The sequence below is a fragment of the Mixophyes fleayi genome, chromosome 1, assembly GCF_038048845.1.
Source record: "Mixophyes fleayi isolate aMixFle1 chromosome 1, aMixFle1.hap1, whole genome shotgun sequence".
NCBI classification, from domain to species: Eukaryota; Metazoa; Chordata; class Amphibia; order Anura; family Limnodynastidae; genus Mixophyes; species Mixophyes fleayi.
This window is the reverse complement of record NC_134402.1, coordinates 162,860,775-163,149,132: the sequence shown is the minus strand read 5'-3', so window position 1 is coordinate 163,149,132 and position 288,358 is coordinate 162,860,775. Positions and strand designations below refer to the sequence as shown.

General features: G+C 41.1%; 2 protein-coding genes and 1 long non-coding RNA gene across 6 annotated transcripts; 2 read left to right on the top strand and 1 right to left on the bottom strand.

Moving 5' to 3' along the window:
* The first annotated feature begins 141,059 nt into the window (after positions 1-141,059).
* Positions 141,060-235,576, top strand: AFF1 (ALF transcription elongation factor 1). 3 transcript variants are annotated; one of them, XM_075202952.1, is made up of 21 exons: positions 141,060-141,537; positions 162,879-162,999; positions 164,644-165,477; positions 202,886-202,927; positions 204,615-204,701; positions 206,016-206,052; positions 207,520-207,571; positions 209,897-209,945; positions 210,105-210,142; positions 210,959-211,112; positions 213,249-214,166; positions 219,654-219,748; positions 223,604-223,844; positions 224,951-225,045; positions 225,177-225,240; positions 227,397-227,533; positions 227,810-227,881; positions 228,004-228,097; positions 228,823-228,866; positions 228,999-229,222; positions 230,491-235,576. In XM_075202952.1, the coding sequence occupies exons 1-21, from the start codon at positions 141,521-141,523 to the stop codon at positions 230,610-230,612; spliced, it is 3,537 nt and encodes a 1,178-aa protein (XP_075059053.1). In that variant the 5' UTR covers positions 141,060-141,520; the 3' UTR covers positions 230,613-235,576. The 3 variants fall into 3 exon arrangements, with proteins under 3 accessions (XP_075059053.1, XP_075059044.1, XP_075059062.1); XM_075202943.1 differs by having other exon boundaries at positions 141,061-141,537; positions 162,876-162,999; XM_075202961.1 differs by lacking the exons at positions 141,060-141,537; positions 162,879-162,999; positions 164,644-165,477 and adding an exon at positions 192,092-192,428.
* On the top strand, positions 219,823-223,585 carry LOC142144307 (uncharacterized). The gene is made up of 3 exons (XR_012689682.1): positions 219,823-222,968; positions 223,155-223,214; positions 223,345-223,585. It is a non-coding gene; the product is annotated as an uncharacterized LOC142144307 (long non-coding RNA).
* Positions 235,577-244,209: 8,633 nt separating the features above from the next.
* Positions 244,210-277,518, bottom strand: KLHL8 (kelch like family member 8). Of its 2 annotated transcripts, XM_075202922.1 has the most exons (11): positions 277,427-277,486; positions 277,231-277,320; positions 274,429-274,710; positions 268,032-268,580; positions 265,953-266,139; positions 262,002-262,145; positions 259,426-259,537; positions 257,556-257,724; positions 256,125-256,284; positions 250,159-250,360; positions 244,210-245,396 (listed from the first exon to the last, which is right to left on the bottom strand). In XM_075202922.1, the coding sequence occupies exons 3-11, from the start codon at positions 274,639-274,641 to the stop codon at positions 245,273-245,275; spliced, it is 1,860 nt and encodes a 619-aa protein (XP_075059023.1). In that variant the 5' UTR covers positions 274,642-274,710; positions 277,231-277,320; positions 277,427-277,486; the 3' UTR covers positions 244,210-245,272. The 2 variants fall into 2 exon arrangements, with proteins under 2 accessions (XP_075059023.1, XP_075059031.1); XM_075202930.1 differs by lacking the exon at positions 277,231-277,320 and having other exon boundaries at positions 277,427-277,518.
* Between the last annotated feature and the right edge of the window lie 10,840 nt (positions 277,519-288,358).

The window sequence follows — 288,358 nt, the reverse complement described above, 5'->3', positions numbered from 1 at the left end:
TCCTGACTTCATATGATTGCCTGTGCCTTTAGACCTTGTTGCCTGGACTCCTATGCTGCTGATTTTCCTGTGATCTCTGACCTCGGTTCTGTTTACTGGATATTCTGTCTGCTGCCGGCCCTCGACCCTTGCCTGGATTTCACTCTGCTATTACTCCTTTATGCTTTCGCTGGGTTCTCCTCAGTCAGTGCACAACTCACGACCCTCAGCTGTCTGCGGCCAAGTCTGTCCCCACCACTAGGGGCTCCAGCGAAAACCAGACTACTGAGTAGACTCCGGGTTTTGTGTTGCTGGCTGTTGGGGTTCCTAACAATTTATGGACATGACTGTATTTAACAAACTGGAATATTAGACTTCTATGGACCTGGATAATTAAAAAAGGCCCTTTAGGATAATAGATAATATTCACAAATGGCCAATTAAGAAGATAGACAGTCCAAAGGACCAATTCTATTCCAGCCGGATATTTAAATGACAAAGAGCCAGAACATACACATCACTTTCTCTTGAAAAAGTCTGTAAGCCAGACCAAAAGCGGTGAGAGACACGCCTACGATGAGACACCCACCTACAGGATATTCGGGGAGCCTGTGCGTTGCACTGTGGAACACACGCGACAGACAACATTTGCTACGATTGTGGGAGCAGGCACCTGGCACCCAGCCCCTATCAAAGGAGATCGCTAATTGCAAGTATTGCCTTTTACCTTCTTACTCTGGAAGCCCATAGTTCACACCAGCCAAACATCAAGATACTATACCTCCAGGAGCTGAACCCGTTTATATCATCCACCACTCTATAAAGGAGACGCATAGTTCTGGTTAAATTATTCCTCCAAATACACCAGCAGGACATCAATAGACATTTACTGATAATTGCACCAACCTCTTCCATTTAGAGGTTTTTGGACTAAGTATATGTTGGATCAATTTATGCATTGGCCACCTATGGATTTACAGTAACTGTGACAGAGTGCAATATAGGAATTTGTTTTATCCCTTGTTATTAATATAGACCTTATTTGAGTGACCTGAATTTTATGTTCTATGTTCAATTTTATGTCAATTGTTATTTATGGTTTGTTAATAGTTTAACCCCAGGGGTAATGTTTTTAATTAAATTATTGCTCTATGTTTAACTTGGTTGAATAAAGACAAAAAAATTAAATATAAATTGTTTGTCGAACAATATTAAGGTATATATACCAACAGAATAGCCATATAATACTAACAATTTACTTATAACATTGCAAACATCAGAGGAAGATATCCATCTAGTCAATAAGCGCCATCTGTGTATTTTATATGTAATGTTTATAAGGGTGGGATTCCCCTTACTGATAGAGCTGTTCTTGTAATCTGTGAGGAGCGCAGTCCCTTTTGTCTGTTAAAATATGTAAACAAGGATTCATTTCATGGAATATGCTGATTTCAGAGAGCAGAATTAACAGGTATAATCCAATACACAAGTATGAGCAGGTGTGATGAATGACAAGAATAGTCCACAGAAGTAACAGGTTCCAAGCAAGGATTTAAATGGCAAATACAGTTTGCAGTGCAAGAACAAGTAGATTAAGTTACCCAAATGCCAGGAGGTACGAGGCAGTCCAGGAAAGCAGGACTAGCAGATTCCAGTGACAAGGCAGAGTTCAGGGCAACAAACGTACAAACAGAATCCAGTAGCCAGGCAGAGGTCATGGTCACAAGTGAACACGCATAATCCGGTAGACAGACAGAGGTCGGGGAACAGACAAACAAGCAAAGTTTGATAATCAGGCAGAGGGTCAAGCAGCAGACAGGTATAAACGATGAACTGCACAGTAAACAGATTGAGGCAGGTATATGAAGCTGTGACACAGGTGCTGGTACTTAATCGGGTAAGGCGATTAACTCCTATAGGCAAGTTGTAAAGTTCAGGGGAAAAACAGCAGCACCTCTGGTGGAACTGAGATACTGCTGCCACATGCAAAGTATAGGCAGAGTCATAGCTAGTCCCCTAGTTAAAGGGCCTTGCATCTGGAGGGTGCATTGCTCTACAGGGAGCATGGGAGAACTCAGAGAAATTATGGAGTCTCACAGACATTTGGGAGAGAAAAGGGCAAGAAATTATTTAAGAAAAAGAATGTACATTGTTAAATAAAATCCAATTTAAAATGTCAAAGTCGTATAATTGGATGAACGAAAGTATATTGGTTTAATATTGTTTTGCCGTGCAATTGCGATCCGTACGCCACGTAACACGTGGCGTGGTGCGATCGCACGGTAAAATACGCACGCACACACTCGCATTACAACATTTAGTTATTTATATAATTCATATTCATATTGGTTTCGTTACACTGTAATTTATGAGCAGATAATATTTGGTTTATTAGTAGTATATATATAAATATATATATATATAACAAGTTAACCCGTGCATGATACTCATGCATTCTAGTCAAATCAAGCTACTTAAGGTGTTAAAAAGGTTCTTGTCATGCATTTGGGCCATAGCCCAGGCCTCAACCACCAACCACTCCCCACTGTCACCCCCGGCAACCACCAACCACTCCCAACTGTCACTTCTCCTTCAAGAAATATATATATATATTTTTTTAATCTTTATAAACACTTTTAACAATTAACAAATTAAATTAACAAATTAAAAACATCTTAATATACCAAATTTCAGCCCTTTCTGATTTTTTTTTTACACACACACTAAGAATTTAGTAGGTCAGTGTATAACTCCTCCCAGCAGGTGGCGCTGCAGCTTGGTTTTATTTTTTCCACACACACACAGACTAACACACGCACTAGACATTTATATTATAGATGATTATACGTACACTTCAGTGATATATATGGTTCAGGTTGTGGGAAAGGTGGCATGTCCGGTACCCTATTCATCAGCAGCTGTCCGGTGCAGTCGGCGAAGAGATCGCACATTGCATACTTTAGTTATTGATATTAGGGAATAAACCTATTGTATGATGCTGGCTATGAAAGGAGCAGACCACCTGGAGAGACGACCCCCACCTTTGGATTCCTTAGATTGAATCAGCCTATGACCTGTTTACCCTGGACCCACCCAACGTCTGGCCCTATAGAAACAATCTACATAATCTCTATTGTTCACTGTGTAACACTGTACTATATATAATCATAGCTGCACACCCCCTGGCCCTCAGTCAACTCTGACACAGTATTCTAACAGATATACTGTCCACCGGGTCCTGTGGGTGCGCAGCGAGCGCATGCGATAGCATTGGTATGTATTTATCTTTTGGTATTGGCTGTACTATACTGTATCATAATATAATAATGTATTGAATAGTTGACTATTTACATCTGTTAAAAAAAATCACTTTGTGCTATGGAAACGCATACAATTGATTGGGCAATGCTTATTTTAAAACGATAAAATTACTTTAATAAAAAATACATCTCATTAATTAAAAAAAAATATTTTAAAACTGTTATGCACCAGGTACATATGCCGCCACAATATTGTCACTAGCAGTAAGCCCTTTCATGTATCTGGCATAGTGAAAATGACCCTATCAATATCACCCATTTTGCCAACAATGGGGCTCTTCACTCTTTGGTAAATATGCCCTAATATCATTTACCATTAGAATTGTATCTAAAATTTGTCCATCTGGGATGAGCTATGGTTTCATGCTGTCAATAAGTAAATTTAGTAAGTTAGTACAAGGCTTGTGGCAGCACGGTGGCGTAGTGGTTAGCATGTCTGCCTTACAGAACTGGGGTCATGAGTTCTATTCTCAACCATGGCCTTATCTGTGAGGAGTTTGTATGTTCTCCCTGTGTTTGCGTGGGTTTCCTCCGGGTGCTCCAGTTTCCTCCCACACTCCAAAAACATACTAGTAGGTTAATTGGCTGCTAACAAATTGACCCTAGTGTGTCTGTCTGTGTGTCTCTCTCTCTCTGCATGTGTGTTAGGGAATTTAGACTGTAAGCCCCAATGGGGCAGGGACTGATGTGAGTGAGTTCTCTGTACAGCGCTGCGGAATTAGTGGCGCTATATAAATAAATGGTGATGATGATGATGATGATGAAGGCTTACGATGAGATCTTCTAAGCATTTGTGTGATCAGTTAATGTAGAGTAAAGCACTGTTTGGGATTTTTCATGGGGGCTTCTGGATCATATGAACCACCACTACAAATTATAAAACCCTCCTAACATCCCTCTGTAAGCCACTGCAGTCCTGAATACTAATTGCAGGAGGGTGTGCAGTGTGACACTGATCTCTTGCACATTACCCAAGTCATTGCATTGGCAGCAGTGTCTAAAGAGATAGCAGCACAAACAGAGGTACCAGGGAGGCAGAGTAAGTCATTTACATCTCCTGAACCTCATGCTGGCAGACACTATGAGGGCTAATACAATGTCACACCGCACTTACTCCTACAGTCAGTGAATCAGGAGCACAGTGGCAGGTGGATGGAGAAGGGGAAGCAGGAGCAGGCTGAGGGCTGTAAAGCAAAGTGAGAAGTGTGTCTCCACCTCCCCTATACATGTGCCTCAAGACAAAATTCTCACCTTGCCAGGGGCAGGCTGGGCTGGCGAGCAGGGTGGCATCTGCCCCCCGGGCCGGTCTCATAGTGGGCTACCTTGGGCTGGGTATCTGGGCCCAAGATAGCCCACTGTGAGACTATGTTTTTCCATTAAACAGTTCCTAATTGGCTGCTGAGTCGACTCTTGCCCCCCCCCCCCCCTTCCCCCAGGCTAAGATTTGCCATCCCTCCCGTGCACCTTGCCTTATGGGGAGAATAACCCTGTGTGTCCAAATATGTGGAAGTGGGTCCAAATATGTGATCAATCCTAGGCTACGGAAATATATGTGTGTCTTCAATATAAGTTAATGAAGTTTATGAAGTTTTTAATTACCTTATTTTTTTTTTAGCAACTTTAATAGTGATTTAACTATGATATTGGCAGATATTTTGACAGAGTCAAGCAGCAAGGAGGAGTCTATAATAATACACTTTGCTCACACTAACACTTCTATGTGATAAAGTCACAGTTCTGTTTTGGGATGTGTACGTTATGTGTCATACCAAAGCTGCAAACAGTCAGCTATTTTCTGCATAGCAGCTGCAGATTTTATTCCCTTTTCTTTGCAGAAGAATGAAAACAAGTATGTTAAATATAAGTATAGTATTACTATTTCTCCCATACATTACAGATGTGATCTACATTATATCTTAAATATTTGTTGAAGTTTGTCCGTGTTGGCAGACATTACATGAATATTGTTTCATTGCCACATTTCAGTCATGAATATGTCAGTTGAATGTATTCACCCAGTTCTTTACAATTAAATAAGTATTTATTTTGGTGTATTGGGAACAGGAAAAATGTAAACAGTAAAAGATTTACTTTAGTTTATATACTTTAGTTTATATACAAAAATTTGAAGAGACTCATTTATGACCACGCAAAAAAAGAAATCCGCAGTGCAAATGTACTTCTGTGTTCGTGTGAGCCTAATTCAATAGACATTTGTGTGGATTTGTGGACTCCGATTTGAGGAAGTGCCACCTGTCGGGCTAGTAAACCACAATTCCGTAAGCCAAAGAAGACAATACATATCTATTTATAATGGTTGCTTTTCTCACTTTGTGACTTATATTGGCACATAATGGATAAACTGGAGCAAAGCTAGTGTAAGGGTATCGTGACAGGGACTTGGATCTCATATACAACGGGAAGGACTTCTGTTTTTTTCTAGAGGCAGAATGAAACAGCCATTTTTATCAAAGACAGCAAGGAGAAGTTCCCCACCGTTCCCTCCTATATACCGCTTCAGGTACATGTTTTTATTTCATACCTTAATTTCTCACAGCTCATAGAAGTGCTTGCATTGGGTTTTGATGACCCCTATGATACCCTTTCAAACCATCCACTACACACACATCTCATTACAGACACCATCACATCACATCCAAACACATATAGGACCATGCTTAATAGAAAACACCTTGACGAGGTAAGCAGGCTCATCATTAAGTGCCTTAAATTTGGACAAGAGCTACAACATTTTCTGCCAATTGTCTCTTTTATAGGGACAGTTCCAAGTTTTGAAGATTTATTCCTGGAAAAGCCCAGTATTCAGTATTATTATTATTATTATTATTATTATTATTATTAGTAGTAGTAGTAGTAGTAGTAGTAGTACTAGTAGTAGTAGTATTTCCTTATATAGGGCCAATCATAATAATTAACTGCACAATAAAATTCCCCTTTGGCATGTTAGATGCACTTCTTACCTCACATTTATTGAGTAGGTGTAGCTAAATGCAAACAAAGTTATTATATTAATTTTTATGATGGGGATTTTAATGCTCCAGTGACCCCAAGACCATATTGCATATGATGTGATTTGATGCACCAGATTCTCTTTCCTATCTCAGAAAGATGTGAAAATCTGAATGTTTGGGTATTACATTGTAATGTGTATATTAAAAAATATATGCACCATTATCTTATCGTTATTACATAATTTTAATTGCAATATGTTCTTTCAATTTTGTGGGACTTCTAGTGTGTGGAACATCACAAATGGCCATATCTTATAGTAGTACCTACAAAATGGAGACCAGCTGACCAAAGCATTCTGCTAGGACTTCCATGACCACCATGGGCACCAATGATATACTAAAGGTTGCAAAATTGTCACCACATAAAGCCACTTACAGAGAATGGGGTGAAATTGGACATTGTGGAATTCAGAATTGGTATTTAAAATATTACGGAAGTGACATCCACCAAAATCATACATACCATATAAATATATAACACATGTTTCACTATATTTAAACAACAAGCTCATATAACATTTACACCTGTACCAGTTAAGCATAGTCTGATAAATAAATTTAAATCTATTAAATTGTTCATTCTTCTCCTGATACTAACATAATCAGTCAATATGTGAAACAAAATTGGTTGATTTGGGGTAAAGTTTCTCTAGCCATTGTACAAACATAAATCTATCTAGATAGGCAGCCTCCGTGTTACAATTGATTGAAAAGCAATCATATTTGATGACACTAAGCCAACGTGAGAGCATCCCAAATTGTTAAATTGTGGCAACAATTCATCAGTTAGATCCTCAGCATCCATTTGATAGTATAAGAATTCTACAGCAAATGTGATTATGGTTCTGCTATTAAGCAGTCACAGTTAAAAAAATATCTGGAATTCACAATGTTGAAATCTAGAGAACTTCAACGGTTGCCTTGTACTGTTCTCATTTGTTGCACTTTCATTGGGATATGACTTTTTGCAGGTTCATTTCAGGTAGTGTCCCAAAAACTAGGGCTACTGTGTGGCTCACCCTCTCCCTTTTTTTGTTTACAGGGTTTCTGATTCTGCAAACTGGGAAAGGTTGGTGCCACTGAAAAAGTTTACCTTTAAAAAGCTCACCATGAAAAGGTATTGGATGACTGGTAACTCCCTTCCGAAATGCACATCTACATTAATGAGATCACCTGATTTTCATATTTTATCTTGAAATGCGGCAGGTCTTAATACACCTGCTCCTTACCCCTCACCTACAATCTTTTAACGCAAATAGGAGGCCCATTGGACTCTGTGACATCCACCTTAAAACACAATTGGCCCCATGTTCATATAAAAATAGAGGGATTTGGATCTTAACTATTTTAATACACTAGAGGAGACATGATTGTGGACCTGGAGGACAGATACTTCCTCTCAAATATCTTGTGGGGTCTTAGATCCTTTTCAGGTAGGCTCAGCAGATTTTGGCAGTTTTTTTGTTGACGGAAAACCATATCCCAACTATTCAACATGTATGGACACAAACATGTATCTTACTTCTCACTCCTGTTATTAACTATTTAAACACATGCTCCACTATATGTAATCCTAAGCAAGAAGCTCCTATAACATTTACAAACAAAAATGTGCCCTACCAACACAGGCCACAAACAGAATCACAGGTCCGTTCACAAATCCTCTCCCAAAAAGTCCTACAGACACATCCTTCTTATACAAAATTAGCCTCCAGGTGATCTCTAGCATAATTAACCCCTTCTTATAACACATCTGACAATGTCCTGGAAAAAAAATGCCTAATTTCAGTATCTATCAGTCACATTCTCACTATTTCTGTAAACAAAAATTACAAATCACCTTTCTTAATATTAATAACCTCAACGTCTCCAATCACACATTTTACTCGAAAATTTCACAACTCCTTATACAACGTAGTACACAAAATTTAATTGTAGGTTTTGATTTTAACACCATTGACAATCCCATCCAAAACAGTAACGTTTCCACACAGACTGCAATGTCTAAATAGTTAGAATTCAGCTACTTAAATATTACCACAATATGGTGGACCCTTGGATGCTACAAAATCAAAATGACAAGCCTATAAACATTCCATTCTGAGTCCACAGAACCTTATCTGGCATTGATTACCTCTTAATGTTGAACACTCCCCTCACATACCAGAGTTTCAAACGCCTCCATAAAAAACAACTTAAACTCAGATCATGCACCAATTTTGGTAGTCATAGCTAGAATACAACCAATTTACACAGACCACCCTAGGCACTTTCCCTCTTACTAGCTAAAAATAAGGATTTTCCACCCTAACTAAACAACAAATGGGAAGAGCATGTTAATGATACAATGGAACATTGGTATGACCCTGCTTTATTCTTAGAACCATCAGGTGCAGTCATGAGAGGGCACATCATAGTCTACGTTGCGAAAATAAAAGATAAAATAAACACAATATAAGGAGTTGCACAATACAATGGTAAAGTACTAAACTGTTCTTAGTAATAGTCCTAGCAATATTAATTCAAGTTTTTACTCTTAAAGTAAGCAGATACTGGGAAATTTTCTTAGCCACCACACCCAACTTTGGATTGACTATGACACTAATTGATTTCTACAAGTGGGACGGCAAAGGTGACAAACTCTTGGCCCACATGTCTAAAATACCCCTAAAGGAAGCTACATTATCAAAACATACTTCAATCCAAAGAGACAAATGAAACACATTTTGTGAAAGAGGAGGTTTTGCTGGCCTATTACTAATGTCTTATTCATCAAGGAGCCAGGTCCTGGTGTGCAGAGTGGCACCTATTATAAAATGTTAAAAACTGACGATGTGACAGCTCTAATCAATCTCTTCCCAACAATTCACAAAATAAATCACTTTCCCAATTTTAATGAGGCCTAAAGTATCTTACTTCCAAAACCAAACAAGGATCCTGACTTGGTGACATCATACATATTTATTAACTTATGAAATAAAAACTTTAAATTATTGTCAAAGATAATGACAAATAGACAACAAGCACTTATGCCTCTACTAATAACACATCACCAACTTAGTTTCTCTAATGGCCATCAAGCATTTAAGGGATTAGGGCAGTAATTGCTGTGGTTTTTGCTTCATCTGAGGACCCACACTCTCAAAATATTATTCTTAGCCTAGATGTTGAAAAGGCCATTTATGGAAAACATCTTTTTTAAAATATGGTCCTAACTTTCCGCACTTTACTAAATAGCTTTACAATGTTGAAGGGGTGCAATGTAAATATGAAGGGGCAGTGTGATAAAGATGGCACCATGGCACAGTAAATATAATATAAATGTATTAATAAAGAAAGGATTGAGTTCCCACCTGTGCTCCCTCTATTAGTAGCTCTACTAATCTAGAACAGGGATACATACTTTCCAAATGAAATAACCAAAAATTTAAGTGAATAAATGTTCAAGTGCTAATAGTTTTAAATACATAAACAATAATATGTAAAAGAAAATACTTATATGATAGGTGAAGATCTGATTCTCTTTTCAGTAAAACGAGTTGAATTACCACACAATGTTTTCATTTCCAGTGCAATAAACCATGTAAAAAAAACATTAAATGCGCAATGCCTGCAGCATTTTTCTGTACAGCCGCTGAACCTGCCAACACAAAACAGTGTTAGAATAAAATCAGTAACAGAAGTTTAAACTACCACTCCTCCACTCCACCCCCCCATAACAACTAAAAACTGAAAAGGATTAAATAAAAACCGTCCCGTTCCCCAATCAGATTAACCCTAGTGCTGCCAGTCAGTCTTGTGCTGGTACTAGCAAAATCAGGGTGAACAAAAAGTGTAGGGCCCACGCCGATTTTACTACAACCAGTACTAGGCTGTGCTAGCCAGGGCTGGTGACACTATAGCATGGGAACCTGCAGTGTGGGATCCAACCTGCCATAATGACACACGGCCCCAGGCTTGTCATCTGAAAACACTCGGGCTCTTCCCACACCCCAAGGAGGTGGGTGTGGGGTAATAGTGTTAAATGTTACAAAGATGTCATTTTGAGTTTGTGCACAACAGGCCCCAGCAAGCTCCCATGTTCTGCACCCATGTCCCATCTCACAGGGCATGCCCTACGTGAACATGACAGGTACCCTGGCCCCCCATCACCCATCTGGATTGTTCTGGACCCATGGCATCCTAAGCCGTTCCACGCTGCCCCATCTCGAGAGCCAAGGGAATGGAATGGAGGGGTATCGCAACAAATCGGGGAGAAATCTTCACGTTGGTAAGGAGGAGGCAAAGGGGATTCAGGGGCTGTCAAGATGCAGTTTGTGACATAAGCAGAGGCACTCCTGGCAGGTGAGTGTGAGAGTGTTACAGCACTAACACCACACAGGGCCGGATTAAGGGAATGGAGGCCCCTGGGCTAAGGGGCCCTCCATTCCCCCATGAGGCCCCCAAAGTGAGCCACTCGCAGCCCCCCGTGAGGCCCTCTCCAAGCACTTACCTGTCAGTGCAGTCCTCCTTCCGCGGCGCGCTGTAAGCTCCTTACTGAGGAGATCTTGCGAGAGTTCACGAAAACTCTCACGAGAACTCCTCAGTAAGCAGATTACTGAGCGGCGCCGGAGGCGGAGGACTGCACTGAAAGTGCTCAGCAGCCTTGATCGGGCTGGGGGCACCCCCGCCCCTGGACCGATCAATAATGCTACTGAGGACTTTGAAGGGCTCCCTGGATGCCCGAGGCCCCTGGGCTATAGCCCAGTTAGACCTCGGGTTAATCCGGCCCTGACACCACATACACACATCCGTCCATTTTCTAGCGCGCGTGCAAAATCATCTGATCAGGATAGGGACCCGCGCAAGCTACTGAAGTTGCTGAGCACACACTTTAGAGGCAGCAAGGTATTTAGCAGATCGGCAGTGTCAGGAACTAGGCATTGTTATAATATTGCTCTGCTTCACAGGATTAGGGCCAACACTTAGGGCAGTATACGTAAGGGCATGTACGTGGACATGTTCACTCTCATGAAAATGTCCAAAAACTGCCTTATGGCTTCAAAATACACAGGGGTTTGGGCATTCCCCAATTGGCTTCAGGGCTTCTGCATATTTGCGACTTCGTATCTGGAGACAATACCGTCAGCTCTTGTAGACCTTTGGCAATACCTCAATTTAATTTGCAGCATGCACATGACTGACGGGGGCGTCAGCTGGCACATGTATGATGAGTGCTTCAAGAGGAAAGTTAGTGGACAAGATATCATTCCATTCGGATTTGAAGACCTGCAAATCTGGAGGGGCATGGAGAGCCCAACGATTTTGCCTACGCCAGCCAGTGCTCCTGCAATGTTTTCCGACACAGGGGGCCACAAAACTACCCTGCCACATAAAGACAGGTGTTTCGCGTTTAATGCACTAGGGATGCAGCGCTCAATTGCAAGCATGCCTGCATGCATTGGGAAGGTTCTCAACCTGCTCGCGTGTGCCCCAGTGCTACTAGCAGAGGCTGCAGCGCTGCCAGGGTTCCTTCTTAAAGCCCCTTATACAATAAAGTATCAAGAGCTTGCCAAATTGCCAAGGCTCTTTCCTGACGCATGTCATGCCTTATTGTTGAAGCAAGGTTTCTGTGTCTGTTTTAGACTTCCCATATGTGGCTCGATTGGGTCAGGGTCAGAAACTGCAGTTGGCGCAGGTTTTCCCTGACGTACTGTCTGAGAAAGTCCACAAAGAAAGCGCTAATGGCAGGCCTTTTCCCCTCACCTCCTGTTCCCGAGTCATATCCACGGGGATGGTAGTGCCTAAAAAGACATCTAGAAAGTTTAGACCAATACAGCACCTCTCCCCCACCTGCAAGGATTGTAGGCTAACAACGCCATCCCATTGCACCAGAGCATAGCTCTGTTACGTACAAATCCTTTGAAGAGGCACTACATTTGATTACTGTATTCGGAAAAGGAGCCCAATTGGCTAAATTTGACATTGAGTCAGCCCCTGCATCCGGATTCTTTGTTCTATATGGGATTCCATCTACCAGACAGTTTTTATGTAGACAAATACCTCCCTATGTTCGGGATTGTGTGCATATTTTGAGAAATTTAGCTCCTTTCTGCACTGGTGTGTATGGGCAAGAATGGGTAATTCTAACATCACTCACTACTTGGAAGACTTCTTGGTAATAGATCAATCGTGTGAACTCCGACACATGTGCACACATGCTTTCCAGAATGGGAGTTGTTTTTTACGCTTGGCATCGCAGTGGCACACGATAAAATAGAAGGCCCTTGCACCAACTTACCTTTAATAGGCATTGAGATCGTCACAATTGCTGGTTGTTGGTGACTACCTAGGGATAAAGTAGCCAAGATGGAAGTTTTGATCGGGCTAGTGCAAGCCTCACGCAAAGTCCCCTTGTGTCAAATACAGTCCTTGCAAGGATCTCTCAATTTTGTCTGTAGTAACTTACCCATGAGCAGGATATTTTGGTCAGAAACTGCAGTTGGCCACATGTAGGTTCACGTGACCGTACGATGAGATAAAAGGAGACCTCAGAGTCTGACTGTACTTCCTGAAGGAATTTAACGGATTGAGCATGTGGCCGGCTCCAGTAATGTCCAATTGACAGGGCTGCATATGGATGCGTCAAGGTTCATAGACTTCCGGGCATACCTCAGTGGAGATTGGTGCATGGTAGAGTGGTCGCACATTTGACACTGCTTAGGTTGGGTGCAGAACTTGGTAGTTTTAAAACTTTTCCAGATTGTGGTCGCAATCAAGCTTTGGGCAACGCAGATGTAACGTGGTGTTTTGGTGTGACAACATGGGCATAGTGCTGGCCATTAATAACCAAAGCACTCCATCACTTTCTTCCTGCTGTCAATCTCTTGCTTCACCTTGTGCTATGCTGCTTAGAGCAGACCGTATCATTGACTGCGCAAAACATCCCTGGAGTAGACAACGATATAGCAGATGCTCTTTCTTGCTTTCAGTTGTCACGCTTTAGGTCTCTAGCTCCACGAACCCAATTGATCAGAATGATTTGTCCTTCTGTCTGACAGATTGTCTGGTCATAATAGAAGGACTCACTGTGGTTGACCTAGCCCCTTCCACCAGACGAGCCTACGAAGTGGCCAGACTACAGTGGTTGGAGTTCCTAAAGTCGCAGGGCCGACGCACCTCAGGTCAGAGCAGCGACATGCTAGAGTTCATGTGTGATAAATCTCGTCAAGGAACTACAAAGACTGCCATGTCAGCTCATCAACGGGTATAGCCTTTATGTCTCACTCGAGGGGTTGGGAAGACCTGACTAAAGGTTTCCTTAACTCGAAGGCGCTTAAAGGGTGATCTCTTTTACGCTCAGCGGTAGAGGATACCAAATGACCTATAGATGTACGCCATCTGCTGAAAATAATTTTTGTCTTGGCCTTGCTGACTGCAGATGTCTACGAGGCATTACTGTTTAGCGTGGCTTTTTCGCTGGCTTTCTTCAGCGTCTTTAGAGTTATTGAGTTTGTTGTTCAATCTAAACCTCATGTAGGAGCGGCACTTGCAGCTAGGCACATGATGGTACATGATAATGTGATATCTTGTAAGCTCTTTAGGTCGAAGACGGATCATAGTAGTCGCAGACATTTTGTGCCGATCCTGGCTCACGATGAGGAGGATATTTTTTCGGTTCGGCTGTGCTCTAACTTTCGGGGTATTGGACCCATAGAGGGGGAGATCTGGTTGGTGCATGCCAGCGGGTCTTTGCTCACCAAAATTTAGTTTAACGCATTATTTAAACAGGCACGTAGGTTTAGACCAGGCTTCCTATGGCACCTAGGATTTTTTCGTGTTTTTTCCCTGGGCACAGCACTGTTTAGTTACATGCCACTGGGGTTTGCAGGTTTGCTTAACTTTATATGGTTTACAGACATCTTTTCCCTGCCCGTTTTGGCTGCTTGCGATGTGGCAAGACTGGTAGTGTGGAATGCGGTACCTAGACTTCATATGAGCCTTTTTTTTCTTTTCCAGTTTATGTTGGGCTGGAAGAGTGACACAGATATGGGTGATTGGTCATGCCTACATTCTATGGGCAGCACAGCACAAGCTGGTCTGTCATTGGGCAGTCCTCTCCAGGAATGTGAATGTAAGGTGGTTAGGTAAGAGAGGCATGGCTTGGGAAGTCATGCTGCCTCTCTTCTCGGCTAAAGTATGTACCATCGGTCCACCTGATGATTTGGTTGTTCAACTGGGTGGAAATGACCTAGAGAAAGATAAATCGCTCAACCTATTGATCTCCAGTAGGGAGCAGCTGCACACCATTCACAGTAGATGGTTCCAGGTGCATTTGTGCTGGTCAGAGGTGACCCCCAGACTGTCTTGAGAGACGTAAGATTCCTAGGTTGCATGCGGGCGGCAGTTGGAGAAGGCTGCACGTTAGATCAGCTCTGTGTCTTTCCTCCCACACAATTATCTGTCCACAATTATAAAACATCTAAAAACTTGTGAAGACAGTGGGAAATTATTGTGGGGGTACAAAGGAGTGTCATCATCACTCCAAAGACAAGGCCATACCATCTATCCCTGGCTTATCTGCATCAACTGACCTACTGTGTACCGAACCCCGGTTTGTCAGTTGGCCCTTCTCCTGCTGAATCCCTGGTTTATCTGCATCAACTGATCTACTGTGTACCGACCCGGCTTGTCAATTAACCCTTCTCCTGCTGAATCCCTGGCTTATCTGCATCAACTGATCTACTGTGTACCGACCCGGCTTGTCAGTTAACCCTTCTCCTGCTGAATCCCTGGCTTATCTGCACCAACTGATCTACTGTATACCGACCCGGCTTGTCAGTTAACCCTTCTCCTGCTGAATCCCTGGCTTATCTGCATCAACTGATCTACTGTGTACCGACCCGGCTTTTCAGTTAACCCTTCTCCTGCTGAATCCCTGGCTTATCTACATCAACTGATCTACTGTGTACCGACCCGGCTTGTCAATTAACCCCCTCTCCTGCTGAGTCCCTGGCTTATCTGTATCAACTGATCTACTGTGTACCGACCCGGCTTGTCAGTTAACCCTTCTCCTGCTGAATCCCTGGCTTATCTGCACCAACTGATCTACTGTATACCGACCTGGCTTGTCAGTTAACCCTTCTCCTGCTGAATCCCTGGCTTATCTGCATCAACTGATCTACTGTGTACCGACCCGGCTTTTCAGTTAACCCTTCTCCTGCTGAATCCCTGGCTTATCTACATCAACTGATCTACTGTGTACCGACCCGGCTTGTCAATTAACCCTTCTCCTGCTGAGTCCCTGGCTTATCTGTATCAACTGATCTACTGTGTACCGACCCGGCTTGTCAATTAACCCTTCTCCTGCTGAATCCCTGGCTTATCTGCACCAACTGATCTACTGTATACCGACCCGGCTTGTCAGTTAACCCTTCTCCTGCTGAATCCCTGGCTTATCTGCATCAACTGATCTACTGTGTACCGACCCGGCTTGTCAATTAACCCTTCTCCTGCTGAATCCCTGGCTTATCTGCACCAACTGATCTATTGTGTACCGACCCGGCTTGTCAGTTAACCCTTCTCCTGCTGAATCCCTGGCTTATCTACATCAACTGATCTACTGTATACCGACCCGGCTTGTCAATTAACCCTTCTCCTGCTGAGTCCCTGGCTTATCTGTATCAACTGATCTACTGTGTACCGACCCGGCTTGTCAATTAACCCTTCTCCTGCTGAATCCCTGGCTTATCTGCACCAACTGATCTACTGTGTACCAACCCGGCTTGTCAATTAACCCTTCTCCTGCTGAATCCCTGGCTTATCTGCATCAACTGATCTACTGTGTACCGACCCGGCTTGTCAATTAACCCTTCTCCTGCTGAATCTCTGGCTTATCTGCATCAACTGATCTACTGTGTACCGACCCGGCTTGTCAATTAACCCTTCTCCTGCTGAATCCCTGGCTTACCTGCATCAACTGATCTACTGTGTATCGACCCGACTTGTCAGTTAACCCTTCTCCTGCTGAATCCCTGGCTTAACTGCATCAACTGCATATAAAACATTGTTTTATATGCCATTATTTTGTTTTTCCTGATTGTACATTTACAAGTTTCTACTTTTTACCTGTTATTATTCTACTATTTATATGCCTTTATCTTGTTTTTCCTGATTTTATATTTACCAGCAACTAGTTTTAACTGTTATTATTCTTGCCTATTTCCATTGTCCTTATTACCTCTCCTTCTATTATTCTTTGCCTTCCATGCCCTAATTGGTTATTGTCCTCCATCTTGCTATTGTCTCCCTGCTTATTCTTACCTGTTATCCGCTGTCCTTACTATCTTACTGTTCTGCTATCATTCTTACCTGTCTTCATTGTCCTTATTATCTCACTGTACTGTTGTTCCATGCCCTCCACGCCCTAATTCGTTATTATCTTCCACCTTTTCATTGTCTTCCTGCCTTTGTTCTTACCTGTTTTTCACTGTCCCCACTATCTCACTGTTCTGTTACTCTCTCTCCCTACTATGCCTCCCCGCTCTCACTCCATACCCATACTCTCCCCCCGCCCTACCTCTCCCGTTCCTCCCCGCCATCCCCCGCGCGCTGCTCATCTTGCTAACCTCATCCCCATTTCCCCCCTCTCCTCTCCCCCTTTCTTCTGTGCCCTCTGGAATGCCAGATCCGTCCGCAACAAGCTGACTGCTATCCACGACCTCTTTCTATCCAACTCCTTTAACCTTCTTGCCGTTACTGAAACCTGGCTCTCCGATTCTGATACTACTTCCCCCGCTGCCCTCTCCTATGGTGGCCTCTCCTTCACCCACTCCGCCAGGCCTGGTGCCCGCCCTGGCGGTGGAGTTGGCCTCCTCCTCTCCTCCACCTGTACTTTTTGTGTCATTCCCCCTGAACCCTCCCTCTCCTTCTCCTCTTTTGAAGCTCACTCCATCCGCCTCTTCTACCCCATCCATCTCCGCGTCACTGTCATCTACCGCCCCCCTGGCCCCACCTCCCTCTTCCTTGACAACTTTGCTAGCTGGCTTCCTCACTACCTCTCCTCCGATCTCCCCTCGATCATTCTCGGTGACTTTAATATCCCCATCGACAACCCCACCTACCCTGCTTCCAGCAAACTGCTCACCCTCTCTTCCTCCCTTGGTCTCACCCAATGGACCTCCTCCTCTACCCACTGCCTTGGTCACTCCCTTGATCTTGTCTTCTCCTACCTATGTAATCTCTCCGACTTCTCCATCTCTCCCTTTCCTCTATCCGACCACCATCTTCTCTCCTTCTCTCTCTCCTCTTCTCCTGCTCCCCTCCCCCTGCCCAAACCTACTCTGTCCATACGCAATCTCGATGCTCTTGACCCTGCCTCTCTGTCCTCCTCTCTCGATACCCTCCTTTCTCCCCTTTCCTCCCAGGCCTGCCCCAACCAGGCGGTCTCCCTCTACAATCACACCCTCACCTCCGCTCTGGACGCGGTCGCCCCTGCCCACTCCGTCCACCCCCGCTGCTCCAAACCTCAACCCTGGCACTCCAAATTTACCCGCTTCCTCCAAATATGCTCCCGTTCCGCCGAACGTCACTGGAGAAAATCCCGCTCCCTGGCTGACTTCCTCCACTTTAAATTCATCCTTTCATCCTACAGCTCTGCCCTCTCACTCGCTAAACAATCTTTCTTTAAATCCCTCATCTCTTCCTAGTCCTCCAACCCCCACCGCCTCTTTGCCACCTTCAGCACCCTCTTGGCCCCCTCCCCTCCCCCCACCCCCTCCTCCCTGACTGCCTCTGATTTCGCCTCCTTCTTCTCCTCTAAAATCGAGGCCATCCGACTTGAAATCTCCTCCTCCACTCTCTCTTCCACCCCTCCCACTCTTCTGTCCTCCCCCCCAACCACCTTCCCCTCCACTCCTTCCGTCCCACCACCGGCGAGGAAGTCCACTCTCTCATTTTATCCTCCCCCCCACTACCTGCCCCCTGTATCCCATCCCCTCCCACCTTCTTCGCTCCCTTTCCCCCACCACCTGCTCCCACCTCGCTCACCTCTTTAATCTCTCCCTCTCCACTGGCATCTTCCCCTCCTCCTTCAAACATGCTCTCGTATCCCCCATTCTTAAGAAACCTAATCTCGACCCCACTTCTCTCTCGAACTATCGCCCCATATCTCTTCTCCCTTTTGCCTCCAAAATTCTCGAGAGGCTCGTCTGCAGCCGTCTCACCTCCTACCTTTCTGAATACTCCCTCCTTGATCCTCTCCAGTCTGGTTTCCGCCCACTCCACTCCACTGAAACTGCCCTGGCTAAAGTCACCAATGACCTCCTCTCTGCAAAAGCCAGGGGCCACTTCTCCCTTCTCATCCTCCTTGACCTCTCTGCAGCCTTTGACACCGTTGACCACCCCCTCCTCCTTCACACCCTCCAGTCTTTCGGCCTCTCCGGCCCAGTCCTGTCCTGGTTCACCTCTTACCTTACTCACCGTTCCTTCTCTGTCACCACCTCTGGGTCTCTCTCCCCCCCATCCACCCTTCCAGTCGGGGTCCCTCAGGGCTCTGTTCTGGGACCCTTACTCTTCTCTCTATACACCTCCTCCCTGGGTGAACTCATCAGCTCCTTCGGCTTCAGCTACCACCTTTACGCTGACGACACTCAACTATACCTCTACTGTCCTGATCTTTCTCCCTCCCTCCTCTCTAGGGTGTCCGCCTGCCTCTCTGCCATCTCCTCCTGGATGTCCTCTCGATTCCTCAAACTTAACCTTGCCAAAACTGAGCTCATAGTTTTTCCTCCCTCTCATACCCCATCCCCTTCTGACTTCTCCATCACTGTCGACAACACCTCTATCTCCCCTGTCCCCCAACTTCGCTGCCTTGGTGTCATCCTCGACTCCTCTCTCTCCTTTGGCCCCCACATCCTCTCTCTTGCTAAATCCTGCCGCTTCCAGCTGCGCAACATCGCTCGCATCCGGCCCTTCCTCTCCCAAGATGCCACCAAATGCCTTATCCACTCTCTGATCATCTCCCGCCTGGACTACTGCAACCTCCTCCTCACTGGCCTCCCCCACTCTCATCTCGATCCCCTTCGATCCGTCCTTAACGCTGCAGCTAGGCTTATTTTCCTCTCTCGCCGCTCCTCTTTTGTCTCCCCCCTCTACCTAGCCCTTCACTGGCTCCCATTCCCCTTCAGAATCCTCTTTAAGCTCCTCACACTCACCTACAAGGCCCTCGCCAACTCCACTGCGCCCTACATCTCCACCCTCCTCTCTATTCATGCTCCATCCCGCCCTCTCCGTTCTGCCTCTGACCGTCGCCTCTCTTCCCCCCTTATAACCTCCTCCCATGCGCGTATCCAAAACTTCGCCCGCGCTGCCCCCCTCCACTGGAACAAGCTCCCTCCCTCCATCAGATCTTCCCCTAATCTGTCCAGCTTCAAACGGGCCCTAAAAACCCACCTTTTTCTTAAAGCCTTTCTGTCTCCCACTTAACTTCCTACCTTATCTTCTGCCTCTGTCCCCCTACTCTCCCTCTCTCCCCTGCGTCTCTCTGTCTGTCCACCCCTCCCCTTAGATTGTACGCTCCTCTGAGCAGGGCCATCTCTCCTCCTGTTTCCACCACTTCTAACTCTGCTCTCCAGCTACTTAGCCCTCCTCCTCGAGGGTCCTCCACCCCACGTCCACTCTCGCTCCCTCCTCCCCCCTGGGGGTCTCCCTGTCTTCCGCGCCCTCCTTCTTGGGCCCCGTCGTTTGCGGATCCTCCCTCCCCCTTCCCCGCCCTCTCTAGCTGTGCATTGAGCGTACTGAGTTGCTCTGTTTACTGTACTGTGCTGTCTCCCATTGTATTGTGATTTTGTTTGTCTCTGTACGGCGCTGCGGATGCCTTGTGGTGCCTTATAAATAAATATTAATAATAATAATAATAATAGCCCCATCATGAAGACGTTGTTGAAAAAGATCAACCATTCCTAGGGCCAATATAGTTCAATCCCATGGGGAGTAGTGATTCACCACTTTGTAATCATTGTGCAGAAACCTTGCACGCACAGACGGGACATGGTGCACGTCTCAGAGGATGGTACTCGGCTGAACAGTTGGTGGGGGAGTTAGATAGTGTGGTGAGGTCACTTGGTGATGGGTTGGGCATCTGTTAAAGGACTCCAGCATTGGCATGAAAGTTTTTGCAGCCAGCAACTAATACACACAGTCTTTTCACTGATTGCCCTCAGGTCACTGCCCCTTTCAGAACACCCTGGTTCTTGGTCCCTTTGTGTGGGGCATTCCTTGGTATGCTTTGTGTGGGGACGTTATTGTGAGTTCAGAAGGGGAGCAGTCACTCTGATGCCAGATTTAGCACCAGTCCAATCGTAAGGGAGGAGGCCTGGATACAGTATCTTTCCTGTACAGCCATACACTGATTTTGGTTTGGGTATTAGTTGGTAGTTGATTTGCATAGTCTTTCACCATAAGCTTAATAAGATCAGTAATCTGTGACCTTACACCAAAGCATTGTGTTGGTGTCTTTATTTATTAATAGAGTGTGATGTTAGGTAGAATATTTTGTGTCATGAAGAGAGGCATCAACAGTATGCAATTTGAGAATGAGTAGAATGGAACATATGGTAAAAAATTTATTTTTTTGGCAGTTGGTGCCCGTGATTTTCATATCCAAAATACTGTATGTAATACCCAGAGGTTCCAAACTCATATTGCTGGTTTTGTGCAGCAGTTTTAAAAAAATAATAATACTGTAACAGTCAAAATTAACGGCGGTTTAAGGGAAAAATGCAATTTTAAAAAATTAGCAGGTTTCTGATAGGCTGCTTTTTAATAACTATTAGCACACATATTTTGAGCACTCCGACACTTTAAAATCTGGGCTACTTCCTTATAATATTTTGTAGGGATTTCAGAAGCTATAGGAGTAGAGAGTAGAGAAGTAGAGATTATTTTGCTTTTGCAGTGAGTTGATTCTTGAAATCTGAGAGTTGTTTTTTTGATTTGTGTCATTATTATTGTTATTGTAATTATTGTGTGTGTTGATATACTGATTGTAAACTATTTTTGTTTTATTTGTGTCAGTGTTATTTGAGTGTGTGTGTGGGTGTGTTAATGGTGTGTCAGTGTTCTTAGCCTAGTGTTTTTTTTATTTGTGTTTTGTCTCTCACATTTGTTTGAGGTGATGATGATAGTGGTAATAATCATCATCATCATATATTTATGTAGCGCCAGCAAATTCCGTAGCACTTTATAATAGAGACGAGCGCACTCGGATTTATGAAATCCGAGCCCACCCGAACGTTGCCGATCCGAGTCGGATCCGAGACAGATCCGGGTATTGGCGCCAAATTCAAATCTGAAACTGAGGCTCTGACTCATAATCCCGTTGTCGGATCTCGCGATACTCGGATCCTATAAATTCCCCGCTAGTCGCCGCCATCTTCACTCGGGCATTGATCAGGGTAGAGGGAGGGTGTGTTAGGTGGTCCTCTGTCCTGCTATATCTCGTGCTGTTCAGTTCAGTGCTGTGCTGTGCTGTGCTGTGCTCAGTCCAGTGGTGCTGTGTCCTGTGCTCTGTCCTTCTGAGGTCAGTGGTGCTGCTGGGTCCTGTGCTGTGTCCTGTTCAGTCCAGTGGTTCTGTGTCCTGTGCTCTGTGCTTCTAAGGGCATAGTTATTTCCCCAATATTCCCCTGTGTTTAAAAAAATAAAAAAAGTTATTTAAAAAAATACCAAAAACGAATTTAATTTTTTTTTAATTACCACAAAATTTGCACAACCAATCCTGCAGTATAAGCCCATTGGTACTGCAATATTACCAAGTTCACACATTCAGCAGTAAAAGTCCAGTGGTACTGCAATATTACAAAGTTCACACATTCTGCAGTATCAGTCCAGTGGTGCTGTGTCCTGTGCTCTGTCCTGTTCAGTCCAGTGGTGCTGTGTCCTGTGCTCTGTGCTTCTAAGGGCATAGTTATTTGCTCATTATTCCCAAGTTTTTAAAAAATAAAAAAAAAATTATAAAAAAATAAAAATAATTTTTTTAAAAAAAAAATATAATTATAACCAAATTTACAAAACCAATCCAGCAGTATAAGCCCATTGGTACTGCAATATTACCAAGTTCACACATTCAGCAGTAAAAGTCCAGTGGTACTGCAATATTACAAAGTTCACACATTCTGCAGTATCAGTCCAGTGGTGCTGTGTCCTGTGCTCTGTCCTGCTGAGTTCCGTAGTGCTGCTGGGTCCTGTGCTGTGTCCTGTTCAGTCCAGTGGTGCTGTGTCCTGTGCTCTGTGCTTCTAAGGGCATAGTTATTTCCCCATTATTTCCAAGTTTTTAAAAAATAAAAAAAAAGTTATAAAAAATATTAAAATAAAAAATTAAAAAAAAAAAGTAATTATAACCAAATTTGCAAAACCAATCCAGCAGTATAAGTCCATTGGTACTGCAATATTACCAAGTTCACACATTCTGCAGTATCTTGTGCTACATATAATGGAGACCAAAAATTTGGAGGATAAAGTAGGGAAAGATCAAGACCCACTTCCTCCTAATGCTGAAGCTGCTGCCACTAGTCATGACATAGACGATGAAATGCCATCAACGTCGCCTTCCAAGCCCGATGCCCAATCTCGTAGTACCGGGCATGTAAAATCCAAAAAGCCCAAGTTAAGAAAAAGTAGCAAAAAGAGAAACTTAAAATCATCTGAGGAGAAACGTAAAGTTGCCAATATGCCATTTACGACACGGAGTGGCAAGGAACGGCTTAGGCCCTGGCCCGTGTTCATGACTAGTGGTTCAGCTTCACCCACGGATCTTATCCCTCCTCCTCCTCCCCCCCTTCTACAAAAAATTGAAGAGAGTTATGCTGTCAGCAACAAAACAGCAAACAACTCTGCCTTCTAAAGAGAAATTATCACAAACCCTCAAGGCGAGTCCAAGGTTGTTGGTGGTTGTCAAGCCTGACCTTCCCATCACTGTACTGGAAGAGGTGACTCCATCCAGCATTTGCAGCACGCCCTCTGCATATGCTGGAAGGATCACCCACAGTCCAGTTACAGATTTGGCTAATGAAGGTGTGAATGTTGTACACCGGGAGGAGGATATTGATGTAGCTGGCGCTGAGGAGGATGTTGATGATTATGATGCAGACAGATACCAAATTGCCTTTCTCAATTTCTATTTATATTCTAGATTATATAACGGCTGAATAGTTTTCTGTTTTACTTTAGCCACCAAAGTAACGTGTTGCATTTAATTACACTTTCTAGCTCCACAGTCTGTGCAGCCTGCTTTTTTTATCTTCAAAGTATTTATATTTACAAGCCTTGCAATCTAAATTAACTAGAGGTAGTGACATGGTAGAACTCCAAAAGGCAGTTTGGAAGCCCCTGTACAAACTGGCTCTATTTTTTAACTGCGTTGTCCCCCCTCCAGTGTGTACTCGGAAAGAGTTTTTAGTGCAGCTGGGAACCTGGTCAGTGAGTGGCGAAGGAGGTTGCTTCCTCACAACGTTGAAAAAATGATGTTTATAAAAATGAATAATCAATTCCTCAATGAAGTACAGCACTGCCCTCCAGACAGTACAGAGGGACCTGTGGTTGTGGAGTCCAGCGGGGACGAATTGATAATGTATGAGGAGGAGGAAGTACACACTGTAGGGGGAGAGGAATCAGAGGTTGAGGATGAGGACTACATCTTTCCTCAGTAGAGCCTGTTTAGTTTGTACAGGGAGAGATGAATTGTTTTATTGGTGTGGGGGCCCAAACAAACCAATCATTTCAGCCAAAGTTGTTTGGTAGGCCCTGTCGCTGAAATGATTGGTTTGTTATAGTGTGCATGTCCTATTTCAACAACATAAGGGTGGGTGGGAGGTCCCAAGGACAATTCCATCTTGGAACTTTTTTTTTGCATAATATGACCAATCAACAGTCGTTTGCCATGTTCAAAAAGTAAAACCAAATTTAAACAAATTCAGGAAATTAAACCAAAAGTAAAATGCCCTGTCATAATTTAAAACAAGAGGGATTGACGTGCTCTAGAACTACTGTATTGTTGTTTATATTTTATAAACACTACACTTGAAAGCTTGAGTCTTTCAATGAAAAAGTAACTCTCCATTGCACGAATATTTGCAACAGGGACAATTTTAGGGTTAAGAAAGTCAACTAATAACACTTCGACGCTGTCTGTCTTTATAAACACTACACTTGGAAGTTGGAGGAGGTATTGTGGCCCCGGCACCAAATTTACTACCGGGGCCACTCCACTGTGCAGTCCATATTTAGGTGTATCAGATATTAAACAACAGTGACAGTTGATGCTCAATTTTTTAATTATATTGTTGGCGCTGTAAAAAATTGTGTTCCGGGCACACCACACTACGCAGTCCATACCCTTTTTTGGTGGAATTCTGACCCGTGGAGGGTTTTTTAATTTTATTGTGGCCTCGGTACCAAATTGTGTACCGGGGCCACCACACTACGCAGTCAAGATAGATAGATGCGTATCATAGATAAAGTACATTCAGTGTTGTGGGGCAAATTGAAAAATATTCAAAATGCACTGACATTATCAAAAACAAGAGGTTTTCACACGCTGAAACTCCAACATGTATATAATGGAGAGGATGGAGGAGCAGTCGTATGTGCAGTGTAATGCAGACCTGTTGAAGGTTTTTTATATATTTTATTGTGGTGCCCAGTGCCCACTACTCTACGCAGTCCAGATACTACTTTTGGGTGTAATTCAGACCTGTTGAAGGTTTTCTATATATTTTTTATAGCAGTGCCCAGTGCCCACTACTCTACGCAGTCCAGATACTACTTTTGGGTGTAATTCAGACCTGTTGAAGGTTTTCTATATATTTTTTATAGCAGTGCCCAGTGCCCACTACTCTACGCAGTCCAGATACTACTTTTGGGTGTAATTCAGACCTGTTGAAGGTTTTCTATATATTTTTTATTGTGGTGCCCAGTGCCCACTACTCTACGCAGTCCAGATACTATTTTTGGGTGTAATTCTGACCTGTTGAAGGTTTTCTATATATTATATTGTGGTGGCCAGTGGCCAGTCCTCTACGCAGTCCAGATACTATTTTTGGGTGTAATTCAGACCTGTTGAAGGTTTTCTATATATTATATTGTGGTGGCCAGTGGCCAGTCCTCTACGCAGTCCAGATACTATTTTTGGGTGTAATTCAGACCAGTTGATGGGTTTTTAATTGTATTGTGGGGAACACTCCTCTACGCAGTCCAGAAAGATACCTCGTTGCAACGTTTTGTACTAAAAAAAAAAATTATTGTGAGGTGTTAGGTGTTCAGAATAGCCTTTAAATTAGTGGAAATTATTGTTATTGAATGTTATTGAGGTTAATAATAGCGTAGGAGTGAAAATAAGCCCAAAAACTTGATTTTTACACTTTTTAGTTTTTTTTCAAAAAAAATCCGAATCCAAAACCTTAAATCCGAACCAAAACTTTTTCGGCAGGTGTTTTGCAAAACAAATCCGAACCCAAAACATCGAGAAAATCCAGATCCAAAACACAAAACACGAGACCTCAAAAGTCGCCGGTGCACATCCCTACTTTATAATTGGGAACAAATGTTAATAAAACAATACTGGGTAATACATGCAGACAGAGAGCTAAGAGAACCCTGCTCGCAACCTTACAATCTATGGGACAATGGGAGTTTGAAACACAAGGACATGTGCTACATCATATTGCACACTGGAACAGCTAGAGAACGCAAAGGTAAAAGTACTGAGTGGGCTGTGTATGTACCAATGTTGGTCAGAGGGTTGTTGTCTTGTGTTAGCTGTGTAGAGGGTGGTAATAGGGGAGATTAAGATGGTGGTTGAGTAAGGAAGTTTTACAGTTAGGTCAGGAAGTGGCAGAGGAGGTCCAGGGTGGAAAAGAGACCGGGGTACATGCTACAAATCAGTCTGGCAAGACAAAGTCAGACAGGAATGCCAGATTTAGCCATGAGTCATAATCTTCAATATCATAATTACCAAGCTATGAGCACACTTTGGGCAGTCATGCTGCGAAGACCCCAATATCCAGCAAAAGGCTGTTGTCAGCAGAAGTGTACACGGCTGTGAATGCAGTAGGTCCTTTTAAAAGAACAATGGATAACTGCTGCAAAATATATTCTGACTTAAAAGAAGACTGAAAGAGAAAATGGGGGAAGAAAGGAAAGAGGCATCAGCCACAGACCCCCCTTGACTACACAAGCTATGAGGAGCAGCTAAAACATTTGCTCCTATGGGAAATAATTGAAGGGTAGAACGTCCAGGACAGGGTCAGACAGGCCTCTGTTGCAGCAGTAAAGTAAGGGTAGCCAATATTTTACCCCTAAAAGCATTTATAAAAAGTGTTTCTAACTAAACAAAGCATACATATAATACATGTTTCAAAATCAATGCAAACCGGATGACACATGTAGGTATTTGAATCTGTCATTGGTAAGGTATATTTTATGATGCACCATTAACATATTTTAATATCTGTATAAAATGATCAATATATTGTTCCATGGTTCAATCCACAGGCTCATTACAACGCCAGGGCCCACCATCATATACACAGCAATTAGATGATTGATGTATATGATGTATGTGATGACAGATGACTGATGAAACCGTCACCTAGGGGCGTGGAAACGCGTTAGTGACATTATTACTTCCTGAAACTGACATTGCGGACACGTCAGCCTGAGATACAAGTGAAAGGAGAGTGGTAGCTATAACGTTCCTCTCTACAACTCAGATAAGTAGAAACCTTCAAATGTTTATATGAAGAGTAGGAGACTTTTTATATTGTGATTGCAGTTTGACTTTGGATATATTAGAATCTGCCGTAGGAGTTAGTGATTTGGTTAAAGACCTTGGGGTAAATGTATCCGGTTTTTCGATCTCGCAGAAGATCGGCGATTTTTCAGCTAAAATTTAAAGCTGCGCTGCCTTGGAAAGGCAAACTTGCCTTTATCAATTTTCCTAATCATCATTGCTTAATTGTTATACTGGGTCACAATCACCATTGATTTTTCATCCAAATTATTTTTAGATTTAACCTCTTTTAAGGCATGTTCCAGCAAAGGTCTGGGATAGCCCTGTTCCTCAAAGGACTGGTACAATGTTTGAGCATATTCCCTAAATTCCTTAATATCTGAACAATGTTTAAGTATTCTCAGAAACTGGTTCCTCAGCATTTTGGTTTTCTCATGCTTTGCATAACCACTATGGAAATGCAGATAATTAAATGAATCCACATCCTTCTTGTAAGTTTTTGAAATAATTCTGTTATTAATAATAGACAACGTCACATCTAAAAAAAAATAATCTGTGTTTGATCATGAACACTAGTAAATTTCATTCCAAAATTGTTACCATTTTGATGCGACATAAATGTACCATTCGATTCACTATCGCCATCCCAGACAAAAAATAAGTTGTCAATGTAGTGGCCATAAACAACCAGGTCCGTCCCGAGCTGCGAACCCCATATATAACAGTTCTCAAAGAGGCCCATATACAGGTTCACAAAGCTCGTGTCAAACATGGTTCCCATGGTCATCCTTTTAACATGCAAATAAAATTGAGAGTCAAATATAAAGTAATTATGTTGTAATATGAATTTAAAAGATAACAAAATAAAGTTAATGACTTCAGGACACATATTTATATCTTCTGTAAAAAATATTTCACTGCTTCTAGACCTCTGTCATGAGGGATGTTAGAATATAGGGCCTCTACATCACATGTAAAAAAGAATCCTTCCATTCACTTCCAGCTATAAGTTGCAAAAAGCTTGTAGTATTCTCCTGTAGGGAACATAAATTCTGCATTTCTATTAATTTCTGTACACTGAGAGCATCGAAAATAATTAATTTTGTAACATTTTTTTTTTCTGAGTGAGCCTGCTGCTCTGTTAGCAGTATCATCTGCACTATCATTACAAAGTGATATGTGGTCCCTGTTGTATGTTTGTGCTTTACACTTGATGATGCCTACTTCTTTGGGTAGTTGTATCGCTGTCAAAAGTTCTTTTATGTGTTGCGAGTGCGTTACTGGTGTGCCTGCCACTGTCATAAAGTTCCTAAGATGCCAGAGAGCCCCAAAGTCATGCACTACCTCAAAGGCATACCTAGAGTCAGTGTATATATTAACTGATTTACCCTCTGCTAACTCGCATGCTCTTCTCAATGTTACGAGTTCAGCTACTTGGTTTAAGTGATGTGGGCCAAGGGGTTCAGCTTTTATAACACCTTTGTCATCTACAACAGCATAACCAGTACATAATTCTACCATGTCTGTCTATAATAACTCACATCCATATAAAACAGAAAATCAAAATTTTCTAAAGGGGTGTCACGTATGTCAGGTCTGGCAGTAAAGGTTTGATTCAAATACATTACACAATCATGCCTATCTGTATACCTGCCAAATTCACCTTCAGCTAGAATCTCCTCTTCTTCCACCCTTTGTGCATCTAGAGGCACATTTCATAAATCTTGCTGAGGAGACATGCCTAGTGTGGTGAAACGAGGCATTAATATCACCTCAACCAGGCTGCACCTCGTTTCTCACAAACTGTGGACTATAAAAAATATACTTTTTCTAGCCCTCTGGTTCCCCATATTTGTCAGTCATATTTAAACTTAGACATTTTAACTACTTACAAATAGAATATATACGTCAGCATGCTTTTCTTATTTTGCAAACTAGTCCATTGTTTCAGCCTAGGCAAAAGGATTATTGTCCATCAGTCCTGTATGAATGTACATCACACAAGGGGGGTCTCTTTCCTTTGTTTAGCTGTGTGTCTGTGTGTGCTAGCATAGGGAAAAGTTCAACAGATAGATGGCTACATTATATATTTAAATGTATTATCTCTGGATTGTAACCTTACTTGCTTAACCAAGTTCTACTGTATTACCACTGAACAATACCTGTCCCTAATTGTATCAAGAGTAAATCATCTGCTATCTGTGAAAAGGTAAACACAGAAAAGGACCAATCTGGCAGGTCCTGAAACTACTGAGAAGGTCATTTCTGCCTTTAAATACCAATTCCAAAGAACAGCAAATTGACATTCACTACTCAGTGATAGCTGAAGTCAGGCTGGCATTAAGACCTGACAGGAAGGGGACAATCGGTCCCTGGAGTATTGGCTTTGCACTGATCTACCTCTCCAGGTCTTGGGGAACTGTGTGTCCGCCAAAAGCGGAGTGACAGTGACTCAGGACCACTGCCTTGCTGGTAGCCCCAAAGGAGAGAATGGGAGAAGCTTGAATGGATAGACAGCAGTTCCTGAGAGTGGCTAGGATACTGGTGAGGTGTTTTCATTATACCCTGTAAGTTTTCTGTGCCAGACTGTAGTGTTATTTGTTGCAGGTTATTATTTAAATATGTTTAGTGCTGTTTAATGCTACTATTTTGTTAAATAAACTTATTTATTTTATTTTGGATATTTGTCTGGGTGATTTTGAACTTTGAATAGGTACTGGGTAGGCCAGCCGTGCGGCGCAGAGGGTTACATTAAACTAGAGATGGGCGGGCTCGGTTCCCCGAGAACCGAACCCACCCCAACTTTGCCTATCCGAGTACCGAGCCGAGCAGGCTCGGTACTCTCCCGCCCGCTCGGAATCCAAATCGAGGCCGATCGTCATCGTGACGTCGGCGGATCTCGTGGCTCGGTTCTTGCGATACTTGAAAATTATAAATACCTGCCTCCACAGCAATCCATCGCCATTTGACAGAGGGAGAGAGCAGGGTGTAGTCACAGGCTGATTAGAGCAGGGACAGACAATACAATTCTGATTCCAATTCTGATAACAATCGATAGAGAAGAGAGGAGGATAGAGGAGTCTTTTTTTTCAATATTTGGCCCTACAAGTGCTTTGGGGTGTCCCCCATTCTTTTGCATTAATATTTCTGGCTGTCAAAAGTACTATCTGTCAGCAGATTTAAAATATAATTTTTAGCACTCCCAAGTGCTTTTGGGGTGTCCCCCATTCTTTTGCATTAATTTTTGTGGCTGTCAAAAGTCATATTTTGTCAGCAGTATCTAAAACAATTTGTAGCATTACAAGTGCGTTGGGCTCATAATGGATTCTAAGCAGTCCACATATGAGCAGAATCAGCAACCAGGTTCTGTCACCAGTCCTGATGGTAGTGTTCCCAGTACGTCATCTAGGAAAGGCGATGTCAAACTACAGAGTCTTTTGAAAGCAGGCAAAAAAACACACACCAAAAATTTTTACCGTGTTAAAGCGCAAAAGAAGTGTAACTGAGGAAAAGTTAAGTGCCGATAAAAAAAAAAATTGCCAACATGCCATTCTATATACGCAGTGGCAAAGAGAGAATAAGGCCTTCACCTTTGTCTATTAGTGGCAGATCTAAAAATGTTACCGAGCCTACAAGTGGTGCACAACTACTGTTACGCGTCAAAGCCGAGCTGCAAGATAACAGTAAGGCATTAGAGGATAATGTTTGCTCTGAAACACAAATGACACCAATCCCTGTGGAGAGTCCATCCAACAGTGGGATGTCTAATCGAGAGCATTCTGTTAGAGTACCCATAAAGAGGGACCCTTTCAGCAGTTCTGCTGATGTGTGCCTGAACAGCCCGAGTGTAGCCGGTGATACATAAATTGAGGATGCCACTTTGGAAATAGAAGAGGATGAGGGGGAGATTTGTGGAGGTGACGAGGGCGCTAATGAGGATGTTGATGAGGATGAGGTTGTTTGTGTCAGTCCTGCACCAGTGGCAGCAGTTCTGGCATGTGACAAGAAAAAGGCCATTGTCATGCCAGGCCATAAAACCAAAAAATCCACTTCTATGTGTGGAATTATTTCTACCCCAATCCAGACAACAACTGTATAGCCATTTGTATTGTATGTCAAGCCACAGTCAGTCGAGGGAGGGACCTTAACCATCTTGAAACCTCGTCTATGTTATGCCATTTGACGAGAGTTCATGGCAAAGTGTTGGGAAAAGCTGAAAGTTCTTGCAAAAAAATCACAAGCACTCCATCATCAGCTAGGACCCTCCGCTCACCGACATCCTGACGGCTACAAAATACACCCACCACACCATCCTCATCAATATCCTCAGTAGCGCTCGGAGTTAGCCCTGCATCCCACTTATTAAGGCTGGATGACTCCTGCACTATTATTGATTCCTCTGAAGAAAGCATTAGTCCCACTGCTGCTGCTGTTGCTGCTGCTGGGGGTGAATCGTCAGCCCAGAGGAAGGCCAAGAAAAAGAGCAGTCCTACATTTCAACAATTAACTGTAAAACAATCATTTGCTAGGGGAAGCAAATATGACAGGAGTCACCCAATCGCCAAGCGAATCACAGACGCCATGGCTGCCATGTTAGTGTTAGATCTGCGTCCAATCTATACAATAAACGCAGCTGGTTATTCACAGTTAATTGAGGTTTTGTTTCCACGTTACAGAATTCCATCGCGACACCATTTTTCCCGTAAAGCTATTCCACAACTATACCAAAAAGTGTGTACAAATGTAGAGATTGCGCTGAAAAATGCCATTCTGCCCACTGTTCACTTAACCACAGATATGTGGACAAATGGAAGTGGTCAAACCAAGGACTATATGACTGTGACAGCCCACTGGGTTGTTCATTCACCTTCACCAGCAGGAACAGCAGCAGCATGTACACCACTATGTAACATTTGTCACAGGCAGGCCACTCTTTGTTTCACCGGCTTCACTAACAGGCATACAGCTGACAATTTGTTATGCAAACTAAGAGATGTGATTGATACATGGCTTATACCACTTGGACTCTCCCCAGGATATGTCATTTCTGATAACACCAACAATATAGTGCGAGCATTACAGCTGGGTGATTTCCAGCACATTCCCTGTTTTGCTCACACCATCAACTTGGTGGTGCAGAGCTTCCTACGAAATAACCATGAGGTGCAGGAGATGCTATCCGTGGCCGGTAAGATTTCAGGCCATTTCAGGCATTCGGCCACAGCATGTAGGAGATTGCAGCAGCTCCAAGAGCAGTTTAACTTGCCCTAGCACCAACTTAAGCAGGAGGTGGTAACTAGGTGGAATTCCACCCTGTACATGCTTCAGAGGATTGAGGAACAGCGCAAAGCCATCCAAGCGTATTGCACAAGCCATGACATCGGGAAAGGAGGGGGCATGTATTTCAGTCTTGCACAGTGGGGAATCCTTTCAGTGCTGTGCAAGGTGCTGAAACCTTTTGAAGTTGTGACGTGTGAAGTGAGTGCAGATTCTGCTAGTTTGAGCCAAGTCATTCCTTTAATTAGACTATTGGAAAAGCAGCTTGAGAAACTGAGGGAGGAGATGAAAGCAAGCAATTCCGCAAAGTATGTTGGCCTTGTCGATCAAGTACTTAATTCGGTTCACAATGATTCTCGAGTTATTAAGATCTTGAGCTCGGATCAGTACGTTTTGGCCACTGTGCTTGATCCAAGGTTTAAGACCTACAATGAGTCTTTGCTTCAAAATGAACGAGATGTGAACTTTTGCAAGGCGCTATTGCTCAGCAAGTTGTCTGCTGAACTGGGCCTTGGCTTGACAACATGTCCTCCTTCAGTTTCTCAAGCAGCTGCTGCTCGTAAAAAAATTGAATTTTCCCAAAAAAAGCAGGGAGGACGCAGAGGGCAGACCAGAACAGTTTAACATCTGGTCTGGTTTGAAGGATTTTTCCAAAAAATGTGTGACCTTCCAATATGAGTGACTCCATCCAATATGAGTATTAACATGCAAAGGATGGTGGAGGATTACTTTCAAGAGGTAATTGATATGGAAATGTCAGACAGTCCCTTTCCTTACTGGGAAGAAAAGCAGGCCATTTGGAAACCCATGTACAAACTTGCTTTGCAGCACTAAAGCTGCCCACCCTCCAGTGTGTAGTCTGAACGAGTGTTCAGCACAGCCGGGAACTTAGTCAGTGATCGCCGTAGAAGGTTACTTCCCAAAAATGTGGAGAAAATGATGTTTATAAAAATGAACTACATCTTCCACGAGGAAGGCCTTTACCATCCAAGACATCCAAGCACTGACTGTTCTCTAATGGCGGATTCAAGCGGCGATGAATTGATAGTCTGTGATGATGACGTACACACTGATGAGGGTGAGGATGAAGCTGAAGATGATGATAATAACATCTTTTTAAAACTTTCTATGTAAGTGTAGGGTGCAATCTACCCCCAAAGAGGAAAGGGACTTGTGGCATTTCCATATCACGTACCGTCTTGAAAGGCTGCTGTTTGGGCAATTTCTCTTTAAGGGTAGGGTGTCATACACAGAGTGACCCCAAACTGTCTTTGTCCATTTCTCTTAATATTGTACAGTCTATAACGGCTGAATTTTTTGGTATTTTAAACTAGTGGAGGGGGGCCAAGAGAGAACGAAACCAAACTGGCTTTCTCCATTTCAATTAATATTGTACAGTCTATAATGGCTGAATTTTTAAGAATTTTCTACAAATGTAGGGGGGCCTATAGAGACAGAAACCAAACTGCCTTTGTCCATTTCTTTACATATTTAAGTATAAGTGTAGGCTGCAATATACATCCAAATACGATGGCTGCATTGCCAATATTCATAGATGGAGAGGAAGACAATCTGGTTTGTGTGTAGAATTAATGAAGGCCTACCAGGAAAGAAACTGTTTTTTGGATAATTTATTAGCTTTACAATTACATTACTTATTCTAGAAACAGGTGGAGCACTAAATTTGGTTATTTTAGGCCCAAAAAACATTTATTTTTTTATCAAAATAGCAAAACAAAACCAAACAAAACCAAAACCAAAACACGCAAGGGCGGTTTTGCAAAACCAAAACCAAACCACGAAGGTAATCCAGATCCAAAACCAAAAACAAAACCAAAACACTGGGGTCAGTGAGCATCTCTACATTAAACCCGGTATAATCACACCTAGTTTGGGCTGAAATTAGGAGGGCAGACACCGCTTGTGGGATATGTACAGTTGAATCATGTTCCAGTAGTACGTCCTTGCTATTACTTACGAGAAGAACAGTTGCTGCAACACTTCTTAAACAGAGAGATCTTGCCATAGTGTCCAATTTTGCAGTGTTGTATGCTACCGGTTGGCTAGCGTCACCATGTTTTTGCATCAAGACTCCTGCAGCACAACTAGCAGCATCAGTACAGTATAACTTAAAAGTTTTTTTGTAATCAGGTATTCCCAGGGCAGGTGCTTTAGTCAAACTCTTTTTACGATTAAATAATGCTTGCTCTGACTCCTCAGTATATGAGGCAAGTTCATGTTTAGAGGAAGAGACAAACTCCTGCACTGGTAAAGCCAATACAGAAAAAAAGGTGATATTCAGGATCTACAGTACCCACACATACCTAAGAAAGTACAATTCCGCTGCTGGTTCTGCGACAGCGTCATGTCCTATATAGCCTGAATCCTGTCCATTGTCAAATGTCTTAGCCCTTGTGTGAGACAGTGCCCCAAGTATTTGACCTTTGTCTGTCATTGCTGTAATTTATCCTCTGTAGCCTTGTGCCCTGTTTGTGAGAAATGAAGCAACAAGTGTTGCTACTTTCAGACACTGATGACATTACTGATTCAGAACATAGCAATACTACATACTAAACTAGAATAAACCTATTTCATGTTTGTAATGATTAGAAACAGTCATGCAAGGCTTGTAACAAGACGCAGAGAGTGTCTATAAACCCTTTGGGCAGTCTTGTCCATGTATTTTGTACCCCTTTATAAGAAAAGCAAAGATGTACTGACAGTCAGGAAGGCATGGCCGGTGCAAGGTTGCTTACCGCCCCTCCTCCCCCCAAAAATCTCACTTCCCAGACCCTCACATGCTTGACATTTCTAAAATAAAAATAACTCTTACTTCCTCCTGGCTGGCTGGCAAGGCTGCTGTCTAGCTGCACTGATGTCCAGATGTACTGATGTCTGACGCAGAATGCTGTCCAGGCTTCACTGCTGCCCAGGAGCAAATGCAGGATATCTAGAGGGGAGGCTCCAAATGTTAGATTTCAGATCAAAACAAAAAAAAAACTTGACATCATTCACCTGTTACACACTGACATGTCCCTGGCTTTTCCCAGACATGCCCATTTGCCCACTAACTATTCTCACATATGCCACCCCTTGACCATCAGCTTTTGTTACATATGCTAGCTGCATAAGACCAACTTTACTCACATGCCCACCAGCTTTCCTATACACCACTGCCCTAAGCGCCGTTGTCCGCTTTTTTCCCACCAGCTTTTCTTTAAAATGCCCCCCTTCTCCTGTAGCATCCACTCTCCCCCCCCCCCTCTTCTTCTGTAGCATCCTCTCGTCTCCTCCTTTCTTCTTTGGCATGCCTTCTTCTCCCCCTTCTTCTGTAGCATCCACTCTTCTCACCCCCTTCTTCTGTGACATCCTCTCTTCTCCCACTTTCTTCTGTGACATCCTCTTTTCTCCCCCCTTCTTCTGTAGCATCCACTCTTCTCCCCCCTTCTTCTGTAGAATCCTTTCTTTTCCCCCTTCTTCTGTGACATCCTCTATTCTCCCACTTTCTTCTGTGACATCCTCTCTTCTCCCCCCTTCTTCTGGAGCATCCACTCTTCTCCCCCTTCTTCTGCAGCATCCTCTCTTCTCCCCCCCCCCCTCTTCTTCTGTAGCATCTCCTCTTCTCCCCCATCTTCTTCTGTATCATCCTATCTTCTCCCCCCTTTCTTCTCTGGCATTCTCTCTTCTCCCCCCTTCTGTAGAATCCACTCTTCTCATCCCCCTTCTTCTGTAGCATCCACTCCCCCCCCCTTATTCTGAAGCATCTCTCATCTTCTCCCCCCTTTCTGTTTTCTGAAGCATCTCTCTTCTCAACTTCCATTTTATTATTAATTTACTTACCTTCTCTTTTTCTTCTATCTGCTTCCCAGCTTCTTTCTTCTCTCTTTGCCTGCACCTGTTGGCACCTCTTGACAGTGTCGTGACGTCACGACGCTGTCAGCACCGGATGCCCCGAAGTTGTGAAAATGTGGTGCTGCACTAGTCTGTAGCAGAACCGCACTGAAGGTCTGCAGGAGTGCTATAAAGCTGGCGGCCCGCATTAATTTAATGTAATTCAAAGTTAATTGAATGTCATTCTCGGCCACAATGCCGCCCCCAGAGGCTGGCGCCCTAGGCAGCTGCCTAAAGTTGCCTAATGGTGGCGCCGGCCCTGCAGAAAATGGTAAAGAACAATGATAGTGAAAATGGTTTGCAGATAAAGAAAACTTTTATCCGAATGACAGCTAAATTGGGCACTACAGGGAATTGGCTCTCAACTAATTTATTAATTCCCCTTACACCTTAAACTAATCTGCAGCTCCTCCCCCATTCTTTTTTTTAGCATAGCGGAAACTACTTTAGCCATATATTCCGTTTCCTATTCATTTTTAGTCCATAAGGGACCCGGCAACTGTGACAACATTTCTTTTACCTGTGATGGACTTGTCTCTATAACAGAAGAATGCAACATTAGCCCCTGTGGGGGGCTCACATATATCCTGTACCTCCCGCGTGTGCTTCCTGGAATACCTAAAAACACACCATCAGAAGTACAGTATACTGCACACTCCATTTTATAATAATACATCTTGGCCAAGTAAATTAAAAGGGGCCACTGCAGCTAGAAGACATGAATGTTTAGTATGCAATTTGCCCAACAGTGATTTCTGCCAGTGCAGTCAAGTGATAATAATGCACCTATCATGATATTCCCATAGCTAGTATGTTTTCCCTAGTGATAGACAAATTAAGAGGAGAAATTAGTATAGATCTGGCCATTCCTGTGTCTAAAAAAATATAATTTAGTACCAGATATATTCATTTTTACTTTTCGGTTCTTGTCATTAGTCAATTTAACCATCTACAGATTACAGGTGCGGCCCAGACTTCTCAGATTAGCCTCCGTACTAATGACATTTTCTGACATTGAATGAGTACATATCTTGATGCTAATCTATCTTTAGCCTATTGTCACTCCAAGGGCAATGCATAACCACATATCCTTATCTGTCGTATCATTAGGAACAGCTATTGTTCTTACTAGGTATAATTCTACAATATCACTGCACCCAGGGTCAATAGATGGAACTATTGTCTCTGCACAATGGAAATTTTTGCGCTTACTAGACTATAGGAGCATTTTATTGGAGTCTGCAGTAGTAAATGAGGATGGGACAGTATCTCCCCTTCCTAATCTCTAAAAATATATGAGTTATTGCAGGGATTAAAACCCACTCATTGTACATTTTTACTTTTCTTTTTCAAAACATTATATAATTTACAGGGTTCACAGTTTTCCCTGGTTGTACTTTGGTTACTATCCACATAAGGTGGGGTGATGCTCATACTCAGGTTTTACACAATATCTCAGTGTCACACACTGAACTCCAGCAGTTACTTTTCAAACCCGCTGCCTGGCACGCTCCCTCTATTTGTCCCTCTTGTGCTATAATATTAATACATTGTACAATAGAAGGTGCATGGCCCTTAGGAACTCTGAGCCTGCGATCATGTGTTCTGTCCTGAGACCCGCTCTGCTCTTCAGCTCAGCTACTTAAACCTACTCAGTGCACAGGCCTGTGCCAGAGTATTAGGCTCCATACCTTTACTCCAGCATTCCTGTGCATATTGTGGCTGATTCCTGTGTATCCTGACCCGGGCTGTTTGTGACTTTTCTTCTGCCTGTCATTTGGTACTGTGTATTCCTGATTGTTGCTGACCTGACTTGTTCTGACAATTCTTCTGTTTTCTGATTTGGCATTCTGCAGTCCGTTATGTACCAGTCCCGCTACGTTGACCAATCTTGCACTTTGATACCAGCTCCTCTCGCCTGGAGGCAGCGCAGAGGGCCGAGACCTGCGAAGTTACCTGCTACAAAGACCAGTTTTCCTTGCAGGGGTCCCTGAAACTGATGGTTCACTAGACTCTGCGTCTCAGTTACTGCCAGCACTAATCCAGGTGGGCGAAGGGGAATCCACTTTATCTGCTAGAATTGTAACACTCAGGATCGAAGGTGCCAACAATAGGAAAGGGTCGCACACACTCAGCAGTTATTTTTGTCCACTTCTCACAATACACAGTAGTTCTAAGACCATACCTCCTAGTCATAATGCATATTGCAGACCCTTCAGTTCTATTATATACTTATCCTGGTTAATATGGAACCATGTCAAGTCCGCCTGGCTCCCATGGTCTGTGGCCATTCAGAAAGCTAGGGTAGGTCAAAAAAATACTGAAATATGATCAAAGCAAGCATACACCCACGATTGCGCATCCACGAAGCTAGACGTTTCTAAAACAACGCCCCCTCACTCTTCCCACTGGAAACGCTTTCTCCCAGGGAGGAACCTCTTCCCAATCAAAAAACCTTTCTTCTGTCAAGGTACTCTCTTCTCTATATAATTAACACAATTAGAATATAGTATCATATTCTAACACTTTGTTTTATTTTTATATATATATATATATATATATATATATATATATGTGTGTGTGTGTGTGTGTGTGTGTGTCAGAGCCGGATTTAGACCTCACGGGGCCCTAGGCAAGATATTGGTTTGGGCCCCCCTCCCCTCCCTGAAACAATCCAAAGCATTATATTTTTTTAGCATAGCATATACTCCTATAGTTAAGTAGAAGTGTAAAGCTATGTGCCGCCGCACATGACGCTGCTCCTCCGGCATCACACTCCGGCCCCTCATTACTGTCCCTCTCATCACACTGTGCTCTCCTTTATCATTACACTGCATCACACTGTAGCCCCTCATTACTGTTCCTTTCATCACACTGCATGACACAGTGGTCCCAGCAGTTAAAGAATAATGACCATGGACCCCATATTTTGTCAAAGGATCTAGCAGAATACTAATCATATACTCCATACGATGAATATTAAGCTCAGTGGTCGAAGTGGAGGTTTAGAAGTGGCGGTATGAAAAATGAAATGGGAATGTAAACAAGTGAATGGAATTTTATTATTTTACAATGAAGGCAGTATGAGAAGTAGCGGTATGGCATATTACCATATACACCCCACTTCCACCACAGCTTACTTTTCAATTCACACAAATTGTACTTCATCTTTAACTAAACTTAGGTATTAATCATAATTAACATGTCAAGAAACTGCAGTTCAGGGTTAGCAAGCTCAGTAATGAAAAAACAGCAGTCTCCTATCACTATCACGTCACAAACAGTCCACCACTACAGTTACTGACTGCAGCCCTTTACCTACAGAAACATGAAAAAGTGCTGGAATGTAATAATCATGTTAATATGTCAGTCTTCTGCATGAATCCCATAGTGCAACATTTAAACAAGTTGGACCTCCTCATAATAAAAATCCCACCAGATTCAGAATAGTTGGCAGACTGTCCAGCTCTCTCCTACCTGTTCTCGTTAGTTTCATAACTTGTGGCTGCTGTATCTTTAGATCAGTTGCTGCTTGTCTGGATCCTGGAATGTTGGAGACCCTATTTGGAAAAAAAAATGGGTACATGAAATTTAGTAAACTCCAACCAGCCCCAGTGTTAAATCAATATAGCACCCACATTTTATAAGTAGGCCTCCCTCCAACCAAAACATTAATTTTATAGTGTTACCATTTAAAAAATAAACCTATTTCCCTCCTCCAAACAGCCCCTCACACACACATAATATACACACAGTGGCCCCTCACACACACATAATATACACACATTGGACCCTCACTCACACATAATATACACACAGTGGGCCCTCACACACACATAATATACACACTGGCCCCTCACACACACACAATATGCACACACTGGCCCCTCACACACATATTATATTAATATACTACCCTCCCCCTCCCCCAACTTACCTTTTTCCATCTACGAGCTGTGCAGTCTTCATCCCATTCACACATGGGACGGCACCTGTCATGTGGTGCACATCCCATGTGACACAGAGCAGGCCACACAGAGGAGGGAGGGAGGAGACCGACACCTAGCCATAACACTAGCTCCTCCCCTGACTTGGGGCACCCTCCCCCCCTCCCCCAACTCGCTGCACCCATCCTCCCCGCATGACTTGCGCAGAGGGGCGGTCGGTTGTCCAAGTCGAAGGGAGGGGCCGCAATTTATTTATTTTTTCCTCTTTTGTCCCCCCATCTGGGCCCCCTGAGAGCCGCTAGGCCCTAGGCAGGTGCCTAGGTTGACTAGCGGTAAATCCGACCCTGGTGTGTGTGTGTGTCTATATTATATATATATATATATATATATATATATATATATATATTGTAACAAAAGGAGGCATTTAGCTGGCAATATACAGAGAAAGCAGGGAAGTAGAGTAAAACATTTGTGCAGTAATGCACCTACAGTGAAGACTTATGTATGAAAAGCAATAGTTTAAATTTGGTTAAACTTACATGATTTGAAATCCTTCCTCTCAGCAAACAGACAGGGCGTGTCTGGTTGTGCAAACAGAGGCAGTGATGGGTGTTTTCTTTTAAAGAGAAGGTGGGTGTGTCACCTGTCCATCAAGCTAAGGCTGGGGGAGGAGCATCATGTATAAAAGCTTGTTTGTTTCATTTGTTCAGAGAGACCAATGCTGGGTGAGCTGGCTGGTCCTGAGAGAGAGCTGGACTATGTATAGCTAGTGTTTAGGGTCTCCATGATTGCTGTACAAGTATACGGTGTCAAACATTTACCATCCTGACAATAAAGCACCATAAAAAGTAAGTTGTTGTTCGCGTGTGCTTCTGCAGTAGCGGGCTCTTGCCACAAGTGCTGTCAGGAGTGGGATGCTCCGGGAAGCAAGTTTCCGCTACCCAACCCGCGCAGACGTCAACATGGAGGAAGTACTGAAAACCCTCGTGAATGTGGCCGCTGCGCAGCAACAGCAGCAAGCTCAGATGCTACGAGTTGCCGAGGCACAGGTGAAAAACACAAGGCTCTTAAGGGAAGAGTTAAGCCAGGTGAGGCATGACAGAAATTAACCACCTGGTCCTGTTCTCCTGAAAATGTCGCCAGGTGATGACATAGAAGCATATCTGGTGTCCTTTGAGAGACTTGCAAAAAGGGCAAAATGGCCTCCTAAAGATTGGGCTGAGAGACTGGTGCCATATCTGACTGGTGAAGCTCAGCGAGCTTATATGGATCTAGATGAGGAACGGGCCTCTGATTATTTGTGCCTAAAGTCTGAGATATTGGCTCGCGTTGGAGTTTCCGGGCCAGGCCGAGCCCAGCGCTATCACCAATGGCGCTATAATAAAGGAAAACCGGTCAGAGCGCAAGTGGCTGAGCTTTCTAAAATTTTAAAGAAATGGCTGCAGCCTGAGGAGAATTCGCCTTCCCGGATTATTGAAGTTCTGGCGATAGATCACTGCATCCGGGGGCTGAACCGCGATTTGCAAAGGTGGGTGCAGCAATCAGACCCACAAACTTATGAAGAGCTTGCCACCGTGGTAGAAAGGTTTTGTGCGCTACAGCAAATGACTAAAGAACCTGCATTTGTGCCATAGCCGCTGCCACGCCAAAAGCCAGTTTGACAATCCTTGCCACAAGGCCCAATGGCAAAACTGCTACGGACAGAGGGCCAGGTGCAAAGCTGTCTAATCTGAAGTATTTTGAATGTGGTGAGCCAGGCCACTTTAAGGCAGAGTGTCCTAAACTACAGGAACCCATGGACTGTTCCGTGGCACATATTGGGCCTGCGTTTCCAAGCTGTTTTACCATGAGTCCCACATCAGGAAGTCCTTGTTTGTTCCGGGTGACTGTGCTAATCAACCAAAACCTTGTTCTGGCCTTGGTTGACTCGGGGAGTGAACTCTCATTGGTTTCCAGCTCTGCCTTACCCGAAACCATAACTTCTCGGTTGCCCAAAGTGAAGGTTCTTTGCGTACATGGCACGACAGAGGAGTATGAAATAACAATACTACCAGTCACACTCAAAGACAAAACTGTTATGGTGGTAGCTGCCATAGCACCTAAACTCCCATATCCACTCATTTTGGGGCGAGACTTCCCACTGTTTAATGATGTCCTCGGTGAGCGGATCCGGCCGGACATGCCGGCAACTGATGCAACGGTCGGAAGCCCGGTTTTAAAGGAACCGCCTAAGAATCCACAGCATCTGGACATTGATTTTTGGGAACCGCCAAACCGGAATGCCATCCTAGGAGTCATAGCAGGAGTTCCACAAAAGCATCCACCTGCGGGGAAACATGGACAGTCCAAATTAGCATTGGTCGGTGATGTCGCAGATGAGCACACCCCGCCTGTCAGTGAGGATGCGGACTGGTCCGCAATACCAATTTTGTTTCCTCTGCAGGACTTTGCTCGAGACCAACTTAATGATGCCACTTTGGAACATGCGTTTAAAAGTGTGACTGAGGTAAATGGGGTAGCGAAAGCCGCCCAGCCTGCAGAAGGTATACCATAATTTATTGTTAAAAATAATTTCCTGTATAGAGTTGCTACTGTACAGGGGGATAAAGTAGAACAATTAATGGTTCCTCAGGTCCATGTAACCCTAGTGTTAAAAGCAGCACATACACATGTCTGTGAGGGTCACCTAGGGGAGGATAAAACACGGGAACGAGTTCTGCTTAGGTTTTACTGGCCCGGTGTACACATGGCAGTGAAAAAGTATTGCCGGTTCTGTCCCATTTGTCAGAGAACCTGTCCCAAACCCATATACAGGGCACCTCTCATTCCGATACCAATAGTACAAGTTCCCTTTGAACGGATAGCTATGGACCTTGTGGAGCCACTGGAAATATCTGCACATGGGCACCAATATATACTAGTGGTGCTTGACTATGCAACCAGGTATCCAGAGGCAATTCCCCTACGAAACATAAAGTCCAGCACCATAGCTAAGGAACTTGTATTGATGTTTACACGATTGGGAATACCCAAAGAAATTCTCACAGATCAGGGTACTCCTTTCATGTCTAAACTGATGAAGGATGTGCCAGTTGCTAGGGGTTACGGCACTTCACACCTCTGTATACCATCCACAAACAGATGGCTTGGTGGAACGCTTTAACCGCACTTTAAAGCACATGCTCAGGAAAGCAGTGGCTCAAGAGAAAAAAGATTGGGACACTCTTATTCCCTATTTGATGTTTGCCATCAAATAGGTACCTCAAGCTTCAACAGGGTTTAGTCCCTTTGAGTTATTGTTTGTGAGACAGCCCAGGGGTATCTTGGATATGTTAAAAGAAGGATGGGAGGAGCAAGGTCCCAGGGAGCCAAATCTGGCACAATTTGTGTCACAAATGTATGTGAGGCTAGGAAAGATAGGGCCCATTGTGCAGCAACATGTAAAAGAGGCTCAGGAACGACAGAGAAAAAGTTATGACAAAAGTGCTGTTGTTCGATCTTTCAAGCCTGGGGACAAGGTCCTAGTCCTGGTTCCCACCCAGGAAAGCAATCTTTTTGCCTATTGGCAGGGTCCATATGAAGTTCTAGAGGCTGTCGGTCCTGTCAATTACAGAGTCCGCCAATTAGGTAGGAGAAGGGAGGAGCAAATATATCATGTCAACCTCCTTAAACCTTGGCATGATGAGGAAACCTCTCCTCAGGTAGTGAGTACTGCCATTGAAAAGTCTGAAGTGCCCATAGAGCCAGCTTTGTCCATTCAGCAGAGACAACGGACTGAAGAAATGGTTCGTCGGAACAGGGATGTCTTCTCTTCCATTCCTGGGCGCACTACCTTAATCGAACACGACATTGTCACTGCGCCAGGAGTCATTGTAAAGCAGAAGCCGTATCGTATTCCAGAAGCCAGACAGGTGGACGTGAGAAAGGAGGTTGAGAAGATGCTCCAGTTAGATGTGATTGAAAAGTCCACTAGTGAATGGAATAGTCCCATTGTGCTTGTCCCGAAACCCAATGTGACAATTAGGTTCTGCAATGACTTTAGGCGCCTAAACAGTATGTTGCAGTTTGATGCCTATCCGATGCCACGTGTGGATGAACTAGTGGAAAATCTTGCTGGTAGCAATTATTTAACAACCCTTGATCTAACAAAGGGTTATTGGCAAGTTCCCCTGACTTCCATGGCCAAGCCAAAGACTGCATTTTCCACCCCTGATGGTCTCTATCAATATAAAGTTCTACCCTTTGGGTTGCATGGGGCACCTGCCACCTTCCAAAGGGCCATGAATAAATTGCTACGACCTCACACAGCTTATGCAGCCGCTTACTTGGACAATATAGTGATTTATACCCCAGACTAGGGATCACATTTAGCCAAAGGTGAGGCGGTTTTAGCTTCATTAAGGTCAGCAGGGTTAACAGCTAACCCAGAGAAATGTGCCATAGCCATGAGGGAAGCCAAATATCTGGGGTACATTGTTGGTCGAGGGCATGTAAAACCCCAGCTAAACAAAGTGGAGGCAGTCAAAAATTGGGCAAGACCAGAAAAAAAGTCGAAGTTAAGAACCTTTTTAGGCTTAGTAGGTTACTACAGACGGTTTGTAAGTCACTTCGCCACTAGAGCTGCTCCACTTACGGACATGTAAAAAAAAGTTGTCCAGATAGATTAACCTGGTCTGATTCTGCCGGATTTTACCCGGAGGTTCTTCCTCCAAACTGATGCTTCTGGTTTTGGTTTAGGTGCAGTCTTGTCACAGGAGAAGAATGGAGTAGAAAATCCTGTCCTGTACCTAAGTCGTAAGTTGCTTCCAAGGGAAAAAAAATATGCCACTGTGGAGAAAGAATGTCTCGCCATAAAATGGGCTACAGAAGCTCTGCGCTATTATCTCCTAGGCAGAGAGTTCACCTTAATAACAGACCATGCACCATTGAGATGGATGCAGAGCAACCGGGAGGTAAATGCCAAGGTAACCCGCTGGTTCTTGGCAATACAACCTTTCAAGTTCTCAGTAGAACATAGACCTGGGGGTAAATATATCAAAGTGCGAGTTTGCCAACGTGTTTAAATTGCGGAAAATCACTGGTGTTTACCCGCGAGTTTTAAAAAAAAAACTGGAAATGTATCAAGCTGCGATTTTGACACTCATGTTCAAAATCGCTGGTCATCTCTGGCGATTTTGAGCGATGTAAACACTCCCGAGTTTAGCTAACTCTCCTGTGTTTGGCAAACTCTCCTGTGTTGTAACAGTGAGTTGTCAACACATCACTGTTACACTGGCCCTGTCATACAGCTGCCGGAGCTCCGGCAGCTGTTAAAATGTTAAAGAACAGATAAAAGTTGAAAAAAAAAAAAACGTGAGGTCCCCCCACTATTCATGCTTAACCCTAGTGCTGCCTGACTAGTGCTGGTCCCGTGAAAATCGGGGAAAAATTTTGCGCGGGGTCCCCCCGATTTTCACTTTACCAGCACTAGGCAAACCAGCCAGGGTTGGCAGCACTATAGCAGTGGGACACACGGCAGGGGTCCCCCTGCCATAATGACTAACCAACCCTAGACTGTTCAGCGCTGGGCTGGATTTCCTAGTGAGTGGGGTCCACCGAAAAAGCGAGTGGGCCCCCCCTAGAAAGAACCAGCCCAGTGGCTACTTGCGTAAGCTGTATTTACTGTATTACAGCTTACGCAAGTAGTGTTGCGCATGCGCAATGAGCTACGTTACTTGCGTAAGCTCTAGGTACAGTATTAGGTGATTCCCGACTAGCGTGGGAAAATCACATTATACTGTAGTTTTAGCTTACGCAATGAACTTACATTGCGGTTCGGACCTCCTACATAGTAGGAGGTGTTTGCGGCGGATAAAGACTTTTATTATTTTTCTACAATCAAGAACAAAGATTCGGGATGTTACAAATATGGGGCCCTTCTGGCCGAAGTGAAGCTGAATTTCTTCAAGCCATTTTGGAATTACAAATTTGCTGGGACTGGGGCAAGCCTGGAACTTTGGAAGAAGAAAGAAGACATCTTTGATGAGTATTTGGGGTGTTTTTATTTTTAATAAATAGATGTGGTTTTAATGAGGGTGGTTAGTGTATTTATTGTGGGGTTTTTATTTTTAATAAATATGTGTGGTATTTACAAGGGTGTTGTTATTTATTTAACTTTTTATTTTGTGGTACTACAGGTCCCAGCAAGCCAGGGATGTCAGGGCATGTTGGCACTTGTGGTTCTCCAAGTGCCAACATGCCCTGGCTGCCGTGGGTATGCTGGTGCTTGTAGTTATACAAGCACCAGCATGGCCACACTGTTTTTGGCAACCAGACTGGCTGGGACTTCTAGTTCCACAAAACAAAATGGCGTCCATTTATTTTTTTCATACTTTTTGGCCGTATTACCTTACTACCCACAGCCATGGGGTAGTAGGAAGAGCCCTAGTGCTATCAGCACTGGGCTGGTTCTTTCTAGGGGGGGGGGCCCGCTTGTTTTTTTCGGCGGACCCCACTCCCTAGGGAATCCAGCCCAGCGCTGAACAGTCTAGGGTTGGTTAGTCATTATGGCAGGGGGACCCCTGCCACGCGTCCCCCTGCTATAGTGCCGCCAACCCTGGCTGGTTTGCCTAGTGCTGGTAAAGTGAAAATCGGGGGGACCCCACGCAAAATTTTTCCCCGATTTTACGGGACCAGCACTAGTCAGGCAGCACTAGGATTAAGCATGAATAGTGGGGGGACCTCACGTGTTTTTTTTTTCAATTTTTATCTATTCTTTAACATTTTAACACTGCCAGGGCAGTGTAAAAGTGATGTGCTTCTACAACACTCTGCTATCAAGCAGCGTGTTGTATCTGGCATGTTTTGAAGCAAACTCTCCTGAGTTTGCTAACTCGCAGCTTCATACATTTGAGAGCTGTATAGCTGCAGTGGCAAACAGTCGGGAGTTTGATCTCTGGCGATTTTGCAAGTAGCGATTTTGACAGAAGCAGAACTCTGGCGATTTTGCATGCAATCTCAGCTTCATACATCGGCGAGTTTCAACTCTCCCGAGAAAATCGCTGGAGTTGCAAAATCGCACTTTGATACATTTACCCCCTGAGATTCTGCACAAGAATGCAGATGCATTGTCACGAAAATATGCGCTCCTTGCGAAGTCCGCGTTCCCCGACTTGGAGACGCTAGGCGGAGGGATATGTAACAAAAGGAGGCATTTAGCTGGCAATATACAGAGAAAGCAGGGAAGTAGAGTAAAACATTTGTGCAGTAATGCACCTACAGTGAAGACTTATGTATGAAAAGCAATAGTTTAAATTTGGTTAAACTTACATGATCTGAAATCCTTCCTCTCAGCAAACAGACAAGGCGTGTCTGGTTGTGCAAACAGAAGCAGTGATGGGTGTTTTCTTTTAAAGAGAAGGTGGGTGTGTCACCTGTCCATCAAGCTAAGGCTGGGGGAGGAGCATCATGTATAAAAGCTTGTTTGTTTCATTTGTTCAGAGAGACCAATGCTAGGTGAGCTGGCTGGTCCTGAGAGAGAGCTGGACTATGTATAGCTAGTGTTTAGGGTCTCCATGATTGCTGTACAAGTATACGGTGTCAAACATTTACCATCCTGACAATAAAGCACCATAAAAAGGAAGTTGTTGTTCGCGTGTGCTTCTGCAGTAGCGGGCTCTTGCCACAATATATATATATATATATATATATATATATATATATAACATTAACATTTAGATATGTGGCTGTATAGAAGCATAATATGCACTATTTAAACAAACAAACGCTTTGCATAGCATTTGTAAAATAGTACTATGTAAAACAATACTACCTTCCTTCCTCTAGGTTCACCCCAGCACCGCTGATGGACTCTCAATGCAAGAAGATGTAAGACATAAGTATAGAACAATATGCATTCTTCTTACCTTACGTGACGCGTTGTCCGCCCTTTGTTGATACACCAAAATCCATAGATCTGCGACCTCTAGAGTACTGTGAAGTTTGCTCAGATCCCCCAAACTTTTATGTCTGTGTTCATCGGTTACAATAAAAATGCTCCAATGCAATGACTTTGGTTCTAAAGAAAAAGAGGTTTTATTCGCAATAGTATTATAAGACAAATTTTGGTATGCATATGCAAGCTTCTATGAGAACGCTCTGGTTTCCAAAGCCAGAGGTGAACAATTTATACATAGTACAGTTGTAAAAAACACTGACACTACAAAGACACAGTTATACTATTAAGGTCTTCATTCATATGTCGAAGGGTCTTGACGTCCCAAGAACTTGATGTGGCATTGGTGGTTTCCTCTGGTCATTAGTCCTTGAGATTGTCAGGTATCCGTCTTCAGATTCCTGCCTCCATACCTGTATAAACTGTTTTTTATGATCATTGTGAGCTGGCTATTTGGTATATGAAAAAGTGATATTATTTATAACTGGCGTTCGCAAGGTGCGAGTGCTTCATAAATAACACTGGAAACATTCTCAGGTGCGAACAGAATGAGACCAAACTCAATGTAATTAATATGTTTGAAACATTAATTAGCCTCTTTACCACTTTTTATATCACATGATAGAAATACATGAAACATATTTAAATGTTTTGATAATAATTCTGTTGCATATGAATCGCATCACAACTGATTGTAGTGTACAGAAATGATTAATTACCACCTCCGTTCAATTATTGGAGATCTTTGAGATCTGGCTACTCTTGATCAAATCTAAAAGCACAAGGGACAAAAAACTAATTATGCGCTGTGCTTCATAAATTACCTCCTCAGTGAGGATATAATAAGTTAGTGGAAACGCTGTTCCTAGTAACACCATAGCAACTTAATTGTCAAAGCTTTGCATGCCTGTGTTTTATTTATGGAATCACTATGGTGTGACAGAGGAATAGACATTTGAGATTACCTTTACATCTGGCTTGTTTATAATTCATGTGAATCCTACAGAAAAATTTAGCTCCTTCTCTATCCCTGTCTAATTGACTGCTTATGATAAATTGGTATATAATGTTTCACTCCTGGGTGATATATTTACTAATCTGCAGGTTTGAAAAAGTGGAGATGTTGCCTATAGCAACCAATAAGATTCTAGCTGTCATTTATTTAGTACATTCTACAAAATGACAGCTCTAGGGGGGTATTCAATTGTTAGCGTTAACGAAAAAAAAACGAGCGCTCAAAAAATATTACTGTTTATACGGTAATATTGCGCGCGAAAAGCGTTAATACGGTAGTTTACTTGCGGAATTTCAGCTCGCCGCTCCGCTGAAATTCCGCGAGTAATTACCGTATTAACGCTAAGATTTTTTGAGCGCTTGTTTTTTTCCGTTAATGCTAACAATTGAATACCCCCTAGCTAGAATCTCAACTTTTTCAAACCCACAGTTTAGCAAATATACCCCCTGGAGTTTTATGGTGCCAATATTATTGCACACCTCCACTCCTTCCATTTGACGAAAAAATATAAATAGATTAAACCAATGCACACACACTAGGGTTTATTTAATCAGAAGCCAATTAACCTACCAGTATGTTGTTGGTGTGTGGGAGTATGTGTCAGTACATGTGGTAGGGAATATATATTGTAAGTGTTACTGGGGCAGGGCCTGATGTAAATGATTAAATATATAAATAAATAAATAAAGCGTTGTGTAACATGTAAGTGCCATTTAAATAACTGCTAATAAATAAATACTGTATAAACATTTACAAAGCCTATATTCCAAAATGGCATATTCATGTTGTCATTTTTGTTTAAAGTGAATGCAGCATGATTATATTTTAGGTAAAAGTACCCCATACTTAAGAGTTACTTTGGTAAATAAGATACAATAATGTAAAAAGGTCTACAGATGCTACAATGTTATATCCAAGGATGTACACATATGTAAGCAGAGAGAACAAGAGCTTTAACTCTTCCACGTTGCTGACCTAGTTGTTAGTTGGAAGGTCTCAGCATGAATTAATTATTAAAAGTCCTAATCTGGTTAAATATTTTCTTTGTACATAGAGGATCTCTCAGCAGACAAAATCTAGTCTAAAAGTATAATGTGATCAGTTCAGTCTGAAAAATCTGGATCGAGGTGATTGCTCGCTCTGTAACTAGGTTCTGTTCTGCCAGCTGAATGCCAGTAGCATGTGTTAATTTCAGAAAAAGCTGACGGCCAGTGCTGCAGTATTTAGAAGTGCTGAGTTAGCTGATGCACAAGTCCAAATTGGCAGCTAAAGAGAAAGGGAGTCATTGGGATTGGCTTTAAACATGCAGAGCTATTATCTCAAACCTTGTATTGTTAAAGAGACAAGAGCTGCACTTTCCCTCTCTCACCCATTCTCCACTCCTGTCAAATTTAACTAACAAAGTTTTTGTTTAAAGAATAATAATGATAAACCAGGTATGTAAATAATAAGTAATCTGCCAGAAAATAATTATTATGCAAAGTAATAAAACATTTAAATAAATATCCATAGACTCACAAAAACAGTGATTCAGAAGCAATACATCATACAAAGATAAAAAAACAACAAAAAAACAGAATGTGTCTTTCAATGTGTTATTTTAAGGTTATTTTAATCATCAGAGTGTGGGGACATGAGGATAGTCGTTATTACATGTATCACTATCAATTATAGGATAAATCCGGATTACCAGCATGTCCCAAGCACCCAAAAAACTAGCATACCTATTGCGATCCCTTTTGCAATGGTAAGAAGACTCTGCAAGGCAACTTGCTAACCAGGTAACTTGTCAGTAAATGAATGTTCCCTCAACCTAACTATGTATGCTGCAAGGATGTGTTTCTGCAAAGTGAGGACTCACTTAAATGGTTAAAAATGCATGTACACTAAAAAAAAGCTTTAAACACACTTTAGTGATGCATTTTTAACACACTTACATGCTTTGTGCTTTTACCAACACATGTCATATTGGAAACAACTAATAACACATACAAAATTAGTTATGTCATGTTCTACAGATTTAAAAGTGTTTACATTTTTAGATTGTTGGAGTGAGCCCTTTAGAAACCTAAATCCTATTTTTAATTAGAAATGTTCACTGACCTCCGTGTTCTGCATTTGGTTTTGGTTTTGGATCTGGATTAACTTTGTGTTTTGGTTTTGGTTTTGGTTGTGGCAAAACCGCCCGTGTGTGCTTTGGTTTTGGTTTTGGATCCCGATTTGTTTTCTAAAATCCCTATATTTTTTTTTTTATAAAATCACATATTTTAGATTTTTTCCCCCCTACGTTATTATTAACCTCAGTAATACTAATTTCAAGTCATTTGTAGTCAATTTTCACGACCTCACAGGTCACAATATTATTTTCATACACTTTCCAACATAGACTGCAGATTTAGAAGACCAAGCCTGCCAGACCTATTCAGCAATGACAATTAGCAAGGGAGCTCTCCTCTTTGTGTGTTACCTATATAACACAGTGCAATGTGACTGCAGATTTAGAAGACCAAGCCTGCCAGACCTATTATTTCTATTTCAGCAATGACAATTATAATTGAGCAATAGAGCTCTCCTTAATGTCACTGGAGACTTTGAAGAACACTGCTACCCCTCCTCTTTCTTTTCTACCTATGACACTGCTCAACTGCACTAGAGACTGCCAAGAATTGTGCTACCCCTTCTGTGTCCCTCTGTGAAATGGCACTGGATCGTTGTGGAGGGCGGTACTTATGGAGTCCAAAGCTTGCGAGATCTGAGAACGACGTAACAATGACGTTTTGCCTCATTTTCAATTTCGATAGCGCCCGAAAGTACAGAGCCGGATCTGTTAAGTTAAGATACTTGGATCTGTTAAGTTCGGGTGTGTTCGGTTCTCGGGGGAACCAAGCCTGAGTATGTATATTATTAATGAGCTGAAAAGTGCATTAATAGCAGACAGGTGTAAACAAGGCCTTAGAATAGACCCTTATTGCCTAATATATAATTTTTGAATAACAAATTCTATAAAATTTAAAAGTAATGGAAAAATTTAAATATAGACAACTTTCTAAACTACCTTTTTTGATCAAATAATAAAATATTTGTGAATCTGAAATAAAGAAATATTGACCTAATATTGTGAACTATAGTAAATTCAGTAAACTATACTTATGTTGACAGCTGGGGTACTGTTTTGCACCGAGAAAATCAACATCTAATGTTATTTTGATGATTAAATTTATTTTGGCTTTGTTTCTTTGGCAATTGTTGCTGATCTATGATCAAATGAGGAAATACAATTCTAAATACATAACAATCTTTAAATATTATGTAGTCTATGCATTTATTTTAATGGTCATTTTATAGCTAAGATCGCAATAGGTATACATTTTGCATGACTGCAATCAGGACATTTTGAAATTAAATATAAAACAAATAACAAAAAGGAAAATATGGGCATGAAAAATGGATTTTGCATTATTGGCACTATAGCAGAGGGACATGTGGCTGTTCAGCACTGGGCTGGATTTCCTAGGGAGTAGGGTCCACACAAAAATGTGCGCCCCCCCCCCCCTCCCTCTCTAGAAGCACCCAGCCTAGTGCTAAAACCCCTGGGCGGTGGGTGTAGGATAATAATGGCGAATTAATGTAAATAAAAAAAAACAGACACCATTTTAGTTTGTGGAACTACAAGTCCCAGCCAGACCGGGCTGCCCTAAAAGTCTGGGCATGCTGTTGCTTGTAGAACTACAAGCACCAGCATACCCATGGCAGCCAGGGCCTGTTGGCATTTGTAGAACCAAAATTGCCAACATGCCCTGGCACCTATTCTTTGCTGCGACCTGTAGTTCCACAAAAAAAAAAATCAATAATCCACTACACCCTCATAAAAACCACATAATTTTAATAAAAAAACCACCATGGGCTGGTTTGCCTTGTGCGAAAATTGTGGGGACCCCTATGAATTTTTTTTCAGATTTTTGTGCAATTAGCAGTAGGCTGGCAGCACTAGGGTTAAATGTTGTTGATAATGATGATGATGAAGAGTAATAATGCAAAATCCATTTTTCATGCCCATATCTTCTTTTTTGTTATATTTTTTATATGCATGAAAATCGTTGGGGATCCCCAGGCAAATTATTCCCTGATTTTCATGCAACCAGCAGTAGGTTGGCAGCTCTAGGGTTAATAGTGCTTGGATGGGGGACCCCACACATTTTTTTATATAATGTTAGTGAGCCTAAAATCGCCAGAGTTTTGCATGTCAAACGTGGAACCAGGGGCGGATTGGCCATTGGGCTTACCGGGAATTTTACCATGAGGCCGGGGGTCTAATGAGGCCGACTGTAAGGTGCTCGATAGGTTTTATTTTTTTATTACATTTTTTTTTTTCCTTCAGTGGATGATGGCTGCAATCAGGGCCATCCTAACATTGGCAGATTAGGAGGAAAACGAGGGGTGCAGCTGAGGCCCCCCCGGATAGGATGAGCAGCATCATTGTGGCAGCGGAACCCCGCCCCCCCCTCCTCTTGCGTGGCCTCCTTCTCCTATCCAGTATTAAAGACAGGTCACATGGGACGCACACCATGTGACAGGTGCCGTCCCATGTGTACAGTGTTGGAAGCGCGGCTGGAATAAGGTAAGGGTAAGTGTGAAGGTGTTTTATGTCAATGTAATGGGGGTTAATGTAGTGTGTGTGTGTGCAGGGAGGCTTATGTCAGTATAGTGTGTGTGTGCAGGGGGCTTATGTAAGTATAGTGTGTGTGTGTGTGCGCAGGGGGGCTTCTGTCACTGTAATGGGGTGAGGGCAGGGGGCTTATGTCACTGTAATGGAGGTGAGGGCAGGGAGGCTTAGGGCAATGGAATGGGGGTGAGGACAGGGGGGCTTAGGGCAATGGAATGAGGGTGAGGGCAGGGGGCTTATGTCACTGTAATGGGGTAAGAGCAGGGGGGCATAGGGCAATGGAATGGGGGTGAGGGCAGGGGGGCTTAGGGCAATGGAATGGGGGCATGAGGTAGGTGATGACTAATGAGTGATGGTGGGGAAATTTAGTTTAATAATGGGGGCCTATTAATTCAAGATGTGGAGGCAGGACTTTTCATTTAATGCTGGTTTGGGGCTATTAACTGAATGTGGGGCTGAGTTTGGAGAGGAGGGCTATTTATTAAATGTGAATACGAATAATTTAATGACAGGGGTGGTTTTGGGAAATGGTTATATTTAATAGACATAAATGCTATTTATTGCTGGCCTGTTTGGAGGTAGGGAAATAGGTTAATTTATTAAATGGGAATACTCTTATTTGAATGGGGCTGGAGGGAGGCCTAATTATTAAACTTGTATGCTATTGATTTAACGCCGGTTGGAGTTTTCTTAATTTAATGTACCCATTTTTTTCCAGATAGGACTCTCAACATTACAAGATTCAGACAAGCAGCAACTGAGCTAAAGACACCAGCAGTCACAGGTAGGGAAAGCGACAAGAACAGAACACACATATACGGGTACATACAGTGGGCGCACAGACACTGAGCGCACACACATACAGGGACAGACACAGTGGGTAAACACACATACTGGGCCCCGCCTACCATTTTTTGACCCCGCCCACATGAGGCCACTTTCAGACTTTTTTCCAGGGCCACTTTAAGTTCCCAATCCGTCCCTGCGTGGAACCAATCAGAAATGAGTATTGGCTTGCAAATGGCGATTTTGACTTAAACACAGACAAGTTTTCTAAACATGGGTGAGTTTGAAATTGCTGCAAATCGCGAGAGATGAACTATTTTGGAGATCATACTAAAAATCGCCACTTAATACATATGGCAACTTGGGGACTCAAGTTGACGTTTATCTCCCGCGATTTGCGGCAGTTTTAAATCGCTGAAAAAATCGGACCTTGATACATTTACCCCCAGGATTATATTTTTTTTATAGTATTTAAGTATTAAATATGTTTTGACATTATTAGCATTTGACTTATAATAAATGACATTACAAGACTAAAATGACATGTCACAGAAAATAAATACTATATTTCTCCAGGCATATTTTAATACCTACTCCACGCTAACTTGTGCAGTTGCACCTGTAAGTCACCACTTCTTTCACTACTACTGTATCTTCCGACTTATTATTTGCCTGACTATTACACTGTCATATTCCTACAATGTTAACTTTTGCCCCCTTTAAAATCTATGGAGGCCATTTACAAAGCTCACTCAATGGGGGGAAATCAATTGACCGCGCTACTCGCTAGATGGTCCAACCAGTACTTTTCAAGGTGCACACTTAGGGCCTGATCCAAATTGATACATAACCCCATGTCCAGAAACCAAAGACATCTGACAGTCACAGCCACTTACACCTTTAGAGGAGGAAGAGGAGAAGGGAAGGGGCAGACTAACATAGGCCTTGTACAGTAATGGCATGTTTACGCAGATGCATCTAATTCAAATCTTGTTTACACTGTATCTTTTTCACCTGATAGTGATGATCAACACGGCATTGACTTTGTTGTACCTTTCACTTGTCTCAGTAGCTAGCACAGAGTAACTGTACAAATTAAATATTTTTTTTTCAATATACATTGCATGCACTGTATGCATTGAAGGAAATATATGGATTATATTGCAAAAATGATGGTTACATTTGTTCTTGTTTTATCTTTTTAGTTGATTTGTTATTATATTGTTACCAGTTGTTATTTTAATTTATGTGCGTTCTGATATGAATTCATTGCAAAAATAAACATAGTGGAAATGCTTCTAGAAAATACTAGAAAATGTTTAAACAGCATATTTCCACCCCTATTCATATCATAATGTATTTTATGAAATGTTTGGATTTGAACACGGGTGGAACAACTCCAAAGTTATATTTTTAAGCACAGAAATTACTCCAAATTTGCGTCCTGACTTGAATCAGGCACTTACACTCCACTTACAGGAGATGTCTCTGCAACCTAGAAGTGTGCCTAGAGGCGTACTGTGCACAAGTGTATACATCATAATAAAGTATAAAATCTAACATTTTACAACTTCCATTCCAAAAAATTAACTTTTCCATTTTTCTTCTACGGCTCAGTTTAGAATGAGGGGACATCGGGACTGTCTTTATTATATGTTTCAGTCATGCTTGCATCTTAGTACAGGTAATATATAGACCTAATGTGTCTCCAATATAAGAACTTATCTTCCTTTTATCTTTAGCTCCTGGAATCTACCTGCCCAACTCTTCTGGACATAATCTAGGGGTCCCCGTACCATGTGACCATATAGCAACTCAAACAGTAGAAGCCTGCAGTGCTAAGCAATAAGCAAACAGTAATTGCTGCAAAGCCTTCTCCCAATCTCCCCCCTCCGGGTGAATATTTGCTTTAACTAGCTGCTTGAGGGTACTGTTCAACTTCTCACATAATACTTTTAGGAATGGTATGGAGTTGTACGCACAGGTTTTACCCCAAAAGTCTCCCACATCAGCTCTCCTTGGAACTAAGTTCCTTGATTATTAACACCTGCCTATGTAAATCTAGCCTGGCTTAAAATGTCTATTAGGGCCTGGACTATATGTTTTGCGTCAATGAAAAAATAAAACGCTCCCCTAAGTTGCTGTATTTTGGAAGGGGACCTACAATGTCCATGGCTTTACTAGAAGCTCTTCTAAGTCTTTGACACACTTCACATGAGTTGCTATATTTGAGCACATCGCAGCACAGGCTTGGCCAGTAAAAAATGGGTAATAATCTGCCCTGGTTTTCTTAACCACTAGATGGCCAACTACTGGTATGTCATGAGCTAGTAACTGGGACCTATACGTTCAGGGTTTAGTAACTGCTTGCGGCCCTCCCCTACCATGGTCACCTCTGCCACCCAGTACAACATATTATTTTCCCACACTACATGCAGCTGTTGCCCTTTAATAATGGGTTGGTCTGCTCAGCTGCATAAGCCTGCTTAAGAAGGGTCTATCTGTTACCTACTGGTGATGATTTAGGGGCTGCTGTGGGTAATACATCCAAGACCTCAGGTGCTTGTCTGAAAATCTGGATGGTACTCAATTGGCCAGCCTAACTTAGACTGTGGGTCACGGTATTGGCAAAGTGACTTGTTAATGCATGGCCCAAATCGTTTTCTGAAACAAGGTCTGCTGGAAACTCATTCATAAGACCCACTTCCACTTTGTGATAACTGTGTCCCCAATCCAACCAAACCCCAGCCACTAGTATATCCTTCAAGTCACCACTGACTGTAGCAATGTGAAGCCATCGCTTCGGTAATAAACAAGACTTCTGGTCCAGGACAGGATGCACCAAGGTGATGTATGCGCCCCAAGTCCCTCAGTTCAGCATTTGGCACTTTTGTCTTCCCACCCACACAACCTGAAGATGTGTATGCATTGTAGCCAGAGGAACTTACTCACAAATTGATACACTGCTAACTGTGGTGCACCAGGTTGGTAGTCTGCTTTATAACCATATGTAAATTCCTCCTCCTCACAACAATCCACAGCTGCAGGTGCCAGGCCGAGGACCAGGAACTGGACCACGACAGCTAAGATACTCCCGTTGGATGTGACCTAAGCAGCTACATCAATAACACTCCACAGGAGAGGATCAGACTGGTGCCTTTGGCCTCTTCGTTTGTACTGCCTGGGGTCAATTATCCCATCTCTGTGAGACATTCTCACTTTGCCTGAAAGGTGCCTCTCTCTCTGGTCATTGAAGGTGTAGCTCTCTTGGCACAGCAGGGGGTAAATGTATCATACCCCGGTTTTTACAACTCGCGGGAGATCGGCGTCTTCGCAGCTTAAATTTAAAGTTTCTTACATTAAGATCCTTAATGAATCAAGCCCCTAAATTAGATCTGAACTCCCTCTGGACTCCTTCTGCATAGTATCTGGACTTCCTCTGGACAGGATCTGGACTTCCTCCGGGCCTCTGGCAGCTTACTCTCTGACACTGAAAGATTCCCCTTTGAAAATGGAGACTCTCACTCTGGCATTGGCAGTCAACTCTGTGATTCTAGCAGTTTCCTCTAATAAACAGGCAAGTCTCTCTGTAAGAACCTTAGGGGTATATTTACTAAACTGCGAGTTTGAAAAAGTGGAGATGTTGCCTATAGTAAATATACCCCTTAGACTGGTAGCGCTCTCTGTTAAACTGCAACTTTCTCTGTTAGATGGGCAGCTCTTTCTTAAGGGAATGGCTGTCCACATCATTGTATGCATCTTCACTATACTGAAATTATTCCTTCAGCTATGCCTCTCTCTGCAGTTTCTCCCTCCACTGTATTCACTCTCCCCAGCAATTTCTGAGCTGTCAACCTTACTGTATTCAGCTGCACTGATTTGCCTTCTCTATTCATTCCTCTCAATTAGGCGGTGGTCTGATTCCCATCCTTTATTCCCACGCTTCTCTCTTTCTCTGACACTAATGTTAACACTATTGGGGCCTCTATTGTCACTCTCTGCTCCATAGGCATGCTGGGATATGTAGTTTTCAGCACCTAAGGAAACATGGGATTTTCACCAGCCCACGGCACTTCCTCCCCTATCTCTACACTGCTGGACCTAGACTATCTGAACAGGTGAGTGGGTCCAGGGGATTACATAATTATGCCACTAATATTCTATTGCATACATTAGGCTCCTGACAATGGCTCTATCTTCCTTTCTTAATATAATTCCAAAACACTAGTCACCTTATGGGGATTATTTTTCCACCAGGCCGGTGTTTCACTACATAACTCCTTCAGTTGTGGTGTTACAGGCAAAATAGGTTTGACCTATGCAGATTGGTGATTACATGGCAGATTGAGGTCATAGTTAAGCAGCCGAGGGTCATTTGGGCATATGAAATATGAAAGTATTGTCTCATGAGCATGGTCTTTCAGTCTATGGGGCATTGCATATGTAATGGCATAGCTATAGGGGCTTGGGTTCATCAAGGTAATAGGGGACCAATAACGTTATGGTGTGATTCAGATTGCTGTCACAGTCTGCCCTGATCACAAAGGCTGCTGTAGCTCAATTGAAAATCATTGTGATCAGGTAACAAAGTGGTGCAAAGAGGAAGCTGCTGTGATGAACTATTGGGAGGGCTGGTATTATAATGCTTTAGAAGGTATGAATAGGGGACTGTATGTGTAACATTTTCTGTCTATGAAATAGCTTATAATTGTAATGGACAGATAGGGTTTGATTATCTAACATTTGTGTCCCTGACTGACTTTAATAGCATATGTCCCTATACCGGTGGTAGTCATTATCACGATGCTGAAAACGACAACATTGAATACCCACACGTGATGAGACCGAAGGTGTCTTTCACAAAACTGTGGTAATAGTGGCAGCTTGAAAAGGAGACGCCAAACAGTTCCACGAATGAAAATCCCAGCAGCCTACAATGATGGCTGTACAAAGTTCTAGGCTTTGTAAACAACGTTATACAGCTGGCGCCTCCTTAAATTTGCAGCTTACCAGCACAAATCATAGGCGGGACCTTAACACTGACATCATTGTAGGCTGCAGGGATCTTCATTCATCAGAACTGTTTGATATCTCCTTTTCAAGCTGTCTTTACTACCACACTGTTGTGAGTGACACCTTCAGTCTCATCATGTTGGGATATTCGATGTCATCGTTTTCAGCATCGTGATAAGGTAGCCAACCCCACCCCCATACAGCTTCAGCTTGAAGCTGTTGTCAGAATTCTGGAATGGAAATAGAATATGCTTACATAGTCCTTCACATTAACAAACCTAAGTTGTATTAATCTTGGTTAAACTGAGGTAATACACCAATCTTAATATGTATGTGTAATAATAAATATTTATATCTTCCATAGGGATATTCACTTAACATTTGATATTGTTGGTGTTGGAATTGGCAGATGGATACACCCGTTGAACTCACTGGATGTTTTTCTCATGCCAACATTATTATAATGTATTAATTGGCCTTTTCACATGGAGCTGTGAAACCAATGACATCTTGCTTGATTTTCTTTTCCTTTTCTGTTTAATGCTTAGGCAGTGTGTACTGTACTTACTACACCACTTGGTACTTTTTAATTATACAGGTGCCACTGTAATTCAGATAGGTACCAGAAACAGGATTGAAATTCAGGTTACTGTGTGCAGATGGATTCTACAGTTACATACACTGATCAGCCACAACATTAACACCACCTGCCCAATATTGTGTAGGTACCCCTTGTGTCGCCAAAACAGCTCTGACCTGTTGAGGCATGGACTCCACAAGACATCTGAAGGTGTCCTGTAGTATCTGGCACCAAGATGTTAGCAGCAGACTCTTTAAGTCCTGTAAGTTGCAAGGTGGGGCCTCAGTGGCTCTGACTTGTTTTTACAGCACACCCCACATATGCTCAATTGGTCTGAGATCTGGGGAATTTGGAGGCCAAGTCAACACTTTTAATGCTTTGCCATGTTTCTCAAACCATTCCTGAACAATTTTTGCAGTGTGGCAACACGCATTATCCTGTTGAAAGAGGCCACTGCCATCACAGAATATTGCTGCCATGAAGGGGTGTACTTGGTCTGCAACAATGTTTAGGTAGGTGGAATGTGTCAATGTAACATCCACATGAATACCAGGACCCAAGTTTTCCCAGCAGAACAAAGCCCAGAGCATCACACTGCAATTCATCGGATTGCCTTCTTCCCATACTGCATTCTCATGCCATCTCTTCCCCAAGGTATATGATGCACATGCACCCGGCCATCCACATGATGTAAAAGAAAATGTGAATCATCAGACCAGGTCACCTTCTTCCATTACTCCATGCTCCAGTTCTGGCACTCACATGCCCATTGTAAGCACTTCGGCCTTGTTAATTAAATGGGCATGACTGTAGCTTACAAGCCATGTACCATTTCCACTTGAACCACTGTTTTCAAATCTCCCTCACCTGTTTCAAGTCAGTAAATAAATTATCAAAAAAAATAAAAAGTAATTTACTTATCACTTAAAAAAGGAGGTATATACTGAAAGCATGTACACAATACACAATGGGTCTGATAAAGAGTTAGATGCATGCTGAGCTTAATTTATGCTCAGTAATGCTGCCTGTAAAAATAGTTTAATTATGCTGTGTCATAGACTTCTCAAGATGCATTCAGCTCTGTACCTGTAGCATATATGCCAGATTTACATCTGGTTTACGTCAGGCATACATACACCCAAATATGCACAGGTAAGAAGTACAAGAAAAATACCCTCACAGAATTATAGATATATGCACATGCAATAAAGAAAGCATCTATTACCTTCAGAAGTAGTTAGCTAGTGCTGGTGACCATCATCATCATCATCATCATCATCATCATCATCATCATCATCATCAACCTGATCTGTACCTGTAATCTCTATTGATTCATCATATAATTTGCTATATTCCCAAATATTAAAATATTTAATTTCAGATTTAAAAAAAAAAAAAAGTGACTAAAAAGAAGGTAAGGTTGACTTTAATATATGTGTCACTCACCTGGACCGTGAGTGCCTCTTCTCTTGTGCATGGTTCTCTCTCCTTCCTGCCGGCGCCTGTCCTGAGCCGCGGCCGTCCGCCATCTTGATAGGACTGCGCATGTGCAGGATCCCTGAACTCTTATGACCTTGCTTTTAACTTAATTGGTGGATCAATCACCTCTCCCTATTTAAGGCACCTGTGGCCTTTGTATCGTTGCCTGATCATGATTATCACTCCCTGTGAGTCTCTGAAGGTGTTCCCTGTGTCCTGCTCGTGTCTTCAGTTTCCTGCTGGTTTACCTGCTCTGCTCATCGGCGGTTCCCATACCCGCTACAGACTCCTAGCTCTCCTGCTGGTGTCTTCTGTTTCCTGCTGGATTACCTGCTCTGCTCATCGGCGGTTCCCATACCCGCTACAGACTCCTAGCTCTCCTGCTCATGTCTTCTATTTCTTGCTGGATTACCTACTCTGCTCATCGGCGGTTCCCATACCTGCTACAGCCTCCCAGCTCTCCTGCTGTGTCTGCACCAGGACAAGCCTCTCTACTCAGCGGCGGTATGCATACTTGTTATTGACTATTAACTGTTATCCTGCATATCTGTCTTGGACAAGTTTCTCTACTCAGCAGCGGTATACATACCCGCTATAGACTATTAGCTGTTATCCTGCATATCTGCTTTGGACAAAGCCTCTCTACTCAGCAGCGGTATACATACCCGCTATAGACAGGGCCGGTGCAAGGTTGCCCGGCACCCTAGGCAAAGCTTAAGCTTGCCGCTTCCCCCCCGCCCAATAAAAAAAAATCTAATTTCCCAGCCACTAACACACTTAAAAATAATAACTCTTACCTCCTCTTGGCTGGCTACAATGCAGTCCAGATGTCTGACGCAGCACTGATGTCTGATGCAGAATGCTGTCCAGGCTTCACTGCTGCCCAGGAGCAAACACAGGATATCTAGAGGGGAGGCTCCAAATGCTAGACTTCAGAACAAAACAAACGAAAGAAAAGAAAACATGACATCACACACTGACATGTACCCCGCAGCCCACCAACTTCACTCACACATGTCCATCTGCCCACTAGCTGTTCTCACATATGTCACCCCTTGCCCATCAGCTTGTGTCACATATGCCAGCCACATAGGCGACACCAGCTTTACTCACATGCCCCCCTGCCCACTACTTGGCTCTCCTCTGTTGCTGTCTATTAATGTATTCTGTAGATGATATATTAAATATACTAACACATGCAAATAAATAGAGAAAGGTAATCTAAATGACAGATAATCTAGACCGTTCTATTTTATTTGCATTTGTTAATGTATTCTGCAGATGTAAAATTAATTATACTAATAGAGAGCAACAAAGGAGAGCCAAATACAGGGCAAATACTAAAACACATAAATGGTTCCTCAACTATCCTACAGTAGCCCCAGCAAGGTGAATTAAAGCTGTGCTTCGTTATGCATAGCTGCATTTTGTCACGGCACTATTTTAGTACAAAGACACCATAGTCTCTAACGTAAGGACCTTTCTAAGTGTAATCCGCCGTCTCCCTATTTTCTCCAGCCTCCTCCTCCCCCCCAATTTTCTGTAGCATCCATTCTCCCCCCCTTTCTGTAGCCTCCATTCCCCCCCTTTGTATAGCCTCCATTCTCTCTCCCCCTTTGTATAGCCTCCATTCTCTCTCCCCTTTGTATAGCCTCCATTGTTCCCCCTTTGTATAGCCTCCATTCTTCCCCCTTTGTATAGCCTCCATTCTCCCTCCTTACTGTAGCTTCCATTCCCCCCTCTTTCTGTAGCCTCCATTCTCCCCCCTTTGTATAGCCTCCATTCTCCCCCCTTTGTATAGCCTCCATTCTCCCTCCTTACTGTAGCTTCCATTTCCCCCTCTTTCTGTAGCCTCCATTCTCCCCCTTTGTATAGCCTCCATTCTCCCCCCTTTGTATAGCCTCCATTCTCCCCCCTTTGTATAGCCTCCATTCTTCCCCCTTTGTATAGCCTCCATTCTCCCCCCTTTGTATAGCCTCCATTCTCCCTCCTTACTGTAGCTTCCATTCCCCCCTCTTTGTGTAGCCTCCATTCTCCCCCCTTTGTATAGCCTCCATTCTCCCTCCTTACTGTAGCTTCCATTCCCCCCTCTTTCTGTAGCCTCCATTCTCCCCCCTTTGTATAGCCTCCATTCTCCCTCCTTAATGTAGCTTCCATTCCCCCCTCTTTCTGTAGCCTCCGTTCTCCCCCCTATGTATAGCCTCCATTCTCCCTCCTTACTGTAGCTCCCATTCCCCCCTCTTTCTGTAGCCTCCGCTCTCCCTCCTATGTATAGCATCCGTCCCCCGTCCCCTCCTGTTATCTGTAGCCTCCTCTTTCCTGTACTCACCTTAACTTCTTCATTTTCCTTCCTTTCTCTTCTCCCTCGCTTCTGTCTTCTTTCTCTGTCTCCTCTACACTGGCAGCGTCGTGTGTCGTGACGTCACGACGCTGCCAGGCACCGGGTAAATTTTAAAATGCGGTGTTGCTACAGTGCAGCACCGCATTATAGCGAGTGGGTGGGCGAGTGGGCAGGCGAGCAAGCGGGGCAGGCGAGCGAGCGGGGCGGGAGCATTTATTTATACATTATTACTGGGTCCCCCGCTTCAGTGCCGCCCTCCAGAGCCCGGCGCCCTAGGCAACTGCCTAACCTTGCCTAATGGGAGCGCCGGGCCTGGCTATAGACTATTAGCTGTTACTCTGCATATCTGTTTGGACAAGTTTCTCTGCTCTCCAGCTGTATACATACAGCCATAGACTATTACTATTACTCTACTTACCCGCACCTGGACAAGTCCTCACCTCCTCGCAGTGATACAACTTGCTATCCGCAGACCACTGACTTCCCCGCTACCTACCTGCACATGGACAAGTCTTCCCATCACAGCAGTGGTACAACTTGCTATCCGCAGACCACTGACTCCTCTGCTACCTACCTGCACCTGGACAAGTCTTCCCATCACAGCAGTGGTACAACTTGCTATCCGCAGACCACTGACTTCCCCGCTACCTACCTGCACCTGGACAAGTCTTCCAATCACAGCAGTGGTAAAACTTGCTATCCACAGACCACTGACTCTCCCGTTACCTTCCTTCACCTATTCACGTCCGCCCGGCTCCTCTTGGTTGATACCTGCCTCTGCACTATAGTTGTAAGTCGCTGACTTTCCTACCATTATAGCTGCGAGTCGCTGACTCCTATCTACTCCATTGACATTCTCTCTCCACCTGCTGTTGTATAACGTTCCTATTATTCACCCTACTGCCCAGAGGATCGCTGTGTTAACCCCGCCCCTCTGGTAAGCATTATCTTCTGGTGAATCCTGGGTAGAACTCCTAGTGCCCGTGACAGTAAGATCAGGCCATGACAGACCCAGGATCGGAACCAACAGCTAGGGAGATGCTGCAGTACCTGGTTACTCGGATTGAACAACAAGATGTTCGGCAGCAACAGTTGTTCCAATGTTTTCAGGCTTTAGCCTCCCGAGGAGACCCTGTGCAAAATGTATCAGCTACTGTTGACACTCCAGTATCTTCTTCTTCCCCAGTGCCATCCTAGGTGTCTACCATTTCTACGCTACACCTGCCTACTTCCTCTGAGTATGATGGAGACCCGAAAACCTGTAGGGGCTTTCTTAACCAATGCTCCATTCATTTTGAACTCCAACCTCACAACTTTTCTACTCATCATTCTAAAGTGGCCTATCTCATCTCTTTGTTTTCCGGACAGGCTGTCGCATGGGCCTCCCCTCTGTGGGAAAGAAATGACCCCTTATTGGAAGATAGTGCCTTGTTTATTTCTACGTTTCGAAGAATTTTTGACGAACCTGGTCATGTTATCTCTGCGGCTTCCAGTATTCTCCGACTACGCCAAGGATCCCGGTCAGTGGCCCAGTACGTCATACAATTTCGGATACTTGCCTCAGAGCTCCAATGAAACACTGAGGCGCTGATAACTGCCTTCTGGCAGGGTCTTGCTGACAAGATGAAAAGACGCACTGACCTCACAAGAGTTACCCTCCTCCTTGGACGACTTGATTTCTCTATGCCACAGAGTAGACATGAGATTTCATGAGAGAGATTTCGAAAGAGTAAATTCTTCCAAAGGGCCTGTTCGCCCAGCATCTCAAGTTCGTCATCTCCCTCCTCCAGTAGAACCCATGGAGGTAGGATGTTCTAAACTAACATCTGAGGAGAGGGAGCGACGAGTGAAGAATAGACTCTGCATCTATTGAGCTGACTCTACTCACATGCTGAACTCATGTCCCAGAAAGTCGGGAAATGCCAGGCCCTAACCAGTTCTAGAGAGGTAAGGTTAGGGTCCCTGGAGTCCTCTCCATGTTCTATGGATTCTAAAGTTTGTGCTTTTGATGTTACCGTTTCCATTGCTACCAAGTCGTTTATGTCTCTAGCGCTTCTAGACTCTGGAGCTGCTGGAAACATTATTTCTAGTTCTCTAGTGAATCAATGGTCCCTACCAGTGATTCCTTTAAAAGCAGCTATCGCTGTCACCGCTATCGATGGTTCACGCATAATTAATGGACTTATCACTCAATGTACGACTCCGTTGTCCCTTCAAATCGGAGCCTTACACCAGGAGAAAATTTCCTTGCTGGTCCTTCCTGTTACTACCAGTCCTATTATACTTGGCCTTCCATGGCTTCAACTTCATTCTCCACAGATTGACTGGAACACTCCTCAAGTCACTTCCTGGGGTCCGGATCTTCTATAACACCCTGTCCGCTGGGTCTTCCTCCACAGTATGCTTCCTTTGTGGATGTGTTCTATAAAACTCAGTCTGAACGCCTTCCGCTCCATCGGGCGATAGACTTACAACCTGGCAAGACCCCTCCTAGGGGCCGTGTGTACCCTCTCTCGCTACCAGAGACTCAGGCAACGTCTGATTATATCAAGGAGAATCTCCATCGTGGATTTATCCGACCTTCCACCTCTCCCGCTGGAGCGGGGTTCTTTTTTGTTAAGAAGAAAGATGGGTCATTACGACCCTGTATAGACTATCGTGGGCTCAATGCCATAACCATTAAAAATCGGTACCCTATCCCGCTAATTACCAAGCTCTTTGACCGCATTAAGGGAGCTCAGATATTCACCAAACTTGATCTCCGTGGCGCTTATAACTTAATCCGGATCAAGTCCGGAGACAAATGGAAGACAGCTTTTAACACCATGGATGGACACTATGAATATCTAGTTATGCCCTTCGGGTTGTGTAACGCCCCAGCTGTCTTCCAGGGATTCGTGAATGAGATCTTCCGGGACTTGTTGTACGTTTGTGTCGTCGTCTACCTGGACGATATATTAATTTTCTCTCAGGATCTGCCCTCTCATCATCAACATGTGGCAGAGGTCCTTTCTAGACTCCGGAGAAACTTACTATTCTGCAAGTTAGAAAAATGTTCCTTTAAATTATCCCAGACTCCATTTTTGGGATATATCGTGTCCGGAGTAGGTCTAGAGATGGATCCGGAGAAAGTGAACGCTGTGCTACGTTGGCCCCAGCCAACTACCCTCAGAGCAATTCAACGCTTCCTAGGATTTGCAAACTACTACAGACGCTTCATTCAAGGTTTTTCCTCCATTGCTTCTCCAATAGTGGCTCTGACCCGTAAGGGCGCTAATACTAAGCAATGGTTGTCCGAGGCCCTTCAAGCCTTTCACTTCCTCAAAAAGGCATTTTCTACCGCTCCTGTTCTACGACAGCCTGACGTGACCCTTCCTTTCTTCCTGGAAGTAGATGGCTCTAATGTTGGTCTATGGGTCATTCTATCCCAAAGATCGGAGCAACAGAAATTCCATCCCTGTGCCTTCTACTCTCGAGGTCTTCTACCTGCAGGAAAAAACTATACCATCGGGGATAAGGAGTTGTTGGCCATAAAAGTGGCGTTAGAGGAATGGAGATATCTGCTGGAAGGGGCTCGTCACCCTGTAACTATTTTTACTGATCACAAAAACCTTCTATACTTGCAGTCAGCTCAATGCTTGAATCCTCGTCAAGCAAGATGATCACTTTTCTTTTCCCGCTTTGAGCTTATCATAACCTTCAAACCAGCTTCAAAGAATAGAAAAGCAGACGCCTTATCTCAGGCGTTTGTGGCTTCCTCTGATACTGAGGATTGTTCTGATCATCCCATATTGGATCCCAAATGTGTGACTCTGGCCACTTCCTCCACCAAGGTGCTACCATTTGGGAAAACCCTTGTGCCACCACCTCTACGGAAAAAAATATTATCGTGGTATCATTCTTCCCGTTTTTCTGGACATTCGGGAGAACGAAAGACATTAGAAATCCTTTCTTGGAGCTACTGGTGGCCCTCTATTAGGAGAGATGTCAAGGAATTTGTGGCCGCTTGTGAGGTTTGCTCTCAATTCAAAACCCCCCGCAGAACACCGGCGGGACTACTTCAACCACTACCCATTCCCTCCAAACCATAAACCCATATTAGTATGGACTTTGTCACCGATCTTCCTACTAGCAAAAGATGCAATACCATCTGGGTAGTGGTGGATATATTTTCTAAGATGGCCCATTTTGTTCCTTTGACTGGATTACCTTCCTCATCTACCTTGGCTGACCATTTTATCAAGGAGATCTTTCGGATTCCTGGCTGTCCATCTGAGATTGTTTCAGATAGAGGAGTACAGTTCGTCTCCAGAATCTGGCGAGCCCTTTGCAAGACCGGGGTATCCGACTGTCACTATCATCCTCCTACCATCCTCAATCAAATGGACAGACCGAGAGAGTCAACCAAGATCTTGAGACTTTCATAAGAATGTTCTCCTCAGCCAACCAAGACAATTGGGTAGATTTACTTCCATGGACTGAATTCACCCACAACAATATGTATCACGATTCATCTTCAAAAACTCCATTCTTTTTTTTTTATAAGATATTTTATTGAGTTTTACAGTACAAACAAAAAAAAAAGGGAAACAGGCAATACAGGTGAAAGTGAGCTGCGATGAAGTTTCCACGTAGAATAAGGAGCATATTGTTATTGATATGAAGATGCAAAATAAAATTTAAGAAGAGTAGGAGAGAGGTGAAAGAGAGGGGGAAGAATAGAGGTAAGAGGGACAGGGGAAATCGTTAGCCAAAGCGGAGAAAAGAAAAAGTATGGAGAAGATGGTGAGCCATGATAAGGTTTAAAGTTAATAGCTGGGGCTCAAGGGCCTTAAAATGCAAGGGGGAGGAGGCTCCGTGATGCTCAGTCCAAGGACTCCAGACCTTATCAAATTGGACAGAAGTATGGCAGAGGATGCTAGTCATATACTCCATATGGTAGACTTGCCAAATGCGGCCGATAACCGATGGCAGAGAGGGAGGGCTCGGGTTTTTCCAAAATAGAGCAATTTGGCATCTAGCAGCACTAAGTATGTGTGTGATAAGTTTCTGAGTTGCTTTTGATATCTTGGGAATAGAACGCGGGAGTAAGGAAAATGACAGAGATGGGGGAAGAGAGATCTGAGTGACGTCGGAAATCAACCGATGGACCGACTTCCAGAAGGGAAGTAGTTTTGGACGGTGCCACCATATGTGAGACAGGGTGCCTTCCCTTCTTACAGCAAATAGAGGTCTTGAAGAGATTCAGACAAATCTTAACCCATTCCTCAGGGGAGATCGACTCCCCCATGTCCTCCTCCCACTTGAGCTCATGAAAATCTTTGGGAGGGCAATTGTATTTCACCATAAGGCGGTAGAATGTGGAAATCAAGCCCTGAGATGAAGAACGAAGCTTACAAAAGGAGACCAACGGAGAAGTTAGATGTATATCAGTGACAGTACGTCGGATAGAGTTGTAGAAATGTCGGAGTTGTAGGTATTGAAAGAAGCAGGATGAAGGAATACGAAAGCGCGTCTCAATGTCAGTGAAAGGAGGAAAAATTTGTAGAGGCCTAAGGTCGGAGAGAAAGTTGATGCCACAGCGTGTCCGGTAGAAAAATAGAATTGGGCGGAGTCCAGGGGGGAAGGCGGGATTATTCCAAAGAGGCGTCATGCGCCATGAGTTGGGGGCTAAATTATATGAGGAGACTGTATGAGCCCAAGAAGCAAGTGAGAATGCTAGTGGAGGGGGGAGCAGTGAGGAGAGAGGCCGATGTTGGGGTTTGAGCCAAAGAAGCAAGGAGGGTGAGGTAGTGTCTGTGAGAGCGGATTCAATATCGACCCAGACTCGTTGTCCTGGAGGAGAGTGAAGGAGTACACACTGGGTGAGGTGGGTAGCACGATAATATTTGAGAAAGTGGGGTACACCCAGGCCTCCTTCTTGGATAGATTTGTGAAGAGTCTGCATACAAATTCTGGGCTTCCTTGCAGACCAGACAAATTTGGTAGCCATTTGTTGAAGGAGCTTAAAAGAGTTAGCGGGAATTTTGAGGGGTAAGGTCTGAAACAGGTATAAAAGCCGAGGGAGGATGTTCATTTTAAGGGAGTTTATTCTGCCCGTCCAGGAGATCATGAGTTTGTCCCACTTTAAAAGGTCATCCTTAATGGCTGAAAATAAAGAGGGGAAGTTTGCTGCATACAGCTGATCGTAAAGTCTAGTGAGATAGATCCCAAGGTATTTAAGTTTGTGGGGCTGCCATCTAAAATCGAAGCTGGTTTTGAGGATTGACAGAAGAGTTGAGGGGATATTGAGGTCCAGGATTTCTGATTTGGAGGCATTGATTTTGTAATTGGAAAGAGTGCCAAAGAGAGTGATGTCCTTGAGTAGATTTGGGAGCGATATGAGGGGGTTTGTGACTGATAAAAGAATATCGTCTGCGTATAGAGATATTTTATGCTCGGAGGAACCTACCCGAACACCAGAGATATCAGGATTAATACGAATTTTGCGAGCAAGGGGTTCAATCATTAGTGCGAAAATAAGTGGGGATAACGGACACCCCTGTCGCGTGCCATTTCGAATTTCAAAGGGAGAGGACTGAAAGCCATTAGCTAGAACGGAAGCTGTCGGGTTAAAGTATAGGGAGGCAACGCCCCGAAGGAAGGGGCCCTTCAGGCCCATGACCTCGAGGGTCCGCTGCATATAGGGCCAGGCCACCCTATCAAAAGCCTTTTCCGCATCTAGGGCTATGAGCAGGGTGGGGATATTGCGTGAGTTGGAAACGTAAGTTAGATCAATTGCTCGTCGAGTGTTGTCCGATGCCTGACGGCCCGGGATAAAACCGACCTGGTCAGGGTAAATGAGAGAGGTGATGACAGAGTTCAGGCGATTAGCGAGGAGCTTTGCAAACAATTTGAGGTCTACGTTGAGCAGAGAAATCGGTCTATAGTTTCCACAGAGTTGAGGATCGCGACCGGGCTTGGGTATAACCACAATGTCTGCCCGAGTTGTAGCCTGATCGAATTTAGAGCCGAGGAGTATGGAATTGAAGAGCTCGAGGATCATGGGCATAAGAGAGTTGGAGAAAGTTTTGTAATACACGGCCATGAAGCCGTCAGGGCCGGGGGCTGAAGAATTTTTGAGTTCTTTGATGGTTTGAGTGATTTCGTCGGCAGTGAACGGTTCATTAAGGGAGTCAGATTGTGCAGAGGTAAGTGAGGGCAGGGCGATAGAGGAAAAGAAGTCGTTAAATTTAGAATGTAAAGATACCGGGTCAGGAATTTGAAATGGGAGGTTATAGAGAGAGGCGTAAAAGTCTCTAAACGAATCAGCTATTTGTTTCGGGTCATAGGTAAGATCTCCAGAGTGATTCTTGATAGAGTCAATGCGGTTGCGGGTGCGTTTGTCACGTAGTTTCTGGACAAGTAGTCTGTTCGCTCTATCTCCTCTCTCGTAGAACTTCTGATGGAGCCAACCAAGAGTTTTGGCCGCTTTTTTAGAGAGGATTTGCTGTAATTGCCCGCGAAGAGTAGTTAGCTTGAGTCGGGTCTTACGTTTCGGGAAACGCTCGTGTAGTGTCGTAAGAGCTGCGATTTGTGATTCAAGATCCACGATGCGAGTGAGTTCAGCCTTGCGGCGCGAAGCGGACAGTCCAATAAGTGTGCCGCGTATGGAAGTTTTATGTGCTTCCCAGAGAATGGAAGGCGAAATATCTGGTGAAGAGTTCAGAGAAATAAATTCCTTGATAGAATCAGAGATGGAGGAAATCTGATCGGGCTTTATAAGTAGGGTGTCATCCAGTCGCCATTTTGGGGAAGTAGAGCGCGGGCGAGGAAAGGAGATTTCGAGCACGACCAGAGCATGGTCAGACCAGCTAACCGGAAGAATGTCAGAATCAATAAGTTGCTGAGTGGTAGAGCGATCTATAAGAATGAGGTCAATGCGAGTGTGAATGTTGTGTGGGGCTGAATAGTGAGTGTATTGTCTACCGGAGGGATGGGCGAGGCGCCAAGCAACGTAGAAATCGTAAGATTTGAGGAGGGATACCAGGGTTTTAGATTCTCGGTGAGCGGAGGCGTAGGAGGAGGAGACAGAGGAACGGTCCATCCCTGGGACCAGGGTGGCGTTAAAGTCGCCACCTACAATTATTTGACCTTGGTCTATGGTGGAGAGCTGTTCGAAAAATGCAGTAAAAAAGGCACCCTGCCCCACATTGGGAGCGTATAGCGACACTAGCGTGATCTTGGCGCAACCAAGAGATCCAACCAATATTAGATATCTGCCTAGAGGGTCAGAGTAGTGTGATTCCAGTTAGAAAGGAATGTTGCGATGTATGAGGATGGCAGTGCCTCTTTGTTTACTATCAGAGGATACATAGTAGGTATGAGGGTACCTCTTGCATGTCAATTGAGGGTGGGGAATCTTGAAATGTGTTTCCTGTAAGAAAACGAGATCTGCTTTAAGGCGTTTAAAGTGCTGATGGGCCATTGTGCGTTTGGTGGGAGAATTAAGGCCGTTAGCATTAAGGGAGATAATTTTGAGAGTCATGGCGGGTCTGGGGGCTCGGAGCGAGGAAGAGGGCTAGTGATTAAGGACAGAAAGGAGATAGGGAAGGGAAAGTGGGAGACTAGCTTTCCCGAAGGGAAGTCAGTCCGGATTCGAGACAAGAGGTACAACATAGGTACCGGAAAAGAGGGGCAAGGCACGGTCAGCCAAGAGTGAACGGAAGAAACGACCGCTAAGAGGTCGTGGGAACGGGATAGCAGGTCAAGCGAGTGAGACTACCCAATGAGAAAAAGTTAAACATTATACATGTAAACCAAACACAAGAAAAGTAACGGAAAACTGAGAAAAAGAAAAACAAAAAAACAACAAAAACAAACACCTCAATGATAACAGGAAGATTATGCATTGTGCTGAATCTATAAAGAACATAGGAACAAAACTATGTCGACGGACACTCAGAGACAACTGTGTGGAGTCTAAACCGAAAGCCAGTATATAAAGTTGAAATGTTGTCGCTCAGTGTCCGCCGAAAAGGCAACCTCCGACAAGGGGAGAAATAGCAAAGAGTGTGATCAGCTTTCATGTATATATATACATATGTATAAATACATGATAGACAATGAACAGGTATTATGTAACATCATATGTTGTTACGGATTTTAGAGAAACAAGATAAATAAGCAAATCCAAAGTAAAAAAGAGCTAACATAGCTTCAACAGAGTGTAAAACATATGAGATAGCCTCCCAGGTTATGAACAGTGAGTTTGATCAGAGGACTAGCCAATCGGGGGGAGAGCCGTTGGGAAAGGGCATAAGGCCCGAGAGTAGCCCACGGAGAACTGGAAGCAGACTGAGGCTTTGGATCACCCCCTCAAGGCAAGACCACGAGCAAATGTAAACAGTGTAACACAGAATACACACTATATGGAGTAACGTGGGAATAAAGAACAGTAGAATAAAGAACACTTATATTAGCAATATTTACGTAGAGGACCATTCAGCTTGAGGAGGTCGTTTGCGGGTCACTGAAGACAAGGTGGAGGATGAGCTCGGGAGGTCAGGGAATTTCAGAGTTTGTAACAGATCCCGACCTTGTTCCGGGGTCTTGATTGAGTATGCATGGTTATCATAGGAAAAAGAAAGCTGAAAGGGGAAACCCCAGCGATATCGGATGCCAGCCGAGTGAAGGCGTTGGGTGATGTCAGCTAGGTCTCGACATTTCTTCAATGTAATAGGAGAAAGGTCCTGGAAGAAGATGGGGTTAGTCCCGGAGTAGGAAAAGTTCCGATGGTCTCGAGCAGCGAAGAGAATCTTCTCTTTGGTGGAGTAATAATGAAGGCGTATGATAACATCTCTGGGTGGTTGAGAAGGTTGGGGCTTAGGTCGGAGAGCCCGATGTGCACGGTCTAAGCGGAAATCGTCAGGAGGTAGGTCTGGAACCAAAGAAGTGAATAGACCCTGCAGATAAGAAGGTAGCTCCTCTAATGTGATCGACTCTGGAACATTCTTGAGCCTGATATTGTTCCGTCTGGAGCGGTTTTCTTGATCCTCAAATTGTTCTTTGAGAGAGTCCAGGCCAGCCTGAATAGTTACTATATCCTGGTCAGTTTGGGACTGGAAGGTACAGAGATTGGTAGTTGTTTTTCAGTCAGTGCGGACACCCAGGGCAGCGATTTCCGTGCGTAACTCTGTAACCAAAGCCCGAAATTCTGACTGAATAGTGGCCTTCACTTGTTTCACTATATCAGCCATAGAGGGCTGCGGGGTGTCAGCATCAGAACTCGGAGATGCCGGGGCAGAGGTAGATGGCGGGGCAGCCTTGCCACTTCTGGAGAACATATTGGGTGTTTGAGATGGAGGATTCTTCTTCGGTTTGTGCGACATGATTGCTCCAAGAAAATACACAATCGGATAGAATGAATAACAGCAGAGGGGGTATGGTTACTTTCAGGGTAAGGCTTCAGAAGATGACCGGCTCCCACAAAATATGTAGAATTAGAACATGGGTAGTTCGGACTGGGTAATCAGGAAGAAATTAAATCAGATGAATATATCTTCTACCCAGGGTAGCGGACTGGGACCAAGTAGCAAAAAGCTGAGCTGAATATCACTCAGGTCACTCAGTGGGGATGAGTGGGTGCCGTTCTCCTATGGCTTCAGGACCTGAACACAGGGATTGAGCGACAAGTTGGTCCGTAGACCCTCTGCACGTTCAGAGCAGTGAAGGAAATAGGAGACACACTGTGTGGAGAGAGGGCTAGATATAGCAATGGTATATTAGATAGCCCTTGCGTCGGCAGATATGTTGTGAACACAGGGGGAGTGGAAGCTATAGGCTCCAACTAGTGAGGGGGATATTAAATCCAGCAGTCTCCTGCCCTGTGCCCATGGGCTGAGTAGCGCTGAGCCTCCGTGTACTGACCTGCAGTTATTAATCAGCAGAGCCTGCAGCTGGTGGCGGTATGAGGCGGATGATAACACCTCAGGAGTTCGCCGGGTCTCAGCTCCACCAGCCCTCTCCTTGGATGAATCCTTCGTGGCCGACCGGAAGTTCGGGTGGGCGGCACTTCCGGTTTCTCCGACGACACGAGTCCAGGCGAAGAAGCAAGTCCAGGGGAGGCAGGGCGCTTTGGGTGGCTTGTTTTTTATGCCCTGAGTCAGTACCCTGATGGAAGGGCAAGGGCGGATGTAGCATCGGGCAGGGGGTACAGGCGCCAGAGGGTCCCGCTGCCGTTTGCGGGATAAGCGGCAGCTAGCTGGGCGATAGAGGCACCCAGTTGCAGCGGGGGGATTCACAGAGGCACTGGATGGGATTGGGTGTAGGTGAACGGACGGAAAAATGGAGTGAGAGCTCGTTTAAGGCAGAGCCCGTGTGGAAAACGTCCGTCCAGAATGGCCGCCAAGCCACGCCCCCCAAAATCTCCATTCTTTGTGGTATATGGTCACCATCCGTCTCTCCCAGAATTTCCTGCTCTCCCTCCCACCCAAGTTCCTGCGGTGGAGAATTTATGTCAGAGTTTCAAAACTATCTGGTCTCAGGTTAAATCCTCCCTGAAGAAGACATCTGCCAGATACAAGTGTTTTCCTGATAAAAGAGGCGAGCTATTCCACCACTTAAAATTGGAGACTGCGTATGGTTTTCTACCAAAAATATTCGCCTGAAGGTTCCGTCCATTAAGTTCGCTCCCCGTTTCATTGGTCCATATAAAATCACTCAGGTAATAAATACGGTGTGCTTCAAATTACTTTTACCTAAGAACCTTCGTATCTACAACGCCTTCCGTGTGTCATTACTCAAGCCTCTTATCATCAACCGTTTCTCTGTTCCTCCTTCAGCACCTCGGCCAGTACAAGTTCATCAGGAGGAGGAGTTCGAAATTACTCATATTCTGGATGCCAAAATTTCGCGAGGAGTTCTTCGCTTCCTAGTGCATTGGAAGGGCTTTGGTCCAGAGGAGCGTTCTTGGATCCGTGCAGATGATCTCAATGCTCCAGCTCTTCTAAAGAGATTTTACTCCAAATTTCTGGGCAAACCCGGTTCCAAGTGTTCTGTGCCCACCTTTAAAGGGGGGGGGGGTACTGTCACTCACCGGACTGTGAGTGCCTCTGCTCTTGTGCATGCTTCTCTCTCCTTCCTGCTGGCGCCTGTCCTGAGCCTTCTTGATAGGACTGCGCATGTGCAGGATCCCTGAACTCTTATGACCTTGCTTTTAACTTAATTGGTGGATCAATCACTTCTCCCTATTTAAGGCACCTGTGGCCTTTGTATCGTTGCCTGATCTTGATTCTCACTCCCCGTGAGTCTCTGAAGGTGTTCCCTGTGTCCTGCTCGTGTCTTCAGTTTCCTGCTGGATTACCTGCTCTGCTCATCGGCGGTTTCCATACCCGCTACAGACTCCTAGCTCTCCTGCTCGTGTCTTCTGTTTCCTGCTGGTTTACCTGCTCTGCTCATCGGCGGTTCCCATACCCGCTACAGACTCCTAGCTCTCCTGCTCGTGTCTTCTGTTTCCTGCTGGTTTACCTGCTCTGCTCATCGGCGGTTCCCATACCCGCTACAGACTCCTAGCTCTCCTGCTCGTGTCTTCTGTTTCCTGCTGGTTTACCTGCTCTTCTCATCGGCGGATCCCATATCCGCTACAGCCTCCCAGCTCTCCTGCTGTGTCTGCACCAGGACAAGCCTCTCTACTCAGCGGCGGTATGCATACTTGTTATTGACTATTAACTGTTATCCTGCATATCTGTCTTGGACAAGTTTCTCTACTCAGCAGCGGTATACATACCCGCTATAGACTATTAGCTGTTATCCTGCATATCTGCTTTGGACAAAGCCTCTCTACTCAGCAGCGATATACATACCCGCTATAGACTATTAGCTGTTACTCTGCATATCTGTTTGGACAAGTTTCTCTGCTCTCCAGCTGTATACATACAGCCATAGACTATTACTATTACTCTACTTACCCGCACCTGGACAAGTCCTCACCTCCTCGCAGTGGTACAACTTGCTATCCGCAGACCACTGACTCTCCAACTACCTACCTGCACCTGGACAAGTCTTCCAATCACAGCAGTGGTACAACTTGCTATCCACAGACCACTGACTCTCCCGTTACCTTTCTTCACCTATTCACGTCCGCCCGGCTCCTCTTGGTTGATACCTGCCTCTGCACTATAGTTGCAAGTTGCTGACTTTCCTACCATTATAGCTGCGAGTCGTTGACTCCTATCTACTCCATTGACATTCTCTCTCCACCTGCTGTTGTATAACGTTCCTACTATTCACCCTACTGCCCAGAGGATCGCTGTGTAAACCCCGCCCCTCTGGTAAGAATTATCATCTGGTGAATCCTGGGTAGAACTCCTAGTGCCCGTGACAATATGTTATAAACACCATTATAAACACCATAGATTATTAACTGCACATTGCATATGAGTGCTTAAGCAGTCAATGCATGTTCAAGCACAACAAGTAGTTGATATTGCCACCACCAATATTTATTTTCAAAGATCCCAAGTAAAAGTCTTAGGCTATTCCCCTTAACTCAATATACCACCACAACTTATATCTCACTACAATTCAACTTAATTTAACCAGAGTTATCATTAACTAAACAACTCTCTGTATGTCAGTTATGTAGAGTTTTAGAACTAAACTATCTGGCACATGAATTTGTTAAGAACAGAAATGCAGAATGTTATTAAATGGAATTTAATATAGAAAAACAGCCACAATGAACAAGGTTTAAAAAAATAACAGAACAAAATGGCACACAGTAATACAAAATGATGCAAACAAGTTTATTTAAAAATAAAAAGGAGAAATTCAGAAATAGGAAAACTAATTTCTTTGTGCTGGGGAAGTGACCCCTTAGTCTGTCAAAGTATAACAGAATAACCACAAAACAAGTTTTGGATCTGCCTACAAATACTACAAGAGTGGTTTAACCATCTGTTCAAGAAATGAGGCAGAATCAATTCCCTTGGGCGCTAAAAATTGATAAGTAAATAATTTATAGTTGCTGTTGCCAAACAGACACTGAGCTGCTGTCCCCAAAAGGTTTGCACAAAACTTCACATATAAAAATGGATAAAATATAACAAATTGATAGTGAGAACTGCGCTAGAAAGTTACTATGGGTAAAAATGGGTATGTGTAGAATGATTTTGCATTCGATATGCTCAAAATCGGTAAATATGTGATTTTATGAATCAGGCCCATGGTGAGAAGATGATATTGTATTGGCCTAGACACATTCCAACGTTATTGTTTTATGAGTGGTTTATCAAGTTTTAAGCATAATGGTAGGAGTGCTCTGTGAGAAAATATAAGGATTCTGGGAAAAAAACAAATAATTAAATTTAACTACATGGTAAACTCTGCAAGCAGACATAGAAGGACCATCATATAAAATTGACAATGCTCTATAACAAAATATTTTTATAGGTTCATCCATTGAAATTTACAAAAAAAAGAGAGAGAGTTAAAGCTCAATTTAAAAAGAATAGTTTTGGGGGGTGTAATGTTTATCTTGTCACTACCATTAAATATTTTCCAATGCAACTAATGTGGTTCCAACGCACAAAAAGATTTAATAGCAAAAAATAGCAGGATAACAGCAAACCACGATGATGCATAAATGGTATAACAATATACAAGAAAATATAACCAAATACATTACGAATGCACCCCCCCTGGACCCAGGTCCAGATTCAGTCTTGTAGTCTGCAAAGAGGAGAGAGATTTAATACTGGCCCAGGGACTTGCTTATATACAGTTTGAGTTAACTTAAAACCAGTGATGATGTCACAGTGTACACAAAGAAAATCTTAGGTCTTTCTTCATTGGTCCAAGGGTCAAGTCAGTCCAGTACAATGCAGATCATAGGTCATTTCAAAGGATTCCTCTGATAAAGTGGAGGTAGCTCACTGCAACAGCTGAGCACAAGTCTTGCCTGAGCGAACCGACCTAATCCAGTTTAAACCAACCTATAAACATGTGCTGCCTACAGTATTATAGAGTATCAATCTTATTTTATTCATAAGTAGAGATCTCTAAGTGCGATCGCTACTCTGTTAACACTGTATTTATACTGGTGAAATGAAGAATGATATAAGACCAAACACCATACACTTTGTAGGACTTGATCCATAAATACCTGTAATGCACCGTCATGTCCAAACGTTTTGAGAATGACACAAGTATTGGTTTTTACAAAGTTTGTTGCTTCATTGTTTTTAGACCTTTTTGTCAAATGTTGCTATGGTATACTTAAGTAAAATTACAAGCATTTCATAAGTGTCAAAGGCTTTTATTGACAATTACTGTAAGTTTATGCAAAGTCAATATTTGCAGTGCTGACCCTTCTTTTTGAAGACCTCTGCAATGCTCCCTGGCATGCTGTCAATCAACTTCTAGGCCACATACTGACTGATGGCCATCCATTCTTGCATAATCAGAGTTTGGAATTTGTCAGAATTTGTGGTTTTTTTTGTGTCCACCCGCTCTTGAGGATTGACCACAAGTTCTCAATGGGATTAAGGTTTGGGGCGTTTCCTGGCCATGGACACAAAATTTCGATGTTTTGTTCCCCGAATCACTTAGTTATCACTTTTGCGTTATGGCAGGGTGCTCCGTCATCTTGGAAAAGGCATTGTTCCTCACCAAACTGTTCTTTTATGGTTGGGAGAAGTTGCTCTTGAAGGAGGATTTGGTACCATTCTTTATTCATGGCTGTGTTCTTAGGTAAAATTGTGAGTGAGCCCACTTACTTGGCTGAGAAGCAACCCCACACATGAATGGTCTCAGGATTCTTTACTGTTGACATGACACAGGACTGATGGTAGTGCTCACCTTTCCTTCTTCGGACAAGCATTTTTTTCAGATGCTCAAAACAATCTGAAATGTTGATGCATCAGTGAAAATGACTTTACACAAGTCCTCAGCAGTCTGTCAGTCTGTCCCTGATTTTTTCCTGGAAATACTTGGCTTCTTGACACCAGGCCATTCTTCAAAAGTCTTTGCCTCACTGTGCGTGCAGATACACTCACACCTGCCTGCTGCCATTCCTGAACAAGCTAGGCACTGCCCCGATCCCGCAGCTTAATCATCTTTAGGAGATTGTCTTGGGGCTTGATGGACGTTCTTGGGTGCCCTGAATCCTTCTTCAGAAATATTGAACCTCTCTCCTTGAAGTACTTGATGATCTGATAAATCGTTGATTTAGGTGCAATCTTACTAGAAGCAATATCCTTGCCTGTGAAGGCCTTTTGGTGCAAAGCAATGATGACTGCATGTGTTTCCTTGCAGGTAACCATGGTTAACAGGGGAAGATCAATCACCCTCCTTTTAAAGCTTTCAGTCTTTTATTCTAACTCAATCAGCATAACAGAGTGATCTCCAGTCTTGTCCTCATCAACACTGTCACCTGTGTTTACAAGATAATCTCTGACCTGATGTCAGCTTTTTTTGTGGCAGGGCTGAAATGCAGTGGAAATGTTTTTGGGATAAAGTTCATTGTCGTGGCAAAGAGGGACTTTGAAATTAATTGCAGTTCATCTGATCACTCTTCATGACATTGTGGAGTATATGCAAATTGTCATCATAAAAACTGAGGCAGGAGACTTTGTGAAAAAATAATATTCGTGTCAGTCTCAAACCTTTTGGCCATGACTAAAAATTTATCTTTGCATAAATAACCTTTAAATGTTACTAATGAACTGATGTGAGTTGGAACTTTATTAAATGTGTACTATTTACAAATGTAAGTGTAAATGTAAGTGTGTGTGTTGTTTATTACAATTGATATTTGTTCATTTAGAACGACTTCATCCAATTATTTGACTTCCACAGTGGCCTTCAAGAAGTAAAAACATAGAACACCATTTGGCAAATTCACAGGGTCACCAGTAATGGCCCCATGATGCTCTTCCCTCTGTTCTTATCGCTCATCAACCAAGTTGGTGTGAATAACCGTCACCCATGAAATTCTCATTCACATGATTGGGAACTTCATGGGTAAGAGCTTCAGTGCCCATTTGAACTGTGTAAGCCAAGCTGAGCGATAAGAGTGGAAAAGAAAGCATTATGAGATCATTGCAGGCAACGGAACTGGAAGATCTGTTAAATGGTCCCTACAACATAGCCATAATTTATTCTTTCATGTTACATATTTGAATACATTTTTCCTTTAAATTTGTATTAGAAATGGTTAAGAAAAGGGTAATTTGTATGTTATTCAGTACCACTCTCATTTATTTTACATTGATTTGTGTACTGTCCATGATTTCTGTGAAAATACATCCATTATTCATCAGACAAAAACTTCATAGGGGTGTGGACCAGACATAGAAGAAAGCTACTCTGCAGGTTTTAAACAAGCAGGAACAGGCATTAAATGACTGTCAACTTTACTAGCTTTAAAAACTATTACTAATTATGTAAACCATGAAACTCAAAACCCAGTAATGCAGCAAGTATTTTTTTTTCTTAGAAGGCTGCACTCTATAGTGCCTTGAAGATGCTCATGAGTGAATTCACAGGCTTCATAGGATCATTTATTTACCCAGTTCATCACCATCTTTTTTATATATATATATATATATATATATATATATATATATATAGCGCCACCAATTCCGCCGCCCTGCACAGAGAATATTTGTCATTCACATCAGTTAACTCATGATGACAATGTTTTCTTAGCAAAGCTACAGTGTTAACAGTGCTGGCAGTGGTAATTCTGGTTCACTACCCATGTAGAAATAAAAGTGGTGGAGTAGGTTACATTTGTTTCAGAAGTACAACAAATCTGACTTTGATTCTAGTTGCACAATGTTTGGAACTAGGAACAATCTACTATTGTTTATGTTTCAAAACCGCTATTTATGGCATGCCATATTTTAAAATGTTCATGACATTTGTCTACATACCATTTAAATATTTGTAAATGCGCATTTATTCACATTAGTCATGCAATCACTGGTGATAACAAAATGGTAGATGCTATAGTTCCAAAATGTGTTAGCAGCTTTTTCGCATTTTGTTTCATTGACAATGAAAATAATTTATATATCCATGGTCAAAGGTCAACCATTTCTCCGAACAGTCGGGATATCAAATCTCCACAGAGTATAGAACAATTCCTATTAAATGTTCTGTTAAAAAACATTTCCAGATGTAAGTATGTTGTTTTTATTCATTTTGCGTGCTCAAGTTCAGTTTACTATAGTCTCATTTTTTTCTATATGCTTGTTGGTTTCATTTTTATAAATATATTGGAGAGAGGGAGGATGGAGTATCCACTAACATGCAATAAAATATAAAATGTTTTGTATTATAATTTTCTGTTTATGCAAAGCAAAGCGAATAGAGGCAGCCAAGGGCACAGGTAGTTGGGTAAAGCAAGTGCTACTAGTTAAATCAAGTTTTAAACATTTTGCCCCGTTGACTTGTTTTCAGCTGAACAGTGTATTAACTCCCTGGACTATATATTATAGGTTTTATTGTGCTTCTCTATTTTATGCTGTTTCTTAACTTCCAGAAAAATAACATTCTCACAAATAACATACCAATCCTCTGGGTAATTAAAAGGCAATACAGCATTTTTTACAATAATAAAATCTTACTTACGACTTGGAACTTTTTTATTTTTAAATGGAAATTTTTATTTGTGAGTCAAACATTCACCTTAAAAAAAAAAACACCGAAATTAACATAAAGTGATACAAATGTCAAAAACTTAAATATCTTAATTTGGGTGGGGTACGTTTTTACGGCGCAAATAATTCCAACACTATTAATACCGACGTAAAAATGCCCATTTCTATAAGGGGGACAAGGAGGAAATAGAGACTTACCATATAAGAGACATACAACATTGCCGACACGCCTGCTATAAATCGCTACTGTACAAAATAAAAGCACTGGGATCCTCATCACTTAAAATGGACACTGTGAGATTGACGGTTTTAAGGCAGCAATGTCACAACCCACTGTCTGTATAATGTAATCCAAGCGACAGGGCAAGGTGCAAATTTAATCCTTTTTTTGGTTTACTTGCCTTAAAGAATCAGGCCCAAGGATGGAGTAATATTTGCCCTTTACGCCAAGCAATATTGTGCAAGATAGTACAGGTTTGTTGGGAAACAGTGATGGACAGTAAATTTGAGGACTTGCCTTGGATGTTTAAAGGCTTTAAGGATTGGGCCACTAAAGGACATCTGTTTTTTGTTTTGTTTTTTCATTTTAAGAAACTCAAGTGCTGCTCTTTGCACTGTGGATCATTGTCCTGTTGACAGAGTTTCTCCCAATCTTTTTTGGTAGCCCACATTTTTATTCATCTTCTCCTCAATCATGACAAGACTGCCAATCCCTACTGCTAAAGAACCATTCCCATAACATTATGCTAACACTGTGTTACCTGGCTGTTGTGCAGTGTTTAATGTGCACCAAACATATCTAAGAGCATTAAGCATTCATAAATAGAAGATCATGATGGTAACACCAATGACTTCTTATGTATTTAAGATTAAATTACAACACCTAAACCTGCCCAGGAATTGAATAACTTTCAGAGCTGAAGCTTCCGTCACAGATACTGCAAATGAAGTACAATAAGGCCATGCACACATACGTGTGACAGCCTCCTGTAGATGTGGCCTATTCTGAGTAGTAGTAATATATTTTACATAAAGTTCAATGCATTGCCAAATTCAGCTGTTTTATCTTTGTGTAAATGTGCCTTTCCTATCTATGTTACTAAGATAATCAATTAGTTATATATGTATCTATGTGTGTATATCAGATTTCAGTGTGTGTATGTGTATGCATTGCTTACTTGCAAGTAGGGGGTGCAAGATGGAGGACAGACCAAACCAGATGGCTCTGAACAAAGCACATCACACATGGCTCACACAGGAGCCATTTTGTTCACTCAATTTGTCAAGCACTAAACTACATGTATAGCACTTAGTAGCAATCTCCTTTATCTCAACTTTTTCACTTTCTCATCTTTTATATTTAACAGTCTTTCCAATCTAAGTCCTGATCTCACCTATATTCTTTAACAAACAGTATATGCACTTACCCTGTTTACAATTTCCATGCAATACAATCCTATTACTTACTATGTAACAATCATTTTCTTCACATTCCAATCCCTTAACACACAATGTATAACACGTCCTAGTAGCTATTACACCAGAACTGCAATACTTCTTTGATATAAGTAACAATTATTTTCTCCCTTAAACTCTCTTTCCCAAGTCACCTCCCATACCATCTTATCACTTGCCATCTTATCTCTTATCAAGCGTTTTCTTCACTTTCCAATCCCATCTAAGTAAAAATCTCAGGCTGGGCTGAGAGGCATCTGCCCCCCAAGCCAGTCTCATAGTAGGCTACCTTAGTCTGGGTCACTGGGACGCCTACATTTTTTTTCTGTAAAAATGTACCTTTTTACTTCAATGAATGTAGGATGACATAAGTGGTATTTGCGCACGCGTACGCTGTTACTTTAAGTAACATTTCTGGGCAATGTGCTGTGTGGATTTGCCTATGATACAAACAAAATTGGCAGATATGTCCCCTGATGAATCAGGCTCTGTGTGTGTCTGTTAGTGAAGAGTTCACACTAAAATGTAGGTGGGCCCAGTACAGGAAGTGATTGCAATTAAAAGGTGTTAATTACAAAAGGCCACTATACTGGGAGGAAACCTAGCCAAGCAATGGTCTGTGCAGGTCATTCTCCAAAGTCAGACAAACTGGCTTTGCTAAACAGAATTCTAATGAAAAGGGGCTTTTCTCTTCATTAGTCTTCTAATTATATTCATCCTCCATATAATATCCACAATAGGCTCTTCCATATTACAACCAGACTTCCTCATATCACATTGACATAGATTGTCCCGTCATATCTGCCATTGCCATCCTCACTGCCGCAGGCCATGTCTCACTGCTCCCCTCAATGCCCCATCTCCTGTTTGATTACCATCCTCATTGCCTTTCTCCTTGTCCTTATGGGCAGCCCCACTGTAATGCCTCAATGCTCCCACCACCCCATTTATCATTTGCCATGATCCAATCCAGATCTGGACATCCGGCACCTGATGCTGCTGTTCATTGGATTGTTCTCTTCCCCCTATGCTCATGGAGAAATTGTGATTTTAAGCAACATTACAATAGGTGCTATCTTCTCAGAGCGCTCAGGTAAAGTTCAAAGGAGAGAATGATGCATTTCTGCAGCTAGATTGCATTTAGGTGGAATGAGATTTCTATGCAGCGGAATGGGGGGATCTGGGTAACAGGTAACACTCCTTAAGTGCACATCTGTCTAGGGTCCTACTGTAGAGATGAGCAAAGTTGCAGTGAATTTGCGAGTCTGGTGGGGAAACAGGACATTTCATAGAAGTACAAATTTCTGGCAATTCAATCAAGTTTTGATTTTGCTTCACAATTGTACACAAAACTATTCCGCACTGTGGGGCTTATGTTTTGTTGGATGTACATCCCTTTGGTTTCTGTACAATACGCAAATTTGTAGTGTTCATGCCAACAACAAAAGAGTATACGTTTGTCCATATGCAGAGATTAGGTGTAACACTTTATGCTTGAAGAGGCGTAATGTAGGGGCATACAACAACAGACCGAGTACAGTAGGGGCTTGTTTGCATAATTGAGAACTGAGGCAGAACTGCATATACACCTGTCAGCTGTATCACTTGAGAATGAGGATAATGACGGTAGACAGCACTAACTAGCCACATCTAATTCCAGATTCACCTCTGATGCTGATTAGGTGCTTTCTTCATTGCTTGTGCATATACTATATGATTTTGAGGGCGCATTTTAGGATACATTTTTAGCTACTTTCATTCACACCAGGGGCGCATGCAGGATTGTTAGGGGGGGTTCCCCCCCCCCCGCCCCACCCAAAAGAAAAACCTGCGCGAGAGCTGCTGCGCATGCGCAGCAACTCGGTTTCAGCAGCACTGTACTATACAGCAGCCGCGGCGCTGTCAAAGAAGCATCCGCGGCTGTGCTGTATACAATACAGCACCGCTGTGGACGCTTCTTTGACAGCGCCGCAGCTGCTGTATAGTACAGTGCCGCTATATGGGGCACTTGGTGAGGGGAGGGGTACCTGGAGACCCAGAAACCCCCCTGTGTCCGCCACTGCACACATGGGACGGGAGATTAAAGCTGCTGTATTATAGAGTGTTGTGAACATAGAGAACTTACAGTTATATGGGTTAACCTATGACATAATTGTGGGAAATAAGGCCTAAATCATAACTGCATTGTTTATTTGATATATCAACTGAATCCATTGATAAATTGAGCTACTATGGGTTAAAATGCGAAGTCAGAAGGACTGTTATATGTTTATTTGGTGGATCTGCACATCCTGGTGTTAGAAGATAGCAGTGTCACCTATGGCGGTTTCAAAGTCCCCTGCGGTGAGCAATATCCTGACACAAGTTCGTTTTTTGGACTCCTGAATATACTTTTTGGAGCTGTTCACAGATTGACATCCTTGCAGACAAAGGCAGCATTTGAAGGCTTTCTATGCAGGCATTCAAAAATATGAACCTCAAAGAAAATTTCTTCATATTTCATATTTTTGGAAATCTGTCTGGCACTCCATACAGAGGAGCGGAAATCATACCAGGGTTGTGAATTACAGGTATTAACAGTATCAGGAAATAGCTGTAGTCACATGTCTTTGGGAAAGGTATGTCACATTGTTATATTTCCATCATGTTTGTTATTTAAATGTGTGGAAGATTATGAACAGTTTATTGATGGGGGCGTTCTGTCTCTGGGTTATATCTGTGAAGAGCTACCAAACGTCAAAACTTTTGGAATATTTGTGAGCAAACTATAGTGACACCCAGGGGACATTCCTGTCCTCTATTAGCATCAACACTTTCCCTGTGAAGGCCGTCCTATTCCATTTTGCTTAAAAAACCTGTGTTGTGAAGGGGCAAATTGTCAGTCTTTTGGAAAATCAATGATTATTGATAAGCTGTCCACCTTCACGCCAATTTCCCTTGACCAGAATATACCACTTATCTGTAAGCTATACTCTGAATTTATCCCTTTATTTTAAACTGTTTTGCTTGTTGTGTATGTCATGTCATCTTAGTTGTTTTTTTTTATAACCTGTAAGCATTGTACATTTTGTATATTAAATCTAAAAATGTAATAGTTCATGTCCTTATTGCTCAAAACTAATTAATTGCCTGTGTAGAAGATATAAGATTGCTTGACCATGCTAAACCTTTCATTGCCGAGGTGTGAATTGTGAATATATTTGTATGCCAAGCCTAGTTTGTGCCTGCATGTACATTTGTGTCATAGAGCCTTGAGAAGTTAAGGGTTAACCCTTTGATTGCTGGTGTGTGCCTTGCTAACTGAGTGTAACAAGGTGTGCTCATTGCGTGCCAGTGTAGGACAGGATATTGGGGCCCTACTGCCCTAATTCAGTAAGTGGTGGCAAGCCCAAAGTGGGTGTGGCTGTGTGAGTGCGGTTTAGGGCGATTCAGCAAATCTGTAATCTGTGCGATAGGTGGAAAGAAGATTGAGTGCTGGCAGGGCCCGATTAAGGGTTCCAGCCACCCTAGGCTATTATCGCCACAGCGCCCCCCCCCCCCCCCCCCCCACCAATATAAGTGTATGGGAATTCAGGAGAATTCGCCACCATTCAAAATTAGACAGATTGTGCATTCTCTCTTACCTGTTCTTGCTCTTCTCTCTTCCCTGTTCTTGCAGATTTGTTGTCTTCTAGCTGGCTTCTGGAAAGTCGGGGTCCTGTTTTGAAAATATGCAGCAATTGTATTATAATGCTAAATGTTAACAAAGCCTAAATGATTAGGCTCCAAAACACAACAGTCCATTATGGATAAATAAAACTACCCCATAGCACAGGCATATGTAGGCAATAAAATTTATGAAAATTGTTGTCAAAGAGCTATAATCAAATATAAACCTCTATCAGCCCCATCTGACCAAAATTTTGCATTCTAATGACCCTAGAACCACAGAGACCATCCTCATAACCATCACACAATACAAAGATTATGCCCCCCCAAAGCTGCTCTATTTTTTTAAATAGTCCCCTCAACCATTTCATCAGCCCCGTTCAGCCTCTTCAACTGACCCCATTCGCATTGTCAACTGCCCCCTTTAGCCTCTTCACCTGCCCCTTTAGAATTATCTGCCCCCATTAGCATTGTTACCTGCCCCCATTAGCCTCTTTAGCCATTAGCATTGCTATCTGCCCTTATTATCATTGTTACTTGCCCCATTAGCTTCTTCACCTGCCCCTTTAGAATTATCTGCCCCCATTAGCATTGTTACCTGCCCCCATTAGCCTCTTCTCCTGCCCCCATTAGCATTGTTATCTGCCCCCATTAGCATTGTTACCTGCTCCCCATTAGCCTCTTCTCCTGCCCTTTTAGCCTCTTTAGCCATTAGCATTGCTATCTGCCCCTATTATCATTGTTACTTGCCCCATTTGCTTCTTCACCTGCCCCTTTAGAATTATCTGCCCCCATTAGCATTGTTAGCTGCCCCCATTAGCCTCTTTTCCTGCCCCCATTAGCATTGTTATCTGCCCCATTAGCATTGTTTCCTGCCCCCATTAGCCTCTTCACCTGCCACTTTAGCATTATCTGCCCCCATTAGCAATGTCACCTGCCACCATTAGCCTCTTTACTTGCCCCTTTAGCTTTGTTACCAGCCCCTTCGCCCCCAGACATTAGGACTTACCTGTTGTTCCTGGGCAGCAGTCTTCTCTCCAGCGCTATACATGACAGGCAGTCTGGCAGCGATAGCTGCTAGTTGCCTGTCAGCATGGCCGCGGGCGCTTCTTACTGTGGTCACGTGAGATGTGGAAGTCCTGATCTCATGTGACCACAGTAAGAAGCTCCCGCAGCCGCGCTGACAGGCAGCTAGCAGCGATCGCTGCCAGACTGCCTGCCATCTAGTAGTCGGGCCTCCCCCTTTAGACAAGGGGCGGTCCTGATGATTCAGGACCAACGCTGCCTAAGTAAAAAAAAATGAAAGGGAAAAAAAATTAACCTCGGGGACGCTGCGCCCCCCAGACTCCAGCGCTCCAGGCTGCAGCCTGATCAGCCTATTGGTTGATCAGGCCCTGAGTGCTGGGATCGTGTGTAACCCCATACCATAAACACTCCCAAGTCACGAGTGCGCAAAGTGTGGTTTGTGACTGGTAAAGGTTGTTTGGATAGGTTTTCCTGACAAAATAGAGATGATATATTGTCTGACTGCATGAATATTTGATAAGATATTTAATCAGGGAGTGACTAGAGAGGGCTTATCTCTGACATAGAGGTTTATTTAGTTAAATGAAACCTAATAGCAAATGCATTTTTTGCTATCAAAACAAATGTTAAAAAGCTTTATGACCCAGTTTGGCGTAAATGTAAGTACGTTTGATGTAATCATGATGCATATGGTTGTAAATACACTATTTTTACGTGTTGCTTTATAGAGCTTATGTTTTGGACCTATATGTGTCCAACTCTGCAGGAGCTGCTATATTTGTAAATTCATTTTTGCTGAATTTATAGTCTTTAGCTGGAGCTGTAACGATGATGGTCCATTCATTCTGCTGTGTGTTGTGAACTGGGCAGGACTGAGAATATTTAAGACCACATTCCACTGTCGAAATGTGTGAAATTTCACAGCCAAATGCAGATTGTGGCCAATAATGCACAACATTTTAAAAAATTTCACTAGTCCCCATTGGATCTTCATCCAGCTCTTGGCAAGTAAGTATAATTCAATACGTACTGTACATGTTTATAAATAAAGGTGGCCTCTTCTTGCATGATTCAAACAGAGAAAAAAATATTTATTAAAAGAGCATTTGTTTAACACAAAGTCAAGCATAAAATACAATAAACAATTTAAAATTTGATTTATATTTTGACACCACTTGTCTTAATAACTGATGACAAACACTTAACAAAAACTAAAGCATTTAGGTGGAGTTCAGATTATTTTTGGGAGTGAAGGCTTCTTTATGTTCATGTATCGGCATCAATTTTCAGTTTAGCATGAAAAATTACACACTGGATCGCCCTTTGTTCTCATTTTTTTATTAATCATAGCATCACTTTTCACTGCTATTATATTTAATTAATAAACAGTACAATAACCATTCAAAGGCAGTCACAAAGTGAATGGACTGGAAAAAGAAAAATAATTGAAAGCCAGAAAGTTTTCCTTTGTAATCCCCTCCATGATGTATGTGCCCCAGTTTATTTATGTTCTCATAAAGACAACATTTGATTGGGCAAGTTGCAATACCTCAAATTCAGAAATTGACAACACATATGAATGGACAAACAATGCTTATAGACAATTTAACATGAAGTGTTAGGGTAAGGGATATGCTGATTATTAGGCAAACAAAACCAGCCGTGGCACCAAAATGTTAATTAATTCCAATGATACAATATTTTTTGCAAAAAGTCACACTGCTCCCTTTTTAGTGTACCAAGTCATACACAAATATGTATGCAGTTTATTTAAAAGACAAGTGGCTCTTTAGTGTATAACTTACTAATGAATATAATATTGTAAACACTGATAGGTATTTATTAGACACAGATAAGTGTATTATATGCTGTGCAATGCATGTATGTGTCCTTTCAATACATATTTGTTTTAAAACAATATAGACACCAGCTAGTTTAAATTCGAATACCCCAAAAAATATTGATTAGTTACACTCATAAGCCCAGGCAGTTAATGACAGCCTGGCCATGCTGGGACCTGTAGTGCACCATGGACAAATATCTTTTACATTAATTAAACTACCACTACCCCACACCCACCGCCCAGTAGTGTGGGAAGAGCCAAGGCTAGTACTAGCCAAATCTGGGGGACAAAAAGCATGGGTCCCCCCGATTTCACTATTACCAACACTAAGCTTAGCCTATCGGGGCTGGTGGCACTATAGCCGGGGAGCCCCACGTCAGCATGGGATATGTATAATATTGTGAACACTAATAGATATTTATTAGGCACGGATAAGTGTAATGTATGCTGTGCAGTGCATAAATGTGTCCTTTTAATACATATTTGTTTTAAAACAATATAGACATCACACCAGCTAATTTACATTCAAACACCCAAAAAAGATTGCTGGGCATACACTACATTGTTTTCAGCCAACTATCAGGCCAATTACCCGATAAACAACCGTTCAGCCCAAAAACTCATTAGTGTGTATACTTAGATGACGAGCGACAGTCGATTCAAAGCGCCTATCATCATTTGATTTGATTGTTCAGCAAATCTATAAATCTCGTTCAGCTATGGAATGACATCCTTCCAATCCTGCGGTATGTATGCACTCACGATTAGGATCCATAGGGTTTACACAGTCAGCCAACGGTTATGACAGTTGAAGAACACAGATCTGAGGGTAAATATTTTGTAAAACATGTATAGTGTGTACGCATGAATTGGCGTGCTAGTAAAATTGATAGATAACACATTGGTCACAAAATTCTGTAGTGTGTACCCAGCCTTAGTTCCATTCACATGGCATTCTACTTTGAGGGGAAAAGGTGTCCTTGTAAATTTTCTCCACATGTAGGCAACTTAAATTGGAAGGGGAAGCAGCAACAAATCTGCTTCAAAAGTTTTGTTTCATTACATCCTGTGGTGCTACATACATTGCATGAGCAAGATGCAAAATATTCTATTAGGGCACAATCATTCAATACAGAAAAACAAATGAAAGAATTTATTTGACAAAGAAAAGTAATTTCAAAATGAAAACATACTTAATAATAAAAAAACTAATAATTTTGTTAAGATGATAGGTCACCATTAAATCTTCATTTCACCTTTAAAGTCTAAGTGATACATAAGTGTTAGTAGGTGTGCAGGCAAGGGTGTAACTATATATAGCCATAAAGGACCATGAAGCTGCTATGGGGCCCAGATACATGGATGGCCCGACAAGACCTGTCCCTACTCTCACCTCCAAATAGCAATTTATCTCCTGCCTCAAGACTGTACACAGAAAAGACTGTGACAATGAATGATTGAGGTGGCACAGGTGGGGAAGAGGAGGGCTGTGGGGAGGAAGTGATTTAAGTGATCATGTGTAGTGCACACTGCCATCATCTGACACTGCTGCCTTTCCTCTGATCATTGCAGTGAGGTGATATTCAGGACCCTAAGGCTAGTGGCACATGGGTGGTTTTCAGGCCCACGTATATTAGCCTAGGGAATTCTGTACTTTTATGCTGTCTTGTCCTCAACATAGCAGGCAGCATTAAGTGCCAATAGCTATGTGCTTGAAAACAGCATGTAAGCGTAGAGTTACCCAGGCTAATAAACTACTCTTAGCTCCCCCACAAAGCAGTGTTGTATAGGAAGGGGAAAATGGGATGGGGACCCTTCAAAATGTTGCATTATTCCTGTGTGCAGGCACAGTGTAAAGTGCATTTTTCATGGCATGGACTGTAGACTTCTCAGAAGAAACAGACCAACATTCTTTTGTAAGGTGACCTAATGTAACAGTCAGCTGTATTTATTTATGTGCAAAGGAAGTCACAGCATTGACATTACACGTTATTTATGCTTTCACGTAATTTTCTTGGTATTAATGGAGTTCTATTCTTCCTTTTTAATGAGGTGTAACCAGAATATGTGCCTCCGCTTGTCTTGTTCATGATCCGCAGAATGACACACGCAGGACGAGTATGTCATGGAATCACAAACTTGATGACCATGTTTGTAAGATAATCTCATACACATATCGCCTTTGTCATATCCTTTATATGAGCCTTTAATTCATGGGAGAAGAATGCCACTTAATAAAAGGAAGCTACACCCATGAAAATAAGTTGGTGTCAATAAATTTAACATTTGTTGCAATTGCTATTGCAGTATTTTAAAATGTATTTATAATTCAATTGTGTCTGACAAAATGTTGTGTTACAACTCACCTCATCTGTCCATGTTCACTCCTCAGGCACCTCCTTGCTTATAGCTCGCAAAGCACTACTACAAGAATGACAAAATAAGAATGTGCACCAGTCTTCAGAAATGTTCACCAGAAACAGCAGACCCCCTGGAATCCAAATTATCCACAAGTGTGCAACAGAAAAGAGTGCAAGCAGGGTGGCAGTGGTGTCAATAGCCAAGCTGAATAAATTGTGATGCCATCAGTCTCCAGAATTACACATAGTTGCCAACTTTTAAAACTTTTAAAACTTGAAGATACAGGTCACGTAACAAATGTAGGGGGGCGTGGTCACATCATCATAACCCTGCCCCCTACTTTATAAAAAAGCTGAAATTCACAGCATTGATTAGTGGGGGCGGGGCTTAATGATGTAATTGCATAATTAAGCCCTGCCTCCACAAGTGTGTGGGAGCTTGCCTACTCGTCCAGGAATCTGCGAGGACTCCCTGAAATTTGGGAGCCTCCTGGAAAGAGTAGACAAGTATGGAATTGCCTAGTAAATTTTCAGCAAGCAAGAAGAGAATCAGCTTGCAATTCCTATGTAGATTTTCATCAGAAGCAAGTATTGCAATTTAAATTGTTCAAAAGGGGAAAAAAGCAAACTGAGAAAAATTTTAAATATAATAAAGTAAAATAGAGTAAAATATATGGAGCGGCTTGCTCACATTAGGGCTGATTTAGAGTCAGGAGCAAATCCAGCTACTGGGTGCATTTGAACCTGGAAAGAACATATTGTTTTGCAGTGTGAGAAATGCACCTATTTAGAGTTTGAGAGAGACGTGGCCTATAAAATACAGTGCAAAAATAGAGCTGGCTCATATGTGTGTGCAGCGTGCTAGAAGACACAGTATTTGCCTTGAACGAACAAAAATGTTTGTATTTGGACCACCTGCAGTGCAACATGATTTGCTCAGCTGCACATTCTGCATCTTGGCTAAAATTTACATGTACACCTAAATTTAAAATTCTATTTTTTTTGTTATGGAATCTTCATGCCTTTCGAAGACACAGACACTATACTATTTTTTTTTCTCTATACTTACTAGAAAGTGTTTAGGATTTAATTATTAAATTATATATATATATATATATATATATATATATATGAGGCACTACCTATCACACATACTCACACGTCCTTCCTGTAGTAGTGAGGAGGTGGTGATGCATGGATGTTTGTGTCTTTCCTTTCTCCCCTTTGATTCTATGACAGTGCCCCTGAATCCTCACTGCACTTCGGGCTAGTGCATGGGTTTCACCCACCAGGAATCGATTCAGGAAAATAACTCTCCCAGCCCCAAACTGACCCTGACACCAACTAAAACTGGACACAATGGACTGGGCTGTACCTGGTGCATGTATTAAATGCAAAACTAGAAATGCAACAAAATGTAATATACACATTGACAATTGAGTTAAAATAGCAAATCTTGAGAAATTCTAGTGGGAAATGCTATGCCAGGGGTACTTCTGGAGCATTCAACTTAAGCTGTTCCCTTAAAATAGAAGATTTGCAATTAAGCTAGCAGTAGATCATGTAAATATAACTTTAGATTTGAATTCGACTGAACTTTAGAATATATTAGAAGCAATAGTCAGAAATTATTCATGTGTTGAAGCCTGCCGCCATACACCACGAAAGCCAACCACAATCTATAAAACACAATAAGCACATCGGAGTACTCTCTTTCGGTGGTGAACAGTGCCTAAAGCTATTAAAGTTGAATAGGCTTTAATTTGAAAATCTTAGTTGATAAACTCAAAAAAAAAGAACAGTCTTGCACTTGCTACAGACAGTTTGAACGCAATAAACTCCAAAAGGAATAACGTGAATAGAACTATGTTTGACAGTCCTGCTAGCTGATACGGCTAACGGATATCGAGATAAACTTTTAGAAGATGAATAGAGGTCTTAACCTATAGCAGCCCCCTGTCACGGGCACTAGGAGTCTTTGCCCAGGATATCACCAGTTGATGTTCTTACCAGAGTGATATAGCTGGTACTATGGTCCTCTGGTAGCAGGGTGACAACGGAACAGGAGAATCAGCAGATGGTGAGAGAATGCTCAAGGAAAGTCTATGACTAGCAGCAACTGGTAATGACTTAGATGTATGAACACGAGGAACCAGATGGACAAGTAAACGTGAGGAGAGTCAGTGGTCTGCGTACAGCAAGTTGTACCACTGCTTATGTGAGAGGATACTTGAAACTGGTGCCAATGGGAAACAGGAGTCAGTGGTCTGCATTCAGCAAGTTGTACCACTGCTATATATATGTGAGGAGGGGCACGAGGAGATGAATGTAATGCAGAGGATACACGGGGCACACGGAACTTGATCCCACGATGATATCCACAATACAATAATAACTGACAAGCGCTGCTTGAAGTATATAAAGTCACTATAGAGATCCAGGTAATAGGAAACAAAGTCAATAGTAACAATAGCTTCAGTAGATGGAAGACTCCGGAGATGAACACAACACAGTCCAGACGGATATGCAATATAATAGCAAAGTCAATGGAAAGTATGCATACCGCGGTTCAGGAGAGCAGGCAGTCAAGGAGCAGTGCAGGGATACCTGAACGGCTGAACGCCGGCAGGAGGAGAGACCACTGGAGGATGGAAGCGGTAATCAGGTTGGTGCAGCGCACAAAAGGTAACTGGTAATCAAAGGAGCAATACTCAGGAAGCAGTAGTAAGTAAAACTGGAAACATGATGAACACGGGAGAGTTGAGGCTGTCTGGTATCTGGCAGTAGTAGGGAAGACAGCGGAGGGAAGGCACGCTGAACACAGGAGAGTAGAGGCGGTCTGGATTCCGGCAGTAGTAGCGGAGGGGAGACACGCTGAACACAGGAGAGTTGAGACGGTCTGGAAACCGGCAGGAGTAACGGAGGCAGCAGAGAGCAGACACGCTGAACACAGGAGAGTTGAGGCGGACTGGAATCCGGCAGCAGTAGCAGATAGGAATCAGCTGAGTGCAGACACGATGAACACAGAAGAGTTGAAGTGGTCTGGAAACCACAATCGAAGTAGACAGGAATCAGCTGGAGCTGAATACACGAGGAAACACACGAACATCTTCAGAGGCTCATGGGGAATGAGACTCCAAGATCAGGCAACCAGGTAATGATCACAGGTGGTTTAAATAGGGAGGGTTGCCTGATCATCCAATCAATTAAAAGCAACAGGTACTAAAGGTTTCATAAGGGCTGCACATGCGCAGACCCTCAGGATGGCGGACGGCCACGGTTCCTGAACACAGGAGAAATGGCACTCACAGTCCGGTGAGTAACAGTACCCCCCCTTTTAAAGGTGGGCACAGAACACCTGGAACCGGGTTTGTCCGGAAACTTGAAATAAAAACTTCTTAAGAAGAGCTGGAGCGTTGAGATCTTCTGCTTTAATCCATGAACGCTCTTCAGGACCAAAGCCCTTCCAATGAACGAGGAAACGAAGCACTCCTCGCGAAATTTTTGCATCCAATATGTGAGTAATCTCAAAGTCCTCCTCTTGATGAACTTGAACTGGCCAAGGTGCTGAAGGAGGGACCGAGAAACGGTTGATGATAAGAGGTTTGAGCAAAGACACATGAAAGGCATTGGAGATATGAAGGTTCTTAGGTAGTAGAAGTTTGAAACAAACTGGATTTATCACTTGAATGATCCTATATGGACCAATAAAACGAGGAGCGAACTTCATAGATGGGACCTTCAAACGAATATTTTTGGTTGATAACCATACACGATCTCCGATTTTAAGTGGTGGAATAGCCCGTCTCTTTTTATCTGCAAAAGACTTATATCTGGCAGATGTCTTCTTTAAACAGGTTTTGACCTGAGACCAAATATTTTTGAAGGTCTGACAAACAGTCTCTACAGCAGGAACTTGGGTGGGAGGGAGGGCAGGAAATTCCGGAAAAGACGGATGGTGACCGTAAACCACGAAGAATGGAGTTTTAGAAGATGATTCATGATACATGTTGTTATGAGCGAATTCAGCCCATGGAAGCAAATCTACTCAGTTGTCTTGGTTGGCTGAAGAGAACATCCTTATAAAAGTCTCAAGATCTTGATTGACCCTTTCGGTTTGTCCGTTTGATTGAGGATGGTAGGAGGATGAGAGTGATAATCAGATACCCAAGGTCTTACAGAGGGCCCGCCAGAATCTGGAAACTATTGCACTCCTCTATCTGAAACAATCTCGGAAGGACATCCATGAATACGGAAGATTTCTTTGATGAAATAATCAGCCAGAGTAGATGAAGAAGGTAAACCGGTCAAAGGAACGAAATGTGCCATCTTCGAAAATCTATCCACCACTACCCAAATAGTATTGCACTTTTTACTAGGAGGAAGATCAGTAACAAAGTCCATACTAATATGGGTCCACGGCTTGGAAGGAATGGGTAGTGGTTGAAGCAAACCCGCTGGAGTTCTGCGGGGAGTCTTAAACTGGGAACACAATTCACAAGCAGCCACAAAATCTTTGACATCTCTCCTCATAGAATGCCACCAGTAACTTCGAGAAAGAATTTCAAAAGTCTTGCGTTCACCAGCATGTCCAGAAAAACGAGAAGAGTGAAACCACGAAAGGATTTTCTTCCTAAGAGCAGGAGGCATGAAGGTTCTCCCAAACGGTAGCACCTTAGTAGAAGAAGCAGCCAGAGAAACACATTTGGGGTCTAATATAGAGTGGTTAGAACCATCTTCAACGTCTGAGGATGTCACAAAAGCTTGAGATAGGGCGTCTGCTTTTTTATTTTTTGCAGCTGGTTTGAAGGTTATGATTAGTTCAAAATGAGAAAAGAAAAGAGACCATCTTGCTTGACGAGGATTCAAACATTGAGCAGACTGTAAATATGACAAATTTTTATGATCAGTAAAAATTGTCACAGGATGACGAGCTCCTTCCAACAAATATCTCCATTCCTCTAATGCTACTTTTATAGCCAGCCACTCCTTGTCCCCGATGGTATAATTCTTCTCCGCAGGCAGAAGACCCCGAGAGTAAAAGGCACAAGGATGGAATTTTTGTTGCTCCGATCTTTGGGAGAGAATGGCTCCTAAGCCAACATTAGAGGCATCTACCTCTAGGAAGAAGGGAAGCGTCACATCAGGCTGTCGAAGAACAGGAGCGGAGGAGAAGGACTCTTTGAGAAACTGGAAGGCTTGAAGGGCCTCAGAGGACCATTGTTTAGTATTGGCCCCTTTACGAGTTAGGGCCACAATAGGAGATGCAATCGAGGAAAAATCTTGAATGAAGCGTCTATAGTAATTGGCAAAACCTAAAAAACGCTGAATTGCACGAAGAGTAGTTGGCTGAGGCCAATGTAATACAGCATTCACCTTTTCTGGATCCATCTGAAGACCAACTCCGGAGACAATATATCCCAGAAATGGAATCTGGGGCAACTCGAATGAACATTTTTCTAACTTGCAGAATTATGAATTTTCCCGGAATCTGGAAAGGACCTCTGCCACATGTTGATGATGAGAAGGCAGGTCCTGAGAAAAGATTAATATGTCGTCCAGATAGACGACGACACAAACATATAACAAGTCCCGGAAGATCTCATTAATGAAACCCTGGAAAACAGCGGGGGCGTTACATAACCCGAAGGGCATTACTAAATATTCATAATGCCCGTCTCTGGTGTTGAAAGCTGTCTTCCATTCGTCACCGGACCTGATTCGAATTAAATTATAGGCACCACGAAGATCCAACTTGGTAAAGATCCGGGCTCCCTTGATACGATCAAATAACTCAGTAATTAATGGAATGGGATACAGATTTTTGATAGTTATGGCGTTATATCCACGGAAATCTATGCAAGGACGTAATGACCCATCCTTCTTTTTTACGAAGAAAAACCCTGCTCCAGCGGGAGAGGTGGAAGGTCGAATAAATCCTCGCTGGAGATTCTCTTTGATGTACTCAGATGTGGCTTGAGTTTCAGATAACGAAAGTGGATACACACGACCCCTGGGAGGAGTCTTGCCAGGTTGAAGATCAATCGGACAGTCCCACGAACGATGAGGAGGAAGACGTTCAGACTGAATTTTATCAAATACATTGGCAAAAGAAGCATACTGAGGAGGAAGTCCCAGTGAACAAGGTGAAATGGAGGATTGCTGTATCTTGAGAGGAACGACTTGAGAGAGGCAACAATGATGACATTCAGGCCCCCAAGACGTAACTTGAGGAGTGTGCCAGTCAATCTGGGGAGAATGACGTTGAAGCCATGGAAGGCCTAATACAATCGGACTGGTAGTAACAGTAAGAATTAAAAATGAAATTTCTTCCTGGTGTAATACACCAATTTGAAGGGTTACTGGAGACGTACTCTGGGTGATGAGACCATTAATAATGCGTGATCCATCGATAGCAGTCACAGTAATAGGTATTTTCAAAGTAATCACTGGTAGGGACCATTGATTCACGAGGGATTTAGAAATAAAGTTTCCTGCAGCTCCAGAGTCAATAAGTGCTTGGGACATGAAAGACTTGGTAGCAAAGGAAACCGTAACATCAAAAGCACAAACTTTTAATTTCGTAGAACATGGAGAGGACTCCAGGGACCCTAACTTCACCTCTCCAGAACTGGTTAGGGCCTGGCACTTCAATGTTTTTTAGGGCATGAATTGAGCATATGAGTAGAATCAGCACAATAGATACAAAGTCTATTTTTTACTCTTTGGTCCCTCTCCTCTGAAGTTAATTTGGAGCGACCTATCTCTATAGGTATCACCGGAGATGAAACTTGGCGAATTTGAGGACTTGAGCGAAGAGGTGCTTTAAATGAAGTTGTTTTTCAGACTCTCTTTCACGAAATCTCATGTCTACACGATGGCAAAGAGAAATCAAATCTTCTAGAGAAGTAGGTAATTCTTGAGTAGTCAGTGCATCTTTAATTTTATCAGAAAGCCCCTGCCAGAAGGCGGCAATTAAAGCCTCAGTGTTCCACTGAAGTTCAGAGGCTAATATCCGAAATTGAATGACGTACTGGGCTACAGTACGAGAACCCTGACGTAGACGGAGGATGCTGGATGCAGCGGAAATAACACGACCAGGTTCATCGAATACACTTCGAAACGTGGAAATAAATTTGGCACTATCTTGTAATAATGGATCATTTCTCTCCCACAGAGGGGAAGCCCATGCGAGAGCTTGTCCGGAAAACAAGGAAATGAGATAGGCCACTCTGGAACGATGAGTAGAGAAATTGTGAGGTTGAAGCTCAAAATGAACTGAGCATTGATTTAGAAAACCCCTGCATGTTTTGGGGTCTCCATCATATTTTGAAGGAGTAGGCAGGTGTAGCGTGGAAGCAGTAGACACCTGGGATGGCACTAGGGAAACGGATGAAGGCACAGTAGCATCAACAGTAGCTGTGATATTTTGCGCAGACGTTCTTTGGGAGGCTAACGCCTGGCAACATTGCAGCAATTGTTGTTGGCGAACATCTTTTAGTTCAATACGGGTAACCAGATACTGCAGCATCTCTTTAGCTGTAGGTTCCACTCCTGGGTCTGTCATGGCCTGATCTTACTGTCACGGGCACTAGGAGTCTTTGCCCAGGATATCACCAGATGATGTTCTTACCAGAGTGATATAGCTGGTACTATGGTCCTCTGGTAGCAGGGTGACAACGGAACAGGAGAATCAGCAGATGGTGAGAGAATGCTCAAGGAAAGTCTATGACTAGCAGCAACTGGTAATGACTTAGATGTATGAACACGAGGAACCAGATGGACAAGTAAACGTGAGGAGAGTCAGTGGTCTGCGTACAGCAAGTTGTACCACTGCTATAGTGAGGAGGAATGTCCAGGAGTAGAGAGGAGGTAGTGAAAGTCAGTGGTCTGCGTATAGCAAGTTGTACCACTGTCTATAGTGAAGGAATGGATTCCAGGTGCAAGTAGGTAACGGGGAAGTCAGTGGTCTGCGTACAGCAAGTTGTACCACTGCTTATGTGAGAGGATACTTGAAACTGGTGCCAATGGGAAACAGGAGTCAGTGGTCTGCGTTCAGCAAGTTGTACTACTGCTATATATATGTCAGGAGGGGCACGAGAAGATGAATGTAATGCAGAGGATACACGGGGCACACGGAACTTGATCCCACAATGATATCCACAATACAATAATAACTGACAAGCGCTGCTTGAAGTATATAAAGTCACTATAGAGATCCAGGTAATAGGAAACAAAGTCAATAGTAACAATAGCTTCAGTAGATGGAAGACTCCGGAGATGAACACAACACAGTCCAGACGGATATGCAATATAATAGCAAAGTCAATGGAAAGTATGCATACCGCGGTTCAGGAGAGCAGGCTGTCAAGGAGACGTGCAGGGATACCTGAACGGCTGAACGCCGGCAGGAGAATAAACCACTGGAGGCTGGGAGCGGTAATCAGGTTGGTGCAGCGCACGGAAGGTAACCGATAATCAACGGAGCAATACTCAGGAAGCAGTAGTAAGTAAAACTGGAAACATGATGAACACGGGAGAGTTGAGGCTGTCTGGTATCCGGCAGTAGTAGCGGAGGCAGCGGAGGGAAGGCACACTGAACACAGGAGAGTAGAGGCGGTCTGGAATCCAGCAGTAGTAGCGAAGGCAGCGGAGGGGAGACACGCTGAACACAGGAGAGTTGAGACGGTCTGGAAACTGGCAGGAGTAACGGAAGCAGCAGAGAGCAGACACGCTGAACACAGGAGAGTTGAGGCGGACTGGAATCCGGCAGCAGTAGCAGATAGGAATCAGCTGAGTGCAGACACGATGAACACAGGAGAGTTGAAGTGGTCTGGAAACCACAATCGAAGTAGACAGGAATCAGCTGGAGCTGAATACACGAGGAAACACAGGGACACCTTCAGAGGCTCATGGGGAATGAGACTCCAAGATCAGGCAACCAGGTAATGATCACCGGTGGTTTAAATAGGGAGGGTTGCCTGATCATCCAATCAATTAAAAGCAACAGGTACTGAAGGTTTCATAAGGGCTGCACATGCGCAGACCCTCAGGATGGCGGACGGCCACGGTTCCTGAACACAGGAGAAATGGCACTCACAGTCCGGTGAGTGACACTCCCTTTCCCGTAGAACTACTAGTGTTCAAAGGTACTTGGATCCCTCTAGGACTTCACTCTAGCGTAGTAAAAGTTTATCACTGGCGACTATAGCACAGAAGTGGAGGATAACTAAAATACACTCAGTAGACAGGCAGAGGTCAGGTGCTATCAGAATTCAAGCAGGATCCAAAAACAAGCCAAGGGTCACAACAGGAGTCAATAATAGGTAAGCAGAGAATCCACAGGACAGAGCTGGTCAGCAATGTAAGGCACACAGGACACTATAACTGGCAGGGAGGCTAAGCCCTACCTGCCTTAAACATTTCAGTTGGTCAATCAGGAGTCACGAACACCAGGCATGAAAATCAGCCACAGGAGGATGCCTAATTAATTTACGATCATTGCGCACACACCTAGCTGTCCACACTTGCCGGGAAGCGGCCCTGATTAAGAGAGCATCCCGTCCAATGCCCTGGTGACAGCGGGGATGAGGAAGGCAGAAGTGGCTATATAGCGGCAATTCAATATTGCACTATGAAAGTTGAGCTCATATCCAACTAGTCTTTCCTCTCAACACTAGCTCTTGCTCCGTACATAAGCAGCTAAATATGCTGATTCTTAGCCTGCCATCATGCTGTTGACCTCCTCTGGGGTTTTCTCTCCCCATATCGTTTTCTTCCACAGTCATTTCCACTGGTGGCCCAGACACACTGCCTCCACACTGGAAATTGCACGGGGGTTTCAACCCTTCCTCTGATCTTCACACTGATGTCTTCAACTCTCACTAAGTGTTCCACCTTGTTGCTTTACCACCTGCAGCCTTCCTGTCTGCCCTGCCTCCTGGGCTTTTTCCTGCTGCCATGCCCCCAGTTCATCCCTTCCTGCGGGCTTCTGGGAGGTGTAGTTCTTAGGAGCTTTTTAGTGTATGCAAATCACAGAACAGTGCTGGGGCTACATGCTCCCCCATTGGAATTGCTGAAATCTGACATTGATGAAGTGTTTCACACATAAAAAATAATCAAGAGTTAGCATACCATGTCCATGCACACTTTCATTTATTCACATCTTAGACCCTGGCAAGGTTGGAACTGGACCAAAGTAGGACCACTGGTAATCCTGGCTTCAGTGTATCACTCTGGGCATTTCTGATGCAACCCTCAACCAATTGTTGGTGAGCATCAGAGGTGGCCTTGTGTCACACTTGGGTCTGGTGTGGGCTGGTGATCCCCAATCACCTCCCTTGATGTCTCTCTAATTATCTCACTTCTCTCTTCAGTTGGATTCTCCTCGTCTAAACCCAAATCCACACACTGATCTGTATCTAACTTCTGGGACAGGAGATGTCATTCTTTGTAGTTTCATGCTCCCAGGATCCCTACTGGGCCTTTCTGGAGTTACAAGATCCCTCCTTGGCCTTTGCAGCAGGGGCATTTCAATACAATCATCAGACCTATCATAGTCACACTTGTCATTTGACTCTCCTTTGGATGACTCCCTAGGGCATCCTTGGCCTCTCTCCTATTTCTCAGAGCACTTCTCCCATGCCGGCACCAATCAGGCTCAACTTGCTTCCCATCTTCATACCCATTTGGGAATCCTTCTTCCCTCCCTATAGGAAGAAGGTGGTAAGTCTGTACTGGACCAGCGAACCTTCAGGCTTCCCTCTGTAGTTGGTTATGCCAGATAGCTTGGTAACCACTACAATAGGATCACACCTTCACCTGTTAGCCAGCTTGTGCTTCCCATCAATGCCCAAGTGTCTAATTAAGATTCCATCACCCTGCTTAAGGACATGTTCTTTGACCTGATCATCAAATCACTGGCCCGATCTTCCTGAGGCCTCCTCAGCCAAATGGTATATCTCACTCAACATTTCTCTCAATCTCTCAATGTATTGAGGTGAGATTACAATGGTGAACCATCAGCATACATCCCTAGACATATGCCCATCAAAAGTCTTGCTTCACTTTCAAACATCAAAAAATGGGGTGAATACCCTGTGGACACATTTTTTCGTGCAGTTATAGACATACACAAATTGGCTACTGTGACTAAGTCAATGCTCCTTCAAGTGCCCAAAGTGCCCATCATGTTAAGAAGGATCTGGTTAAACCTCTCTGGCTGTGGAACTCCCTGTGGATGGAATGGTATAGTTCTGGAATATTTGATCCGGTAGATGTCATACAACTTCTGGATGAGTTTGCATTTTTTCCTGGTCTGAATGGAAGGTGGCAGGCAACCTATAATCAATAAGAACTTTTCCCATTGTATCTTAGCCACTGTCATGGCCATGTGGTCTTTTGTGAGATATGTATCTGAGCTCCGGACAACATTTTTCTTTTATTTGCACTTGCACATTGGTCTTATTTGTCCTTGGCTGCCGACTCAAATGATTTTATTCACATGTACACATTTCATTAATTTAAAGAAGCGCGCCTTTTTCTCTTTCACTATTTTCTAGTTTGTTTTTCTGGGAGTTGACCACTCCCTCCAAGTGCTACAGGCTTTATAAGATGGAGGTTCAGGGGAAAGTTTTAAATCGGACACCCTGAATGTAAATTTGTATCATTAGCTTAGGGACTCACCTACAGGAGATGCCTTGACACTGGCATGTGAACTTAACCCCAATATAGCTATATTGTGCACAAAATTTTCCTTTATGTATTGTGGCAAGAGCCCGGAACTGCAGAAGCACACGCATACAACTTCTTCCTTTTTATGGTTCTTTATTGTCAGAATGGTAATAATGTTTTGACACCATATACTTGCACAGCAATTATGGAGACCCTCAACGCTTACTATACATAGTCCAGCTCTCTGTCCAGATCAGCCAGCTAGCCCAGCATTGATCTCCCTAAACAATGAAACAAGCAGGGTTTTATACCTGACACTCCTCCCACAGGCCTAGCTTGATGGACAGGTGACACACCCACCTTCTCTTTAAAAGGAAACGCCCATCCCTGGCTCTGTTTAGACTATCAGACCCACCCTGTCTGTTTGCTGAGAGGAAGCAGCTTTTAAATCATGTAAGTAAACCAATTTTAAACTACACATATGTTTTTACCTGGTTTAATCTCCACCTAGGTACATAACTGTGCCAATGTTTTACTCTACTTCCCTGCTTTCTCTGCATATTGCCAGCTAAATGCCTCCTTTTGTTACAGTATATGCTGACACATAGTGATTTTTGTATATTGTTTGTTTCTGAGTGCTGGACAACATTTCTCTTTTCTATTATCATCACCTAAAGAATATTGATGATATTGCATTAATCTGGCTGCAAAGATAGAAAGTTGATGCACATTAGCTCAAGTGGCCCTTTGCTAGAGATACTTTTCAAAGGAGCTGTTCTAGCTGGTAGAGACTTCCTGAGCATCCATGTCCCACAAGGACTTCTCCATCTTTGGCCAATGAAGCGATCAGAGAGTAACCCAGTTGTCTTCTCCGCCCCTAAAGGGTCATAAAGTGCCTTCACGACTATGAGGCAATGTCTTTTGGGTAGCACCAACTGGCGTCGCACCCAGCCATCCTTGCGGGTGGTTTCTCTGTACAGCAACTCTCTTTGCATGATAAAAAAAATCTTTATGTTTTGCCAACAATATGGCCTTTATTGTCTTCAGAGCATGATGCCCAAGCCTCTCTTTGTGTTTCACAGACCAACATACAGCTCTGATCGAAGGGTTGTGCTGCTGATCCTCCTTCACTTGCATCCGACTCAACTTTTCAAGGCCACCAATTTCCAGATGACTGATCGAGCATTATTGTTTTGGAAAGGCTTCTTCATTTGCTCCGAAAGAGGTGAGCTTTAACTGACTGATGGCACCACTATTCTCCCTTCATGGCATATCTCTTGCACTTGGACAATGGTACTTCCACCCACTCATCTTCTTGCCTCCCTGGCAATCTTAACAATACATCTGCATCAATCTATCGCAGAAGAACATAAGCTCTCTCTTTAGTTGTTTTTTTTTTTACCTATTTTCATATTCTTTGAACTGTATGTCACCTCATTTAGGGGCCTATTTTTAAATTTTCTCTGTTTGGTTACATTACTTACTGATTTCTATCACTGTTCTTCACTCCTTATTTTCAGAACTATTTACCATTTTGCAGGAGCTGGGACAGCACTTCCAAAAAGTGGTGAAGAAGTTCATCTGTTCAGGTATACATTAAATCAGTGGAATGATAGCATAATCCGCTAATCTGAATGGAGCAGACAGTGGTGGTCGACTGTCCTAGCTCTCCTCATTGAACCAAGGGGTATACTCCTCAGCATCACCACTCTTTCACACTTCACTGACTTCCTGCTTCCATACTTTCCACGTCTGTACCCTCAGTCACCCTTATCCTACTCCCAGAGCCAGGAACATGGATACCCCAGCTAGGAGACCCCTACACTGGCATAAACCTCATCCACCAGAATTTGGCATTGTACACACAGAGGAGGCAATGTAAGGAGACTAAGTTGTTCTCCCAGATTCAAAGGGGGCACATGGATCTCATCTATTGCTCAGGTGGAGGAGTGCAGCCTGCTGAGGTGGGGATCTGGAAAGATCTCTCAACTCTGTCTTTGATGGGTCTTTACAATTGATTTATGAGGTGCTAACAGCATCCTCAGAGGGCATGAGCATCCAAGGGCAAACTCTGAATAGCTAAGCATTTCAAAGTTTGATAAATTGGCCAGATTCATGTAAATCTCTATGGGGATGGTGGTATTGACTGGAACTTTAGTGAACACTGGGGAGATCACAGATATCATATATAGCTAAGATACAGAAATTTGCCACAATCCTACTATCGCAGGATTTAAGGCATATAAATATTTTATAAAAAGGCCCCTTAAAAGTGATAACATCACTTCACTGTTTCTTGTTTTCCAAAGTTTTTTTTAAATCATAAAATATGAATTATACATCTGCTTTAGCTTTTTTCTTTTTTTGTTCTGTACGTGACTGTACAGAAAAGTGACTTATCACCAAAATAAATATCATATATTTTTTCATACTCAGACTGGACAGGGTAACATTACAATTTTTCTATGACAAATAAGACAGACAAAACAATACAGCTTTCATTGATGTAACACCTAAAAAAAACATTGCTACTTCCTTGCCACTTTCTAAAAATACCAAGCTTCAAATGATCACTAAAAATATCTCTGCGTATGAAAAAATAACATAATTTAACTTCATATTTTCAGAGATATGATGTTCTTGAGACAGAATAGGAATGGTATTTTCCTTAACATGGAATAGACATGGAAAATGTTTTGAATAACTTAACACAGAAAAAGAAAAACATGTTGAACTTCTGCATAAGTGACAGTGTTTGTATTAAAGTGGGTACTTATGTGTTTGGGATTGGATCACTTAATCCCGAGCTATTGAGCAAATGCGAAAGCAAGTAATTTGTTGAACACTTTGCAGGTACAGTTTGTGCCACAATAACAAGTTCTGCACACAAGTGTTTGGCTGTATCTAGAACAGAAATTCAATTAACAGCCAGTGACTTGTACACCTTCTGAACAAATTATGATTCAATGTGTCTGAGTGAGCCAAATGAAATATTGAAATATATGAAGACACTTTCCACTAAAGAGAGAGCTACAGCGACTGGATGTAAAATTTGGACCGCCAATAAAAAGTCACTTAATAGGATGAATCATCATGTGTGGACTTGTGAGCATGAGTATTGTCGAAGTCAGCAAATTGGATAAAGTCATTTCAATTAAAATCGAGCAAACTTGGTTGTCTTTGTCTGAAAAGATGCGTACGGTACGCTACGGCGTAAAAGGGCACGTTACAACGTAAAAGGGCGTACGCAGCCACAACACGTGGCACCAACAGTAATAGTCTTTTTACATACATTCGCACAAACACGCTCACTTGTAAAATAGTACACATTAATGGTAGTTGCAACACATAGTCATTTATGTCGAAATATAGTAGTATTTATGTTTTATATGAAAGTTATATGCATATTAGTGAAATATATGGAACAGGTTGAAGGAATCATATCATGTGTGGTATCATAATAAACCTCTTAACATTTGCTACTGTTTGGTTCACTCTGCAAAGGAATCGCAGAGTGCATACACAAGTTATGAATGATAGGGAATTATGAACTACTTAAGACTAAGGAATCTTGGTGGGAAGAGCAGAGCATACCCCCTGGAGAGATGACCCCCTCCTTTGGATTCTTTAGGATGAACTAGCCAATGATTGACAACCCCTTGGACCTTCCTGAAACCTGGACCAATAGAAGCAAGCTATACCATCTCCATTGTATTACCCTATTCCTGTGTGCATATAAGCAGCTGCTTCACATCTAGTGTTCAGACATTTTGTCCCCAGACTTCAGGATTGAATGACTGTACACTGGATCCAGACCGCTGTATTTATTATCACTTCGCTTGAATATATTATACTACTTTTTGCGAATAAATCTTTGTGCGTTGGAAACACAAATCGAGGTTCGACAATCGTTATTGGTTAGCGACAATACGCACTTAACAATTTGGGGGCTCGTGAGCTTTGGAGGTTTCGTTGCTGGACGATACGCAAGACCAACGGATTTCGGTTCCGCAACAAAGGGTGGAGACGCGTCATATACGGGTAAGAACGCAATGTGTTCAAAACCTGAATTTTACTCTGTGTTGTGAAACCGAATGTCCGTTTTGCATTGTCTAGGGCACGCTAACTAGAACCTAGGGACAAAAGAGAAAACTGTTTCTTTTACTGTCATTGTGCGTTTTAACTGTATTGCATTGCTTAGCGTATGTGTATTTCCTGCTGTGCATACGCGGACTTCCGGTAGATTTGCCACGTGGTTAACCAACCATTTTGATAGTTATTATATGTGCATAGTATAATTACTTGTGAAAACCTCTGAGACATTATTACTGTTGTTGGGAACTTTTGATTTTCTGCGCAGAAAAGGTGTATAGTGTGTGATTTTGTAACGTAGATACACTGTTTATTATTCATTGTGCTCAGTTGCTGTCTGACGAGGCAGGTTGCCCAACTGAAGGACGGTATACAGGGCAGGTATACCGAAGGCGAAACGGGTTTTCGCAAAGCGCTACCAATAGATCGCAAGGTTTGCTAATAACTAGTATTGGTAGGCAGTGCGATCTAACCGCACGACAACCGTTAGTGCGAATTGGTGAAGCAGCTAGGAGGAATTATATTGGAAAGGCTGGTTGATTGTATCGACTTTGTTCTCCCAGTTATAATAAACTCAACAGATTTTTGTGGTTTAGCCAGGGTATCGAGGAGCTGATAGCCCTTGGGTCCCACACTGATATTGTCTGTGTTAGGGGTCCTTGTTTAGTACAAGAGGAAGCGAGTGGACGCGGCTTGAGCAAATACGTCCACGGCCAGTAAGAGATCTCTAGCGGTAGAGTGTTTGTAGAAAATTGTTGAAAGTGTTTTTGGAAGTGTGGTCTGCATAGATTGGTGTTGTTCAACATGGGTGCTAAGCATACGCTAGAGATGGCCAGTGTACTCCCTAAGAAAGGTCCTATTGGTTCAGTGAGATTTCTCATGTGTAAGAAATATGGTGCATACGCAACTGCGTATTGCGACACGTGGGTTAAGATGACCAAAGATTGTGATAGGCCTTTCCCAACAATAGGGAGTTTTAATGCAGAGGTACTAAATACTGTAAAAGATAAAGTAGGGTTGATTAAGTCAACGAAAAAGAGAAATAGACATAATGATTGTTTAAAATTGTGGCAAATGGAAGTGACACGTGGCAGAGCAGCGAATGCACAGCGGAAGTAGGCGTGGCGAAAAGCGCGCGCAGGGCGGAAGTAGCCGTTGAGAAGTGTGGCGGACTCAGCGCAAACCTTGTGTGGCGGGAGGGGTAAGTACAGCCGTTATTCAAACTGAAAAAAAGAGAAATTGCTAAGTTGTATCCTGTTTTAAGCCAGTTTAAAACAAGTGTATCAGAGGATGAAGATGAACCCACTGTGATTTGGGCCATTGCTCATGCTGTTAATATGCTAGAGGCTCAGCGTAAGTATGGGAAGGGAGCAATGGCTGAGATAGGTGAGAGTAGTGTGATCACTAGGAGTGATAGAGTTCTAAACATTGAAACGGCAGATCCGGTAGTGACTTCTGAAACCAGTGAACCAGTGGGTGCGTACCCAGTCCGCACAATATCAGTTCCCAATGGGAAACCGGATAAGGATGGGGTAGTTCCTTTAAGAAATGTTACAATGCATTGTCTCTGGACTAGATCAGAATTACGTTCCATTATGACTGAATTCCCAGATCCTAGAAAAGAGTTGGCTAAATGTCAGAAGTTTGTTAAAGACATAGGAAATGCACACAAACCAACCGATAAGGATTGGCGTGTAGTGTTGAGGGCGTGTCTTCCTCCCAATACTAACGTACAACAATTCATCAAAGATTGTTCGTTGGAGGAAGATGAATATAGAACAAATTGTTAAACATTTAGCCATCTATTTTCCAGTAGTAACGAATTGGAGTAAAATTTTCACCATCAAGCAGAAAGATAGTGAGACAGCAGCAGATTACTTCATTAGAGCTATAGCAGCGATAACACGGTTCACTGGGATATCAAACATAGGTGAGGACCCACATCACAGAGAGGTAGCTGTAGGAGTATTAATGGATGGCCTTAGAGAAAATTTAAAAACCAGAGTACAAACCACATTACCTAATTGGAGAGGCATCATAGTAGATTCTCTTAGGGAGTCTGCTGTGGAGCATGACAAAAACCTTTATAGAAAGAAGGAGGAGAAAAGTGATAGGTTAATGACGGTGAGTATACAGGCTCTAGAGGGGATGCATACACGACCACCAGCATACAACCCACATAATAAGAAACATAGAGTGATCAGATGTTTCAATTGTAATGAAGAAGGACACTCTAGGAGGGATTGTAAAAAGGACAGATACAACCTTAGAGGTGGGACACATAGATATCCTCCACAGAAGAACTCACATAGACTAGAAGACTCACATCTACCCGCACATATTATAACAGCAAATATTGCGCGGGAAAATGATAGTCAGCGCTAGGGGTCAGGTCATACCTGTAATCTACAGCCAGTGAGGTTAACTGAGAGTCAGAGAGAAGAACCAACAATGATAGTTGACATAGCTGGTAGGAAGCAAACCTTTCTTGTAGATACAGGGGTGGCCCAATCTGTAATAACCTCTCCTTTCAATCTACAGGTGACCAGTAAAACTATTCCAGCTATGGGAGTAACGGGAAGAGTGTTACATTATCCTCTAACTAAACCCGCTGAAGTAACTATCGGGCCCCTGCATACCAAGCATTCGTTTCTCTTGGCTGCGGCGGCTCCTACTAACTTGCTGGGAAGAGACTTGTTATGTAAAATGGGATGTGTGATATACTGTACTTCTGATGGTGTGTTCTTAGATATACTGGAGAAGGTCGCACATGAGGTGCAGGATATATTGGACACCCCTCAAAGGTTAATGTTACACTCTCCTGTTATAGAACAAAGTCCATCTCAAGTAAAGGGGATGTTGCTGGAAATACCAGGTTCACTATGGACCAGAGATGGACAGGACACTGGACTGATGGCAAACGTAGCCCCTGTCATGGTCAATCTAAAAAGTGGTAGGATAGCTCCAAAGATCCAACAGTATCCATTAAAACCGGAGGTGGAACTAGGGGTATATCCTGTTATTGAGAGGCTGTTACAACAATGGATTTTAATTCGTACAGCCAGTACAGCAAATAGTCCCATTTTCCCTGTGAAGAAGAATGGGGGGAGGGGCTATAGATTAGTCCAGGACTTAAGGGGAATTAACAAAGTTGTTGAGAGCCAATTCCCCGTAGTGCCGAATCCAGCTGTCATCCTCATGCAGATTCCACCGTCTGCTAGTCACTTTGCTGTCATTGATCTATGTTCTGCTTTCTTCTCAGTCCCTCTTCACCCTGACTGCCAATACCTTTTTGCATTCTCCTACCGGGAAGTGCAATACACATGGACCAGACTTCCCCAGGGGTTCATTGACAGTCCCAGTATTTTCTCCCAAGCCTTACATGACTGTTTCCAATCCTTTCAACCCCACAATGGGTCTGTTCTAATTCAATATGTGGACGATTTGTTGCTGTGCACTGATTCTTTTATGTCATGTTTACACTAAATTGTTGTTGCTTCATCTTTCACAAACAGGGCACAAGGTGGCAAAGGATAAATTACAGCCATGTCAGACTAAGGACAAATACTTAGGACACTGCCTCATTAAGGGGCTAAGACACTTGACAACCAACAGGATTGAGGCCATACAACACATGACTCTGCCGCAGAGCCAGAAGCAGATTCATACTTTCCTGGGGATGTGTGGATACTGTAGATCCTGGATCCCAGGTTTTTCTATTCTGGCATTACCATTGCAGGAGCTAGTCTCTTCCTCAAAACAAGAACGTGTCCTACACACAGAAGAGTCAGAGCAAGCGTTCTTTAATCTTAAAGATAGTCTGACTAGAGCACCTGCATTGGGAATACCTGATTATGAAAAGCCTTTTGAGCTATACTGTACGGAAGCTGATGGTTGTGCAGCAGGTGTCCTCACACAGAAACATGATGATGCTAGCAGGCCGGTAGCATACTACAGTGCACAATTGGACACTGTGGCAAGATCACTCCCAACATGTCTCAGAAGTGTAGCAGCAACTGCTCTTCTGGTAAGTGTTATGTGCGTATTGTCGCTAACCAATAACGATTGTCGAACCTCGATTTGTGTTTCCAAAGCACAAAGATTTATTCGCAATAAGTGGAAAAATATGCTCAAGCGAAGTAATAGTAAATACAGCCGTTACTTATCGCAGGCGCTCTGGATCCAGTGCAGTCATTCAATCCTGAAGTCTGGGGACAAGAAGTCTGCCCTCTGGATCACAAGCTGCTGCTTATATACACAATCAAATATAGTAATACAATGAAGATGGTATAGCTTGCATCTATTGGTCCGGGTCTCAGGAATGTCCAAGGGGTCGTCAATCATTGGCTGGTTCATCCTAAGGAATCCAAAGGAGGGGGTCATCTCTGCAAGGGGTATGCTCTGCTCTTCCCGCCCGGATTCCTTAGTCTTAAGTAGTTCATAATTCCCTATCATTCATAACTTGCCTATGCACTCTGTGATTCCCTCGCAGAGTGAACCAAACAGTAGGATATGTAATAAGGTTCATTATGATACCACTCATGATGTTATTCCTTTAACCCATTCCGTGTATTTCACTAATATGCATGTAACTCTGATATAACATATAAATACTACTATATTTCGACATAACTGACTATGTGTTGCAACTACCATTAATGTGTACTATTTTATAAGAATGCGTGTTTGTGCGAATGTACGGTAAAAGACCGATTACTGTTGCTGCCACGTGTAGTGGATGCGTACGCCCTTTCACGCCGTAGCGTGCCCTTGTACGTCATAGCGTACCGTACGCATCTTTTCAGACAAAGACAACCAAGTTTGCTAGACTTTAATTGAAATGACTTTATCCAATTTGCTGACTTCGACAGTTCCACCCTTTGATAGTGTAATAAACTATCACCCAATCACCGTTTCAAGTTCAGGATTATACAATACTTCTTCACAGACCATGATCTCAGTATCTGGTACCACCCTTTCAGTCTCTTTCTCAGTGTTACTCCCATGAGACCGTTTTCCACACTTCAACACAGTAGGAACACATTTGACAACTAAACCAATTGCTAAGATGACACCCAGTATAAGGAGAAGGAGCTTACCTACACTCGCAATCATTTCCTGTACCCACTCCCCCAGACCGGAGAACCATTTTGCTGGGTTCAACCATGAGAACCAACCCGCCACCTTTTCCCCGACCTCATATAACGAAGAATTATGGCTCTTTCGAAATTCCCATTTCAGCTGCAAAATTTCATCCATCTTCCGGTCTATAACCTCTTTAGGGTCTTCCGTATTATTAGTAATGTACGTGCAACATTTGACACCGAACTGGGTGGCCAGTGTCACACAGTACCCACCAGTAATAGAGGTGAGATAATTTAGTACCAGTCTATGTTGCACCAACTCCTTCTTGTACGCTTGTAGCTCCCTTCCAGTATACCTGAAAGTGTCATCATACATCTCGGTGATATTATCTATTAATTTAGCTAGGTCTTGGATATATTTAAAGTTTAATGTTCCCCGAGCGGTCCTGGTGAGATCTAGAGCAACCATAACTTGGAAACCAGCAGTTTCACTAATCAATTTTGTAGCTATGGGTTCCTCACCAGGAATCATATTTCTCTTGCCACGGTGTTCATACTGTGTGTGTATGTATGGTGGTGATGTAGTCTTGTGAATATCTACCATTTCTTCATGAGTAATAGTCATGATTTCAGGAACCAGTTTAGCTATGAAACACAAGCCCTTGGAACTCGGAGTCACCCAGGAATAAGCTTTCCTTCCACAAACAAAATACATATCATCAGGGAGAACATAAGGAGCAGTATGCCCATGAATTATATCACACAGAGTTTTGATAAAACTACCCATGCCTAGTGTCTCCATCTGCTCTAGACACGTGTCGGCATTAATGATATTTTCACATTTATCTGTAGAGACTTTTCCAATAGATACCTTCTTATGTTTGGTTATACGCCCTAACTTGTGACTTCCATCAGCATTCCTGCCTAGTAGTGACCTTGTGAGTCTCTCTCTAAAATGAGTGTGGCGAGCCATTGTCTGATCTGATAGGTCAGCCTCCCAATTCTCCAGGCACTTTGCATGAGATATGTTTAGGCACAGCAAAGATCTGCCTATGGAGTATTGTCGAAGCGTCAGACTAGGGGACCTAGTGTTATTGTACCTCCCTTCTATGGGCCTCCCACCCCTTAATTCAAGTACTTCGGATATGTTTAGCGGGAATGGCACTAGTCCTATGTTATGCTGCCCTTGAGGCACGTGAGAGCACACCCAACACTCAGTTTGGTTTAGCACCTTACCCACCAGGGAGTGATAATCCTCCAAAGGATGCCCGCCTATATTCAGAGTACTGGGGGACTGGCATCGTTGGATGCATCTCTCGTCAACTAGGGAGTTGCAGAACTTGCAGATACAATACTCATCAGACAATAGCCCCTCACACTGCCTCCGAGTTCCTGAGCTAGCAGACCTTTTCATAACCCCTGGACCAAGTTTGATAATGGGCTGCTCAGGATATCCTATTAACTTTTCTTCGGCCTCTATTTCATCCGTATCACTCCCAGAACTCTCCTCCATCCTCCATCCTCCTTCACAAAAATAGAATGTCCTAGAAAAAGTAAAAACAAGGAAAATCCTGGAACAAAAGAAAAACAAAAACCGCCACTCCATCGCTGGAAAGATAGTTCTGAGGCAACGTCTCTGGTTCAGGTGTCTCAACTGCAGGCTTTAGGTCTCCCGGAACAGGCTCACAAGTGACAGCTCTATGTCGTCGGTCTGAGTCTTGTCTTGCACTTTCTCCGGATTATGGACTCTCCTGCAGTGGGTGGAATGGACCCAAGTGTCTCTCTCTGCAACCTTCAGTGATGTAGTACTGGTCAGCAGCACTTGGTACGGGCCTTCCCAACGGTCTGTTAAACAACCTGAACGTAAGAAATTGCGGATCATAACATAGTCTCCAGGTTCAACATCATGACAGTTCGTCTCTGGCATACCAGGTGACAGCATTTTTAGTTTTTGTTGTTGTTGATTCAGCTGTCTACTCATTCTTATAAGATATTGTACAGTCACTTCATTATTACACTTTAAGTCGTCTTGTGGACTCACGATCAAATGAGGTTGTCGTCCGAACAGTATCTCAAAGGGGGACAGATTAAGAGGAGGTCTAGGAGTGGTTCGAATGCTGTGGAGGACCAACGGCAAAGCCTCAGGCCATGCCAACCCAGTTTCAGCCATTATCTTACCTAGTTTGTTCTTGATAGTACCGTTTACTCTCTCCACCTTACCACTGGCTTGTGGTCGGTAAGGGGTGTGAAGTCTGCTACTGATTCCCATGAGTTTACACATATTTTGGAAGACATCACCAGTAAAATGGGTACCCCTATCACTTTCAATGATTCTAGGGATACCGAACCTACACACAAAGTCTTGTACAATTTTCTTTGCAGTGAACACAGCAGTATTAGTGGCTGCCGGATATGCTTCTACCCAACCGGAAAACACATCAATACACACTAACACATACTTTAGATTCCTGCACGGTGGTAATTGGATATAGTCAATTTGTATTACCTGAAAAGGTCCGTCTGTAGGAGGGATGTGGGATGGCTCAGTTGGAATAGTTTTCCCAACATTTTTCCTCAAACAAGTAAGACATGACATTGCTTTCTTACCAGCTTGAGAGGAAAATCCGGGAGCACACCAGTATGCTCTCACCAGTTTGCACATACCTTCTTTACCCAGGTGAGTCAGGCCGTGTGCTGCTTCAGCCAGGCTTGGATAGTATGTTCGGGGAGCTACAGGCTTACCTTGTCCATCCCTCCAGAGTCCTGAGGACTCTTGACCACATCCCTTCGCCTTCCAGACCGCCTTCTCCTGCAGGGAACACAAATCTTGCATTTCATTTAATTTCTGCGTGTCTAATGTCTGAAAAACCATCATAGTCTCGGTCGATACAGTCATAGGTTGCCCTGCTGCCCATTTAGCAGCTTCGTCTGCCCTGTTGTTGCCCAATGACACTGGGTCTTCTTCAAAGGTGTGGGCTTTGCATTTTATGACGGCTACTGTTCTGGGTAACTGTATCGCTGTCAGAAGTCCTTTTATGTGTTGTGAGTGTGCCACTGGTGTACCTGCTGCTGTCGTAAAGTTTATAAGACGCCAAAGGGCCCCAAAATCATGCACTACCCCGAAGGCGTACCTAGAGTCAGTATATATGTTGGCTGATTTACCCTCTGCCAATTCACACGCTCTCCTTAGTGCTACTAGTTCCGCCACTTGGGCTGAGTGAGGTGGGCCAAGGGGTTCAGCTTCTACCACATCCTGATCGTCTACAACAGCGTAACCAGTACATAGCTCTCCTGTCTCTGTCTGTCTATGGCAACTTCCGTCTGTATAAAACGTAAAATCTACATTTTCTAAGGGGGTGTCACGTATGTCGGGCCTTGCAGTAAAGATCTGATTCAGGTGTTCCATACAGTCATGCGTGTCAGTATTCTTGCCTAACTCATCATCAACCAGGGTCTCCTCACCTCCCACCCTTTGTGTCTCTTGAGACACATACGGAAGGTATGTAGCTGGATTTAAGGTGCTACATCGTTTGATGGTGATGTTTGAGGGTGCCATCAGGGCTAGTTCCCACTTTGTGAATCTAGCTGAAGAAACATGTCTGGTTTGGGCTGAATTTAACAGAGCTGATACAGCATGGGGTGTATAGATGGTTGAATTATGTCCTAATACTACATCCTCGCTCTTACTTACTAGAAGGGCCGTTGCTGCTACACTTCTGAGACATGTTGGGAGTGATCTTGCCACATTGTCTAATTGTGCACTGTAGTATGCTACCGGTCTGCTAGCGTCACCATGTTTCTGTGCGAGGACACCTGCTGCACAGCCATCAGCTTCTGTACAATATAGCTCAAAAGGCTTTTCATAATCAGGTATTCCCAATGCAGGTGCTCTTGTCAGACTATCTTTAAGATTAAAGAACGCTTGCTCTGACTCTTCTGTGTGTACGACACGTTCTGGTTTTGAGGAAGAGACTAGCTCCTGCAATGGTAATGCCAGAATAGAAAAACCTGGGATCCATGACCTACAGTATCCACACATCCCCAAGAAAGTACGAATCTGCTTCTGGCTCTGTGGCAGGGTCATGTGTTGTATGGCCTCAATTCTGTCGGTTGTCAGGTGTCTTAGCCCCTTAGTGAGGCAGTGTCCTAAGTATTTGACCTTAGTCTGACATGGCTGTAATTTATCCTTTGCCACCTTGTGCCCTGTTTGTGAAAGATGAAGCAACAACAATTTAGTATCATGTAAACATGACATAAAAGAATCAGAGCACAACAACAAATCGTCCACATATTGAATTAGAACAGACCCATTGTGGGGTTGAAAGGATTGCAAACAGTCATGTAAGGCTTGGGAGAAAATACTGGGGCTGTCAATGAACCCCTGGGGTAGTCTGGTCCATGTGTATTGCACTCCCCTGTAGGAGAATGCAAAAAGGTATTGGCAGTCAGGGTGAAGAGGGACTGAGAAGAAAGCAGAACATAGATCAATGACAGTAAAATGACTAGCAGACGGTGGAATCTGCATGAGGATGACAGCTGGATTCGGCACTACGGGGAATTGGCTCTCAACAACTTTGTTAATTCCCCTTAAGTCCTGGACTAATCTATAGCCCCTCCCCCCATTCTTCTTCACAGGGAAAATGGGACTATTTGCTGTACTGGCTGTACGAATTAAAAATCCCTTGTTGTAACAGCCTCTCAATAACAGGATATACCCCTAGTTCCACCTCCGGTTTTAATGGATACTGTGGGATTTTTGGAGCTATCCTACCACTTTTTAGATTGACCATGACAGGGGCTACGTTTGCCATCAGTCCAGTGTCCTGTCCATCTCTGGTCCATAGGGAACCTGGTATTTCCAGCAACATCCCCTTTACTTGAGATGGACTTTGTTCTATAACAGGAGAGTGTAACATTAACCTTTGAGGGGTGTCCAATATGTCCTGTACCTCATGTGCAACCTTCTCTGGTATATCTAGGAACACACCATCTGAAGTACAGTATATGACACATCCCATTTTACATAACAAGTCTCTCCCTAGCAAGTTAGTAGGAGCCGCTGCAGCCAAGAGAAACGAATGCTTAGTATGCAGAGGCCCGATAGTAACTTCGGCGGGTTTAGTTAGAGGATAATGTAACACTTTTCCCGTTACCCCTATAGCTGGAATAGTTTTACTGGTCACCTGTAGATTGAAAGGAGAGGTTATCACAGATCGGGCGGCCCCTGTATCTACAAGAAAAGTTTGTATCCTGCCAGCTATGTCAACCATCATTGTTGGTTCCTCACTCTGACTCTCAGTTAACCTCACTGGCTGTAGACTACAGGTATGACCTGACCCCTAGCGCTGACTATTGATTTCCCGCGCAGCATTTGCTGCCGTAATATGCGCGGGTAGATGTGAGTCTTCTAGTCTATGTGAATCCTTTCTTGGAGGATATCTATGTGACCCACCCCTATGTGTATTGAGTCTTTCTTTATTACACTCTCTAGCGTAATGTCCTTCCTCGTTACAGTTGAAACACCTGATCACTTTAGGTTTCCTGTTATATGGGTTGTATGCTGGTGGTCGTGTGTGCACCCCTTCTAGAGCCTGTATACTTACCGTCATTAACTTATCACTTTTCTCTTCCCTTTTCCTAAAAAGGTTCTTGTCATGCTCCATAGCAGACTCCCTAAGGAAGTCTACCGTGACGCCTCTCCAATTAGGTAATGTGGTTTGTACTCTCGTCTTTAAATTTTCCCTAAGGCCATCCATCAGTACCCCTACAGCTACCTCTCTGTGATGTGGGTCCTCACTTATGTTGGATATCCCAGTAAATCGTGCGATCGCTGTTATAGCTCTAGCAAAGTAATCTGAGGCAGTTTCACTATCCTTTTGTTTAATGGTGAAAATCTTACTCCAATTTACTACTACTGGAAAACAGATGGCTAAGTGTTTGACAATTTGTTCTATATTCCGTTGGTTAATCTCATCAGTCAAGGTGTCATCTTCCTCCAACAAACAATCTCCAATAAATTTTTGTATGTTAGTATTGGGAGGAAGACACGCCCTCAACACTACCCGCCAATCCTTACTGGTTGGTTCGTGAGCATTCCCTAAGTCTTTAACAAATTTCTGACATTTAGCTAACTCTTTTCTAGGATCTGGGAATTCAGTCATAATGGAACGTAATTCTGATCTAGTCCAGGGACAATGCATTGTAACATTTCTTAAAGGAACTACACCATCCTTATCCGGTTTCCCATTGGGAACTGATATTGTGCGGACCGGGAACACACCCTCTGGTACACTAACTTCAGGGGACGCTATAGGATTTACAGGCCCTAGATTTAGAACACTTTCACTCCTAGTGATCACGCTACTCTCACCTATCTCAGCCATTTTCTCATACTTGCGCTGAGCCTCTAGTACATTAACAGCATGGGCAATGGCCGAAATCACAGTGGGTTCATCTTCATTTTCAGATACACTTGATTGAAACTGATTTAAAACAGGGTACAACTTAGTAATTTTTCTATTTTCAGTTTTAACAACGGCTGTACTTACCTCTCCCGCCACATAAGGTGGCGGGGGCGCGCTTGCGCTGAGTTCGCCACGCTTCTCAATGGTTACATCCGCCTTGCGCGCGCTTTTCGCCACGCCTATTTCCGGTTTGCATTCGCTGCTCTGCCACGTGTTACCTTCCATTTGCCACAATTTTAAACAATCATTATGTCTATTTCTCTTTTTCGTTGACTTGATCAACCATATTTTATCTTTTACAGTATTCAGTACCTCTGCATTAAAACTCCCTATTGTTGGGAAAGGCCTATCACAGTCTTTGGTCATCCCGACCCACGTGTCACAATACACAGTTGCATATGCACCATATTTCTTACACATGAGAAACCTCGCTGAACCAATAGGGCCTTCCTTAGGCAGTACACTGACCATCTCTAGCGTATGCTTAGCACCCATGTTGAACAATATACCTTCTACCCGGAACACAGACACACCGCAATGCTCTGTTCCTTCCGGCCAAATGTGAAATACAGACACACCTCAATGCTCTGTTCTTTCCACCTAATAATTTCAACTCTGTTGCTATACTCACCGCTAGAGATCTATAATCCTCGGTGAACGTATTTCCTTTAGCTGCGCTCACTCGCTTTTCTCGCCCCTGGCGAGGGTCCCTAATACAGAAATATCACTGTGGGCCCCAAGGGCTATCAGCTCCTCGATACCCTGGCTCAACCACAAAAATCTGCTGAGTTTATTATCGATGGGAGCGCAAAGTCGATACAATCAACCTGCCTTTCCAGTATAATTCCTCCTAGCTGCTTCACCAATTCGCACTAACGGTGCGACCGGATCGCACTGCCTACCAATACTAATTATTAGCAAACCTTGCGATCTATTGGTAGCGCTTTGCGAAAACCCAGTTTTCGCATTCGGTATACCTGCCCTGTATACCGTCCTTCAGTTGGGCAATCCGCCTCGTCAGACAGCAACTGAGCACCTCAACAATAAAACAGTGTATCTACGTTACAACATCACACACTATACACCTTTTCTGCGCAGAAAATCAAAAGTTCCCAACAATAGTAATAATGTCTCAGAGGCTTTCACAAGTAATTATACTATGCATGTATAATAACTATCAAAACGATTGTTTAACCACGTGGCAAGTTTACCGGAAGTTCGCGTACGCACAGCAGGAAGTACACATACGCTAAACAATGCAATACAGTTAAAACGCACAATGACAGAAAAAAGAAACAGTTTTCTCTTTTGTCCCTAGGTTCTAGTTAGCGTGCCTTAGATAATGCAAAACGGACATTCGGTTTCGCAACACAGAGTAAAATTCAGGTTTTGAACACCATGCGTTCTTACCCGTTTATGACGCGTCTCCACCCTTTGTTGAGGAACCGAAATCCGTTGGTCTTGCGTATCATCGGCAACGAAACCTCCAAAGCTCACGAGCCCCCAATTGTTATGTGCGTATTGTCGCTAACCAATAACGATTGTCGAACCTCGATTTGTGTTTCCAAAGCACAAAGATTTATTCGCAATAAGTGGAAAAATATGCTCAAGCGAAGTAATAGTAAATACAGCCGTTACTTATCGCAGGCGCTCTGGATCCAGTGCAGTCATTCAATCCTGAAGTCTGGGGACAAGAAGTCTGCCCTCTGGATCACAAGCTGCTGCTTATATACACAATCAAATATAGTAATACAATGAAGATGGTATAGCTTGCATCTATTGGTCCGGGTCTCAGGAATGTCCAAGGGGTCGTCAATCATTGGCTGGTTCATCCTAAGGAATCCAAAGGAGGGGGTCATCTTTGCAGGGGGTATGCTCTGCTCTTCCCGCCCGGATTCCTTAGTCTTAAGTAGTTCATAATTCCCTATCATTCATAACTTGCGTATGCACTCTGCGATTCCCTCGCAGAGTGAACCAAACAGTAGGATATGTAATAAGGTTCATTATGATACCACTCATGATGTTATTCCTTTAACCCATTCCGTGTATTTCACTAATATGCATGTAACTCTGATATAACATATAAATACTACTATATTTCGACATAACTGACTATGTGTTGCAACTACCATTAATGTGTACTATTTTATAAGAATGCGTGTTTGTGCGAATGTACGGTAAAAGACCGATTACTGTTGCTGCCACGTGTAGTGGATGCGTACGCCCTTTCACGCCGTAGCGTGCCCTTGTACGTCATAGCGTACCGTACGCATCTTTTCAGACAAAGACAACCAAGTTTGCTAGACTTTAATTGAAATGACTTTATCCAATTTGCTGACTTCGACATAAGTAAGAGTGAGGACGTAGTATTAGGACATAATTCAACTGTCTATACACCCCATGCTGTATCAGCTCTGTTAAATTCAGCCCAAACCAGACATGTTTCTTCAGCTAGATTCACAAAGTGGGAACTAGCCCTGATGGCACCCTCAAACATCACCATCAAACGATGTAGCACCTTAAATCCAGCTACATACCTTCCATATGTGTCTCTAGAGGCACAAAGGGTGGGAGGTGAGGAGACCCTGGTTGATGATGGGTTAGGCAAGAATACTGACACGCATGACTGTATGGAACACCTGAATCAGACCTTTACTGCAAGGCCCGACATACGTGACACCCCCTTAGAAAATGTAGATTTTACGTTTTATACAGACGGGAGTTGTCATAGACAGACAGAGACGGGAGAGCTATGTACTGGTTACGCTGTTGTAGACGATCAGGATGTGGTAGAAGCTGAACCCCTTGGTCCACCTCACTCAGCCCAGGTGGCGGAACTAGTAGCATTAAGGAGAGCGTGTGAGTTGGCAGAGAGTAAATCAGCCAATATATATACTGACTCTAGGTACGCCTTCGGGGTAGTGCACGATTTTGGGGCCCTTTGGCGTCTTAGAAACTTTACGACAGCAGCAGGTACGCCATTGGCACACTTACAACACATAAAAGGACTTCTGACAGCGATACAGTTACCCAGAACAGTAGCCGTCATAAAGTGCAAAGCCAATACCTCTGAAGAAGACCCAGTGTGGGCAACAACAGGGCCGACGAAGCTGCTAAATGGGCAGCAGGGCAACCTATGACTGTATCGACCGAGACTATGATGGTTTTTCAGACATTAGACATGCAGAAATTTATTGAAATGCAAGATTTGTGTTCCCTGCAGGAAAAGGCAGCCTGGAAGGCGAAGGGATGTGATCAAGAGTCCTCAGGACTCTGGAGGGATGGACAAGGTAAGCTTGTAGCTCCCCAAACGTACTATCCAAGCCTGGCTGAAGCAGCACACGGCCTGACTCAACTGGGTAAAGAAGGTATGTGCAAACTGGTGAGAGCATACTGGTGTGCTCCCGGATTTTCCTCTCAGGCTGGTAAGAAGGCAATGTCATGTCTTACTTGTTTGAGGAAAAATGTCGGGAAAACTATTCCAACTGAGCCATCCCACATTCCTCCTACAGACGGACCTTTTCAGGTAATACAAATTGACTATATCCAATTACCACCGTGCAGGAATCTAAAGTATGTGTTAGTGTGTATTGATGTGTTTACCGGTTGGGTAGAAGCATATCCGTTGGAATGCTGATCACCGTTGAAGGTGGACAGTGTTATGCCCTGTATCGTGGTCATAGGTGGGCTCACACACTGCTGTGCCAGGTGTTCAAATGTGGCAGGTATGTCAAGGTAACCTCAGGTGAGTGGATGGGAGAGCATGTATCTGCTAGTCCATGAGCAGTGCTTAGATAAGACTGTGGAAAGCACTTACAGTGACAGGTATTATAAAGTATAGTATGGTGTAGTACAGTGTACTATTAGGCCTTATGCAATCGGTGGGGAGCCTGAAGGTTTACAGATTTGGAAGACGCAGGTGTGAATTCTCACCTGGGAATCAGTTGTCAGTGGACTTGCTCTAAACACCAGCATGCACTGCAGTATGCCAACACTCCCTGGATGTTGGAGGTAAAAAGGACAGCATCTCGGGTACTGAGAAGTGAGCCAGATGAGATATGGGCTACTTGTTGGTTAGTCACTGAGCGGAGTACAGATGTGTAGCTGCTGGTGTGAGCCTCTCTCTTGTAGATGTGTGTGTGTCTCTGGGGGAGACGTCAGGTCTGCTAATAGATAGTGCTCAGCGCTCACCAGGAGACAGCAGGCCTGCAAAAACAGCAGTGTAGCCCCGTCCTCATTGGAAGTTGCACGTTGGTGGGTGCTGTGGGAACTATACACCAGAGCCACTGGACCAGAAGTAGGCCTTCCTGCTCGGGATCCGCAACTGAGCAACCCAACAGACTGCAGGGGGACCCGGAGACGAACCCAGTAGACGCTGCAGCCAGCGGAGTGAAACTGGAAACAGACAGGCAGGTAGGTAGTTTGAGGCTGAGGTAGGCACCAGAAGGTGTAATCGCCAGCTAGGGCTCCGTTGCACCAGGCACTTCTCACACCACCTCCAGAGGATTCTCAGGGAAATGCAAAGCAATTATTGAAATGAGGAGCCTCCCTTTACAAGGCAGCGCCACTTTAAATTTAAGCGCTGAAGACGCTGAAGTCGCCGGAGTTGAAGAATCCGGAGGTTCATACATTTACCCCCTGGTGGAACCTCTGCAAGTAGAAGGTTGCATTAGTTGAGGCTGGAGATTATGAGTGAATGGATGAGTTTTGGTTGCTTCTTGAGTGAGGAAAAGACATATTCTAGCAATATTTTGAATGAAACGACAGGACTGCGAAGGAGATTAAATGTAAGGATTAAAGCACATTATGAAGCCATAGGTAATTAAGAAAACTGTGGTGTTTGTGAGGTTTGAGGGGATGAAGGTAATACAATAAATACTGTGCAATAAAACAATAATAAATTTGATAGGGCACATGTAGAAATGGACAGACTTCAGTTTTATTTGTGTTAGATATGCATTTCCGTACTGCGCATGTGCACTAAAGATTTTGTCACTTACAACACTTACAACTCCTTATGAATAGAGAGGCAGAACAAGAGAGGGAAGGGGCGGGCAAGCTTAGACCAAGTACAGTAAGTGCATGTTGGCATAATTGTAACTCAAGCAGACCTGGGGGTAAATGTATCATACCCCGGTTTTGTCAACTCCCGCGAGTTCGGCGTCTTCGCAGCTTAAATTTAAAGCGGCGCTGCCTTGTAAAGGGAAACTTCCCTTTACAAGGCAGCGCCACTTTAAATTTAAGCTGCGAAGACGCCGAACTCGCGGGAGTTGACAAAACCAGGGTATGATACATTTACCCCCTGGTCACAGATGCAAATACCTATCTGGAGGCGCATCTCTTGTAGGTGCTGGAGGGTTGGTGCAACGAGACACAATGATGATAGTGAGCAGCAGCACTAGCTATATGCTTATAGTTGGAGTATGCTATTATCTATAGATGCTTCTTATTGGCTGATTGTGCATTGATTTCTATAACTGATAGTCATTAAATCATTGGTGTGACAGCTATATTATATAAAGTTGCAGCCCTCTGTTTGCTTTACTTGATATTTTCATTTGGATTGTGGCATTTGATTTATAAAGGGGAAACAAATTTGTATTTGTAGCTAATTATATTTTATATGAAACATGTGACTTTCGCATTCATTGATAACAGTGTCTAGAAACCATTCTCTGTTGTGTATATGACACTGCATTACATTATTATACAGTACAGAGTATAAATAGGTCAATGAGACTCTTGCATTTACTACTAACACTGTCAAGCCACATTTCTACACTATTGTGGGCTATACATACTCCTATGTGGGGGTGTATATGGTATTATGCCAAACCGCCACTCAGGGCCACCAAGAGGAATTCTGGGCCTTGGCACAGCAATTTAATGGGGCCCTACTTACAGTTGACAGCGGCGGCATACAGTGAGAAAAAGTGTGGCCATACCACTGGGGGCGTGGCTTTGCATCATTGGGGGCGTTCCTAGCAGGGGAAAAGCACTAGGCCACCCCCTACAGAAAAACCCTTGCATTGTTGCGTACACCATTGGCAGAAGTGTGCAGCGCCCGTTCGCCGGAGCATGACATATGTCCCAGCAGTCCTGACTTTAAGGATAGCTGGACATTGACTTAAAGCAGTATTTTTAGTGGAACATATGAGGATGTTAAAATGAAACAGACAAATTGGAGGGGGAGATAAATTTAAAATGTGGGGACAAATTAATAGTTGGGGGAGGGTATGTCCTTGAACAACTTTAAATTTCAGTGTAAAAGCAAACGGCACCCCCCATCGGGAGATAGCAAAGTGAAAAAATTTCTGAAGCAAGTAAAAAAAATAAACATCACTGGTTTGCAGTGCGGGTACTGGACCCCCTGGCATGCCTGGGCCAGATATTTAGTACCCCCCCTCTCGGCGCCCCTGACGCCATTCCTCCTACTGCTTTGATGTAAAAGTATCAAAATCCATTCAATTACATTTTAAATACCACCACCTCTATACTTTCCTCTAAGTTTCCACTTCCAAGGTTCCACTTTGACCACTGTGTGTGTGTGTGTGTATGTCAGACGCCGTCCCCACTGATTCCTGTCAGACGGGGAACGGACGTCTGATCCCCCCGTCGGCTACCGCGGACTTCCGGATAGCGGGCGCATGCACCCTGGCCTCAGTCCCGTTGCTAGGCAACAGGACGCTGCTTCTGTTTCCGTTGCCGCCTCCGCTCTCCACCAATCACCTCAGGCTGGACTCTATTTAAACCTGCCTCTGGTGCCATTAGGGTGCCAGAGTAACAGGTTCACCACCAGTGTTCCTGGCTTCCACGCTCCCTTGTTTCTCCCTGAGTATCCTGCTTTCTGTTTATCGTTGTGACCCGGCTTGGCGACCATCCTCTGTCTCTGTGTGACCCATTCTGTACCGTGACTTCGGCTTGGCGACTATTCTACTGGATTTCCCTTTTGTACCTATCTACCCGATTGCTGTGACCCGGAACCGTCTGACCTCTCTATGCTACACTGGTAACTGGCTAATAGGACCGCGACCTGCATGCTCTCTGCTGCGAAGTCCAAACCTCCTTGCGGGGGTCCCTGGTGAACACCAGGGGTACGTTAGACTCCGCACCTGTTTGACCAGTTGCGCTAATACCGGTTAGTGTCTATTTATCGTCAGCCTTCATAGGCCTACAGCGTGACAGTGTACATATATCTGGGCTGGATCTGGACTTCCTCTGTTCCTCTGGTTTGGACCTGGACAATCTGTGTTCGTCTGGGTTGAACCTGGATTGCCTCTGTTGCTCTGGTCTAGACTCTCTCAGTTCCTCCAGACTGGAACTGGCTCCCTGTGTTCCTTCAGATTGCACCAGGACTCCCTCTGTTCCTCTGGTCTTGACTGCCTCTGTTCCTCCAGGCTGGACAGCCTCTGTTACTCCGGGCAGATAAGGACTCCCCCAATTTCTCTGGACTGGACCTGCACTACCTCTGTTCCTCCAGGCTGGATCTGTAGTTCCTCTGTTCCTCCGGGATGGATCTGAAGTCCCTCTGTTCCTCCGGAGCAGACCTGGACTCCCTCTGTTCCACTGGGCTGGATATGTATTCCCTCTAATCCTCCAGGCTGGTCCTGGATTCCATCTGTTCTTCCAGGATGGACTTGGACTCCCTCTGTTTCTCCAGGATGGACCTGCAGTCCCTCTGTTACTCCTGGCTGGACCTGGTATCCTCTTTTCCTCCAGGATGGTCATGGAGTCCCTCTGTTACCTGCATTCCTCCTCTTCCTCTAGGCTGGACCTGCACTCCCTCTGTTCCTCTGGGCTAGACTTGCCAGTACAGAATACCTTGATTACCATGTTTAGCTAAGGAAGTGTTAGGAACCCCTCCAGCCGGTACAACAAAACCCGGAGTCTGCTCCGAAAGCCTGGTGTTCACTGGAGCCCCTAGTGGTGGGGACAGACTTGGCCACAGACTAACAGAGGGTCGAGAGTTGTGTACTGGCTAAGGAGAACCCAGAAATAGAGTGTTATGGCGGACAGAAGCGTGGGGTCCAGGCAGAGTCGGTGCCGGCAGCAGACAGTGTATCCACAGAACAAACCAAGATCAGAGGTCACAGGCACAGGTTCGGAATCCAGGGACAGGCGAAAGATCAGGGTCACTAGCAGAGAATCAGAATCCAGGTTCAGGCAGTAGATCAGGGTCAGAGGCACAGGTTCAGAATCCAGGAACAGGCAAGGGTCATACACGGAGAATCAATCTTAGGTTAAACACCAAACACAGGGACAAAAGAGCAGGCAGCAGTATTGAAACAGGACGCTATAACCGGTAGTGAGGCTCTGATCTCACTGCCTTAAATAGTACTAAGAGCCAATCAGGACAGAGGAGGATAGGGCTGACAATCAGCCTCAGGAGGCAGCTAATTAATTACTAGCTAGAACTAGCATAGGTAATAACATAACCAGGAAGCATGTATAAAAATATAAGTGAACCAGTTTAAATCATATGAGATCTCCCCCTGGTGTTGGAGGCTGTCCCTACACCCTCCTACATCTATGCCACAAGGATAATAACAGAGCACAGAAACTAAAACCCACGCCCGGCTGCTAGTTCATGCCAGGATGCAGCGTACCGCCGCGGCTCGTAACAGGAAGCAGGAGACACTGGATAAATCACGGAAGAATCTGACAGGAGGAAGGTCAGTCAAGCCAGAATCAGAAGATAGAAGATACACAACAGTACCAGGGAGTAAACAGGAGGGAAGTCAAATGAAGCTGGAGTTAGGGTCACAAGAAAGGGTGCGATATGAGGAGACATACAGAAGTCAGATACCAGGAAACAAATCAGAACCAGATCACCGGAGTTTCTAAGAGAGATCAGCAGCAGCAACAACTGATAAACTGGCCCAGTTTGCTGGAAAAGACAGTCTTATCTCTGGCATCTTAATCTCTGGCAATGACACACTCCTGTTGAGATCATCAGTTCTCTATGTTAGTCTGACAGGTAGCTCTAGCAATCTGGCAGCTCACTGACACTGTAGGGGCGTGATGACGTCACTCCCGACACTGTCAGTGAGCACGGATCCCGGAGCGGAGAGGGGGTGGAGGGAGCTGTGGGTTTTTTTTGCTTTTTTCTTAAGTTGGGTCGATGGACAGCGGGGAAGGCAGGAGGGGGAAGCTTATCGCGTTACGCCGGCCCTGGATACAAGGGAGATGTGGAGACTGAGGGACCAGGGAGGAGGTGCAAAATATATCTGAAGAGGAGAAGGCAAAAGTAACAAAAGGAGGAAGACCAGAGGGAAGAGTGACCTACTTGCTAGAGTTTACAATCTAGAGGGGATGGGGCAGACAAACAGGGTGACACACAGGGGTATGTAAGTGGAAGCAGAAATAGAAATCAGATGGGAGAGGTTGAAACAAGAGTGGGTAACCTGAACTGGAGAAAATGAATGAAGGTGAGGTATATTGGCAGATCCTTTGGTGTTTTGGTGTCTGTAAGGTGTCAGCAGAGTTGAATATGGATAGTAATCCACACGTCTGGGGCAAACGCAGGACTTTTAGAGGGGGGTTTCCAAATTTAGGTAGCTTTGACTGCGCACGTGTGTGTGCGTATATGTATATATATAAATATATATATATATATATATATATATATATATATATACACTGTATATCAGTGCCATAAAAGAATTTTAGTAAATAACTCTCTGGGACTCACCACTGTTCAGCAGCAGGGCGGTGAGTAACTCCACATTTCTACAATGTTAGAATATACAGAAGCTGCAATGGCCCATGTTTAGCATATTAACACATGCTTTCAGTGTAATAACTAAACATTTTAGTGCCCCAAGCAAGACAGAGCACTGGCACCCCCCCTTCCCCCTCACATGCGGGAACGCACAGCCAGAGGGGACATCCCTACCTAGTGCTGCTGCCAATGTCTTAAATGCAGTTTCTGCTTGGCCGGATCCTGGAGTTTTGGGGTCCTGCTTGGAAAAGAGATAGTTATTATTCACCTCATGGAAAGTCGAGCAATGACTAAACACTAGGCCACCGTAACCCCAACCAGTCTGACATTAAATCATTGACTTTTTTTTGTTCAATAAACAGGCCTCATTGTACCCAGTCAGCCCAAGAATTTAATTAATAGCATTCACATTTAATGACTATGCTTATTTTCCCCTCATATAGCGCCAACATTCATTAAATGGCACCTGCATTTAATAATTAGGTCAACTTTCCCCTAACCAGCCCAACATTAGTGTTTAAATTTATTAAATAAGCCTCCTTACCCCAAACCAGTTCCATTAAATTAAAGGCATTCACATTAAATAAACTGACCGATTTCTCCCCCAAATAGTCCCAATATTAAATGAATAGCATTTCCATTTATTTAACAGACTTATTTAAGCCCTCATCATCCCCAACATTAAAGCAATGCAATAAGCACACATATCCCCCTCACCAAACCTGACATTAAAGTAATAACATTCACATTTAATAAACCAACCAATTTCACCCCTCATCAGGCCCGGCATTAATAGCATTGCCATTCAATACAATGGCCTATTTCCCCCCACCAGCCCCACAATCAAATTAATGGCTTACAAATTTCCACCACACTTAACAGATTATTATTACTAATAAACACATCACCGCCTTTTTGAACATGGCCTTTATTTATTTATTTTTATAATTAAACTACCTTTTCCCTCAAACTCCCCTTCTTCCCCCCTTTTCTTTACAGACCCCTATATCCTCCCCCATTTTTTTACAGCCCCCTCTTCTCTCTTTGTTCCTTAAAGCCCTCTTTCCCCACCCCATTTTTTTACAGCCCTTTCTTTCACCACCCATTTTTTTTACAGCCCCATCTCCCCTACCATCATTTTTAACAGTCTCCTTTCTCCCCCCTCCTGTTCTTTACAGTCTCGTAACTCCTCCCCCATTTTATACAGCCTCCTCTTTCCCCCACTGTTCTTTACATCTCTCCGCCCCCATTTTTTACAGTCCCCTCTCCCCATACCATCGTTTTTACAGCCCCCACTCTCCCCCATCCACGATTTTTACAGCCACCTCCCCCCCCCCCTCCTCAGCAATATACATACATTAGGGCTCTTTAGCTTCTCTTTTATCTGCTTTCTGCTTCTTCTTGTTCTGTCTTCCCTTTGCTCTGTAATCTTCTTGCTCTGTCTGCTCCTTGCTCTGTTATCATCTTCTTCTATCTGTCTGTGTTCTTCCTGTTGCTTTTCTCCGTGCAGGCTCCTCTATGCTCTCCATGCTGTCGTCATTTGTTGTCTGTGAAGAGGGGTTCTAGGCAACCAGAAACCCCCCCTGCCTGCATGTTTAAACTTAACCAACTTGTTAATTTATTTGAGAACAACAATGCAGGTACTCACAAGGTAAATGGCTGCATACAGGGCCATCTTTTCCATTGGGCACGATGGGCAGCTTGCCGGGGGGTCCACGGGCAAGGGGGCCCCATAGGCACGGCTCTTAATGAGAATAAATCATCCTGAAAAAGAAAAAAATCTGCAAAAAAAACCTTCAAGGGTCACTGAGCAAGTACATCTATCTATCTCTATCTCTATATATCTATATCTATATCTGTATCTGTATATATCTATATATCTATATCTATATCTAGGGGCCCCGGTGCACTGCTTTGCCCGGGGGCCCATAATGTTGTTAAGATGGCCCTGGCTGCATATGCAGGTTATAAGCTTTTGGACACTGCACCTCGATGCAGTAACGTTGATGGAGTGTTGGTTTTTAACATACACTTACACGCACGCAGCTACTAATGCTGCTTCTCATGCACATATATCGGAAGGGATGACACTTCTGGCTTTCACATGCGCACTAGAGCCACGCAGACAGCTGCTTCATTGCCTCACTTCCTGTCCCACTAGAACACCGGGGATACAGGAGACACAGCACTACATAACAAGAAGGTATACTTTGTGTGCCTTTGAAAAGGCATACAAAGAGAGGAGATAAAGAGGGAGCCGTATAAGATACTAGTGGATCAATTAACACCCAGTTTCCTTTTGGCTTTTATCATGAATGCCAAGCAGACTACTTTGATGTCAGTGTCTCTAGATGCCCAATTTTCTTTGATTTATAAAGAGGGCAGAAATCCACTCACTTGCAAATGTTACAGACCAAATTCCTTTCTGTAAATGTTGCGCTGGCGACTCGAGTTGGCCACACATGTGCTCTGGATGCTTCTCCCAGCATGCAGAGGGGACGAGGAGATTGGAGATGAGCAGTTAAAAATGGCAGTTCTGAGGGACACTCAGGGACACAGATATCCTGAAGGAGTCCTCTGAGCAAGTCAACTGGAGAGCTAAATGGAGGTCTGAGTGATAGTGAGACCCCACATCTGGAGAGACGCAAGGGTAGAGTGCCTCTCCCCCCTTTTTCCTCATACTGTCTGTGCCTTACACTCACACTGTGCTTTTCTCCCTTTTTTCTACTTCCCTTTGTACTAGCTTTTTTCCTCTCTTCTCTTCTCTCTTCTGTCTTCTCTCTTCTTTCTTGGTCCTCTCTGCGCAGTTCCTCACTAAATGTTGGGCGTGATGACGTCACGCCCGACATTCAATGCAAACAGAGCAGAGAAGAAGGAGGAGGGACGCTGGCACCGCGATCACGTGAGTACCTGTATTAATGTTTGGTTTTTTTTACTACCCTGCTCCCCCCACCAACAAAGGGGTTGGGGTTTTTTTTGCAGCTCAGGAGCCAAAAGCAGAAATCAGGGTTAAAATTAGCATATTAACGGTAATCTAATGAATGCCGCGTTGAGCGCGCCCAATTGAATTCCCCCCTAATTGTGTTTTCATTTCTTTGTTACATGACTATACAACAGGGGCAGACCTAGATTATTTTTAGGAAGAGTCCATTTAGTGTTCCGCCCCCCCTTTTTTTCACTTCTATCAGGGGAAGGCTGCCGGTAGTAGCACACTATGTACATGTAGGAATAACCAAACATGTTAGACCTAGGGTATACAAGCATTTTTATTGACTTTCTTTCGTACTAATAAAATGAATGTAAAGGTTCACTCCTATGCAATAGGTAAATTTTTCTCCAGCAGCCTTGACCCAAAAACCTTAAAAGGAACTGGGTTGCAATAAAAATAAAATAAAATCACTGAATTTCCTACGAAAAACAGAAAAAAATACAAGGATAACACAGGAAAATTGTAAAGATTTTCAGTAATCTAAAAAAGAAAAGCATTAAATACTTTTACTATGTACTTGTGTATCTCAAGATTATGAACTAAGCTAGTTTGACAATTTTCAATCATAGGATATGATAGTTTTGTAACTAATTGTTTCCAATTGCCTGTGCACAACAAGTGATTTTTAATTGCATTTTAGTGCAATGATCACCTCCTCTTCAATTGTCCAGTGTTGCAAAGTTATTGGTTTGCATGAAGTTCAAATGACTAATCTCAACCATAATAATGAGACAATTGCCAATCCCTAGAGAGGTTAGGTGATTCTGAGCAGATAATGCTCATTTAAAATAAAGTGTTCAGAATTTTTGGGGAGGTGATGTATGTCATGCAGTTAATCACATAACTTCGCTTTTGTTCTGCACTGTGTTTTTCATAATCACACGGATAAATATTGTGTATGTATCCCTAGGTGGTCTACCCCACCCACCTGCATAATTGTTTACACTGTTAAGGCAGCAAGACATGCATAATACATATCTGAGTATGCATATACTGCTGCCAATGTACATTTTCAGGTAATCGTGAAGTTTGGTGTCATCAGAGGGTCAGGTCCAGTTTTTTTTTTTGGTTTTTTTAAGAAATGTATTTTTATTTTCAAAAACAATGTACAAAAACACAATATAATTACCAATGACCATAATCGTACATGGCGGTTAAACTTAAGACTCCAAGCAGTCTTGAGAAGGATCACTGGGGGTAGGGGGACTATTATAGATAAACCAGTCACATTAGATATGTGAAAATGTATGGGTCATGTTATTTAGATATGCAGATATTTTGTCCATGGACGTCATACACCAAATATTATTAAGGAGATGCTGTCTAGAGAGGGATCTGAATATTTCCTTAGCAACCAAGTTTCTGGCCGCAATAAGGATCTGCATGGAGAGTTTTTCAGAGTATTTATCAAATTTCTCCAACAGAGCGCCAATGAGAAAAGACTATGGACATTTAGAGATCAGAATTTTGGTAATGTCACTAATGTGAGTGGTCTCACCATCCTAAAACTGAGCAATCTTTGGGCAAGACCACCAAATATAGAGGAAAGTGACCAACCTCTCCAACATTGCTCAGAGCCCTACTGTAGATCTGTTTCAACTGTGTTGGAACCAGATACCACCTAAAGTATATTTTATAGGCATTCTCTATTACAAGGTAAGAAATTGAGGATTTGGAAACCCTTTCACTCACGGTGGTACAGGTGTCCTCCTCTGGTGGTCTGTCCAAATCAGTTCATGTATAGGGGTAGCAGCCTGTTTAGTGGTGATAAGGAGAGTATAAAGAATGGAGATAAGACTTGTTCGGAAGAGGGTTGTGAACACAGAGAGACTCAAGAAAGGTTTGAAACCTCGCAGTATCGCGTTTAGAAAGGAATTCAACATAATGCTTTGCCTGTAAATATGCAAATGGACTGAAATTCAAATTTTTCCTGCAGGATCCCCAGCGGGATGCAATGGCCAGAATCAACCATCCTGATACCTCTCTCCTGCCAGGGTAGGAAGTGAGAATGACATTGCCTTGGAAAGAAGTCAGAGTTGTTCCAGAGGGGCATTATGGGGGAGAGGACTGGCCTGGTCTCAAAATTAAGTTTAAAATGGTCCCAAATTTGACAGCTAAAAGTGGTCACTGGAACCTCAACATAGAAGGCCTACAACCAGCTGGAATACTCAATACTGATTCCAAAAAGAGCAATTTACAGAAGAGGGGATTCTAGATCTACACATTTTGGACCATGTCTACCTGCAATCCAGGCTACAGCCTGGCTCAGGTGAGTAGCAAAGTAATACGCAAGAATATCTGGAATGCCACTACCATTGTTAAAGGTAGCCCTATGCAAGGTAGAAAAACTGGTTGTGCGGGGGCTTATTTTTCCACACAAATTAGGGGAACCAGCTGTGTAGTTGCATTAGAGTAGACCTAGCTACCTTAAGTGGGAGAATTTGGAAGAGATAGAGCAGGCGTGGCAGGACATTCATCTTGAGAGCGACAATCCTACCCAACCAGGAGATAATTAATTTTTGCCACCTGAGTAGATCCAACTTGATTAATTTGACAATTTGGGAGTTTTCAGCATAAAGGGATTCATATCTGAAGGTGATATAGATCCCCAGATATTTGATTTTAGAATATTGCTAGGAAAAGTGACAAATCAGGAGCAAGGGATTCAGTCTTAGAGAAGCTAACTTTATATCCTGAGAGGGTTCCTTGCGTAAGTAGAGAGGATACTTAACAGGTTTGGAAGGCAAATATGGGGACAGGCCAATGTGAGGAGTATATCATCCATGAATAAACTCAGCTTACATTCTCCAGTGCCAACCACAACAGTTTTAATATCATAGGAAAAGCGAATTCTTGCCACAAGGGGCTCAAACACAAGAGCAAATATTAGGGGTGATAGGGGGCACCTCTGATGTGTGCCGTTAGTAATTGGGAGAAGGGATGATAGTACGCCATCTAAAGAGACCCTGAATGACCAGAATACAGGGCCTAAATCCCCTGAAGAAAGTTGCCACCAAAGTCAATTATCTTGAGCGTTTCTAACATAAACGGCCAACTAATGTGATTAAATGCTTTTCTCTTCATCCAGAGAAAACACCAGGGCTGGTTTTTTTAGAGTTGATACAAGGAATTGGGCTAATCATTTGTTATCACAAGCCTGCTTATCTGGTATAAAGCCTACCTGTCATTGTGGATCAATTGGGGCAACACAGGGCATTCCATAAGGACCTTTGCGTAGCTCTTAATCTCCATGTTCAAGAATGAGATAGGTCTGTATTGGGCACAATCTGAGGGGTTTTGCCCTCTTTCGGTATAACAATTTATATGAGCTATCGTTTGCCCATAGTCAATGTGCCAATCTCAAGCACACACAGCAGCGTCTGATTCAAGCTCTGGGCATCTCAAAAGTACTTGTTTCTTAGCCGTATCTCTTCCAGCTACAGGTCTAGTCTAACTGCCAATGACTAGTGATAACGACTGAGTATGCATTGCTATTACATGTGATTGCAATCAGCAGCAACTGTAACAATGTATTTTATGTACAGTAGACATTCATAACATACTAATAAATGTATTTCATAGAAACAAATAAAATAAAAGAACACTTTTTATTTTTTATGTTTTATCATTAATGTCTATATTATTAACAAGTAACATTAATTGAATAGCTTTTTTTTCTGTGCGTCCTTTTGTGATTTAATATTCCACATATGTAATGGATGTATTCTGAGATGTTTTGACTAGTAAAGCAGAGCAGACCTACATTCATATTCATCAACACGTATCTTCACACCCGCTCCTTGTCGAATTCGGGCGTACATACAACCAATTTGTGCTCAGTATGTGTACCTTGGTGAATCAGGTCCACTGTGTCTTACTCAAAATACAGATGCAGGGGCAAAGCTACAGGGGGTGACTGGAGGTGAGGGGGAGGCTCAGCAATGATGGGTCACCTCCTCCCACTGAATACCCCGCTCCCCACTGAGACCACCACTCTTTTCTGAATGCGCTTATATGGCACATGCAACATGACGGACTGCAAATGCTCAGAAGAAGCCAACGTTCTGCTCTATTTAGAGTAGTGGGAGGCCCAGGAGGCTAGAGCAGCATTGTTGGGCCCGTACCCAAATTTTGTTATTGGCCAGCTAAGGCACTGTTCTACCAAGGGCCGGACTGGCCATCTGGCACTTCTTTCTCATTGTTGAAAGCTGTAGCGATTTTCTCTTTTCTTTTAGTGCACATGCGCCGACCGAAAACTTGGTGCATGCGCACTAACATCCTGGACGGCAAGAGGAACGTCATGTGACAGGGAGGAATCACATGATCCCTCTACAGATGCAATAAAAAAAACAAGGAGCACTAGGTAAAACACTTGATTGGTATTTAATAAAAAAATATGCACATAATAAAATACACAGTGGTTATGGCCATAAACACCCTCATTTGTCATTACATTCATTTGTCATTACATTCATTTATTTATTTATTATTTTTGTTATTATCATTTGTTAAAACAAATGATAACAAAAATAATAAATAAATAAATGAATGTAATGACAAATAACTCCCTACATGGGAAAAAGTCAGTTTAGGATTAAGCACTGAGTATATATCACAAAGCTATGAGTATATTGATTAATCAAAATGTATCAGCTTCAGTGATTACAAGATATTAAGCGGTAACAATCTGCAGAAACATGAGCCTGTAAAGAGGAAAACGATAGATACAAACTCCTCTAATACTGTGTTCATTACAATATTGCCAATTCAGGTGGGTAAGTGAGCACAGCAGTGGTGCACGCAGGGGGGGTTTCTGAGTCTCTAGAAACCCCCCCTGCGCTAACTAAGTGGCCACTGTCCTATACAGCAGCCGCGGCGCTGTCAAAGAAGCGTCCGCGGCGGTGCTGTAGTGTATACAGCACCGCCGCGGATGCTTCTTAGACAGCGACGCGGCTGCTGTATAGGACAGAGCTGACGAAACGGAGCTGCTGCGCATGCGCAGCAGCTCTCTCTCGGGTTGTTTTTTTGGGTTTTTTTTGGGTCGGGGTGGAAACCCTTCCCCCGACAATCCTCCGTGCGCCCCTGCACAGCTACGTGTGCAGCTTGAAGATGTCAGAATGATAAACAATCCAACTGTTAACAGATCGCATCTATAAGTAAGCACAACTGCGTGTGCAGCGGGAGGCTATCAGTATAATGCTCAATCCAACTTCCTATGCATATAGCATTGTGTATAAATCGATACCTTAAGCCGAATGAATATTCCAGTGAAGAGATACCTTACAATTGAGTCCAGCCTTCATTGATTTTCCAGCCCTTGGAATCATCAAATATCAGAAGATATTAGACTGTCCAATTCAATCTGCAGGTCCGTATAACCGTGAGCGCTATGCGTCAAGTAACCCCGAGGTTCACAAATGCCAAATGTTAGAAAGCCTATAGTCACAAAAAAGAAGAACTGCTTGATGCGTTTCTCGGCACTAATGCCGTTTCCTCAGAAGCATGTTACAGATACGCTGTCCAGCTCTGCTCTTCAAAAATATTTATGCTAATGTACACCAGCTTCAGATGGCCTACATTAACATGTAAAAAAAGAGAAATATTTCACTGGCCACACTTTGATACATAGCGTTAATGAGCATCATCATCATCATCATCACCATTTATTTATATAGCGCCACTAATTCCGCAGCACTGTACAGAGGACTCACTCACATCAGCCCCTGCCCCATTGGGACTTACAGTCTAAATTCCCTAACACACACACACACACAGACAGACTAAGGTCAATTTGATAGCAGCCAATTAACCTACCAGTGTGTTTTTGGAGTGTGGTAGGAAACCGGAGCACCCGGAGGAAACACATGCAAACATGGGGAGAACATACAAACTCCTCACAGTTAAGGCCATGGTCGGGAATTGAACTCATGACCCCAGTGCTGTAAGCTAGAAGTGCTAACCACTCAGCCAGCATGCTGCCCATCTATACTCCCCATACACTGTTATGGGGAATGCTCAGAAAAACGCTAATAGATGCAAAGCAGCAGATATCGCGATGCTACAATAATACATAATGATTTACTGGTAAAGCCCCGAAAACTGTTCGGGGATTTACAAGGGGGGCTAACTTGGCCCCAATGTGCCTTGGGAGATGGCGTGATAAATGTAATGTTTTATTTTAATGTATGTATTATTGCCCCATGTTGGCCACACCCATAACACAATGTGGTCACGCCCTTTTCAGCTGGAACTGAGCTGGGCCCATTAGGCAAGGTTAGGCAATTGCCTAGGGCGCCGGGCTCTGCAGGGCGCCTCAAAATAAAAAAAAAATGACTATGGTCATTTTAAACTGTGCAGAAATCCACGGGGAGGAGAGGGGGGAAGGGGCTATGAATCTTACCTGCATGAAGCTGCTCCTCTCTGCTCTGTCTCCTCCCCTCCGCTCACTGACAGTGACAGGCCGTGATGATGACATCATCACGACCCGACAGTGTCTGTGAGGGGAGGGGAGAAGACCGAGCAAAGAGGAGCAGCTTCATGCAGGTAAGATAAAGAAAGACATGGGGAGGGGAGCTGAGGGGAGGGAAGCGCAGCGCCAATTTTGACAGGGTACCCACGGGGGCGCCGATTTTTAAAGGGGGGGCGCCGATTTTCACACTGTGCCTAGGGCGCCAAGGACCCTAGCACCGGCGCTGGCTGGGCCTGTCATAGGCAAACCGAGGGGGGGTTTCCAAAGTGCCTGGAAACCCCATTCAAGCCTGGTGCACTGTATAATTGTATAATTGAGGTGGCTGGACCCTGCCCCCGCTTCACACAGCTCTGCTGGAAAAGAGAGAGCTGTGTGCACCTAACAGTAGTGCATGCAGCACTGCCCATATATATGATGGGGATAGGGAGAGTTGGAGAGCAGTTAAGCACTGTCTAAAATTATAGCAACGCCCCATGCATGCTGGTCAAGCCCACTGGCGTTTGCCCCTGCTTGTGTACTTTAAATGTTAGGGCTGATTTTTAGTCCCAGTCCGGCCCTGGTTCTATCCCTGGACAGATGGAAAAATTCAAATGTGCAGATGCATATTTCCGTTTAGGCAGAAGGATACTTTTTACGTCTACACTAAATGATCCCAAAGAGACCTGTAAACAGCATGATAAGCTTATTTTAACTAAGTGTAGCTCTACATGGTGCATGCTACCAGGGCCGGATTAACCATAGGGCTAACTGGGCTACAGCCCAGGGGCCTATGGCATCCAGGGGGCCCTTGAAAGTGCTCAGCAGCAGTATTGATTGGTCGGGGGCGGGGGCGCCCCAGGCGCTATCAGTGCTTCTGAGCACTTTCACTGCGGTCCTTCTCCAGCGCGCTGTAGTCTCCTTACTGAGATCTCGTGAGTCTCACTCTCACGAGATCTCCTCAGTAAAGGGCGTACAGCGCGCCGGAGAGGGAGGTAGGTGCCAGGGGGGAAGGGTGGGGGGGCCTTAATCCGGCCCTGCATGCTACAAACATGCTTGTGAACCCACAGCAAATTTAGTCAGTAAAATCTCTGATTTTAACTGTAAGCAAAAAAAGAGAGATCACTTAAAAATATTAAACCTTTTGACATTGTTAAATTGCACATAATGCTCACCACAAAAATAGTTTTAATAGTCTGAATGGGGTTATGAGTCCTCTGTTTACAATCCTAAAATGTTACTACTTTCACCTTTTGATACATTTTAGAATGACACAAGTTATATGTTAGTACATATCTTGGCCATTAGTACATTTTTATAAAATTGTCAGTTAAAACCTTTTCAACGGTTGTCAGCCCTGGTCGTAAAACTCTCCGATGCATTTGAACGTCAGTGAAATAATTCCCCAATGAACTGCGCTCAGGCTTCTCCAGCTGTGAGCAGAGCTCCCCTGTGAGTGGCCAGCTGAGCGTTCACCGCCCGCCCTCACAACCCGTCCTGTCCAATCACGGCACGACTCAACTGACACCTCTTCGCAAGCCCATCTACGGTACGGAACAACCTGCCACTTTCTAATTGACAGGAGGGAAGCTCATAGCTGGGATTCCCGATATTCCCCGGCTGGAATGAAACGTTGATCACATGACGTCCTTTTAAGGAACAACCAAGCTCTTTCATATTCACTGTGATGTTAAACTCAACTTGTTTAGATTAACGGCCCTAAACGGCGTGCATTTGTTTAATGCAGGCAGGGTCTGCCTGGAACGCTAGGTAATCTTCCCCCTATTATGACATTCTAGCCACGCCCCTCATTCGTGGGCGTGTCTGCGATTGTTAGGTGGGCGGGGCTCGGGGACTGAGCGCTGCCGCAGGGAGAGACGTGCAAGTGCCACAGACTGAGGAGCGCTGCGCAGCGGTAGATTCATACACAAACACAGCCACAATAATGTGACTGATCTGAGAAGTGCGAGTGGGCGCCACCAGTTGCTTCTGTCGCCTGGGTAGGACAGAGCCATCACCCCATGGACACTGGACGCCTGGTGTGAGAAACTTCGCTATGGCTGCCCAGTCCAGGTAAGAGACTCCTGTTATTATCCCTGCCAGCTCCCCGGATTGTCACCAGCGGGGTATGTGTCTATCAGCTGGGTACAAGAGTGCTGCTTAGTAGGGGAGGGGGGGGTGGATGTCTCCTCATTAAATACATCTCATCGCAAGCACTATCCATCCAATAAAACCCTCTGCCTTTTTCTAGCTTGACTAATTATAGTGCACGGTCAGAGGTGGCTACCTCTATTTTCAATGTGCATTTCATAACAGGGGAGGGGGCGAAGTGGAGAGATCTGGATATTAACCCTAATGTAAGAGTAGGATATGAACACTCTCTGTTAACAGGTGTGATTGTGTGTATTTACATATATTTTATGCTGAGTCTACAAATGATGCGAATATCCTAGAGGGAGTGGGGGAATAACAAATATTTAGCTTACCTTAAGTCTTATTTTTAAATTGGCGACTGTTGTTGTTTTAGCCACTATTTATGAGTTGGCACTTGAATCATGGTTGGTTTTTTTTCTCAGTCTTTTAAATATTGACATTTGTTTTAAAACTGTTTACATCTACTTGATTTATAGTGTGAAAGTTGCTATTTTTCAACTGTTGCTGTTATGGAGGTTCATTGGTATGGGAGATCATACTAGTTATATCCAAAATTCATTCACTTCAGTTTCAATATATGATTTCACTTTTGAACTTTAGGTTAGTTATGCATTAAAGTTAAATTAACTGGCTGTTTAGGAAGCAATGCAACCCATGTTTGTTTGGAAGATCATTTTTGTATAATTCTATGTAAATGTTTGTGGATTTTAAAGAACAAGCAAAAACAAATTTCACAGTTATCTTATACATATTTACCTATCATGACTAAGAGGAGCTGCAATTGCAAATAGGCCTAGTTAACAAAACAAGCAAAAAGTTACAATTCTCCAATAACCTTATCAGAAACGCACCACAGTCTGAGAAAGTGATGACTGCTAGCTAAAATTGATTCCCTTAGAAAGGTTATGTCCTTTGTCAAGATTTTGAAACTTCCAGAAATCTATTTGCCAACGTTGCAAAATGCTATGCTTCAAATAGATGCTATGCCTGGGTTTTTTGTTTGTTTTTTGTTTTTTTTAAATAACAAAACATTATTTTAAAATTACATTTTGGTGAGGGAAAATTTATATTGAACTTATTAAGATTTGGCATCTAAAAAAAACTGTGTACTGGGAATGTGAGTACTTTCGTCACTGTATAAACTGTTTTAGCTCTGTTTTAATTTAGTGCAAATTTTATAATCCAATTGTAAAGCACTGTGGGTATGCTGGCTCTCATTTATAAGTTAATGTTAATAAGAACGAGGATTATTTAATTAGTAAAATGCACTGTTTAGTGCAGGGTTTTGACAATCTGATTTCCTACATAATGCAGGCAGTGTATGCTTATGCTGTTTATGTGGCTCTCAATTTAAAGGTACCATGACAGCTGGAGAGTGGAGCAGTCATTATACTGCTAACTCTCTATTTTCAGGCAGTGGTGAGTGAGAGCTTTGCTGACCCAGCAATTACCAACTTACAGCCTTTTATAGAGCTAGCAGCCTTCTCCCCTTTCTAATATCACTGGTGACCTCCTCTCCCCCTATCCAATGACCTAGAAACTTTTTAAAGGCCAGTAGTAGTTACCAGACCAGAAAAGTTAGACAAGATGGCATATTACTATTGCCAATAATGCGGGTTGAGCCTATCAATCAGTCACTAAAATAGTGCTTTGTAACATTGTGCAGTCTCTAATGTGTTTACATTTTTAGGACTTTTGTGTCCTAAAAATGGCTCATTATTAATTGCAAAATGCATTACTTTCCCCAAAAGTAAAGTGGTATTTGAGATGTTTGTTTTTAATATCTTGTTAAAAGTTGTTATCTTTAACTATCAAGTTGCACTTACATTGTTTAAAGTGGTAATAGGTCTTCATGTCACTTAAAAGTACAATTGGGAGGTAAAGGTTTCTATCCACGTTTGTGCTAGAAGTTATTGTACTAGCAGACAAATAATGTGAACTTGTCACATGTATCTGCAGCAAGGCTGCAAATTTCTGATTATTTTCAGCAGAACTGTAGACAAATAAAAAAAATCAAATCAGTAACTGTAAGCCACCTAAACAGGACTCCACAAACAACCTATATAGCTTCTACATAAAGAAATCCATGTTCCCAATATAAACTAAAAATAAGAAGCCACAGCTGTTGAAAAAGACCTAGTGGCCTTAGGTGGTCTTACAGATTTACTGGTAACTAAACATGACAAACTGGTCACTGCACATAATGAGCGTAGGGCAAAGGCGAAGTCCCTCTGAACAAACGATGTGGGCCTGACACATCACATAGAAGACCTGGATAAGGGGAAAACACTCCCAATTGCTTGGGGGAGGGGGGGTTACTGAAGACCTGGAGAAGCAGTCAGAATTTACAACCCTACTCTTCCAATTCCTTCTGCCTGATGCAGAGTTCTTTGCACTGCAGTGTACTAGGGTTAATTGCGCCTTACTCTCTATGCAACTATAAAGCGCTATCATAGAACTTCATCCTATGTATCTGGCCTTGAATGTATAATATACCACTGCTTCATAAAGCAAAGAAATAAATATTGAATGTATTGTAAAAGTGCTGTCAATTTCCATGCAAAGTTTCAGCACATTATATGGTTGCCTTTAAAAGGATACAAGCAATTTATTTTTTATTTTTTTTATCTATAGAACTCCGTTTTAGAAATATTTAGAAATATGGCTGCCAAATTCTGTAGTATTGAACCCCCAACTGAAAACCACAGGGGCTTCCTGTTAAAAGACACTGACAGGCAACTTTGTATTTACAACTAAGATTTAAAGATCAAGTAAAGTCAATATTTTACAATAGTATACAGCATATAAGGCAGTGTTTTGCTGAGATAATATATATGAAGTAACTGGGGTGTTACTTCATATATAAGTATATCTATCATATCATGGGGCAGCACGGTGGCGTAGTGGTTAGCACTTCTCCCTTGCAGCACTGGGGGTCATGAGTTCAATTCCCGACCATGGCCTTATCTGTGAGGAGTTTGTATGTTCTCCCCGTATTTGCGTGGGTTTCCTCCAGGTGCTCCGGTTTCCTCCCACACTCCAAAAACATACTGGTAGGTTGGCTGCTAACAAATTGACCCTAGTCTGTGTCTGTCTGTGTGTGTGTCTCTCTCTCTGTCTGTGTGTTAGGGATTTTAGGCTGTACACCCCAATGGGGCAGGGACTGATGTGAATGAGTTCTCTGTACAGCGCTGCGGAATTAGTGGCGCTATATAAATAAATGGTGATGATACTTTTTTTACGTCTCCACAGCAGCTTGCCATGTTATTAGGCAGGTACTCCTCATGCTCCACTATCCCAAATGCTTTGGCGGTAGTCGAGAGACGGCTGCACAGTTTGATGCGCATGGCTCCCTCAAAGAGGAATTTGCTATTTTGTGCTTCATAAATGAATCGCAGTGACTGGCAGACTTGCTTTGTAAAAATCCACAGCATGCATTGGTGGATTCTCATGCAGGGGCTTTGCCAATTATGTTACTGCAACTGAACTTCAATTTTGTCTGCATCAGATCCCATATATGTGGGAGCAGTTTTGAGTTTCTGTAACAGAGTAGGGGGAATCATTTTAACACAGCTGCAGTGTAATGTCTAGTTAATACTGAACAATGTAGTTTTACCTTATTGGCTTATATCTAAAAATAAAAATAAATGGAGGTTTTAGTAATCATTTTAACCTTGTGTTTGTAGCCTATAGCACTTCTGTGTTAAAATATCGAATAACATGACTGTCCTTTTTAAAAATCATATATGTCCTGGTAGAAATTTCATGACCCTTCTGAATATTTCTATGGGCCTTCGGTTTCAAAAAAGTATAGCCATGGACACTGTGGGTATGCATTATTACAGGGCAGCACAGTTGTTAATCTGCTAACCTTAAATAGTATATGTTACCATTACATTGCTTCTAATGAGCTTTTCATTGAATTTGAAGAGAAGGGGCCTGATTCATTAAGGAATTTAAATTAAGAAGTTTCTTATTTAAGTATCCTTGACTAAACCATGTTACAATGCAAGGGGTGCAAACTAGTTTTCTGTTTTGCACATAAGTTAAATACTGACTGTTTTTTCATGTAGCACACAAATATCAACTTTAAATTTCAGTGTACAAATAAGCTATCAAGTATTTGTGTGCTACAGGAAAAACAGTCAGTATTTAACTTACGTGCAAAACAGAAAACAAATTTTCACCCCTTGCAGTGTAACATGGTTTTGTCCAGAAAACTTAAATAAGAAACTTCTTAATTTAAGTTCCTTAATGAATCAGACCAAGGTGTGTAAATGCAGTAAAGTTGCACTTACATGGTAAATCAATTCACCATCCATAGTACTGTCTGTGTATATGAAACACAATCAAAATACAGTCTAGATAAATTTAACTGAAAGTGGTGGAAAATCAGCTTGACCTCCACCACTGCGTGTGCAGGGACATAATGTAACCTAAAAATGCTGGTGAACCTGTGCTGCGAATTGATGGTGCAGTGCTGTACCTGGATAGTGCTATTTGCCAACACTTGCTTACTGATTAAGTTGTTGTATTGCAGTGTATGTTGGCAGCTTTAGTCACTGCGTCAGAGAGAGAATTTATTAACAATGGCAAAGGGAAATGTTTTTTTTTTAAGGTGATTAGCATATGTTTATTTAAGGTGACTTATCGGGTATTATTTGGAAAGAAGTTTAGGTGACCCCACGCACATTAAAGTTTGCTGGTCTTTTATAACAGCAAGCTGCTAACTGAAGTTTCCAGTGCTGCGATTGGCTGTAGCTTGGGTCTAATCCTGCCCACTTCAAACGGGCTCTTAAGCATAACCATTTGTCAAGCGCTACAGAATATGCTGGCGCTATATAAATAATAGTTAATAATAAAATAACGGGCAGGCTTTAAAAGTGCAGAATTAAGACAAAATAAGCCCTGCCTGGATCCACACAAGTACACTCACATTTGATCAAGATCACACCCACTTTTCAATATATCCATGAATTTTAAAGATCCAGCTTAATGTTGATTTATTGGCAGGCATGCCTAAAGCTGCAACTAATCCCTGCAGACCCTTTGTACATCCGTTTTAAATCCGTTGCGCTTCAGCTCTGTAATGTATTTTAATATAGAGTAAAGTGGTAATGATATTCGTTGAATAGGTGGTACTATTAATACCCCATTCATACTGCACCAAAATCCCGGGTTTTTGCCGGGGCGAGCTCAAACGACCCGGGTCTTGGTGCAGTATGAATGGTACAATTCAAAAATCCCAGGTCTAAAAACCCGGGTCTTCAACCCGGGATTTATCGAGGGGTAATTCCCGGGTCGGACCCGGGTTGCCTGCACTATGAATGGTGCAACCCGGGTTTTTCAACCCGGGTTGCACAGAAAGCATGCTGATTGGCTGTCTGCCTGTCTCTGGAGGATGATGTCATCGGTGGGAGCAAAAACACACTAGTAAACATGAACTCTGGGCTACACAAAAGTGAGTCGTCGGCCATGATGAAAAGTAATGTGGTAAACAATCACCACCCACTTTTGCATCATCTTTATGCGTCAAAAAACCAGTCACCTTTCAATGACATCACCATTTTTCAGCCAATGAAAACTGCTCTGGTGATGACTCCCACAAATTGCCAGGACACAGACTTGTGCAGTATGAATGGGGTCAACCCGGGATATTCCCGGGTCCGAGGTGCAGTATGAATGGTGTTTCTGAGCTGGGATGCTCCGAGCCCCGGCGAAAACCCGGCTTGAAAAACCCGGGATATTGCCGGGGCGGCAGTATGAAAGCGGTATCAGTAGCATATTCTATTTTATAGGGGCACATCGACAAGGTATACAATTATTTGATTAAACTCACATATGCATAATGAATGATATATGCTGAACGGCAGCATTTAATTATTACTCATGGACCTATTTTTACAACTAGAATCAGCGTGTGATACTTATGTGTGCCAACATAGGCTCGAAAAAAAAATGCACATTCAACTAAGTCACAGTGTAACAATTGTATTACACTTGTCTCAATTTGTCATACTTGTGATATCCTGATTTATTCAGTACGAAACTATTGGAACTATGTCCGAAGAAAGATTTGATGATACAGCCAATAAATATCATTGGAAGCTACATTTGATAACTACCAGTTGGTTTAAGATCAACTATTGAACTCCATATCCCATTTCTAATGTAGATAAAGCAATTCCCTATATTTAAATCTATGAAACACCGAGATATCAAGTGGAGCACATAATAATTTCCATCATAATTTCAGAGCTGCCATTGGGGATAAGATTGCTTATAATAAAGGGGGACAAGATGCCACCATCTGTGTTCTCGGAATGGGATTAGAACAATTGGTTAATGGCATTAATGCAATAACATAAACAATCACTGGAATAAATATACATATATCTCAATCATTCAGACAATAATAGAGAATTACTCTAAAAGCGATTGACACAACAGTGATAAGCTGATTTAATTATATTTAAGCTACTTTGTATAAGGAAGTATAGGAACAATATAATATATTTGTGTCCATCTTGTTTTGTGGACACTGTTTCTGTGTTTTAATTTTAATAGTCGCCACTCGCTTTATACTCGCAACTTTATTCTAACTGTTTTATTTTTAATAAAAATGTAAAAAAAACAAAATACAGAGCAAAGAAATGATAAGACATTGACTATAAAGATATAATAATTATTTTAATAAAGATTCAATATTTTATGGTATTCTAATGGATTGGAGTGCTCCATTAATCTGAACATTCTAATCTTTAAATTATATGTTGGCCTTGAGCTAATGTTTAGTGAGCACCTCCTTGTTATATAGCAATACTTTTACCCAGAAAAATAGTCCTCCTGTCCTGCTAGTAGAATTTCAGCTTTATAGAATAAGTAAAAATACATTGTGTTTTTGCTTCACTTTTCAATCCATTACAGGGGCGCACGCAGGATTGTCAGGGGGGGAGGGTTTCCCCCACCCCCCCCGACCCAAAAAAACCCACAAAAAAAACCCACGAGAGAGAGCTGCTGCGCATGCGCGGGAGCTCCGTTTCAGCAGTGCTGTCCTATACAGCAGCCGCGGTGCTGTCAAAGAAGGGTCCGTGGCGGTGCTGTATAGGACAGTGCCGCTATGGTGGCCACTTGGTTAGCGCAGGGGGGGGGGGGTTTCTGGATACTCAGAAACCCTCCTGCGTGCGCCACTGCATTAATAGTTATTTAGCGCAGAGCTGTACAGGGAATTTTTGTCATTGACATCAGTGCCTGCCTTATTGGAGGTTAAGTCTAAATTCCCTAACAAACAAGCACACACACTATGGTCCATTTTATCCAGCAACAAGATAGCCTCTTGGTATGTTTTTGGACTGTGGGAGTAAGCTGGAGCACCCAGGGGAAATCTGTGCAAATTCAGGGAGAACATACAAACTCCACACAAAAGGCGCTGGGGTCATTCCCATAGTGGGCTGGGTCACTGGGCTGCCTGCCTCTTTTTTCCTCCCTTTAAAATGTGTCTAATAGGCTTCTGAGCTGACTCTTTCCCCCCCCCCCCCCCCCCTCTCCAGGCTGAAATTTGCTAGCCAACAGCTGTAGACAGAAAAGGGTTAGGTGGATAATCAAACTCATGACCCCATCGCTGTGAGGCAGCAATTCTAACTGATGTCACACCATGATTTAAAGAGAAAAGAGACACTAACATTAAATATTAGTGGTTTATTTTTCCCCGTTGTCACCTTTTAAAAGGGTCTGTAACATTTATTTTTTTCTTGTTGGTCTTCACTGTAGAATGAAGTGCAATTATATTGTTCAGACTGATAGTGGAGAGATCGTTGGTATATGTTAGTCCATCGGCGTTCATCAAGCATCTGTCTAGTGAACAGTTAAACTAACCAGTTTAAGCTGGAACTGTGTACTTTAACTTTGGTTCAGATGTGAAAATTTAAATTCGGGTGTTTTTTAGTTGGTTTTTATTCATACCTGGAGATGGCCACATACATAACTCTGAGCGGCACCTTCACTATCCAGTTTGACCATCTACAAGGGTGGCTAAAATGGCTGAGATCCAGCTTTTCGAAACGAGGACCTAGTAGCCAGATCGCTTCCAGTTTACAATGGGATCTGTTAGTCTGGTCAGAAAATGACACTGCCCTCTTTCAACATGCCCGATAATCAAATCAGTGTCTACTAGGTTATTATAAGTCATTTCCCTTGTTTTGGGATCACGCATGCTATATTGGGCCAGTTGCAGAGTGGATTGCCAGGATAAGTTTGTTTTAACTTCCTGAGAATTTAGACCTAACACTCTGCATTGTTTTATTTCTTTTTTACAATGGCACCAATGAAAGTCATGCTCCATAAACACTGCGCAGACAGCCAGCCTTGCCTCCATTGTAGCCTCCTAACACTGGTACAATATATGAAATTGAAGTGCGTCTTCCAGGAAACATTTTTGTGTTGTGTTTTTTTTAAAAAAAAAATACATATTACGTAAAATTTGCCAGTGAGACCTGGACATATAACATTAATTTAAGAAAAATGTAGTTCTGAGTGTTGTATTGGTAGTAATATCAATCTGTTATATTTGAATTCTCCCCACTGTATTTTGATCTTTAAATACAAAAGTCAAAGTGCTTGGGCAGTATTTCATTGCTGAGAATAACCTCACCAACATATGTTTCATCGATTAGCTGGATCTAACAGGTTATTATAGGCAGCACAAGTGACGTCAATCTGTAAGTTGTGAAATGTGCATATTGACTGTACAGATTATGGCCATATGAAGCGATCACTGCACAGTCAGCAAAGACTAGTATAGGCTAATAACCGACCATTCTCCTGAGTTTACAGTTCAACTGTGTGAGATTAGCTGGACTGTATTTTGACCTGCCTGGTGCTAAAAGACTAAAATAATTAATTCTGTGGTGCATTCATTAGATTAATGACCACTTTGGTAGTGGAATTAGATATGTAAAATTCTCTCGTATATCTTTTGTGACCAAAAGGCCTAACAGTTTCTTTTTGTGTGTGTTAAAGCAAGACATGTTTATGGAACTCCATTTAGTCATGTACAACCTCAATTCATCTTAATTTTACTGTTTACACTTACACACTATGCTCGCTGTAATGGAATACACAGATAATTATAAAATAAAGCCTGAAATATCTCTTTAGGATGACAAATGCAGAAGTAAATGACATAGGCTCTGTTCATTCACGTTTGCTGTCGTTTTCCAAGTGTTTATGGAGCTTAATTGTAACACTGTAGACTACAGACTGCTGATTCCTATGTGGCAAAGTGTGAAATACCAACATCATTATTTCTGAGCTCAGTCGATTTTAATTTGCTGACTTTTATAAATGTAACTGGAAGACGTATTAATTATGTTGCACCTTTGCCAGGCCAAAAATTGATGCCCACTGTGGCTTGGTTTTTGATAATGGTTTGCTGGTGACTATAAGTGCTGAAGTAAGCAGGTTAATATTGCTTAGAATAAAATACATAAGGTTAATATTGCCGATTAGCTATTTCTATCACTTTTGTAGAGCAGGTGAGGATACCATAAGCTTGGATGAAGTCATAGAAGAGTTAGTTCACAAACCACTATGCAGCAATGTAGACGGTTTCAAGTGGCACATGTCTGGACATTCAGATTTAATAGTTCCATACATGAATAGAAAGCTTTATATTAGAAATGTCTGTGCTAAATTGTGTAAATGCTTCTCTTACTAGTTTGTAGTAGTAGAAAGTAATGAGTGGCACTTTTATGAAGAAGTAGCTTTCCTGCTCAATTAGAGCAGCCCTGGACTTGGTCAGATCAAGCACATAGGCAGTTTGGCCCCACTTTTTTGGGGGGTAGTAGGGGGGGGGGGCTTGGAATGTTGGGAGATATGCCTACTTACTACTTTTTAAATATGGTTGACTTAGTTGTAAGCGACTTTTCGTATTCAATCTTAGCTCCTGCTTGTCCATGCACTTTTGACGTAAACACAAAAGCAGGACTGCATGTGGCCAATGTCATGATGTGAGGAGGTTAATGGATGTAAATGGGAAGCAGTAGACTAAGAGTTCGATAGTGGAAGGAACAGGTTATCCCAACAGTTCATAGTTATGTGAAACTGATGTAGGATGGTTGTGTCGAACACATCTCTGTATAAAGCAAGGTTCAAACTTTCACCTTTTTACTATATTTTGTAATTAAAAATGATGTACGAAAACTATATAATATGGGGGTTTCCTACTTTGTGTGGCTAACTCCTCCTTGACTCATTCCACTACTATTACTTCAGTGGTGGTCTCTCCTGTCTTATCTCTGTTTGCTCAATACAGTGGGGTCTCAGTCTTAACTATCTGTTGGGGCCTCTGCTGGTTGGCTTATTTAATTATCTATATGTGCTGGAGGAGGGGCGATTCCAATGAATGGCCAGAAACTAGGCTGTTCTTGATTGAAGGAAACCTGGGATGATCCAATTAAAATCTGACTATCTTTGGGTCAGATCCTCCAGCATTCATAAATCATTATAGGGGCTAATCCACAGATGGCCCCATTAATATTAAGTATCAAGGCCTTGCTATGTTAAGAAAGCTGCAGTATGAATTATTACAAATATCTGTATGTGGGAGGAGGTTGTTTTCACCAGACAAGTTGGAATGCCTCACTGGCAAAACTAACAAATAAGGTAATTCAGTATGGAAAAATCATGTTCCAACATTAACCCATAACTATAAAATAGTTTCCAAACATTAACTTGAATTGTTTGAAATTGTATCTTTCCTTGCTATGTAGCGAAGTGCAATATATAGCTCTTTTAGACTTGCTGTCACGTCATCTGGTATGCACAGAAAAACATTTTTATTTTTTTCCATACTGATGGCAACCTTTATTGGACTGTTCAGTATATGTCCCTATGGTGCTTGTGTGCAGGTGACAGATCAACTTTAAAGAGCAAAAAAGAAACAACCTGCGCCTTTGCTGATTAATATAGTTTTTAATAACCTGGCTAAATGATTGAGGTATACATATGTACCTGTTATAAGCAAAATACTCCAATTTACCACCTATGCTAAACAGACATTGCAGCATGCAAAACTTTTTCTCATTCCTGAACCATCAAAAATTCAGTGTATAGCATAGTGATCAATGGTTGCTTATGTCAGTTGGCACGTCTTACATTTAAAAGCTCTATATACACTTTATCTTGAATTGCTCTCAAATGGGGGCATAGCAAGTTTAGGTTGTTCAGAATCTGCAGTGAGCCTTCTAGATGAGGAAAATTGTTTTATTTAGGCTGGTGGATTCAAACACTTGGGTATGTTTGAAAAAAATTGCTGACGAGCTGTTCTTTGGTATTTTAAGAGGTTTTTTTTGCCTTTTATCACAACCTCTTATCATTGTGTAAGTTGTTTGCGGTCTGTGTTGGAGGGCAGGAAATACTCTACTAAACATTTTAATTACTGCAGCTGAGCTATGTTATATATATATATATATATATATATATATTATAAATAATATAAATTTTCTATATTTCCCTCAGTAAATTTATATTATACTAAAACATAACTGCAAAAGAATCCATATGTGGCAAGGAAAATATCTAGTGTGTCCAAGTTTGAGATGCTATTTTAGAAGGCCAACACAGCTGCTAAGAACATAAAAAATGAATGACTATGGTTTATATATTAGTACTAGCCTTTCATGATGGAGGATCAGATTTCAGGACATCACTTTTGGCGATGTGATACTTACCATGATGGTCACCCAGCCATTGATACTCCTATCAGGACTATGTAGCTCGGCATTTGCTGGAATGCTTAAGGTTTTTTACTCTATCATGCTTCTTGAGGAGGAAAATCTCTTCACTTACCACCCGCTGTTTATGGAAAAAGGGGTGACTGTTTTTTAATTAAAAAAAAAACAGATCTGTGGTGGTCGGAGGAACAAACCAGAGAGCAGCAGAGGACACCGGCAGAATCCTGCACAGTTCATTCTCTTTGTCAAGTGGCATCTATGTCATGTGCAATGCCTGCTTAATTACTGCGAGATGAGCAGCTTTAAGTTTTTAGCCCTCTGCTCACCCCTTGCTCTAAAACTCATGTAAAACTACTATAGCCAGGATCTATGGATAGTTTGAGTGAAGGAGAGGGGTTTGCCTGACCCAAACCTTTCAGAAAGACATGCTCTCCACACACACACAGGTTTTTTATTTTACAAAGGGATTGCAATAGTAATCCAGTTTTAATTCTGAGAAGAAAGTGCACACCTAGATATGATCACTATATTTCACTTTGTGATTTATATTGGTACATAGTGGATACCCTGGTGCATATCTAATTTCAGTGTTCAGATACATGACAGAAGTAGGAAGGTAGGCCTAATCCAAGTTGTCTTGGTGAAAAGGGATTGGATTGACTATGGGAGGGGTGTGGCCTATGTCTTTGCAAGGGGGGATTAAAGCAGCCACAGCTGAGAGAACTACTGCTTCTGCTACATGTTTTCTGTATTGTCATAACTTTGTCACAGTACATGGTGGGTCAAGTAACATCCCAAACACTATACACGCTATCAGAACCCACACACATGGTTAGTGTCCCGCTCTATTGGGTATTCTTTGAAGAGATAAGCCGGCTTATTGTTACTTACTATAAGTATGCTTTATAACTACAGCTTACTCTCCTCTTTTTTTTTTTTTTTTTTTTTTTCCTTTTTTTTTTTTTCTTACCCCTGTTCAATGGATGTTTTTATGCTAGTACAAGTAATTTCTAATTTTAAGTAGGCATGGTCAGTTCAGGAATTGTATATACCTGTAATAAACTATTAATCTCACATAATTTAATTCCAAACCACTACTGTAGGTTGGGTCTGATAAAGGAAAGCTAGCGAGGTGATTGGCTAAGTTGCATTTTCTGCCCTTCAGCCAATCACCTTGCTGGTCAGATCATGCCATGAACCAGGAATAAAATAATCGGTGCTAATATGTGCTTCTCTTTATCAATATAGTGTAGCTGAAAATCTGTAAGTGGAGAGAAATAACAGCTATATTTTCACTATAATTTCTAAAGTCTCTCTAATATTCTGGTATGACCAAAGTATATATAGCAGTGTTAATAACATCATACAACTGATAAATCGGCATGTATAATCGGCAAAATGTGTGTACTTTATGTGAGCTTAATGTTTATAGTGTTATTGTTAGGAACTTCAATGATAACTTCACATGTTGCATTAGTGGAGGAAGCAAGGAATACATGGCAGAGAGCAGACTACAATTCACAGTATGCCCTTTTCATGCTATCTAGCATGAATGTAATGTCATTTTTTTTTTATCAAACAAACTTTTCCTGTGTCCTCAAAAGTCATAGTTGTCGTAGAAAAAAAGAATGTGTGCATACGATGCTGATGTTGGATGAAAGACTTTTAGGATGGCTACACACTCCCCATCCATTATCCTTAAAGATCTTACCAATTCATGTGTACACACTTACACGATTAACCATCAGATCTGTGCTCTTCATCTGTCATAACCATCGGCTGAAAAGATGGTGACTCTGCAGACTCCATAGAGATCTATGGACACTGCCGGTTGTGACTGCATACACACTGCAGAATTTGAAGGACGTTGTTCCACCAATAAACAACATTTTTAGTCCAGTTTAAAAATCAAATGAAACGATACAATATGTTTAGGAATGATAATCGTTCATGAGTGCAGTGACACACTAATGCGATATGGGGACAGTCGTTTGTCATTTTATTGGTGCGACAGTTGGCTGAAAATACTGTAGTGTGTACCCAGCCTTACTAAAAGATTTAACTTATCATTTTTAGGATTATATTCACACAGACTATTTTCTGTAGGCATTTTTTAGGGAGTCTGTAGTAAATTGTAAAAATGTAAAATCATTATGCACTAGTTGTTTTGCATTTGTTGCTTTTCCATGATATTTAATTGACACTTGGGAGGGGCTGGATCATTCTTATTCAAATAGGACCCTAGGTCAAGCTTGTCTAGAATACTGATTGATGTTGCTGCCATCTATTTAGGGACAAAACCTGAGCAGGCCAGAGGTCCTACACTGAAGACACTATGCTTGTTTGTAGAGGATTTATACTCTGTAGAGACTTCCCCTAGTTTTAACATAAACAGTGAGGATTGGTCAAGAATTGGATAAAAAACAAAAAGCATATAAGTGTGTTTGAGAGAGTACTGTTGATCTTGTCAGAAACCTTTCACATATTTGTGTGTCATTGCAGATGATTTTGAGTTCTGTCTGCACAGATGGTGTGGGGTTTGCACCATTACTTCTTAGGAATTTGTGCAGGTTCCTAGACATTTTATGTAAGGATTACAGATGACACTACTTGTTGTTTTTAATTGTGGAATGTTTTTCCCACTCTGGGGAAAATCTTTTGCAACATCTGTTGCTTACATTGCCGAGCTGCTATATTAAGAACTGTCCTTGAGGGAAGGAAGCGTATCCTTGTAAACGGTGCTGCTGGATTTCTATAAAACCTGCACAAGTGTTTGTATGAACTCTTGTTCTTGTGCATGTCGGTGCCCTGCTTGGTGTTAAAGATGGGCGTATTGCTTGATCAGCAGCTCATTATACTGTGGAACTTCTTTAACCTAGTGTCAAGATTACATGGCCGAGTGTGTGTATATGTGTGTGTATATATATATATATATAATTATATGTTCATCAAACAAAATGGATGGTGACTCTCTGCATAAGAGACAGGTCCACTTTAACTTGTTGTATCAAGATACTGAATTTTAGTAAAATTCTATATTCCAAGCTAAAGATTTCCACAGATAAGACACACAGGTGCATAGACGCTATCACAGTGATGTACGTTTTTTTTGGGGGTGTTTTAAATAGATTAAAATGATTTACAGATATATTCGTTACTCACATAAATGTTATAGTGCAGGTAACCAAAAAATAAAAACTTATTTATATGGCTAAATATTGTGAAATACATTTTTATGTCTGCCTAGCTATGATGAAATGAGCTTGTCTAGTTTGCTGAGGAGCTTGACTTATTACAAGCGTCTATGCTGTGTAACCAGACTATGTGATTAATGATGAGTCAGCTGCACTCCATGTAAGCCTCTCCAAGAGGTTGCCATAGCAGCAACAAGTTGCATTTAATACTGACGCATGACTAACCAAAGACTGCTTCAGCCATTCACGCAAGCAAACTCGTGTTTAACGTGCTAGTTCAGAGTAGTGTTCTCTACCTTATTACGTTTTTTAGTCAACATATTTATTTTTTGAATAGGTGATACTGAATGTGACACAGGAATATAGTAAATTGTTTTGGAAATTATCAAGTACAATGTACATATTTTAAACATTTAATCAAAATTCATGGAAGGTGTTGCACTGTGAAAAAATGAAAATGGTAACTCTGTGCGGGCATTTCTGGGGTCAGAATTGGGTTATAACTAGATTTATAAGGTGATGTGACTCTCAGGATCTGGATTGATCTCTTTCCAGCAAAACAGATCTCTTTTTGCCACATTTTTCAACTAAGCAAAGACATGCTCTGTGAAATGTTGGGAAGGAAACTTTGTACTCTCTTTTGTAATTTCTTCTTGTGATTTTGTAAAACATTATATAAAGATAAATGTTTAAAAAAGGAAAAAAAATCACAAATTAAACATTTTAATTTAGAAAATAGAGGATATATTAAAAAATATTGGTAGCCTTGCCCCAGGCATGACATAAGTGGTCTTAGTCACGTTCGTTCATTCCTGGTAAATTTTGTTTAAACGGTTTAATAACTTGGCCAGTTTGCTTTCAAACAGTGCTGTCACAAGAGAAGCTAATTTGTATACATTGGCTTTCCGATGTTACAGCATGTTAACAATGGACAGAGTACCTCCAGTACACAGCAAAGTAACACTAGTCCATCATTACCTGTCAGCTAGCCAAACAGTATACGTATTCAGTGAGAGGACTTGGCTTTGAAATCTAGGACATCTGATAGTATGACGTATGGTGTTTCAGTGAAGTTTCACTGGTGGAACTATTTCTTATCACATGGGGGGGAGGGGGGAGGGGGGGGGGGTGATCTTTATCAAACCTGCAAAACATTAATAAAACATGATGAATTTTCTATCATCTATTTAGTTACTATTTTAGCAATCTGTTTCAGTGTGTGTGTTTTTATTCAAGCAATGAATGACAATAATAAAAAGCACTGCAGGTTTTAACTAATTTGTTTTACGAAATCAATTCCTCCTCCTCAGTCCATATAAATCTGTGGTCTCAACATATAGACTATATTAACAATGGCAGGCAGTTTAGCATCTTACACTCAGCCGACACACGGGTAAACGTACTAATACAATGAGTAAGACTTGTTCGCAATGTAAAGTGGAGATGGAGTGGAGTGCTTAGCGGTGCTGCTTCACAGCGCTTGGGTTTCAGTTCCAACCATGGCATTATCTGTGTGGAGTTTGTTTGCGTGGGTTTTTTCCCACAGTCCTGAAACATACTGGCAGGTTAATTTGCTTCTGACAAAATGTTCCCGAATGTATTTGTATGTGTCTCTTAGGGAATTTAGGTTGTAAGCTCAAATGGGCCAGGGACTGATTGATAAATTATTCTCTGTACAGCAAAAAAAAATAAAAAATAGTGTATGCATATATGTGGGTTTGTGTGTGTATATATATTTTAATATATAGTGGCGCTATAGAAATAAATTATATTATATTTTGCAGCTATACAGTATATGCTATGGCATATTCCTCCCACATTTTTAGGACCGTGTTCGAATGGAAACTGACGCTAAATAAAAAGCTGACTTGCTGTGGCATTATTTAGACTCTGCCTCTCTGTTTATACCAGCTCATCCCCATACTGCACTTCTGCACCACATGTTTGCCTAGCTGTCAGTCCCTGTTTGGTTAAAGAGGCTCCTCCCTCCTAACATGGCAGCCTGCTGCAGATTAGTGAAAGAAAACACTTGGTGGACATATTTGGTTTATTAAAACCACTCCAGTTATTTCATACATGTTCTTTTGGCTGAGGAATGAATACATGAATTTTGACATAGGCTATTACTGTCAAATAGCAACTTTACTTGCCCTTTAAGTCATTTGCTCTGATTTTATGAATAATCCTCTAACAAATATTACTGTTTATGAATAATCCTCTATATCTCTCTAGTGTCAAATTACACTATAAAGCTGTAGAGCCATTACATGTGGGGACCTAGCATATGTTTCAGGTTTTTTATTTTTAAATTTAGTGACCACCTTACCAGTTTTGCCACAACAAAAGTTCAAGTTACGGTAATATTTTGTTATTGGTTTTAGTTGGAATTTTTAATTGATCCGGTAATAATGGGCATGTGTAAATATTACAGGATCTCTAGACACAGATTTTGCCTGCGTCCACTCAGAAGCCTACTCCTCCTTTATGGAACATGATAAAACTGCTGGTGGAACATAGGCATACCCTGATCTATATGTCGTGACACACAGCACTTGTATGCCACTGAGAGGATACTGCAAGAAAGTAATGCACACAGGAGGGCTGGCAAATTGCGGCCCAAGGGGCAAGACATGACTCAGCAGCCTATTTTAAAGCAAAAACAATGCAGTCGACCCAGTGACCCAGCCTAAGGTAGCCCATTATGGGACCGGCCCGGGGGTCAGATGCCCCCCTGCCCACCGGCCCCACCTGCCCCTGAATGCACATACCATTTATTCAAGGTAAATGTTGTGCCGTGTATTTCACTGTAGTCTGTGTGGACAGGATATGCAGCGTAAAATAGTGCAGAATAGAGAGCCACTGATCTCCATTTGACAGTCCTATTTCTTACGTTACATCTACTTGGATTGCAACAAGGGAACTCTTGCATGGATGTGTCAGTAATTAAATGAGATAATCTCATACTTGCCTACTTTCTCGTTCTTTCCGGGAGTGGGACGTGACTGGAGTGTGGGAGGGGGCGGGAGGCGGAGCCAGAATTACGCGATTCACCGCAAATCGCGTCATTTTGGGGATCCAGTAGCGGGATGCGGGAGATTTGCCAGCTCTCCTGGGAGTCCGGGAGAGTTGGCAAGTATGGATAATCTGGCAACTCTGTATAGAACCGCTCTGTGTGCAGGTTCACTGTGTCTCATGAACCTTGCCGTCTTAAAAAGTATTCAGGCGTTATCTCTATTTTCTCAAGAAGTTTGCAGTAAACACTAAGCTATAGATAATAACATGCTGCTTACTGTATTTCAGTATAATGAAAAGCAAAAAGTAGTCAAAACAGGTACAGCGTTAAAATGGTTATGTGAAAGCTTATGTACAATCTTTTCTTTTGATGACTAAATATGTAATAATTCACTGCCTGCTGTAAACTGTATAGATATTGGAGGTCACCGAAAAGTTCTGTGAATGTGTAAAAAAAAAAGCAGGAATGCCGGCTGAGCAAATTTTTTGTTGGTCAGAAAAATTAGAGGAGACATCTAATGATCGTAATTTACGGTAGTATGGGGTGTATTGATCCATATAATACACACACATTTTCGTAAGTGATGACATTTAAAACTGTTTGTACAAAGGCAGGCAGCTCTATATGAAAAGCTGCCACTACACGTAGTATACCAGTACATCATTTTGGGACTTTTATAGCAAAATTGGCAATACATAGCTGCATGTGTGGGCTAAAATCAACCACCATCCTAACCAGCATTTGTTATGGTCTCATCAGATGTTGTCACAGACAGGCACACAATGCGGATACAAAACTATGTTTGGACAGTGTGTGTGTGTGTGGTTGTCATCCACCTGCACTAGTTGGTTTCTGTACTCTTGACGTCCAAATGGCCAAATATGGCCATGAGCGAGTATGGCCAAAGTAGTGACCTGCCAATGTATAGGCAGCCTTAGAATAAAATAAAAATGTGTCAACCGGTTGCTTTGACATACATTAATGTGGTTATTGACATAGGGCTGCCTTTAAGAGAAATTTGACTACTTTAATTGAGCATTATTTTTTTATGGCTAAATGTGTGTCTGGTTCACCCCCTGCCTATTAGTGCATTCAAAGGTTTGTTTTTTGTTTGGTTGTTTTTTTGTGATACTTTTTAATACTTCTGGAGCAGTAAAATGTGTTCAATTAAAACAGATTCACAAACTTGATCTTAGATGGACTGTTTTTGGTTGAAATGATAAAACAGAATTGTCAGGCTGTCTATAGTTTAACCACTATCTCCACTCTTGTATGGGAATGTAAATAGTTTAACTAAGCAATTCTCTGTGCCTTATCTGAGACCAGCAGAATAAATGTTCACAGCTGCTGTTTTTCAGATACTGGTAATACTTAATAAGTACCACTTGCTGAGGAATCGGGAATAGTGATGTTTGAAAGGGTCTAGAACCTTCGTCACACTGCTTGCTGTCCTTCCCATATTGCACTTCAGTGTGTTCACCATATTTAATGAGTTTTGTTTCTTTGTCTAGTTCTCTTGAGAGCTAAAAGTTTTCATCCTTTAACTATCAGTTTATCTGGAAGTGAAAACTTACCAAAGAATTGCAAAATAAAGAGCATGGTAGCATTAAATGGCAAACAATTCAAGTCTAAGTTGGTATATGATTTCATGCATCAGATCTATGGCAAATAGTGTGACACAAGCTGGATCTCCACAGAGTGGGATCTTCTTTACAAAGGGAAATAAATGCATTAGGAACTTCTGTTTGTGTGTCTGTGCACGTGCTTTGCATTACCGTTTAGCCACACTGTAGTCTGTGTTTAGTAGCAATACTACTATACTAGTTTGAGAACCTGCGCTCCCTGTAGGTGAATATGTGGTGATGCTGCCGTGAGGCAAAGTGGTATACGGAGAGGAGTTCCAACCTTCCTTTGGTAATCCATAATGTTGTATGCCCTTGGCGGAAAGATTATACATCAGAGATGTACCTGTGTCTTATAACCATATGACTAAGAGACATGGACCTTCTGTACAATTTAATTTATTATAACAATTCACATGTGGTGTAATGGTATATAACACAGCTATAGTAATGGCAGCCTAAATAGACATCAATATCACATATGTGCATATACAGCATCTTATGAAGATCTAAAATAGTTCAGTACTATATACTTAGATAGAAAAGGCATCTATACTGATATATATCCAACATAAGCCTCCATGTCCCGCTGATGGTTCAGCAGATAGATGTTAATCGTAGATGAAAAGTCTTGTTTCAGTAGTAGTTGAAATATTGAGAAATGTTCATTATAGAGAACAAAATAATTATTGTATCAGGTAATCAGGTAATGGTAATACATGGGTGTCTTCCTGACTGCACATGCTGGCAAAAGTAAAAATTTTAGTTTAAATTCATGTCTACTGTAACGTTAAGGGCTTAATTTATGGAAATTGTTCACTATTTATGCTTCTGAAATATGGCTTGCTGGAGTATTGAGGCAGTGATAGGTTCATAGGCTATCCGCTAAACCAGAAAAAGTCCTCTGAATGTCTAATCTCCACCTTTTTTTGAAACTCATTAACTTCTCATACTCGCTGTATTTTTATGTGCATTTAATGGGTTTGCATTTGAAATGTGTATTTACTAGTGTTTTAGACTTCACCTTCTGCTACCCGATGCATTAGATTTAATAAATGCAAAAATTGGAACAAGTATAATTATGAAATATGGTACTCTGATTAAAATAGAAAGCCAATGGACATGGAAATACTATAAACAATATTTTTACATGCATTGAAGTGTGTAAAAAAGGTTTTTAAAATAAGTGATTTTGAGCCCTTAACTATTTCTTCACGCAATATAAAATCTAATTCTTGTATCTTGGCGCAGCATAGAGACATTATTGCGGCAAGCTCGCATTCAGCAAAGAACACACTCGTCTCCTCCCATCAGGAGCAAATTGTTCCACCTCTGCAATTGTCATCTTGACATGTACAGGAGAGTACAAACGGATGTGTCTTGTGTAAATATTATAATGACCACACAAACCAAAGTCACAATATTTGTGCTGTGCATCTGCAATTTCACAGCTTGCAATAATGACCCACTTCAGCCAATTGTATAGTCTCTTGTTAGAGGCTCATATATATATATATATATATATATATATATATATATATATATATATATATATATATATATATATATATATATATATATATATATATATATATATATATATATTATGTGTAATATATACAGCAGTTACAGTATTGAATGCGTCTCTCTGAGTGGACAAGATAACATCAAGATTCCTATTTTTTTCTTTTCTTAGCAGCTTATACAATGAAGAGAGAAACTTACTTCGCATCAGAGAACGGGAGAGGCGAAATCAAGAAGCTCTTCAAGAGAGAGACACTCTTATTGACAATGCTCCTCTTTTTCCTGAGCCCTACAAGGTATATTCACAGATAACATGATCATTAATCGTAATTATTCCTATTTTTGTCAGAAAATACAAATTGCAGTAATTTTAAAAAATCTCAAAGCAGGTGTTAATAATTTAATGTTTGTATTTCAGTATATCCCACGTATGTCCTTTCCATTACTGTAACACATTCTACAATAAAACTTGTGTTACAGAACATTTTTTTAATGACGAACGGTTTTTCACAAAGACTGCAAGACAAAAAACAAAAGTTTTTTTTTGTTTTTTTTAAATCTCTGTTCAATTATTCATGTTAGATTGTTTCACTAATATCAGTTATACATTTGGTTTAGGAAATTCTTTTTTTCATTGTCTCCTCCAAGGGTGCATATTATTGCTCTCTGTGTGGACAGTACAGGCAGTTTAGGCAGTATTGCTTTCTGTGTGGACAGTATAGGCAGTATTGCTTTCTGTGTGGACAGTATAGGCAGTATTGCTTTCTGTGTGGACAGTATAGGCAGTATTGCTTTCTGTGTGGACAGTATAGGCAGTATTGCTTTCTGTGTGGACAGTATAGGCAGTATTGCTTTCTGTGTGGACAGTATAGGCAGTTTAGGCAGTATTGCTTTCTGTGTGGACAGTATAGGCAGTTTAGGCAGTATTGCTTTCTGTGTGGACAGTATAGGCAGTATTGCTTTCTGTGTGGACAGTATAGGCAGTTTAGGCAGTATTGCTTTCTGTGTGGACAGTATATGCAGTATTGCTTTCTGTGTGGACATTATAGGCAGTATTGCTTTCTGTGTGGACAGTACAGGCAGTTTAGGCAGTATTGCTTTCTGTGTGGGCAGTATAGGCAGTTTAGGCAGTATTGCTTTCTGTGTGGACAGTATATGCAGTATTGCTTTCTGTGTGGACAGTATAGGCAGTTTAGGCAGTATTGCTTTCTGTGTGGACAGTATATGCAGTATTGCTTTCTGTGTGGACAGTATAGGCAGTATTGCTTTCTGTGTGGACAGTACAGGCAGTTTAGGCAGTATTGCTTTCTGTGTGGGCAGTATAGGCAGTTTAGGCAGTATTGCTTTCTGTGTGGACAGTATAGGCAGTTTGGCATAGAGATCAAATGAGCCACATAAAATCCCTGTATGTGTTTTTTTGTTTGTATTTTGGAGTTGTGTGGAAGTTTGCGTCAGAGAAGGCTTGTGTTGACGTGCCTTTAAAGAGGAAGACAGTGTTTATGTAGTAAGTCTAATTTTGGCATACTTATATTTAAAGTGCACCGGTGACCTACACACCACGGTGACAACCATTTTAAGTGGTTTAATGCAGTCTATTCATTTACTAAGAACTTGTCACATCACTGGTGCTCTTTGGTGTCTGTGTAGGTTTGGCTGTACGCAGACAGCCTGACTTATGTGTGCTCAGTATGTGGGGCAGCCATAATACTTGCTGTGCTTATTCTTATATTACTCGCTGTGTTTGTTTTTATATTACTTGTATTGTTGTAGTAAAATTAAATGTCCATTAACTATGATGGAACAGTATCCTTACTTAGCCCAGAAATGGCATGGTAGGTATTTTTGTCTGATATGTATACCAGTTGAAATCAGGAGTATAATTACTATGAAACAGGTTTGTGAGATCTTTGTAAAATATATAATTATCTTGTATTTTTTAGACAAGCAAAGGAGACGAGTTGTCGAGTCGTATACAGCGCATGCTGGGTAATTATGAAGATGTGATTGGTGCAGAGTCTCACCTGAAACCTTTTGGCTTCCCTAAAAGTGCTTTGCCAATTACTTCTCATGGGAAGTCTGACAAGCATCGCTCATTCCACAGTAGTACCAATCGGTCTGTGGGTCCTCTAAAATCTTCTAGTATGGTTTTGGGGCCCCGGCATAGGCCTCGTACTGCTACAGAGTTGTCCTCTGGTGAGCTTGTAAAGAGTCACACCCAAAGTCGCATGAGTCTTCAGGAAAACGTTGTTCGGGAACAGCACACTGGGACTATGTCTGTGGAGAGAAGTGAAAAGCAAGCTAAAGAAGATACCTCTGCTGAACGATCATCAACCCCTTCCTCCATTTCAGCCCTTTCTCCTCTCCTGTCATCCTTGTCGCCTCCAGTCGAGCCATTGTCCCCAATACATTCCAGCCATCAATTTGATTCCAAGCTGCGTGGTGGCCAAAGCCATGATAAATCCTACATCCATGCTACCAAATCCCCTGTTCTAACTGAGACAGGGAACAGGGAAGGTCCTACTACTATTGCCAACTTGGTGCCTTCTGCACAAACCTTCCCAACATATTTGACTTCAAAAACAAGTACATTGCCTCCAAAGCCCACAGCTTATGTACGGCCTATGGATGGTCAAGATCAAGCTCCAACTCATTCTCCAGATCTGAAACCACTGCAAGAGGACATCCATGAGGAGTCTTATGAATGTCATGTAGATCTGAAACCGAACGCCAAGGACAAGATTTCCAAATTGGAAATGCATTCTGAACCATTTGAGGTAGGTTGTTAAATATTTGAAGGAGGATGCAATCCCTTGTACAAATTGTGTGATAATCTATGAAGTTGGTGAGATGCTTTAATTTTCAATTAATTCCATTTGTCATTTACTTTGCAAGTAGCCTACATGTCATTTAAAACTGTAATATTTAACTTGTCACACAGTGCTGATGTAACTTCAATTTTAACCATAACCTTATTAATTTATGATTTTAATCTTTCTTGCTTCCTTGTTTGTGCTCTGCCATTTTAAACTAGTTGGCTTATTCCCTGTTAGTGACCAATCTGTGGCTCTGGCTGTGCACTAGGCCACAAGTGATGGCACAAAAGAAATCTACCTACCCATAATTGTATGGTTCATACATGGCATCACTTCAAGATATTTGGTTCATGAAGTAAAGAGTTTCCCTCCAAGATAAAATGCAAAACAATTTAAGCTGTATTGAAACTAGCAGTTTCAATGCCATTAGTTAACTTTCTGGAAGAATCGACTTTTATTTTCCTCCTCATTTGATTCATATATTCTCATCACTTGTTTTATATGTCAAAATTCTACAAATGCATATTTAGTTCCCATGCCAAATTGATTTGTCAAGAATTTAATTGTTTGTAAGGTTGATTGAAAAACTTATGTTGAAAGCCAGTTACCCCACCTTAATATAAAAATATATATTTTAATCTTAAGTGAATTACCTTTTCTTAGCATATATAATAATATTACATTTTACTGTTGTCATCTGTTCGATGTAAACTCTCCAACTTTTGACACTGAACACATTCCACTACTTTTATGTCTTTTGGTCCTTTTCAAAGGGTACTCAGTTATTTTTTGGTGTATTTACCCTTAACACCAGCTGTGCGTTTTGCCTGTATGTCTTACACTCACAAACCATAAAGAAATAAACCCCCCCCCTAAAAAGTTTTTGACCTGAATTCTGTAATATATGCTTATTCTGTAAGAAGCATTAGTGACGTACAATTCCAAAATAAGATGTCAGGCAATACAGTCCATCATGAATTGCTTCTGTAATTTGAAATAAATAAAAAACTGACTACAATGGAAAATATTTATCCTCTTGCACAGTTCTTCCAGTACACATTACATTTTTAAGAAATCTTGGCCAAGGCTTAGATGCATTTTATAAGCATTCCTATTCCCCATCCAACTTTTTTTTTTTTTCCTCTGGAATATTTTAGACCTACGGGTCAGTTGGATTTACCTTAGTAATAACCTTTGAACATGCCAAGGACTCCTGCCTTTTTTTAAGTCTTCAGTGTGCTTTTCAGTTCCTGACATGAGCAATAATGTACTGTCAGCTGGCCAAACAATTAGCAGTAGGTACGTTTTTCGGCAGAAAAATTAAATGGACTAACAGCTAAAACGTTTTATAAGTAACCTCTTATGAAGATTGTGTTTTTTTTTTTATCATGTACCAATCAGTAAAATCTATTAAAAAAAACAGGTAAAGCAGGAATAAGGTAGTGGAATTAGCATTCTAAACAGTTTTATTAGCACGCTAACCAACCCAGGTACAGGGTCTCTCCTAGAGAATGGTGGGGGGATTGCTAGAGGCTATTTAAAGTCTGTACTTAACAAAAAGAGGACCTGATTAGACAGGGCTTCTTTAAAATGTCGGATGCATTTAGTGTACAAGATAGGAAGGGGAACACAGAAAAGTGTTCTTTTAAACTGTCTCCCATATACAGTATAATGTATTTTTGTAATGTTAAGCAAAATATATATTTTCATATTCAATATTTGCTATTTTTCCCTCTTTGTGTTTAGAAATAAAAACAAACAAAACAGATATCAATAAAGTAATGTTCTTGCTGAGCATATGGTTGTGATCTGCTACACAAATATACTTTTTCTGTTTGCTTTAAGCTCTCAGTGCTTTCCTGACGTCTGAGGTCTGAGATAAGGGAGCGTTGTGATGTGTCCAAGTGATAATTCCACAATGAGAACATTTTGTTTGGCTTCCCCATTTGTTGAAACTCTGTGTATATGTTCTGAATGCTTTTATAAGCATTCTTTACCAGCAAAGTTATGCCTGATTCCTTGGGTGAGGATGTCTAGAAATATTACTTTTTACAGTGTACCTTGTATTTGGAATTTGACAATTTCACATGTGCATGTTAGCAGCGCATATGATCTGTTCACAATTCTGAAATTAAAAGCCCCATAAACTACAATTTCAAAAATCTTTATTTAAACCTTATGGCTCAAAATACTGACTTGTCTTCCTACTCCAATGTCCCTGCAGGGCTGTATCAAGATCCAGAGGGACGTATAGCCCCATATTCGTCCTCCCATTCTTTGTAAATTGACCATTTGAGAAGATTGTAAATCGCTTAACACACCTTATAACCGTTCACTTTTTTCTTGACCACTTACAATTAGGCTTCCACCCTCTCCCCTTCACCAATATCGATCTACTGTTGGCTAACTTAAAAGGACACTTCTATCTACTCTTGCTCCTTGATCCCTCTGCTGCTTTTGATACAGTTTTTAATACCCGCTCCTCTTTGAACCCTTCACTTTCTTGGCCTTTGTGGCACCAACCTTTCCTAGTTTACCTCTCATTGCTGTTTCAGCATTTCTTCTTCTGATGCCTGTTCTACTCTACCTCGATCTGGGGTACCGATTGCTTGTCTCTCTTTGCACCTCCTCTCTTTACCAAGTTCATACGCTTTTTTGGTCTCCAGTATCGCCTCTATGCCAATGACACTCTAATCTAGTGGTTCCCAAACTTTCTCAGTTCGAGGCACCCTTAGGGTCACCATAATTTTTCCAAGGCACCCCTAAGCCAAAATAATTACCGGGTAGTCCCGTTTTTTAAGTAGTTGGGTCAAAATGGCGTAAGATGTATTTAGACCCCTTCACCATCACATTGTGCCCTTTCAACATATTACTGCGCCCCTTCACCATATCAGTCTGTATCCCCTTCTTTGCCCTCTCACACTCTGTCCCCCCCCTCTTTGCCATCTCACACTCTGTCCCCCCCCTCTTTGCCATCTCACACTCTGTCCCCCCCCTCTTTGCCATCTCACACTCTGCCCCCCCCCTCTTTGCCATCTCACACTCTGCCCCCCCCCTCTTTGCCATCTCACACTCTGTCCCCCCCTCTTTGCCATCTCTCACTCTGTCCCCCCCTCTTTGCCATCTCTCACTCTGTCCCCCCCTCTTTGCCATCTCACACGCTGTCCCCCCCTCTTTGCCCCCTCACACTCTGTCCCCCCCTCTTTGCCCCCTCACACTCTGTCCCCCCCTCTTTGCCCCCTCACACTCTGTCCCCCCCTCTTTGCCATCTCACACTCTGTCCCCCCCTCTTTGCCATCTCACACTCTGTCCCCCCCTCTTTGCCATCTCACACTCTGTCCCCCCCCTCTTTGCCATCTCACACTCTGTCCCCCCCTCTTTGCCATCTCACACTCTGTCCCCCCCTCTTTGCCATCTCACACTCTGTCCCCCCCTCTTTGCCATCTCACACTCTGTCCCCCCCTCTTTGCCATCTCACACTCTGTCCCCCCCTCTTTGCCATCTCACACTCTGTCCCCCCCTCTTTGCCATCTCACACTCTGTCCCCCCCTCTTTGCCATCTCACACTCTGTCCCCCCCTCTTTGCCATCTCACACTCTGTCCCCCCCTCTTTGCCATCTCACACTCTGTCCCCCCCTCTTTGCCATCTCACACTCTGTCCCCCCCTCTTTGCCATCTCACACTCTGTCCCCCCCTCTTTGCCATCTCACACTCTGTCCCCCCCTCTTTGCCATCTCACACTCTGTCCCCCCCCTCTTTGCCATCTCACACTCTGTCCCCCCCCTCTTTGCCATCTCACACTCTGTCCCCCCCCTCTTTGCCATCTCACACTCTGTCCCCCCCTCTTTGCCATCTCACACTCTGTCCCCCCCCTCTTTGCCATCTCACACTCTGTCCCCCTCTCTTTGCCATCTCACACTCTGTCCCCCCCTCTTTGCCATCTCACACTCTGTCCCCCCCTCTTTGCCATCTCACACTCTGTCCCCCCCTCTTTGCCATCTCACACACTGTCCCCCCCCTCTTTGCCATCTCACACACTGTCCCCCCCTCTTTGCCATCTCACACACTGTCCCCCCCTCTTTGCCATCTCACACACTGTCCCCCCCTCTTTGCCATCTCACACACTGTCCCCCCCTCTTTGCCATCTCACACACTGTCCCCCCCTCTTTGCCAGCTCACTGTGTCCCCCCCTCTTTGCCAGCTCTCTGTGTCCCCCTCCTCTCCTTCAGCGTCTCTCTCTCTGTGTCCCCCTCCCCTCCTTCAGCGTCTCTCTCTCTGTGTCCCCCTCCCCTCCTTCAGCGTCTCTCTCCCTGTGTCCCCCTCCCCTCCTTCAGCGTCTCTCTCTCCCTGTGTCCCCCTCCCCTCCTTCAGCGTCTCTCTCTCCCTGTGTCCCCCTCCCCTCCTTCAGCGTCTCTCTCCCTGTGTCCCCCTCCCCTTCTTCAGCGTCTCTCTCCCTGTGTCCCCCTCCCCTCCTTCAGCGTCTCTCTCTCCCTGTGTCCCCCTCCCCTCCTTCAGCGTCTCTCTCTCCCTGTGTCCCCCTCCCCTCCTTCAGCGTCTCTCTCTCCCTGTGTCCCCCTCCCCTCCTTCAGCGTCTCTCTCTCCCTGTGTCCCCCTCCCCTCCTTCAGCGTCTCTCTCTCCCTGTGTCCCCCTCCCCTCCTTCAGCGTCTCTCTCTCCCTGTGTCCCCCTCCCCTCCTTCAGCGTCTCTCTCTCCCTGTGTCCCCCTCCCCTCCTTCAGCGTCTCTCTCTCCCTGTGTCCCCCTCCCCTCCTTCAGCGTCTCTCTCTCCCTGTGTCCCCCTCCCCTCCTTCAGCGTCTCTCTCTCCCTGTGTCCCCCTCCCCTCCTTCAGCGTCTCTCTCTCCCTGTGTCCCCCTCCCCTCCTTCAGCGTCTCTCTCTCCCTGTGTCCCCCTCCCCTCCTTCAGCGTCTCTCTCTCCCTGTGTCCCCCTCCCCTCCTTCAGCGTCTCTCTCTCCCTGTGTCCCCCTCCCCTCCTTCAGCGTCTCTCTCTCCCTGTGTCCCCCTCCCCTCCTTCAGCGTCTCTCTCTCCCTGTGTCCCCCTCCCCTCCTTCAGCGTCTCTCTCTCCCTGTGTCCCCCTCCCCTCCTTCAGCGTCTCTCTCTCCCTGTGTCCCCCTCCCCTCCTTCAGCGTCTCTCTCTCCCTGTGTCCCCCTCCCCTCCTTCAGCGTCTCTCTCTCCCTGTGTCCCCCTCCCCTCCTTCAGCGTCTCTCTCTCTCTCTCCCTGTGTCCCCCTCCCCTCCTTCAGCGTCTCTCTCTCTCTCTCCCTGTGTCCCCCTCCCCTCCTTCAGCGTCTCTCTCTCTCTCTCCCTGTGTCCCCCCTCCCCTCCTTCAGCGTCTCTCTCTCTCTCTCTCTCCCTGTGTCCCCCTCCCCTCCTTCAGCGTCTCTCTCTCTCTCTCTCTCCCTGTGTCCCCCTCCCCTCCTTCAGCGTGCGTCTCTCTCTCTCTCTCTCTCCCTGTGTCCCCCTCCCCTCCTTCAGCGTCTCTCTCTCTCTCTCTCTCTCTCCCTGTGTCCCCCTCCCCTCCTTCAGCGTCTCTCTCTCTCTCTCTCTCTCTCTCTCTCTCTCTCTGTCCCCCCCCTCCCCTCCTTCAGCGTCTCTCTCTCTCTCTCTCTCTCTCTCTCTCTGTCCCCCCCCTCCCCTCCTTCAGCGTCTCTCTCTCTCTCTCTCTCTCTCTCTCTCTCTGTCCCCCCCCTCCCCTCCTTCAGCGTCTCTCTCTCTCTCTCTCTCTCTCTCTCTCTCTCTCTCTCTCTGTCCCCCCCTCCCCTCCTTCAGCGTCTCTCTCTCTCTCTCTCTCTCTCTCTCTGTCCCCCCCCCCTCCCCTCCAGCGTCTCTCTCTCTCTCTCTCTCTCTCTGTCCCCCCCCCTCCCCTCCTTCAGCGTCTCTCTCTCTCTCTCTCTCTCTCTGTCCCCCCCCTCCCCTCCTTCAGCGTCTCTCTCTCTCTCTCTCTCTCTCTCTGTCCCCCCCTCCCCTCCTTCAGCGTCTCTCTCTCTCTCTCTCTCTCTCTCTGTCCCCCCCTCCCCTCCTTCAGCGTCTCTCTCTCTCTCTCTCTCTCTCTCTCTCTCTGTCCCCCCCCCTCCCCTCCTTTAGCGTCTCTCTCTCTCTCTCTGTCCACCCCCCTCCCCTCCTTTAGCGTCTCTCTCTCTCTCTGTCCCCCCCCCTCCCCTCCTTTAGCGTCTCTCTCTCTCTCTCTCTGTGCCCCCTTCACCCTCCGTTCCTTTACTTACCTTCTTCCTCATTTTCTGCTGCCATCTTTTCTGCTGTCTTCTCTCTACTGCTCCTGCTCCTCACTGACACTGTCGGACGTGATGATGTCACGCCCGGCAGTCTGTGAGAAGAGTGAGGAGGATCTGGCGCTGGATAGGTATGTTCTTCTCTTTTTTTTTTTTCTTTTTTTTTCCTTCTGAGGGCGATCGCGGCACCCCTGTGACAGCGCCTCGGCACCCCAGGGAGCCGTGGCGCACACTTTGGGAATTCTGCTCTAATCTACCTTTCCTGCCCTGAGCTGTCTCTGTCATATCCATTTGGATGACTGAAAACTACCTCGGAATCAACATATCCAAGGCTGAGTTTATCGTGGTTCCACTGGCCTGTGTCACAACCCCTCCTTCCATCTCCCTTAAGGTTGATGGTGTCACCCTCTAACCTGCCAGGGGGTTGTCATTGACTTCACACCTCCAATCCCTTGCTCAATCCTATCGCCTCCAAATTCACACCATTGTCCATGGATTTCACAAAGATCACTGTCCGCGCACTTGTTTTCTCCTGTCTTCTTTATTGGCAACTTCGCCTCTCTCGCCTTCCTGTCACATGCTTGTTTCCCCTGCATTTTGTGCTGAATGTGATGTCACAAGTATTCTCCCTCTCCTGCTGTGCTTCTCTGCAAAGCCCTTCATTGGCTCCTCATTCCATCCAGAATACAATTCAAGATGATTGCTCTCACCTATAAAGGCCTTTTTAATGTCTACCCCTCACACATATCCGACCTTGTCAAGAAATACTCCCCTACTTGTTCACTCCTTGCATTCAGTCATTTGGTACTTTGTCTGTGTTGCTCCATACCCTTTAACACCCTGCTTTTTGTAACCAGACTCATCCCCAACTTCCAATCTTTCAGGTGTTCCCTCAAAACTCACCTTTTCATGCTTTCCTACCCTTCTTCATCCTAAGATCACTCCCTCCTAACTATCCATCTGCCCCTTCCACTCCTTTCCTTACACCCTGGTGGTCGCTGTTTGCTTGTCCTCCCTATTCTAAACAACTTCCTCATCTACACCTATAACTTCCATTTGCTTCCCTCCAACATGATCTCCTTTCCTTCGCCGCCCCTCTTGAATGTTGACTTTCATGAGCATTGCCCTCCCTACCTCCTGTCTCCTTATCCTATTTGAAGGTTTTTCCTTTGTTCTCCTTGTCTAACTTAGTTGCTGTTTTTGTTGTCTCATCTTCTGTTTTGTTACTGATGCTATTGTTTCCTTGCCTATTTCTGTTTTGTGATGTTTATATTTTGTTTATTGTATGCCGCTGCAAATTCTGGGGCACCTTAATAATTATACTAAAATGATGATGCCTTCATGGAAATGATTATACATGCGGCTGTAGAAATTAACCATCTAAGACATTTTAGAATGTTGACTGGCCAGATTTTCCTTTTTATGAAAAGCAAAGTACAGATGAATTCATTAGAAATCAACCTGATACACTGATCCTATGTTTTTTAATGATTGCTCAACCCACCCAGCCCTAATACTGTGGTTGTATAAACCTTTGTAAAGAAATGTGCAGTATGTAATTAAACTTAAGCTTGCACAGCAATTACAGCAAAATATTCTCAAGAGATTAGGAGAAATCGAAAGACATTGCCTATTGATAACAAGACCCATATTACTGACACGGAAATATTTCTTTGTTATGTACACTCGTGCGCACACACTGTTTTGCTAAAATAGGAAAAAGGGTCTGAGGTGTTAAAATTTTACATTGTCAATGTTTCAACAACAGCAATGTACAAAATATGTACTTATTGTAGCATATAATTGAATAATTACCATGTGTGCTATGGTGTAAAAGTTATACTGCAACTAAAATGTAATTGTATAGTCTAAATAACAGAAGTACCTTTTTCACATCCACTTTGCCCTCATATGCTCCAACCATAGCCCCTCCCCTGGGCTCTTAAGATTAGAAATTCAAGCAACAAATAATGGAAGTGAAAAAAAAACAAAAAGACAAAATAGTTCTGTGTCCATGTCCTTATGGAAAACTTCTGGAAGTATCTGAACAACTTTTTGAATAGTAATTAAAATACAGATCCACTGCCATTAAGGGCATACTTGCCTACCTTTTGGGAGAGGGGCATGTCTAGAGGGCGGGGCACGGTGAATCTCGTCATTTTAGCCCCATCACCACGTGGGGGGAGTGGCCAAAATGACGTGATTCACCGCGAATCGCGTCATTTTAGCACCGCAGATGCGGGAGATTTGACAGCTCTCCCGGGAGTGCGTGAGACCGACCCGAATTTCGGGAGTCTCCCGGACATTCCGGGAGAGATGGCAAGTATGGGATTAGCAATCTGACATTTTATACTTTAATAAATGATTAAACCCGATCAACTTTACAATCAAGTGTCAAACTAAGCTCAGAGATACTGTTCTATATCATTTCTGTGGGTAGTTCAGGAAACCTGGGATCGAACAGTCATTGCTAGGTGCTGCTGTGGCGATGATGTAACCGGTGAGGGCTGCCATAGGACCTGCGAGAGAGTTGGCAAGTATGGGGTTAAAAGCTTACCAAAGCTTTAACTAGTGTGCATTTTTTAAGATTCCTTCTGGTGCATGTTTTTATAGTGTGACGGCTGCATGGACATTGCGGCTAGAAATATTTGTGTAACCAGAAGTTTTCAGTGCAGAGTTAACTACATCATGATGATAAAAAAGTTGATACTCTGTTGTTGCTGTTAGTTTAATCATCAGGTAAACACATTTGTCACTTATGTCTCTCCTGAAAATATCACAGATGGAGATTTTCTCAGCAGAAGTTTTAACTTTAATATTGCTATGAATTATATAGCAATGGCAGTATTTGCAGTTTTTTGTGTTAGGAATCTGATACACCACTATATTTAGCAGGATGTTTGAGCTGTTGGAGGTCTTTTGGTATGTGTTTTTTCTTTAATACTGAATAACTTTATTTAGACATAGGCAACACTAATTCTGTTATTTGGGTATTAATCATTCACAGAGTGTAATTTGGCAACATTTTATAGGCAATAAAAATTCTCAGAGACACTAATTATGTTGCTGTTCTTGCACAATATTTTTGTAATGACAACGCATTTCCTGCATCTAGTCTTTCACTTGGTTTCCTTTACCTGCGACAACAGTTCTGCACTAAATTTCCACATGAAAATGTCTGGATAGGAAAAAGGAAGGAACATTTGAATTGGGGTTTTCCATATTTGCATTTACTATCAGATTTGTTTCTGTATACTATACTAAACCCTTTGGTGTTTGGCTCTAGAGCAGCTGCAATTTCTGTGTAGGTAGAAAAAGTTCTCGAATTGTCTTGAGTGCATTTTAAGGAAGTCACGGATTCCGTTGTTGCATAGCTGAACAAATACAACCAGTTTATAGAGTTAGAGCACATTGTTTTTGTAATTTCCCAATCTATTGTCAGTGTTGCTAAACTGGAATAAGGATTATTTTCTAGAAACTTTGAAACTTTTTGCCACAAGAGTGAATTGTTGTAAGGCAGGGATATGTGTAAAATAAACTGCCAATGGACACGTATATTTGAGTTTAAAAAAAGTCCACATTTTTTTTTTTATCTTTTTCCTCACATTTCTCAAATGCAAGTCTTGAATGTCCTTTTGTAAACTTTTGTAAAAAAAAATAGCTGCTTTTGAGAGTGTTTACTCTGACATGTCCAGTATGTACTGGTGAGGGGAGGTTCATCTATATACTTTATTTTAATGCATGACCTGCATTAAAAGACATATAGCAGGTGTTTCCAAATTAACCTTCAAAGTGTATATGTTACACAGAGTGGAGGAAGCCTCCATTCACTAGCATCCAGTGACTAAATTGGGACGCCCTACAGAGTTTGTCATTTTGTGATGAGCCAATAATCATCTTGTTGCAGTTTAATCTTCAAGCCCTTAAGGGTATTGTCATATAAGTTTTTCATTTGAAAGGAATGTGGATAAATGCATTTTTTATTACCATCTTTAGCAAAGACAGACAGGGGTATCCAACTTAGGGAGCAGGGTGTCCTGGAGCTCACTTTGAAGCCGAGACCATTTTATTGACAGGACAAACCAAGTCCTGGGTCAACCAAGGCACTGGGTTAATATTATACTTCCTAGTGACGTAGTGTGGATAGTAGAAGCTCTAAAAGTGTTGTCTTTATCATGGTTTGTTTTTATGGTGCCACAGATTCCCTAGCAGCTGACATAATACAGATATGACAAACATGAAAACATAACATAATAAATTGAATATCATATAGAACAATTCAGCATAAGAAATTACAGGGGCAAACAAGAGGCATAGGGTAGTGGGCACTGTCTGTGAAAGCTTATTAGAGGGATGGGGTAGAGGGGCAATAGGCGCAAAGGAGGCATTAAGCTTAGCACAGTGAGCACGCAACAATCTGGAAACCTGGAGATGATGCATGTATCTATTAGACATCAATGATGTGGAGGCCTAGGTGGTGTATAGACACCCTGATATAGCAGAGGCCTTAGGTGGTGCATACAGGTCCCAGGTATAAGGCTCCATATCACAAAAGAAAAAGCGTAGAACTGATTAACCGCCAAAGTGAAGCAAGAGAGATTCTCACCACTGTTGGCAGATGGATTACAATCAAGACCCAGGATTGAATACACTGCCAGTGGAGAGATGGCTGAAGGGGCAGGCTGGAAAAAAAAGAAATACAGCACGTGTGTGAGGGAGTAAAAGGAGGTCTGGGTCAAGTATACACATGATGTGTGAACTTTATTATATGTAAATGTGTTTGACGCCACAATCTTCTGCATTAGTGTGAAAGGAACATTACATAACTGGTGTTGACCTGTATCTCTGTCTGTGGCTTCCTTTCCATGCTAACATAATCACATAAGTGAACAGGTCAATGCCTCCAACAGGATAATTATTGAATCTGTGCTGCTGTAAATGTTCTGATCATCTTAAGATTGATTAGCAGAAGTTGAACTTTGAAAACAAAAGGATGCTTGGACACTAGTCAAATGCACCTTTTAAAATAAAATGTCAACTTCAGCCTCCTCCTAATTGTCTTAATGTTAACCCGAGCCCTAAACTTTAACCCAAGTCCTAATTCTAAATTTAACTGAAGCTTTAATTATACATAACCCTAGACCTGACATTCACCTATGCCCGAAGTGTAAACATAGCTCAAGCTCTCAAATTTTCCTGACTCATAACAGAAACCTAAAATTACGTTACCAAATTCCGAAAAGGTAAGTAGTCCCCATGCCTCCCAACTGTCCAGATTTAGGCAGAACAGTCCTGATGTGAGGGCTCTGTCTTGCCCACCAATCGTGACAGCTTTGTCCCGATCTGTGGGAAAGTCTGTTCACTGGGGTTTGGAGGAGAGAACGGAGCAGCCTTGTCCTGATGCTGCCTACCCAACTGTTGAGAGGTATGCATCTCTTTCACACAGCAAAGCTTTGTACCAGTTATAATGTACACTTCAGAAACCTTGATAGACTTCACATTCAGTTTATAGCAGAGAATGGGCATCACAGGCTGCATGTGCAACTTTCTAACCTTAAAAAATAGCACACATTACCCTTATAATCCATAATACGTTACAACAATACATCTAATCAATGAAAAACCAATTCATGATAACATGACAGCAGATATGAATGTAAGATAAATGTTACAAGTAATAACAAACAAATCGACCATTAGGAAACAATAGTTCACCCAGCGCTCCTTTTCGTCTACTGCTTTACACTTGTAAGGAGACCACAGTTACCAAAAACACAGAGCCGGATTAACCCAAGGTCTAACTGGGCTACAGCACAGGGGCCTCGGGCATCCAGGGGGCCCTAGACAGTGCTCAGCAACATTATTAATCGGGGCGGGGGTGCCCCCGGCCTGATCAATACTGCTGAGCATTGTCACAGCAGTCCATCCGCGGCACTCAGTTATCTCCTTACTGAGGAGATCTCGTGAGTCTCACTCTCACGAGATCTCCTCAGTATGGAGCATACAGCGCGCTGCGGAAGGACTACTGTTGCAGGAGGAGAACAGAAAAAGGTAGTGCTTGGGGAAGGACGGCGGGCGTTTCACAAGTGGATATCGGGGGGCTCACAGGGAAATGGTGGTCCCCTCAGCCCAGGGGCCTTTATTGCCTTAATCCGGCCCTGCCTAAACAATAGCATAATACCAAGAAAATTACATTGTAAGTATAGTCGCTTGCTAGGACACACTCTGAAAGACAAGTAGTGATATAATTGTGTACTGGAAATGTCCCCAATAATAAGATATAGTTCAAAATTGATTCATATGATCGCAGCCTTTAGTTCTTTCAATGGAGTAAGGATCTTCTCTTTGGCTCCACAAGTTTTGTTTCTCTTACTGTAAATATGAACATCTAAAGGCAAAAACAAATCTGGCAATTCATCGTGGCTTCTGGGTGACCAGATTTTCAACCAGCTTTTCAAAGTTAAGTGTTAGGCTAGGTGCACACTGAAGAATTTTCTAACAGACGTGTTATCTACAATGATTTTACTAACTGAAGGTCCGATCGCTTGGGTGATTCATGTGCACAAACAGATACGATTTACCTTCAGGTCTGTGCTTTTCATTTGGCCCTCTAGTTGTTTAGAGAATGACAGCAGAATAGTCATTCATTCATTCCTGTCACACTGATTAAAACTGCCTTGTTATAGCTATCCACATGTCCTTACGTATTTTGTTAGCTTCTGTCTCATAATGAGCAAACAAAGTATTCCATCTACAGCACTCTATACACTTAGTCACCAGGACAGGTTCATTGCCGGCATCGGCTGAAAAGACTGTGACTCTGCAAACTCTATGGAGATTGGGAGTGCATACCCACCGCATGATCAGGTGTTTGGAACGAGATTACTAAACAGTATGACCAACTAAATGAAACTACAATTGGCACTTTGGGGTGACTGTCGTTTATCTTCTGATTATACACTCTAAAGTGACATGTGGCCGAGTGATTGTTTATCGGGTGATTGGCCCGATAATCGGCTGAAAAACTCCCAGTGTGTACCTAGCCTAAGGCTTTAACAGGCACAGCAAAAGAGGATTTCATCAGTCTGTTTTTAGTTTGATGATTGAGAATGCCTGTGTAACGAAAAATGGACAACAGCTTTGTAGTACACTGATGCTTAATAGGGCCTGCCTAAAAATAGATTTTCTTTATCACGTAAGCAGGAATTGCGCAGTGCTTTCCCGCAGAGGATGGAGGGAGATCATGTGGTCCAGACAGTGTTAGCTGCTCCAGGCAAAGAATAAGACCAACTTCAGTCTTATTCTTTGTTTTATGACCCTCTGAGCTTCACTCGCTGTCCTAGCGTTCTTTTAACTGGGTCCAGGGGTTAAAGTCAGTGGTTCATAATGCACAGTGTAAGAGCTGGGGCAAAAGGTGCATAATGGAGAAAAAGAGAGCGAAAGGCTTTGAGGACATCATGCGGCCCCTTGCAGTAAGCATGTGAGTTACATAACACAAATGCGTTAAAGTGGTCATGCTTCCAACCTGTGACAGGTTGCCATACACATTCCTGCATTGGCAACCATTTTCATGTCTGCACCATGACAGAGGAAGGCGACGTCTGAAAAGGTGATTAAGAGAACTGGTAAAGATAACTTTGTAGAAAAAGTTAAAAAAAAACAAAAACGTTCCCTCCCAAATCTCATAAAACAAAAAAAAAGGAATATACTCTTTAATTGAAGCACATTTACATTTAAAAGAAAATTCTTGTTTTTTTTAAATGTCTGTATTTATAATAAAAATCTAAGAATATAAGCAAACAAAATAATTTATTCTGACTTAAAATGTGTAGGATGTTTAGGAAGATGGAGTTTTAAAATTGGTGTTTAATGTACTAAAGTAGCACCCTCCACCCCACTCATAACTTTTCCCTTAATGTGTAATGATTTTGTGTGTGTTTGGGTTCAATGTAGTTTTGCAAGAAGTATGAATCACAAACCTGTTACTACATGAAGTTAGATTCGTACTGTGTGATCAAGATGCTAGTGCTCTTACTACACCATGAAAATCCAAAGGGATTACTTTTTCTGTCGTTCTTGAACTCAACTGGATTTCCTGGATAAAATAGGCTGGATTAGTCGCTGATACCCGTAAATCTGCTATCTTGCTACACACAAAATTAAAAAGCGATCCAATAATCAGCAGATGTCTTTGGATATGAAAGTTGAGGACATATGCCATCCAATTAGACCAGAAGAAGTAATGTTAATTTACCATGATTGGTAATATAACCAGTAAAAATCACACTTAAATGTATATAATAACATTGTGCAAATCGTAGTGATAAACTTGTTTTAATGCTATGTCTTTATGATGAGCCATGTATGTGGAATTTTTCACCCCGAGCACAAGTATGTAAACTATTCATCTGCCGGGGTGCTTTAAGCCACGTAGCTAGTGACCACATTACTCAGTTGAGTTTATGATCAAAACTTTCACTTATTGTATCGATTTCCTTCTCGTCCTCATTCCCTGCATCATGCCTCCACCCCCCTCGCTTCCCTTGTCTGTAATGACATCAAGCTAGAGAGAATTTCCTTTTCCACATAGTTCTTCATAATTAAATTTCCAGGGCCTGTATGTCACCTGCAGCTGCCGTTTCATTGTTGGCTGCTCTAGGCTTGGCAACAGTCTCGAGCTGAGCCATGTCTCTTCAATAGACCAACAGCTTTTGCTGCAGAATGGTATAATCCACAGTGGATAGCTATGCAGTGACTCACGTGGACTTTCAGTGTACAACCAAGCAGCCCTTTATATAGATCCCTTTTAGATCTTAACCACCTGATTATTGCAGCAAGCCGGATCACGCCAGCGTCAAGCCTTCCTTTTTGTATCTGGTATCAGAGCTATTGTCTGGTAGGGCTTTTATATCCTGATCTCACTTAACCCTTTATACACTCCAAGTGGCTTTAATCTTGATTCTGACGTTTTACAAATATACACACCTTTTCCATAGAAGTTTGTTGAACACTAAAGTGTTCTGTAACGGATTTGAAATAAAATGATCAAGTATGTTTATACTTCATGTTGCAATGTACATTAAGCTTTTCTATTTATAAGTCACAATATTAAAGAGCACGTTGACTACAGTTTATGAGCTTGGCAACTTCATCCAGGTTTCTTATGAATGTTTGTTTTTCTTGGGTCATGTTGCAAGCTAAAATGTTTAGCTGTTCCTCAAGAAAGAATTTGTGAAAACAGGGGTACATAATGATTTTACTATGTGAAGCTGATTGCAAATATTAGGATGGCTGTGTCTTTCTAATGAATCTCTACTAAAAGCAGCATACATGTTTTATGTACTGTGTAACATTTTATACTACTTTACTTTTAACATGCATATTGTCTCCTTTTTAGGATAGAAGCATATACATATAGATGGGGCTATTTTACTTTTAAGCAGAAAATTACCAGCTGTCAGTTTTCTAGTATCTTGGTGTTGGGTTTTTTCTGCGTGCTTATTGTCTAACACACAATTTTACACCTGCTTGACCAGTGTTCCACTCCAGTGCTTTTCTTAATTATGGACCAGAGGTTGAATGCTTATGTGAATAAGCCCTTTGAAGGAAATTACCAAATTATCCTAGTGGTGATAATGAAAGCTATTTTGAATGTTGCAAAAATCTGCTTCCTCCTTGAGTGGACACGTTTTCAGAGGGAGGGGTAAAAACAAGCAAAGTTTACAGATGATTGTATGGAGTGTTTCGTACATCCTTGCACAATGCTGAAATTTAGTTTGAGATGTGGAAAGGGGCAGTGTAATGGATATGCAATGATTTCAGCTATCCAAATATTTATTAACACAAACAAGTAGTGTTTTTTCTTTTATCATCTCTCTAACTTTTGATGGGGGGAAAAATTTGGTTGGAGTTAAATGTGCACTACTACAAGGACAGTATGTTTATACATACTGTGCTGAATAAGCTGACTATCAGTGTCGGGGTGAGAACTGATGGAACTTAAGGCTGGTTATCTGATTGTATATGACGTGCAGTGGTAACCAGTGTTTGCACTTTTTTTTTGTTGGGGAGTCTCCTCTTGCATTCATTTGTTGACCATTGGAACCAGTAGACTTCATCCCTGATTACATGCTTCTACTATTGTTAAAAGAAAAAAAAAAATTGTGAAAATTTAATTTTAGCTTCAATTGGTAAAGACCCTAATTCAGAAATCTCAGTATGTTCCTCATCTATCCATGTATGAAATGGGGGGAAAGATGGATTGTGGGTAAAATATTATTTGGCTTTAAAATAAATGTATTTTTTTTTAACTGTTCTATTTGTTTTCGACTACAATACTGAAAGCAATATCAAATACCAGAGACCAGAACAGCAATAGTTGTACAAATAGGTTGACAAGCAGATAAACAAACAACCTGATAAATTTGACTTTATGGAATAATACAGAAGGAGGAACATGATTTTCTTAGGGAACGGGTTGAGGAGGTCAGAGCCAGGACCCCTGGCAGCTCCAGAATTATTAAGGAGGGGAGGACAAATTCTTGCAACAACGGAAAGCTAAGTTAAACCCTTGTAGGTGTATGGTTAATTGTAAATCCAAATTCTTAATTAGAGTCCGGGGGGGGGGGGGGGGGGGGGGGGGGGGGTATATATAACTTTTTGTATTTTTGTCATTACATTTAAAATAAAAATAAAGAAACCAATGGGAGCCTGAAAATAAATCCTACTTTGCCATGTAAAAAGCCACTGAATAAGATTTCCATGCAATAGCCACCACTGTTTATATACATCTTAAATGGATACTTATTGAGCTTTATTTTTTTAACTATGCTGATACCTATATGTGATGGTTCATGCATAAGCATTGTGCTCCCAGCATGCTGAGTTTTTGGTGAGAACACATATTTTACCCATGATCACCATCAGTGATTCCTGTGGCCAGCTTGTTTTACTTGCGTTCTCTACACAGCCACAGGTGTCCTTTTATTGTAGGTGTCTGTGTCGTGTTGCACATTTTTTTATTTGCTGCATGACTGCTGGGCACACAGGGTAGACATGCAACCTGCAACAAAAACAATCTTTGTTTTTTTGTTTTTTATTAACTCATTTTTTTTTTTTTGTATTGTCTCCAACTTTTATCATTGAAAATTATATACTGGTATAACGTTGTGAAAAATTGGAGCTACACGTGTCTGCTAAAAGTGTGGTGTTGCTGCATATTATCTTTTTCAAAGCTAGTATTAGAAGACAAACAATTACATTCAAATCCTGTCCATATCATATTATGGCAGTGTGAACTGTACTGGGGTTTTAAATTTAAAGAAAGTCCCATCCTTGTTTATAAAAACTCCCTGGAAGTTAAAATAATTGCTTTGTGGCACACTTCTTTTAGATTTATAAACTGAGCAGTGTGGCTTGGAGATGTGTTGAAAGAGAATTGCGACCTCGCCGTGTCCCGATGAACCTGCCAGCCATGCTACATATATTCTAGGTCATTTACCATGTCATTCTGCTTGGTGGAAAAGAGCACAGACACAAGATATGAGAGTCCCTACTGACATCTCGGGCTGCTAAGTGTGCTGTTCCCATGACATCCCGGCAGGTCAGGTTCTGGTCGTTGCTAAACCAATGAATTATAGCTGGGGGAGGAGGTAGCAAGAGGAACTTGAAAGGTGCAGAGGATTGAGCAGAACAGATCGTACAATCTCAAAGCACACACTGGAATTGCCCCCTACAACTTTAGAACATCCAGTGTGTGTGCTTCTGTGTGTGTGTGTTTTGGTTTGCATAGTGCGCTAAATTGTTTTGTATATGAACTATCTATGGCATGTTTGGCATATTGGTAATGTGTTTTAGTCAATGCAACTGACAATAAATCTACAAAGCAGATGACACTGCAGCATAGGTAGTCTCTACTATTGCCAGAGCTATTCTTCATGTAGCACCACTAACCTAAATATTTAGGTTAGATACAACAGCCATGTCTGTCTGGCTGTTGACTGGGGCTGTAGGAAGCTAGTGTATGAATTTTACCCAACGCTTGCTGTTGACTTTTTTTTTTTCTAACCTTTTATATAGTTTAGCTAATTTAATGTATAAATATTATTTAGTATTAGTGGTGTAATTTATTAGTATAATGCAGTCCTGAAAAGAGATAAGTCAAAGCTGCAGGAAGCAGTGGTGTTCTTTTTCTCTGTCAGCAGCCAACCTGTGTGAACTAGTCCTATCTCTTGAGCCTCTAACACTTCCACAGTGAGCGACTATTTATATTTATACTGTGCACGCAACAGTGTGCTTAAGAACATAAGTGATACTGGTGACAATAAAATATATATATCGGACATTTGCATTTTCTATACCAGCTTGTGTGGCTTTTGTGTTTTGTGTTCATGCCCTTTTTGAATTGTCCAGAGAGAGTAGGAAAATAGTGTTTTCTGTGTGGGTTTCCTCTTCCATATAACCATGCTGAACTTGTGGTTTATCATGGCTGGAGCTTTTCTTAGTCACTTCCTTCATACACGTAAATATAGTTTAGTTGCCAATTTGCAACTTATGACACTGTTCCTAAATCTTGTGTAACCTTTAGTACTTTCAGTGTCTAGAAGACCGTTCCAGAATGGCTGCACTAAAAATCTCAGATAATTTTGTATTGTGTACATGTTTTGCATGGGAATTGTGACAAACTATTTCGCACAGCATATCTGAAGAGTGTGAGACTGTAAGAGGAGGATGTGAGATACGTCCAGATATAATACTATCTGGTGGTACACATCTCTTTGAAGTTATATGCACTTGAGGCTGCTTCTGTTTTGCTGTAATATGACAGATTAAAACGTTTCTTGGAGCAAGAGGAAAACATAAATTTGCTAGGCAAATAGGTGTTTTTTGTTTTGTTTTCTCCCCCCCCCCTACTGAATTTGCTGTGATGGTCTCCCTGCCGTTTCAATAATAAATGACTCTTGAGAAACCTGAGACTTGACTGGGATGAATTTACTAAAAAAAAACAGTGGACATAGCATATATGCTGTGTTGTATTTGCTCTTTTCTTTTTTTTTTTTTTTTGGGTGCTGTCACATTGTGTGGTGGAGGAGTTAGAGCATCACACTACTAAACTTACAGGTTCACTCTTGGAAGAAGACCTCTATAAAACATGTATCTTGATCTCAAGCTTGGCAGAAATGTTTTTACAATCTTGTAGTTTCATTTTGTGCCAAGTAATTGTACAACAAAATTTAGTCCAGCTTAGGTGTGTCAGTGAACATAATGTGTTCTGCAGACTCCCAGCGGCAGGCTGGGATGGAGGGCACGTATGTATTTGCCCCCCGGGCCGGCCCCATAGTAGGCTACCTTGGGCTGGGACACCTGCATTTTTATTTATTTTTTCCCTTTGAAATGATCCTAATAGACTGCCAAATTGAGTCTTGCCAGCCCCGCTTCCCTCACCCAGGTTAAAATTCTTTTTAATAGATTTGGGTAGGCAACACCCTAGAGCATGGAATCTAAATTGGTGTATCAGGGCACATAATTGGGCCAAGCTGTAAGTCTTTTTAAGGTAACCGTAGAAATTGAATATGCAATGGTGATCACATGCCACTTATATATTTTGTGGAATCGAAATGAAACAGCTAGAATTTGTATTTTTCATTAATATGGTTTTATTTCAATAATATTAACAAGACCAGTATGATGGCATGTTGGGAAACCTCTGCCTCAAAGGTTCTAAAGTTAGTATATGCCAATATGATGCATACATGCAATTAAGTCATGTGTTTGAGCACATGATTGGAAGAGGGAGTTACTTTGGTGCACTAATTAGAAATGTTTTAGCTTTGATTCAGAAAACTATATGATTGTCACGTTTGTTATGGATAAATGTCAACTATTTTTATTGGCATTTTCTAATGTGATTCATTTTATCTATCTTGCTCATCATGCTCTGAACATGAGTCTGAACACGATATGTGCAGAGTTGGGGTGGAGTATAAACAGATTAATTGTTATGAAATTGGCAAAATGTATCTTTGTTTCTAAGTGTCTGGAAAGCCACGTTCATCTAGAAATCAGCTCTTGGTGGCTTCTAAACAAAGCGCTAAGAGACCCTCTACACGTCTTTGTAAGATGGTATACTGAAAGGTAGTACCACAAGTCACTTTTATTAGTCACATACTGTTACATAGTATACTATATTGCAAATGTTATGGAATATCCCTCACCATTATAAACCGCAAAATATTCCTCTAACAGTTCTTGCACCAGAGGCTAATCACGACATATACTGATAGCTAGACAATTGCCAACTGGCTTGATATAAGACAAAAACATCAATTTGACAAAACATAGCACACCTGTCATGCAATATTATACAACCAACTCCCCTCCTAAGCAACTTTAACTAAAGAGATCGGAAAGATTGCATGCTTATTAAATACACAAATACATTGTTTTGGGTATTGTATTTATAATTAGCATTAGGTCGCTATCTTGAGTCAGTTACTTGCTAGGAAATAACAAATTATGGACTGTACTTGAAGCATTTAAAGCAGCATTTTATAATGTATATTCCTGTTTCAGCCATTATATGAAGTCAGTGGATTTTTTTAGTTCAGTTTAGCATATTTTGCAGCTCCCTGTGCAATTGTAGGGATAAAGCCAAAATAGCCCTTTTAAATAAACAAATTTATATTGGCTTAAAACTGCATTGCCACCTACTCGATAAATCTTGTGAACCTTTTTTTGAATGCTATTGCAGCATAAGATACAGATACATGACTAGTGTCAAAATGGATACAGTGCCATATGCATGCGTGACCCAAAAGTGGTAAATGATTGTCAATCTCAGAAATAATATACATAGTTTTGAAAACTAGATTTTTGGTGAGGTTGTAGCATTGCCTGAGCACACTGCTCTTATCTGTTCACTTTACATCAAATACGTGCTCTGTAGATGCCAATATTTTACCTAGTACTGTTTAGCTGGATCTAGATACATCAGCCTCCACCATAACTTGTCAACTGAATGTGGTTAGAATATATATATATATATGTATATATATATATATATATATATATATATATATATATATATATATATATATATATATATATATAAATGATTTACATATTAATATTTCTCATGGGGGAAGAGATGGTGAGAATACCATTCAAGAAACTTGGCATCAAGAATGTTAATGAGCTGTTGGCCATTATTGAAAAATAGAGACATTCCCTGGTACAATCTATAATACTTTGGGCTGCCCCTGGAAATTAGGTACCGTTGGCAACTACACGTGAACCCTGAAAGAGAATGAGAAGGGAAAATGTAAATTGCCTGGTGTAGTTTGCTGCAAGTGAATGGCCATAAAAACAAAACAAGGCTATTAAGTCTTATTATCCATATCTAAAATATGATGGTACATGACACTTGCAAACATTTTTTTTTATTGTTTTAGTTGTCTAATTCCCTTTAATGCTACTTGACCACTGGGCTATACTGTACTATATTTACACAATGGAACTATTGTGCTGAACATACACTGGTGTGCCTGTTTGGTTTTCCGCTTGATTTCCAAGTGGCCGAGTGTGCGTAGACAACACCTTCAATAAACAAAGTTTACTGCCACAGCAGCTGAGGTGTAGAGCCCTATCAGTAAAGCTGCCTCAGGTCTGATTCTTCACTTTTAGTGGGAGCATACTGATGGTACAATAGCTTACAATTATAGGCTATGAATGTAATGTCAGAGCACTGTCATTGTAAATTATATAACCGAGGAACACCTAGTAGGCACACTAATGAATTCTTTTTACTATTCCATAAGAAACTTTAGAGCTTGAAATGTAACTTTGTAATGTTATCAGTCATGAAACTGGTGATAAAGGCACTCATTTTCTTGATGAATGGACTTAGAGAGATTTTGCTGCTGGACATGTATGTGTGTGGGCAAATTGAGAATTTAATTTTGGAAGTAACCATGCAGAATAAAATCTGATATTACACACTGTGTCAAACTTGCAGAACAAGAGACATAGTATTTTTCAGAATAAGAGCAGGTAAACACTACATCCCGCATACAGAACAAGAAAAGTGCTACTCTGAAGCTGGTCCCATAAAAAGGTGCATGCAAAAGATGACTGAGGGACAACAAATTTTAAGGACTGTGCCTTTTAAATTGTAGACTCTTGGGGATATATTTACTAAACTGCGGGTTTGAAAAAGTGGAGATGTTGCCTATAGCAACCAATCAGATTCTAGCTGTCATTTTGTAGAATGCACTAAATAAATAACTAGAATCTGGTTGCTATAGGCAACATCTCCAGTTTTTCAAATCGGCACTTTAGTAAATGTACCCCTTGGTGGTTTAGATAGGAATCCTTAGCTAAACTTAATTAAAAGGGAGAAATCATTTTTCTAGGGTAATTATCTGCCCAATTTATTTGGAAGACTACTAATAATATACAAGCCCTGATTTGGCAAAAGTGCTTTGTTTGTGAAGTAATAATCAGAGACCTTTTATGCATTGGTGTGTGTGTGTGTATATGTGTGTATATGTGTGTGTGTGTGTGTGTGTGTGTGTGTGTGTATATATGTATATATATATATATATATATATATATATATATGTATATATATATGTATATATATATGTGTATATATATGTGTGTATATATATGTATATATATATATAATGTGTATGTATGTTTTATTGCGTACTTGAAAAGGTCTCTGCTGTATTTGGTAGGAGATCGACAAACTGGCTCCCACATATGTTTGAGCCTTTGTCTTGCGAAAGATTACACTGGCTGCCAAAATAAAAGCTGAGCTATGTGCAAATTATCCTTATGTATTTAAAGAGTACTGTGCATAACCTATAATTTGGGTTTGGTTTAGATTTCAGATTTGTAAGCCAGTGTTTTAGACACGGACTAACGTTAGTACTGTGGAGTGTCTCTGTTGTTGCTATTAAACACGTCTTTAGGGCAGGAGATGATGCTCATAGCATTCACAGCACTCTAACCCCTCTTGTTGAATGGGAATTTGTCAGCTGTCTGTGATGTATGAAGGTCAGAGGACAAGAGTATCAACCAAGTGTCTGGCTGCGTTCCAGCTGTATACAGTGATTATCAATCGGGGACAATTTTTAAGGGGCACATTTATCAATGTTTGGCAAAAATTAAAAATAGTTATCAATCCTTATCGCATGGATAAGGATTAAACTGTTTCTCAAATTTCTGAAAAACGGATCACAGAAACAGCAGTAACGATAAACTGCTGTTTCTGTGATAAAACATTATACTTACCCTGCCTCTTCGGAATGTGCCGTTTCCGGATCTCCTCCAGGTGTTCTTCGCTCCTCTTCAGACATTGCGCATGTGCAGTTCGAAGAACTGCACATGCGCAGAAATCTCTCCGCTTTGTCTCTACATCTATATTAGAGGAGAGCGAGCGGTGAGTGACAGGGAGGGATCATGTGATCCCTCCACACATGCGCTGTCCAGCTCTGCTCTTCGGAGCAGAGCTGATAGCACTGACATTATCATGACAAAAAACCTTTATTTCGGAACTTGTTAGATTGCGACTGGGAGCAGTCGCCATACTGTAGAATGGTGACTGCTCCCAAAAATGAAAAGGAATGCAAAGCAGCAGATATCCACGTCTTAAATATGCGGGGGACACAGAGGGACTTTTTTTTTAATGGTAAGTGTACGATAGTGCACTATCATTATTTGTTAAATATGCCCCTAAAGGAGATCAGCATGTAAAATATTCATATGGCAGCTGACTGGACAAGCTGCTTACACATCTGGGGTGTTATAGGAACTGAGAAGCTGGTAGGGTGAGAAAGGCAGGTGTGCCTGCCTAGTCAGTTGGAGGAGGGGGGGTATTTATTTTGGATGTACCATTAACATAGTCTGTAGCGCTTTGAATATAGCAATTTTTACCTGCTGTAGAAATACATTCGAATAGCTTAGAGCGGTGTTGACTAACCTGTGACACTCCAGGAGTTTTATGAAACTACAAGTCCCAGCATGCTTTGCAAATATATAGCAGCTTATTGCTGGAAGGGAATGCTGGGACTTGTAGTTTCACAACACCCAGAGTGTCACAGGTTAGCCAACACAGGCTTAGAGCTATGGACTAACTTCAGAAAATTTGTAGGAAAAGTGATGTAGTCAAGGGTGAGCTTAAGCTTTTCAGCCATGGGGCAAGTCTAATATTCTACCATTGTAGCTGAAGATCTTGCACATTCACTCATGACCTAGTGTGGGTTTGTTTTGTTGTAGATCTGTAGCAGATCAGAACTACAAACTTGCATAGTTGCCAACTTTTAAAACTAATTTCCTGGGCTACTTTTCTGCTGAAGTAAGTGCAATATGCAGAATACTGTCCCTGCTGTCCTTCAAGCACTACAGTTCCCATCAGGTCACTTTTTCTTGGCATTTGTTCATCAACAAACATTACCTTACAAAGCAGGGAGTAAGAATAGCATCTAGCATTCAGAAAGAACATTTTAGTGTGCATTCTGTGGATATTGAAAATACTCACATTTCCAAGCGCAAATCTTCTAAAACACTGTGGAAATTAGGGAACATTGGCAAACTATGTACTAGCACTTTAAACATAATCAGGACAGTTAGGCTGGGTGCACACTACAGAGTTTTCCGACCAATGTGTTATCTAAAACATTTGTATCAGCGACTAAAAAAAGTCACAATCCGCATGCAGATTCATGTGTTTATACAATATACATTATTTAAAAGTTTTTCCCTCAGATTTGTGCACTTCAACTATCATAACCAACAGCTGAAAAGATCTTGGGCCTTAGTCATTAAGGAAAGTAAGGCAAAAAAGAGTAAATGTTCTCCGGGACAAACCATGTTACAATGCAAGGGGTGCAAATTAGTTTATTGTTTTGTACATGAGTTAAATATTGGCTGTTTTTTCATCTAGCACACAATTACTTGATAGCTTTATTTTTACACTGAAATTTAAAGTTGATCTCTGGACATGCCCTATGCCAACTACAAATCTGTTGCCACATTTTAAATTTACCTCCCTCTCCAATGCAACATGATTTTGCCCAGGTACAAACTTACTTCTTTTTTTATGCTTTGCTCTCCTTAATGACTCTGTAAAATCTTTGGAGATCCTGCTCGTGAGTGTATACACAATGCAGGATTGGAGGGACATTGTTCCATAGCTGAATGAGATTTATAGTTCGGCTGAACAATCAAATCAAACGAAGGTGTGTGCTTTGGGACGATATCGGGGCAAATGGTCGTTTGTTGTTTGATCCAATGCGCTGCTGAAAACGTGAAGTTTAGAGTCATGATTATATCAGCCGATGGTTGACGGATGAAGATCACATATCTGAGGGTAAATGAATCAGCATGCTGATCGTGCCTTTTTTTTTCTCCCCCCAGTCGTTGGGAAAATCGATGTAGATAACACATTGGTCGGAAAATTCTGTAGTGTACCCAGCCTAAAACAGAAATGATAAAGATTAAAAGATAGTAATAAACAATAGCGCTATCACCAACAACAGTTGGTGGGCATATCGGCCTATCTGTTGATGTTTAAGGTTTTACATGTAGGGAATGGATTCTTAGGGATATTAGGCAGCATTCACTATGGAGCGCTAGAGGAAAGATTATACTTTTCAGTTGTTTTCTTTTCATTTGTACCTTATATTTCTCAAGAGTTGATGAAGACACCCAATTTAGTTATTCCTCAACCCTACATATTGACACCAGTTTATTCAGTGGTCACTAAGTTCTTTCCAGTGCCTCCTAAGCAGAGCTCTGTAAACATATGGCCTCTCTAGGCCTATATTATATGCAGAGTACTAAACATAATGATTTGGTAGACAAAACTCAAATCACAAGTAAACGTTATGTAAGTATGTGTTTTATATATGAATATTTCAGAGAACTGTAACACAGTCCATAATGCATAGACAGACTTTACCTACTAAATATCTCTTGTTTAGATTTTATGTATATAGTATAAACTTAAATATCACGATCTAGATTTCTGTTTAAAATACACTGTATGCTGTTGTCAGCAACACTATTTACCTGTATTTAGTTTCATTACCTTGCTGCACTGCTCAGTAAGTACATGGCTTCAAGCAAGCAGGTGTTTGCCTACTACGCTCTGCAGTTACTAAGGAGGTCCCATGGGCACTTGCAGCTTTCATCACCTCCTGCCCCTCCCCGGATGAAAGATAACACTCTCTTTTTATAAAATTCAAAGAAGCTAACTTCCAAACTGACCTTGAGGGCATTTTAGAAAAGTGGGCGTGCTTGTGTGTGTGTGTGCGATGCACACCATGTCGTCTTCGTACTAGTCAACGAGCTGCCAGAGGGACAGATGTTGCCAATTTCAAATATACAGAGGGGAAGGCAAATATTGCTAAGCAACCATTTACTTGAGAGAGCATTTTTAGGAGCGCAGCCAAGGGAGTTATGCCTGGGAGCTCAGCGAGCCTTCTCATGGCCCTGCCTGTGCGAGGGAAGAGATTAAAAGTTCTTTCCTGTGAAAGCTACCGTGGAGCCGCCAGGAGAAAGCAGGCTAACCTGTTGACACTGATTAGGACTGACAAGTGGGCTGATGTGGAGACCAAGAAAGCGTTTGGCCATGTAGGAGGGAAGTGAGACATGTTCACAGAGGTAAGATCTCTTTTCTGGGTGTTCAGCTGTCAGCATCTGCTACAAGGTACATACAGAAGGTGATTGGATTTCAACATAAGGATCCCCTTTCCACAGCTCTAAGTTACTGTAAACAGAGATGGCTGTTGTTTTGGTTTGCTGCTCGGGGTCAAACATATGCTAATAATCTCCAGAAAAGGCCCAAAAGACATATTCATGAGGAAAATTAGTCTGTATGCTGTCCTGTCACTGCACAGGTAACTGGTATAGAGCTGGTTAGATGTGCTATTGTTTTGTGTGTGCGAGAAAATAAATTTATGACAGAGCTTCTACCTGAAGTGTTTTGTGTTGTGCACGGACCATAAGTTTTGTGTGTCAGAGTGTTCATTTTCTACATATACACCGATATTGTGCCTAGCTTTACATATGTAGTTGTGTATGCTAATGGAGATCTACGTGTGTTTGTGCATGTGTATATATAATGATAGATATATATTTATATCTTGCATGACACATTTGCTTTTTGTAGGGCAAATCCACAGAGAATTCAGCGAGTCCCTCTTAAAATAATCTCTAGGGTAGTACTGAAAGCAATTAGCAACATGTGTTGCAGAATGTCTTTCACTTGCTGTTCCACTGTGCTTACACTGTGAGGTGGATTCACCTGTATTGTAGTATTTCTCACTTCACCAAAAGCAGGCTGTTGTAGTGAATACTTTCTTGTGCAAAGAAATTGGAGACATTTAGAGGTGGTTACGTCTGCTTCTTAATTGCTTGGAATTACTGCAGGATTGCTAGTCATGTTGGATATTATATGTATACAGAGAAAGGAAATTCACATCAATATTGCTGACTTTAACAAATGGTTTGTGAACCAGAGCATGCTGGGAGTTGTAGTTTAGGAACCACAGACTGCATAATGCCAAACTAGACATTTAAGTGTAGGGTGATGACATGAAGGGAATTGCTAACTAAAAGGGTAGAAGGAATTTATACTGGGTATGTGAAGACTTTTTTTTCCCCCTACATCATTAGTTTAAGGCTTTTTAAACCTTTTTATCTAAATAAAGAGGCACAGCTAAAATAATGCTAAATGATTCTGATCAGAAATGTAAGCCAAAAACAGGATTTGTTGGAAGAAGTTATTCAGAGATGCCACGGTAATAAAATCACTGTGTGCAATCACATTGGGAACTGTTTTGACAATGTACTATATAGCAGTCTGGTTGGGTTATTGATGCTACCACGTCAATCTCTGAACAGCATGTGACAAGACCACACCCCCATGCATTTCACGGAGGCAAACACAAACCTGTTTCCATGGGAAGAACTGTAGCCTCATCCCCAAGAGCGTTATACTCTTCTGGGAATTGATGCGACCGCTATGTGAACGAAGACGATATGTAATCTCCTACTAATGCCTCAAGTCAGGAGGACCTATAAAAATGAGTGCAATGCACACCTGTGTAAAAATTCTGACAATATTGTTATTATACGTGATAAGACAGGATCCCTGGTACAATGGCAGTGATGTAAAAAAGCAATCTCTAGGTGATATAGAGTGTTTGCATTTTTAATAGTTTTGCTAAAGATCCTAACCATTTTTGTTATGAAAATTGCAGAATGATGCCTTGCTAAATTTTGTGGGCTCACAAAATTTGGGTAGTTTTACCATTTGATCTTGCAGGCTATATTTGATATTGACTGTACTCCCATAACCATTGCAGCCTTTGTGGGATCTAAAATATTGAATAGCCAGTGTCATTGCCATGTCTTTAAAGCAGTATTTCCCAACCAATGTGTTTTCTGCATTTAACGGCCCTCACTAGACACTAGATTTGTGCCCTATTTGCCGAGATTGCCTAATGGTAGGTTGAAACACTTCAATCGAATGCTAACATTCTCGACTCTTCTTATAACACAAGTTGGTTGCACCGAAGGAAGTGCTTTTATGTCTTCATATTAAATTCTGAATCTGTTTTGTATTTTAGAAATAAATGGTGTACAATACCCTTCAGTAGTCTGTATGGGATCTCATCCAATTGCAGGATTTGAGAAGGAACATTTTAGCATCCTGGGCAGCTAAGATATTCCTAACACTTATGGGTTTTTTTGGGTTTTTTTATTGGCGCATGCAAGGCAATTGCTTCATCTATTAAGTTGACAGCTAAAAAAATCTAAATGTGAAAAGTAAATTTAACCATACTATTTTAGCCCACCATTGGTCTTTTCTTTTTAAGTTAAACTTATATGCATATAAGTATGGTGCATATTCTCCTGAGACCTCTTTCAAATGAGACCATCAGGCTTAAAATCAGGGGCTTACTGTGCGCCTAAGTATTATATTCCATTTAACATAAATATTAACATGTATTTTCCAAAATGTATTTGCTGGCTGGTTTGCAGTAAAACATTTTACTTTTATTTCACGAAAGATGGATGTTTAATGATTTAATTTAAAAACATGTCTGTAATTAGATATCATGAATCTGACAGGCGATCATATGATTTACTAGACTCTGAACACTATTTCACCCAAGGGAACACAACTTGAATAACTTGAATTGGGAGCATAATGTCTCAGCCCCAACCTCCTTCACCCCCCCCCTACCCCCCCTCTGTCATCCTCCCAGCGCTTCTTACTGGTTGGAGGCAAAGACAAAGGTGGGGTGATAGCCGAGGGGAAGTAGCGCTGCCCAGGTAAACTATTAAGCCTAATGGTTGTATTACCATTAAGCCTCTCCTGAGTCAATGGGGGAGTATGATACAAAAACAAACAATACAAAATGCTACGTTCTAAAGATAAACTTTTTTAACAAGTACATAAATATCCATGTCTTCCTTGGTGATAGGAGCACTTTAAAAAGGAGTGTTTTTGTTGTTTGTTTGGTTTTTTTTTACTTTCTCTTAACATCTAAGATACTGTTCTTGGTACTGACAAATATTTTGAAAACTTGTTTCTAGATAGTTTAGTACACTTCAAAAGAAACCCATCATAAATTTGTTGCCCTTTGTAGATTGTTGTCTTGTGAGGGCATTATAGTGTGTTTGCTGAATCTGCTGAGGTGACATCTGGCCTGGGTTATGTACTTAATCCTGGCAAGCATAGTGTTAGGCTGGGTACATACTACAGGCTTTTCAGATGATTATCAGGCCAATCACACGATAAATGGCCGGTCATCATCATCAACATTTTTATAGCGCTGCAGCGCTTTACAATTGGGAACAAACAGTGATAAAACAATACTGGGTAATACATAGAGGTAAGAGGGCCCTGCTCGCAAGTTTACAATCTATGGGACAACAGGAATTTGATACATAAGGGTACGTGCTACATAATATTGCCCAGCCAGAATGCAGAGGTAAAAAATATTGAGTGGGCTGTATGATCATTAACACAAAAATGTTGGTCAGAGGGTTGTTGTCTTGTGTTAGCTGTGTAGAGGGTGGTAATAGGGTAACCTAGGGAGATTAAGAGCGTAGTAGAGGAATGTTATAAACTTGTCTGAAGAGGTGGGTTTTCAGAGAACGCTTGCAGGTTTGAAGGCTAGAGGAAAGTCTTGTGGTGCGAGGGAGGAAATTCCACAAAGTGGGTGCAGCCCGAAAAAAGTCCTGTAACCGGGAGTGGGAGGATGTGATGAGCGTGGAAGAGAGACGCAGATCTTGTGCAGAACGGAGGTGTTTAGTTGGGAGGTATTTTGATACAAGTGAGGAAATGTATATCGGTGCAATTTTGTTGACGCTATCACATTGGTGTGTACGCTACAACGATGAGCGATTATCGTTCTAAAGTGTGTATCTAGCTTAAGTTTTGCATTCTGCAGTAACATTAGCAAACACCTTTTGGCATGGGCAGTGATAAGTTTACGACACTTTGAATTTTAGTTATATTTTAACTATTTTATATTTTAATTTTAACTGTACTATTCATCGTTGACACTTCTCTTCAATTGAAGCCACTGTAGTGTTGCATTGTGCTTTTGATCATTGTCCTATTGAAAGACAATCTTCATTCCCACTTAGAGCTTTTTTTTGCAGCAGATAATTCAGAATTTGTCTGTAACGTGAATCATTGATCTTACCATCAGTCCGAAAAAGCTCGTCAGTCCTCATGGCTGAAAAGCATAGCCATAACATTGTGCCATTACCAGGGATGACTATCTATGATTGGTGCTCTGTGCTTGATTTGCATTCTATATGCCTCCTAGTACTCTGACTAAAAAGTTCCACTTTAATCTCGTCACACCAAAAGATTTTCTGCATTATCTTCTGTGTCCTGTTTTGCAAAGGAAATAATTTGTTTTGGGGGTTTTTTTCAGCCAGCTCTATTTTGTTTTTGCTATGTGTCTATTTTTATAATATTCTACTCAACATAAAAATATCAATATATGTGTATTCCTAAAGGTATTTGCTAGCTGATTGGCATAAAAATATAATATTTTCATTCCACGAAAAGGATGTAAACATTCAATGTAAAAACAGGTTTTTTGGGTTTTTTTTTTATAATTAGTCTTCATGAGTTTGTGGATCTCGTGACCATGAGGGCTTAGAACCCTTACTAATTCATTTAGAGAACATTAGAGTCTGTAGGCTAAAAACCTATGATTACATAACTTGAATAGGAAGAGCTATGTTTCTTACCACTTCTGTGTCGGTCCTCCCAGAACTTCTTACTGTTGGAAGCACAGACAATGAGGTGTGATAGGAGGGCTAAATAGCTCTGACCAGGTAAGCTATTAAGCATAATGATTGGGTTACAATTAAGCATCTCTCCTGATTTAATGGGGTAGAGGCTAGTAGTGTGTTTGTGTATTTTTATTTTTTTTAGAACATGTTCTCCTTACAAATGTAATTTAAAAAAAAAAAAGCCTGTTTTTATATAGCTCTCATTAGTGACAAATAATTTTAAACTTTCTCTCGAGTTTTGGGTAAATTAAAAAAAAAAAAAAAAAACATTCACTTAAGTATGTTGTCCTTGTAGACTCTTTGTGGTCTTGCGGGGGCAGTATTTGTGTGTCTGCTGAAAGTGCTTGAGGTGACATCTTGCAGCTGTAGTTCTTTGCCCCTTTTTTGTTAAATAGCCTGGAGACCGTCAACCCATGTACATCACAGGCACTTCTGTAGCTTTTCATTGCACACTGTCTTGCAGCAGCTTCTGTAAGAAGTGTCTTTCACATCTTTACCATGCATTGATGGTAAACCTGATGTACTTCAAGGGCTGTATGTTCGGCCCCCAACCTTCAAAAGGGCACCTGATTAAAAAAAAAGTAGGTGAAAATGACTGTGGCATGCCCACAATACTCACTCTTACATACCACTCCAAAATTCCACCACATGGCACTCAGAACTTGCACTTTCACCAAAATGCAGCCAGAAGCGCTTGGATCCCACATGTATTCTATTTCAAGGGAGAATTGGACATAGAATTCAATACTTTGTATTGCCAAAATATCTTTGTTCATTTTTTCTATTTCAAATTCGGAACTTGCAGGAACAGAATGTGAGATGTATTAGGGGCTGACTATCATTTAAGGCACTATGTACCCCCATTCGGAAAAAAGGCTCCTAAAGTGGAGTAGCTTAAGGATTTGGTTCCATATATAACTTCCTTTCCCAAATTAGCATTCCATAAAATAGCACACTAGGCTGACCACTTTGGAATGCTCACCCATTTGGCTTTTAAGACTAGTCTAAAAGACCAGTCTAAAGACACGTAGCGCAAACTGGTTGTTCTGGGGTAGCAATGTCTCTGCAGCAGGACTTCTCATTGTAGCCCTGTAGAATGAGGGAGGACACTGAAAAGCACTAAAGCTATTTTATTTATTAAATACGGCCCCTTTCCATTTGCAAAAACTGCAGCCACTCTTACTTTTTTACACTCGCTAGAGAAACCTACATGCAAGACAATAATAAAATACTACACCACTGTGAAGGTCTCCTATAGTCTTGGTGGAAATGTAAATATAACCTTGTGTATTGTGGAAACAGCCCAAAAAAGATAATTTTGCACTTTGCCCTGAAGGTGAATCAACAGAGCTTGGAACAAAACAAACCAGTTTATCACCTTTGTTACCGTATTCAACATGTTAAAGGCCCAGCACTTGAAAGCACAATTCCTGTCTATTTACTGTCAGATTTAGTCCCTTATCTCTATTTAAACCATTTCCTTTAATTTTTAAAGATTGATGCAAGACAGCTTCCTTGTTTAGCATGTTACAAGGGGGTGGAACGTTCTTTCCAGTGAGCACAGTGTAAGTTTTGAATTTCTCACTCAGATAATAGATACGCAATAGCCTATGTATATCATGCATATCTAGTTGTGTTTTATCCTCAGTGACTCTATTTTGCTCTCATAAAGTGGCCTATTTGCCATTTTCCACAATGTTGTCCTGTCAACGCAGCGAGGCAATTTACTAATAGCCATATAGGGACTGTACTGACTCTGTCATTATCATTAAACGGTGCAGGGGAGAGCAGTAAGGCTGCCGGAGAGGGTTCCGATTGTGCCAATGCAATCTTATATCTTCTGCATAAGACTTTTGTTAAATTATCCCTTTACTTAAAGTTGGCTAAATCATGCAGAAAACGACGTTTAGTTCTTGATAAATTAGCCCCTAAAACTCTTTCATAAGGAATTATGTGACCTCAATGTGTAGGTTTGTTTTCTTTGTCAATTTGACCACACATCTTAACACTTGGGAGCGATTCACTTATCCACAAGGATTCGTATTTGTCATGCGCACTGTATTTATGCACAAAAATTGGCAATTGCAGTAATGTGTTTGCAAATTTTTCTGACACCTCAATTTAATTGTGAGCAAAAAATGTTCATTATCAAAACGTCACACGGAAGCATAATGCGTGAGGCTGTCACAGCAACTTGCAGCTCATTGAATCAGCCCCATGATCCTTGAGTTGAGGGACAGAATCATTGTACATTATGGCCACACAAGTCCAATTGCCTTTCAAGTGGTTAGACCACTTCATCATCATCATCATCATCATTTATTTATATAGCGCCAACATATTCCGTAGCGCTTTACAATTGGGACTTCTGAATTTATTGTGTCCAGATTGCTGTCATAATTGGAATATGCCCTTGTGGCGTTATTGGTTGTCGTCTTATCGCAGTTTGGTAACCTTCACAAAACTGTGTTGCTAGAATATGATCCTAACGACACTATAATATAGGGACAATTGCCAAATGTCGGCTGCGATATTGCAGCATTTGTGGCCACTTTAAGTTTGAAAGACCTATTGATCAGCGAGCAAGAAGTATTGTACTGAAAGCCTGTAGGTAACAAGTGGACATCGCCTCCACAGACTGTTCTCCCCCATTCAACGGAGTCCTGGTCAATGCATGAAATATGCACATGCTGTGTAAAACTATACTTTTTTGTAGTCTACATTTATACAGATGTGAGCAGAGGATGGAATAAAACATCAGTAATTACATGCAATTATCTGCAGATGTTCACAAAATCCCACTGGGCTTTCATGTTGAAAACATAGGCTTGCAAAAATATGTACACACACTGCAGCAGAAGGATTGTGAAATAAAACGCTCTACTGCTTTGTACTTTTATCTACCACTTCTTTGATCAAATTGATGCTTTACATAGGGAAACCTACATTCAAATGCAGTACAAATGTTGTATTAAGTTTCATTGTTAGTTTTTAAAATGTTAGGTGCACTTGAGCACCATTTGTATACTTTTTATATTAATGACAAAGAAACAATTCATGCAATTACCTTTTTTGGTGGAATGCACGTTTTGTAGTGTTTAAAAGTGTTGTATGAAGCTATTGTTTGTTACTCTGATTCAGCAGGCCATTTAAATGCTGATAAAAGCAATGTAGACTATAGGCTGACATTAATACATAAAAACACCATGCAAATTTTAACATGCTTTCATGCAAACTCCAATTACAATTTCTAAATCTGGTTTCCATTAAGAAGAAAAGTGATGATAGTAGTATGATAAAGATGCAAATGTATTGGTCAGTTTGCATTGAAGTTACACTAAATTAATTTTATTTTACTAAAATCTAAATGCTGTACTGTTCTACAGCATCAGTTTTCTCCATTTTTATGGTCCACTCAATAATGCTGTACTTGGATACAGGTCTCCTAAGTTGTGTTACTGAACTTGTTGAAAATGAAGTAAAAAGTGTTAATAGGGAGTAGAATATGTTTTCCCTTTATCTGCTGGAAATGATCACTTAGTCATAGAGTTCCTGTAAAACGGAGGGGATTTGTATTGATACACTGATTAGATAGAAGTAGATATGGTTTCAGGTCACCATGAAGGATCAGAAGGCACATTGTTTCTTACACTAGGTAAAGCACACGTTCTTCGGCTTTACTTACACTGAGTTTACTTTGGCTGGCGATTGTCATAATGGAGCCCAAACAGCCATTAAAACTACAATCTTAATTTCCTATTGACATATAACTTATCTCAGAAAGGAAATCTATTAATTTCACAATCATCTCTCCATTTTCCGCCTGTCTGAAAAGCATCAATGGCAGCCTATTTTGTGGGTGTTTGCACATTGGTCTATTCCGTAGAATTGTTTCAACATTTCTTTCCTTTTGTGGTTCAATGCACAACGGACATATACATATGAGTTAAATGAAGACTAAAACACTTGTAGGAAATTAAAAATATTAAACTTTTCAGTATGTATATTTCTATATAATATATATGTATATATTTCTATATAATATATATGTATATATTTTTTATAGATATGTATTTCTTTAGTGTAGTTATAAAACTGTGAAACTAATGAATGTTTATATTATGTGCCAAACCTCCAACTACATACATACAACGTTGTGTTGAATGTTTGTTTATATGTTAATTCCCCTCACAAACCCTATTCACACGATATCCATATTTTTTGCTTTTTTTTCTTTCTGCAGCTTACAATAATGTGGTTCAGATGTTTGTATTTGATGTAGGATGATGTGCATCCTCCATCCATGTAAATGCTGGTCAAAGTTTTTTGAAAGATTGTCAGCAAAGCTTTAAAAAGGGGTGGAGATGTTCAGTGCTGTGAAAGGGAGGCATATGATTGGTTGTGAGCTGCTCACAACTGAGCGTCCTTTGGATATATCTTGTACATCATTGTATATACACTTGATGCTGAATTTGCGCTATTGTTCTTTGTCAGTTCATTTAGGCAATGTCCTTCAATAGCCTTTAAGCTGTCTGATCGGCCCAGTGAAAGATTTGTACATTCGGTGTATCGTCTGTCCTGTTGGATATCTGATGTCTTCCCTTCAGATATAGATTGGAATAGAGTGTCTTTCTGTGCCCATACGCATACCGATTTGCTGGCTGTTTGAAAACTGCAAAATTGGCTGTCCAAACTGCAGTGTCTGCCCAAGCTTGGCCAAAGACTTATGCTTACAGACTTCATTCCTTTTGAAAAATTGCTGTATCTTGAATAAAGCTATATGTAAGATCTGTTTGTTTAGGATGGAGCAATCAACAATATTCACACTTTATATTTAGTTGTGCTTCATCCTTCTCCAAAACAATTGTTTGACAAGAAATTAATATATTTTACTGTCTAACAATAGTGTTTCCTTTTTTGCAGTGTGTTTCTCTTGCTCTGTGCTATGTGAGAGTGATGTTATAAAACCTAGGTTATATGTTTTGTGATATTTAAAACCAAGCATTAGAAAAATACTTTTAATAAAAAATATTTCTTCACTCACGTGTATATGAGACTGCATTGCAGATCATTTAGGAGTGTCACACCCCCATGTCAAGGTGTTTGAGTTAACATTTCTCTGTCCTTTAAATACTGTCTGTATTGTGTTTTTAAAACCTCATCTTTCTGGTTGCCTTTCCCATGTGATCTGTGTGTGTAAAATAGGACATCAGCTGGTAATCAACCTCATTAACTATTTCTATACAGTTCCTGATGGCATAATTCCCTGTGTCCCTCGAGGATATAGGTTCAGTCTAGATGCATGCTACATAATAGGTGTTCAAGCTTTTAGACTGCATTTGAATGTATTAAAATAGCAAGGCAGACTTATTTATTGTGGGGTTAGTCTGTTTTGTATAGTTGACTCTAGACTTTGAGCATGGAATTTTTTCCTCCTGTGTCTTTTTACCTTTTATACAATTTGACATTTTTATATTTGTTTATATTTTTGTTCTGGAAGATGATGCATCATTCTGTTGCAGTATATAAATAGTTCACCCTTTGAAATCATTGTGCAACCGTGCTTACTTTGTTTACAATAAAGCCCCTGACTACCTCAGACTTGTATATGCAGCAGTTTTGGAGTTGAAATAACAATCGCACTGCAGATTACACAGATGGCACCTTTCCCAATACCTACCTATGTATCGCTACCTGTAGGTTTACAGGCATTTCCAGTTGTATGATTAAAATAAAAGTTTTTATTTTGGTGGCATTTGAAAAAATTAACTTTTATTTATATTCTGTTTCAGACCTTCACCAATGAAGCCCATTGTGTTGAAGAAATTTTGAAGGTTTGTACAGTATTTTTACATGATTTTCATCGAAATGTGGTCATCATTTTGAGCCTGTACATTCAAAGTGTATATGGGTGGAGTCTGTATGTTTTTATGGGTTTCCTCTGAGTGCTCCGGTTCCTTCCACATTCCAAAGACTAGGTAGACTTGGTAGATTGGCTTCTGATCAAATTAACCCATGTGTCTCAGTATGCTAGGGAATATATCTTGTAATCTCCACTGGGACAGAGACTAATGTGAATGATTAAATATTCTCTGTAAAGCACTGCATAATATGTGGGCATTATATAAATAATTTAATAAACAGTTGCAAAAGAATAAGAGCATTTTAACTCTGTGGCTAAATGTTTTATATAACACATTTTACCTACATTTTAAAATGATTTAATAAGGGATTGGGGGAGGGGCATATATAGTTCTCTCTCCCTCTCGCCATATGTATATTTTACTATACCTCAGCATGAAGTACGTGGGTTCTGTGAAGGTTATCCTTTACCAACATATGTGTGATGAACACGTATAAAAACATATAAATATATTTACTTACTAATATTGGTGGTTTTAGGATTTGTCAACAGCTGTTCTGGAAAATTCTGACTGTGCGTTACTTGCCGCCTGGCAAAATACCCAGTGTCACTACATCATTTGGCCACAAAACAGGCAAAACCTTGTACCTCCTTAGGTTGGAGATCTTCAGTCTGCAGTATAACACTGCACTCTGATGCCAGGCATAAACATAAAATACACAAATGCCTAAAATGAATAATCAATATTTAAATCTGTGTAGATTTAAATAGATATATAAAACTATGACTTCTGTAGCATGGCAGGAACTATGACATTGCTTGTACACTTGTCATTTTGTTTGAGTGTAAGCTGTATTCCTCCGTAATTGTCCAGTTTGTCGACTGGATCCGTGTCTTCCGTAGACAGGAAGACTGACATGTCTTCGTTTTAAATGACGTCTTGTTTCATTATCATATTTTGTGAATAGATTGGGAAATAATACAATTTGTATTTTTTAGATTTAGCAGCCATTGAAATATTTTACAGTTAGGTGTTCGGTGTTTACATTTATCTTCTCAAGAGACTGGCAGGTGATTGTAAACATTCTAAGCATTGAGGATAATATACAGCAATGCTTTCTGATGAATACCTACTGTACATGACATATTACCAGCATCCTGCTGTACATATGCTATGGTAGAATAGCCTGGTTGCTCCTTAGGAACAATCAGGCGCGGGCTGGCAAATTTCAGCCCGGGGGGGGGCGCACAGGCGGCCGCATCATGTGACACGCGATGCGACCGCCGGTAATAATCAGATAATATTGCATCCCCTGCCCTCCCCCCGGCCCAGCCCGCCCCTGGGTATAATTACATAATTGCACACTTGCCCCATGCCATCCGTATGTGATTATTCTTGCTTACAGAACATTGGAATTGCAGTAACCTGAAGTGATAAAGCTGTATATTAAACACACACTTATTTAGTTTGACTCACTTTATTGCAATTTAACACCTGGAAGCAGACCATTGTTCACCAGGTGATATATATGCATGTGTATGATTAATGTACTGTTCTCTGATATAAATCGGTTTATACGCTTTTATAAAGAATGAAGTTACTTCTCACAATGCTTAGACACTATATAAATCACTTACACTGTTTTTGATTCTTGCAGGAAATGACCCATTCATGGCCTCCACCATTAACAGCCATCCACACACCAAGCACAGCTGAACCTTCCAAGTTTGCTTTCCCCACTAAGGTTTGTTCTCCATTCGTGAATGTGTATGAAGTGGTATTTGGGAAATTGTTCAGTCGCCCTTTATTTTTAAATGTTCATAGATATTTTTAGTTTATATGCAAAAGTGTTGGTCTAATTTCTTGTTTTACTGAATATCTGAAAAGTTAATACAAACTCTACAGGGTGAACGCATATGATATGTGCAAGATACATTTGTGAAAACGCAGCGCACCGAACACTAGTAAAAAAGCGAGTGGATATGGGGACATTAGAAACATTGGGTCCTAAGGTTTTGCAGTGCATGCAGGAAGAACTGAGAGCCTGAAGATATCTGTATGGAAGAAGGGGGAAATGCATAAGGAATAGAAAGACTTCTAGATGGCTGCAAGAAGTGTTTCAAAGATGCAATTTCTTTCAGAGGAGGAGATACGAAGTACTGACGCATAGCGTGCTTAAGCTTTGGCACATCCCACATTCCTTATTTGTTTTGGGTTAGTAATAGTAGTAGTTGTGCATCATAACGTGTAGAAATATCATGTTTCATTTTATACCATGCAGTGATTAACTTCTTTTCACTAAGAAACATGAAATGTGACCAAGGGTGCATAAACTTTTGCGTAGACCTGTGTGTGTGTAATACATATAACACACACACACACACACACACACACACACAGACACACCTGTTCTGTTAGGGTGGTATTGTTACTTTTAAAATTTATTTCAACTTTTATAATTTGAGTTGTGCATTTTTATTTTAATTATAATTTGTAATTGGCTGAGATGTGACATTTCAACATAACTTTCCCCTTTCATGTCAGCCTTGGCGCTTCTAGTGTTTCCTCATTTCCAGCTTGTCAGGAAGGCACAGTGTGCAAACAGTGTCACAGATTAATTTACTCTGAAGTCTGGCAACCTCTTACCTGCCTTGAAGGCATGTAGATGGAAACACTGGAGGTGGAGATCCAGTAGCGACTGGGGGGGATTATATGCTGAAGGAAAGGTGTGGCCCAGTAGGCATAAATTTCTATTCCAATAATGGCACCAAGATAAAACCTCCCTGAGGAATACTTTGGATTGACTGGTTTGGTGCTTTAATAATTTGACAGTCTTACACCAAAAAAAAAATTAATGATGCTGCTGTGCAATCATTTTTAAACCCCCAGAAGAGAAATGTTTGGTAACTCGGATGTGAACATTTGTAAAACTTCTGACCTTTCTTTTTTCAGTGGTAATCAATGTTATTGTAGTATACTGGGGATTGCTTTATTTCAGTTGTGCTGATATTAATACAGGCTTTTTACATTTTATTCACTTTCTCCTGCGGCACCACAGGAAAATCAGCACGCTCCACCTGCCAAAGTGAACCACAGTGAGTGATCACCTTAGATGTGTAAGAGAGCCTGAGGGGTGGGGGGGGGGAGACGGGAGCTCTTTCTATGCAATTCTAAAACCTCTGTGTGACATTTTTGTTGACTAACATCACCTTTACTGGAGTTTGTATATTTAGCAAGTTAACATATATACTTTTAAGCCTCCCTGGTTTGCCCTTTTGGATACATTCACTGTTTGATGTATTATCAGAGTGTAGCGAATGTCTGGCTTCTTTGAAATAGAGCTTATGTGAACCGTGCACTGCACAGCCACAAGTGCATCACTTATCCTGCATCACTGTGTCAGATTTCCAGTGCTTTCCGTACTAGAGATTTGAACCCCAGTGACATGCGGTAAATTATGCGGTTATGAGAAGAGAATGCTGCTATAGAGTACAGAACCTCTTAAGATAAATTCTTAAGCTTAACCCCTTAAGATAAATTAACAATCAAAAGATTAAGACCATTACCAATAATGTCTTGGGGATAAATGTATGTCCAGTTTTTTGACAAATCAGCGGTTTTTGATTAGTTTGCCCAGCACATTTAAAACAGCAATTTATTTAAAGGCAACATCCAGTGGGTTTTGCCTTTTAATTATATTGCTGTTGTACACATAGCCGGCAGACTCCCTGAAAATCTGCATTTTGACCATACCGACTTTTATACATTTACCCCTTAGGGGGGAATTCAATTCCTCCCGAAGTACCGCCGAGTTATAGATATTACCGTTATTACGGTAATATTAACCCGGCTTTCTGCTTGCAGCTCATTGTCCTGGTCACACGTCAGATTGCCATTACATTTCTATTGCGGCTCCTACATTATTATCTGTGCATTTGCATATTTAAGGATATACTGTTTTTATGCTGATACATTACATGGATTTCATGACCTTTCCCAAATCCTTGCAACTTTTAGACTTTAGCTAGATTAGAATTTGGCACAATTATTAGCATCTGGGTATCCAGTACTGAGCCATGATTGTCTCCATGCTAACCAGTTTTCAATGCATAGAGCAGCATTAAAGCTTTCAGGAGCTAATGCTTTTATCATTTATCTACTTTTAATATGTGATAAGGATTGGGATTCTGCTTGAGTAATTGGTGTATCCTGTCATAAAAATGTCACACAGAAGATAATTTAGGTTGATTTGTTCAACACCTTGTGTTATCCTTTACAAAATGGATTCATTAGTGAGACATGTGAACTGACATGATTGACCATAAGGAAAAGCTCTCCCCTCCTATACAGAGTCTATTCATGCAATATAATTGCAGAAATAAAATATTCCTATATTATATTTGACCAGTATTATGGATGATTTTAAATTCTGTTTCCTTAGCTCATTAATAACCATGATCTTTTTTGAATGATTTCACTTCTGGGTTTAAAATATGGCTTAACATGTCTTTCTAGGCTGTTTAGTCTCCGCAGAGTAAACAAATGATTTGTTTCTCTTACAGAACACTATGACACCTCTCCAAAGGTTTTGCAAAGCCCACAGAAGGGATCATCGTAAGTAAATCTGAGCTATATTTTCATAGTAATACTTGTTGGTTTGAATCCTTTTCAGCGTGTAGCCTTTCCTTGGTAGGTCATACAGGAGATGATGTGCATCCCATAGTCAAATGAGAGTGCCAAGTTTTATAATACAATACATTTATGCTTTTACAGTTTAATAAAGCACCACTAAAACATAAGACTCACAATGGGGCCATTTGTAAGCTCCACTGGGTCAGGGGGACTGATGAACCAGATTAGCACCCTGAAGACTAGTTGTGGGTTCAGGAAATGCACAGGTTACTCCTTCCAACACTGTTATCACAAGATATTAAAACTATATTTAAAAGTACATGCATTAAAACTACATTTAACCCACCCAAACTGTCTCCCCTCTATGTTCCTCTTCCACTATTTCCTCTCCCTTTCCCCCTCTCCAGTTTCCCCTCATGGTACTCCGGATATCTCATAACCATATCTCTTTTGACTCTTGTTTATCTGCATATTACTAATCCTGCAGACCATTACGTTTGTGGTGGCTCCGCGTTCTATGCCTCACCTGTTTTGCAAACTTTTGTTGTTTAATATTGTTATGAATTGTTTGAGCATAACAAATACTGTACCGTTTATTTTTGACAAAAATCTGAATAAAAATATATTTAAAAAAATAAATAAAAATACATTTAAAAGTGTCATCCCCACACTGCCTCTGGTATTCAACATATCATTAAATTGTTTAGCAATGCTCCTCACAGTGTCTATAAGGAGGAGGCACTTGGTTATCATGTCTGTGTGTGTGTGTGTATAACTTTACCAGGTAGCAGCAACATTTTCTTCTTTGTTCTTTCTGGTTTTTGTAACTTTCTGTATGACTAATTTCCAGATAAGGAATACCATATATGTGTTACACTATCAACAATCGCACCTCTTCAGATAATTTGCTTGGCCTGTAGAATAGCTATTAGTGTCTTAAGTGAAATTGTTTCAGTGTTTTTTGTTTTTTTTTCTTTTTTCTTCCCTTCATCTTGGATTTTGGAAACATGCCATTTGTCTTATCCCTTAATTGTAATTTTTATTTGCTTCCAACAATTGGAGTCAATTCAGTAAACTGGCTTTTCTATTGTTTTACATATTGCACCACTTGGACAGTTTATGGTTTCTAGAGCGTGGACATAGCAACTAACTTTTTTAAAACCTTACAGTTTGTAGTGTGTTGAAATTAAACTAATAAAGGAACAGTGACTGTAATATGTGGTATAAATAACTGAACACTGTAATATACTTTCATAGTTAACTTTTAATCTCGTAGACACTCCTCTTTCACATATTTGCTTTCAAGGGAAGGGCTGGCAGTGAGAGCAGGAGAGTATGTAACCCTGGGTTGCACTTCTTGGTACTTCCATATTCGCTGCAATTAGTGCCATTAGTAGTGGCCATTTGTTTGGTGTCAGTGGCCCATACTAGCTACACAGCCGATTCTTCTGCAGACTTCGAGTGGATCTAGTGCTAACCATGATTATCTTGTATGAAGACCTCTGCATTTCTCCCCATAATAGCCTGGTAATGTATACAGAAAAGTGTTGCTGCTCCCTGGCCCACGTACTAGCACCTGTGTGTGCGAGATATGTATACTAAATGTTGGGGTTATTCAATGTTACCTGGTCAACTAGACAGAGTGTACTATTAACCTTGGGAAAGAGGGACATGCCTGTAGTGTTGCATCTGTTCTAGTATAAATCACTTTTTTTTTTTAACCTGTGCTATACATTTATACCTACTGTACTATTTGTAATTACTAAACAATGACATTTTTGCTCTGAATTTGTTTTTTTCTGACTCGTCACTCTAGTTCTCCCTCATGATGTTGATTTCCATTGTTTAGATTTTTTTTCTCTGTTTATTTTACGAGACGCAGTACTTTTTTCTTGCCTATCTTGTGTGCATGGCTGCACTGTTCTTACCTGTTGGGAGTGATAAAGCTGCTGGAGGCAGCCACTTTGTATAACCACAGACTTCATTGGTGGTGGCTTAATTGTGTACAAAAATAGGAAATGTTAATTTAATAAACATTTTATTTTTTACCCACTGGAAGCCTGTTGTTGTCACTGCAAACTGTCTTGATGTTCGAATTTATCTTGTGATTCTGAAGGGTGTATATTATGTTATCATTTTTTCATATAATTTTATTGTGTGTGCAAATGTTACTCCCCTTTAAAATATGTTCATCTGTGTCAATTTTAAAGCAAAGTTTTTGTATCCTGTTTTAAATGTGTGTGCCAATTTCTGCTGTGTGCGCTTAAAAGTAATTAATAGTTGTACAAAATCTTCTTTTTATATCAGCATGTTGGAAGATGATCTCGATATCAGTGAGGACAGTGATGAAGAGGAGGTATGTCAACACTTTCTGTTCCTATATATGACAAATAAAAGCTTCTCCCACTATTATTGCCTTCTTATCTTGTTGTGTAATAGCTAGCGATGTACTGCTGCCAAGCGTACTTGTGCGATAAAGCTTAATACACTTTTGTGTTAATGTTTAATTCTGCAGGTCACTGAAAAGCCACTTTCCTCCTCTGCTCCATCAAGGTACTGCATATGTTTTATACCCCATGCTAAAAATATCTGTGCAAAACAATGTAAAAAAAACCTGTTCTTACATATTCCAGCAAGTATTTTGTCAGTGGAATTTTCACTAAACATTTGTCAAACCTCAAAATTTCGTACAAAAATGTCACATGCTTTTCTTGCTAGGATGCTGTTTGCATTATTGCAGCTGATATTAGGCAGATGGCATGTTATTATTGAATACATGGTCCAAAAATAACCCTGATAATAATCTGAATTAAATATGTTGGAATATTGCTGCACGCCAGTGTCTGTTGATAAAGCTCTAAAAAATTCAAACTATTATTTTTTAAACTCAATTATTGTTAAATAGATAATTATTTTCCACCATGTAACAGTAGAGAAATGAATTGCAAAGGATCTTATTGATTGGGGCATATGATAAAAAATGGTGGAGTTTTATTATAATGTATTGATTAGAATGCCATCCATGTTCTTCATAAATGTGCCTGACTAATGTATTCCTTATTTCCCAGGACAATTGTGTTTTTTATTTTTTCTCAACTAGTAATCAATCATTTGCAATGGAAATTTTTCCATAATTTGAACCACTAATACATCCAAATTAATAGGATAATTGGTTTCTTTAACGCTTTTGAATTGTTTTCCACCCCAAAAGAAATATGGAGCAGACATTATGCTTTGTGCAAAGTTTTGGTAAAATGATTGTCCTGATTTTTCATTTAAAAATTGCAAGCCCCTACCTCTAACTAAAACCAAACTGTGATATAAATAATAATAATACAAGTGTTCTAATGTATTGTGCTTGCTTGTCAGTGTTGTTCAATCTCAGGTGGACAGTGTGGCTTCGGCACATTCCGGCAGCGTGGAAACAGAGGGAAGTGAGAGCGACAGCTCTTCAGACTCTGAGAGTGACAGTGGCTCGAGTGACAGTGAAGTGAATGTTCCACGGAGATCTCCAAGCCCAGTGGTAAGGCCCAGCTATATATATTCCTGCCTTTCACAATCTGAACACCTGCTGCAGGTGAACAATTCCCAGAAAGAGCTGTAGCTGAAAAACTGATATGAAAGCAACACCTCCTATACTGTTAAAACTTGCTTGTTGAATCGTTCATAGAAAAGTTAGCCAACAGTTAAGTACGATTCTATTTATAATTTCTTATGTGTAAATATTTGACTTAGTCTTACTTTAAAGGACACATTTTTAATTTTCAATGCACATTAGAGATCCTATTTGTATTTTTGCGTAATAACATTTAATACAGTTCTAAAAAAACAATTTGTATGCATTGTGCCTGGATAAGAAAATAAACTTGCACATAATTAGCTAATAATTCTACATGCAATTACTACTGTGATGGAATGAAATTTTAGACATACATATTCTATTTTTGATTGTTGTAAATTTTTATAGTACATTTAATTTGCACTTTAAGTGTGGTAATTAAAACATAAACTAATGCAACTTGTTCATATCAGACTGCGCTGAAATGAGACTTAATGTTTTCCATAACAAATCTGAACATGAGACTTCATGTTCTTTTTTTTTTTAATTATTTCAAAGTGGTGCAGTTTATCTCTGCTCTTTAAGGCACAAAAAAATAATCCATAATTTGATGAAAAAGTCTGTTGATGTCAAGTATGCATCTAGCATGTATTTTCGGCTGACATTTTATTTAACCTCTGCATTATCATTACTCAAAGTGATGCCGTGTAAATATATATCTGCACCTAATGCTCTCTACCCTGAATGACCCCTACCTATAAAGTAAAGGGAAGAAAATACACCCTATTTACGAGCAGAGTGCACAGAACATATAACACAATACCCCATTCAGAAAGGGTATTTCCATGTCCCAAATAAGATATTTCTTTTTGTTCTTTTGTTTTGTTGTCTTGCAATTTCGTTTGTTCAACTGAAATTGAAGTCTATTTTATTTTACCTATTTAAACATTGAATATAGTGGCGCTCACTAATATTAAAATGCTAATACTGGGAGAAATGTATTTCTTTTGCAACTTGGACCCATATTTTTAATAGTAATTAGATGATTAAAAGCACCATTTTTCTTTTCAACTTTAAGATCACTGGCAAACCACTTTATGTTGCTGCACGCTGAGAATCAACATCCGCCATTCAGTTAATTAAACAGGGCAAATTTTGTTTCTTTAGCTAAACAGACTGGTTAGTGTAGGCAAAGAAAAAATGTTTCTTTTATAGATTTGGAAGATAACACATACATTTTAGTGTTTTAAATCTTTCTTTATGGTCTAGGAGACTTCTGTTCATGCTGTGAACATCAGAATATGCATATCGACCAATCTGAACAATAAAAATATGCCCTTGTAGCGATAACGTTTTTACGCTGATTTTTATCCCTACAGTTCTAGTCCCAGTTGTTGTACAACTGCATCTTCATAAGATTTATAGGGGCAGATTCAGTAAGATGCAAAGTGATGCGCTGTCTCCTGAACAGTCCGCGGACACCCATTGCTTAGGGGTTTTTACTGAAATCTCTGCTAATTTTCCCTTGCACCCTTACAAGGCAAAATAAGCAGAGTTTTCTGCATCATATTAGCCAGCAATGTGCACAGCTTGACAATGAGGCAAATTGAACCTGCCCCATACAATGGCGTATTGGGTTACATGTTTTTAAGGCTTATATTGTTTAGGTTCTCGCTTATATTGGGTTGCAGGTTTTAGCATACTCACTTGCTACATCTGCATAACTCTTAGAGATATTGAGCTACTCTTCTCTCTGCTTGGCTTGTTACACACTGGACAGGAGAAGTTAAACATGTGTGGTTGGCTTAGAGTGCCTCATAACCAATATCACATGCGCCCCCTTTAAAACAGGTTGTGTACAGCACTTTTAAGTATTCTACCATATGCCACTCTTTGCATTCTTACTATGGAATGTGAAAAGGTTTTGTTTTTATCTCAACCAGAAAGACATTATGGGAGCCCTTTCTGAAACTTACATTATTATTATTTTATGCATAATTCCCACTTCTAGTTTGCATAACCAGAGACAAGTTGTGTGGTGTTTTTTGTTTTGTTTATTTTATCTACTCTACTGAGTTTATCATTCTTATCCTGTTGCAGCATGATACCTCATCAACTGGCATTTGGCAGTTGGGAAACTTTCTGGTCAAAGGTAGCCAACCTGCACCACTAGCCGAGAACCAAAATATTGTGGATCATGAACAAGCGAGCCATTGGGAAAGTAAAGAGCATGAATGTCTTTCACCTCCTCCCCATGAGTCTCCAAAGAGTGTTGAGTCTCACCACAAAACAGCTATTTGGACTTCTCGGGAAGACCCTCAGAACAAGCCCTCCTTCCCAGATCCCCCCATAGCCAATGAAACTGTTACTCCTAGGCAGACTGTTGGTATAAAACAGCCCAGGAGACCTGTGAAGGCCTCATTTCAAGAAGAGCCAAAGGGAGGACTTACAGTCGAAAGTGAGCCTGCACCATACAGGCCAAGAGACCAGCCTTCCAAAGAGAAGCCTACTGTGAAAACGAAAGTGAAAGCCAAATCAAATGACCATAAGGAACCAAGTACAAGCATTGCACATCCCAGTGAGAAAAAGAAGCACAAGAGCTCTCACAACAGTAGTAGCACCAAAAAGTGTCCAAGTACTCAAACAGATCGACACCAGAGTGCCCCATCACTCCCACAATCCTCCCTCAATCCAAAGGTGCATAGTCAAAGCAAATCAAACCACAGGACTAACATCACTCATCCTGCAGTTGTTGTGCGTGAAGACTGCCACAGGGACAAAGTTCTATTGCCTATCGGCGACAACAGATTGCTGCCTTCAATGAGGAACAGTAACAAACCCCTGGATCTAATTGTCAAAATAGATTTGTCAATGCTGTCTAGGATCCCAGGAGGCTCTGATAAAGTTAACGAGTCAACGAGTAAAAAGGTGAGCGGTCATGAGTCTCACCACAAGAACAAGGAGAAGTCTGAGAAGACACATACACATAATCACAGCAAAGAGCAAACCAAGAGAAAGGTAATACTAGAAACATGGCTGTTTTTTTGTACATTTTCTTTTGTTGACCTCTTCAAGAAAAAAATCTGTGTGCATTGATATTTTTGATGATTGAAAATTGGTGCATTTTATTTTGAAAGTCACTTAGGTTTAGTAACTTTTATGCAGCCTTTTACCTTTGCTATTTTCTTCATCTCCATGCTACAATACAGGCCTCAATATTGGCCTGATTTCTGCAGGTGTGGCTCTAAACTGAGCACTTTGTTAAAGAATGACAGCTGTCAGCCAGTGTGTGCAGTCTTCACCTCCCATATGATCTCTCTGATATGGCTACTGAAGCCAGTGTCCAGATTAGAATCATATTCTAATACTCTGCACTTTTAGCAGGTTCTCCACCTTTACGCTAAACCTCACCTATTGTTTCCTCCACATAGTTTTCCCGCATACCCACTCATACCTTGTTTTCTCCACTATCCCTGTGGGGGACTGGAGAATTTTGGATTTAGGGGAGATGTTTCTAGTCAGTGACCCTTGGTTCAGCAGCTTTCTACAAAGACAAAAGGCTATTATGCTGCAGACAGACAAGCATGTGAATTTACATCTCTTCTTCTCATTTCATCTTTCCTAGTCGCTTTCTTATATACTTATTTCCCAGGAGTCCATTTTTTCCATCAACACGCTTGATGGACCCAAAAATAGACTTGTATGTTCCTGTGGTGGCTGTTTTATGTAGAACATGGTGTCTAGCATAGTTAGCAGGAATAGGATACAATATTTGTATTTTCTTTTGCTCTACACATACAGAGGAGAGTGGTACTGTGAAAACTTGTCCACACAAACAAAATAAGATTCTGAAAAGTACATCCAGCAAAAGGAATGCGAGAAATAACACAATGTAGTACTTCATATATACAGTAGATACTCCAAATACATAGATCAGGAGAAGTATTACTGTTCATTTCCTGCCCCGTTGGAGTGAATATTCTAAATACATACCGCATACACATACTCTAGGGTCAATTTTGTCAGAAGCCAATTAGCCTACCAGTATGTTTTTAGACTGATGGAGTAAATCAAGCCAAACATGGCAAGAAAATAGCAAACCACACAGATGGTTTGATTGGAATCAAACCCATGACCCCGATGCTATTAGACAGCAATGCCTACCACCGTGTAACTGTTGTATAAAAATAATTACATGTAGTTGGGTTAAAACGACAAAACAGGGCCTTGTCACAGAAAAACAGGGACTGCCTACAACTGCACTTTAACTGGTACATGTTTGTCATAATTACAGTATTTTGAAATTTGCATTTAGACTACAGCTAGGGTTTGCAGCAAGCCATGTGTGTACTATATACCTATGTATTCTGCAAATGTATTAAAATGCTTCCTAAGAAAACACACACAAAAATGTTTCCTTTTAATGAAAATTTGTTGCATATATTTAATATATAATATATAATACAATATGATAGGTTTGGGTATTTTTCATAGAAGAAAACAACTACCTCAGTAAATTACACCATCTCCATTGCTATTTGTTGTTTAATACTGATTCACGTGAAAGATTAGCTTAGATGTTATATCTACTGCTTAAATGAAGAAAAGTATAAAGCAAACATTTTTAGTTAAAGGTAACATATTGTATTTCCAGAACGCAAACAGAGCATCAAGCAAATGCATAAAATTATTTGTTACTTTGATCTAGTTGGCTGAGCATTTAACTAGTCCTCTAGCAAATCTGTTTTTGCTAGCGAAAATATTCTTTTAAATGCAATGAGAAAACGATCTCTTATCTCTTTGCCTTTCACGTTTCTGCCTGAAGAGTGCTGCATACACTGTATCTTCTAACTATATAGTTTTGGTCTGAATATTACATTTACGCCCCCCCCCCCCAAGCCAAGGTAGGCTGAATACAATATAGTGCGAGCTTGCACAATGTTTTATTTTTGATTAAGCACCTTTGCAAACACATTAGCGGTTTGACCACAATACAATATAATTTTAAAGGACATGCAATGCCTCTAAATGAACTCTAACTCTATTTTTCATTTTTCTCATTTCTTATCTTTGTTGATACTCAAATCTAAAGTAGTAGAATTTATTGGGCATGTTTGTAAATGTGTTCCAACAATGACTGCTAGTAGCCTGTGGGTGCAGTCATAGTCCCATTGCACTAGCATGTTCCACAGTGTGGCCAAATTAGACAGTTAATTTTGTAGCTCGACCTGTGTGTGACCAGCAAGTCTGTAGCAAGTGTTGGATTTGTATACAGCATCTAAAAGTGTTTATTGAATGGTAGGCTCCTCAATCAGTGCATTTTGTCTATGTCCCATAATATCTTTATTTTGACACAGAGCCCTCCTACCAAATTAGATTATTGTGTGATAGTGGTCTCAGATACGGTAACCTGGTGTATGGCCTACTGGCAAGAGGTAAATATGACCTCCATTGAGGATATGGCAGGTCCAGATGGTCTGAAAATATTACATCAAGCAAGAGGGTGGGGGAGGGGGTGACTTGCAAACCGCTAATTTGGCGCATAACATGCACAGAGCGATAACATATCTAGAAATCACAGTGCCCCCCTACTAGGCATAATTATGCAATTAAAAGGGTTAAAATTACAATTCCTTTTTAAGAGCTTAAAATAGTAGAATTAAAATGACACGTTTATTAAATTAGTACATTTAAATTGTAAGCTTTCGAGACTATTGATAATCATGTGAATGCTTTGAATCCACACCTAATGAATGGCAAATTCATTAGGTGTATTTGGATGCAGTGCCTTTAAAGCAAGTAAAAGTTAAACTACTGCAGCAGCAGCTATTTATGTAGCAAGGCTTTTAGTCAGCAATGGTTTATATATTTCGTGGCTGTGTGTTTGCTTTCAAGTTAGAGATCACTTAAGAAGGTTGCACCACATTGTCTAGATGTTAAATGAGTAGTTATAATTTTAAATTAAAATCAATAATTGCACAGTTTGTGGAGTTTATAAGGAAATATTTTTTTTAGTATATTTATTTCTCTTTTAGCCTATATAGGGAATCTGTTCAAAATTCAGAAGCTCCTCCACATCTATATCTCCCTTCCCAATCTCTATTAAATCATGTGTGTCAGCTGTGCTTTTGCTATCCAGTTAGATCTCTGTGGAACATAGCAGGGTTACAGGCGTTAGATTCTGCTCCTCTGCTGCCGTCCCAAAGCCCCTTTCCCTTTGTGGAGGAGATGTCAAGTCATTGAACCAGAAACCCAGTGTTAGAGCAATGGGACTGAATTCACTCACTGCCATCTGACCACACTATGCTAGCTGTGGCTTAGATGATTTGTCTCCAGTCTCACTCCTTTGTTTGTGGGAAAACGGAACTTGTAGCGGATAACCCTGACTGTCAAGTACTGTGGAGTAGTGCAGGACCTCCGGTGGTCAGGACAGATCAGGTGAATGATCTGCAGCCCCTCACTTGGGACAGAAATGGGCAGTGGCAACATACTTTTGGGCTACACCATATCTGGATTGGATTAAGGGGGGGGGGGAGGTGCATATGCCTAGCAATTGACTTCCTACTTTCTGAGCTTTGACTGGGGAAAGGCCACCAGAAATTAGACCGTGCCTCTCTTCGCACTTTACCAGAGGGTTCTTATTTTCTGTATGATTACTATGCGATTTATTATATCTCTTAGAAATTATTATGATTGCACATATTCAGCTATACTAACCATTGTAGTTACCCCCTCTGTGTATTGAGTACTCCAGTTTATTACATTATTGTTTCCTTACTAATGCTCTCCTACTGCCAGATCGCACAGTACAGCAGTTCAATATTCCTTTTAGTGTCTGTAGATCCACTTTCTCCATTCTAGACTACAGCTGTCCCTCTTTGTTACTCTCCTGTCATGTCGGGTAAGGGAACATACACATATCCCCCAGCATACCAGTAAAAAAGCTGCTATTTTATTTGTACATAAAATGCACAAGTGTCAGCTACACACATTTGCAAACATGCTAAGAGACTGTCCATCATTATGAGTGGCAATGGCTTGATATCTAAAGGGGTAACTCTATTCCCCTACCTAACCTTCTTATTAAACCGGGTTTTCATCCCTTCTTTTGACCCACTTACAGGTGACAGCCCAGACACTAGAGTCACAGGGGTGTATAATATATTCCAGAAATCCAATTTGACACTTGCTCAACATATGATATTTTTGTTGCTCATCTTCGACACCAAAGTTCAGAAAGACTTTTAGCCAAAGCAGAAGATCCTTGCAATTCAAAGACTGGATGGGTCCCTTTTGGCTCTCAAGGAGGTATCAATTCTCCTAATTATGAAGCTTCTGGGAAATATGATGTCCATCTCTGAGTTGTGCACTTTGTACGCTTCTAAGCAAGGGTATTTCAAATTGATATTCTACCCGAATGGTCTAGGTCCAAACTAAGCTTGGCAACTCAGTTTATCAGACTGTCACCTTGGACAGGTCAGTCTCTCCTTTGGTGGCTGATAGTGGACAATTTCAACAGGGGTTGTCCCTTCACCATCTGCCACTGGATCATATTAGTAATAGTAAAGCCTACAGGGATGGGGAACTGTGCTCTGCACCTTCATCTGCTGGGACTTTGGTCCTGGGAAAAGGCAAAGCTTTTCCATCAGTGTACTAGAAGAGCGTTATTGACTACTGATTAAAGGGCACAGCCTTTCTAAAAGGGAAAGGCAACATGAGTTTAGCCAAACAATGCCATGCCCAGTCCCTAACATTGAAAGACACCATCAAAATTAAACACTGCATGTTTCAACAATATTCATCCAAGGGGGGTGTAAAGTAACGTTTTGTCCTTTTTACAAGTAGGTTATCAAAGTAGCTTGAGACTTGGTGCTTTAAATGTCCATATGTACCTCCAATAGCTACTTGGCATTTGAGCGGATATTCAGCAAGCTTATATCAATGCAGGGAAGCAGTTATCAGAAAATATCACAACCCACTCTACCACATCTTTGAGCACTTCCTGGGCAGCACAAAATTCTACTGTTTCAATGTGTTTGCCTGCAAAGAAGGTAGCTTTGGACAAAAAGCTTTGCTCACAGCTATTCCTGAGCATTTTCTCTCCTAGTAACAATGTCTCCCAAATAGGATGAAAGAGAGGATTTTTGTACTTGCGTTCAGTTTCAATTTGGGGGACACTGCAACATACTATTTTATGGGCTGGGTTCTTCCATTAAGATTTGTGTATTTGTGTTCTGAAAATGAATTGTTCTCGTTTTGGTTGATCTTTTCTAGCTTAACCTACGGTACTTTGTTAGTTAATAACTGGTTGTCCATGGGAAAGGGAATGTAGTGGGGGAAGAACTTCTGAATGTTGAACAGATTTCAAATTACGTGCCTACTCCTGGGTGAGCTCTCTATACCCAACATAGCAGTATTCCCTGAATGGAATCGGAGAAATGGATTTAATGTAACTACAAATATTCTTCTTCTTTCACCTCAATTTTTTTTCTTGCATATTGCCAGGTGTCCGAAAGTGAGAAAAATGGGAAACACAAGAAAATTAAATCTATGAATGACACAAAGCCCTCTTCTAGTCACAAAGAATCATCCACAAAAAAGTGAGTGTTCTTTGTTATATGAAATATTTTAATGCACTTACTCATCAGCTATTAAACATGTAGAAATGTATTTTAGTTATAAATGTATACAAATATCATCTAATAAAGTTGTGTATAAGAGGCAGAGTGCTGAAATAGGAAAGAACAGTAGATAAAGTGTGTTCACTGTTTCTTGAAAGGTATAAAAATACAAGTTGCACTTAAACAGTCAACAGAAAAAAAGCGCGTATAGTGTGTTTAACCCTCTGTGTCCTCCTGCTACACATTCCAGAGATGGTCTCCATCAAGCAATTAGTAATAAGGTGTTTCAATTAGCACAATGAGATCTAATCATACAGCCACATGAAATATAACAAAATGATTGTACTAAATATCAAAATATATAAATGTTAACATCATAATACCATTGGGTATAGGAGTATCCCCATGTAATTTAAAGGGACCTGTTCAATTGCAAATAAATTAAAATTTACCTGATCAGAATTCTGCAAATCCACAAAATGCCGGTATATGACATGAGTGGTTGTTTGAGTCCTGATGTGTCCCTTATGTTCATATATACGGTTACAGAGTTTGAATTGTCTGGCATATATAAATCGTATCCAACATGGGTATTGTAAAAGGTAACTTCCTTTTCTAAAAAGCACATTCTGATTTATTCCAGTTAGTCATTTTAATAACATGCAAACTAAAAGGGCTTTCCACCTAACACTTACATAAACGGTCTATGGGCAATGTACCAGAAAATGGTATGACTCCTCCGGCCTCCTTGGTACGTTCAGACCACTCTTCATTCCTGGTGCTCGTTTCATCACTATACAATGCTGTGTAGAAGCAAGGATGATATGGTGCAATTTTACTGCATTTTGACATCTTGCTTCTCTAATGACCAATGGGATAATAGTCTATGCCATTATCCATGTTCCAGTGCAGGACATCCAGTATGGTGAATTCAATGGGTCCTCCATTCATAGATCACTGTTAATAGTCATCTAATACCAGCTGGCATATCAGCTAGTATTAATTCACTAGTACAAGTGATCTAATGCTGGATGCTATGGATCAGGTCAACCATGCTCTGAACAATTTTTTTGTTTTTTGTTTTTTTTTTTGTTTTTTTTTTTAGAGTAGGCTTAAAAATAATCATCTCCCCGAGGCCCCTGTGCCACAGAAACATATGCGGTCATCACCATTTGTGCGCAATTATGCCAAAATATATCAGTCTGTTACGTTTTGTCATGGTATGTGAATAAACTGGATCAGCCAGTGTGTATATGTGTATTCACATACAATTGACGTTTCGGGCAGATTATTCATAATCGCCATTTATTTATATAGCGCCACCAATTCTGCAGTTCTGTACAGAGAATATTTGTCACTCGCATCAGTCCGTGCCCCATTGGAGCTTCTAGTCTAAATTCCCTAAGACAGACAGACAGACAGACAGACAGACACACACACACACGTTCATTTTTGTCAGCAGCCATTTAATCTACAGGTATGTTTTTTTGGAGTGTGGGAGGAAATTGGAGGAAACACATGCAAACACAGGGAGAAAATACAAACTCCACACAGATAAGGCCATGGTCAGGAATCAAACTCACTCGTTGACGTAGAAGTGCTAACCACTTAGCCTCTGTGCTGCCCCGACAATTGTCCTTTTTCAAGACCAAACAAGCACTAAACCCACCACCCGTCTAATCTTCTATCATCTAACACCTTACGTAATTCAACCAGAATGAAATGATATCACTAGAAGGAAAAGTATAAACACAGAGCCTCACTCCTTATATATAAATAAATTCATAGTCAAAGAAAACTTATGCCAGAAAAGTGTAAGAGATCATATACCAAAATTACTTACACCAAACCGTCCCCAAATACTGTGGACCTGCTGTGTGCTCTAAAGCAGTGTTTCTCAAAGCCCTAGCAGTGCATGTTTTCCAGGTGATAAAGGAAATAATTATACCACCTGTGGATCTTTTACAATGTGTCAGTCCGTAATGAATACACACACACAAAAGGATATATGGAAAACATGCACTGTCAGAGGTCCTGAGGACCAAGTTTAAGAAACGCTGCCCTAAAGAAATAGTTAACTGGTTGCTAAGCAACCCCACACTGACTAGCAATGCACCAATAAGGAAGTTAATAGCCAGTAGTTATGATAGGTATGTATCTGGTTGACCAATACAAGGAGTAACATTGCTGCTGCAACCTGATTGGCTATTAAGACACCAGAGTGGCCACATCACAACTTGTAGACTAAATCTATAATGGCAACAAATAAACGACATACTGGAGGTATAGTCCTGGATAAAGCATATTAAAAATGGTCAGATTTGTGTGGACTGATACTCTGCAGCAAACTGGCTAATTTTTTCACTGGTTGCGAAGAAACCAGTGAAACTATTCATAAATTGGTATTGGTCACAATAGATGTTAAAAGTTTATGTAGCATTATCCCACACGTGGAAATTGAGGCAGTGCGTAGGGGTCATAATTATGCTTAAATTTTACTCCTCTGGTTATTTCCTCTGAGATGGAATAGTGTCTCTATTGGTATGTTTTGCTCTTTTTAGTTTTAGCGACATTCTGACTTGGAACTCTGAAGCCCTCTGCATTTTGGGGTCTGGTTTTCTGTAATACCTGTTCAGTATTGGGTTTATATTCTGATTTCAGATTTTAGTTTAATTTTTAGCTTTAATTATTTTTTTTTTTAATGTGTATCTTTAAATGTTGCAGTGTTTGGAGGGGCTGGAAGCTTTAGGAATATTTATTTTTTGTGATCTCTGCTTCTGTTTGTGCCTAACCTATTTCTTGATAATGGTTGAGATTTATTTATACTAGCTTGTATTTAGTTATTATTGGCGCCTATGTGATCACTTATATCTGTAGGTCCAGCATTGGTAGAGTGTGTGTTCCTTTAAGACAATTGTGTTGTCACTATCGTTTCTTAGCAACCAGGGAATCAATTAGCCTGTTCTATGTGGGCTAATATGATGTAACATTCTGACCACTTTTATTATGCTGTGTCCCTGACTAAACCACTGGTTTATGTGTATTTGGTTGACCTGTGTCAGTTTGTAGTATTGTACTTAACCCAGTGCCCATATTAGTGTGGCAATTGTGTTTTGGCTATTCGGGTGTCTTTGACGTTAGCCAATCGGGCTACAGCAGCAATGTTACCCTGGATTGAGCAGTGTGATACACACCCCAGGTATCGTAGTAACTATTAACTTCCTTACTAGTGTGCTTGTCAATGTGGGCTAAATATTTCTTGGTACAGTTTATGGCAAGTAAGGTTTGGTACATGGTCTCTTACAGTTTTCTGGCATAAGTTTTATTTGATTATGAATTTGGTTATGTAGGAGGAGTGAGGTGCTTTGTTTGTTTTTCTATTCAGTGATGATTAAATCCGGCTGAGCTACCTCAGGCGATTGGTGATTAGACACCGACTACTGGGGTGAGTGTCCTACTTTATCGTTTATTTCTATAAATATTAAGTCATGCCAAATCCTTATTAAAGGCAATAACGTAGTTATGGTCACTGGTAATAAAGCATTAGTTGGTGAATCAGTTTTTCGTTATTTCAGATTACTATTCTGTTAGAACTCCATCACACAACGTCCGTAAAACATGTAATTGTATGTATTTTCCACACATCCAGTCCTTTTATAGCATACTTGGTAAGCATTTGAATATCTCCAGCATTAAAAATTATTAAAAAAACCATAGAATGTGAGAGTTTCTAAGTTTTGCAGCAAATGTTCTCTGATTCTATAGGTTTAATCTGCTCATATTAATGGATATGAAAAAAAATCTAAATTTGTCTAAACTGCAATGTTTTCTCAGGGTGCCTAAATCCTCTTCTGAGGACATGGAGAAGGAGCATCGTCAGCAGAAAGCGATGTCTCCCACACAGCGCACCCACAAGACATCTGAGAAGGTGGCACAGAAGCGACGACCCAGTGACAGCAGTAACTGCAGCCAGCAGTCCGCACTGAGTAGCAGTAAAAGTACTAACAAAAAGCCTTCCGTTCCCAAACAAAGGAAGGTGGAAGAAAAGAATATGGATCATACAAAGATCCACAAGGTATGCATATTGATTGACCTATCCCTAATATCTCTGTGGCAGCAAATACTGACTGGTATATTTTGCGGGTGACAAAATTCCATACAAGATCATAAAAAATTCAGTGTTGGTTTGGTCTCTCTATATGTTGAAAAATGGTTTGGCCAGAACCCTTGGGTCACTGTATGAGTGGGTGATCTGGTGTGCTTAACAAAACTGTTATTAATCCTTAAGTGATGCAGAAAGGTAGTGGACTACCCATGGTAATTCCACAAAATAGAATCAAAGTCTAACCATGTGAATTTGTGGAATATGCCCATTTTTATATTTAGGTCAGGCATGCCCAAAACCTCTTGTAGAACAGCCCTCAAGATGCCAGTATGTTGACCAGAAATAAAAATGGACAGCAATGTTTATTTTGGGCAAATTTACAAAGCTTGATTACAAAGTAATGGTTATCTTATACTAAGCTAGTCTAGGATAGAAAACAACAAAACAGCGTTTTTGTTTTAGAATTACAGCTTTAAAAATATTGTTTGTGTACTTCCTTATAACATGTATTGATAATGCTGTGCTCTACCTGCGTTTCCTGCTGAGTAATAAAGAAATCTCTATCGGATATGTCCAATATAATAAGTGACTCACCTTACAGAAACACATTTACCTGTGTGCCTTGTAGATGATTAACAGAGAATACAGTTCAATACAGCAAATAAATAAGGGTTTTGTTTTTTTGTCTCTTCTTTAAAAAACAAAACAAAAAAAAACCCTTCTAATTATAGGCAAGGCAAGACATTCTATGCACAAAGCCATATATGAGGTGCACATATAGTGAATTGTATCTGAGGGTTTGGGCTCTAGAGGTAAGGAGCATAATAGGTAAAGAATTATAGCTGTATTGATATGTCAAATAGAGAGCATACAAACCTTAACAAAGTGCAGATGCCATATAGTGGTACAACAGGTCATTTTGTAATTGTTCCACCTAAATATTTTTATATAGTCTTGTTTACATTTTCAAGTTGGTTGTTTGCAAACTTTGTAAGACATTGTTATGCAGTTATACTAGTACATGATAGTACTCTTTCATAACAGTTATGGACTAAATTCTTTATAAAAATTTCCAGGGTTCTGCAGAAAATAACGCACGTCCCTTCCCAGTGCCTTCTTTGCCAAATGGTAATGCCAAGCCAACAAGACCTCAGATGAAATTTGAAGACAAGTACGTTGTTGTGTTCTTACATCTCAGTATACTTAGCTAAACTTGCCTAACAGTATTCTTTGTTTGTATCCTGCAACCTGTCGGAATTGCGTGTTTGTAAAATTGTCCACTCTTCCCTCGTTTTTCTTTAGGTTATACTCACCAGAACATTATATGAAGGAGGCCAAAAAGCTTAAGCATAAAGCTGATGCCATGGTAAGTTTGATGCACCTTGATTGATTGTAAACACATCAGTTTGTGTGTATATATGATATAATATTATACACACACCGTAGTGAAATGTTATACAGTGGTATGCCATGTAGGTATACAGTCTTGACTTAAATGAATGCATTAGTGTCACAGTCAGCTGAAACAAGTGTAGCTGATCTTATAAGAATTTCCAATGATCCGATGCCTGCCATTTTAAAACTACAATGCAGTGTTCACCAGCCACCGCTGTTCCATTTTAGCTAGAGATGCTCAGGCTCGGTTCCCTGAGAACCACACACCCCCGAACTTAGCAGATCTGAGTACCGAGCTGAGCTGGCTCGGTACTTTTGCATGCCATAAGAATTGAAAAAGAGGCAAAACGTCATTGTTACATTGTCGAATCATTGAGTTTTGGATTCTATAAGTGCCACCCTCCACGGGGATCCAGCACCATTTCACAGAGGGACACAGAAGGGGTAGCACAGTTCTTGGCAGTCTCTAGTGCAGTTGGGCAGCGACATAGGTAGAAAAGAAAGAGTAGAGGTAGCAGTGTTCTTCAAAGTCTCCAGTGACATTCAGGAGAGCTCCATAGCTAATTGTCATTGCTGAAATATAAAGAATAGGTCTGGCAGGCTTGGTCTTCTAAATCTGTAGTCTTTGATAGTGTATGAAAAAAATATTATGACCTGTGAGGTGGTCAAATTGACTGCAAATTACTTGACATTAGTGTTGTTGATGTTAATAATAATGTAGGGGGGAAAAAAAGCAAATATGTGATTTTAACAAAAAATAGGGATTTTAGAAAAAAAAATCAGGATCCAAAACACGCAAGGGTGGTTTTGCCAAAACCAAAACCCAAAATTAATCCAGATTTAAAACCAGAACACGGGGGTCAGTGAACATCTCTAATTTTAGCGTGGCGCTTGGTCGGTAAGTGGTTACATGATCCAATACTACATATTGTCTCTCCAAAATTAAAAAAAAGGCCATATTCTGTGCAGATGTAAAGTTCTGGTGACCTTTGTAATGCGCTCAGGTTTTTATAGCAGCAATCCAGCTTTGAAACATCCAAGATCAGCTAGCCACTCCAATGTTTCTGATTCTGCACATAATTGTCAGATTGATCAGAGGTAAATTGTTGGGGAAAGGTGATTGCTTCTGCGTCTTGTTATGCTTCAGATAAAAGTATATTATGGCTTTTTAGTTTTTTTTGTCACAGATAATTTAATCTTTTGCTATTAGACTGACATGTTCAATATGGATTATGTAAGATTCTTTAGTTAATAGTTTGTTTATAATAAGAGCTGCTATTTTCTTTAAAAAAAAAAAAAGACTAATCCTAACAGGCTTAAAAATATTTGCAAAGAGAATGTATAGAAGTTTTTCCCCTCACAAGCGGCTTGTGTTCTATAGGGACTGTTTGCCATATGTTTCCTGGCAGCCTGCCCTCCTTGCTGTTTACATTCCTGCAAGAAAGATTAACCACTCCCCTGCATAAGCTTTTAGCTGTACATGAATATGGCAATAATTGATTTAACTACTTCAGGATAGTTGGTATCTTACTGTGGAAATGTGAACCAGAGCAATAGCGCCACCAACTGGTTTAAAAAAAGTAGTGTATAACAAATTGTTAATTCTAATGGAACATTCAGTAAGTCTCCCTTAGCCATGTGTTGGTTATCTTTATTTATATGCAGGATCAACTTTTATACTTGTGTTTTACTCCAAATAGCATATAATAAACACTGTGTTGTAATTACATATCTTTCGTGCAGTGCCAAGTTATCCGGCACTTTCTTTACTATTGTCACTTAATTCCTCCGCAGTATTGTGTATTAGGGGCTACACTTTACCAGTAGTCTTCTAAGTTATTTCCATTATAGGGAACTACTTTTATTAAGCATCTCATTAAGGTAATGGGATTATCCATAAATCCCACAAATAGCATTGTGTTTCAGATATATACACAAACTCTTAGAGGCATACCAGAACAATAATTCAATTGTCAATGATGCTGAATAAGATTGTGTCACTATTTGGAGCAGGTATAATGTTGCTTTTGTAAGCAAAATGTTTGTCAAGTGTGTGTGTGACTTTATGTATGTATCCGCTAGATGTTTTATCATTTTGTTTTGATTTCTTCTTGTATGTTACTTTAGTCTGACAAGATTGGGAAGTCATTCAACTACTTGGACGCTGCCATGTTTTTCATTGAGTGTGGCATTGCAATGGAGGCAGATGTACTGGCACCAAAGCCTGCCTATACTATGTTTGCTGAAACAGTCGATCTCATTAAGTAAGTGAAGAAGTCCTATGTTTTAGCAAAATGTCAGATGCATCTTTCTTACGCATTTACTATAATGATGAATGGAAAATAAAACTTTTAATCAAAATTGTGCTACAATGCTATTTTCTGGGCTTGTAAAGGACTGTGGGAACTAACAAAAATGGGAGCTCGGGAACAAAAACCATAATTAGCATGTTTGTTATAGCTGCATTTGTAAAGTGCCAGTTTCTTCAAGAGATCACCACCCAAGCACCCAAAGTAAGCTTCTCATTATTTGTCTCGTAGATTTATTATGAAGTTGAAGAACTTCTCTGACTGCTTAGCACCTGCACATGAAAAAGCATTTGCAGTTTTATGGTAAGTATGTGACAATTATTGCTTCCCTTTATAGTAAAGTATATGTATTTTGCCTTTATAATGTTTGTCACACTGCTTGAGATTCTGTAACCTTGTTTACCTATGTTTTCTTGCCATCCCAGCATGCGTTGCCAGTCCGTTCTTTACATGGCAATGTTTCGCTACAAAAAAGACACTGCGTTAAAGTATTCCCGCACTCTTGGGGAACACTTCAAGGTACTATACTTTTTTTTTTTTTTCTAAAGTAACAAATTATTTTTAGTTTCATCTTTTACATATGGATAGTTATTATATAGCATTTCAACAGTCAAACATTTACTGTACTATTCTGCAGGAACTGTTTTCTAAATGTATGTCTTGTCAACGGCACTTCATATTGTAATAAACGCAGAAAGAGACATTATTTAATCATTCTAGGGAGATTGGGTCTGATCACCTTTAATTATACAGACCACCAGTCAGAGGCCCTGCTACTATTATTGATAGCTATTATTTGATAACTATGTAATTGAAAACCTAACTTTTGTGTCATAATATCAAGTAGCTCTGGTTCGGTTTGATGGTAAAGTCAATTAGTGTCCTCCTCTGGAATGTTTTATGATTAACACCAGTACCACCCTCCCTAATTCATTTGAGAGGATTCTATTCCATCCTGCTCTGGGACCTGGCTGCTTTGTTAAGCTCTAAGCAAGCTAGCTGTAGTATAGAAGAGACTGAAGAGGGCTGCAGGTAGATTCTATGTTTTGTTGTTTCTAGTCCTATTAAAGAATTTAAAATTATTCTTTTTTTAGGCTTGTTATAAGTTTTGTAAGAAATACAGTATCCTTGGCTTTTGGAATTATGATTTTTTTTATTTATTTTTTTATTATGGCACTTTCTTTGAAAATGAAAATTAGACATTATATGTTTCACTAATTGTATCATTTTTGTTTTTGCCCCAGAGTTCATCCAGAGCTGCACAAGCACCTTCTCCCTGTGTCGCAAGGTAAATAGGAAATGATGCAGAGAGTGTATATTTCAGTTGCTGTAATATTAGTAGAAGTGGAAAGATCTACTAGTAAGTATAGGTTATGTGTGCAACGCAGATAAGATTAACACAATCTCTTGTTTCCTCTAGAAGCACTGGTACACCTTCCCCTCTGTCTCCAACACCTTCTCCTGCCAGCTCTGGGGGATCTCAGCCAGGGTCCATTGCCAGCAACAGCGGGGCCCAGAGCTCTTCAGTGATCATCCCTCAGATGATACATCACATAGCGTCATCTTATGTCAATATCACCTCCTATTTTCTCTATGGGTATGACATATGGGAGCAAGCTGACTTACTGGCAAAGAAAAACAAAGGTATGACTTATGCTTCCCTTTTAATGTGTATATGTGCAATATATAATGTGTGTATATGTGTGACTGTTGCTAGGTGCAACACATTTTGATCAATCTAAAGGATCATTTTTAAGCCTAAAGTGAGTGTTAGACAACTTTAACTGAGGATATGTCATTAGAATGGCAGGGGTGTTTATGTATAGTTCATAATACAGGGTGACTGATTACTTAGAAATAGTAGATATATTACAAGGCCCTCTTCCCTCCCCCGTTCCACCAGTTTATAGCATCCTAATATGCAAATTACACAATATGTTGGCGTTCTGCAGTTACCACTTCTAGAACTCTACACATGTAAACGGTGCTGTCAGTATGTAAGAGTCACTTCTGGGCTGAGCTGTGTCTTTTCAATGTCCCTTTCTTCTGAACACCACCGTTCCCGGCACTCATTACTGGTTTAGAGCAATAATTCTGGGATTCCATTCTGGGGGAGTAATTGGAGGATTAGCAATCTGACATTTTATACTTAATAAATGATTAAACCTGATTATCTTTACAATCAAGTGTCAAACTAAGCTCAGAGATACTGTTCTATGTCATTTCTGTGGGTAGTTCAGGAAACCTGGGGTCAAACAGTCATTGCTCGGTGCTGCTATGGCGATAATGTAACCGGTTAGGGCTGCCATAGGACCTGCAGATACGGTTGCATTGCCTGTTTTCCAGGGATCTAAGAATCTCTATAAAGATGATAAATCTGTAATCCTGCTAAAGTGTCTTTCTTTGGCTGGAAGTATTCATAGAAGCCCTTGTTGCACCTGCAATAAATTTCCTGCATGGAAAATTGATCTGATGTCTTCTTTTTCTTTGTGCTTTAAGAGCTAACCTCCGTTTCACTTAGATAAATTAAATTCCTCACTAAGGATAAAATCGTAATTGTAATTCTAGCCTGTGTCAACCTTAAATACTTTACATTGATACCGACTACTGTACAACATTCAAATCCCAGCAGTCACTATGATAGTTGCAGTGCATCGTTAATGTACTTCTGAGACTTTATACGTGTGTGTATATCTTTATAGCATCACATGTAGCTTTTATTTGTTCAGTGGCAGATCTGCTCTGGCTTTTCAACAACTAACAAATCTGATTCCTGCCTAAGTAAAACCAGTGACTCTCCCAGTGTACATTAATCTGTATAAATATTTACTTTCTCACAGATCTATGTTATAAAGATTATGATCAGACAATGATTGGATACATGTTCTCACGCTGTCTTCTCTCTGCTTCAGATTTCTTTGCAGATCTCAGTGCAATGGTTTGCCCCCTGGCTCTGAACAGCACAATGACTGAACTAGTACACTACACTAGACAGGGATTGCAATGGCTGAGACTGGAATCAAGTATGACCTAATTTGTGCTGGAGGGCACTTACCCTCTGAACTCTTTTGCACTTTGAAAGCCTGGAGTTTGCAACTTGTTACATGAATTTCTGGGAATAAAAGCAAAACTGGCTCCTGGGATCTGGTATGACTGGAAGTCTGTTAGACATTGCCTGAAACGGCAGGCGTCAGTTTCCGCGTGAAGATGAAGGAGACCTTGCAAAAAAAAAAAAAAAAGATGCCTTCCTAAGTTTCTCAATGTGGTATTGTAAGTCAGACACATCAGTGGTCTTTAAACATTTCTAACAAAACCAGCGTGAGAGAGGTGTTGTCTGGAAGATTGTCAGCCTCAACATATCACTTTGTGGTTTATCCTGACAGCAGGCCTCGGCAGAACAACTGGAATTAAATTAGGCTCCCTAAAACAGGAAGCTTCCTCCTGCACTCAAATTTTAAATTTTTGTAAGAGGAAATGATTGTGCCCCCAAACACTGATTTGTATAGGATATATTGCTATAAACTTTAGCAGGGAATAACATATATGACAGGGAATCTCTAAATCCAGAACTTTGTGCCTTAACCCAAATACACTGATTCTGTCAGATGTCATTCTCAAAAATCTAAACAGTGCAAAGTGTGTGTGTGTATATATGAATGTGTGTATGTATGTATGTGTATGTATGTATGTATATGTGTATATATGTATGTATATATAATGTATGTATACATACATATATGTATATAGATATATATATATCTATCTATTAGGATAACACTGTTCTCTAAACAATCAGGGCACAGGTGAAATGAAGTTATATATAACACTGCATTTTGGGGTCTAATTGAATACTGCCATCAGTTCTGTAAAACTGCCATGCTTTTAAATCAGGGTGGACATTTTTTGGACTGTTGGCTGTACTTGAACTAGACAGGCCATGATTCTCATTGTGCGACTACCTATAAGTTTGTAACACGTATTGCCAAAATTAATGATGCATCATCTAAAATGGCAGTCTCTCCATGTCACTAACATAACCAGTGGGCTTCCCTTAAAAAAAAAAATATATATATATATAATATATTTTTATTATTTTTTTTTTAATTATGTCAGTTGTTCATCAATAGAAATGAATGGTCACCCTTACTTGCTGCTAAACATTTTAAAGGAACACTAAAGTCCTAGCTACAGCAAAGGTTCATCACTTTGTATTTTTCATTCATGGTTATGTGTCTTTTTTCCCCCTGGTGACATATAACAGGCAGCTCTGGACGTATGTATTATACAACAAATGATAGCACTTAAGAAAAAAAAAAAGAAATTGTCCACACACAGTCCTTCAGGTGAATGTACTGGGTTACAAAAATGATCTTGGGTAAACATTTTCAGACTGGTGATTCTTCTCTGGCTTGTAATGTCATGAATTAAATACCACATCCTAGCTATATAGCATATGTGGCGAGTGTTTACATTTGGCTATTTAATGACAGTTGTTCAGATGGTAGCCTAGATGTCTTTTCTTTTTAGGCTTATTTGGTTTAATTTCTAAATAAACTGGAAGTGAATTCACAACAATATAGGTCATCGTTTGGCTGTGTACTCATCACAGAATATATGTAATTTGGTTTCTTTTTGTTAAGTGAATGCAATCACACTAAGCAAAGGCAGCTAACAGAAGAAATTTGTTCAGGAAAATTGATTATTATAATTTGTTAGATTTCAACTAGAAGCATAAAAACTGGTTGCCTGAAAATAACATAGCGGTATACTGAATGGAAGCACACGTTTAATTACAGAGCTTTACTTGCTATGTCATGTATGCTGTGGCAAATTGGGTTGCTGCATTCAGACCTTTTTGGCACCTTTTTTTAAAAAAAATAAAATAAAAAATATTTTAGTTTAATAGTTTTTACGTAAAACAGATACCATATATCTACTTATGTGCTTTTCTTCATCCAATGCAATTGCTTTTTTACATCACTAGCAGACCTAATGCACAAGATGGCAAATAGTAAGCTGGGTCTAGCATCGGACATTGTGAATGATGCGTGGAGGTTTGTAAGCACCATGCTGCTGTGGTGATCACATATTCAGGCAGTGCCTTGTCCACTATGATTCCGAAGTATATACTGTGAGGAGGATTCGTTCACCAACCATGCTTCACCGCCGCACTTACGGCCTCTAGTTGGATTGGAAACAAAATATATCTGCATGGGGTGTGGGGCATTAATACAGTGTTCTGCGTTTAATCAGAAATGGCATTGAGAAGTAAAGTGATAGATATATATATATATAGATATATATATATATATATATATAAGTGTTGATTGCGGCCATTTTATAAGCTAGGTAATGGTAGTTCACACAGAATATTTAAGTGCTTTATACTGTTACATAGTCTTCCTATGGGCGCTTGTCCTGCATTAAACAGCAAATCTGCAAGGTCTTTCTTTTTATAAACGGCTGATCAGGTTACGTATAATTACTTTAAAATCTTTCCTAGCTGCATTCACTTTTCTCAGAACAAACACTAACTAGTGAATGAATACATGAAAACAGCCAAGGGCATTTGGTAGACGTGATTAAGGTACTTTCTAAAGAAATAGAAGAGACAGGCTATCTTGTGCAAGGACAATAAAGTTTTTATTTTTAGATGATTATTGTTGGGCAGTTGATTTTGTTTTTAGTTTGAGTACATATTAATTTTTCACAGTATTTTGCAGAAATCTGCTGTCCTTAGGTACCCAGGCAGAGGTATAACATAGGATATAACTAATAGGTCATTGATTGAAACAGTGATAATTGCTCTACAGCTTTTTGGAACACCTTCAGCAATAGAAAAACCTAGGTTGGTAGTGTTAACCTGTGGTAAGCTTGAGGCTCGTATTGTAAGAACGGAGAGCCTAAGTAGACGAGCGTCACAGTTCTGTTTATACATCCCCATATGTATATTGTGTGTTCAGTGCAAGCACAGACATTGCTTGCTGGAGAAACTTTAATACTTGTGGTTGCTCAATTGTCATTTGTGTGGTGATTCTCAAGTGACCACTTATTTAAGTTTAAACCAGCAGGTATCATATCTTATTTTCCTAAGTGTTATGAGCTGTCGTTTTATGCCACTATGTATCATACTCTATTAGCATGCAAATATACCTGTAAATGTTTATTATTCTAAGTGCCATGTGATCTGCACATTATATCTCAATCCAGTTCTTGAGCAGCCCAGTGTGCACAGTATTGTCACATGATTTGCATGTTGCTCATTTTGTTACAATTGAACTATAATAGTTCTAAATGAAATATGTTTCCAGTATTGGGAATACAATTTTTGCCTAAAACTATGCAGAGCTTCACCAGTGCTTAAAAGGTTTACCTGTTTCTGGTTTATACCACAAAAATATTATTAAACATCTCTAAATGTAAATTTAACTACATGCACCCAGTTTCTTAGTGACGTTCCAGCACATTCATTTTTGGTTACGGGAAAAATATCTGTTTGACCAACTGTATACAATTAAAACAAAGGGCTTACTCACATAAGCGCTGTAAAAATGGGCTTGCGTTGGTTGTGCGTTTTTACATGCACTTTTACTAATGCAATTTATTGAACCTTTTGAGAAAGTTTGTGCAGCATTCTAAAATTTTAAACAAGATGTTAACATTTTAGATTGTAATGGTGGGAGCAGCATTAATTTATTTTGAATGTACTTTGAACTATTAAAATATTAAAAGTGCAAAAAAAACAGGGTCTATGTATAAAGCCAAATTTAGGGGCAAACTTTCTGCATCAAATTATAGATATAAACCATTTTTTTTGTGCCTTTTAGAAAATATTTTTTTTTTCTTACTTATGAAACGAAAGGTTTCCTTATGAAATATGTTTTCCTTCTTCTATATATATATATATATATATATATATATAGCCATCTGAGAATATAGTTCCATTTTTCCCACATTCTAGACTAATACATCTTCCCACTGATGATAAAAACCCAAAAACAATCAAGGGTTCTACCATTGCTATGTGATGCATCATTACAGAATTAGCTGCAGACTTTTATAACCTGGCACATATCTAAAGGAATCCACCTGTCATCCAAAAGGGTTTTTAAAGCAATTGTGATATCTGCAGACTAAAAGACTGTACTGCAAGTTATTAAAAATGTTACCAATGAGAATATACAGCATCAATACTATGCATTACCCATTTAAATAAGTTTGGAAAAACAGCCTGCTATAGTGCCTTATTTTAACTTTCATGGCTTAATTTTGTCCTAACTTTGAGTAGACGATAATTTTTTACATTTTCTTTTTTTATTTCCATTACTAAATTGATTACATGTAGTAAATGTTTCACCTTTAATTCCAGAAATAACCAAGCTGAGGTTATAAATGGTTTTATTTTTAAGAGCATGGCTCTTTCTAAAGCATGGACATCCTTCCATATCAGAGCTGTTGCTGAACTACATTTCCCGTGATGTACAGGCAGCTGCTGCTTGGACTCGCATTACATGGTTAACACTATTTTCCAGTGCATTAATCAAATCTAACTTGATGGCATCTATTCAGTGATGGATCCCCTAGCAGAAAAGCAGAACAGTCCACTCCTTTAGGTCATGTCATAATAATTTGTGTAATACGTGCAATGGGAGGATGTGCAAAGGAAACATTAATGGAGGTAATCTATGTATTTTAACTACTTCTGGAATAAATCTGCATTCTGGGGCTTCTGTGAATACTATATATCGCTGCCTTGTACAGGTCTTTTAGGGCAAGAGACTAAACAGATCTGTGATTTTGTTTATTATGTTACCTTTTATTTAAATAAGAAAGTCTATGCGAAATCTCTTTCCAAAGAAGCTGTGCCACTCCTATTTTGTTAATTATTGCTGTTGACTATGAGGATAATTTGCTGTAAAGAACAGATGAACTTTAAATGATTTATTCTTTTTGGCAAAACATGTCGGAAATTAAGCTGTAAATAAAATATCAAATACATTTTTTTATTAATAGTTTTTCTTTCTTTTACAAAGACAAGGGTAGGGAAAACAAAATAATGAATGTGTTCTACAATATATACAGCATTTGCAGTCCCTATTTCAAACTTTCATCATTTCATTGCGAAATCTTAATTCTGCTCCTTCCACTATCTAACTACATGGCTTCCTGCTTGCCTCCTTCCCCTTTCTCACATCGTAACACTGTTTATTACACCTGCAACCCTGTCTTTCCTTACAAAATCATATGAGATGATTAGCATGCACATCTCGTGCTGCTCCTACTGATACTCTGCTTATGTAATAAATCGATGAGTAGGAGATTGAATAAAATAAGGTGCTTGCACCCATGTCACAAACCTTAAAAATGATGCATCACATAATTGTGTAACAGTTAAGACACTCCATAGTGTAATACACTAAAGTCTAAAAATTAATTATGTACAGGAAGAATGACCGCTTGAAGAGAAAATACAATAAAAAGTTGCATTATATAGCAAGTAACATCTACAAATTAGAATGTTAAAAGGATCACGAAGACAAAAGTACAAGCAGATTTATATGGAAAAGTTAATGATAAAGATGTGAAATTGGGGCTGGCTGGGCTGTGGGGCATTTGTCCCCCTGGGTTCAGTTCCATAGTGGGTTAACTGCAATTTTTTTATTCCCTTTAAAGTGTTCCTAATAGGCTGCTGAGCGGAGTCTCAGTATTTCACCACATTTTCTGTAGAGTTTGTGTCAGTTAATACCTCACTGGTTTACTTCCATAATGTGTCATCCACCTTTTTTACCTACTCTATCGGGTTGGATAAAGAGAGGTCTAGGACTGCTGGGCCTGGGGAGCATTGCAGCCTCATACAGCATCATTTGCATTGCTTCCCCCTTTGACTAATTTCAGGTATGTACTGAAAATCAGTCTAGATAGTGTGCCAGCTTCTAGCTGGGGTCTGGTTCATGTTTCCATATTGTGTACTCTTATTTGCCATTTTTCATCCTCCTTTATGTGAAATAAAGGGAGGTCTAGGACTGGTAGTCTGATATTATACAAAAATCTAGTCCGGTTTAGCCCTAAGTTGCCAAGTGGACAGTAAGAGACTCCTTATGTGGAATGGCTAGCTGTCACACATGACTGCAGTGGTAAAGCTGCCAAGAACTCAATGTCTTTAACGCAACACAGACAGAGCCCTAAGGAATCAAGCCATCAGTTCTCTGTTCCTCATGCATGATAGCAGATGGTTAAACAGGCTTAGTCTACTAAAGCAGTCACCCAAGCTCTCAAACAGGCTCCATGATGGACATTCTGCCCACGTGGCAGAGGCTGTTGGGGGAGCCTGTCTGCTTTATGGAAATCGGTGGTTCAATTCCATTTCTGGTTCCAAGCTGAGGGGCATCAGCAATCTAGTTCCTCATCACTACTTGTTTCTCTATGGCAGGTAAAGAGCTAGGGCATGTGGCTAGCCCTATACTAGTTACTAACAGCGGTTGTGATTATCCCAGTGCTAGTAGAACACTGGTATGGTTTTTCAGCACAAAGGCTGTCATAATTCACTGTAGTTTCAGGATTCATGGTCCTAGCGGAAGCAAAGTTTACAATAAATGTTCTAGAATTAAAATTTATGCTAAACGCTTTAGTTCCACATCACCTGTTTTGGGTCAATCCTGTACAGATTGCTAGACCATGCCACTGTAGTGGTGTACAGCAACAATCATGGATGCACAAATAAGTACCTTGCAATAAAAGAATCGTGGCAGCATGGTGGCTTAGTGGGTAGCACTTCTGTCTCAGTGCTGGGGTCATGAGTTCAATTACCGACCATGGCCTTATCTGTGTGGAGTTTTGTATGTTCTCCCCATGTTTGCGTGGGTTTCATCCCACACTCCAAAAACATACTGGTAGGTTATTTGGCTGCTAACAAATTGACCCTAGTCTGTCTGTGTGTGTGTTAGGGAATTTAGACTGTAAGCCACAATGGGGCAGGGGCTGATGTGAGTGAGTTCTCTTGGCAGGGATTAACACAGCTGGTTTTAAAGCTATGGAGCTTCAGCTAAGCAGTTGTCAGGCAGCCACATGGGTCTTTGTGCATAATTTTACAAAATATTATAGGTTCAATGTGATTATGGCTAAGGACTCCAGTTTTGGGTGTAAGGTGCCACACACAACAACTATGAGCATAACCCACCCAACAGGAACAATTTTGGTGCATCCCTATGGTCCAGAGGATGAGAGAGAACTGGATTTTTATACTTTCGTTACACCCTATTCTCTGAGTCTTTGGGGACACAGAGCATCCACCCACTTACACTCTAGTGCTCCTGTGAAAAATATTTAACAGTTATTTTTCTAACAGAAAAAACAGTCATCCCTGCAAAAAAAAAAAATAAAAAAAAATTAGAGTTCCCTGTCAGAGGGGGAAGGTACAATAGTGTTTCCGGTGAAACTATTCAGGTTGCAAGGAGTTAGAGTCGCGACCACAAAGTTCAAATATCAATCTTTTATTGCAAACAAGTAAAAATATAATAATCATATACTTGGCTTCAATAGTTCTCTTAGTAATATGTTTAATCAGCAATTATCCAGTGCCCCACACTCTCTCTCAAGCTGGATAGAAGAATTACTGGCACCATTACAGGCGGTCCAGGACGAGGCCACTTGTGTTGCAGCAAAACCAGCTTTGATAGAAAAGAAATTAAGGGTGCTGGATAACACTAACATATAAGGTATAAACATAATTAAGAACTTAGTGGTATAGCTTTGTGTATTAAACAGTTTCACTTTTTCACAGTTTCACAAGTGCAATAGCAGAGAAGTTACACGGGACTTTCCAGTACATTTGTGGTTAGCACTGGGACAACGTCTAGCTGATATATGTATATAGACATATGCTGGCTTTGCCTTGGTTACATCAGGATTTCATAATACACACAATAAAAGTGCAAGAACAATAAAATGGAGTTCAGTGACGATAGGTAGGAGCATTTAACTATTGGGGACATTTTTAATTGCCCACGTTACTGGCAAAAGTAACACGACCTGTGCACTATTACCGTTATTACAGTAATAGTACAGTAATTTTAACATTAATTGCACGCACTAACACCAGCTTTTTGCTTGTGGCTTCCTGAGCCACGAGCATAAATCTGTGTCGAGCATATTAACGTTAATACAGTAATTTTAGTTCTGCGTTGTGTTGGGGAAATTTAATTCCCCACTTAGAAGTTTTACAGTGTAAATGTCCTAAAATAGGCTCTATAGCCTATGGTCCAATATCTCATGGTTTCAGAGAATACTAAGGTAAGTAGTAAAAAATCCAGTTTTTCTTTAGCAAGCAGAGAAAAAAAAACTTGGCTGTAACGATAAACATTAATACAATCCTACAGTAGTTCCATCGTTGACATGTAAGAATCCTTTCAGACTCTAATTTTTATAAATACAAACACAAAAAAATTGGAGCAAGTAAAAAAAAAAATAATATAAAAAGGTTGTGCTGCCCATACCAGCCAGTCAGATGTATGTTTTAATCTTTGAAAATGTGCTAGAAAAATTCACCTTTTGCATCAGTCTCCCATGGTATTTAATTTCACACACCTTGCAGGTTAAGGTTTCTCCACAGGTCCACCCAGGGTTTGCAGGAGGTAGAGCCCAGTCCTGCATTTGGGCCAACACTCCTGCCTCCTGATATTTAACCAAGTCAAAACGCCTTGTTCTATTCGATCGAGTCATCACAGAATGAACCAACCTGAGGGGTTTTCCCTTCCACCCATATGCGCTGTGTAAGCAGTGTTGTTTACCAATATACATTTTGGGGAGTAGAAAGGAGAGTATACAACAGATACATAATATTAGGCAACATAGACATTATAAATGCAGCTATTCTGCTCAGCCAGGAGACCTCGTTATATTGGTGAAGTGTAGAGTAATCGGGATTCTAACATACCAGAGGGAGGAGGTCCTCCAGACGTAGGGGAAGTCTGCCTTCAATTGTAGGAGGCAAACCTCTGGAATATTGATAGGAAAGATTCTGTTTTGGAGGTATTCAGCTTGTAACATGAAGCCCTGCTCTAACAACGTAACATGTCATGGAGGATTGGTAATGAAGCCTCAGGGCTGCTGACAAACAGCAAGATATTGTCTGCAAAAGTACAGTTTGTGTGTTTTCGTAGCTAGCGCAAAAGCTGGGAGCGGATCTAATCCGCTCAGCGAAGGGTTCTATGGCTAACAGAAATATAAGGGGGGGAGAGGGGGCAACCCTGTCTGGTACCATTGGTAAATTGGAACCTGTCAGATATGAAGCCATTGCAATTAATTTACCATTAATGTTTATGTCCAAATTAAGGAGTACAATAGATCTATAATTCTGGCACAGGGTTGGGTCTTTGCACGGTTTGGGAATAGTCACTCTACAAGGTTCTAACATTTCTGCTGGGAAACTCCCGTTGCATAACTTAAATATAATCTAAAATCAGACTGAGCTCTACTTGGAACATGGAGTAACCCATCCAAGCCTGAGGCTGTCCTTGGGAAACGATTTGATCACAGACATTATCGTAAGCTAGGTCCATGAGGCATTTAGAGCAAGTTTAGAGTCATCAATAGTCGAGAGGCAGAGGTCTCCTGAAAAACTTGTGATCTTGAAATGTGTCGGTTAGGGTGTGGAGGCACAAGCATGAAGCTTATAGAGTAGTAGACTGGGAACATATTGGCTATGCCCTGAGGGTTAGAGATCATGGCCCATGATTCAGTAACTAGATACTTAATACGATTCTGACAGAGATTTATAGCGACTTGCTATCACCCCCCCTTTTAACCTGCAACATAAAACATGTGCTGCAGTTTATTCAGCGCTTGCTGGGTACAGGTGAGTAGTAGGTTCTGTAATTGACCCTTTAGTAGGGCAATTTGGGACTTGAGGGCAACAAAGGGTTGTGTTTTATTCAGGGACTCAAGGGAAAGCAGTTCCATCTCCAACTTCCTTTGATGGTGGATGGATGCGCGTTTGATTTTTACTCCCATTTGAATAGCAGAACCCTGCATCACGGCTTTAAGCGTATACAGAAGCTGAAGATATAAGGATCCTCGGATTGTTAGAGGTTGTTATATTTACCGCCACTAAGAGATTCAGGAGATATGAGGAAAGGCGACAAGAGGAAGTAGTGGTCGAGGGAACCTCCATGTACAGACAACGGGGGCATAATCAGACCAAGATATCGGGACCATTTGGACTGATTTGGTATTCTGCAATGACCATCCATCTGTCAAGATCAGGTCAATGCAGGAATAAGAAATATGCACCGTAGAGTAGTACGTGTAGTCACGCTCTAATGGGGTCTGGACCATCCAAATATCATATAGGCCAAACTCCACCAGTAATCTGGAGAATGCAGCACAGGGGCCTACCGAAGTGTCCACTGTGCAGGAAGATGAAGTGAAAGATCTGTCAAGTTTGCGGTCCATCACAATCTGTCCATCTAGGGACCCTATCACAATAAAGTAGTGACCATTTTTGTCCTGACCACTGGAGCAAAGAGTACTAGATTTTGAACTAAACAGAAGGGCCACTCCATTGTACGTAAAAGGGGACATTGGCATTGTCTTGGGTAGAAAATGAGTCTCCTGGACAGCCACATCAGTTCTCTGCTGGTGGAATTTAAACCCCTCACATTCATTCCAAGAGAGGAACTTCACTATCTATGGGAATATCAGTAAGCTGTAATGGGACAGGAGAATCAAAATGTAAAGGGGATGGTTCCACAGACTCAGAAAGACCAGAGAGAAAATGGGAACAGATAGGTCAATGCACGCACCAGGGGTGAAGGAAGAGATGACAAAAACAACAAACAGAAATAACCCTATTCCTGGGATAAACATAGGTGGCAGAGGAGGAACTAACTGGCAAAACTAATAACAGAGTGGACATGGCCCCAAGATGGAAATCGCCACCTGGGCCAGCACGGTAACCCTGTGATACCCACCCAAAACATTCAAGAGAACTCAATGCAACATTAATAGTAATATAGACCTAGATACCACGCATAAGGTACAATATAGCATAGATGGAAATAAACAATTAGTCGTATTGTAGGATACTTTAAGGAATTATGAAATAAGCAATAATATGACTAAGTAAAGAAAGCTTATTGGGCACAATCTTGCTTACAGGCCTGGAACCCTCACCTTGTTGCATCAGAAAGAGAACGGCTTCAGCTGTATATCCCAACAGTGCAAACGTTGCACCCATCAGCCACGAAGACAATTATATGGGTGGAATGGTTATGCTGTATGATAAGCTTAAGTGGGAAGCCCCAGCAGCAAAAGGGGGAGGTGAGGTAGGACCAAGGAGGGAGTGTAGAATTAAAGCCGGATCATGAAGCCGTGGGTCAAGGTCTCATTAGTTCAGACACTATGCATACCAATAGTTTATGCACTGCAGGTAGCATGGAAAGCAAGTTCTCCCCAAATCCACCCGTGTGGCAAGAGAACTAGCAGCAAGTGCAGAGTGTGGCACCATGAGGAAAAGGCCTCCTTATGGCTAAAACACACAGCTGTAGCCCCAGAGGAGGAAAGGATTGCAGGGGGCCAGTCCACCTACCCAGCTTTGGCACCAGAGAGCCTGAGTGTAGGGGCCTTCACATCTGCAGAGATGGGATTCTATGCAGTGTTACTATAGGCCGAGGATCCGACTTCTGCAAATGCAGACCAGAAGCAGCTGCCCACGGTTCACTTACACGATTGGACCCGTGGTGAGAATGTGTCGGTCGGAGGGGTAGCTTAACCAGGGATAGGACCTGAAGATCTCAGATATTCCACAGAGCTGGGATGGACTCGGTCACTCCCTCTATCCAGATGATGGTGGGAACCAGAGCTCAGCGGCAGTTCACATCTTGCTTGTTGGCAGCCTCATCAGTGCCAAAGCAAGTGTGGTAGATGGAGAAAAGGAGTGAGCCCCAAAAGGTGGTATTTAAGGATCCAAACTCACGGAACTCCAAGCCCACACGTCTGGTTAAGATGTGTACAGAGCACACCCCCATTACAGATGGGTGTTTTTTTTGTAAATAACATGGTCCTGGCAGGAGTGAGAAGAGGATTGTTAAACTGCTGTAAACATGGGTGGTGGAAAGTCATACAAAATAATTTCAATAATACACCATTCAAAACTAAGTTTTCAGCTTTAGGTGGTGTTCTCTTAAGACATGTAACATTTTAAAATAAACATTGTATTGTAAAACGTATTGTTTGTCTGCAACTGACCATTTATTAAACAATGTGTGGTCCGCTAAATCATACAAAATAGTGTCAAATTTCTTCTGGTATGGGCAGCACAGTGGCTTAGTGGTTAGCACTTCTGCCTCACAGCACTGGGGTCATGAATTAGATTCCCGACCATGGCCTTATCTGTGTGACATTTGTATGTTCTCTTCCTGTCCGCATGGGTTTCCTTCCACACTCCAAAAACATACTAGTAGGTTAATTTGCTGCTATTAAGTTGTCTTCTGTAGGGAATTGGAGCTTATATTCTATTGGGACAGGGACTGATGTGAGAGTTCTCTGTACAGTGATGCGGAATTAGTGGCGCTATATAAATGAATGAAGACGATGATGGTAGATGGCAGACCTATAAGAGGTATTTGTAGAACTTACAGCACATGTAGCCAGTGAGACTGGATCACAATGTATAATTCCATCCTCTCCACATTTGTAATGTTGATATTGTACTTAATTTTTTTCTTATTCAACTTGCATTATAGCTTCTAAACTTATTGTTTAAAAAACAAAAGGAGTAGGTAAAAATATAATCCAATTTCCACTGGTAAATAAATTTCATTTTTGGTTATTAAAAAAAATAATAATTGGTGTAGCAGTCTAATCCACCAACATGTAGAATCTAATTTCTATAATTCAGTTAAGGTATACATACTGTATATCACAGTATGCTATATGTCAATGTGGACATAACCACCCAGAATAGTTACTATTTAAGTTAATTACCTACATGTTCACAGCAAAATATACTACTACAGGCCTTCACATTTCACACATTAACAAAGTTATTATTAAAAAGTTGATCAGATTCTCTTTTTTTTTATTCATAGATGTGCAATATAGTGCTACAGGATTTAATATAAATTACATTCATTAGTTTCCCAAGCATAAATGCAGACGACATGATTTTAGTTAGTTGTGAGATTTTTCTTGCTAGCTTCTCCATGGTCATAGAAATAACAAAAATTTGCCTACAGGGAGAAAGTTTGCTACACAAATACTGTAAGGAAAAAAAAAAAAAAAACCACACAAAATACAAATAAATTAGACAGAACAGTTTATTTTGTACATAATCTTTTCGTCATTTGTACAAGATATGCTAAAGTTGCTGTAAGCATCTTTCTTGATGTTCTAAAACTTGTCACTGCTTGCTGTTATGTCAAATCATTCCAGTAGTGAATCAGATCCCAATGATCTTTGAACAAGTCCACTACAGCCACCTGCATCTGCCTCTTGGGTTATTATCCAGCAGGTCTCATAGGGCAATATTTCTTAACCCCTTGTCTTCATTGGTCACCAACAGTGTTAGTTTCCCATATACTACTGCTGAGAGCAAGCCACACCACACCTGTTAATAACCACACAATACACCATGATAAAGGTTAAAAAGCCATAGCTTTTATTTCACAAAATTGAGGAGAAGGGAATACACACACAAAACCCACTATTTAATCATATTGTGCCACTCCAATTACCAGTCACATCATCAAATCCTAGGGCCAAATATATTAGTGATTCATTGTAGAAAATACACATATTATACAGCTTCTTTTAACTGTGGTACTGTGAGACATGGAAAATATGTTTGTAGTGTACTGGAGTAAAAAAAAAAAAACCCAAAAACCAACACCTGATCATAAGAGACATCTTTTTAAAGATTGCACAATGGTTCTACAGTGGTAGCATGCCACTAAACAGAGAAAACAATGATGTTTTCTCAAAAGTAAAATGCCTTCATTTGTAGTTTTCTGAAAATTTCATAGACTGAAGCCTTTTGTGAATTGTAGTGTATTAACTCGGGACTAAATTAATTTGTAAATTTTAGCAGCCACTGAAGTTGGCTACAACCACAAGTGATTTTGTGCTTAGGTTATGGTAGAGGTAAGACATCAAACATTTTTTTATGTTGATGTTCCATTCCCATGTGCACATTCACATTACAGAACGCAACTTATTTATTTTTTTTAATATCCACTGTTAAAATCTGAAAATCACCATTGAACAGATATTTAATAAATAGACTTCTATATATAAACACAATTTCAAAACAATGCATATTATATACAGAGACACAAAAATATCTTATTTTCAGCTTAAACTGTGCAGTTTCTATGCAAGAGACATTTGGCACGTGAACAAATAAATTAAACTGTTATAGGTGCTAAATGTAAATTTATGTATTAAAAATGTGAAAAGGAAAACAAAACAAAAAAAAACCTTCTAGTATTGCCAAGTAATTACATGTCACAACCACACATCACCACAAAACAAGTGTAGTTTGAGTGCAACCTTCATTTACATCATTTAAGTTCTGTCATTACTTCCATGCATTCTATAGAGAATGGATGAGACCACGAGCACACAACACCCTTAAATCTAAATGTAGTCAAGGTCCGTTGGGAAAGGTGGCAAAGTGGTTTTTGAATCCATTTTTGTTCCTCACATACAGTCCACCACGTTGCTTGATCCCTGGCCAATGTCGCGAATCTGGTTACACAGACAAGCACAGACGGCAACTCCTGCTCCAGCCCTGCAATGAGCCACAGACCCAACCAGCTCCCACCTATTTTTTTTTTTTCAGAGGGCACAAAAAAAAATATATATATTAAAAGACAAATAAAAAATAGATTTTATAAATCATAATATGGCAAACAGGATATGAACCACGGGAAATGCATATACTTCAATAATGAAAAACCTTAAGAGCCATCATACATTGTAACAAAAAAGTTGACCCTCAGTACTAGTAGATATACCAAATTTTAATCTCTTATGAATGGTGTACTTGGATATATTTTACCTTCTTGTTATTAACTGGGTGCTCCCTTGGACAACTTGTATTATACTCAAAGAAAGGTTATAGTTATCTCAGGACACAACTTTGGGACTCCAAACAGATTTATAGGTGTTTGTTTTTTTTCCCCACTTACAAAGAGAAAATGTTATTGAGCATCATCACTAGGATTGTCGTCAAAGAAGGCTATTAAGCATATCCAGGAAGAAAATACAAAGATCCTTGTTACATAACCACATGCTTTTATATTTTCCCTCTTATGACACGCCTAAATTTAATGTGTGCACGAGAAAAAAAAAAAAACCACACACAAGGAGGAGTTTGGCACCTAAATAGTAATTTTTTTAAGCTGCAGACAGGCCCCTCCTCCTGCCAACCCCCATATAATTCAGTTTGATTAAAAAGCCCCAAGAAGAAGCGGCCAAATCAGGGGTAGGCAACCTGCGGCTCTCCAGGTGTTGTGAAACTACAAATCCCAGCATGCTTTGCCAGTAGATAACCAGCAGTTAGGTGGCAAGGCATGCTGGGATTTGTAGTTTCACAACACCTGGAGAGCCGCAGGTTGCCTACCCCTGGGCCAAATCAACCAACAACACACAGAAGAAAAGAGAAGGGAGGGAACGCAGTCCCCCCTAGATGAAATCAGAGAAACCCGATTTATCGTAGGTATAAATCCTCTTTTCTCTTTCATCCATCTGGGGGACACTGCTAACACCAGGAACCTACTAAAACAGCCCCTTTGAATTGTGGGACCGCTCTGATAGTCCAGCACGTAGTGCACTACGGCCAAATAAGGCGTCAGAAGACGCGAAAATATTAAACTGGTAAAATTTTGTAAAAGTATGGACCGAGTACCAGGTGGCTGCTCTGCATAACTGACCCGCTGAGGCCCCATTTCGTGCAGCCCAAGACGCCCAAACAGGATGGGTGGAATGGGCAACAAGTCGGTTAGCACCGACATAAGCTTGCTTAAGTCAGGGTAAGCCACCTCGCAATAGATTGTCTAGACGCTGGCCATCCACTTCTTGAAAAATCAAAACATGAATAATAAAGAATCTGTCCTACGAATTTTTGCAGTTCTCTTTACATAAATTAGTAGAGCCCTAACTACATCCAAAAATCTCCTGTTCCAGATCCCGGAGAATCCTCTGTGAACACAGGAACTACTATCTCCTGGTCTACATGGAAACCAGATACCACCTTAGGAAGGAATGATGGAACTGTTCTTAGAACCGCTCTGTCATGAAAGATCAGATTAGGTTCACGAGAAGACAAAGCCCCCAGCTCCTAGACCCTCCGCACTGAGGCAATAGCAAGAAGGAAAACCACTTTCCAAGTCAAGAACTGTAACTCTGCCGACTGCAACGGTTCAAACGGAGACTCTTGCAACACATTAAGGACCAAATTAATATCCCAAGGAGCCGTTGGTGGAACATAGGGAGGTTGAATATGAAGAACTCCCTGTAAAAAAGTCTTATTAGGAATCTCAGACAAACGTCTGTGAAAATATACAGACAGTGCAGACACCTGAACCTTTAGAGATCCTAATAGAAGACCTGCATCCAAACCATCTTGTAGAAAAGTAAGAAACCTTGCAAGATGAGAAGATTCTGAACGGCAAATCTTATATGTACGCCATATACGGTGGTAAATTCGGGCCGAAACCGGCTTCCTGACTTAACTACCCTCGAAGAAAAACCCTCTAGATTTCCACAGCCTGGCCTCAAAAGCCATGCCGTTAAATTTAGCCTGGCTAGATCCTGATGCAAGAATGGTACCTGAATCAGTAGATCATTCCGAAGGGGTAGCCGAATACCCAGACCCACTGCCATAAGAAGGATTTCTGAATACCAGACTCTTCGTGGCCAAGCTGGAGCCACCAGAATGACTGGCTGACCTCCCTGCTTGACTCTCCGAAGTACCCTGGGAATCACGGATATAGGAGGAAACAGGTAACCTAACCTGCAGTCCCATGGCATCATTAACACATCCACCACCACTGCTAGTGGATCTCTTGCGCAAATCTCTGGAACCTGTTTACGTGTGATGCCATCAGATCTTGATCCGGATGTCCCCACCTGTCTACCATCGACTGAAAAACTTCCGGATGAAGAGCCCACTCTCCTGGCAGAACTTCGTGCCGACTTAGATAATCCGCCTACCAGCCAAAATCTGAAACGTCACCTTCATTGCTGCTGAACTCTTGGTGCCATCCTGTCTATGTATGACACTGCCGTGGCATGGTCAGACTGAACGCGAACCGGTCTTCCTTGCAAAACACTCTGTGCTCCCTGCAATGCCTTCAGAATGGCCATCAGTTTCAACACATTTATGGGCAGAACTGACTCCTGTACTTCCCACAGTCCCTGCAGTCTCAAGTGAAGGACCACTGCCCCCCACTCTGAGACTGGCATCTGTGGATTCCAAGACAATGGAGTGAAAGACCTGCCTTCCATCAGATTGTCTCTGAACAGTAGCAGCAGCCCCCCCCCCCCACTTCTCTAAGTAGAATCGCCTGGCATCTGTTGAAATCCTCCCCTTTGAAGCACTGTGCACAGCGCGGCCATCTCACCCAATCCCCCCTCCTCCTTCACCGAGGAGGGGGACTTGGTACACTCCAGCCTCCTTTACATCTCTATAACAATATTAAATTGTTGTGTAAAGATTTGTGATGCTAGTAATTACTGAGACTTCCAGATGGTTGTTGCTTATTAGTAAAGCGCCACACAGCTCCGCAGCATTGTACTGTGGGGAAAACAGGACATACACAAAAAGCAGGGACATACAGGATGGACAAAATAAATACAAACATCTAATTAGAATGTAAGGTCTCGCATGAGCTACCTACCCTTTGATTATAAGAGTACAAAGCTGAAACAAGGGGATAGTGGCTCAGAATTGAGACTGGATCAGATTACGTTATACAACATCATATAAGGGCCTTGTGGGCAGTTCAAACCCAACCTAGATGTGACGGTTACATTTTATTGAAAATGGGTTAAATTCAGGAAGGCAGGAATATATTGACTTTAATTCAACTAAAGTTAAATCATGGTCAGAGTACATGTCATAGTGAGTATAAGGAGGAAATTCAATTGGCCGTGTTACTGTAAAAAGTAACGCGGCCTGCGCATCTTTATTACGGTAATAGTGTGCGTAAATACCGCTGTTACGGTAGCTTCAACACTGGCTTTTTGCTCGCAGCTCAGGACCGGGTTAACTTTACTGTAATAACAGTAAGAGTTATCGCCGTGCTACTTCAGGGGGAGAATTGAATCATCCCCCTAAGTGTATTTATTTTCACTAAAACCAACAAAAGAATGGGCTCTCAAAATATGATCCAGTCTATCATTGTAACAATTAAAAAAACTCATAATGGCAGCCCAAAGCAAAAAAATGCTGTTACAGTATCCTGTGATGAAGTTATATCAACTATAACGCAACAGAACTATTACTATACACACTGGTATATTTAGGTTTTATTTTATTGCTGGACTGAGAAGGATTTTATAGAATTTGATCTTTCCAACTGTGATTAAATGCACTTATTTTGGACTTCCACTGAGGGAGTTCTGCAGCGTGTCAGCTGCCTTAATTATTCCACTGTACTATGGAACTTTTGGAAGCAGACCTCACAACAGCTTATCACTACTGACGGCTGATTCCTGATTTCTCTCTTTGCAGCCTATGAGTTGCTGCTAATCAAGCTGCCACAAGAATTGAGTGGTTTGTACAAATGTAAGAGCTAAATCAGTGACTTCTATATTGTGGATTAAGCGAAATCTGCCTGCTGACGTTATATTTAAGAATGAGAGGTGCAACTACATATGATTGTAGATACATCTATGTTGCTGTTGAAAATCTATTAGGAGTCACATCATACTCTGTATTATTAAATCTACGCGATCTTAAAAGGCATATACTTATCCGGACTCCTTGGCGTTTTTGTTTTTTCTTGTGAAAGTTGCATGTTATATGAGCTCATTTGAGACTAAAGTGCTGTATCCTATTAGGCACACTTCATTGTCTATACACTTCTATATACAGTGTGTTTCACCAAGGATGTGACTTTACCCACCAACCTTTTCTCAATTAGAAATATACTACAGGCTCCATTGAGCACAAGTTTGTGTGTGATTTACAGTGTACGACACTGTGGGGGTATTTTACTTTATTTGACAGAATACTGCTGTTTTACATTGTTATTGATAGCAGTAAAATATGTTTCTTGATTAGAAGGTGGACTTTATATTTTTAATTAACAACATTTTTATATTTTTGGAAACATTACTATTCCAGATTTACTTTAGGCTTAGCACTGTTTTTTTCTTATTTATTTTCAGTGTTAGACTTGAACAGTAGTGTAAAACAGTAATGTCAATCTTTTTAAATAAGAATGTAAACAGAAAAAGGTGACAATCAAATGAATGCAATTTTAATCAATATTTTAAGTAAAACAAATACATGCTGTGTCCTAGTATACGGCTACACATGTTACTTCATGGCTGAATACAGAGCCATACATAATTACCTGTTCATTACTGGATCATAGGATTCCACAGTATTTAGATATGAGTTACCATTATGACCACCAACTGCATAAATTTTGCCCATTAGAGTTGCTATGCCAACTCCTCCCCTTGGGGTAGTGAGTTCTGCAACATACTCCCACTTATTGGTACGAGGATCATATCGTTCTACTGAACTAAGGGGAGAATTGTCATCAAATCCACCTGTAAAGACAACAAAAAGACAACACGCGTGTCAAATAACAGATCACAGTACAATATACTGTACCTTCTTGCTGAATACCACTGTTTTTCAATAAAGGATACACCAAACATGAAGGGAATCTACTGAGAAGTTATATATGCAAAAAGGATTATTATCTTTGCCTTTATAACTTAAGAGTACAATCCAGCTTTCTTACACAGAAAAAACATGAAACGTATAAAATCAGATCTGTATTTAAACATACACAAAACAAGCATATTCCCAGAACAGAGTTCAGGGGCAGCAGAGAATGAATCACACTTTAGTTTTATTAACTTTTCATTTTCTCTCTGGTACTAGTTGTTTGTTTTTGTTTTGTTTTTTTTGGGGGGGGGGGGGGGTCCCCAAAGAAATAATGAAGTAGGGGATGCCGGATTAAAGGGCATGAGACGTGCAGTGCACAATAAGTCACAGTGCCAAGGATGACAAACTGAAAATACAGCACAAAATGTAAGACTGTTCCAACAGATTGTCTGTGGTGAGTCACTGTAAACATGACCAAGGGACATTTTTAATCCTTGTTAATGCAGCAAAATGTTGACAAGCAACATTAAGCTATTTATTTAAATAAAAACACAAAAAACAAACACAGTAATTTAATGTAATAGTGATCAAATGCTCTTTGGCATGTCAGTTAGCATTAGATGACAATTACCAGAGGAACAAAATTTAGACAATACCTTCTGAAGAAAATATTTTTTTCTTAATGTGAAATTTATGTAGTGAATGTTATTTCATGGCAACTTTAACCACTTTCTTTCCACTAACCATATGTGTAAAAGGTAGGTCAGACATTAAGGAGTCCCTCCAGAGGATTGAAGAGGTATATACCAAGCTGGTATGGGATCTTAATAGCAAGATATAAACTGCAGAACTTTGATGTGGATCAGATGGCGTTATGGTACAATTTCAGTAATTTCCCACTTGAAAATGAGCTGAAGAATAAAGACCCATACCCTTAGAATTAAACAGACTTAAATTAGCCAGTTCTCCACTCCTGGAACGACTTCTGCCTAATACAGGATTCTAGTCACGTTGGCTATCACATTCCTGTTCCTCTTGACCCCTTCATGGCTAATGCATGCCACTGCAGTTAAAATTGACATTAATATATAAATGGATAACTCCTCTTGGTGCTCACAAAGACAACACCAGATTAAGAAAAATGGACTATGCTTAATTTAAAAAAAAAAAAAAAAAAAAAGAATTTTTTTTTTTTTTACGTGCATATCTGTGCTCTTCATGAGAAAAGACTGGGAAGAGGACATATATACTATGCAACTATCCCCTTGCTACTTGCCTTTGCTTGTTAGCATTGATTAAGGAGAGAGACTTCATAGGACACACAATTTTGACTACTGGGACGTTTCCGTACAGAGCCAGTACATATATTCAGTTAAGAAACAGAAGATTTCTGTTTAACCATTTCAAACCTACCTAATAGAACTAATGGTATTTATATAATGTCACATTATATTATAGAATATATTGTATTTTATTGTTGCAGCAAAACCTATTCTAAATATACGTTTTTTTTTCCTCCATAATGTTTTTTATTAAAGCTTTTAATCAAAGGGTATTAAAAAAAAAAAAAAAAAAAAAAAGTACACTATAAAATACAATGGATAAGGGGGAGAGGGAAGGGAAAAGGGAAGGGAAGAAAGTACATATCAATACAATCAAAAAGTACAAATCTGCACATCTTAAACTGCGATTTGTTCAAGTTACAGCATGAGGAGCAACATCTGTGGCAAATTACTGTGGCAAATTTAAAGGCGACTCAAAAAATCTTTCCGAGTTTAGGAGACATATTGATTCCAGTCAAACCATTTGATGTGGGGAGAGGAGGCAGAAGAGGTGTATGGCACTCCCATAGTTTTCATATCACAGCTTAACTGAACCTTAGAAATTATCTTGGCTATGGAAGGTAACGTAGCAGATTTCCACACTTGGGTTATCGCCACACGGGTAGCTATAAAAATGTGACCTATGACATACCGTTCCAATAATAAAACTTGTGCAGGAAAAAAAAAGTGTAAAAGTGCTACTTCCAGAGTATTGGGAATCGCAGTTTGAGTGATGTTTGATATTAAGGTATACACCTCTGCCCAGAGAACACGGACCACGGGGCAACTCCAGAAGACATGAAAAAAAATCTCCTATATCTCCACTCTTGTGCCAACCAGCCCTGGTCTGGGCCGGCCATATCTTATGCAGTCTATCCGGGATCATATAGAGTCTGTGGAGTAACTTGTAGAGCATCTCTGTGTGCTTCAAACACTTCAACATCCGATGGGCATTTTGGTAAATGTCCCATTGATTCGGTTTAAATACCCAGTCGAGATCCCTCTCCCAAGCTAGTTGGGAGGAGGCCTTCACCGGCTGATTACTTGTGTTAAGGTGAGTGTACCAAAAGGAGATGGCTGCCTTATTAATTCCAGTTGACAGTCTGGTAAAGAGGAGGGCTGGAGGGTGTTGTAAGGAGGTGCATTGTGTGCGCAGGGAATGTAGTCAATGTCTAACTTGGAGATATTTATTAAAATCTTGTTTAGGGATTTGGAATTTTTCCCTCAAATAAGAGAAGGATAATAGAGATGAGTCAGAATAAAGTGTGTTTAAATATTGGTAATACCCTTTGAGTACCACAAGGACAGGCTTAGATTAGGTATGAGTTTAGGTAAAGCAAGGAGGGAGATATTAGATTAGAAGTAGGGAGGGTGACCACATTCGATATCTTTAGAAATTTGTCCCAAATTATAAGAGCATCACTCGTGAGACGTGGTAAGGCAGCCTGAGGAGGCCTCCAGGATTTGGGAATCCAGAGAAGATCAGCCAATGGGAATGTGTAAGTAAGGCCTCTCTCCAGGTCATCCCAAGGTTTATAAGTTAAATATATGTTCTTAATATGTTTTTTTTTTTTTTTTTTTTTTTTTTTTTATGTATAATAAATAGGGTATGTGATTAAACAGATGTGTGTGGTTTACATTTTTTATATTATAGATCAAATTAAAAAAGTATTTCACCTATTAAGCACATTTCTCTTGTCAAACAGACATGAATAAAGCCCACCATACAATGCAGAAAATGTGCAGAATATTACTCTCCACAATGTTTATAGGGAGGTGCAACTTTTTTCAGAGACTAACGTATCTGAAGGGTTTGGGAGTTTAGGCCATCACCCTACCTTAGAAAGATCAAAATGCCAATTAGAAAAATCAGGGAAACTAGGAAGATTACCCCAATTATATATTGTGAACAAAATCTCCTACTTAATGTATTTGCGGACACAGTGATTTATATATTGTTTGAAAACAAAAAAAATAGTCTGGCATTTAAAAAAAACCTGTTAATTGGAGATGAGAAATGAATAGCCCAGGGACAGGGTCAGGTCCACCATTTATCAGAAGAGACATGCCTGCAGACTTTGGGGAAGAATAATTGGATAATTGAGCAAAAGGGACAAGCTTCTTGTACTTGTGGCCAAGAAATTGGGAAAACGAAACAATCTAAGGTTGCCACCATCAGGTGTAGGACCTGCATGTACCTTCACGCACTTAAACCCAGTCTTGAAGACAAGAGATCTTCTCCAGGGCACAAAAGATCTTGGCCTGAACAGTGTTGAAAAATCAATCCCAGAAAAGTAATTTTCTGCACCAGGACTAAGGAGGACTTGTACTGAATGATCAATCAGCCAAAGGTTGATAAGGTGGTCAGAGGTAGGCAAAGGCTGTCTACTTTCTCCTCACTGAAGCGGGACCTCGATCAATAGCTCATCCAGGTAAGGAATCCCCCTAATGTACCACAATTACAATTGCCAATACTTTTGTATACACCATTGGAAGCAATGACTGGCTAAACGGAAATAGCACAAACTAGCGCAGTCACTGGTGTGAGAAACATGTAGTTATGGAAGAAAGTGATATCAATGGAAGAGAGAAAATTCCCCTGCTCCTTGGATGCCATATCAGAATACAGCAATTCCATCTTGCAGCTGAAGGTGCTCATAAAATATGTTGAGGGACCTCAAGTCCAACATAGGACAGACCTTTATAAACAAAAAAGGTTTTAATAATACCCTTTGAAACAATGCAATGGAGGTATGGAAAAATCATCACTACCACAGAACTCCAGTGTCTCCTACTGCTCACGGTAAACTACGAGATAAAACTCTGGCATGCAAGGTAGTCTGATTAGCTCTTTAATCCCAAACAAGTTGATGCTGTAACCCTGACTGATCACTTCCCCGACCCAGACGTTGCTGAGGATTTGGTACACTTGCACCTTGAAGCCATTAACCAGTTAAATTGTGTGATAAATGTCTAGGGTTGTACCAATAACCTAAAAGTAGCCTTCATGGAAGTTTTCTCCATACAATAAAAAGACATTTACGCAAAATATGCTACCAAATGAAAGCCATAAAACGGTCATGAAAAAATAAAACAAAAAGGACCATCAGAATAGTTATTTTTCTGATATGACTGAATAACGTTTCTTTTGTATGTTGGTTAAGGCGTTATATACTATATACACTGTGAAAAGAGCACAAAACTGCAATAACTCATCAGATGTTTTTATTCGTTGAACATTATCTATAAGACTGATCAAAGAGTATGTATGCGAGACTCAAAAATATTTTGCTTACTTGTGCTCAGCACAGGGGAATGTATATGTTAGACAGTTTGTGCAAGCTAGGAGCACATTCAGGGGTTGTGTCTGCTATCTCTCTGACTGTTCGGTCATATATTTGGTCCTTTCTGGAACTGGCCATACCCTAATGACATGGCATCTGTAGCTACAAGTTCATGTCCCCGAGCTATTGTGTTGCGAGATTACCACCACTCAAAAATAAAAGGAGAGCTTTAGGAACAGATAAAAGAATTGTGGGAAAGAATAATGAAACAATGACAGAATACTCCAAACAGGCTTGCACCAGAATGGAAAAGAGATAAAGTCATAACAAGAATGCTTTACACATTCTTCCATAAATATTTACATTACAGAAACTGAAAAGGAAATGTAGAAAATATTAAAAAAACAAACAAAAAAAAAACCCTATTTGAGCTATTAAATATCTATTACAGAATTTAGAGATGTGTAGAAATCAAAATCAGATGAGATTAAAAGGAAAATGATGGATAAAACACTAATCATTCCTAGGTCGTGGAGACTAGAATATTTACATTAAAAAAAAACACAAAAAAAACCCCAACCATTTGGTAACATTTTAAATGCGGTGCTAATGCATATAGTGTTGGTATTTGGTTCTTTTATGGACATCATGTCAATATGGTTGTCCCAAATCATTGGAAAGCTGAGAGGTCATAATGCACAAGCATTATAACTGAATACAACTACAAGGGTGGACCAAGTCCATATTTTATGTTTCTAAAATAAAACTGCATTCTTCAATTCAACAAAACATAAACCTAGATAGTAAAATTTTACCTGTAATTTTTTATTCAAAATAAGAAACTATTGCGCAATAAAATTACAGGAGTTACAAAATTCGATGTGGTCAGCCGAAATGGAATCTTCAGAACAACCCCACGATTTCGGGGAATCCTGGAATTGGTACAACCCTTTTATACAGCAAAATAGTTACATTTGTTGTAATATAAATAGCACATGTAAATAGGAGTACCATTTATTTTTAACAATGTACCGTTCTTCTACTCTATACTTTTTTCATATTATGAAGAATACATAGTTTTGTATAACACTCACCTACAACATATAAGCAGCCATGCAGCTCACTAACTCCATTGCCTGCCCTTCGCTGGCCCATCTCCTTCACATCTATCCATTTGTCCAAGTGTGGGTCGTACCTTTCCACACTGGAGAGCGAAGCCACGCCATCATTACCTCCAACAGCATACACATGGTTCTTAATACACAAGTGAAAGTTATTTTGTGCATTTTTGCTAGTGTGAATGTATGATTTTTCTAACCATAAATTTATTGTGTAAATTAACGGGCAATAAAACCCTAATCCTGTGTCGCACTGTTTGACGGGACTCTGCCACACGCATTTGGAGATGGTGTGGGTATGCAGGTGTGAATCAGTAGCTTCAGCTAACCTTATCTGGCTTCATATAGGCCTTTATGCAAGGTAATGATGACAGTTTATTCATTTACAGGATATGCTGCAATAAGTTGCACCGAGATCAAAAAAACTAAATTCATTCTGAGCGCATCTTTTAAGTCATACACTAGCAAGAAAAAGCAAAATACAAAACTGCACATTCATCTGATTTAATGAACATTTACATTTGTGACATAGTGTGCGCAAAGCATCCCCCCCCCCCCATTAGTGGAAAATGGAAAATATTTCATGCAACTGGAAAAGTTATTTTAGCTTTAACGTAGGTGTATGTCTGGGTATAACCAGTGTGGTTAAATTCTAGTTAGACTAGAAACAATATTGTACTTAGAAATAACAGTACTGAAGTAAACATGATTCCTTCAGAATAGAGGAATACTATAAAAGAGATTTGTCAGTTATTAAAAATCAAAACCTTTATTTCTACACATACTATAAAAGTGTGTATATAAAAATAAATAAATAAAAAAAAAAAAAAAAAAAAAAATAGTCCATCATCATTCTTCAGTAGTTTTATAAAAACACAGGTAGCAATGTACATTATGGAGAGACTACATCCATCTCCACAATCGCTGGCACATTAAACCCCTCCCGTAACCTACATACTCTACAATCAGCCTGTTGTTCAGATATCCCTTGCTATAACCCTTTGATAGCATGTAATTATACATTATGCTAGACCAGGCCCTGGAGAGACAGCAGTATGCCTCTCAAAAATGGTAGAGAATGGAGTCGACAGGCTGGAGCTTTGCAAGTGCAGAGGCTGCATTGCTAGAGGTCAGCACTGGAGCCCCTACATAGGTGTTGATAATCATGTTCTATTAAAAATAGCCTGAAAGCGATAGCAACATGTAACTTAGGATACAGATACTCTTCAAAAGTAAATGTAAAAAAAACAAAAAAATAAATAAATAAACACCCTAGTGTGGGGCTAGCCTGTATATTTTGTGTTACAAAAGGAGCTTGCATACTTTTAGAAAAGGATTCTTACATGTACAATTGCATAATAATCTGGACATCATACATTTATACTCCATCACAGAAAGTATACACACCACAAGAGCAACTGATCCAACACCTCCACGAGGAGTGATCATTGAAGCCACAGCAGTCCACTGGTCACATTCCACATCATATCTCTCCACATTATTGAAACAAGTGCTGTCATCCAAACCTCCAATGGCATATATTGGTCCACCAAGAGAGGATAGTGCAATCCCTCTCCTATTAAAAAAGTCACAAGGGTGTAAAAAGTAAAGGTTTAATTATCTCAAGGCAAGGGTAACAGCACATGGAACAAGAGATATATTACATCATGTAAAAGAAAAATAACATATACACAAGAACATCAGCACCAACATTGATATCAATAGCGAGAAACAAAAACAGAAGACTACACTTAAAGCAGATTATAATTACATATACATATATATATATATATATATATATATATATATATATATATATATATATATATATATATATATATATATATATATATATATATATATAGTGCACGGTGGCTCAGTGGCTAGCACTTCTGCCTCACAGCACTGGAGTCATGAGTTCAATTCCTGACCATGGCCTTATCTGTGAGGAGTTTGTATGTTCTCCCGTTTTTGCGTGGATTTCCTCCGGGTGCTCCGGTTTCCTCCCACACTCCAAAAACATACTGGTAGGTTAATTGGCTGCTAACAAATTGACCCTAGTATGTGTGTTTGTGTCCGTCTGTTAGGGAATTTAGACTGTAAGCTCCAATGGGGCAGGGACTGATGTGAGTAAGTTCTCTGTACAGCGCTGCGGAATTAGTTGCGCTATATAAATAAATGGTGATGAGAATATATATATATATATATATATATATATATATATATATATATTATATATACACACACACACATATATACAAAAAAGATGAAAAGCAATTAAATTGAAATGTCTCACTAGTTAAACAGCACACCATTCCCTCAGTTATTTAATGTGTATGAATCTTAGAAGGGCAGTGTAAAAAGGGGCTTTGTTTAAACAGTTCTAAACTCACTGTGACCGCTACAGGCATAGCCTCTCTTGGATAATACAGTTCAAGCCATGTATGGAGGTTCAGGATGTCAGTGTAGTTGATGGCTTACTACACCAGCTGTAGTAAGAGGACTGCTAGGAGTGAAAAGAGCCACCAGAGGCAAGTGGTGAATACTAGTATTTCACCACATATTCTCCAAAGGACCGATTACAAGAGGAAAGGCCATTTCCCTGAATAAACTTGATTGAGGCAGCCCCCAATTGCACAATGACATCAAATTTCAAACATCAATGCAAAACATCCACTGCATTAAAATGAACTTTGTAGTGCCCAGAAGCTGGAACAGTTAGATATTTTCCAGTTGTGTATACTAAACAAAAAGATATCCACAACTGAGTTTACAATTTATTAGTATATAGTCCTCATCTATTATTTTTTTCATTTTATAAGGGGTGCTCTCCCAGAATAATACCCATATGTTTAAAAACAGAAAAAAAAAAAAAAAAAAAGAAAGTTCTGATACTGGAGGCTCTCATATATGAGTACATAGACTCATTCTTTATCTGGTCTTATTGACATTGATATATTCAAAAGTATAAATTTTATTTCAAATATTTAAAAATGGAAGCTTATTAGGCATGATATTTTTCAGTGGCAGTAGCAAGGGGAGAATGATCAGCTGGCATTTTGATGTTGCAAGCAATACATCTTCCTGTGCATTATTTACTTAACAGTGGATACATGGATTATTTGTCAAGTGGTTAAACAAGGAGAGTTTTAAATAGAATTATACCTCCTCAATACAAAGTCTTAATTTAATTGTACTCTCCGTCTTAACATTTTGTCTCAAGTAAGAGGGAGCAAATGTAGCTTTAGAAATATAGATCATTTCATTACAACACTACCTTTTTGTATTCATTGATGCCTTCATCATCCATTTGTTTGTTAATGGATCAAATAATTCCATGGTACCTAAATGTTCATTTCCATCATGACCCCCAACAGCATACACCTTACCTGAAAAAAAAAAATAAGCAGCTGTCACAATCATATACACTATATATTTTATGTGATACAGACAGATACCTTTGGATTGGCTTTTTCTTGATCGCACTATAACTTAGCATCCTGGACACTAACTTCGAAATCCATAAAACAAAAATCAAGTTGCATTGCGACAGATGAAAACTATACACTTCCTCTACAAAGACAGCCAACAGACCTTTCACATGTTAGAAGATATTCTGGTTACATTGCCTGGTATATCATAAAAAAAAATATTTACAGAAACTAGCAAAAATTAAAAAAATAAAAATAAAAAAAAATAGTTATGCTACAGGACTAAATAAGCTTGCCTTTTTGCACAATTCAAATACTGACACCAAAGTATTTAAAATGCTGGAAAGTATAACATTGAGAAAGCCTTGCACTGTAGAAAAGAAACTGCACATTTCTGCAGGAGTGTTGTCTATCAGACCCATTTGATTCTGCACATGGTTTAGTAATCAAGGATCTTTGTGCACTTTACGGGCGTTTTGACGCTACCGAGAATTCCGACAACGTTGATAACTACTAAATAAAAACGATTAGTCATCGCGACTTACAGCTATGTTAATTTAAAGCTCCAATGCCTGGACCCCTCAGGTTAAGTGTTTAAACACTTAACCTGAGGGGTCCAGACGTCACGATGACGTGACACTGAAGTGCCAGAGAGCTGTGTCTTTGGCATCAGTTCCTGTCAGCATGCTGTTGCCATCAGACATCTGGACCTTCGATTTTCAGGCAAGTCTGTTTTTATTGCATTAGTTTTTGTAGCCAATCGGATTTTTTATTAATGGAGGTATGAACGTTGCCGGAATTCTCGCCAGCGTTAAACCCACGTGTTAGACCTGTGCATTACATATCATATATGTTTCATCTTTAAGTGACAAAACCACTTTAAAAATGTATTTTACATTACAGAAAATGGATCAATACCTTATTCAACACCTCTCTCTACCCCCATGGCATCAGATTGAAACATGCTCAGAGAACACAGTAAAAACAAGTCAAGAGTGTACTCATATCATTCAATGCATGCAAATCAACCCCAGCCCAGGATATAGTGAAGATCCCCGGTTTCCTACACCAAAGGCTGATAGGCAGAGTTATACTTACATGCCACTTTCTACTGCAATCCAGTGGCAAATATGAAAAATATAAGAGGCAAGCATATATGTAACAAATGCTGAGTGGGGGAAAACCTTAGAGCATATGGATAGAGACCAGGAGACCCAAGAGCTATGGAATATGGTTTAGGGCAGTGGTTCCCAAACTTTTGCAGTTCACGGCACACTTAGAGTTTCCAAATTTTTTCAAGGCACCCCTCCAAAATAATTATAGAGCAGTCCTGTTTTAGAAGTAGTTGGGTCAAAAAATTCTAATAAGTATTTAGGTCAGGACAGAAATACTTTTTTAGTTGTATGCAAAAATGCCCCCTCTGCATCCAGACACACTGCCCTCTCACACTGCCCACTCTGCCCTCTGTCATGCTGTGTCCCCCTCCACTGCCCCTCTCACGCTGTGTCCCCCTCCACTGCCCCTCCTCTGCCCCGCTGTCACCATCCTCTGCCCCACGCCAGCCATAAAAAAAGAACACAGAAACTTACCAATCCATCGGGCGCCGGGACCCAGCAGCCTCCTCTCTCCCGCAGCTTGTTACTGACGTCGATATTCAGTGACAGCTGGGGGAGAGAGGAGGCTGCTGGGTCCCGGCGCCCGACAGATTGGTAAGTTTCTGTGTTCTTTTTTATGGCTGGCGCGGGGCAGAGGATGGTGACAGCGCGAGCCGCGGCGCACAGTTTGGGAACCGCCGGTTTAGGGAATGCTAAACACAAATCGATTAACACTACTAAATTTAAAGCCTGTAGGCTTTTCCAAATCAGGCCAGTGCATTAAAGAAATATAGCAGGAAGTTGCAGAGAATTTATGCAAAAAAGAGATAAACTTTGCTTTGAAAGAGATGCAAAACAGCCTAATGGTTGGTGAACTAGGTTAGAACAGCAGTAATTGTGCTGGTTGAAACTTATACAGAGAAAAAAAAAAAAACCTTTAACCCGCCCTTCCTCCCCACACATCAAGTGCACACATTAACACCATGTCAAAATTCACTACTGCATCTAAATTATAACATTTGTGTGTCTCCATATTGGCTATAAAGAAGCTCATCCCTTTCTCTTACTTTTAGTAAATATAGGATATCCATGGCTTCAGACTAAATTGCATCCAACTAGCAACTTTCCGTAAAGCCAGCAGGACTTTTTTCCTCAGACAGCTGTCATTTCAGAGTTGCATTTTAATTAGTCAAAGCACTTCAATAACACATTAAAATTCTCTCTCATGCACTGAATTAGAATAGAAAATTAGGATGTAAGGTCTACTGCCAATCATTTATGGAGACACTCATATCGGCATATAGTTTAATAACATTTTTTGTACTCGCCTCGCACAGAGATTACACCCACGTGTCTCCGACGACTGTTCATTTCTGGGCCAAAGAACCACCTGTTTCTGCTTACAGAATAGCATTCAATACTGCGAAATGGGTCCCCTGATCCTCCACGTCCTCCCACACAGAATAGCACACCTGACAGGGAGTACAGACGTTCAATGTCACAAAAATAAAGAAAGCTGCAGACAGACATCAACGAATCCTTTGATAAATCGTATAAAGCCATCATATTTTTGACATCTGTATTGTCACGAAACAGTAATTTGTTTCAAAGAGAACAACTTTAAAAAAACAAAGCAATTATACAACAGGTTACTTGTAAACTATGCAAATCAATTTTGGTGTATTTGAGTATGTTGATTGCAATCCACTGAGAAATATCAGACGAGTACAATAGGTGCTCTTCCTTTGTAAAACACACACGCCCTAAACATTTAACAACAGAATCAGTGCATTTGTGCATATAAGTGATCGCTATATGATATTTTCCTGTATTTTAATTTCAGAGTAGATCAGTTTATGGAAAAACATTTATCATGCACAAATTGTACTACAACACAGACAGTGATAAGGTGGTTTTGTTTCAATCATCAACTTTCACCGAAGTCCTCAAATTTGATAAATCTAATATTCTGACGGATAACCCATAACAGATTTTGGCATTACGCATTACTCATTCAAGAAAATATAAGCCAACTTGAAAATGTATAAAAAGTACACCCCCCCTTGATTCAGTAGCCAGTAGAATCATCTTTAGTAGCAATAACTTGAAGTAATACTTTTCTGTATGAGTTTATCAGTCTTTTGTGTAGTTTTTCAGAAATTTTGGCCCAATCACCCTTACAACACTGAGGTATGCATTTATCACTTAATGCACAGCTCTCAACATCCCACCAGCTTACCTTACATTTTTTTCTAGAATAGTCTAGCATAAAGAGGAGTTCATAGGATATAATGCACAATGCCATGATTTGTGAAAACCAAACAACTTCACTTGGACTAGTCTGTCCAGAGGACATTGTAGCAGGCGTCTTAGGTTTGCAAAGTTGCATCTGTTCAAAACACAAGCCATACTGCTGCACGATTTTTTGCACTGCAGAGAAGGGGGCATTCTTCTGACTTCCCTTATATGAAAGTTTTTTTCTGATCATCGCGTCATGAGCTTTAAAATGTATAGACAGAGGCCTATAGATTTGTTGATGTAGCTTTTGGCTTATTATGGTTTTGTATGTGCCATGAAATGAAGTCTACCAGTGTCTGGAGTTGAGCAGAAGGCATGCCGCACAATTCCTCCACAAGAAATGGTGGTGGAAAATGCAGCCTCAGGAGTCATTACAGAATATACCACAAATGCTTGATTGAATTGTGATTTGGTGACAGAGAAGGCCATGACATAAAGTTAACATTCAGGAAAGTAATGCTGCAACATGGGGTAAAGAGGGTTCCTTCATAGTACTGATTATATTTTACTTTTCCTTCTAAGGGAATGACTGAACCCAAACCATGCCAGGACAATGAACCACACAACATTATGGAACTACCAGAACCCTTTATTGTTTGAATCAAGCTCTCAGGCTTGTAGAGGTCACTAGATTGTCTAGTCATTTTTATGTAATAAGCTGTTCGCACTACAGACTGAAAAGTACTGTCAATTGACCTATGGTCACTGGCCTGCTTTGTCTTGCACTTATTAATCAACGAATATCACGATCCTGAAGCTTGCGTTTCTGTCTGCTGCTGCCCTTTGCTAATTATATTGTTCCCTGGAGATACAGGGCAACATCAACCTTGACACTGTTGTAGGTGAAACTTCAGCAAGTTAAGCTGCCTTGGTGGCTGAAGGTCTTGTCATGCAGGTTGTCTCTCGTAGCCATATTTACATGCAAACCAGTACACTTTTATACATGATCCTGACCATGCTAGGATGTTATGTGCTTAATTAACGCATAAATCAAACCAGTGTTAAAGCCTTTGCTTTTTATATACTTGTGCCCCTCATTTACTCAGATGCTTGCATTCTTCTGTCCACTACCTGCATATTTTATTTTTTTTCCCTCTAAGCACCATTCAAAATGGTATGGAGTCTGACCTCTCACTAGGTTTCCGTTACATCATTCACAGACAGGATCTTGTGGGCCTCCAAATAATATATTAGGTACTGCTGCAAAAAAATGTGCAATGAACAATTGTATGAAATACAGATTCTACACTCGGACCACACAAATATGCATATTGTACATTAGGCTGCTGAATGAGAATATTGTCTAAATGCTTACGGAAGCATTATTTTTTGGTTATACTGAAGAGGCCTGTTTAAGGTCAAACGCTGCAATATTATAGAAAAAAATCCCCACTTCTGACAAACAGTAATGCGACTGTTTCCTAAAACTACTCAGCTAATCAGTTATACTGGCATCAGTATGTGTATTGTGTAGATTTGCACAGCTCAGAATTTTCTACCACTGACTGATGCAAAGGGTAGAAGTTTCACAGAATACAGTTAGAGTTTAGGACTAATGTGTCACCATGTTCACATTTGATCCATCAATAGCAGTCATTGCTGGGTCATCTTATTTATGTTGCCCAAGATAATAAGAAAAATGAAAAATTTCAGTACTTGAACATTTAGCAATAATGAAATTGAGACGATGGTAGATACAGGCATGGTTTTATTTTACACTAATTTAACATCTTAAGGATGCTAAAACTTTTTGACCTACATTTTTAAGAAACTTGGTAGATTAGCAATTGCAACATTTTTTGGCATTACAATGAGGACTCCACTGTCTTGAATTTATTCTATATTTATATGTGCAAAATAGGCCGGTTAGAGTAGCAAATCCTCCAGCCATAGCAACAGAGAAGGCACTACAACCGGCATCCAGACACTGGCAGGAGCTTCAGGATAGTATGTATGTATGTATGTATGTATGTATGTATGTATGTATGTATGTATGTATGTATGTATGTATGTATATATATATATATATATATATATATATATATATATATATATATATATAATGTACCTTAACATAAATATAAAAAACAACGTGCAAAAGAGACTCTAGAAGTATACAGGCAAAATAACCCCTTAAAAAACTGCAAAAGTGAGCTTTAAAATCAGTTTACAAAGTGTAATTAAAGCAATTTACACACATTGGTCAACTCTAAACACATCTGCATATTTTTCTATTTACAAGGAATCATGTTGCATTCCACCAAATGTATGCTTATTGAAACATGCTAAATGTATAAAAATGGAGCTGGCCGTGTTCATACATGCCTCCAGCGTTTACAAAGAATTCTTCAAATTAAAACCCTTGTATATGAGGCAAATAGTACTGAATAAAGTGTGCATGGAGAGTTTGGGGGAGGAGGTGATTGGTCCTTTTTTCTGCGTGAATACCAAGTAAGGTTGACCATCTTTATTATCCGTTCCTAATATCATGAGATGTACTTGCTTGTGATACTTACAACGGGTGGGGTACGTTAATCCGTCACTGTGAACATGACAAGATTTAAAACGACAGGGGATTTACGATTTCTATAATTCCTATACTACTGAAATGACTACTTAATAGATGTCAGACCTGTATTTTCTTCGGCTTTTCAAATCGCCGTGCAGTGTGTAATCCGATTGGCCTAAACATGTACGCTATCAAACGACGTTTTGTACTGTGGAGAAACTGAAAATGTTGGTTTTAAAGCGGCAATACCCGGACCCTACGCCTGTATACAGGCATAGGGTAAGTAGTCATTTCAGCAGTATAGGAATTATAGAAATCGTAAATCCCCTGTCGCTTTAAATCTTGTCGGGGTTCACAGTGCCGTGGTAACGAGTACCACCCACTTACAACAGTATTCTCACTTTACCAAACAAAAAAACAAAATCAAAAGAGGGAGTTAATGAAGCAAATTCCACCATAAAATCCTGATTACCAGCTGTCTGTTTCCTTGGTATGGTGCGGATGGTGTACACAAAGTCAGGGACAGCACGACTACTCAGGTGCAGGTGATAGTTTCTAGCTTCATCCAGCAGATCTCTGCATTTCAAGTTCTGTTTGATGAGGTCTTCTTTAGCCACAACAGACATGAGGAATTCAATGGATAACAAAGGTAAACGAACCTGAGAGAGGGGATTCCGTATAAACAAAAAGGAAAAAAAAAACAAAAAAAAACGAATAAATAGAAAAAAAAAAAAATATACTTTATATTGCTGCCACCTGCCTGCATCATACTCACACACAAATCATGGATAATTGATCATTATGTGCTTAAAATAGCATGCCAAACACATAGAAACACCCCCATTGCATGAAGCTGGGAGCCAGCTACTATTAATATTGAACCATTCACAGGGAAAACTACAAACCTTCATGCAATATTACACAGTTAAGGCTAAAGTTCCCATAATTATTTCCGGTTTGTGATATGCTTTTATGAGAAAACAGCGGCACATAACCCCCAAGTCGTGTTGCAAGATTTGCTAAATATCAGAGCCAAGTAAGTTTCCCAGTGTTGTTCTGTATTACTATAGACACTTGCTTTTCTTTTCATTTTTTGCTGCTTTTTTTTCCTGGCACTCACTTCTTCAGAATGATCTACTAACAGTGCTGGAGCCATATGTCAACTGAAAATATTTATTAACTTCTAGTCCAAATAAGAAAAAACAGTTTCTAAACGCATATACTACAATCAAAATACAACATTTGAATATACATTACAGTTGATATAATGTATTCATCCCCTTTGCCATTTTTCCATTTATAATGGATTTAATATGGAATCACTGATCATCACACAATACTGTAAAGTTATCCAACTATTGTGCCATTTAATTACAAATATAAAAACAGACTACAATCAATTGCATAAGTATTGAGCTCTATTGCCAAGATACACTCAAATATACCCTATCAGTTAAATGACTGGAGCCCATCTATTTACAATTAATGGGTTTCAATTAATTTAAAAACACACACAACCTGTGGAGGTGCAGCTAGTGCATTTCCAAACAAGAGCTTCATCAAGGAAAAGGGAAAGAAAGAGTGTGAGAAAATATGTTATTGAACAGCACTAATCAGGGGAAGGATGTAAGAAGAATACAACTGTCAACTCCATTGTAAATGGATGGAGAGAATATAGCACAGCTAAAGCAGACCAAAACTGATCACCTGTGAGAAACAAACACTTGTTAGGGAGGCCATCTAGAAGCCTGGCAACTTTGACAATCATCCATAGCAGAGATGGGAGAAACTATCCATGCAAAAACATGGGCACGTCACAAATCTGCATGGAGAGACTGCACCAAAAAAGGACACCATATTTGAAGGAAATTCACAGGAAATCTATACTAGGGTTTGCTATAGTGCAACAATGAAGCTTTTAGCCTCAAGGTGAAGAGCAGGCCTAACACTGAATATCATTCCTAGAAAACAACTCCTATTATGAAGCATGGTGGAGGGAGCACAATGGGGATGCTTCTCTGCTTCAGGGATTAGACCATTTGTCAAAATGAATGGAGCAAGACACTGATAAATATTGGAGGAAACCTTGCTGCAGGAAGATTTAAATTCCAGCAGAACAATGGCCCAAACCATACAGCAAAGGTCACATTAGACTGGGCTAAATAAAAAAATAAATGCGTGTCCTGGAATGGTCCATTCAAAGTCCAGCCATTAGTCTCACTGAGACTCTGGATAGCTCCTATCATGTTACAAGACACTTTAGTATTACACGGGTGAAAAATGCAGGTGTCCAAATGTGCAAAGCAGAGAGACTTACCCAAATAGATGCACCTCTATCAAGTATTAAAACAACTGGGGTGAATATTATTGTAATCAGTTATTGTGGTTTTTTTTATCTAATCAGTTCAATACAAAAATAACCTTTGTTTGTTGTTTTGACTATGATGTGGGTGAATATTTTTTTTTATAGCTATGGAATATACCAAAAATATATTACCGTATTTGCATTCTAAAGAGAAATATGTACACCGTATTTATTCTGCTGTGGTACCTGAGACAGTATTTCATTGAGCCATGCTTCATGGTGCTGTGGGTTGGCACGGAGCCACTTTATGGATGCACTGTAGACCTGTCTTTCACTCTCAATATTAAGGTCTCCAGAAGATAGCAGTTTGTGAAGGTGCTGGGGGGACATAGTGACAAAGTCCTCACACTCCACCACCTCTGGAAAATGATCACAGGCGTAGTGGTCTGCCATGTCCATCAAGTCCACCCGATTGTGGCTCTCAGCAAAAGCCCTAACAGCCAAGCAGTTAGAGGGGTGAAAATGTAGTTTCATATATTCACAACAAGCCTTGGCAACTAGTTCCACTTGGAGTATACAGGCAGCATACAAAAGCGGTTGGACGTTATCAACAGTGAGTGTCACTCTGGATGAATATGCAAACTTCACTAGGTCTTCAATAGCATCACCATCAAAGTCTTGTATCTCAATCAGCGTTTGTTTTGCTTCTGCCATATCAGAGAGAAACATTGCACGAAAATATGGTATCACACAGGCCAACACAAGTTTGTGACATGGAATCAGCTTAGATCCAACCTGTACAAGTTATGAGAAAACATGGGTCATAAGTTGCCAGTAATTATAACATCATAATCTTTCTTCATGTAAATATCTGAACAGCAGCAAATTACAGTACATGGTCATTGGCTACATTGAAGAAAAAATATCTTAAAAAAACCAAAACCCAACAAGGTATTCCCCTTCAAAAGATAACATCAGTCTATCATTGAGGTACCAGCCATCCACAAAGCAATACCTGTGGTGACATGAAGCTTATTTGAGATGCTTTTTTTTTGTTTGTTTGAGTCTGAAAATAAATGCATCAACCTTAGGAGGCATATCCTGGATTTCACCAAGGAAAAAAAAAAAAAAAAAAAGGAAACAAAATGGTTCAGCTTGATCGCTTGTGGCATGTCTAACGTCTTGCAGAATGGGCACTCTGCTTCTACTACCGGCACAAGCATTTCCACAGCACCATAATACTCTCTCTCTCTCTCTCTCTCTCTCCTACCCCACATTGCTCCATCCCACCACTATGATCAGGATAAAGAAAGGCAAAAGACTGTCCTATCTCCTCATTACCCCTTTTCCCTACTCCCCATCCATCCAAAATTGTGTCCAGTAGTATTCTGTATACACACACACACACTCTCCTGTTCTTATAATCTCTATTATGCAGTTTCCACATATCTACCGCCAACAACCTTACACCTCATCCTCAACTACACCACTCTACAGGACATCAAGGAGCGCCATACAGCACTCCCTGGCAGTGATTGGATAAGTATTTCTAGTTCTTATAGGTTTATAAGGTGTAAGACACTGTGGTTTTGCAACACCCACACTTACCACCTCCCAATACAGCTAAGCGCATTAGTGTTTTTAAGACAGAAAGAAGTTGAGTCATAAAAAATGAAAATCCCCGACAACGCCAACAGGCGCTGGTATATTCTATCATGCACAGAGTAGTTTTGCCTTGCATGCTCGCAGCCTATGTGGACACGCACAGACTTGCCCAGTTTGAAATGAAAGTCCCAGAGGCTTATGTTCCTGTGGTCCACAAGCAAAAGGAAGCATTACACAGCATCAGGCTTGTCCCATGCTTTACGACCAGCTTGTCGTATGGTACCAGGGGGGGCTTCAGAAAGGTGCCTCCCACCTCCTCCTTCAATCACAGATGCCATCCCTGCAGGTTAACCTTAATAAACTATATCTATCTATTCCTGTGCTCAGCATAAAATGACAAAAAAAAAAAACAACAGAGACCTGGAAGAATGAGGAGTGTCTAACATACCTTCCGAAGGGGATTGTATCATGATTCAAATAGGAGGAGTAACCAGTTAAAATCTGTTGCCATGGAGAAATGGTGAATTATAAAACAGAACAAAACAAAAACAAAAAAAGGGTAGGGTCTTGGGATTGCCATAACCTCATCTTCTGAAACGCTTAGGATTTAAAGATATTGCCCACTTCCAGACTCTCCCAATAGCTGTCCCACTTTCAGCGTTTGTTGAAACACAGACAACTCTCTAACTTTCTATGTAATGGGAAGCCTAAAAGAGTTAAGCTAAATCCATTATTGCAGGAGCAAAGGGTTCCCCGGTACCAAGATTTACAATTGGTCTACCCATCTAGCACAATGCGACATTTGCTCCTCTTGGCACTACTGCATGGGTAGATGGAGACCAAGGGCTAGATTTACTAAGCTGCGGGTTTGAAAAAGTGGGGATGTTGCCTATAGCAACCAATCAGATTCTAGCTTTCATTTATTTATTACCTTCTACAAAATGACAGCTAGAATCTGATTGGTTGCTTTAGGTAACATCTACACTTTTTCAAACCCGCAATTTAGTAAATCTAGCCCCAAATCTTTAGCTCTTACTTACCTCTCCTACCTGTGAAGACTTCCCAGACCCGGTAAGCACATTATTCTTCTGCCAACCCTCAGATTTGCTCTGAAAGCGTGGGACATGTGCTCTTCCAAATTTAGCCCCTCAATTGCAATCGCCATGATCACACGCATATGGGATAATCCCCAATTTCCTCCACGTCAGTCACCTTGGTTCTCTAAGTGATGGTCCAACATAGGCATTATGTGTATAGCTCACCTTACCGATATTTAAATATCCTCCATGATAGCCCATATTTTTTTTTTAGGGAAGACAGGATTTGCCTCTCACACACATACCATCCCATTGGGTGGGCCCCATCTCACTCTTTTGTCAACTCCACTAAAACAATTGAATTAGAAAACAGATTTCTTCTTGCCCTGCTTAACATGTCTCATCCTATCCTCCATCTCCCTTCTCGTGTCCCACTTTGTGTTTTGGAGAAATATGGACCTTGTACTGTGCATTCTTTTTTATTATTGTATCACTATACCATTTGTAACTGGTATGCGTGCTGTTGAAGGGGGGGGGAGGGGGAGGTAGGCTCAAATTTTACGATGTGCCTAAAGCCTTACTTCTTTAAGCAAATTCTACAATGTTCATCTAAAAATTAAACGTTTTGTTAAACTTTTACCAGCAGAAATGTTCAGACATAACTGCCCTCAGAACAAGGAAAATTCTTAGTAGAAAAAAAATATATGAATGCAATTATGGGAAAGGATTGGTGAATAGAGCATATAAAGATGTAGAAAATATACAAAGAAGCATTACTTTCCTAACAAATTAATAACATACACCATGCACATAAGAGTGGAAAGTGCTGAAAAAAATGGACAATTCTGCTTAAAGACTTTAAAACTAATTTTACCAGAGAGGACACCATTGAAAAAAAGAAATGGTATGGTTTCATTTCATACAAATGAAAAGGCTTTTTGTTTTCCCTTGAATAAATACAAAGGCTGTGCACCTATGGGTAGAATGAGTACAAAAGAGGCGACAACCAATACAAGTTTACATATAGAATTTTATGCTCAACAGAAGGGGGAAGTCTACTTCCTTCAGTGCCTGTGCAGAATGAAATATGTCGGCCTAAAACAAGGATTGCTGAACACAAATATACTACACATAGTGCTGTCAATCATTTTTGCACAAGACAAATATCCATCTACTATAATATTTGCAGGAATCAAATAATAAAAAAACTGGGCGAGGGAATACTACACATTAAATACATCTAAAGAAGAACCTAAACACTGATAACACTGACACCAGAAAGCCTTAAAATAGACTGATTCGGAATCACTTTTAAATAAAGAAGCAAAAAAGACAGAAGTTACCACTTTTTTTTCCCTCTTTACTCTCCCACCAAAACCGGTTTAATATTTAAAAAAAAAAAAAAGGTTTCCAACGTTAATTCTAATGTTACTTATCTACAAGACTGATTAACCTTTGATTTTTACGTCACTGAATGGCTCCTCATACAAAGGGTTTGATTTCTATAGGAGACATTGTGAGGGTTTAATGTAACCCTCCGTGCCACACAAATGGCCTACCTGGTACCTATCCAAAGCTCAAAATCACCCAGGCATATATCCGAAATAAAATAAATAGGTTTCTTTAACAAAGTGGTAGCACCATACAGCAATAATATTTAAATAACCTGCAACAAATAACACTACAGTCTGACATAGAATACATACAAGGTATAAAACACCTCACCAATATCTTAGACACTCTCAGGGACTGCCATCTATCATCCAAGCTTCTCCCCCTCTCTTCTTTGAGGTTACCAACAAGGCAGTGGTCCTGAGTCACTGTCACTCTGCTTTTTGCAGACACACAGCTCCCCAAGACCTGGAGAGGTAGATAAGGGAAAAGGCAGTACTTCAGGGACCGATTGTCCCCTTCCTGTCAGGGACAGAGATCTATATCTCAACACCAGCCTGACTTCAGCTATCACCGGGTAGTGAATGCTTCCTTGCTGTCCTCTGGAGCTCATTTTTAAATGCAGAAATGACCTTCTCAGGAGTTTCAGAACCTGTCGGGTTGGTCCTTTACTTTGTTTACCTTTTCACCGGTAAACATGCAGACAAAGGGATAGCAGATGAGACACTCTTGGTATAATTTGGGATATGTATTGTTATGTGGCTATACAGTAGAAGTTGTTTAAACAAGTAAGGTTACAATCCAGAGACATTTCATTTAAATACACAATGTGGTCCTCTGTAATTAAAGAGCTCCATCGTTGGACATTTTTCCTATCTTAATACATGCGACCCCCTGGTGTGATGGACATTCATACAGGAATGGTGGACAATAATCCTTTTGCCTAGACTGAAACAATGGACTAGTCTGCAAGATAAAAAAAACCATGCTGCCAGACACTAACTACTTACAAATAGAATATATACAAGTTTAAATACGATTGACAAATATGGGGAACCAGAGGGCTAGAAGAAGTATATGTTTTTATAGTCCACAGTTTGTGAGAAACGAGGTGCAGACTGGTTGAGGTGATATGAATACCTTGTTTCATCAGACATTAATAAGAACATCTTAATATATCTGCTTATATCTGTTACAACACTACTGGTTGTTAGCCAATCTAAGTTTAAATTAATATTGTTATCTACTGGTGTTGTAAATATATTGATAGACTGATTTAATATTTGCGGGATCCAGCTATAACCTTTAATATTTAGAGTTATTACAAATGTATTAAACAGATTCTATGCTATTTATTAGATCACAAACACAGAGTGGCCTGTTCATTTCTCACAGGAGTTTTTAACTTCAGCATAATCTGAATTGTTGCATTAGCTATTTACTGCATAATTGTTATTTTCTAAACAGTTTTCTTGCCAAGGGTTTTAAAACTGAACACATAAAACATAACAATCAGATTGAAGCATAATGACTTGATGTTCCTTTATACATAAGTACCTTAGAAACTATGTAACTTCTTTCAACTAAGTGGTTTAATAATATATCTCGTTCAGAGGATGTAGAAGCAGATTTTAGTCATTAATAGATTCCTTAATTGTCAGATCTATTATGCTCAGCAGCATAACTTCAAAGTCACAAAGGAAATAAGAATACTAAAATGATTGACTGTGAAAAAAGTTTTCTTGATCTTTTGTGTTCAACAACAAAGATAATTTGCTCACTATTCCATTGGTATCCAAGCATGACAACACATTTCACTCCATCAGTGCAAGAGACATGGAGGCTCTCACTCTGGAGCTGCAGAGCATACGCTGCGTGATTATCAATCTGCATGCCCAGAAAGTGGATGCACACATATAGGCATATGCAGATTTGCTCGATCCTGGCACTTATGTCTGCTTGCTCCTGCAGAGGCAAGAAGGGGCATTCTAATATAGGAGAGTACAGTAAATGTGTTTATACCTGTTAAGAGGTTTATCTTTTGCACCTGCTACAGGGCAGATGCAAATACTCGCAGATGAGGACTTGTCATAAGCCAGGCAATATGATGCTGATGCAGAGGCATTTCGAGCGGTGTACAGCTCTATATATGGGTGGAAATATGCAGTTTTTTCGGTGTGTTTAGTTTTTCTGAAAAACAAGAGTACTGTACTCCATTTTTGGCAACAACTCTGCATTAGTCCCTTAGAGTTTCACTTAAAGAGCAAGTCCCTACCTATATATATTAAAGAAAAATGAAACACTACATCATCTGATGGCTTGTTTAAGGGAGAAGAGTATACAGTTACAAACAAACATCTAAATACAACATCGGTCATATTGTGACTCTGCAGCTGAAAAATAAACAAGCGTGCCAAGTACCTGGTGGCAACGGAACCCCTAGATACTCAGGTTGAAGGTACCAGGGGTAGTCAAAGATTCACATTCCATAGCTAGTACTCTGCAAGCAATACGGGGGGAATGAATTTCACCAACAGCTCAGCAACTATGGGCTCTAGAGCAACCTGTGCCCTGGTGGCAAAGGAAATGGGAGAGCATAGAACACTTACTTTAAGTGTGACATCACATAGCTCACCCACTTCATAGAAACGTAAAAGTGAGCTATGAAAATCCTTCCATGCTTCATCAGCTTCAAAGACAAATGAGCCATCATTCTCACGTTCACATGTGCATGGCTTGTCCTGATGGAGCTTCCTTTTGCCCTTTGATTGCTGTGGTTTGGTTTGTCCAGGGAGAATAGATTGCGAAGCCATCAGGAGCATGAACAAATTCCCAGCAGATCCAAGTACTTCATATTAGTGTGTATAGACGATAAGTGCAGCCATCTTTGTCTGTAAATGTAAAAGTCAAAACTCAGCAGAGCAAAGTTCATATGAAATGAGAAAAGCGCTACAATTATTTGTTTTTGCATATTGGACCATAAATGCTTTAAGACTTTAGGAAGTGTCTACCTTTAGGACATGCCCCCTCTGTGTAGTAAATAGGGTAACCCTCTTCTGGATACCGGTCATGCTACAGCTCAAATTGGGGAACAGGATGGATAGCAATACAATGCCACTAGCTGCAGAGAAAATGAACTGCAAACAGATAACAGGCCATTTGCTACATTATGGGGCTGATTCAATTCTGCAGCGAATAGCACGGCGTTAACAGTATTACCGTTAATACTGTAATTTTAGCCTGGATTTCATCTCGCAGCTCAGGGAACCGCAATTAAAAATCCACCATTGACATTACCGTATTAAGGGTAATTATGCACAGTTTTACCGTATTAACAGTAAAACTGCCAACACTGCGTTATTCTCAGCAGAATTGAATTGGCCCCTAAGAGTTTATTTAAAAGTGGGCAGACAAATTGTAACACTACTTTTTTGTGTCTGCATCTGTCTAATGCACATATTAGGAATTAAATATACAAATATAACAATATTCTTGCTGCAGGTTTATCAAGCCAAGTTTTTCTATTGTTTTAAGATGATCACATTGGCATACGGGAGGTGATAAGGCAATTATGGACAGAGACAAAAACAATGTCATTCTAGTACACAAACTATCAGGCTTAGTAACATCTTAACAGAAGCTTAAATATGTATTAAATGTAACATCTAATAATTTGTTAATAAAACATGTTTTACTCTTTAGATTCCAATGAAACATCAAGTGTCTTTACAGCTTTATAAATAAAAACACATACACACAAACTCAGCTATTATATTTAGCTTGATTGTGAATATGACATAAAAAACTGGAACATGCAATGCATACTGGAATGAGGGGGAGAAGATATGGAGAACACAAATATCAGCGCAGGAAAAAGCAAACAATTGGTTAAGAATTTTAGAGATGTAGACAGCTGCAAATGTGCTAGTTTTGTAGCACAACAGTGTGTTCCTTGTAAGGCCACAAAATTATTAATGAGCACATTTTCCTTCAATAACACTAAAGGTTGTTTTTTTTCCTGTATACTAACACACATCCATCATCTAGCAAAAGGAACAGCTTCTGTATTGGTATAAATATGCTACAGCTGTGAATGAGACAGACTATATATTTATATGCGCTTCTTCCAGATACAGTGTTATCAAGAAACCGAATAACGCAGCAGTCTTTGTAGGAATAGACAGGAAGAACAGGTTTACTTGCTTGCTAATTAGCGAGTAACTATGGAAACCTTTAGTAAAGGAGTTGGATTTTGACATGTGAATTTGTAGTTAAATCTATTGGGTCTCACTTACAGCTTGTGAACACACAATACTCAATTTGCAAAGCTGTCCATGGCATTCCATGTGTTTGGAAGCATTCATTTGACATTATAAAGTGGTCTACTGTCTTTTGCAAGACAAACTTTTAGCTGGCCTTTCCATGCACAACTTTGTAATACAATATGCTGCCTTTGAAATGACACAAGGATAACAAGTGACTATATAAAGAAATGCAGCTTCTCAATATATAAAAAAACCAAAAAACAAAAAACACCACACACACACACACACAACAAACCACAAACTATGGAGCAGGTTCACTGCGGATAATCTGGTCCTACACAAATATTTGATTACAAGCAATGTATATGATAATCTTGCTCAAAGTCTAAACACATTTACATTCAGATAGATATCAAACTTTACTTTTAAAAAGGACCATGTGCAATCATGAAGTGACACTCCCTTTAAGCAGCAAATCTTACAAGGTAATTGCAGATAAATATATATTTTTCCTGTCAAGTGACATACTTAAAACCTACACTTAAGATAAATCTTCACACCTACAATTTAGAAGGTCAGGAAACATTTCTTTGATGATGTCTAGTATGTGTGCATCTTGTCATATACTTGAAACCTTCAAAAAGTGTTATTTTTATCATAAATTTTGAGCATACTTTTTGCTTAATAGAAAGTCTGTGTAACCACATGTGATGTTGAAGAAAAGCCTTTTATTATTTGTTCTTGTTAATAGTGAATGCTATTCATTTTGCTCTTGCTGAATAAATTGATGCATGCATTTTAATAAAATGTCATGTAAAAAAGATATAATATATTTTTGAGAGATGCTTATTACTGGCACATAACCTACATTTTGTTGTTAGCTAGCATGTAAACAAATAACATACAAACACATCACACTTGCACTATTTTTGCACTCTCAGCAGTCCAAACTTAAATGGTTGATTAACTGGACTTGACCATTTTATAAACTGACGGAAAAAAACAAAACATGCCAATACACAGACATCAGTCCCATCGTTACCCTACTGAATGCTTACAGAGATACGTTAAGACTAATAAGAGCTGCTTACATTACCTTAAAGGCATTTATTTTAAAAAAAACAAAAAACAGTCTTAATAACTTACTTTAACTGTGGAGAGAAATGCAGAAGGATGAATAAAAACACTGCTCCCTACCATGGACCCACATGTGTCTCCGCCTCCTGCATGCACAGACTACAGCGTGTGACAGTACGAGGGGAGAAAAACAAACGCAGGAAGGCAGTCACATTGGTGGACAGGTAAAAGATACTGAGCATTGCATTACAAAGATTATACACACCCAACCGACGATCGACCTCCCTGTTATTCCTCGCAGCTGCTTCTACCTAACAACCCGCCTCCTTCCCGGGTTCATTCTCAGTGAGATGAACGCCTGGAAGTCACGCCCCCTACCCGAGTGCCTGGCGTCCATCTTTGTTGTGTGCAATGACCAGAGTACAGGCCCTAAAGGAAATAAATGTTGAACAAGTGGTAACTGCGTGTGAGTTGAACAGCAGAACAGCACAGGTTGCAGTTTGTAGATTAGTTTTATTTTTGTAGTGTTCATTTACTCCATGTTATGGTAAATTAAAATCAGTGTATTGTAGATGCTGAAATGCATGTGTCTTATGATACAATTGTTTGCTCTATTACTCTTAAATCCCAATGTTTGCCAAATTATTTTTCTTGCTCTCCTTTCATGGCATTATCTTTAGGACTATATCATCCTCTACCTTTCCTGCAACACACATCTCTGTCCACATTGCCTCTACATTACTTCACTCACCTCTAGTTAACACTCATAAATTGTTGTCCTATTTAAAGTCAATAGTTATAACAGCCTCACCCTGTCGCCAGAAACGAAAAGGACACACATCTTACAATCATCTTTCCCATCTTTCTTCCTCCCTGCTACTATTAGCTATCACCGAATCCAGGTCCCCCTCACTACTCCCACAAACATACATCATACTTGCCGACTTTCTCCCATTGCTTTCCGGGAGATTCAGTGGAGGAGGTGGGCGTGCGGGGGGCGGGGCGCCAAAATCGCGTCATTTTGGACCCGCCCCCCGTGACGCAATGACGCAAACGCGTCATTTTACAGTCAGGGGCGGGGCCAAATGCCGCGATTCCCGGAGAATCGCGGTATTGTGGCCCTATTTCTGTAAATGCGGGATTTTGCCATACTCCTCCGGGAGTCCGGGAGACTCCCCCAAAATGCGGGAGTCTCCCGGACATTCCGGGAGAGTTGGCAAGTATGACATACATCTGATCACTACCGAAAGCTAGCTAACCTCAAACGCATCACCTGTTTCCCCTCCCCTCCAAAGTCCTTTAAATATGCCCTTTTGAATGCACGCTCTGTTTGTAACAAACTTACTTGCATACACCTCTTTCTCTCAAACAACCTCAACCTTCTGGCAATAACAAAAATATGGCTCACGCAATTGGACAGTGCGTCACCTGCAGCCCTTTCACATGGTGTTCCTACATTTCACCCACACCCCCAGACCTGGAGACAGACAAGGAGGTGGGGTTGGACAACTTCTCTCCCCACAGTGCATATTCACAGTTCTACCAAATGTCCCCTCACGTTCACATCTTTTGAAGTACATCCTGTTAGGAGTTTTAAACCATTCTCTATGCATGTTGCTGTGATCTATCGCCCCTCTAGACCACACCAACAATTTGAACATTTCTCTGCATGGATCCCTCGCTTCTTATCTGCTGACATCACCACCATGATCACAGGTGATTTCAACATAGCTATTGGTAATCCATGTTCCAATGCTGCTTCAAAACTACTCTAACCTCCTCACTTAACCTCTCCCAATGGACTGAATCTGCTACTCATCAGGATCGCCACTGTCTTGATCTTGTTTTCTCTAGACTATGCTCAGTTTCTATTTTCCTTACTTCTTTCCCTCTCTCGGATCATCACTTTATTAGTTACTCGTTCACCCCCAGTCCTTTAACCTCCCTGCTGTCAACCTCTTCCAAGCTTCCTCACAGGAATATTAACTCGACTGGATTTTTAACCGTGGCACACTAAAGTAACACAAAATCTACAAAAACTTTCTCATAAAGCAAAACCACTGGCATAAATCTTGTACCTCTAATGATTTCAGCGCCTGTACTGCTATCCACCACTCCTATCAAAATGCTCTGGACACTGCTAAACAAACATACTTCCAATCTCTCATCTATGCTTAGGCTTCTAACCCCAAACACCTTTTTAACACATTTAAATCTTTTAACCCCACCCCAGACCCTCAGACTACCATCAGTGCCCAGGATCTTGCTTCTTATTTCAAGGACAAGATTGATAAGATCTGACTTGAAATGGTATCATCTCCCTCAACTAGCAATCAGCTAAATTCCTTCCCAGTACCTCTGATCCCACAAATGAAGAGAAAGTTTCAACTCTCTTCTTATCTTCCTACTCTACCTCCTGTCCTCTTAATCCCATATTCTCACAAATTGGTAGGTCCATGTCTACTGTGCTCATTCCACCTCTATCTAAAATCTGTAATCTATCTCTCTCTACTGGTACCTTTCCATCACTATTCAAGCATGCAGTGATTACTCCTATTCTGAAACAACACATTTCTGACCCAATCTCTCAGCTCCCATGCCCCTCCAAACTTCTCAAAAGAATTGCCTACACTCACCTCACACGCTTCCTTTCTGAAAACAACCTATTGGATCCTCTTCAGTCAGGCTTTTGCTTTCATCACTCCACAGAGACTGCGCTGACCAAGGTTGTCAATGATCTGATCACAACTAAAACTAAAAGTGATTACTCTCTTCTAATTCTCTTGGATCTCTCTGCTGTATTTGACACTATTGACCACTCTCTCCTCATACAAACTTCACAATCCCCAGGTCTTCAAGACACTGTCCTATCCTGGTTCTCATCCTACCATTCTAATTACTCTTTCAGTGTTAATTTCTCTGGATCCACCTCTGCTCCACTTCCTTTATCAGTTGGAGTACCACAAGGCTCAGTGCTAGGTCCTCTGCTATTCTCTTTTGACACTACTTCTCTTGGAAAACTAATAAGCTCTTTCTCTTTTGGATTTCAGTATCATCTCTATGCAGATGATACACAAATGTATCTATTCTCTCCTGATCTCTCACCATCTCTGTTGTCTCGCGTTGCTGACTTTTTTTTTACCATTTCGTCTTGGATGTCCTCTCACCAACTCAAACTCAATCATTCAAAAACAGAATTAATAATATTCCCACCCACCAATAGAAGCTTCTCGTCTGACATTTATATTTCTGTTGACAACATGACCATAAATCCAACCCCACAAACTCTCTACCTAGGTGTAATCCTTAACTCATAACTGTCCTTTCTTCCCCACATCAACTCTTTATTTACATCATGCTGTATACATCTACAAAAACATTTCCAGAATATGTACATATCTCACACAAAAAACTGCAGAAACTTTAGTTCATGCACTCATCATCTCCCACATCGACTATTGAAATTCCCTCCTTACTGGTCTTCCCAAAATCAGACTTGAACCCCTACAATCTATTTTGCACACAGCAGCTAGATTGATTTTCCTTGCAAATCGTTCTTCCTCTGCTGAGCCACTCTGTCAGTCTCTACATTGGTTGGCTATTTTTCAACAAATTCAATTTAAAATTCTTCTACTAACATACAAGGCCATCAACAAAATTGCTCCAACATACATCTCACTTGTCTCAAAATGTCTCCCAACTCAACACCTCCGTTCTGCACAAGATCTACGTCTCTCTTCCACTCTCATCACATCCTCTCATTCTCAGTTACAGGACCTTTTTTGGGCTGCACCCACTTCGTGGAATTCACTCCCTCGCACAATAAAGACTTTCCTCTAGTCTTCAAACTTTCAAGCGTTCTCTGAAAACCCACATCTTCAGACACGCTTATAATATTCTTCAACCACGCTCTTAGGGCTAGATTTACTAAGCTGCGGGTTTGAAAAAGTGGGGATGTTGCCCATAGCAACCAATCAGATTCTAGCTGTCATTTTGTAGAATGCACTAAATAAATGAAAGCTAGAATCTGATTGGTTGCTATAGGCAACATCCCCACTTTTTCAAACCTGCAGCTTAGTAAATCTAGCTCTTAATCTCTCTAGGTGACACTATCACCACCGTCTACACAACAAACACAAGACAACAACCCTCTGACCAACATAGTTGTGTGACTGAGCATACAGCCCACAAATACTTTGTAACCTTTGCGTTCTAGCTGGACAAATATGCAATATGATGTAGCACATACCCTTATGTATCAAACCATTGTCCCATAGTTTGTAAGCTGCAAGCAGGGCCCTCTTACCTCTCTGTATGTATTACCTAGTAGTGTTTTATTACATTTGTTCCCAACTGTAAAGCGCTATGGAATCTGCTGGCGCTATATAAATAAATGATGCTGATGATGTGAGTGCCTTTGGAACAATCACAGGGGCACTCCGTGGTGATGTAACAGTATTATGCCTCACATCCCATTGAGGTGTGCAGGAAAATCTGTGATGTTGGGATCCGTAGTACCCGGAAATGTGTTCATTCGAAATTGAATGAGCCCCATAAAGTCTACAGTTCAGAGGTTTAGTACCATACATTTAATACTGTTTGTGCTATAAAATATCTGGGTGATTATAAACAAAGATGGATGATCAACCAAATCCGCATCAGTTGACACTTGACCAGTATTTGATGAAAATGATATAGTTGATTTGAAATGATTCAGTGTAAGCTCCAATGGGGCAGTGACTGATGTGAATGATTATTACATAGGACAGCAACTGAGATGTTGGTATTTCCCTTTCCCCTAAAATGAAAATGTTAGGATTTGCATGTGATCATTTATTTTCCCAGCTTGGTACGGTCATATGCATGTTGCCACTGTGTTCTGGATATCTTGGTCACATTCTTGACATCGGGGCGATCAGTTACAGTCAGAGGTGTAACCTCTTCCTAATCTTACTGGGGGTCTCTCTGAGGTAGGTTCTAACCTATCCATCTTCATAATACTAGTGATAGTGTTTACACGTTAGCTTTCTGGTCCTGTACATTCTGCTCCAAGGTAGTTTCGGAACCCAGACTCTGCATAATGGTGACCTCTGGCCTGTTTCTACGCTGGTACTGGTTCCTGACCCTAACTGCTGATTACCGTAATTCCTGGCACAGACTAGTCAGTTTGGCTTATGAATACCTCGTTCATCTGCAGTAAGTTACTCTTATGTAGCACTACTACAGTTACATAGTAGAATAATTACTCTTTGTTCAGCATTTCTTCCATCCACTCTGAGGGGATGGCTGGGTATGGTGGCATCTGCTCCCTGGGCCGGGCCCATAGTTGGCAACCTTGGGCTGTGTCTCCAGGCCACCTGCATTTTTTTCCTTTAAAATGTTACTAATAGGCTGCTGAGCCAAGTTTAATCCCCCAGACTAAAATTTGCCAGCCAGGCCCTGGAGGGGCTCCGTGCCTGCCTCAGTAGTGCTGCTGTTCTTTCTGAGTGCTCAACTGTTTGTGATTTTTGGACTTTGTTACCATCAGTCTATATTCATACCTGCCTGAAGTGATCATCATTTATGCCAGAGATTGTTTGCTATTCTGAATCAGTGTCCAAGATACTACCAGTGACTGTCCTGCAATTCATTATTGCCAGTACAATTTTTTTATCTCTTGTTATTCCCTGTCTATTGAATTTCAATAAACCATCTTTTATCACAACATAACCTCATTCTTCCTGCCAATGTAGTCTTAACAAAGATTTTCAAACTTTATGAAACAAGTGGTTGAAATACATGGACGATAATTTTCAACACTGGGCTAATCCAGTTTTATTTTGGAAGACGTCATAAGGGATCACATCATCAACTATAGAGCATAAAAAAGAAACATTATAAAGAGATTTTCATGAACTGTATATCTTTATGGGCAGTACGTTGCGTTAGTGGTTAGCACTTCTGCCTCACAGCACTGGAGTCATGAATTTAATTCCCAACCATGGCCTTATCTGTGTTGAGTTTGTATGTTCTCCCCATGTTTGTGTGGGTTTCCTCCTGGTACTCTGGTTTTCTCCCACACGCCAAAGACATACTATTAGGTTAATTGGCTGCTAATAAAATTTGCCCTAAGTCTCTCTCGGTCTGTGTGTGTATGTTTGGGAATTTAGACTGTAAGCCCTAATGGGGCAGGGACTGATGTGAGTGAGTTTTCTGTACAGCGCTGCAGAATTAGTGGCGCTATATAAATAGATGATGATTACGACATATATAAACATAATCCCACCAAAACTATTTTTCTTAATCACCATCCACAACATAAAATAGATTACAACAAAATCAAATTTTATAGATGGAGCAATAAAGCTGGAAATATATAACTGCATATGACAAATTGCAGAAGTAAAAACATACATCATTTCAAAAAAACAAGTAAAGTGCTTGCCCATGTTGGAAAATGGGTGTGAAATAGTTTTTAGTGTACCTTCTACAGCTACAAGTAGTTGTAATGAAAACTGTGCTGTTATATTCTTTGCAAAGTCTGACCGCAATTATGTACAAGGAAGTGTTTTATAGGATATTCTATAGGGGATTTTTATCACCCTCCATGAGCCATAATGTAGAATTAGGGTCCACACCCAAATGTGCCAAGTGGGAAAATCCTAATACATCTCATAACTTCATAAAAAGAGATTCTAGCTACAAACCAAACACTGGGGTGTGGCCTAGTGAAGCATGGTGTTGGAAGTATGGATGTATGCTCCCCGGTCCAATAGTCCGTTTCATTATCCTGTGATAGTACTACAGCCGATTAATATAGTCAGCATAAACGACGAAGACCTCTTATAATACCTGGTCCATGTTACTATAGTCTCACTTACTGAAGGTAAAGTTAAAAATGAAAAGTTGTGACAATGGCCTAATTTGAGGGACAAAACTATTACTTAATCTAGTAGCCTATGGATCCTTTCCCCCTCTGCTAATATATTGTCACGGATCAGAGTAGAAATACAGCTGAGGAGTCATGGATAGGTGAAAAACAAACAATGTTTATTGCTGGAGAACAGTTGATGACATAATATCTTGCAGAGTTTACCAGATATACAGCTGTTGCAGGTAAATGGAAGGTGAGGCAAGATTCCAGGCAGCATATACAGAGAAATGCACAGGTAAGTCCCAGGTTAATAAAACAGATCAGCAGAATGAACGATGAGATCCTAATGCAGTAGAATTACAGGAACAATGCAGGCGGAAGAATCACAGGGTGTAACAACAGGATATGACAACAATAACCAGCCCTGTGTGCTGGGAGTGACAGGTATATATAAGGGGAATGAGACACACCCAGGTGCATGAGATAATTAGTGAACATACAGGTTAACTCCTTAAGCACAAGAATAAAGCACAATAGCAGCACCTCTGGTGAAAAGAGGTACTGCTGGAACACAAAATAGAAATACAAATAATAGAGTCCAAAAGTCCAGGAGGCAGGTTGTTACATATATATATCCCGATCAAACGACCAATAACAAATGCTCATCATCCCTATCTAACCTGTTGTGAAGCTAACAGGTTGCAAATGTATCTTGCAGCACAGGATTTAGAGTTTAATTGCGGAGTAGTTTCCAACTGTCACTGGGTGATCAGCGGCCTCTTACTTGTAGAGACATTAGAGTGAGAATGCCGGCTGCAGTTTATACTCCGATTGACTTTTAGATACAGCGAAGATAGTTGTCTCACTGTTTACCATACCTAATTTTTCTAATATAACCACTGTCTGAGAGGATTTTGTGATTGATATCTTCTCGGTTGAGATCCCCCCTGTGGTGAACTGTCTGTAATTACATCTGATTACAGTGTAAAATACATTGATAACAAATACACTAAATGAGAAACTATAACTGAAAGTTTCTGACATTCTAATTGCTAAATAAGTGGATCTATATTTATCTAATTCCAAAAGCAATTATATAAAGAGACACAGATCTCCAATTGGCTGGCATAAAACTTATTATATTATTTACTTATCTAGAATATTGGTACTGGTTCATCCAAAAAGTAATAGTATAAAAAGAAGCAAATCTCCTTGTGGTTAGAACAGACTTATCAATTTTGTTATTTAGCTATCTTAGACTTTTGGCGGTACTTCATATTGTAAAATAAATAATTTAATTTATAAACACTGTTACCAATAGTGTTGGATCTCTTTCCTGCTCTTCCACTCCCTCCTTTATTAAAAATGACTGCTGTACACTGGAACTCAGTATTGCCTGTTGTGCAAATACAATATATTAGTGACTTTCCAGAAATTACCATGGGAAACACTATGCAGCAACATTTACATCTGGAAGAATACACAGATATATAAAATTAAACTCTTCCAATACTGTAAAAGATGCACAGAAATCTGGATCCCAAACAGCTCTGCCACTTGGAAATTCAATTCCTCCTTTATAACTCAAAATCACCCTACAGGAGGTGTTAAAAGCCATTGCCACTTCTGAAAAAAAAAGTCATGGATATCATTTCGGAGGTGCAAGTAGATTTATAGCTGTTGAGACATGAGAGAGTTACAGAGACAGAGACCCATATTTCTATCCTTTCAGATACAACCGCTTCTGTCAGTAGTCCAATTACAGCTATGAAATCAAGGATGGCAGAATTTAAACTAAAATCATCAGATATAGAAGGTCGTCATAGACATAATAATGTGCGTTTTGCGGGTCTACCAGAAAGGCTGAGGGCGATTGACTTGAGACCTTTCTTGATCAATGGTTAATCTAACTATTCGAGAAGGAAGAATATACGACACAGTTTACAGTCGAACGAGCTCATCGTGTAACAAGTCGATGTTCACCTGTTGGAACACAACCACACACATTCATTGCCAAGATGCTAAACTACAAAGATCGAGATTCTAGGGCTGGACCGACTGAAAGGTCCTTTAATGTTTCAAAATTGGCGAATAGCAGTCTTTCCAGATCTTTCATTGGGTGTAAAAAAGAGTAGAGCTCAATTTATCCAGGTAAAACGACATTTTTGTGAATTCCAGTATCCATACGCTATGCTCTGCCCAGCCAGACTACAAGTCGTCGCTGATGGAGATACTGTATTCTTTACATCACTGACCGAGGCAACTTCCTGGTTTGACAAGAGGACCCCTAAAGTTTCTCACTGGGACTGAGAACTCTTATGTTGCTCTACATTATTCTTGAAAAGACTACTCCTGTTAGACTTAGATATCGTATATTTGATAATATAGATTTTGGATATATTTTCATTGATTCAGTTGTGTGCATGTATGTACATTTAAAAATGTATTTGCTAAAATGTTTGGATAGTTTTAGGGAATAGTTGTTCATTTCCCAGGGAAAACAGACTTCATGGGGTTATTTGATTTTTTTTTTTTTTTTTAAATAAATAACATTTATTTTAAAGATCCTTTAAATAGTCTAGTCGTTTTTAACAATCACACTGTAATTATATTTGACTGGGAAGTCCCTTGTTTTAGAGCTTGCGACCTTCCAACCACTAGAAACATTTCTATAATCTTTTTATCGAGCAAAAATAAGGGCTTAGATTAGCCTTGAAGGGATGGTTTGTGTTTTTTTTGTGATCCAAATATATCTAAGTTGGGGTAAATATGCAGGGAGAGGGGATGTTTAGTAGGGCCATGGGAGTTTATGTTGTGTAAAATTATATACAGTACAGTGTCATGTTTTTTTTTTACTAACTAATTAATATTCACTGTTGCAGTATCATGGGATATGAGAATTGTTTTGTCTTACTATATTATTAATTGCCGTGTTGATCTGTATCTTTCTATAGTCTTCAGATTTGTGCTATATTTTTGCTAAGCTCCTGGCTGTGCAGGGCTGGCTGCTGTCGCAGGGTTTCCCGTCTCTGTGTTATGGTACATCCTCCCTTCCTCTCTCTCCGCCTTGACACTGGTCCCAGATGGTTGACGTAACCGTGAGTAGACATGTTCGGGGGGGGGGTCTCTGTCTGCTTGGCTGGAATATTAGGGGTCTGAAATCAAAAATCCTTGGTGCTGAGCCAGATTAGGAAATATAATCAGGATGTGGGCTGCGCCTACCATTCTACATATTCCAGGGGAGTATCCATTCTCATAAGAAAGCAACTTAATTTTGTGTTGGGTCAGGTGCAGATTGACCCAGATGGTTGGTATATTTTTCTTCAGGCCACATTTAACTCCACACCTCTGACTAAACTAGCTATTTATATTCCGCCTCCTTATGCCAATTACATTCTCTGCAAGGGAGCCTCGTTCATAGCTACGACTCCAGACACCACGGTGGTGTGGCTAGGGGACTTCAATACTGTGGTTGGCCACTCTATAGACAGATGGAGGGAAAATTCTCAGCCTGCTACTGGGAGGTTGACCCCCTTTGCTAATATAATAGACTATATGGGATTGGTTGATGTCTGGAGATTCCATAATCCTGTTATTAAACATTTCTCCTGGCACTCCTCCACACATCACACCCTATCTCGCATTGATATGTTTCTAACCTCCTGCAAATTAGTCCCCTTGGTTTCTTCTGTGAGGTATCTCTCTAGGGGCATCTCAAACCATTCTCCGATCCTTGCAGATGTTGACCTGCTATCAGATTGTGGTATGCAATTCTGGAAGCTTCATCCTCATTGGTTGACCAGGATGGGTAAGAGCACGAGTCTGACTTGTCTCTGGGAAGGATATTTTAGTGATAATTTTCTGAGTGTTGATCCTGGAATGCGATGGGAATCCTTTAAAACTTTTATGCGGGGTACTTTTCTTAATGAGGTGGCAGGACTTAAAAAAATGAACAGGAGGAGTTGGAACAAAATTATCATGATTTATAAGCTTTATACATTGCCTCCCACTCAATAGCTTATAGATTAAAGTGGCTTAATGCCAAGCCGGAGTGGTTCAATCATTTATTCGATAAGAATGCCCAAAAACTCTTATTTTCCAAACATAATCAATACTTTCAGGCTGACATGGAGGGTAACTATTTGGCATGTTTAGCCAGAGATGAGCTTTCTACTAGGACATTCCTGCCACCTTTTCTTTGATTATTATAAACAATTGTATTCCACGCAAGCCTCTTACACTCCTTCTCAGCTTGCAGACTACTTGAACACAATTTAGTTGCACCAGCTGTCACTGGTTTCTGTTGCATTTTTGGATTCTGCTGTTATGGTGGAGGAGATGGAT

What these genes read in the sequence shown, in the direction of transcription:
- AFF1 (XM_075202943.1), top strand. An exon ending in AGTTTGCTTTCCCCACTAAG is followed by an intron (nt 204,702 to 206,015) that starts GTTTGTTCTCCA and finishes GCGGCACCACAG; the next exon opens with GAAAATCAGCACGCTCCACC. An exon ending in AGCCCACAGAAGGGATCATC is followed by an intron (nt 207,572 to 209,896) that starts GTAAGTAAATCT and finishes TTTTTATATCAG; the next exon opens with CATGTTGGAAGATGATCTCG.
- KLHL8 (XM_075202930.1), bottom strand. Translation starts at nt 274,641, where the DNA reads ATGCTCCTGATGGCTTCGCAATCTATTCTCCCTGGACAAACCAAACCA. An exon ending in ACCAAGGAAACAGACAGCTG is followed by an intron (nt 262,146 to 265,952) that starts GTAATCAGGATT and finishes ACTCCCTGTCAG; the next exon opens with GTGTGCTATTCTGTGTGGGA. An exon ending in GCATCAATGAATACAAAAAG is followed by an intron (nt 257,725 to 259,425) that starts GTAGTGTTGTAA and finishes CTTTTTTAATAG; the next exon opens with GAGAGGGATTGCACTATCCT.